Source organism: Micrasema longulum, unplaced genomic scaffold (genome assembly GCF_059751315.1).
Source record: "Micrasema longulum isolate JH-2025_06_02 unplaced genomic scaffold, ASM5975131v1 h1tg001949l, whole genome shotgun sequence".
In the NCBI taxonomy this organism is placed as follows: Eukaryota; Metazoa; Arthropoda; class Insecta; order Trichoptera; family Brachycentridae; genus Micrasema; species Micrasema longulum.
In genome coordinates, this window is record NW_028279123.1 from 1 (window position 1) to 288,358 (window position 288,358).

The window sequence follows — 288,358 nt, forward strand, 5'->3', positions numbered from 1 at the left end:
CTGGTTGAGGAAATTGGCGAAGGTCTTGACTCTCAGGCGGTGCGTTAGGCGTACTCCGGCCGTGCTGAAGAGGTAGCTCTGTAGGAAGGTGCCGCAGCCACATAAGACGCCCACCACAACAAACAGGGCGCAGTAGAATGATGTGCCGGCGGCTATTTCATCCCGGTCCGTCATGGATAGCAACTGCAGAGAAATGAGAGTGAATTATGAGATTTCATACCTGTCGCTTAATCTTGTACTCCAAGTCTGAGTCCTTAAAGTATCGGACTATTAGGTAAAGGGCGAGTGGTCTCACATCCTCAAGTTCAACCAATGGTCCAACGAAGATGGGGGTTCTTTTGTGATATAAAACATCGCAAAATAACACGAGTAAAAGTGTTTCATTATATAGGTAATAATGTACCTAAGTTTAGTATACTTTGCTAAAATGAACCTTTCCGAAACTTCTAGATGTAGGTTCTGAAGTGTAGATGAGGAAACACACTATATGTGAATGTGATGCTTTACATCATAAAAGGAGCCTCACCCTCGGTGGACCGCTGGTTAAATCTGAGGATATTAAAGAGCTCGCTCCCTAACTAAAAGCCCGATACTTTACGGATCTGGGCTTCGAGGGGGAGATTTAGCAAAACGTAAACTTTCGCCTTCCAGACAGTAGCCAGGCTCTTTATAAACCTGGGCTTGGAGGGGGAGATTAAGACAGTAGCAGACACGTTTGCTGCGAGAGAAGATTCGAACCAATAAGGTGCCAGAACCCCAGTACAAGGTAGGTAATTGCATTTATTTGTATTAGGGTTCAGTGGCAAGGAATGTAAAGATGACGCAAATCAGTAATTCGAGCGCCCATCAGTTTCTGGCAAGTGGCGCGATTAGTACTTTTTAACAGAAATACCTTAAGAAATATTTTTTTTCATCTAGTGTTCATTTACGTAATTTTTTTAATAGCGCAATTTTTAAGGAACGACGTTTAAAAAGGCTAAAATTGCATGAGTTCCTTACTCTTTTTATCAGATTAAAGTATTAATGAACATATCTTTACTTACACCATACACTTCAGAGAACAGCAGAGCGAATGCCGGAAGAACGCCTCCCACTATGATGGACGCCAAGCAGCCAAACACTATGTACACCCACTCCGGTTTGTTCAGCTTTATGAGGTCAAAGTTGCTGACGGACTTCTCCAATTCCTGCAAACAATCATTTGATCCCTTTCAGCCTGGGTGCATGTTCAAATATACACAAAATTTAAGGTTTTTTCAGTCCGGTACCAGCAAGATTTCACAATAATGTGACATGAAGTCTGCTCAACTGCGTCCTATTTTTTTTTATTAATAAAGCCAAAAAAACTATGCCCTGGCACTTAGTAGCTCTGTACATGTACGAGGTATGTTCAGAAAATAACGGGAATTATCGTTTTTTGTAAAAAAAAAAAAGATTTATTCATCTACATGAATGTTGTCGCCTTCAAAATAGTCCCCATTAGATATATGCACTTGTACCAGCGTTTCTTCCAATCCTCCAAACAAAACTCGATCTTTGGGATAGAATGTAGCTCTTTCAGCGATGCGCTTTTAATGTCATCCATGCTTGTAAGACGAAGGCCCTTTAAGATTCTCTTTATTTTTGGAAATAGGAAAATATCACACGGAGCCATGTCTGGTGAATACAGAGGCTGGGGCATCGTAACAGTATTGTTTTTGGCCAAAAATTCACGAACTAGCAATGACGTGTGAGCAGGTGCATTATCGTGGTGCAAAAGTCATGAATTGTTTTGCCACAAATCCGGGCGTTTTCTTCGAATTTCTTCACATAAACGGCATTGAACCTGAGCCAATCGATATGCCAACATCATCAGCAACTTCTCTGATTGTGATTCAGCGATCGTTCATAACTATTTCATTTACTTTTACCACGTTTTCATCGGTTATTGATGTGCTGGGGCGTCCAGGCCGTATGTCATCTTCAACGTCTTCACGGCCATCGGGGAAACGCTTATACCACTCGTAAACTTTTGCGTTGGTCATAGCAGCTTCACCATCGGCCTTTGTTAACATTTCACACAATTTATTGAATTTTTTACACAAACGAAAATCGCCGAGCTCATAAAAACACGTCTAACCTTAGCGGCTGCCACAGACAAAGTAAACAATTAAAACAGCGGAAAATTTGAGCATACTTCAGGGGCATGTATACCAACATAATTAAATTGACAATCGAACTCTGCAAATCAGTGAAATTTAAAAATTTCTCTTATTTCCTTAACACATCTCGTATGTATGATATTATATCTGAAAATATTTTTGGTGGAAAAACACCTTTTTATAAATATTTCATTTCGACCTACGGCGGGCATCGAACCCGAGACCTCTTGCGTGGTAGGCAAACGCACTGACCACTACAGCATTTGAACTTCGGAATTGGAAACAGAATCGGGTTGTGGTCCCGCGGCTAGTGTCTCGGACTCACGGATCAAAGGTTCGTGGTTCGAATGCCACTCTACCCCAACTTGATTCCCATTTTCTCAAAGTGAGTTATTTACAACTCGTCGAAAATGGCCCTCAAAATCAAATATTTGGGTTAATTACAATCAAGCAAATATTTATTTTTTCTTAAAAAAAATTTAAACGGTCACAAACGAAGTTCAAAATTTAACCGAGGGACGTATTAGGGGCGTGGCCAATGCTATGAACCGTTTTTGCAGAATTTAAAAATAAATTTTAAGTTACTAAACAGTTTTCATAGACTGTTATTAATTTAAAATTGTATAAAGAAATTTAATGTTACTCTATTTTTTTTTTTTATTTTTTTTTTTGTTTTTTTATAATAAACATAATAATAAAACAGAGTATTAAAAAAATAAAGCATTATTACATATCAACGAAATACATATTGATAGAAAAATAGTAAACAAAAATCCCACAAAGGCATGGCCTGTTCGTGGGTATACAAGAAAATGTTTATGAATTTTTGCTCCTATAATAAATAATAGACAGTTATAATATTTTTGTGTAACATAAGAAAGAAAAAATATTTTTTAAAAATACAAAAATATTCCTTATTATTAAAAGGCAACAAAATAAATCATAGAAAAAAAGAGTTCGTATCTTTAGTTTGAATCCAGGATAGTGCATGTTTTTTAAAAGATGGAAAATTTTGAAAGTTTCAAATCAATGAAATATTATGTTAAAAAATTTTTGGGCCTATAAAATATGCATGTCATCTCAATCAATCAAGTCAATCTCTCCTCCTTTCCTTTTTCCTCTTTTTTCCTTTTTCCCATTGAGTAATAGTTTTGATTTAAGGTAATTTATAAACAAATACGTTTATTTCTATTTTTATATATTTTTAACTTTTTAATCTTTTTTTTTTCTATTGAATATGTTCTGTAACTTGAATTATAAAAATAAAACTATTATTTTATTGGTTGGTTGGAAGAAATTGCCATTTGGCAATAAGCCCGCCAATGTACAAATAACATTATGTACAAAAAGTTAAATAAATAAATAAATGTCTCTGTGCGAGCCTCGTTTTACAATGTGCTATTTCTAACACACGATTCCTTCTTTGACTTGATCTATTTGAATTACTTGTAAATAAATTTTGGTTCTTAAATATATATTTTTAACATTGAAAACAATATATTTGTCTTAGATCTAAAAGTTTAGCTTCTTGGAACAATTGGAAAGAGGGAAAAGTGCGATTATTGAGCAATTAACTTTGCTGGGTATGTTTGAGTAAGTTTTTAATGTGATTCCCATTGGCTGTATTGTTTCATAAGCAATAAAATCTGGCACTCATTAATCTGGATTATCGGAGTTTCACTGTAATCAGTTAAACATGAGTTTCCATACCTCTGTTTCAAGTTCATCTTCCGTAATGTCTTCTGGTTCCACAGACATGGCTCTCTGGCCCCTGTTGAAGCTGTGCACGGAGCTAAGGCTGGCCCTCTTGTGGGCCCTCCTCAGGCTGTCTCTGGTCAGCTTGCCAACAAGCTCGGGAGAAGATTCTGGAAGACGTATTACCTTTCAATACTTTACAGAAGTCTAGAGTCGAAGATACAAATGCAATTTGAATCTAGAAGAATTGAAGATTCTGAAGATCAAGGTAATGATCATTTGGAAGAAAGCTTCCCTGTCCCGAGCAGTGCAAAACAGTGGTACATTGGTTATTTGATTGGTAAACCAAATCCAGAGTAGTTCAATAATCTGTTACATGAACGTAAGGTGATCGGTCTTTCGTTTCATGTGCCAGTCCAGAAAAAATGAAACATTGCAGTTAAAACAACATTTAAAATCAATATTGCTCATCAACCCTGCCAGGATTCGAACTCTGGACCTCAAGAATGGTAGGCAGAGATGGCAACCACTGCACTACGAGGTTGACTTGTCTTCACTCAATTTTCTTTTTCAAATTTTTTACCTGAGAGCAGCCGAAAGCGAGGCGAAAGCTGATGCAGAACATGTTTACACTATTACTTTGATTAAAACATCTTGACAAGATACCTTTGATGCTCTGGACTCTCTGCAGATGCGCGGAATGAACTATTTCTTCAGGAGTCAGGTCCTCGTCTTTCAAGTCCTGCTTCCCGGCCTCCTGATGCTCCAAGTCGATCTGGACCAGCTTCCAGTAGTGCCCCTTTAGTGCCAGCAACTCCTCGTGAGTGCCTTGCTCGGCGACTTTTCCCTGGTCGATGTAAATGATGCGTGATGCGTTTGTCACCGTCGCCAGCCTATGTAAAAAATATGTTTATTTCAACATTACTGAAAGACATTTCAAAGAGGACAACAGAATCATGAAAGATTTTTAAAAAATGTTTTGAGCATGTCCAAATGCTCTAATACCCTCAAATGCCTACAAAACAGCACAAGACCGTTCCAGAAGGAGGAAGACTAGAGTCGGGCGTGATCACCATCTTTAGACGTAATGCAAGGCAGGGATTGATGCTGGGGGTATAGGGGAGTTATGCTGATGATTTCATACTTTAATTATTTGTTTGAGATGAAGGTTGCAGCACATCCCCATCCTATTTTAGCAGCCATTGAACGAGCTAAATAAATCTATAAACTAATTGGCTTACTTAAAAATATAGAATTACCTATGCGTGACCGTCACAGTGGTGCGTCCATAGCTAGCCTTGTCAAGTGCATCTTGCACCTTTCTCTCCCCTTGTGCGTCCAGAGCTGAAGTGGCCTCGTCCAAAAGGAGGATCCTCGGGTCGCGAATCAGAGACCTCGCGATCGCAATCCTCTGCTTCTGTCCGCCGGAAAGCTGAGCGCCGCGTTCACCAATCGTCGTGTTGTACCCCTGAAAAAAAGTGAAAATTAGGTGCAAGCAAAACAAAAGACAAACCATCAAGCCGTTTCCCAGTAAGGGGCAGGCGAAGAGGATATGTCACAATATCACTCTGATATATATCACTATCTTTGCATAGCCCTCGCTTCCTCTACATTCAATACCTCCCATGATACAAAACACAATCACTAGAGTTACTAGACATAGGGTCTGATGTTGCAAAAGCCATGTTTTTATCCGTCCATTTGCTTTACATGTCTTACATAATGCACGGATCTCGACATTTGTAAAACAGGGGCACAAATGTAAAGTTAGGTTATATTCATAATTAATATTTGCACATATCTAGGCCGATAAAGTTCATTGTGTCAAATAGAATTAGAAATTTGGGAGAGTGTTTTTGACTCAAGATAAGTCCACCTCGTAGTACAAGCAACATTGAATAGGGGTAGAAATTGATGACGATGAAACTGATACATCTAAATAAACAAGACTTACGAAAGGTAACTTTGTGATGAAGTCATGGCAGTTAGCGGCGATGGCTACATTGACGATCTCCTTGTCCGTACAGCCAGGTTTTCCTTGCTCTATATTGTCTCTGATCGTACCACTGAATAGAACGGGCTCCTGACCCACGACACCTGACAGAACACACAAAAAATATCATTTATTAAACAGAAATAGACTGGTCTATTACTAATGATGCACCAGTTGGAAATTTATAAGGCAACGTCTGTTTCGCAGGGGTTTGAACTGTCAGTAGGGTCGCAGTGTGTCACATCTTGCTGGAGGGTGTGATTCTATAAAACGTTGCAAAAACACCCAGTTGCATTCCACCGGCAACACTACTGACTAGTCAAACTCGTTAGCGTCCACGTCGCGAGCCCTGGGCAATGGCAAAAATAGCTGATAGCAATAAGATGAAAGGCAGGTTTCTGGTACCTCTAAACCAGCTATGGGAAGATAACTTCTACAGGAAAATCCACCAGGTAATGGGAAACCAATCTTGTCATATTTTTAAATATGTTTGGGACTCCTGTGGTTAATAGCCTTGCATGTCATGTGCAAGGCTATGGTACTCTGGAAAATCGCCATTTATTTTCTTGAAAGTGGATTGATCATAGATTTGGTTAATTACTTTTATGCGTCCAATAACCATTCTTGCAAAGTCTAAGAACAATGGCGCTTGATAACTACTTTAAATGCTAATGTGAACATGTTAGGGATGTTCCATCTTTTCTGCATTCTGCTTCAAGATTATGGCATTGCAAGCTGAAAAACGAACATTGAAATAACAGATGTTCAACACACTATGCGGATATATTATCGCATGGACAAAAGTCATCATTCCTAATTTTAAACCTAGGTAGATAACTTCTCACAGCTCCATGTAAAGATTTGGGTCATCTCCAAGGTAGTTTAGTGATGACGACGGAAGTTAGCTGCATCTGCCAGCGTTGGGAAAATCATTTTGGTTATATTTCTGTAGAACAAGCGTGGTAATGATCTTCCCAATGTCACTGGGTGTTTTGTTTTATCCAGCACTTGGCAAAGCTAAGACGAAATTCCGAGAAGAAAGGTTCCTTTTTTTTAGAACTACGGCGAGTATATTTAATAAGTTGTTCGTCCTCTTTTAGAATATGCATCCGTGATCTGGTCTCCCTTCTATGTAGGCCGGATAAATCATATCGCATCGGTGCAACATCGTTTGCTAAGAAAAGTAGCATGGCCAATCATCCATGCTCGAGAGGGGAGACTACACTTACGGAGAAATGGAGTCAATGTTAAAAATCTTAAGTCTACAAAAACGTAGAAATAACATTGACTCCAGTTTAGTTTGCTGAATGGCTGAATTGATGTGCCATCGTTACTGGAACAAGTGGCATTCAATGTTCCGATCCGCCAGTTGTGAAATAATAATGTGCTGTTCCTCGATCAACACAGCACAAACTATGGCTCGCATGCACCAATGTCCCGATTGTGTCGTCTTGTAAACTCGAGACAAGATCTGGACTTTTTTGGTGTAAGTCTTTATAGTTTTAAAAATTCACTAAGATAGACCGGATCTTGTCTTGAGGTAGTAATTTTTTTTTTGTCTTAGCTTTAATTTTATTTAGTTGTATTTTATTTTATTAGTGCCTGTATCTATTATTAGAAATTGTATTTACCATCGTTGGAATGGACTGCATAAGTCCGTTAAATAAATAAATAAGTAAAGTTGAGGATCTGTTGTGAGTAGTGCAGGACGGATATGATTTCTCTGCAGTGATTGTGACTTCAGGGGGACCTGACAAGGCACCAGAAGAAGAAGAAAGTCTCTTTGTAGGTTAACTATTAGGAAAAACTGTTCGGACAAACTGTCAAACACAGTTTGGACTTTCCTACGTGGAAAGTTCTTAATAGACTAAGGGCAGGGGTATCTAGGTGCATATACAATCAACAGAGGTGGGGTTTTCTGGACGGAGATGAGATGGACTGCGATTATGGAGAGGTGCAGGATGATCCTCATCTGCTGCGGTGTCCACAAATGCAGTTAACTTGATGATAATGATTTGAGGATGGTCACTGACAAGGCGATATCTGTCGCTGCAAACTAGAGTGGCAAGGTCTGAAGTCCGGACCCGATAAGTAAGTAGGTAACTACAAAAATGATAACAAACCCATATGAGATCGGATCCATGATACGTTCAGTTCGGTTAGTCGTCTTCCGTCGATTTCCACTTTCCCTGACAGAGGGTCGTACATTCTCTGCAGCAGTTGAAGAACGGTAGATTTTCCACACCCGGACCCTCCCACGAGAGCCACAGTCTCGCCGGCCTTGATCTCCAAAGTCAACCCATTCAAAACCTGAAGATGAAAAATTGGCTTATTCGGGGTACCACAATTACAATTTATTTCACAAACGAAGAGTTGGAGGCGAAAGTTGCAGGAGGCCAAAGCTTGATATGAGCAGCAGTGCCATCGAAGAGAGAGAGAAACATATTCTACGTATATTAATATTTTATTACCTTGACATCTGGTCTTGATGGGTATTTGAAGTGAATGTCGGTTAGTTTGATGTCCCCGTTGACCTTTCCTGGTCTGTCTCCTTCCTCTCCCATGGAGTCAATGGTCGGTTGACGGGCGATGATCTCGAAGACGGACTGGGCGGCTCCGCGGGCCGCAGCAAACGCCTCGGTGTGCGGAGAGCACAGGCCGAGATTCTGGGCGCTGCCCACGATACCCCACAGCACCTGAGAAATGAGATATGATCAATTTTGGACGGTCTGATAGACCAGTCTGAAATCTAGAATTAGTCAAGAACAGTAGGAATTTAAGGTTTTTCACTCAGAATTTCAGCTCTTGGGTTGAGAAATGGGAGACTCTCATGGGTGCCCTGTAATATAGTAACCAATATTTGAGGAATTCTCGTCTCTTAGAGAATGTGCATTATGGTTGGTTATTTTCATGTATTGTCAAAGGAGCTCAACGTCTCTGGGTATAAACTGAGTAAATATTTTGACTGTCGTTTCCCATAAAAGGGAAGTAATGTTGCTTTTGTAACCTGGCATGTGTTGTAATTGTCAAAATAAAAAAAAATCGTCTCGAAACCGGTAGACAAAGAAAAGTCGGTAATTGATTATTTACAAATATTTAATAATATAATCATAATTTACACATATGTAGATACATTTATATTTTTTTGGAATATTTTCAATTTCCACTTCCAATAAGACCGTAGTTAATGCTTTGAAGTAAAGACACGAAAAGTTGTGTTGTGACACTTTCGTTGCCGACCGTTTTTTATCGGGACAAAATATCTCCTCCTACGTAGACAATTGCTGTCTTTTCACAACTAATTTTTGACTGACGATTATTTCCTAAATGAGAGACACAATTTTGATGACTATAGTCATCATTTTCTAAATGAAAGACACGATTTTGACAACTATAGTTACCATTTTTTAAATGGGGGACATGATTTTGACGACTATAGCCATAATTTCTTTAATGAGAGAAACGATTTTAAAGGCTATAGTTAGTAAATAATTGTATATACCACTTGCCGACTTTTCTATGTCTACCGGTTTTGTTAGGACACTAATTACACTAACATGCCAATCCCACCATAGTAGTATCAATGAGAAATAGGTATCCCTAAACAAATTCATTCACTCACAATGACTAGAACTCCAGATGTATAGTCCCTTTCTTCCAAAGGCAGATGCTCCTCGGCTTGGATGAGCTTGACTCCGTACCAGAATCCCAGAGCAAAGGAACTGTACATGATGAGCCACATAATTCCACCACCCAGCCCTGTTGACACTCCTCGCTTCACGGCCGCCTTATTAGCTGGCTCCAGCCTATCTGAAAACCTGGAGAGGAAAGAAAAACATAGATTTTTAAAGTAATATAAATAAAACATGGACATAAATAGGAGCGTTAGGATTATGAAGTACGGCGAACAGAAGTGGGAGGGTGTGATAGTCTGTCCGCTGTCTAATATTGAGCCATTTCAGTAGCCTACGATGATCAAATATGTGGTAAAATTTCCTAAGACCAAATATATACCTAATGTATGTACAGTACCCGGCAGTAAATAATGTACATTGGGCTTAAGAATGAGATTGCCGACTTTGTTGAGCGTCGTCTCTGTCGCAGGAGTTTGGTAGGTATCTGTATGCATGTATGTACAATATGACAAAGAAGACGCTCTACAAAGCCGCAGTTTGCCGATTACGCCGCCAGTCTCTTTATTAAGCCCGATGTATTTTATCTAATGCCGGCTACTGTATTTCAAAGTCGTTTGTATCTATCAAGTAGTTCACAGCTTAAATTGGTTATGGAAACATCGCGTAACCTAGAATGGGTAGTAATAATGCTTGTACGAGTGAGCATTTGGTTCAAATGGGTAAGAATTTTCGTATGTAATGGTTTGAACACCAAAGCTAAAATTTGGTTTAACTATCGTATTTTCGGACTGCATTGAATTTTTTTAGATTTACTAACAATACAAAGAGTTACAACGGTGTCATTAAAGAAAGGAAAATGAACCACTGTGTACTCTGGGTCGGGTACAGTGGATCACAAATAAATTAACAGTGGCTCATTCTAGTACACGGAAAATAAATAGTAAATAATATGTAGGCAGCGTAAGAAATACTTCTAATAGCTTAGATACCTACACAGTGCATGATGATTCATTGTTTACAATGATTGTTGCCGACGTAAAGCCGCGTATTGAAAACGTAGCGGCTTTTACTGGGAATTTTAATATCTACATGGGAGAACAGGGACTTCGGTATGTGTTTGCGAGGTACTGGCCCCACAATAAAGACTAGCAATTGTCACTTTCGGGGGTGGTCATCGCCATACGGAGGCACATAGAATAGGTGTTTTTAGAGATATAAAATAAAAATACTTTGATTTACTGTCTACCATATCATTTCTGTTGGCAGCCATTGCAGATTTCGAAAGAAGAATCCTCGGAGTTATCTGTGGCCCTGCGAGAGAAAGCAACCATTGGCGTCGTCGCTACAATAGAGAGCTATACGATACCTACCGAGCGCCCGATGTAATCAACTCCATCAAGATGGGGCGCTTGAGGTGGGATTTAATTAGAATGGACGACGAAAACCCCATAAAACGGCTAACTCTCTCTGTGCGTGGAAGGGGAAGGGGCTTCATATACGTGGAATGTCACGTCTTTTCCACTGGTGGAGCGATACCAGCCTTACAGCCCGGTTGCAGCCGCCAGTGCTACTTACTAGCGAGCCTACAAGAGGTCTCTAGGCAGCGATAATCTCCCTAGGAGCTTATCGTACGCCGGCCGCGGCTACCTTACGCCCGGTCATTCTGCGGTGACACCTGCACCTACAGTATAGAGGGCGCGATCGCTAAGAGGGAGAAAGCGACCTGCCGCGTCCGTTACAGTGGTATTTGATCCACTGTACCCCATGCGGCCATTTTGATTTTCTAGTCAAACAAACACAAATTACTAAGTTTGTTTATGATAGTGGTATTGTTATATGTAACCAAAATACACGCAGTTTACAGCAAAATAAATTCCATATGAAAATGTTACATGCAAATCTGAGAAGAAACATATTGATAACAGTGACCGTGAAAACCTTCGCACCTATTAAAGAAAACTTACCTTTAAAATTTAGTTTTGAGACACAAAAAAATTGAAATTGTCACAGCTACCAGCTGGCTAGTGGTGATGTGTTTTTCCATGAGTCGCTGTCGACACCTTGACCCTACTCCTAGATTCTAAGTATTCTATAAACTGATCATCGCAGCATCCGTTTTGAGGGTGTGACCTGGCTGAGACCGGCTGGCTTGGAAAGCCTAAGGAAAAAGAAGCAGAAACATAATGAATAACCTACCTTTGTATTTCTTTTTTCTCTCCTCCAAAAGCGATGACGGTCCTAATAGCACTCAGTACTTCTTCAGCTGCACTTCCCGCATAGCTGTAGCTATTTAACTCTTTGACGGTCAATGAAGATTGTGCCTAAAAATACAAAAGATTACACTGTATTTTATAAAGGCATCGGGGCTAGTTCAGATACTTGGTTCTAATTTAAATGTAGCCACGCGGTTTACATCATATCTGAATAGAGGATATCGCAGGGTAATTACTAGTTACTAGTGACCGACTGAAACACGATTTTCAGTCGAACCTAAAACTAAATTTCAGCTTCTGTTCTAGTTCTAACCTAACCTAACCTAACCACTACACTAGTAGCTGAAAAAAACTCTAATTAACCTAAACTAACCACTACATCAGTAGTTAAAAGACAATGAAAAACCTTAATTACTAACCTTACCTAACCACTACACAAGTAGCTGAAAAAAAACATTAATTAACCTAAACTAACCACTACATTAGTAGTTAAAAGACAATGAAAAATCTTAAGTACTAACCTTACCTAACCACTACACTAGCAGTTGAAAAAATCTTAATTAACCTTACCTAACCACTACACTAGTAGTTAAAAAAAACTTTGATGAACCTAAACTAACCACTACACAAGTAGCTGAAAAAAACTTTAATTAATCTAAACTAACCACTACATTAGTAGTTGAAAGACAATGAAAAATCTTAATTACTAACCTTACCTAACCACTACACTAGTAGTTGAAACAAACCCTAGTTAACCTAAACTAACCACTACACTAGATATAAGACAGTGTAAATACTTGGCTAACCTAACCTAACCACTACACAATTTATAAGACAGTGTAAGCACTTGGCTCCTAACCTAACCACTATACTAATTATAAGACAGTGTACATACTTGGCTAACCTAACTTAACCACTACACAATCTATAAGACAGTGTAAACACTTAGCACCTAACCTAACCACTGCACTAGATATAAGACAGTGTAAGCACTTGGCTTCTAACCTAACCACTATACCAGTTATAAGACAGTGTCAATACCTTGGCGACCAGCGCAGAACTGATGACGATGACCGGCATAGATGTCATGACTACGAGGGTCAGCTTCCAGCCGTACACGAAGGCCACGGCCACGGAGAAGAAAAAAGACGAGATCAGGTAGAAAAACATGCCGATCTTCTCGCCCATGCCTTCGTTCAACTTGCTGAGATCACTGCCAAGATAACACATTTATTTATAATTTTTATTCAGGGCATAATTTTATAATCAAACTCATACCAACAAATAATAAAATTTAAAGAATTAACGATTTTTCAGTGTCTACCGGTTTCGAGACGTACCCATCTCTTTGTCAGAACTCTGACTACATCAACATGTTTTTATTTATTTGTTTTTATTTTTTTTTGCACAACAACAGGCCAGGAGGCCCAATTACAGTTGTGAATTACATCACAGAACACCCAGGCTTGAGAAAAATCACATTGATTTTTTTGTTAAAATTAAACATGTAATGATGTAGGGAGCTCCTACCCCAGTCGGTGACGACAAAATGAAACGACGTGATCCCAATGCGGAAATATCACTTTTTAAATATTTTAAAAGTAATAAGGGTCTACAAAATACTGTAGAGTAAAAAAACATTTTCTCTCTTCTTATTAGTAGCATAAAAATATATTTTAGAGTTTGTAATTTTGAACTCCCGCAAAAACGGACATTGCATTGGCCACGCCCCTAGCACGTCCCGATTTATGTTTATTTGTTAACTTTGTTCCTAACCGTTTAAATTTTTATAGAACATCTTCACACGAATCTTGACGTCACAATTATCAATGCCAAATATATTGCGTTTTTCTAGTCTCTATTATTGTAAAAATATAAAAATGTGTAAGAAATACACTGTAAAAAATCGTAGGAAACATTAATAGGAATAATATCACGTTTTATTTACACTTTTTAAGTTATAAGAGTCCATGAAATACTGTTCAGTAAAAAAAAAAAATTTAAATTTGTAATTTTGAATTCCCTCAAAAACTGTCATAGCATTGGCCACGCCCCTAATACGTCACGATTCATATTAATTTTCAACTTTGTTTTTCTAGGGACAATAAGAAAAATATATTATTATTATTACTACGCTGGTGTTAGCATCAAATGGCATGTGTCCTATCAGTACGTTAGACGTAGACACATAAAATTCAGCCATATCTTTTTTTTCATCGGTTGACAACATGCCCCTTAATTTATTTTAAATAAATTAAAATTAATTCTTTCTGGCTTCTATACACTCCCACTTGCTTTTTAATGATGCACACGCTTACATACACCCAAACACTTACTCTCACACAAATACACTCTCACCTGTACACTTTTTCTCATACAAATACACACAAACACCCTATTTCATTTTGGTAATGTATCCAAAATAAAACAAGTTTATTGGATTATAATTCTACTTTATTTTTTATAAAATATACAAAGGGGTTACCTTTACCCCTACAACTAAAATGGCTCCAAATTAGACACCGGAGAGACTATCATTTCCTCTCACTTCTGTTCAATGTACTTCAAAGTCCTAACGCTCTTTTACAGGGTGTTCTTTAAACCCTGTCACATCCGAAACCACGATAATCAGTATGAGCAAGAAGACATATTGACACATTAAAATATTTTTTTATAACGAATAAAATTTACAAAAATTAAATATAAAAAAAAAACAAATGGTTGTTTACATCTGCAGGGGAGAAACGAGGAGGGGGGAGGGGGGAGTCTAGTAGACTGTCGACCGCGCGGCTGCGCCCTCCTCGCTTCTCCCCTGCAGAAGTAAGGAACTATTTGTTTTTTTCATTGTTTTAATTTTTTTAAATTTCAACGTTCTAAATATTTTTTTAAATAGGCTAATATATCTTCTTGCCCATACTGATCATCGTGGTTTTGGATGTGACAGGGTTTAAAGAACACCCTGTATACCTGCGTGAAAAATTTCAACGATTATCAGTTCATGGTTTACCTCTTCGTTCTAATTCTCAAGGCACTCTCTTAATACCCATCCACAATTCCTCTTTCTTCTCTAACTCATATAGTGTCCATGCGGCTCGACTGTGGAATCATCTCCCATCCATCATCAAAGATGTTATTACATTATCTCTGTTCAAATCACGTCTGAAGAAACATCTCCTTTCTCTTCCTTAATCTCTCCCCCTTTCCTCTTTTTTACCTTTTTCCATTGAGTAATAGTTTTGATTTAGGTAATTTATAAACAAATACGTTTCTTTCTATTTTTATATATCTTTAACTTTTTAATCTTTATTTTCAATTGAATATGTTCTGTAACTTGAATTATAAAAATAAAACTATTATTTTATTGGTTGGTTGGAAGAAATTGCCATTTGGTAATGAGCCCGCTAATGTACAAATAACATTATGTACAAAAAGTTAAATAAAAAAAAAATAAAAAAACATTAGTTGTATTATAATGGGCTTTTTAATAAATAAAATAATGAAAAACTTACTCGGATATTTTGCTGGCAAAGTTGAGGTTAGGTTGCGTATCGTACCACGACATGTCCTGTCGGAGGACAGACTTCAAGAATAAGAATCGAATCCTCGCGATCTGGAAAAACGACAATTCGTTAATTAGGAAGTTCGGTGCTATGGGAAATTGGATGTAAAATATATTTTCTTGCGCGCGGTGATAATTAGTGCGTTTGAGGGGGTTGCATGCTGTTGCCGACGTAAAGCACCTGAACCAACTTGACGGCCCTTCCTGGGGCTTTAATGTAGCATAGGAGCTTCAGTATGTGTAAGCGATGTACCACCTCCTCAATAAAGACCAGTATTTGTCGCTTTCGGGGGTGGTCATCGCCATACTGAAGCAAATATAGATTAGAAATCATAATAATATTGTCTGCCTATGCTACATATTTTTGATTATTCTGTATGAGTGTTGATCGCCGCGCGGTCGGCGGGGAACTGCGGCCGGGTAGCGGGAGGGTGGGGACCTTATACGTGGCGCGAGAGAGACCGATAGAGCCGGCGAATGTGCTCGCTATCTCTCTCGCCGCGTGATTGGTCAACCTAGTACCGCCCGCTATTGGCCTAGCACCGCCGCCGCACGGCAAAATATATTGTATATATAGCCCCGCCGGGAAAGAATAAATTAGTCACCTCGTCACACTACTAAGGGTTTTACTCTCCACCTCGTCTCCCTGCCTCGCTTCAAACCGGACCTCATCGCCACCTGTATTCGAACACCGCTACCCCCTGGACTTGGAACTCGGATACTCTTTGGATTGGATTTTGGACCCCGGATAATTTGGACCCTTGGCTACTTCCCCGGAACACACCCCGCCGTTCCCGCCGACGGAGAGATACCGGCCTTACAACCCGGTTGCCTGATTCAGGATTGCGGCCGCCAGTGCCACTCGCTAGCGACCCCGCAAGGGATCTCTAGGCAGCGATACCTCCCCCGGAGCTTATCGTTTGTCGGCCGAGGCCCGCCTACGCCCGGCCACTCTGCGTTGACACCAGCACCTACAGAAATACAGTTCTTGTGACGGGCGCGATTGCTACGGAAGAAGGAGTGATCCGCCGCGTCTGTTCATGCTAAACCGCCACTGTTCATGATCACTGCTATTCGCAAAAGTTGGGAGAGTATCATGAAAAAATTATATTTTGTTTGAAAGAAGAAAGAAGGGAGGACTGGTAGCTCCTTATTACTCCGTATGGATCCGCCGGCGGAAGGATTTTTAAGTCCGAGTAAACAAAAAACTTTTTCATTTATTTTTTTATTATGTCATATTACTGTAATATTTTATTTACTTTTTACGTGTAGAATGATGCGGAGTGGCTTTTGCAATGTACGTTTTTCTTCTATTTTTTTAAAATTGTATTTAGTAATGTGTAGAAAACAACAATTAACCTATTATTTTATATAGAATAAATAAAATAAATGAAATAAATAAAATAAATAAAAATAAATAAAATGAATCAAATGGATAAATTGGATAAAATTAATAAAATTAATAAAATTAATAAAATGAATAAAATGGATAAAATGAATAAATAGGATAAAACGGATAAAAATGGATAAAATTGATAAAATTGATAAAATGGATAAAATTAATCAAATGAATAAAATGAATAAAATGAATAAAATGAATAAAATGAATAAAATTAATAAAATTAATAAAATGAATAAAATGAATAAAATTAATAAAATGAATAAAATGAATAAGATGAATAAGATGAATAAAATTAATAAAATGAATCAAATGAATCAAATAAATAAAATATGCAGAATAAATAAAATAAAAAAATAAATAAATTTAAAAAAAAATAAAAATCAAATAAAATAAAATAAAGGAAAAATAAGAAACCTGCTGACAAGCCGGTTTCGCGGTTTACTGGGTTTCATTATTTTTCCTTTTATATTTTGTGTTCATGTTTTTCATGTTCACCTTCTTAAATTAAAATGTATTTAAAAAATAAAAAACAAATGTAGCTCGATTTCTGGATTTGAAAATAAATAAATAAAAATATACAAATAAATTGTGGAAACTTAGAGCGCGTTAACACGCTTATGGCGCTCTAAAGGTTAATAATTATGAAAGGATGTCGTTTTTACCTGTCTCGTGGCGCTCCAGTTGAGCGAGTGTACGCTCAAAACACCGGTCAAAAATTGCGCGGCCGCAGTTGCTAAACTGCCTAGGCCAAACGCCGCAGCGTCCGCCGCCAGCATGTCCGCATTTTGCTCAGCCGTCGCATTGGCTCTGCAATGAGAAAAAAAACTTATGACGACGTGATGATCAATGCATTGGAGTTTCTTAACCTTTCCGAGCCTGAACGTGAACTGTAGCTCAATCACAAATAACTATTGCCGTGCTAAGCATTTAAACGATCACAATGAACAATAATGAACATCCAACAATGTTTGAGTATGTCCAAATGCTTGCAGACTGGCTGGATTTCCTTTCTAGGAAGTTATTCATATTTAAATTTATTTCAACAGAGAGAAAAAACATTGTTGAGAAGGGAATATGGAAGTCTAGGCATTTACAGGGGTTATGACCGGTCATTGTCTGGTTTAAGTGGCCACTTTACACACTGTGTAACATTCACCATTCCGCCCATGTTTAAACATCCGCGTTTCGTCAACTCTTCCATCTGTTGACTTTTGTGAAGTGAAGGAGCTGAAACCTTTATTATGTGGGTGAGAATCATCCGGCTGAACCAAATCACCTACTAGGCAATGCCTGAAAACAATTTACCAATTTGAATACTTCTTCTTTTACCAGGTAGTTAATTCAAGCCCTGTAAATGCCAAGACTTCCATATTCCCTTCTCAACATTGTTTTCCTTCTATGTTGAAATAAATTTAAATAATGAACATGCTTAAGTTATCGCAGGCATAAGTCAACGCGTGTGTAATCTCTAAGTCAACGCTCGTGTAGGTTTGTTTTTTGTTTTCCTCGTAAATAAATACAGTTTATTGGCGAAAAATCAGCGTTTACTATAAAAATAATACAATATATTGCATTTGCAAAATAGTAAGGAGTATCTAATACAAAAAAGTGAAAATTAAATCACAATTACTATGGTGACTCCTTTTATTGACATTTGGCTTGCCGACCGCCGCGCCGGCTAAATGCATTATTAAGTGATTTTAATTATATTATTACGATACGCTTAGTCGTAAGTTAAAATTCTTCTAGATAAAACAAAATAATTGTGTCTTGTGTTTTCCCCGTTATAAATAATACCCGATCCAGTCATTACAAAGAGATTTGTGTATTTTACTTATGAACACTAATTTAATGAATTATCTTTTATATAGTCTAATAACTCTTATCTAAAGAGTTTAGTATTTCATCGGAAAACCCCGTCATTTAAAATGTAAACAATTAAGCAAAGATCATAATTGCATAAAAATAATTCACCATAGATCCTAATGATTGCCAATTAGGACGTTTACAAAGTAAAGTCATAGAATTAAGAATAGTCCAGAAACCGCATACGCACATCAAACAGAAGGCGACTCAACTACTCATAAATTAGTAGGTTTACGTTTTGACCCATTAGTTTTTTTGTAGACGTCGCTCAGTAAGCAACTCCTGATTTGAATTCAACTATGCCGTGTTGTGTCCTATTAAAGTGTAAAAATACTGCTAGGGTCTTAAAAAAAACAGGATGCAATCACATTTCATGTGTAATTAACAATAATGTTTAGGTAGCAAATGCATTACTTAAAAATTGAATTATTTTTTCCATATGTCAGATTGTCGAAGAAACAAAATGGAAATTTCGTTAGTGTTGCCAGGGTAGAAAATGTTTTTACCCTACTTTGCTCATCTAATGAAAGAATTAATGAAAATTAGACCTCGGATTAAACAACGCCGTGGGGGACATTTAAACGACATTATCTTTAAAACATCAAATATTATTTAACGTTATATAAAAATATCCGTTTTATGTCAAATAAAATTTATTTTATATTTTAAGTTCAAAGTTAATGAATTCAATTACTCTTATTAAATGACCCTTTACTTATCTACTCTGTTGTGTCAATCAATGTTTCCGCGTGCACAATACAATTTTAGAGAAATTAACAGATTGATTTTTTTTACCTTGCAAAAATTTTAATAGATAAATTTCAAGTCTTACATCCTATGTCGACTAGTGAAAATCGCAGCCACACAAGCGTTAATAAAGAACTCACATGTACTGGCCGCCTCCGAATATATTGATGATGTTAGTGGAGGAGATTCCGTCTTCGGAGTGGATCCTCTCCACCAGCAAGTTGGTGAACTCTCCGTACAGCATGATGATCAGAGGAAGTCCCCAGGCGCACGTGAGCCCCATCAAGATCCCGAACCACGTGGCGCAGATCTCCAGCGGAGTCCCGTATCTGAACTGTAATGGAAACAAAAATCTATTTAGAAGTGTCATTATTTCGCATCCCGCACCGGGTAGGATTAAATTGTTGTGTTGTGTTGTGTTGTGGCGCCACGACACACCACTCTAAAGCAATGTAATTATATTTAAAGTTGTTTGCAACAGAGAGGGAAAACATTTTTGAGAAGGGAATATAGGAGTCTAGGCATTTACAGGGCTTTTTTTTCCATACATACATATATTATTTACATAGATATATAATTACAAAAATACATCTTAAAATTAAGCTATAACATGAATTGGAAAATTGCCCATAAAGACTACAGCGTCTGAGCGTGGGCCATTCCTTTTTAAATTTTTAAAAAGTTTATAGCACATATACAGGGTGTTCTTTAAGCCCAGTCACATCCGAAACCACGATGATCAGTATGAGCAAAAAGACATATTGACACATTAAAATAAATTTTTAGAACGAATAAAATGTAAAAAATAACATATAAACAACAACAACAACAAGAACAAACCATCACGCCGTTTCCCCGTAGGGGTAGGCAGGGATGATAGAACGTCATAACACTCTATCTTGGCATACAGACCTCGCTTCCTCTACATTCATACATCTTCTCATGCACGCACGCCGATTATTCCTACTTTTGACATGTCCATCTTTAAGTATTTGATGGACTTGATCGTGCCATGTCTTTCTAGGTCTTCCTCGTTTTCTGCATACATCAACATTTGCATCGTAGATCCTTTTAGCCGTTCTTTCGCTGTCCATTCGCTCTACATGTCCAAACCAACGCAGCACCCCTTTCTTGATTCTGTCAATAATGCATGTCTCAGCCTTACACACTTCACGGATCTCGACATTTGTGCACCTATCATACATCGTTTTACCACACATTCGCCTGAGGGATCGCATTTAGACAGCATTCAACCTACTTTCATCATCATTTTTCCAATTTCATACTTCGCTCCCATACATTAGAGTTGGAACTAGAACTCCGTTGTGAACTGCTAGTTTAGCCTCCTGCGATAAACATTTGTTTGCCAAAGTAGATTTTAGTGCACCGTTCACCCTGTTCCCGGCACTCACCCTCCTTTCAATATCTTTATCGGCCTTTCCGTCCCTAGTAAACATACTTCCCAGGTACACACATTCTTCTACCTGATTCAGAATATCTCCGTTCACGCTGATCTCACATTTAGTTATATTTTCATCCCTTTCAAAAACCATCACTTTCGATTTATCAACATTCATAAGCAAATCGCTTTTCTTAATAACACATAAAAATAAAACAATCTACATCCATTATCCATAAGGACAATTAGTAAGTACTCACAATATAAAATTGCTATTAAGAAATGGATAGTGGGGGTGGGTTGCGCACGGATCGATAAGTGGATCAAGCCAAATAGGTAAAATGTGTGCACTGTTTGTTGGTCTTCGTCTATATAAATTGGTTTTTTTTTAATGATTATTTTAGTTCATATTGTTTACTATGTTAATGATAATTAGGTTAATTAGATTAATTACGTTTTTTAAAATTGTAACTGTTTTAACTTTGTTAAACAACTAATTTAAGACATGTTTCACATTTTGTAAAATGTTTCTCTCGGCACGGGACACCCCAGTGAGGGAACATTATCTTTATAAATATAATTCCTCTGTACGTGTGATGTCACCGTATCCCTCCTAAACGGCTTAACCGATTTACGTGCGGTTTTCAAATAAATATAGATCTTTGCGCTGTGCGTATTTGTAGATATTAAAATCTTCAATCTAATATGTAAAAAATAAGTAAGGAGCATATTTTTTTTATTTATCGATCTACCAGGGTTGCATTCGAGGAGAATGCATTTGCAAAAAAATGGAAAGATGTTGTTTTTTGTGTATAAAAAAGATTGTTAGTGGATCTCAATCAGATTATTTCCTTAAATTCCTTATAATTTCTACTCATTTATTTCTTTTTATTGAATTTTTAGTAACACTAAAATAATATCAAATTCAATTCATTTTTAAAAATCGTACTCCTACATAAGAACACCACTTTGTTCGTGAAACGACCGGAGTTTGACGTTTGCAAAAAGAATGCCATATTTGAAAAAATACATATTTTTGTTTTGGAATTCAACCATAAACAAGTACCTAGGTACCTATTTGAATTTAATATTTGAATATAAACAATTTCTGGTTTTGGAATTCGATCACAAACAAGTACCTAGGTACCTACGTACCAATGAAAAGTATTTTGCCAACGTTCGGGCAGGACAACGTCTGTCGTGTCCGCTAGTTTCAAATAAAATAAAAGAACTTCTTTTTTTTTAGATGCGAAGGTTTTCACGGTCACTGTTATCAATATGTTTCTTTTTTGGATGATACCGTGTGTGTTGGATTTGTTCCGGCGTTTCGGCTACCATTGCAGGAGCCATCTTCAGGGTAAACTGAAAAAAGTGTGTTTTTAAGTACTAGTAATTTGTAGCGTGTCGCAGTCGGCAGTAGGCACATTTCTATTCATTTTTGTAGTATGTAGTGCTGGGAACCACGTTGAGTTTAATTTAAGCCCGTCGTCAATGTAAAAGTATAAATAAATAAGATATAAGTATCGCAAAAATCGCTTGTGAACCTTTTCTATTTCAAGGATGTGGTTTGATTCAAAAGGGTCCCAAATTATTATCTCAGTTAAAATTTTCTCTGGCTGGCTGCTTTCAGCATAACTACGTTCAAGTGTGCGCGCACAAGCAAACACGTAGATAAATAGCATTATCGAGTGGGAATAATCACAAACACGTCGTTCTTATCTCACAAGTTTCTCGGAAACAACTTTTGCAAAAGGTTATTTAAAAATCATTTTTTATTGCAGCCGTCGCTAATTTCGACAAGGGCATACCTATCTACAGATTTATTTAATTTGAAATTAGAATTGTGTTTTGAAAAGACGCAATATAATGTATTTATTTATTCATATTTTTCTCTTACAAACCATAATTAATAATAAAAATAACATAACCTCACTGGGGTTACCCGTGCCGAGGACACTCAACAATTTCCTTTTTTGAAATGTTTTTACATTTAAGAATAAACAAAGAAGACTAAGAAGATTTAAGGTATTCTCCGTCCCTGTTGTAATTTGTTAATCTTAGTGACTCCCGAGGGGGTGAAATCCAGTCTTTTGCCTACGAACATTTGGACAAACTCAAATATAAAAATAAAACCAACTGGTCCAAGAAGAAGTTTAAAAATTGGAAAATTGTTTTCAGGCGTTGCCTAGTATGTGAAACAATTCAGTCAGATGAATCTCTTCACAATAATAAAGGTTTCAGTTCTTTAACTTCACTAAAATCAACAGATGGAAGAATTGAAGAAATATGGATGTTCAAACATAGGCAAAATGGTGAATGTTACACAGTGTGTAAAGTGGCCACTTAAACCAGCGAATGACAGGTCATAAGCCCTGTAAATGCCCAGACTTCCATATTCCCTCATTTAAGGTATTCTCCATCCCTGTTGTAATTTGTTAAAGAAGATTAATTTAATAAACAGAGATAATTAACAAAATATTCACAGTTTTAAAAACTAGGTATATATGTACATCTTTATTGTTTATATTACAATACGCACAATGAAAATAACAAAAACCCTAACATAAGCTATACACTTGTGGCGCTGTTGATTCAATATTGGTTTGGGCGAATGAGACAATCCATTTTACTTCTACCTAGCCTCACTATCCATTTTTTATAGCCTTTTAAACATTTTCTCGTTACTAATTGTTTTAATAGATTGTTGGAAGCAGGTTATAGATTTTAATTGAATAATACTCAAAATCCCTTTGTCCGAAAGTGGTATTAGTTTGTATTTGTTTTAATTGTCTTTGTGTTGAGGATCTAGTGATTATATTATTTGGATGTGATGTATTGTAGGGGTAATGTCTTTCATTTGAGTGAGTAAAGCTCGGGTTTCCTAGGACAGCGGTGCCCGTATTTTAACGGCCGTAGTGAACATTAATGCGGTTGACAGCCGTCGTAACGGTGACTAGAGAGTGGTTTCCTATAAAAATGGTGTTGATAACACCGTTAAAAAATAAAACCACTCTCTAGTCACCACTACGACGGCTGTCTACCGCATCACCGTTCACTACGGCCGTTAAGATACGGGCACCGCTGTCCTAGGAAACCCTAGCTTAAGAGTAGTTTTTTAATCTGTAAGTGATTATTGTTTTAGCGTCTAATTGATTTGGTGTCATAAGTTGTGATTTGTGGAATATTTCGTGAAATAATAAATAAATAAATAAATAATGTTTTTATATATACTTACACGATCACAATACTAGAGAAAAGAACAAAATTAGACTTCCATTTAGGAAAAAGGCAAAGTCACAAAATTCAATTTTATTTAAAGCAATTAAAAAGTATTACGAAATGGAAAAAAATATTTATGAAGAAAAAAACATATCAAAATTTAAAATAATGGTCAAGACATATGTGATAAACAATTTATAAATTAAATATATTTGCAATGTTATTATTAGAACACACATAACAATATGTATGATATGTGTGCCCTATTTTAAGATTTAAATAAATAAATATACATTCTTTTTCTGTTGATTTCCATGATACTCTTATTTTGTTTTTTTTTAATACTACTATATTTTACTATAATTTTGTTTATTTTAATGAAACCATTATTTTGAATAATTGATTATGTGTGATTCTTAATTTGTATAATTTATATTTTTAAAATTATTTCTGATTATCTTTTTGGCATTGTACTCTTTTGAATTTTATTATTTATTTCTTAAACCTTTTTTTCTAGATTGTTATTCTATTGCAACACATGTCATTATAATTTAATCTAATTAATTTTACCATGTATTTTTATTGTTATTTATTACGGCTTGACACGGGCATAGCCTAAAAAAGCCTTAATAAGTTTATTAATATATAAACTAGTGTAATTTTGAATGAATAAACGAAATAAATATCTTTAATTGCGTTACTGTGCGTATGCTGTAAAATATGGGGAAAGAAAATTGTAACTTTGGCTAAAATTGATAAAATAGAAGCACTGTGTAAAATTGTCATTCAGTATTCATTAACTATGACAAATTATGGTTATAATACGCATAGAATGTTCAGTTTCATGCATATTGTATTGTCCACAGTCCACTTGTAAACGATTATTAGTCGGGCGAAAAATACTCGCGTGGAAAATGCTAACTGAGGTATTTTAAAATACATAACAAACATTAAAAATGTTTAGCGTAAATTTTAAAAATACCTTCATTATAAAAACAATAAAACGCTTTGCACTTACAGCGAATCTGTTAAACAAAATGGATTTTTTACTCTTGAAAATAGACGCACTATATCTGAATTATGCTATTTATATAAATCATACAATAAAGTAGACTCTTTTAAACTACTCCTATATTAATTTTAATGTCCCCTTTCGCGTGACAAGAAATAAGTATTTATTCCATCTGCCAGTCTGTAGCACTAACTATGCACAACACTCTTTCCTCTATCGTTCTTGCTCAAACTATAACGCTTTTTTTCATCAATTGATATATTTAATTTGCCCCTTAATTTATTTAAAAATAAATTAAGCTACATTCTTTCTGGCTGCGATACGCTCCCACTTGCTGGTTAATGATATATTTATATATTTTTTTTATATATAGTGCCGTTTTTGTGAAAATCACATCAAGGGCGCTGTACAATAAATAAATATCCCACTACGTCTTGCAGCTACAGAGCGCATGGACAGTTGGGATTCTTGTTCTTCGTCTCCAAGTATGATATACAGGAGATATGCAGATATGCAGCTACATAGCGCATAGATAATAAGAAATCTATACTCTATTTACATTTTTTATTTGACAATAAAGTTTAGAGATTTAGTGATCTTAAAAAAAATAATAAAAAACATATTTCTAAAAATAGAAGTTAGATAACAGCAAGTCTTGCAGCTACTGAGCGCATGGACGGTTGGAATTCTAGACCTCATTTACTTAATTTGGATATTTGATAGTTGATAAAATTTACCTATTGAAGCTAGATTACTAATCGTCTAGCAGCTACAAAGAGCATAGACGAGTGAAATTCTGGCAACTTAAAATTATCAATAAATTTACAAAAACAAACATTGAGCATAGTAGTAAATTTGTAAAGTGTTCGTGCTAAAAAGTAAACAATAAAAAACTAAACATATAAAGCACCGTTTAAACACTATGGATAACATAACAGATAAAAATATCCGAAGGGTAGCTTTCGTAGATTTTGGGTAGTCACTAGCCACTGTCGCAGTGTCGCACAAGTGCAAACACATGTTGTTTGCTAAATTCCTAGAAGATGGTCCGGTCCACGTGTAGTTGTCAAAGGGGGAAAGAAGCCTATTGTTCCGACGACTTTGTATCCATTTTAGTCTGTATTAGCTCACGCTTACACACACCGGAATACTAACTTCCACAAAAATACACACAAACACACCTCTACGCTTAAGCTAGGGTTTCCTAGGACAGCGGTGCCCGTATTTTAACGGCCGTAGTGAACGGTGATGCAGTGGACAGCCGTCGTAAAGGTGACTAGAGTGTGGTTTTCTAGGAAAACGGTGTTATCAACACCATTTAACACCGTTTTCCTAGGAAACCACTCTCTAATCACATTTACGACGGCTGTCCACTGCATCACCGTTCACTACGGCCGTTAAAATACGGGCACCGCTGTCCTAGGAAACCCTAGCTTTACTCTCATATTAATACACACAAACACACCCTTTTGCTGTACCTAAATTTAATATGTATGATTTTTATTAAGAAACTTCGCTGGTCTGTCTTTAAACCGTATCTTTTTAATGTTGTTATATCATTGTCGACTGTTTTTTTCCGTAAAATAAATTAATAATAAATAAAATTAAAAATATGGCGGAAGTTGCTCGATTCTATCGTCTTACGATGGATCTTTGTATGGATTCCTTAGCAATATTCGTAAGCCACAGTGAGGGTTTACTTATTGTAAGCCATCTTAAGTTCGACATCACTTTTAAACCGTTTCTAACGTTCGTTGCGTTATATAATAGGTTTATTTTACATTGAAAAGTATTTTCAATTTATGTTAGTGAGATGTTAAGGGTCGATATCAGAAACATAACTTTTTTCATTTTTTATTAATTTTAATTTTATTTTTTTATTAATAAAACATATGATACAAAAATTACATTTTATACTCCCAGGAGTTATTAGAAACTCATTCAGAACCGTACATAAGAAAATACATTTTTTTGACAATACATAATATCATACAAATTAATACATCCGATATAAAAAGAAAACATTATTGTATGAGAAACATAAAACACCATCTTATATAAACTACATTAATAATTATCAATATCAAAAAGATTTAAGAAATATTTTTTAATTGCGACACTTCTGGATTTTTCATTCAGTTTTTCGTGTCTTAGCTCATCAGGCAGTTTATTATATTCGGAATGGCCAATATTTTCCAAGGACCTACTGCCAAACTTTGTTGAGCGAAACTTAGACACATGAAGATTCCTTGAATAACGCGTATTGTAATTATGAATATTATGACCAAATGTGTGTTTTAAATTTGAGTGCGCAGAAAAGTTTATGATATTTAAAATAGTATTGGTTATGTTTCAATTTTATATATAAAGGCTTTCTCGGAACTCCGGTACACTTAAGTCAATTTCGTTAAAATGGTATGCTGGACAAAAACGAACTAAAGCGACGATATATTCTTTTGCTGTTGATTTTAATGATACTCTTATTTTGTTTTTTTTAATACTACTATATTTTACTATTATTTTGTTGATTTTAATGATACCATTATTTTGTATATTTCATTAAGTGTGATTCTTAATTTATATAATTTATATTTTAAAAATTATTTCTGATTATCTTTTTTGCATTGTATTCATTGGAATTTTATTATTTTTATTTTTTCTAGACTGTTACTCTGTCATTATAATTTGATCTAATTAATTCTACTATGTATTTTTATTGTGATTTATTGTGGCTTGACACGGGCATAGCCTAAAAAGCCTTAATAAGTTCATTAATATTTAAACTAGTGTAATTTTGAATGAATAAATAAATAAATAAATATATATGAATCAAAGTGTATTCGCATGCAAAAAATGACAATCTCAAAGTTTATTTCTTCTCTACCACCGCAAGAAGTTTCCGAATTGCTCCCCTAAGCTTCGATTATGAAAGTAAAATTAAGTTTTCTGTATGAAAAATAGAACATGTATATTTTTTTTTCATACATGTTCAATTACCGGTTACCGACGAAGATATCTCGAATTTTCATACAAATATACACATTTCGTACATAAATATCGTTATTAATTTATACCGTCTCAGTAAATACATATGAAGTTAGCCGTTCATGATCGCGGCCCTGGGCCCCGATTACAATGAGAAGTTAACAGAGTTATCTTCGACTGTCTATAAAGAAACAACCGATATTTGTGTCCGAAAATAACAATAAACTTAAATTCAACTTTCACATTGATTACATTTCCAAGAAAGCGTCCAAAATCTGTGGATTTATTTTGCGAATATCTAAGCAATTCAAAAGCCCAAAAATTACAATTACATTGTATAAATCATTTGTTCGTAGCTTGCTTGAATTTAATTTTATAATATAGTCTCCTAATTATAATATTCATATAATGCGGATTAATTCGGGGCAATGTTAATTTTTAAAATCGTTTATATTTAGAATTAGATCAAATACTCTCATAATTAACTATTATGATCGTCTAGAGTACTTTCATATCTTCAGTTTAGAATTTAGAAGGATTTTGACTGGTTTGACATTCTTGCACAAATTAATATCTAACTGTATAGATGCTCATGATATTCTTGCTCAGATGAATTTTAATGTGCCTCGCCGTACCAGTGCTGTCTTTGCTGTGGGAAATTATAAAACCAACATCGGATTCTTTTCCCCTCTGCCAAGGATCCTCAGAACAGTGAACAAAATCTCATTAAACGGGACTGTCGATGTGTTCCTACAGCAAAAGCAAGCTTTCATGAATCAAGCGGTGTTTGCCATGTCCGTATAGATTAAACCATAATTATACCTTTTGTAAATTTAAACAGATTTTAAGATTGTTTAGATTAAGTGTAATTATATTTACTCATTAATGTCAATCTGTATGGGCCTTTATAAACTTGGAATAAAAATTTAAAAAAAACAAAAATGAGTATATTTGCATGAACATTTAAAGTATCTTCGTCGGTAACATATACAACAACTTGATTTTACTTTGTATTACCCATTGTGATCGGGGTCCTGGGGGACCCTATATATAATATGACCCCCTTAGGCCTGGGAGGGCTAAACTGTACCATGAAAAAGAAGCTTGTGTAGCTTCGAAACCGATCGGTAATGAATATAAATATGTTTCTTTTTTGGTTGATAACGTGTGTGTTGGATTTGTTTCTACGTTTCGGCTACCATTGCAGGAGCCATCTTCAGGGTAAACTTAGTGTTTTGTATAAAAAAGTGTGTGTTTAAGTACTAGTAATTTGTACCATGTCGCAGTCGGCAGTAGGCACATTTCTATTCATTTTTGTAGTATAGTGCTGGGATTACTGGTTTGGGACTGTAAGAAAAATAAGGAACCATTTATTGAGCTCAAAAGATAAGAATCCCATGGAAACGGAAGCTGTTTATAAACTATGTGGCCAAGGATGTGATAAAGTGTACATAGGACAAACAGAGCACACAGCAAAGAAAAGGATTGACGAACACAAAGAGCGTGTAAACTTGGGCACCCTGAGAAATCTGCAATAACGGAACACTTTGTAGACACCGGACGTTTTTTCGCCTTTGAACCGAAAATTTTACATAAACCCAGTAATAACAGTGCACGAATAATAAAAGAGGCAATTGAAATACACAGACACACAAATAACATAAACAAAAACGACGGGCTTAAATTAAACTCAACATGGTTCCCAGCACTACATACTACAAAAATGAATAGAAATGTGCCTACTGCCGACTGCAACACGCTACAAATTAGTAGTACTTAAAAACACACTTTTTTCAGTTTACCCTGAAGATGGCTTCTGCAAAGGTAGCCGAAACGTCGGAACAAATCCAATACACACGGCATCACCCAAAAAAGAAACATATTGATAACAGTGACCGTGAAAACCTTCGCACCTATAAAATAAGACGTTCTTTTACTTTATTTGAAACTAGCGGACCCGACAGACGTTGTCCTGCCCGAACGTTGGCTTGCCTGCTATCATCTTGGAAAAATACTTTTCATTTAGGTACTTGTTTGTGATTACATTCCAAAACTAAAAATTGTTGATATTCAAAAAATATTGAATTTAAGTAGGTACTTGTTTGTGGTTGAATTCCAAAACATAAAATAAATATTTTTTCAAATATGGCATTCTTTTTGCAAACGTCAAACTCCGGTCGTCTCACCAACAAAGGGGTGTATTTATGTAGGAATACGATTTTTTTAAATGTATTGAATTTCATATTATTTTAGTATTACCAAAAATCCAATAAAAAGAAATAAATAGGTAGAAATTATAATGAATTTAGGGATCCACAAAAAACAAATGCTGTTTGTAAACATTCAAAAACAATCTTTTTTTTATACACAAAAAAAACATCTTTCCATTATTTGCAAATGCATTCTCCTCGAATGCAACCCTAGTAGACCGATGAATAAAACATTTAAGCTCCCAACTTTTTTTTTTGCATACTCGATTGAAGATTTTAATATCCACGAACACGCACAGCGCAAAGATCTATATTTCTCTAAAAACCGCACGGTTAAGCCGTTTAGGAGGAGTACGGTGACATCACACGTACAGAGGAATTATATATATAAAGAAGATACTTGTTGTACTTAAACTGTAACAATGATTGTGTTCATTATTTGCTTGTGACATATATATTTCTATAACAACCAAGATATCGATCTGAACAACTAGTAATGTCGTGTTCTAACATTAAATTTACATTATTTACATAACAAATGCTATTTGTAATTGAAAATTAATGATTGATAATCGTAATAAGTACCTAATCAAGGTCGGTTTGAAAACTTGGTACAATAATGTACAAACAACTACTTGAGCCCGTATTTTACATAATTAGAACTATTACACATATACATCTCATAATTCACATAATTAAAACCGTAATTGAACGCAGTTACGCAGAAAGCAGCTAGTTTACAATTTTGAAAAAAATGAGACATTTGCGTTATCGGGGCCAATAAATCAATTCTATGTTCTGCTAAAAACAGCCAGGCCGCTTTTATACAAAAAAGATGTGGTAATTAGGTACCTTCTGAAAATAGTGTTTTTCACAAAAATGGCATTTCTCAATTTGCAGAAAACCCCACACCACTTGTAAAATCTTACGATATAGATGCTGATGGGATGATTAATGCTTCCAGAAATCTAACTATTTTAAATATTTTATTTTTATCTTATTCATACATATAACAAATAAAATAATAAAAACGTATTCCAAACTCTATGAGGCCAATGGGCCTGTGTTGAGTTGGGATACAGCATAATGGAAAGTGGAAGCACGTGCACAATTTATTTATTTATTTAATTTACGGACTTATGCAGTCCATTCTAACGATAGTAAATACAATTTCTCATAATAAATACAAGTACTAATCAAATAAAATTAAAGCTAGGACAAAAAAAAAATGACTACCTCAAGACAAGATCCGGCCTATCTTAGTGATTTTTAAATCTATAAAGACTTACACCAAAAAAGTCCAAATCTTCTCTCGAGTTTACAAAACGACTCAATCGGGACGGGACATTGGTGCATGCAAGCCATAGTTTGTGCTGTGTTGATCAAGGAACAGCACATTATTATTTCGCAGCCGGCGGATTGGAGCATTAATTAATAAAAAAATAGCAAAAATAAAAATTTAATACAATTACATAAACATACATGCTTAATATATATATCTTAATAAACATCTGAACAACACGCTTAATAGAAATTTATTTATAATAGTAAAAATACTTTATAGTTTTATTCCACTTTTATTTATAATTACTTTATAAATTTTTTACGTAAAAATTTATGTAAAAAATTTATAAAATAATTATAAATAAAAGTGGAATAAAACTATAAAGTATTTGTATTATTATAAATAATGCAGTTCCACCAAGAAATGTCAGTAGAAAAACTCAATATATTGAGAAGTGATTTATTTATTTACATACATGTAGTTTATTACACTAGTAGGAGAAGACCCGTGCTAAGGCAGACTAACATATATGTTTATTTTTATATCTCCATATACATACACACACATACGTGTGCACCCTTATAAACATTCATACACACCCACACATACATACACACATATACATCGGTGGCGAAGGGTGATTTTATTTACAGGTAAGCTATAAAAAGTATCATATATTTGTACTTACATAGGAGGTACATAGTATAATGTAAGTAATATATACTATAAATTGATATTTTTCTGTAATTCTTTGTGATACAACAACTCTGATCCATGAAATCAACTCAAACGATGTAACTTCGATATGTATTTTATTATATAGATAGAATCCATTACTTTAATATATATTTCATTAAAAAATAAATAAAAAATACCACTATGAATTCCGTCAATATTAGGTATTCAATTGAAATGTCAACTGGCCGCATTGTTCTAGTAATTAATAGTGCTAAAAACGGCCGCGTGGAGCGCCATATGTCCTGCAATATGACGCATGAAAGTAATTATGGTCTTATGTCAAAAGAACCATCTCAAAGAAAAATAGTCCTCAAGAAACAATGTTTGAAATACTGTTTTCCAAATCAAGAATCTTCAAATAATTTGTGTAATCTGCAAGTTTAATCTAGGAGAAAAAACCCGTACTGGGGTAAATACATTCAAAATATAGTATACTTATTTGTATGGAAAAATAAGCTGGAATAATCGGCTAGTTTCTTGGCTCACCGCAGGCGCTAGGCACGCTTTATTAGTATTTATATAAGGGTAAAAACACAAACGGTGGAAATGATTTAAAATAAATGCTAATAATTTATTTGTTTTTCTGTAAATAAAGTTACAATAAAACATTATTATGGTTAGTCAAATATAATGGTAAGCTGCACATAATCGCTTCTATACACGGTTCGCCTCTGATATACATGCATATATACATACATATATATACACACACATACATACACGCCCTTACATACACATACATACATATAAATTTTATCCTTCTTGTCTTTGGATTGTATAGTGCAGTGGTCGGCAAACTCATCAATCAAAAGAGCCAAAGATCAGCAGTTAAACAATTAAGATTTCTTTTGAGATCCGAATTCTTTAATGTTTTAAACTGTTTCTTTTGTAATGGCAACGTATCTTAATAATAAAGTTTGAAAATGACCTAAACAAGGCAATTATATAATTTTTAATTTTTCAAAGTAAAAAACAGTCCAATTGTTGAGTAGATTGCGTTACTCACTATTTTCACAAAAGTGCTATTACCTCAGTTTCGCTTTTCTATGACTGGCTGCTTTCTGCATAACTACGTTTAATTAGCATAAATACTTTGATATTACACCATCTAACCCTACAGTACACCAGTACAGGTGTTAATGCTTGAAAACTCCAATGGAACTGTCAAATGGATCATTTCTTCATACGGTTCAATGCCATGAGGAAATACGGTCTCGCTTTTCTTCATACAAACGTATTCCCGTATTTTCTCCCTGTATTATGGCACAAGCGTAATAATTTTTTACACACAATAGATATTTACCATTGGCAAGTCTCTGTGGTTTTACTTTTTTGATAAATTGTTTCATATGGGAACTAAAACCATCCAAAAACCTTTAAAAGCGTCCAGTTTTATCTGTTGTCTTCAGACGTACGGTATACAAATATGATAATTATTTTAGAAAAACGCAAGAGGAACCGACACAGATTTTAGTTAGGCAGAATGAGTCCGACGTGCAGTTGTCTTTTTCGCACAGCTTCGGAGAGGCATTTGCGAGAGACAAACACAAAACAATGTTCAAGTAACTATTCATCAACATTTTCTGACACCGCATATTTATTTGTTTGCTTAAAACTTCAAGTACAAAGAATAAATACTTAGGCGGACTTATTGCTAAGAGCAACATCTTCCAGCCAACCAAAAAACCGGCTGGTCAAATTTATTTATTTATTTATTAACGGACAGTGTCCATGTATACAATTTATAGGGTTTAAATATTACATTACAATAAAAGAATAGTTTAAAACATTAAAGAAAAGAAGCATTGACAAACATAAGGGACATCGAGACAAGATCTGGACTATTTATTTAGTGCTCGTTTAAATCGTTGTAAACTTAAACCAAAAAAGTCCAGATGATCTTGTCTCGCGTTAACAATACGACAAAGATGGGTCATTGGAGAATTAAGGCCATAATTTGTTCTATGCTGATCGATGAACAGTACTTTATTGTTTCTTAACCTACGAGTCGGAATATTGAATTTACTTGTTCCAGTAATGATGGAACATCGATTATACCATTGAGTATGCCGAACATATATGAAGACCTGTAATAAAATTGGGCCTAAGCACCAGAAAAGTGAAAAAAAGTTACAAGGGTTTAAAGATATACTCAGTTTTTTTGGTATTTAACATATATTTTTTAATTCTTAAAAATGTGTACAAATGTGTAAGAAATAAGTTTAGTGAAAATTATATACTAAAATATTATTTTAAAATGGTATAAAATAACAAAGTAATTGAGAAGGCCTTAAGACCAACTGCTATTTCATTAGTCAGGCCTAAGTGCCTAGCGTAAAAACATAAAATAGGGCCTATCACCAACATCCATTAAAATGTCTGATTTTTAATTCAAGGATGCGTAAAACTAATAATTTTGAACAAAAAAATACATCATTTATAATGTAGGTATGTAAATTAAAAATAATAATTATTAATCAATGGAAAAAGATATCTATCATAACTCTCTACTGGAAAAGATTTTTATATAAATTTTTGTGTTCTTCAGAAGGCATATACTCGATCATGTTGAGTAAATCTTTTTTTTTTTCGTCCGTGATCCAGCTTTGGTAATCTAATTGGCGTAGTTCATAGGTTTTTATATCGCCAATTAATTTATTTCTTTTTAAATTTAATTAATTTATTACTTGTCTTAGCTCGTGAATATTGGCTTTCTTGTCGTGGAAACAATTTAACATGCCCGATGACTTGGTTTTCGTCTTCAAGATCGAATTTTCGATATTTTTTCTTATTACCCCTTTTTCGGTGAGGATAGTCTCTCCGCGTTTTTTTCTCTATTAGTAGCACTCGAATTATCTTGATACTTACTCCAAATATATCAATAAAAGTGGCACGACAGACATTGACTACTTGACCATTGTCATTAGGGACAGTGTAATAAACAGTACACAGCCTTTTGCTTTCTGATGGGTTTTCGTATTTCCCATTTCTCCGTCTTTTAATGTTTGATATGGAATAATCCCATTAAATATACACTTTGCTTCAACCAGTCACCAGCTTCGTAAAATTATTTATGCAACTGCAGTTTTTGATCATAAAGAAGACTTTTACAGTCATTCTGGCACTTGCAAGTGAACTGAAAAAAAAAGTCAACTTTACGGAGGACTGTCAAAAATAACCCTAAATGCCACTTTCTAAGGTTAACATTCAAGCAATACTACAAATTATTTACCTGGGTGAATATGTATTTCACTTTTGACATTTCGAAAAGCCGTATTTTTATCACTTTTTTGCCAAAAAATAAATATCCACCCACCTATCGGATAATTTCGCAGGAGTAATTAGGAAAATGCCCAATGTTTCTTGTAAATTAAGCTATAAAGCTATTAATCTTCTAAATTATATATGAAATACATACTAAATTATACATGAATTTTAGTTGAAACGTTTGAATAAAATTTGTGAAATTTGGTATGACGGGGTCAATTTAGCACTTAGCTATAAATATAGAAAAATCCTTTTAAAATCTCAGAATAAATAAGGCAAAGTATCATGCGAATGAACATAAAATACACCGCTTTTCTTAAAACTTTAGTGATTCACTCAAAGATTGTATTTTAAGCCGATATTTTTCCATACTAAAATAATTGAAATATCAGACGCCGTGCAATTCGAAAACGAAATTCGCCGACAATTATTTCGAATTCCCCATACAAACATAAACATTTTGACAGCCGGTTCTTCATTTAAAAAATGGCAGAAAATATCACTCACTATAAGGTGATCGTGTTCACTCGATTTCTCCTCCCAGGCTACGTGCTTTGACCCCTGTGCACCTTAGACATCGTTTGCACATCCCTAGATTCTGAACGCTAGTTGAAACTTGTCAAAACAGATTTTTAAAAACAAATCGACTTACCGAAGTATTCGGAGGACTTTTTGCTGGTACAATCACATTTTTAGTAGAACAATATTGTTTTCCTTGGGTTTTTAACTTTTTATTTTCACTTAACTTATTAAAACCACTTCTTTTCCGCTTTGTTGTAAAAGGCGTATCCGGATCACAAGTCTCGCGTCCAGCCATTTAGTATGAAATGCTTAGCGCTGCGATTAATCACGTAGGCCCTTATATGCGTTAATGGTTATTGTACTAAGGCTCCATCCCATATACATGACTTTAGATTGATATAAAATAATATTTTCTGGTACATAAGTTCTAATTTGTGTTATTGGCGTAGGCATATAGAACATTTCCTCATACTCAACTTCATTTTTGATTTTTTGGTATTTAAGCCCTATTTTATTACAGGTCTTCATATATGGAATCAATGTTAGTTCTACGTTTTTGTAGACTAGAAATATTGAACATCGACTCTATATCAGCATAAATGTGTCTGTATTACATTCACAAGGAAAAGAAAAACTCTTAATTTTGATTACAAACTAAACAATAATGTACTAATGAGAAAGCACGAAATTAAAGATCTTGGGATTGTTTTAGACTCAAAACTACTTTTTGAATCGCATATCAATAAAATTACCTCCAAAGCATTGAGCATGTTAGGTTTCATAATTCGAATGAGTAAACACTTTGATAATCCAAAGGCCCTTATTTCATTATATTATACATTTGTCAGAAGCCATTTGGAATACGCCTCTCAGATATGGAATCCCCAGTATGCCATATATATAAGTAGAATAGAAAATATTCAAAACAAATTTATAAAGTACCTTAAATACAAAACCGGTATTTCTTATGTATCTACTCTCACTGCCTCCACCTTCCATGGAATCATTTCTCTACAATACCGCAGAGTGTGTGCGGACCAACTACTGCTTTACAAAATTGTGACAGGAATGGTTGACTGTACAGAGCTGCTTGGTTTAATAACAATACATGTGCCAGCCAGGATTTGTAGACGGTACCACCTGTTTCATGTACCAACAAGTAAGACATCGTATGTTAAAAATGCTTTTTTTCGTAGGACTTTTTCAATGTACAATACAAAATTTAAAAATATAGATTATACAAACATCACTCTGTCAGATTTAAAATTTAAACTAAAAATGTGTTATGTAACTTAGTAGACATTATAATAATAAATATGTACATCTCCCCCCCCCCCCTCCTTATCCTCTCTTCAAGAATTTTTGTCCTTATCCCGCCCAATTTACAGTAACTTAATGTTCTTAAAATTAATATTTAAAAAATCTTTGATTATTGAGTACTTGAAAATAACATTTTTATATGTATAAATTGTTTGTATTTATTTGATATGTAATATATATATTCTTTACTAACTTTGTATACTATGTGGAAATCTGTTATTGGTTCTGAGTTTATACACTATATCTGTTTGTTTACTAAAAATATGTATGTAGAACTGTTGATTTCCCTAATAAAATAAAAATAAAATAAAATAAATAAAATAAAATAAGAATAATTACCTCTCTCTAGTCCAAGAATCCACGCTACTTTTCGAAGCAAGCGATGTTGGACTGATTCAATGTGATTTATGCGATTGATATAGAATGGAGACCTGACCACGGAGGCATATTCTATGAAGAGTTGATCAAAAATTTGTACTAAAAAACGAAAACATGTTAATTAAAAACAGCTGTTATTTTTGATTAGTTAGGTTTTTTTTTAACATATGTATGTATCTTTTGATATATATTTATGGTTTTTTAGTACAAATTTTTGACCAGTCTTTTTTTTTGACCAGTATGTTTTTTGTTTGGCTGGAAGATATTGCTTTTGGCAATAAATGTTGTAATAAGTTTGCTTGTTTGGAAATTCTTCTAATTATGAACAGATTTGAGTGAAATCGGTCGTACGTATTTATCAATCCACCGGATACGGGAATATTCTTCGGCGATTTCAATTTAATATTTCTAAATACTACGATATTTTTTATTTTTTTAAAATTGTTTTTAATACGTATTTTGAACGAGGAAGCGTCGTTCGAGTTTATATTGCAATGCAATTTATAATATTCTTTAACCTTATGCTCGATCGGAAAGAAGTTACGTAAGCTTCGATGAGGAATCAAGGTTGAACCGTATTTGCAATGTTATAATTGAATATAATTGTTACTATTACACTTTCAAAATATTTAATTGTGGTCTAATCTAATAGATCTGAAATAGAACTCGTTTTTCCCATCACATTAAAAACTGTTGCCAAATTTATTTATTTTATTTACATGTTTACACGGTGGGCTCGTGATTTGCATGTGCACAGCGGTCCAGTCTCTGTGAATGTACGGCAGTGATAAAACGCATAATGGTTTAGCCGGATTCCGGGTATCTGACAAGCCCTTAAGCAGGATAGCCGGATATCAGCTCACTGTCTAATAAAACGACAAAAATCACCCCAAAATTCGAATTTTCCGCATAGCTAAAAACAAACATTTTAATGCCCATAACATAGAATTAAGAATAGTCCAGAAACCGAATACGCACATCAAACAGAAGGCGACTCAACTTCTCATAAATGAGTAGGTTTACGTTTTGACCCATTAGTTTATTTATAGACGTCGCTCAGTACGCAACTACTGATTTGAATTCAACTATGCCGTGTTGTGTCCTTTTAAAGTTTAGAAATACTGCTAGGATCTTAAAAAAACAGGATGCAATCACTTTTTAATCTGTAATTTGCAAATAAATGTGTATATAAACAAATGCATCTCTTAAAAATGGAATTTATTCCCATTTATCAGATTGTCGAAGAAACAAAATGGAAATTTCGTTAGTGTTGCCAGGGTTATAGTATTTTTTACCCTACTTTGCTAATCTAATGAAAGAATTAATGAAAATTAGACCTCAGATTAAACAACGCCGTGGAGGACATTTGAACGGCGTTATCTTTAAAACAGCAAATATTCTTTAACGTGATACAAAAATATCCGTTTTATGTCAAATAAAATTTGTTTTATGTTTTAAGTTCAAAGTTCATGAATTCAATTACTCTTATTAAATTACCCTTAACTTATCTACTTTGTTGTGTCAATCAATGTTTCCGCGTGCACAATACAATTTTAGAGAAATTAACAGATTACATTTTTTTACCTTACATTTGTGTTATGTTTTTTTTTTCCATCAAGCAACATTACCCGGCGACTTCACGAATGCACGCGGCGAAAGTAAGGCGGAGTGGGGGAATTATTGGACACAGTCCGATGTATTCAACTATGATTCTACGCTCCTTCTGGACTATTCTTAATTCTATGGCCCATAATATGAAAAGCGGTTAAAATATTTTCTTAGTATTTTTAATTATCACTTATCGATTAATAAGCCGCATATTTTTTTAGTTTTTTGTTTTGAATCTTGAAAAAGGGCACACATAAACATATTTTTAGATGTGCTATAATTATAAAAATGTACATATATTTAATTTTCACGTCGTCAAACACCTATTCTAAACCTTCTGTTTGAATTTGGATATTTTACTGCCTTATTCTTCTTTGCAGTCTCAATCCTGGGGATTGGTTTGTAGCAAAGTCCTGCATCTCGTCCTCCATTGGACTCTATTTTCTGCAGCCCTCTTCAGCTCGACATATGAGGCGTAGTTAAAACCTTCGCACACTTGCTCCAAATATTCCCGTCGGGGGCGCCCTCTTGATTTGTCTCCTCGGCCATTCCCTCTATGATGTCATGCAGGAGACCCTTATGGCGCATAATGTGGCCGATCCATCGGGCTCGCCTCTCTGAGATGGTTTTGATTAGGTGCCTACATTCTTCGATTCTGTTGAGAACCTCTTCATTATATAATATTGAATTTTGTGACTTTACCATTTTTCTAAATGGGAGTCTGATTTTATCGTATTGTGATAATGTTTTTGCGTTTTTTTTTCAATTGAAGCCTTCCCACCATTAGTGAATTATGTTACTATTTGGTGTTTTTAGATAATCAAATAAAGCATTATCTCAGGCTTACTGTACTTTATTAAATTTAGATTAAAAATACAATAAAAAGAAAATACTCCAACAAAATAATAGTGGAAAAAAAACAGAACAATCATTGAAATGTTTAAAGATGTAAGAAAAAATAGTTAAATTCCATCCATCAATGATTTATGTCACGGCGTTAATCACTAAGATTGTCTCCCATTTTGGATTTATATAGATCACTATTGCAGGGAAGCCAACAGAAAAATGCAAATTATTATTATTCAGGACTGCTAAATATATATATTTTTAAACTGGAAATATGGATAACGTAATGTAGATAGTAAGTGAATTCACAACTGAATACAGTCCAAATGTAACATAGCTCATTAATGGCGGGAAGGCTTTAATTGCTAATATTATACAAAAATATCATCGTATCGTAAAAAAATCTTTGCTTATATGTTAGTAGGGTCAAAGCACCAGTAAATGACAACCCCCCAGTAAATGACCACTGGTTAATAAAACACAATATAATAAGAATTGCTACATGTGTCCAGTCAAAAACTATTAACACTAGAAACTATGACAAAAGCAGTAGGCGGACACATCTTTTGGTAAGAAAAAAATCTATCAGTTTTGAACTGTGAGTTGTCACAAGGTAATAGTGCGTCTTCCCGTTATTGTTCTGAGATTGATAGTGTTTTCATGAGGAAAAGTGTTTTATTTGATGCTATTTCTTATGCAATTCTTTGAATATATCCATATTCTAATGTGTTAGGGTGTTTTATAATGTTATTTATGTTATTTATGTATTGTTACAAGAAATGTACTATTTTTTTTATGTACCGTCCCAAATGAGTTTTCTCGTACAACTCCTGGGAATATAATATCGTGATATTCATGTCTTATATGTTTTATTAATAAATTTAAAAAAAAATAAAAAAAATATGTAACTAAATCTGAGTATTATTTTTACTGGGGTAGTATTAGTCATTCACTGGAGATTTTGCTATTTTTTTAGAGTAATATTAATTATAATTGTAATACTCGTATAAAAAAATTATGTGTTTTTTTTTGTTTTCTTTTATTTTGTACGCTTAAATAACGAAATTTTTTTAGAGTAATATTAATTGTAATTGAAGACCTTGGCGGAAAAACAACAAATGTCACATACATAAAATTTTACAGGAGAGCAATAAAACTTCTCATTTTCTAATGACGCATGATTTTCTTTGCTGTTGATATTGTAAAATATAGGCAATACAATGAAAACGTAAAAAATGTTTTATTTTTGTCAATAACTCTTTTCAAATTTAAAATACATAAGAAAATAATAGTGTGACATTTGTTGTTTTTCCAAAAAATAGCCACATTGGTTGTTTTTCCACCAAATTGGTGGATAAAAAAAATGCACTAATCTTGTTAAAAAATTAGGTAAATACATAATTTATCTAATCAAGCATTAAGATTTTACTTGTGATATGTATCGAGGAGGAATAAAACACTGATTTGTATTACATGGACGATGAAAATTTATTGAAAGAACAACATTATTAAAAAAGGAAAAGAGAAAAAAGAAAAATTGTGTAACAAAAGATTTAAAAAGTAATCGCTAACACCTTCACTATCCACTTCAATGTCGTCTTGCATATCAATATCACTTATTAAATTCTCATAAAATATGTTATTTTCAGAATTTTGTAAATATTTTGTCAATTTTATCAAATCATTTTTTTGGCAGCCTTTATAGGTACCAAGCCGGTGTATGCTGGCTTTAGTGTCATTTGTCAAGGAATTTTATTTTTCGGACTAATCATGAGTCCCATTGACCCATAAAGTTTTGCTTGGCAAGAACTTCGCCCACTAATCTTTGTCTATTTTGTATTTTCTGAATTTTCTTAACTGAAAGTTTTTTCCAAACGACGGCTTAAAGAATTGTTTCAAGAACCTTTCATATTATAAAAATCCGATGATTCTGGCTGGACTAATATGCTATGAGTCAATCCTTTTACTTTGCAAATCTTATTTTTTTTTTTACACTCATTAACAAGCCTTTTGTTAGGCTTCTGAGATACTTGCACACTCAAAACATCCATTTTAAATTAAAAAATTCAGCCTTAGTACAAAATAGCCTGAAATTAAACGTTCACTTTCAAACTGCACACTAAAAATGACAGTTGGAAAGAAAAATACTGTTTTTAAACAAATCGTGAAGGACATTTGTTGTTTTTTCCACAAACACGATATTTTTATCTAGTGATTTAGCAGGTATTGGTTGTTTTGACCTTATTTATAAACTAGTATCAGAAAGAGGGTGGGCACTAGATAATATTAAAGCAGTAAAACAGTTTGATAAAATTTTGGACTTTTGTTGTTTTTCTGCCAAGGTCTTCAAATGTAACATTAATATTAGTATTTCAATAAAAAAGTACTTGGAAAGATTAATGTATTTTTTATAGTTTTCTTTTATTTTGTACGCTTAAATAATGAAATTTATACCTTTAATGTGAATTTCACTACAAGCTGAACCTTAAACGGCCATTCATTGGTGCTTTGACCCTACTTTTAATTTATTTAACATCAAATTTATACATCTGTTTTTTCAAAATATTTTTTAAAGCTTTGTTTTGTAATATGGTTAGTTTGTTTAAATTTTCCACGGATATGTACGATCACTATTACGTGTTGAAAAGTTTGAGTTACTATTGTATCCGCTGGAGAATGAATAATAATAAAAAATCATTATTTACCATAATATACAATGTAATAAATACAAAAATAATAACAAAGGTATACATTAACAATATTTTGAGTTTGTCAAAATTTTCCTTGTCTACGAAATTTGGACAAACTCAAAATATTGTAGAATAATCCACCTGGTCCATAAAGAAGTATAGAAATTAAAAAAAATAAAAAAATCAGGCGTTGTCTAGTACGAGTATGCAGGTGAAATAATTCGATTAGATGAATCTCACCCGCATAAATAAAGGTTTCAGCTATTTAACTTCACAGACATTAATAGATGAAATAATTAAAGGAATATAGATATTCAAATATGGGCGGAATGGTAAATGTTACACAGTGTGTAAAGTGGCTACTTAAACTTTATATTTTATAGGCCCAAAAATTTTTAATTCTTTTTTTACTGATAATATTTCATTGATTCCAAACTTTCAAAATTTTCCTTCTTTTAAAAAACATGCACTATCCTGGATTCAAACTAAAGACATGGACTCTTTTTTTCTATGATTTATTTTTTTGCCCTTTAATAATAAGGGATATTTTTGCGTTTTTTTTTAAACATTTTTTATTTCCTTTTTTAATTACTATGAAAAAAAAACATATTATCTTTTACAGAATATTTTATTTTTTCTTTGTTATGTTATACAAAAATATTATAACTGTCCATTATTTACTATAGGAGCAAAAATTCATTAATATTTTTTCTATACCCACGAATAGGCCATGCCTTTGTAGGATTTTTTTGTTTACTATTTTTCTTTTAATATGTATTTCATTGATATGTAATTATGCTTTATTTTTTAATACTCTGTTTTATTATTATGTTTAATGTAAAAAACAAAAAAAAAAATCAAAAAATATTTTTAAAAAATTAAAAAACCAGCCAATGAAAGGTCATAAGCCCGGTAAATGCCTAGACTTCTATTGCCTTCTCTCAAATGTTATTTATCACTGTTGTAATATGTCAAAGGTATTCATGGTTAAATGGCGGATTTATTACCACTAGGCCCACTAGCAATTTCTTACAGTCTAACCATAACTAAATAAAAAATAAAATAATAAACATTATTTTAAAAAAACATGCGATGATACTCGTATTACGATACGTAAAAATATTTTTAAAATAAAATATTAAAATTTTGGCTTAGTTCGACAGTCTATTAAGAAAAAATGTTTGTAAATATATTTGATAACAAAACACATGTTTTATTTTATTTATTATATGCGCCCAGAGGGCTTTTACATGACATGTACAAAATTGCAATCAAGGGTTTCAGTACAAAAGTTAATATGTAGACAATATTATAAGTTTGTTCAATTTTTTGTACCGTATGACAAAAAGACTCGACTAATTAGCGCTATGTGTTTCAATTTCATATTTAGTAAACACTTAAAAATTAAATAGAATAAGATTTATTAGTTAATTATACCCTGATAAAGAAGCTTGTGTAGCTTCGAAAACGGTCAGCAGGAAAAAAAATGGTTAAGAACAATGTTGTTTTGTATCTACATATTAATTATTAAATTATTTAAAAATTATAATAATAAATTAAATTTTGTACTTTTAGTTATTATTATTTTTTTTATTTTTTGCAAGTGATATGATACGGAGTGGCTTAATACAGGTACGCTTTTTTTTTATTTTTTTACATTCTATTTAGTTTTTATATAGAAAACTATAATTGGCCTAAAATTTTGGTTTATTTGTATATACTGTATTTTTTTGTAATGGCTGTTGTTTTCTTTAAATAAATAAATAAAATAAAAAAATAAAAATAATAAAAAAACATATTACAACAGAGAGGAATAACATTTGAGAGAAGGTAATATAGAAGTCTGGGCATCTACAGATACTATAGGCATCTACAGGTATGAAGGTGAAATAATTCAATGAGATAATCTCACCCGCATAAATAAAGGTTTCAGCTATTTTACTTCGCAAACATCAACAGATGAAAGAATTGAAGGAATATCCATGTTCAAATATGGGCAGAATGGTAAATGTTACACAGTGTGTAGTGGCCACTTAAACCAGCCAATTACATGTCATAAGTCCTGTAGATGCCTAGACCTCTAAAATTATACCTTCTCTAAAATGTTATTCGTCTCTTTTGTAATATGTTAATTTTAATATGTAGATATAAAACAACATTGTTCTTGACCAATATTTTTTTTCCTACCGTCCGGTTTCGAATCTACACAAGCTTCTTTATCAAGGTATAATTAAGTGATGAATCTTATCGTATCTTGTGTTTACTACATATGAAATCGAAATATATGGAGCTAATTAGTCAAGTTTTTTTGTCACACAGTAGAAAAAAATATATAAAGGGCTTACAAAAGAGTTGTTTAGTATTTATTTTATTTTAAATATACTTCAGCTTACCATACTATAATAGGAGAATTTTTCCGGTTTCTTCTTTTGTATAGTTAGTTTCATTGATTTCACAATTGGAGACTTCATTTTTATATATTTATTAATTAAATAATCACAGATTTGCACTTAATATATATTATTAAAACACTCATAAATACACTTCAAAACGTATATTCCCCGTGTAATTAAACGTACATCACAATTATATTTAAATACCGCAGTAAATTCTGATATGTAATGTCACACTTTTGAAAAGGTAACTTTAAAATTTACGTTATTTCGAATTTCACTATTTTCGACGATGTCTGAATAACGGTATAAAACACAATTAAACTGATAACACCTCTCCGTGAGATAACTTTTAATATGTATAATAAAAATGTCTTTATATCGCGAAGATAATGGCAATAAAATGAACACGAATTATTAAATAAGTCAAATAAACTTAAATGTCATTACGAAATCACGACATTTTTTGATCACTGAAAAACCACAGGAGAAGTTTTTTTTAATATTTGAAATTCGACCATGCGTGAAAATTTATTTGTCCTGGTGGTTTTTTTTAGTACTTATTTGCTATTTAATTAGTTTTGGAACTATTTTTTTCCCGCTCAATTTTGACGTTTAGCGCCGTTCAATTGTTTTGTTGCATTTTCCTGCGCGCTCCGCTCGTGAACGTAAACGATTTCTCGAACGCGTGGAGTTGTACTGAATACTGAAGCGTTGAACCTGAGCACGTTAGTTTATATAAATGTAATTATTGGCTTTATTTATAAACCGGGCCGCTAACGCCATGCCAAGATTGTCGAAACGGGTTTGGCATCCACGGGTAAACCCGAGGAGTCTTTGTGGAGTTTCCGCAAATATAATATAGGTTGATACTTTTACTATCCATATAGCCTTAATTGTACGTCATTGCTATGTGACTCATAGAGTAAATGAACAATCAAATCAAAAGGCGCAAGCGTATTGAATTTATTTATTTGGAACAATAATTAGTGAGTTATCCTGAAACTTGTGAAGGAATTTGTGTATTTGGGTAGTGTGTTTACTAAAGATTGAAGAGTGCCGGGAACAGGGTGAACGGTGCACTTAAATCAACTTTGGCAAATGAATGTTTGTTGCAGGAGGCGAAATAAACCTTATGAATAATGGCGAACGATGGTTTTATTTACAGGTGAGCTTTAAAAACAATATCACATTTTTAATTTTATATTTTATTTATTAAAAGAAAACAACAACCCATAGAATTAAGAATAGTCCAGAAACCGCATACGCACATCAAACAGAAGGCGACTAAACTACTCATAAACGAGTAGGTTTACGTTTCGACCAATTAGTTTAATTGTAGACGTCGCTCAGTACGCAACTACTGATTTGAATTCAACTATGCCGTGTTGTGTCCTTTTAAGTTTAGAAATACTGCTAGGATCTTAAAGAAACAGGATGCAATCATATTTCATCTGTAATTTGCAAATGAATGTGTATATAACAAATGCATTACTTAAGTAATTTTAATTTTTTTAAATTGAATTATTTTTCCATCTGTCAGATTGCGGAAGAAACAAAATGGAAATTTTGTTAGTGTTGCCAGAGTAGAATTTTTTTTACCCTACTTTGCTCATCTAATAAAAGAACTAATGAAAATTAGACCTCGGATCAAACTTTCTTTCGCCGCGCGTATTCGCAAAGTCGCCGGGTAATATTGCTTGATGGGAAAAACAAAAATCATAACACGATGTATGGTTAAAAAAAAGTAATCTATTAATTTCTCTAAAATTTTATTGTGCACGCGGAAACATTGATTGACACAACGGAGTAGATAAGTAAAGGGTCATTTAATAAGAGTAATTGAATTAATGAACTTTGAACTTAAAATATAAAACAAATTTTATTTGACATAAAACGGATATTTTTATATCATGTTAAATAATATTTGATGTTTTAAAGATAATGTCGTTCAAATGTCCCCCATTTGTTGCTTACTTCTGCAGGGGAGAAGCGAGGAAGGCGTGGCCATGTGGTTGACGGTGTATCAGACTCCCCCCTCCCCAATCCTCGCTTCACCCTTGCAGAAGTAAGCAACCATTTGTTTTTTTAAATATTTTATTTTTGTAAATTTCATTCGTTTTAAAAAATTATTTTAATGTGCCAATATGTCTTCTTGGTCATACTGATCATCGTGGTTTCGGGTGTGACAGCGTTTAAAGAACACCCTGTATAAATAAATACAATGCAAAAAAAAGAAAAAAGCGTAGGTACCCGTGTAAAACCACTCCGTATTATTCTGCTCGTAAAAAAATAATACAACAATAATAATGAAAAAGAACATATGAACATATTTTTTTTTATTTTCTCTGTCATGTCTTTAGAAAATTTTTTCGTCGGCGGATGCTTACGAAGTAACCCCAGGGCTGGTATTCTAAACGCTCTCGTGGCCGTATTATCTCGCATATTTACATACAAAATACACGAAAAAAACTGTTTTCTTGTGCCACGAGAGTGGTTCAGAATACCACCCGAGGGTTGTTATTCTCTCTACATAAGGGAGTGCGGATATTTTTTTTATTTATTTAACTTTTTGTACATAATGTTATTTGTATATTGGCGGGCTTATTGCCAAATGGCAATTTCTTCCAACCAACCAATAAAATAAAAGTTTTATTTTTATAATTCAAGTTACAGAACATATTCAATAGAAAAAAAAAGATTAAAAAGTTAAATATATATAAAAATAGAAATAAACGTATTTGTTTATAAATTACCTTAAATCAAAACTACTATTATTATTCGTGGCTTTATCCCACTGAGTTCCTCCAGGGTATGCTTGGTAACAGCAGTTTGTAGACCAGAAGGAATGTGTATTTAACTACCCACTTCTTTCGATTGTTGCGCGGTATTATTGACAACCCTGAAATTATGCGGAGCATTAGATTTTATGTTCCGGATAGTTACCTTAGACAGTATCAACATAGACTGTTTCACATTCTAATGTACAGGACCAACCTCTCAATGGTCATGCCTGTTGGAAGGGCTATCTCTATGTTAAACAATATTACTTTGGATATTGTCATTTTTCACGTCTCTGAGGGCGTTTTTCGTTATAAGATTCTCTTACTTTTTTAACATATTATTCTCTGGATATTATGTATTTTTAATTTTAATTTTTATTTATTAAGGAAAAACAACAGCTGTTTTATAGGAACACAAAATATAAAAAAATAGTACACACATCCAGTTAAAGATTTTCACAAATATAATGAGAGAACATGTTACACAGTAAAGAGAAAAATAATAAATTATATAAGACACGAGAAAGATAAAAAAAGAGCTCTGAAAAAGATGAGGAAATAGAGTGGAGGAGTGGAAGAGAGGGATTTTCATATTATAGTTGACCAATTCAAAACTTTGATATTATAATAAAATAAACATAATTAAAAGAACATAAACTTATTACATACTGACAAATGTTTTGATTTACTGTTAACTTATGTGTTATCTTTATACATACCTAATTTTACCTTATTACATTAATTATTTCTATATGTATGAATTAAGATGTTTCATTTTGTAATGTACATATATATTAATAAATAAATTGAAAATTGAAAAAAATCTAAAATATGTAAAACAAATATCCGTAGTCAAAACGTACTTTATTTTTTAAATCTCGTTAAAAAAATACAATTTTACTAAACAGATATTGTCGGCGTAACGACGAAATATATTGTCCAGCAGAATAATTTTAGCGTACGTTGGGCGTGGGTCTCGGGCACAAATAAAGTTTAAAATCTCTAGTCTCTATTAATTGAGTAAAGAAACTATCATTGTACTATTTTTAAATTGCCGAGCACCTGTTTAAATTGACAGCCTATATATTTGATCAACACAAACGTGCTGACAGTGTCAAAATTCGCCAGTCAAAATTGGTCTATTTTTTTGACACTAAAATACGAATTCTTTGTTTCAAAAACTCTCTTTTATCCGCCGAATATCATACAAAAACGAATCATCATTTAACAAATTGCAACAGGGATGGAGAATACCTTAAATAAGGGAATATGGAAGTCTAGGCATTTACAGGGCTTATGACCTGCCATTGGCTGGTTTCAGTCGCCACTTTACACACTGTGTAACATTCACCATTTTGCCTATGTTTGAACATCCACATTTCTTTCATTTGTTGATTTTAGTGAATTTAAAGAACTGAAACCTTTATTGTTGTGAAGAGATTCACCTGACTGAATAATTTCACATACTAGGCAACGCCTGAAAACAATTTTCCTATTTTTAAACTTCTTCTTGGACCAGTTGGTTTTATTATTATTTTATGTATGATGATGAACGTTTTGGCATCCTATCCGCAACCAGCGGTGCATAGAGCACATTAAGGGGAAATCTCAAATTATTGCTGCGATGGTAAAAAATCATAGAACAGGAAGTATTACGTTTTTTAAATATTTTTAAAGCAATAAAGGTCTATGAAATACTGTTCAGTAAAAAAATATTTTTTGCTAATTATTAGTAGCAAAAAAAATACTTTTAAATTTGTAATTTTAAATTCCCACAAAAACGGCCATTCCATTTGCTACGCCTCCAATACGCCACGATTCATGTTTATTTGTTTGGAACATAATCACGAATCTTGACGTCACAACAACCGAGGCAAAACACGTCGCGTTTTTCTAGCAACATATTTTTATTCAATTTAATTTTAAATTTATGCAGTTACTTATTATATATACACACGCCCAATGGGCATTTTTAATGACATATTTAAAAATAGAAAACTGTTATAAAGGCAAGTATAAAGCCACAATGGTATATAGTAGACTCGGTGGGAGTGAGGTGTTTATAATTGAATTTGATTCAGTGATCGTTTGAAAGAACACAACTTTTTATCAAAGAAATCAAGACTGGTATGTTTGTTGGCAGACCTAAAAGTTCTGGGCATAGGGGAATGAAAACCACAGTTAGTTCTATGGATATCGGTATGAAAGAGTAAGTTTTGTCTGAGGTTTCTAGTTGGGATATTTAATTTTATTGAGCTCAGTAGTTCAGGCGCATCAAAGAGTGAGTTGAGAATTTTAAATAGGATGAGAAGGTCGGATTTATTTCGACGTTCATGGAGAGAAGATATATTTAAGATAATTTCTAACGCATTATACGCATATAGGTCTCTGGATAAGCCCAACCTCCAGCACATCTTTTTTAAAAATCGATGTTAAACTGATTCAATATTTTTTATGTAAACATCATAATATGGAGACCAGTGCCTTGATTATGAACGCTATCTTCAGCTGTATATATCGAGACGGTATACTTAACTTCTGTACTATCTGTATCTTACCTCGGTATGTTCTACTTACCTGTCATATGATCGAAACAAGCCAATGGAATGACCGTAAACAATCAGTCCGCGTTCCTTACGTCATTAACATTTAAAATAGTTCTCATTTTTATTTTAAATAGGCTTCTGTAATAAAAAGTGCTCACTTCAAAGCGATTATAAACTCCAATAAATCCCAATTCAAGCAAAAAAGGTACGCTCAACGATCGTCTGTATGTATCTACCGATCGACTACAAAACCGGCTCCTATAACGTCTCGATACATACACTCGGAAAGATAGTAAAACAGATGGAAAAAATATAATAACTAAATTATTTTTTTAGAGTGGTAACTTTCTGGCGTTTGAAGTAAGTTGTGCTTCTGTTAATAAATCCAAGGAGTTTCAAGGATTTATTGATAACATGTTCAATATGAATTGTAAAAGAAAGTTTACAGAATAAAAACATTTCTCCGCGATATCCATGTTTATTTTGAAAATACAATTAATTATTTTTAATCTATTTCAAATATTTTTATCGGTATTCGTAGTATGTGATATTTCCCCATTATAATATACCAGAAGGCGCGTAGAACCAAGTTTGCATACATCGCACTGTGTCCAAAAGTCTGTCAAATGCAACCCCCCTGCACAACATCCCGCCGGCGCGCATGCGTTAGGGGCCGCGTAATGTTGCCAGACCGCGAACAATATATTACCATAACATAAATTTAAGTTAATTTTGTGTTATGTTATGTTATGTTTTACAACAAAAAATATTTTACTGACGTCTATAAAAAAGTAGTTATTTTTATTAGGCAAACTTAAAAAAAACATTAAATAATAACTGAGCAATTTATTTATTTTTACAAATAAATAAATATTACAAAAAATAATAATAACGTATCCTTAAATCTTTGAAGCCAAGAGCCCTGTGTTGGATAAGGATACAACATATCTATTATGTTATCCATAGTGTTGAAACGGTGCTTTATCTGTTTAGTTTTTTATTCTTTACTTTTTAACATGAACACTTTACAAATTTACTACTATGCTCAATGTTTATTTTTGTAAATTTATTGATAACTTTAAGTTGCTAGAATTTCACTCGTCCATGCACTTTGTAGCTGCAAGACGATTCGTAATCTAGCTTCAATAGGTAAATGTTATCAACTATCAAATATCTAAATGTAGTAAATGAGGTCTAGAATTCCAACCGTCCATGCGCTCGGTAGCTGCAAGACTTGTTGTAATCTAACTTCTATTTTTATAAATTTGTTTTTATTTCATTTTTCAAAATATCACTAAAACTCTAAACTTCATTTTCAAATATAAAAATAAAAATGTATGTGTCCATGCGCTCTGTAGCTGCAAAACGTGCTGGGATATTTATTTGTTGTACAGCGCTCTTGAAGTGATTTTCACAAAAACGGCGCAATATAAATTATTTAAATATATATATATACATATACATATATATAACATAATGGAAAGTGAAAGATGTACGTTATTAAATAATAGAATTTAAAATTATAAAAAAATGAATTCTTCTTTTACTGATCCCAATTTCATTGATTAATCTAAGATTTTTCATTGATCCCAAACATTCAAAATGTTTCTTCTTTTAAAAAACACGCACTATCCTGGGTTCAAACTAAAGATATTGACTATTTTTTTTTATGATATATTTTATTACCCTTTAACATAATAAGGAATATTTTTATGTTTTTTTATATTGCTTATTTCCTTTTCTAATTACTACAAAATAAAAAGTACATTATAATCTTTTACAGAATATTTTCTTTTCTCTTTCTTATATTACACAAAAATATTATACCTGTCTATTTATTATAGGAGCAAAAATTCATAAACATTTCTTGTATACCCACGAACGCAATATCTTTTTGGGATTTTTGTTTACTATTTTTACTGTTAATATGTATTTCATTGCTCTGTAATTATCCTCTATTTTTTTAATACTCTGTTTTACCTCTTATGTATATTGTAAAAATATATATATTTATGTGTATTAAAAAAATAGCAAAAATTATTACATAAAAATATAATTCAATAAACACCTGGACAACACGCTTAATAGTACATAAATCTATGCAATATCTCGCAGAAGTCTCCTGCAATGATCTCTTCCCTAAGACAAAATCTAAACTTGTACACTCTTAAGGAAATAATCTGAATAATCTCATGTAATGAAAAAAATAACACAGTTTAATTTTGTATTAAGGCCTTTTAACAGAAAGCCGGGTAAAAAATTCGCCTACCCTGGCGATACTAACAAAATGTCCACATTGTTTTGTTTAACAATCTGACAGGCGGTAAAATAATCGAATTCTTAAATAATATTATTTGTGAATTCGCTACTCACACGTGAAATATGATCCCACTCTATTGCCCTTTAATCCCAATAGTAATTAGACCCAAATTAATTGCAGCAGAGGGAAAATATATTTTTCTCAGATCAACTATTTTTTACAGCTGCCAGATTTAACCTAGGGCTCAGAGAGTTAACACAAACTTTGCGAGAAATGTTGTACAATATTATTTCTGTCTTTATATTATCCGAGAAATACATCACTAATCTTTTCACGTAAGTAACAAGGAAAAGTTTCGAGGTTATTCTGAACCGAAGTGTTATTACACTCGATCCCTACATCAGACACGCCATTTCGAAAGGGATTCCCTATACCTGGTTCAGATATATATATATATATATATACACACCTCGTATTATTAATTTGTCGTTACGATTAATGATTCACGACTCACGACATTGTCGGGTCCACGCGGTATGCGGTAGTTGCAAATCTGATAGTTCGCGTAAACGAGTATTTTATTTTTCATTTATCAAAAAAATGGAGAAGGTCATCACAAGTACATAGTACCTATCGAGTGTTGGTAAGTACTAGATAAATATGCAATTTATTCTATTTTGTGTACGAATAAAATGACGTTGATAAAGGTTTTTTTAAATATGACACAAAATTACGTTTTTGAATTACTTTACGAATTCGAACAAACTTTTCATAAAAAATACAACACGATATTGATCCCGGTTTAAATTGTGTAATGAGGAACACAAAAATATATGTTTCGATCAAAATTTTGTTTTAAAAAACGCATTAAAATGTAGAGCACAGAAAACACGTCCATCAGTGACCGCCGAAGGGCCGGTATGAAGGTAATAAAAATGTAATTAAGATATAGTTAGAGATTAAATATTACAACTAAAATTTTCTTCTTAAAAAAAAAGATAACAATTCTATAAAAAAAGGTTTCAATTAAAATATTTCAAAAACTATTTTTTTTAGTATTACCGGAAGCATAATTTTACGTAGAAAAAAAGGAAAATGTCACAAAATTTATGCAAATTAAAATGGTTGTATTTCTTTTTAAAAACAAAAGAAAATAAGATTTTGCTGCGGCCACTTTCATGATCAACTTATTATTTTTAAATCATTAGAACTAAGTAAGACCATCTCAAAGAAAAATAGTCCTTAAGAAACAATGTTTGAAATACTGTTTTCCAAATCGAGAATCTTCAAATAATTTGTGTAATCTGCAAGTTTAATCTAGAAAAAAAAACCCGCACTGGGGTTAATGCATTCAAAATATAGTATACTTATTTGTATGAAAAAAATAAGATGGAATAATCGGCTAGTTTCTTGGCTCACCGCAGGCGCTGGGCGCGCTTTATTAAAATTTATATTTATATTAAGATAAAAATACAAACGGTGCGAATGATTTAAAATAAATAGTAATTTTCTTTTTTTCTGTAAATAAAGTTACAATAAAACATTATTATGGTTAGTCAAATATAGTGGTAAGCTGTGCATAATCGCTTCTATACACGGTTCGCCCCTGATAGTTAGAGCAAGAACGAGAGAGGAGTGAGAAGAGTGTTGTGCATAGTTAGTGCTAGAGACTGGCAGATGGAATAAATACTTATTTGTTGTCACGCGAAAGGGGATATTAAGATTAATTTTGGAGAGTAGGTTAAAAGAGTCTACTTTATTATTTAATAATTTATGTAAATAGCAAAATTCAGATACAGTTCGTCTATTTTCAAGGGTAAAAAATGCATTTTGTTTAGCAGATTGGCTGTAAGTGCAAAGCGTTTTATTGTTTTTATAATTTAGATATTTAAAAAATTATCGTCGAACATTTTCAATCCTTTCTATGTTTGTTATGTATTGTGGGCTCCACACAACGGATGCAAACTCCAAATTACTGCGTACAAAAGTGTTGTATAAAGTTTTTAATGTATTTGGTTTTTTAAAAGGTTTGGAAATTCTTAAAATGAAGCCCAGCATTTGGTAAGCCTTTTTAACAACAGAATTTACGTGCGACCCAAACAGCAATCTACTATCAAGAAAAACTCCCAAGTCTCTAATCTCGCTACACCGTGATATGGAATTATTTTTGATCGTATATTTGTGCGAAAATTTTTTTGTACATTTAGTAAATGGTGTTATTTTATTTTATTTTATTTTATTTTATTTTATTTTATTTAGAAAACATACAGTCATACAAAATAAGTACTAAGAACAACAATTTTTTAACATAAAAAGACCAATTAAGTTTTCATAAATTAAAAAGATATAAACATTAAATGTGACAAAAAATAAAAAATAAATAAGAATTTTAATTGAGAAAAGGGTAATTGTTGACATTTGCGTTTTCCATGGAGGTAATAAATTAAAATAAATAAAAATACCGAATGTACACTCCGAGCCATCCACGCACACACATGAACGCACATATAAAACATACACAAACATATATATTACATGTGGCACATATACATAGCATAAACCACTCAAGATGTACATTCAGCAACTATCCCAAATAATCGACCCCGTGAAGAAATTTTCTGTACAAATGCAACGTGCAGTTAAAAATGTCTACATCAATACTGAGTCCGTTATAATTTCTACAGGTACGTCTAATGAATGAATTCGAGGTATAATTGTTTTTACAAGTTGGTACATAAAAAAGGGAATTTAATCTAGTATAGCGAAGAGGACAACGGAAACCAATATTTTGTAAAAGATATGGCGAATCAACTATGTTATTGAGAATTTTGAAAAGAAAAATTAAATCATATCTAAGGCGCTTTTTTTTGTAGTGATTCTATATTAAAATTGATCAAAGATGCGCCGTAATCATTTTCAATGTTACCAAAACGATATTCCAGGCTCCTTATAAATTTCTTTTGAATGTTTTCAATTTGATTAATATATACATTATATTGAGGGGACCATACTAATGAAGCGAATTCGAGTTGACTTCGCACATAAGTATAGTAAATAAGTTTTAATGTATTTGGTGATGAGAATGGCTTGGAGATTCGTAAGATAAACCCTAGAAGTCTGTACGCCTTATCTACTATTGTATTTATGTGATCTCTAAATAAAAGCTTATCATCCATCAGTACACCCAAATCTCTCGCTTTCATTGAACGATTGACAATTTTCCCAGATAGGTGTAACACAGGTGTTTTGTTTTTAGGCACAAATCGTTGAATAAATAAATAAAACACAATTTAATGTAGATTAAAAGTATTTCCCATACGTTAAATTAACATTTTAGGTTATGCATTGCGAAATCGCGTACTTACAGACTAGGGGCGTCCATATTGTGTGACGTTTTGTCTGTTCGACGTCAGAGCTACCATTCATGACCAATGACGTAAAACGAGATTTTAGTAGATGCTAAAAATAATGCGGGCAATAATAATGACATAATTTTTACCATTAGCGTTGCGAAATCAAAACAAATTCTGATTATCAAAAGCATGTACAATTTACATGCTAAATTATTTAAATTATCGAGGCATTTTATTGCGTTTATTTATTTATTGCATATAAAAACTCCTTCAGATTCACGGTCTACGACACATATAATATTTTCAATAATCAACAATATTTTGAGTTTGTCCAAATTTTTGTAGACAAGGACTGGATTCAACTCCCTAGGGGGCTGTTTATTTTAACATATTACAACAGATATGAAGAACATTTAAGAGAAGGTAATATAGAAGTCTAGGCACCCACAGGGCTTATGACCTGTCAATGGCTGGTTTTAGTGGCCACTTTACACACTGTGTAACATTCACCATTCTGCCCATATTTGAACATCTATATTCCTTCAGTTCTTTCATCTGTTGATGTTGGTGAAGTTAAAGAGCTGAAACCTTTATTTATGCGGGCGATAATCATATAATTGAAGTATTTCACCTACATACTAGGCAACGCCTAAAAATTTTCAATTTTCTGTCTCTTTCATACAATATTTTATTATATAAATAGCAACGCGTGTAATTATAAGTTAGTTAAATTCCTGACGGTGAGGTAGTAACCCCGAAACCGGTCGAAGTGTAATTAAAAAAATTGAGTGGTTTATACAAATTTATAAACAAATAAATGTAATTAATTATAGGTTACCGACGAAGATACTTTAAATTTTCAAGCAAATAAACTCATTTTCGTACACAAATATCGGTTTTTCTTAATAGACAGTCGAAGATAACTCGTGTAGGTTCTCATTGTAATCGAGACCCAAATCTTGTCTTGAGGTAGTAATTATTCCTTATTTTTTGTCCTAGTTCTAATTTTCTTTAGTTGTATTTTATTTCAATTGTACCTGTATGTTTTATAAGAAAATGTATTCGCCATTGTTGAATGGACTGTATAAGTCCGTAAATAAATAAAGAAGGCACTGCCCCATGCACCGCTGCGAGTGACAATGATGAACAATCCACCCACTTTCACTCATTCCTTGCGTATTTTTCTACAATATCGCAATATAATGACACTAGACAATCGTGAATGTAGTTTGATTGGGCGAATACCTACGTCATCGCCAGTCGGGATTTCCCTAACCCTTTACCAGCCAATTTATTTTTTTTAGTTTTAAAAGTTCTAAGACGAAATCGACAGGGTTACGAATGATGAAATCAGTAGCTCAATCACTTATAACTATCGACGTGATAATAAGCGATGTGATAACAATTTTATTCGCAATCACGATGGAACATCCGTGAACACCTAATATTAAATGTCAAAATATTTGCGTTTCGCGACATATAATTCTGCTGCGCAATCATATATTTGAATTTCATTGGTGTAAATATATATTTTTTTATTTTTATTGGTGTAACATGTAACAAAAAAATAACAAATAAAATATACAGAGAATAAAACCAATGACAGATATCCACAGAAATACATTAAATACACGTAATTGTTTGCAGTCTAGTGGTGGGCACAACTAGCATATCTTATTTTCTAGTGTTAAACCTATAGAAATCTCTATTTCTTCTAAAATCAACAATATTTTTATGTATGTACATAAAATTTTCATAAATGATGTTGTTTACAGTATGTTACTTATGTTTTTATCATACTTTTTTATATTTTAACGAGTACAAACCGTTTGGATAAACGTAAAAAAGATGATACAACTTTTATTGGTAAGTAGGTACCTGGGTACTTATCTATAATTGAATTCCAGAAATTAGAATAATTAATTTTTAATTACAGAATTCTTTTTGCAAATGTCTAACTCTGCTCTTTTCACTAACAGAGGTGCACTGTATTTAGGAATGCGATGTTGAAATATCCATTGCATGTAAAAAAATAATTAAATATGTCTTTTTTAAATTTTACACCTTTAATATTTTAAAGTGACTTAACAATTGATATGAAATTATGTACGATTATGTGTAAAATAAATAATACACTGACACTCCGGAACGTGCCTGTAGGCCAGTGGAGTGGCTACATCCATAAATAAAAAGTAAATCTTATTGAATGTACCTATTTGAACAAACATTTTTTTTGTTGTAAATTAGATAATGTTATTTATATATATATATATTGGATTAAATAAATACATTAATCTTATTTTAGTAATACCAAAAATCAAATAAAAAGGAAATAATCTGATTGGGATCCATAAAAGACGAATGTAGTTTGTAAAGATTCAAAAACATTTTTTTTATACATAACCTCTTCCCTTTTTTTTGTATATGCATTCTCGGCAAATGTAGCCCCGTTTGAACGATAAAAAAACATTTAAGCTCCTTATTTTTTTTCTTCTTAATAAATAGAAGGTTTTTTGAGCTAAAAATATGCTCATGACAAATATCTTCATTTCGCTGAAAATCGCATGTAAATCGAGGACACACATAAAAACATTGCCTTTTATATGTATAGATTTAATTGACTTTTTTATACTTGTTTATATACCAATCCATAAGGGTTTATCTAATAACCTGTAGATTGGTTTAAATAAATAAATAATATTTAAAAAAGGGTTAACGTCGATGTGCGATTTGAGTCCCATCATGTTACTTGTATTTATGTCTCGGTGATGGGCCGCAGATTTACCGGTTTATTGCAAATTTCCCAAGAAACCCGCCGGACAAACCTGTTTTGGATTTTGCTGGTATGAAAACAGGGCCGGCACAACAAAATAGAAAAAGGTTAGGTAGCGTGTGAAGTCGCCACAAATTTGAAGAGTAGTCATTTGAACATTGTTTTTTTCTCACTCTCTCGCAAACGCCTCCTTGATACTGTGAAAAAAAGACAACTCCACGTCGCGTCGGCTTGATTATGCATAACGAAAATCGATAAAATCAAAGTTTTGTTTTCCGCATCAAAAAACTGAACCGATTTTGCTGTTTTTTTTTCAAAAAAGGATCAGAATAAAGTATTCTGCGTCAATAGGTTTTTACTTTTTTAAAAATAGTTATCATATTTACAGTGATAGTTATGCCTTTGACGACGGCAGATAATACTGTACCTCAATCATAAATAACTATCGACGTGCTTAAAAACATGCTAAGCATTTGAGCGATCACAATGAACAATAATGAACATGCCATAGTTATCGCAGTCATAAGTCAATGCGTGAGCAATCTCTAAGTCAACGCTCGTGTCGGTTTGTTTTTTGTTTTAATCGTAAATAAATACAGTTCATTGGCGAAAAATTTGCGTTTACTATAAAAAGAATACAATATATTGCATTTGCAAAAAAGTAAGGAGTATCAAATAAAAAAAAGTAAAAAATTAATTACAATTACTATGGCCACTGCTTTTCTTGATATTGAGCTTGCCAGCCGCCGGCTAAATGCAATAAATAGCATGATAAGTAATCAATAATAAATTAATAAAAATAGCAGTTTTGGAATATTTTCCATATTTACACCGGTGAAATTCAAATATGTGATTGGGCAGCAGGATTATATGTCGCGAAACGTAAATATTTTGACATTTAATATAAGGTGTTCACGGATGTTGCATTGTGATCCCGAATACGAAAACAACCATGGTGAGAAATTGTCATCACGTCGCTTATTAGCACGTCGATGGTTATTTGTGATTGAGCTACTGGGTGCTTTTATGGATGTTTAGACGGTCCTACCTTTCTCTTAAGACCCGGCCTCTAACATCGTGAATCGAGAGTTTTAGAATGCAATTTATCTAAAGAAAGACGTATTATAGAATTATAAAAAAACATTTATTTGATATACTAAAAGTTTCCTAAGTTTATACTACATTTCTTCGTAATACCGAATGCACCACTGATTGATGAAGTCCACAGATGCTTCGGAGTACTTTTCGTTCAAGAGTGTCTAGCATCTCAGCCATCTTCACTGTCAGTGTTAGCGCCTCACACTCATTTTATTTTTTGTTTATTTATTTAACTTTTTTTACATAATGTTAGTTGTACATTAACGAACTTATTGCCGAATGTCAATTTCTTCCGACCAACCAATAAAATAAAAGTGTTATTTTTATAATTCTAATATTCAATAGAAATAACAGTATTTGTATTTGAATTAGCTTAAATCAATACTAATACTCAATGGGAAAAAGGAAAAAAGAGGAAAGAGGAAAGGAGGAGAGATTAAGGAAGAGAAAGGAGATGTTTCTTCAGACGTGATTCAAACAGTAGTAACACCTTTGATGGTGGATGTGAGATGTTTCCACAGTTGAGCCGCATGGACACCATATGAGTTAGAGAAGAAAGAGGAATTGTGGATGGGTATTAAAAGAGTGCCTCGAGAATTATAACGAAGAGGTAAACCATGAACTGATTAGCGTTGAAATTTTTCACGAAGTTATATAGGAGCGTTAGGACTATGAAGTACAGTAAACAGAAGTGACAAAGGACAAGGAGTGATAGTCTCTCAGCTGTCTAATTTTGAGTCATTTTAGTTGCCTACGATAAATAATCATAAATCTGGTCATATTTCCTGACCAAAAATGTACCTTATGCGTGTATTCTGAAGTCGTTCAAGTTTAATAATAGTGGTAATATGCACAAATACATTTATTTCTATTTTTAAATACCTTAAGCTATATTTTATCTTTATTTTCTATTGAATATGTTTTAACTTGAATAATAAAAATAAAACTGTTATTTTATTGGTTGGTTGGAAAAAAATTACCATTTGGTAATAAGCCCGCCAATGTGCAATTAACATTTTGTACAAAAAGTTAAATACATAAATAAAATAAAATATTAATTTGTAATGTTTTTCAACATTACAAATTCAAATACACGAGAAATGTCTAATCGTCCATATTAATTCTTATCGAAAAAAAAGGATATTATATTTAAAGTACTGCCATCCTTGTTTCCGAAGATGCAAGGTAAATTAAAACAAGCAAATAAATTAAGAGCAAACATGTCAAAAAATCTCTACTGACAGTAGGGGAATCCAAAGATCTCATTGACACAGGAAGACCAGTTTTGCGTGGAGCCCACGGCCTCACAAACACAATGCAATACAAAGAATCAAGAATATCTTGAGAGTAGTTGGAATTTTATACTGAAAGGTATAATTATTTCAATTAATTTCGCTGGATATGCAGTTTCTAAACCCCGACACAAAAACCACGTGACGGAGTCGCTGAACCAACCTGAATATGAACAGGGCATGAGCATGGCCACGAAGAAAAGAAAAAAATAATTATAAAGCAGATTTAAAGAATCAGCAACATCCAAAAATCTTGAGTTTGTCCAAACGTTTGTAGATGAGGCTAGATTCCACCTCCTAGGATTGATTATTAAATCAGACGATCAGACAGAGAAAATGGATTTTGGTTAGTTTTATAAGAATCGTGGCACCTCACTAGGGCCCAAAACCGCAAAATACTGAGTTTTGAAAATAGGTGTCTCAGAAGAATCTTGGGTGTGCCGTGGTTTGACTTTGTGCGGAGTGAAGTAATAGGAGAACTGACGCAGCAAACTCTGGTGTCAACTGTCATCAAGCGGAGGCGATACGGTTGGCTTGGCCATGTTCTGCGGTTGCCTCTTGAGACCTTAACCACGCTTGCCAGCGAGGCAACGAAACGTCGATTTGATCAATTTTAGTTAGGCATAATCATTCCGGCGTGCAGTTGTATTTTTTGCACAGTGATGGGGGAGCATTTATTTATTATTTATTTATTTATTGTATATACGTCTCAAATTTTATAAAGAAACATAATATGTATTGTATATATACGAGTAATCTACAAAAATGTTCATTAATTTGTACCTAAATATAAGCAGATAATATGTAGGCAATATAATTTTAAATGTCTTTTTTTTGTGGTTCTGTGAAAATCAACTCGAACAACAATTATTATTAACCACGCGATAAACGTAGCTTTATTCCAAACTATTTTGATATAATACTTGTAAAAAAAGTTTATAAACAAATACCAAATTGACACAGCAGTAACAGTCAAAATTGAGTACTGACCGATTCCATTTAAAATGAATAATGCCAAAAACGGCCACAGCGAACGCCACATGTCCTATGTGATACATAGTACGTCAACGGTATCCTATCAAAGAAAAATAGTCCTTCGGAAAAAATGATCGAAATACTAGATTCCAAATAGAGAGTCTTAAAATAATATTTATAATCCGCAAGCTTGTTTAAGTACTAAAAAAGCTGACTTGGGTTAAAGATGTTAAGACTTACCTAGGACTTACAATGGACAGACAATTAAAATGGACAAAACACATAGACGGACTCACTAAAGTAATGGCATCACTACATAGCCTCTTCTACAAAATTAAAGATTTTATATCAAGAAAGGAAAAAATTATGATGTACGAAGCCTATGTCAAAAGTAAATTGAGTTATATGATCGCCTTCTGGGGAACTGGTAACAAGACAGATATAACAAGAATACAAAGACAACAAAATAAAATTCTTAAACTAACATACAACCTACCCTTTCTGACCTCTACGACTGAACTGTACAAAAAAACACACCAGTTTGACATAAACTACTTGACTAAAATTGAGACCTTAAAAATTGTGCACAAAATAACACTGGGAAACATACAAGACGACGACATAATATTAGTCAAAAATGCTGACATACATAAATATAACACCAGACAACAAAAACACTATCATATTGAAAAAGCAAAGACAAACACAGGACAGTCAAAAATACTACATAATGGACTTAAACACTTCAACGACCTACCTTACTACTTGAAAACTTTTAATGGAGACAAATTTAAAATCAATCTGAAAAAGCACATGATGACTGAACTAACTAGACTAGACGAGACATAAAATGACTAGACAATATTAAATTTCTAATGTAACCCTAACGGGTTTTTTAAAATTGTAAATAAATAAAAAAAATTAAAAAAATGTAGTGTGCTTTTTTATACGGAGAATTTAGCTGAGGTAATCGGCTTGTTTCATCGTTCACTGAGAACGGGCTAGGCGCACTTCGTAAATATTATTTTGTACAACAACAACAACAAACCATCACGCCGTTTCCACGAGGAAACGGCGTGATGGTTTGTTTCTATCCTCTCTGCCTACCCTTACGATAAGGGTAGGCAGAGAGGATAGAACGCCTCAACACTCTATCCTTGCATACAGATCTCGCTTCTTCTACATTCATACATCTTCTCATGCACGCGCGCCGATTATTCCGACTTTTGACATGTCCATCTTCAAGTATTTGTTGGATTTGGACATGCCGTGTCTTTCTCGGTCTACCTCTATTTCTGCATACATCAACATTCGCATTGTAAATATTCTTAGCCGTTCTTTCGCTGTCCATTCGTTCTACATGTCCAAACCAGCGCAGAGCTCCTTTCTTGATTTTGTCGATAATGCTTGTCTCAGCCTTACATAAGGTACGGATCTCAACATCGGTGCATCTATCGTACATAGTTTTACCGCACATTCGCCTGAGAGATCGCATTTCGACAGCATTCAGCCTACTTTCATCCCTGTTTTTCCAAGTCTATACTTTGCTCCCATACATCAGGGTCGGAACCAGGACTCCGTTGTGAACTGCTAATTTTGCCTCTTGCGACAAACATTTATTTTCCAAGGTTGATTTAAGTGCTCCGTTCACTCTGTTCCCAGCACTCACCCTCCTTTCAATATCTTTCACAGTCATTCCATCCCTGGTAAACATACTTCCCAGATACACAAATTCCTCTACTTGTTTTAGTATAACTCCATTCACAGTGATTTCACATTTAGTCACACTTTTATTTCTTTCAAAAACCATCACATTCGATTTATCGACATTCATCAGCATTTGCTTTTAATTTAATATAATAAAAAAGAAATATTTTTTTTATAATTAATTAAATTAACATTTATGATAAACAAAAATTTTTATTTACTATAGACATTTAATTTAATTATCGTCTATATTAAATTAAAATTTTAATTTAATATAATAAAAAAATAAAAAATATATTAATAATTTATATAAACAGTGGTGGTGATTTATAATAAACTATCGAACCCGAACGTTGGGTTGCCTGCTATTACCTTGGAAAAAGACTTTTCATTGATAAGTAGGTACTAAGGTACTTGTTTATGTTTGAATTCCAAAACTAAAAATTATTGGGTAAGCTGTGAATAATCGCTTATCTTGACGATTCGCCCCTAGTATACAGTATATTTAAAAACACGATCAACATTTTATAAGAATTCGAGCTAACCTGCTTGCGATCAGAGCGACCGAAAAACAATGTTCAAATACCTATTCATCAAAATTCTCAACCACCGCATGTCCTCTTAATTGCCTAGAAACAGCTGTAAGTTAATTCGACACTTGCAAAACTATTTCATATATCAGAACTACGCCACGTGCTGACATTGACATTGGCCCAATATGCCAACTCTTATGTAATCATTACACAAATTATACGCAGATTATTCAAGTCAAATAGTGGCTACGTTAACTCTTAAAAGACCGTGGTGAAAATTTCCTTTGCGCGCGGTGATGCAACATCGTGTTACCACAAGCAAAAGACGGAATATTCTAAAGTTCAGACATTTTAAGAAAAGAATAAACATGGAGACATGCTTTTTAATAATTCCCTTTCCATCTATATATATAAAAATGAATTTATGTATGTTTGTCCTTTATAGACTTAATAACTACTGGATTAATTTACGATTTTTCGCAAAATAATCTAATTTACGCGAATTAGGTTTGTAAATAATAATATCTTCATTCAATAGTTAGGAGCGAATATGTGTTTTTCATCGAACCTCCAGGGTTGCATTCGACTGAAATGCATATTCCAAAAAAAATTGAGAATGTTGTTTTTTGTATTAAAAAAGTTTGTATTTTAACGAATACAAACATGAATTATTTTTAATGGAGTACTGAATTGATTGATTTCCTTACAATTTCTTAATTTCTACATATTCATTTATTTTTAATGGATTTTTAGTAATACTTAATAATTTTAACTGACATTTGATACATTTTTAACTTAACTTAAAAAATAAAGTGACCAACATATTTTTATCAAAAAGAGCAAATATCTTCAGGAAATTGGGTTGGAATAGTTGTAATTTGATTGATTAATGTATTTTGTTATTGTATAATTTCTTTAAAATATATATGTATTTCAAGTAATTAATAATGAGTATAGTACGGGTATATTAGTATTTCATACTCGATTTTTTATTATTTTTATTTTTAAGCACTCTTCATACCACGTTTATGTAAATAGCAGAAATGCCGTAAATAAATAAATAAATAAATATGTACGTTTTGTATTTTATGTCTTATTAATAATAACCCATAAATCACAACTTATGACACCAAAACAATTATACGCTAAAACAATACTCACTTTTATATTCAAAAACTACTCTTACTCTAATGAAAGACATAACGTCCACAATACATCACATACAAATAATATAATCACTAGATCCTCAACACATAGACAACTTAAACAAATACAAACTAAAACCACTTTCGGACAAAGGGATTTTGAGTATTATTCAATTAAAATCTATAACCTACTTCCACTATCTATTAAAACAATTAGTAACGAGAAAATGTTTAAAAAGGCCATAAAAAAATGGATAGTGGAGCTAGGTAGAAGTAAAATGGATTGTCTCATTCGCCCATACCAATATTGAATCAACTGCTCCACAAGTGTATAGCTTATGTTAGGTTTTTGTTATTTTCATTGTGTGTTTTGTAATATAAATAATATAGATGAACATAAATACTTGTTTTTTAAACTGTCTAAATATTTGTTAATTATCTTCGTTTTTTTAAGTTAGTCTTCTTTGTTTATTCATAAATGTAATTTATAAAAGTATATTGTTAAGTGTCTTCGGTACGGGAAACCCCAGTGAGGTCACATTATTTTTATTATTAATTATAATTTGGAAGCAAAAAATATGAATAAATAAATAAATAAATACAAAAAAAAAACTTTTTTTGGATTTTCTCTATCATAAGAGTGTACTCTAGTTCAGCTTTAAAATGTGTATACATCATCTCTGAAAATGCCGACAGCTTCATACTTTACCTTACTCCGCATTTTTTCTAAAGGCGATAGTAATTTACTGTGTTCGTAAATAAATTAATATATTTGTTTATTGTCCTTCAATGAGTACAGCCCACGCCTCAATATTGCATCATTACACTAATAATTCACATTATATTAATAAGGAAGCTGATACACAAAAACTTTCATTACCATTATCACAAGACGTGCTTTGTAGGATGTATCCGTGACTACAATTTTACATTAGACGGTAGTTGTTTTATAAAGTAGGAACTCATTAAAAAAATGGTCATATTATAACCGATGTAGACAGCTACCTACCTAAAAAAAAATTGAAAAATTACAGGTGAACGCGTGAGATTTTAATATGATCATCATCATCACAGTGGCGAATGGTGATTTTATTTACAGGTAAGCTGTAAAAAAAATTATATATTTGTACCTAGGTACATAGAAGATACACAATATGCATAGGGTGGCACGATCAGGTTAACGAAGTTAGTCATAAACTTTATAGCAGTTTGCACTCACTTAAAAGATTACGGAATTTCTTACCAATTAATGTTAAGCAAACATTAGTCCAGAGCTTACTTCTTCCACTCCTTGACTATGCGGATGTGTGTTATCCAGATGCTTACTCTGAATTACTTGATAAGTTATCGACTGAATTCATAGTCCTTTTTTTTAATTTAATTTTTAATCAGTTAAATTAATGGATAATATATCTATATAATAAAATATATCATGGAGTTACGTTGTTTGAGTTGATTTCATGGATAAGAGTTGTTGTATCACACAGAACCACAGAAAAATATAAATTTATAGTACATATTTTTTTATAGCTTACCTGTAAATAAAGTCACTATTCGCCACTGGTATACAAGGTCAAGGTGTCACATCCGAAACCACGATGATCAGTATGAGCAAGAAGACATATTGGCACATTAAAATATTTTTTTAAAACGAATAAAATTTTTAAAAAAATAATTTTAAAAAAAGCAAATGGTTGCTCGCTTCTGCAGGGGGGAAATTAGGAGTGGGAAGGGGAAGTCTGATGCGCCCACAACCGCGCTGCCGCACTCCAGATCCAGAGCGATGTTGTTCAGCATAGCGGTAGCCCTTCCAACAGGCATAACCTTAGGCAGGTTGGTTCTGAATATCGGAATATGAAACAATCTATGCTGACGCTATCTTAGGCAATTATCAGGAACATACAAACCAATGCTCAACATAATCTCAGAATTATCGATCATACCGCGCAACAATCGATAAAAATGTGTAGTAAAATACACATTCTTTCTAGTCTCTAAACTGTTGTAGCCAAGAACACCCTGGAGAAACTCGGTCGGAAACTCTCTCATGTAGAGATATCTCAGAAACTTCTTTTGGATTTTCTCTATCATAAGAGAGTACTCTAGTTCATTTGGCCCCCAAATTATCGAGCCACTCTTGAGTCTACTTCGCACCAAGAAGTTGAAAAGAGTTCTCAGTGCGCGGTTATTTTCGAAAACCATGGCAGTACGCAGAACAAATCCTAACATCTTCAATGCATTACCACTGATTGTCTCTATGTGTATATGAAATGTTAGAGTGCTCACAAATATAACGCCCAGATCCTTAACATTCGATGTTCGTATCAGATTCTGGTCATTCATTTTGTAGCGAAAAAAAAGAGTTTTTTGGGCCCTAGTGAAGGACGTGACCGAACACTTGGACTTATTCTGAAGTTATTCTATTAAAGGAAGTAAGTAACCTGTAAATAATGAAAATAAAAAAAAGGAAGCAAGGATCAACTCACCAGGGATAAATAGGAGATAAAATTGCCATCTCCCTGTTTCAATTTCTTTTCTGCCTTTTCGTCCTTCATCTGATTGCTGACGAACTTTCTGGAACAAAAAAAGAAACGATAAAAATTGTACGCAAAATTGTATAAGGAAACACAGGACGATAGCATGACATTAACTCTTCCTTCTCGATGATGTGTAGCTATAGTCCTTAAAATGTAGCTTGATTAGAATGACAGCTGTTAAACTAATTTCATCAGTTTGACATTATTAATGATGTTGCTAAATCATTCTCTTACTCTCGCTTTTGGCTCTTCGCGGACGACAACAAAATTCTCAAAATAAGTCAAACTTTACAAGACTGTTTTCTTCTTCAATCAGACATTAACTCTTTTAACCAATGGTGTAAAGTCAATAGATTAGAACTAAATATTAAAAGATGCAAAATAATGTCATTTCATATAACAAAACAACCGATTTCCTTCGAGTACCTATTAGAAAACCCCAAAATCGATATAGTTAAGTCCATCAGAGATTTAGGAGTTGTTTTGGACTATAAACTGACATACAGCTAGCATATAGATAATACAGTAAATAAATCACTGAAATTAATTGGCTTCATTAACAGAATATCCTCTGATTTTACTAATGTCCGTAAAATCAAAACTCTTTATTGCTCAACTGTTCGCCCTCTTCTAGAATATGCCTCCGTGGTCTGGTCTCCGTTCTATGTCATTCGCATAAATCACATTGAATCAGTCCAACATCGCTTGCTTCGAAAAATAGCGAGGATGCTTGGACTAGAGAGAGATAATTATTCTTATGCTGAAATAGAGTCAATGTTAAATATTTCTAATCTACAAAAACGTAAAACTAATATTGACTCCATATACATATATGTTCGGCATACTAAATGGTATAATCGATGTTCCATCATTACCGGGACAAGTAAAATTCAATATTCCGACTCGTAGGTTGATGAACAATGAAGTACTGTTCATTGATCACTATATAACAAATTATGGCCTTAATTCTTCAATGACCCGTCTTTGTCGTATTGTTAACGCGAGACAAGATCATCTGGACTTTTTTGGTTTAAGATTTAAACGAGCACTAAATAAATAGTCCAGATCTTGTCTCGATGTCCCTTATGTTTGTCAATGCTTCTTTTCTTTTTTTTTAATGTTTTAAACTATTCTTTTCTTTTAATATTTAAACCCTGTAAATTGTATACATGGATAATGTCCGTCAATAAATAAATAAATTAGTGATGGGAAATTACTGATCACTGATTAAATCGATTTTTTCAGTTATTTCACGCAATCATGAAACTCTGTTTCCGAAAACTGATTTAAAAAACGCAAAAACAAGCCTATTATAGTGTGTTTAACACAATTATTCACCAAAAAATGAGACATTAATACTTTTTTCATGAACAACATCAAATGAACTAATTTTTTTTTCGATCAATTTACATTGATCAATTTGTACCATCTCTAACGTTTTTGCAAAATGATGTAACCTTGTAAAAACGTCGTTAATAAATAGGTTTATTTTAGGTATAAAGCTGATTTTATATGTTAATGTTGATTTATGTTTCAAGCTTTGTATTAAAAAAATAAATTAACACGCCAGAAACAAATGATTTTTCGTGTGTCAATATAAATAACTCCTTTGACGTTACTACAAAGTTATGTCGCCACTTTTTCTGACAACTGTCATTCTAATCATGTTACATTTTAAGAACTATAGTACACATTTATTTATTTATTTATTTATTGACACTTTATATACATAAACAATGAATATACATATAAGGGCGGGCATATTGCCTTAAGGCAATTTCTTCCTACCTACCGTGGCATCTAATAACTTTAAATTCTACATATGATAAATGATGGGTTGAGATTTTTGGTATTCCTTCTTTATACACTTACGTATCTGTATTTTTTTTTGATTTTATTAAATAATTAATGCTTATTGGGAACATAAAAAGCATTTTGTCAAAAATCGGAGATATCATCAATACAATAGAAAGTTTACCAATGTGTCGAATGTTGCCTTCGTAGTAAAATAGTAATCCTAATATATAATTGTCTCGCACACTCTTTACGTCTCACTCTCGATAATACGGGTATATTTGGGAGCGAGAGAGACAATTTTTATGCGTCACACGCGCGAACAGCAAAGTTTCTTGTATTTCTCCCTGACGCCCGTTTGCTGCGTTAGTAGCTCCCGGCTTTCGTTGGGGGCGGTTCTTTCGCGCGCACTGAGAGCATGAATAAATTTTTTTTTCATGTTTTCAGTAATTAGATTAAAAATATCATTACTTTTGTTTTCAACTATAAATAATTGAAGCCATTGCCGATAAATATAGCACTTTAAAGATTGAAAATCACTCATTTTTTTTTACGTATTAGTTTATTTTTTCATGCGTTTTCTAGAAACTTCGCTGTACAATCAAATGCTCTAATTTTTACCGCTCGAATACATTTTTGATATTCAATTTCCCGTACCACTGAACTTCCTCGCTGTAAATGTTATTCTTCCATATTCTTAACAGTAGCATCTTCATTGAAAAAATATCTTACGCTTTAACTTTAGATTATTTCATTTTTGATTAGATCGGGAGTGTTGTCAGTGTTGAAATTAGTTTAAATTGGCGTGAATGGAGAATGACAACACTACAATAAATATGAAAAGGTTATAAAGAAATAATTGCTTCTATTCAGGCGAGGAATTGCAAAAACCGCGTCCTTTTTATTACGTGCGTCAGTGGTAGATTTAGAGAATCATAAATATTATATATTTATTTATTAATATACACGGCACGCAGTGCCTTTTACCTTAAAAAGAAACACAATTAAAATAATATAAACATTTCAATATAACAATGAGTTTGTCCAAATTTTCGTAGACAAGGACTGGATTCAACTTAGATTAATTAGATGAATCTCACCCGCATAAACAAAGGTTTTAGCTCTTTAACTTCACAAACATCAACAGATGAAAGTATTGAAGGAATATAGATGTTCAAATATGGGCAGAATGGTGAATGTTACACAGTGTGTAAAGTGGCCACTTAAACCAGCCATTGACAGGTCATAAGCCCTGTAAATGCTTAGACTTCTATATTACCTTCTCTTAAATGTTCTTCATATCTGTTGTAATATGTTAAAATAAACAGCCCCCTAGGGAGTTGAATCTAGTCCTTGTCTACAAAACTATAATATTTATTATATAACTATTTATTATATGTGTCGTAGACCGTGAATCTGAAGGAGTTTTTATATGCAATAAATAAATAAACGCAATAAAATGCCTCGATAATTTAAATAACTTAGCATGTGTGTAAAGTGACCACTTAAACCGGCCATTGACAGGTCATAAGCCCTGTAGATGCCTAGACTTCTATATTACCTTCTCTTAAATGTTCTTCATCTTTGTTGTAATATATTAATTGGCAATTACATTCTATACAAAATAATAGTTAACAAATGAATAGAGAGCACAGACAAATAAAATATAAACTTATTCGTATAAACATTTTGATACATATACATACACACATACAAATATATACACACACACATACACCTACCCATGCTCACACACATATATACATTTATAAAAACATAGACAATTTATTTATGCGAAACTTCATGGTTGCCATCTATAATTTTTTTTTTTTAATTATTCCTTATTTTCGAGATCCAGTATGAATCTCCAATCCGTAGCATGCATTAACTTTTCTGACTTCTTACGACCAATGTCAAAAAAGAGCGAGGTCAACACCTTCCGCAACTTGACAACCCTCCCGTCTTTCCACGATTCTGGCTATGGACCTTTTTGCCTACGTAATAGTGTTGTCTCGATGCCAGAACAGTGTTGACTCCTTCACCTAGTATCAGATCCCTATTAGAGTATCTTGTATTATGGTTGTGGTTGACGCTTAAGTAAATGTCTCTATTTATGTGTGTAACCACTACCTTTCTCAATATATACTGTTGAATAATATTCAGTACTCTGAATTCTTTGAAGAGCAAGTCACTTGGATAACGAAATGTTTTTTTTAAATTACTCGGATTAAAAATTTTTGTGCAATTGCTACAGGTTCATTATCAATTATAATTATCATTCCTTTACGTCAATATTTTTTTGTCCCAAAATGAGGTTGTTGTAACTCCTGAGAGTACAAAAGAAATGTATGATTCGATAAAAAAAAACGTAGGCGCATACAAAAAGTAGGCAGTGGAAAAAATAAAAATAGCGCCCCAGTAGCTCAATCACAAATAACTATCGACGTGCTAATAAATGACGTGATAACAATTTCTCACCATGGTTGTTTGTAGTATTCGCGATCAAAATGGAACATCCATGATCACCAAATTTTAAATGTCAAAATATTTACGTGTCGCGACGTATAATCCTGCTGCGCAATCACATATTTGAATTTCACCGGTGTAAATATGGAAAATATTCCAAAACTGGTATTTTCATTTATTTATTAATTATTTATCATACTATTTATTGGATTTAGCCGGCGGTCGGCAAGCCAAATGTCAAGAAAAGCAGTCGCCATAGTAATTGTAATTTTATTTTTACTTTTTTGTATTAGATATTCTTATTTATTTTATTTAACACTTTTTATACATTTACAGTTTATATGTATATAAGGGCGGGCATATTGCCTTAAGGCAATTTCTTCCTACCTACCTAAACCGTTTAGTTTGAGAAAATTACAAGTACATGGACATATTGAATCTTACAATTTTATACAAAAATGAAAAACAAAGATTAAGAAAATAAAAATACACAAAAATTAACACTATATTATAAAAAGAGGAAAAGGGATGGGAAGGAAAGAAGGAGGATAAAGGAACAACTTAAATATTTAGATAGTGACATTTCAATCTTGACTTAAATGTAAATAAAGAAGGGGCGTCGCTAACTCGATACTCCTTACTATTTTGCAAATGCAATAAATTGTATGATTTTTTATGGTTATCACCGATTTTTCGCCAATGAACTGTATTTATTGATTGATTTGGTGTTTATTTTGTAGAACTCCATTTTTAAACCTATAATATTAGAAATCAAACATTGATTTAGTCTGCTGAAAACTTTATTTTATTTTTACAAATTTAAAAAATATATAAACAAAAATTTTGTGACAATTGTTTCGCTTTGTCAGGGCCTTGTCAGACATTCGTTTAAAAATGCCCTAACAAGGCGAAACAATTGTCACGAAATTTTTGTTTTTATTTTTTTTATATTTGTAAAAATAAAATAAAGTGTTCAGTAGACTCAAATCAGTGTTTGATTTCTAATATTATAAGTTTGAACTGTATTTATTTACGAGGAAAACAAAAAACAAACCGACACGAGCGTCGACTTATGACTGCGATAACTTAAGCATGTTCATTATTGTTCATTGTATTCGCTCAAATGCTTAGCATGTTAGATAGCACGTTGATAGTTATTTGTTGTTGAGCGACAAATGTGTAAACTCAAAGAAAGCGGTGTCGTTATCAGACGGCCGTGACAAATTACCCGTCAATTTTTTGGCAGGAATAAGCGTCCAAGATCTTTCACACTTTTCAGTAGTCATAATGTAGAAATTAATTATGTAGAACGAATATCATTATGAGATATGTTTTGAAACACAGAAACAATATTGTTGCTCGGATCGACTCTCAACTAAATCAATATCTACCTATTCGTCTTTCCCATTTCCTAGCGCACTTCATGCAACAATAATTCTTCGCGTGAGTGCCAGAAAACTGTAGGGTATAGCGTGTGAGCTCGCCAATATAAGACAGTAAAAATTTTATTGTCTTTGAATTTCCTAGAGTTTTAACCATCGAAAAAAAAAGAAGATTGCAAATCAAATCAACAGACAATGGAAATTTGATGTGTATTATTTTTATAGATTGTTTATAACAGAAAAATACATAAAGAAATATGCATTTTTATTTTTTGTAATAAAAACAGTCTAGTAAATTCGAATAAATAAAAATACGCTTTATATTAACAATATTAATGAAAATGCAAAAATAACATTGAATACTTGAAAAATAAATATTATTGAGTGTTACAAACATAATTTAAAAAACGGATAGCGATTCAAAGTAAAAACTATCTTTAGTTTAATTCTTATAGCGATAAATACATAAACATTATAAAACAGGAGTTATACAAAAATAATATTGTATCTAGGCGGCTACCTACACGGTTAAATTTCGAAACACCACGCAATTTCTTATCTCGGCTACGCTATGTAAAATGAAAAAAAATATTTAAATTAATAATTTCATCACGTCATGAAGTCGCCCCTGGGTAGCGCCTGCTAACGTCAATCAACAAAAACATCCTCGTTTTAATTACAATATTTCGGCTACGCCATGAATCTCTTTTTTTAAATAATTTCTCACGTCACAAAGTCGCCCCTGGGTAGCGCCTGCTAACGTCAATCAACAAAAACATCCTCGTTTTTATAACAGTATTTTGGCTACGCCATGAATTTCTTATAAAAAATGTCAAAACGTTACAAAGCCACTCTCTGTACGCAAATTTTTTTTTTAAATACACCTACCTAACCGATAAAATACTATTAGTAATTAAACCAAGGTGTGCTTTAAAGTTCCGTATGGCCAAATAACATTATTTATTATTAGAATATTATTGACATGCAGTTCAAGCATTGCTGCATTCACGTTGCTTTACTTCTGAGAGCTCAACTGCTATGTTTTTCTATGGTTATGTTTACTGTCATCTGTCATGTATTGGCGAGCTCACAGGCTATACTTACGCCAAACTGTATATTTTCAGTACTAATCTAACATCAAACAAGTGAAGTGCTTAACGAATCATTCAGCAAGCGTGCTGTGCCGGCGTCCCGGCGTCTCGCGACCGCCAGCTTCACCGGCAAGGTTCCACCACACGTCGCGCCTCATCACACCAGGTTGGTGGAGTTGCGCAATCTTCCTCAGGAGTGTTATTCTAAACCAGTCTCGCGGGAACACAGTTTTTCTCGTGTATTTTTTTATGTTAATAGGCGAGATAATACGGCCACGAGAGCGTTTGGAATATCAGCCCTGGGCGAGGTATTCTTCACACCTCGTCCATTCCAATTATTATTTATTTTTTTGGTTTGTGAAAAATGAAAAATAATACATATTATACATAAATTCTCAAATTAAAAAAGAAACAACTTATTTTTCTTCAATTACATGTTAACACTAATAAAAAACATATTTAAAGCAAATTAACAATACAAATGAATAATATTAATAAACATAAATAATTAATAAGAACAAAAAACAACATTCTCCGAATTTTTTGAAATATGCATTTTAGTCAAATGCAACGGTGGTAGTTCAATGAAAATACATATTTGCTCCTAATTTTTTTTTCTGGTGAAAATATTAAAGATATTATTATATACAAACTTAGATCACGTGAATAAGAATAATTTGCAAAAAAAATGCATGTCCAATAGTTCTCGAGTCTATAAAGACAAACGTTCACACGTTCATTTCTATTTATATAGATTTATTCCGGATATTTTTTACAAAACTATATTTTTTCTAATACTTCTTTATCAGACCTTACAAATAAATCAAATGTATACAAAATGTCTTAGAAACGCGTTGTGATGTTAAATATTTCGACGGTCATCGCAGATAATTGTGACATTAAAGTTTCAAGATGACAGGAAATATTTGCGAACTGTGTGTCAAGAGTTGTTGGAGTGTTTTGAAAAGTTCCTAAAAGCCGTTTTACACGGATAAGAAAACTGAACAAGAAATTGGTAGTGATTGACCGAAACAAGATTTTATGAACAATGTTTTGAGTATGTCCAAATGCTTGCAGACTGGCTTGATTTTCTCCCTAGGGAGTTGTTCATATTTAAATTTGTCGCAACAGAGAGGGAAAACATTTTTGAGATGAGAATATAGGAGTCTAGGCATTTTCAGGGCTTTCGAACTGTCATTGGCTGTATTAAGAGGCCACTTTACACACTTTTACCATTCTGCACATGATTGAACATCCGAAAATTCCTCAACTCTTCCATCTGTTGACTTTTGTGAAGTAAAGGAGCGGAAACCTTTATTATGTGGGTACGATTCATCCGGTTGAACCAAATCACCTACTAGGCAACGCCTGAAACCAATTTTTCAATTTTTATACTGTTTTCCTTCTCTGTTGAAATTAATTTACACATTTTTACATCACGCCACCCAGTTTCTGTCAAAGGCCGAAAAAACAGGTATTTCCGAACGGTAAAAATAATTACAGGAAAAATATGGAAAATGTGAAAAACAAACCAACCCAAAAGACGTTCTTAAACAAACCTGACCGTGTATGTTTATTCGGCATTTGAAAGTTCATTGGCAGGCTTTCAAATAGCGTAATGTTTAACAGTCACCATTTTGCCAATATTAGAACATCCATATTTCCTCAATTCTTCCATCTGCTGATTTAAGTGATGTAAATAGATTAAACGCCTGAAAACATTTTTTATATTTTTTATACTTCTTCTTTTACCAGGTAGTTAATTAAACAATGTTGATGGAAGAGTTGAGAAGATGTAAATGTTTAACAGTCACCATTTTGCCTATATTAGAGCATCCATATTTCCTCAATTCTTCCATCTGCTGATTTAAGTGATGTTAAAGAGCAAACCTTAATTGTTGTAAATAGATTCAACGCCTGAAAACATTTTTTATATTTTTTATACTTCTTCTTTTACCAGGTAGTTAATTAAACAATGTTGATGGAAGAGTTGAGAAAATGTAAATGTTCGAACATAGGCAGAATAGTGAATGTTACACTGTGTGTAAAGTGGCCACTTAAACCGGCCAAAGACAGGTCATAAGCCCTGTAAATGCCAAGACTCCCATATTCCCATCTCAAAAATGTTTTCACTCTGTTGCAACAAATTTAAAGATTGTATGACCGGTCATTGTCTGGTTTTAGTGGCCACTTTACACACTGTGTAACATTCACTACTCTGTCTATATTTGAAAATGCATATTTATCATATTCTTCCATACTTTAATTCTTGTAAGGTTTAAGAGCTGAAACCTTTATTAATGTGGGTGATATTCACCTGACTGGATTATTTCACCTACTTGGCGGTGCCTGAAATATCATTGATTTTTTTACTTCTTGGACCAGTGGGTATGATCGAAAATATTTAAATCAATATTTTGAGTTTGTCCAAATGTTTGTTGACAAAATACTGGATTTCACCCCCTAGGGAGTCATTAAGATTAACAAATTACAACAGAGACGGAGAACATTTTAAAGAAGGGAATATGAAAGTCTAGGCATTTATAAGGCTTATGACTTGTCATTGACTGGTTTCAGTGACCACTTTACACACTGTGTAACATTCACCATTTTGCATATGTTCGAAAATCCACATTACTTAAATTCTTCCACCTGTTAATTTTAGTCAAGTTTAAGAGCTGAAACCTTTATTGTCGTAAAGAGATTCATCTGATTCATCTGATTCACACACTAGGCAACGCCTGAAAACAATTTTCCAATTTTTAAACTTCATCTGGCTTTGCCTAATATAAGAAATAATTCGTTTAGATGAATTTATTCACAGCAATAAAGGTTTCAGACCTTTATAACTTCACTAAAATAACCGATAGAATAATTTAAAAAATATGGATGTTCGAGCATAGAAAAAATGGTGAGTGTTACTTAGGTGTAAAGTGGTCACTTAAACCAGCCAATGATAGGTCATAAACCATGTAAATGCCTAGACTTTCATATTTCCTTCTCTAAAATGTTCTTCGTCCCTGTTGTAATTTGTTGACAGTATTTTTAGTAGCGCTAATTTTTGTAGATAAAAATGGACACATGTTGCTCATTCAAAATTAAATTTTACGACAAAATTGATTTTACGGCCTGTTTTCTGATCCATGTAAAAATACAAAAAAAAATATTTAATAATAATCTTATGACGTACGTATATACGTCACAAGTTTACGAGTGGTTTAGAGAAATCTGTTTGAATTGGATTGAGTACCTCATATGTTATAGTACCTATTTCACCCACCGCCCACTTCGAGAATATTTTTTTAAAAACATACATGTTTGACTATGTATTTCTTATTGTTAATAATTATGGCTTAACACAGGCGCAGCCTAAAAAACCTTAATAATTTCATTAATAAAAAAAGGTATTATTTATTTTTTGTAATTTATATGTTACTAGCGGACCCGACAGACGTTGTTCTGCCCGAACGTTGGCTTGCCTGCTATTAGCTTGGAAAAAGAAATTTCATTGATAAGTAGGTACCTGGGTACTTGTTTGTGATTAAATTCCAAAACTTAAAACTCTTCATTTCAAATGTTAAATTTAAGTAGGTACCTTGGTACTTGTTTAGCGTTGAATTCCAAAACGTAAAATATTTTTTAAATTAAAATTCCAAAACTAAAAATTGTTAGTATTCAAATATTAAATTTTAGTTTGTAGGTACTTGTTTATGGTTGAATTCCAAAACATAAAATAAATATTTTTTCAATTACGACATTCTTTTTGCAAACATCAAACTCCGGTCTTCTCACCAACAGAGGGATGTACTTATGTAGGAATACGATTTTTTTAATGTATTGAATTTAATAATGTTTTTTTTTTTTTGCACCAAAACAGGCCAGGAGGCCCAATTACAGTGGTGAATTACAGCACAGAACACCCAGGCTTGAGAAAAATCCCATTTTAATTTTTGTGTTCTCACCGGGAATCGAACCCGGAACCTTCCGTGCGTTAGTCAAGCGTCTTGACCACTACACCACGGAGGCCGCCAATATTTTAGTATTACCAATAATCCAGTAAAAAGAAATAAATGGATAAAATTAATTTGATTTGTCAATTCTCGACCTGAGTACGGTCCATTGTTTTGCTGTGAACTGTAGCTAACTTAATACTTAATAGTCATAGAATGGTTTTCCTAAGTTTGGGCTCCTCTATGGCTTAGCGCATTATTACTCTGAGCGTGCAACAGTCTTTTTGTTTCAAATTTGATCGAAAATTTTTACTCTATTGGCGACTTTTTTTAATAAATTATAATGGCTAGTATGTACACCGCAAGACAAATAAATTTACGAGTTCTCAAAAAAAACTAAAATTGACATATAATGAATTATTCTTGATATTTAATTAGTTTTTTTTATATTGTTTGACATATGTGATGACTACTCGTTATTTCAAGGTTAAAATAAAAAATCTTACTCATGAATTGTACTTAGAAATTGCCATTATATATCAGGTATCAGATTACCCGAACCTTAGAGACCCATAACGGTTCATTTATGGTCGAGTGTTTGTGATGGAATAATAAAAGACATGTTATTTTTTAATTCATATTTAAGAAGTAGGTTCTTATCGCTTTATTTTAAATTAAAATATTTTACATTTAAACATATTTATAACATTTAAAAATATTTAGTACTTAGTGAATTCACCTTTATTTTTTATAACATGTAAAATTATATTATTTAGAGAAGCGTAAAGCGAATCTAAAATTTCTGATGTTATTTCTTCTTCCCAAACTTGAATTAAGTTTTTTTTTAATTCCTCAATGTTTTTTGATTTTTTTTTCCCGACTTTTTTTTTCATAATCGCCCATAAATTTTCTATCGGGTTCAAATCAGGGCTATTCCCGGGCCACGTCAACGATTTTAAGCCAATTTTCTCCTTGAATTCATTGATCTATAAAAAAACAATAAATTATTTATCATGTGGTCACAAAATGCATTTAAAAATATATATATTTGTACTCACAGTGCGGGCTCTATGGCACGGCGCAGAATCGTCCTGAAAAATTGGGTCCGCGGTATACTGCGTAATGTCCTCGATTGTTGGAATAATATGTTTTTTTAACACTTTTTTGTACTGAATGGCATTCATCGTACCCTGTACAAAATTTAGAGGTCCTAAACCGTATGCTGTCATGCACCCCCAAATCATCACGTGTGGTGAATGTTTAACGGTTCGAGTGACGCACGACGGATGATATCTTTCCCCACGTTTTCGTCGAACTATCTTTCTGCCGTCTGGACCAAAAAGGTTGAATTTTGATTCATCAGAGAAAACAACATTTTGCCAATCCTCCAAGGTCCAATTCTGGTGCTCTTTCGCCCAATCCAGTCTAGCCTTCTTCATTTTGTCCGTGAGTAATGGTTTCTTTGCGAGACTCCGTGCTTGGAAACCATGCTCCAACAGCCGCCTGGACACTGTTTTTACTGAAAATGTTGATGTGCTGGTAGACTGCACCTCTGCGTGTATTTCAGGTGCCGTTAAAAATCGATCGCGCATAACAATTTTTTTTATTAAGCGATCATCTCGGGCAGATGTCACGCGCCCCCGTCCGCTTCCTTTTTTCCGTTCTATGGATCCAGTTTCTTGGATTTTTTTTAATAAAAACCTCACTGCACCTTCTGAATACCCAACTCGACGAGATATTTCACAATTAGATATGTTTTCTTGCGACAATGTGATTATTTTGGATTTTATCGCAATCGACATTTGCTTTGCACTTTCCATGATTGTTGTGTTATGTTCACTCAAACGCGGGTAAAACAAGACTGTTGAGACATTTTAAAATGTAAATATTGTAGGAAGGTGACACATAGTGTCCTTAATTTATTAAACAAAAGAAAGAGGTATCGATAAAGGATTTCTTAGAAAAAGGGTTCAGTAAAGTCAAGGGGCGCGGTAGCAGGTAAACTCGTAATTTTTTTTGTCTTGCGGTGTAGGTATACAATATTATAAACATGTTTGAAATCACCTTTGTACACCGATTATAGGTATGTAGCAGATCGTCTACATTGCGCATTGTAGGGTTAATATCATAGCCAAATTGACGAAATCAAAATAATTTAATATGGCTGAAAATACTGTATGTTTTCTAATTTTAATTTTATTTTTTTATTAATAAATTTCATAAAAATACATGTTTTTGTAAAATTCTAAACATATCTTTCTACTTTTACACATCTAGTAAATGTTATCACTGTAAATCTTCAAAATAGAGACTAACTCTTGTGCTTGGAGAGTGACTTACGCTGTTTTAGTTGTTTATTTATAAGAGTTTATATAGTTTTAAATACGAGTACATGAAAAAGAAAAACATAGGATATATAAAGAAAAAACATATATCAATAATACATTCATACTAATCAAAATTTAATGTTGTTGTTTTTTTTATTTTTTTTATTTAACTTTTGTACATAATGTAATTTGTACATTGGCGGGCTTATTGCCAAATGGCAATTTCTTCCAACCAACCAATAAAATAAAAGTTTTATTTTTATAATTCAAGTTACAGAACATAGTCAATAAAGTATATAAAATAGAAATAAACGTATTTGTTTATAAATTACCTTAAATCAAAACTATTACTCAACGGGAAAAAGGAAAAAAAGAGGAAAGAGGAAAGGAGGAGAGATTAAGGAAGAGAAAGGAGATATTTTTTCAGACGTGATTTAAACAGAGATACTGTAGTAACATCTTTGATAGTGGGTGGGAGATGATTCCACAGTCGAGCCGCATGGACACTATATGAGTTAGAGAAGAAAGAGGAATTGTGGATGAGTATTAAGAGAGTGCCTTGAGAATTATAACGAAGAGGTAAACCATGAACTGATAAGCGTTGAAATTTTTCACGCAGGTATATAGGAGCGTTAGGACTATGAAGTACATTGAACAGAAGTGAGAGGGAGTGGTAGTCTCTCCGCTGTCTAATTTTGAGCCATTTCAGTTGCCTACGATAATCAGAAATGTGGTCATATTTCCTAAGACCAAAAATGTACCTTATGCATGTATTCTGAAGTCGTTCAAGTTTATCGAGTTGCTCACAGCTTAAATCAGTCATGGAAACATCAGCGTAATCTAGAATGGGTAGTAGTAATGCTTGTACAAGGGTGTATTTAGTACTAATGGGTAAGAATTTTTGCAACCTTCTAAGTGAGTGTAGACTGAAAAATATTTTGCGGCTTAATTCGTGTGTTCAAAATATGTCTTTAGATTAACTTTAAATTTATTTATTATTTTTCAGTTTTTTATATTATTATTTTTATTAGAATCTTTATCGCGTCATTAAATGAAAAAAACACATATAAAAAATAATATTTTGCTTACACACGCTAGCTAGTCGGAACCTAAAAAAGAAACTTATACATTTTTTAAGTGTGAAAAAAAATAGTATTTTTTTACGGTACCTACTATATAACTGGTTTTGCACATAATAAAAGGTCAATTAATTTGAAATCCATTATTGTTTTATTCATGAATCGTCTTGATCCATTTATTAATTATTTACTTTTGCGTTTAAAGTGAAAGACTGTGAATCGTGTCATTGTCGTAGTAATAATTATCTGAGAGTTACAGCTGTTTATTTTAAGGTCACGGCTGTGTGCGTGTCGGTAACGAAGGAATCTACAAAAAAATAATAACTGCTAGCGTGCGCAATAGATGTCAGCCGATTAATAAAATTAATATTAAATTACTCGACAATGTTTTGAGTGTGTCCAAATGCTTGCAGACTGGCTGGATTTCCTCCCTAGGGAGTTATTCATATTTAAATGTATTGAAACAGAGAGGGAAAACATTTTTGAGAAGCGAACATGGAAGTCTAGGCATTTACAGGGCTTATAACCTGTCATTGGCTGATTTAGGTGGCCACTTTACTCACTGTGTAACATTCACCATTTTGCCCATGTTTTAACATTTACATTTCCTCAACTCTTCCATCTGTTGGCTTTTGTGAAGTAAAGGAGCTGACACCTATATTATCTGGGTGAGATTCATCCGGCTGAACCAATTCACCTACTAAGCAACGCCTCAAAACAATTTTCCAATTTTTATACTTCTTCTTTTACCAGGTAGTTAATTCAACAATGTTTGAGTATGTCCAAATGCTTGCAGACTGGCTGGATTTCCTCCCCAGGGAGTTATTCACATTTAAATATGTTGCAACAGAGAGGGAAAACATTTCCCCAATACAAATAACTCTTTAGGGAGAAAATCCAGCCAGTCTGCAAGCGTTTGGACATACTCAAAACATAGTTGAATTAACTACCCGGTAAAAGAAGACGTCTAAAAATTGGCGAATTGTTTTCATGCGTTGCCTAGTAGGTGATTGGTTCAGTCGGATGAATCTCACCCGCGTGATAAAGGTTTCAGCTTTTTTACTTCACAAAAGTTACAGATGGAATAGTTGAGGAGATGTGGATGTTCAAACATGGGCAGAAGGGTGAATGTTACACATTGTGTAAAGTGGCCACTTAACCTAGCAAATGACAGGTCATAAGCCCCGTAAACACCTAGACTTTTATATCCCCTTCTCAAAAATGTTTTTCTTCCCTGTTGCAACAAATTTAAATATTAAATTATTCGATTTATTGCATAAAAACGTCACTCAGTCTTAGGTTCAATTTTACTAATGAAATTAAGTTTAAAGTTAAATAAATAATAAAAGGTGCGTAGTTTACCCTGAAGATGGCTCCTGCAATGGTAGTCGAAACGTTGGAACGAACCCAACTTACGTGGGATTACAAAAAAATTATAAATTACAACAGAGATAGACAACATGTAAGAGAAGGGAATATGGAAGTCTAGGCATTTACTGGGCTTATGACCTGTCGTTGGCTGGTTTAAGTGGCCACTTCACACACTGTGTATCATTTACCATTTTGCCTATGTTTGAACATCTATATTTCTTTGATTCATCCATCTGTTGATTTTGGTGAAGTTAAAGAGCGGAAACCTTTATTTATGCGGGTGAGATTCATCTAATTGAATTATTTCACGGCCACTTAAACCAGCCATTGACAGGTCATAAGCCCTGTAGATGCCTAGACTTCTAAATTATCTTCTCTTAAATGTTCTTCATCTCTGTTGTAATATGTTAAGAAGAGATTCTTTTAATTGAATTATTTCCCACACTAGGCAACGCCTGAAAACAATTTTCAAAATTTTAAACTTTTTCTTGGACTTGCTTATTTTATTGCAACTTTTTTGTTTGTCCAAATGTTTGTAGACAAAAGACTGGAGTCCATCCCCTATGGAATCATTAAGATTAAAAAATTACAACAGAAATGAAGAACCAAGTCTTTTTGGCATCAAACGAGATTTCTCTTTTTTCAGTCACAAAACATCTTTCAAAATGGTCTGGACTTATCCAAATGAAATGTTAATAGCATCAGCCAGGTCTCCCATTGTCAATCGACGATTTTTGAGCACCAAATCTTTGATTTCCTTGACGTGTTGTTCATCAGTTGATGTTGATGGTCGTCCAGGGCGATTTTTGTCTTCAACGCTTTCTGTGCCTTCTTTAAATTATTTGTACCACCTGTAAATATTTTTTCTGTGCCTTTTTAAAATTATTTGTACCACCTGTAAATATTTTTTGTGATATAACCTGGTCACCGAAGGCCTTTTGCAACATTTTCAACGTTTCTGCGGCAGAAATCTCATCCCGCAAACAAAATTTAGTGCTACTTCTTTGCTCAACAAAATCAGACATTGTAAAAATCGCTAAATTAACTTTTTGTTGTTTGCAAAACACGTGCGTAACGATTGGACAAATGCAGATTTTACCAACCTAAAAAAAAGATTTGCCATAATTAAAGGGCCCGCGTATTTTAAATAAAAAAATCACCTTATGTTTTTATCACAGTAATATACACGGTTTTTCGGTCCCTCCACATACCAACAAAATGATGTAACCTTTTAAGAACGTCGTTAATAATAAGGTTTATTTTAGTTTTAAAGCTGATTTTTTATTTTTATTTATTTATTTATGCACACTCTTTATCAAAATACAATTCCATGTTCACTTTGCCCAGCTAACAAGGGTACATACCCCGTTCCAAGCCATGCAATTACATTATAATTACTGATAATAGTTAACAAATTAATATAGAGCGCAGACAAACAAAATATAAACTTATTCGGATACACATTTTGATTCATATACATACAGACATACACATATATACACACATATAAATAAATATACACATATATACACATGTACATACACACACACGTACATACACTTATGCGCATACACATACATACATTCATAAAAACATAGACAATTTATTTATGCGAAACTTCATGGTTGTCATCTATAAATATATATTTTTAAAATTATTCCTTATTTTTTATATTTTATTTTTGACATCCAGTAAGGTTCTCCAATCCGATTTTATATTTTAATTTTGATTTATTTGTCAAGTATTGTATTAAAAAAAAAAATTACACGCCAGATACGAATGACTTTTCGTGTGTCAATATAAATAACTCCTTTGACGTTACTACAAAGTTATGTCGTCACTTTTTCTGACAAATATTATTCTAATCAAGCTATATTTTAAGGACTATAGTAAATGTTTTAACTGTAACTCTCCAAAAAAGAGACCAGCCCGGAGAGTGGCTTACACTGTTAAAATTATTTATTTATTAGAATTTATATAATTTTGAACATACAAGTACACGAGGAAAAGAAAAACAGAAAATAATACTAAATAAAATAGAATGCAGTTTTTACACGGGTTTAAAAAAATCATATGAATTTACTTTGAACTCATTTATTGATATATTAGTTTTAATAGTTTTTAGTTCATTGAGCAGATTTTTGTAATTTTTGATACCTTTGAAGACAAAGCTATTTTGTCCACATTCATGTTAATTATTTTTTACAATCAGAATGATACGTTGTCGTATACAAGTAAGTTTTTTTGTTTAGGGCATTGTATTGAGGCTTTCACAGAAATCAAAAATTTGCTTATAATACATCATTATGACAGTAATAGTTGACTGTACAGAACTACTAAGTTTAATAACAATACATGTGCCAGCCGGGATTTGTAGACGGTACCACCTGTTTCATGTTCCACCTGTTTTATGTAAGTAAAACATCGAATGTTAAAAATGCTTTTTTTCGCAGGACTTTTTCAGTGTACAAAACAAAATTTAAACATATAGATTACACAAACGTCACTCTGTCAGGTTTAAAATTTACACTAAAAATGCATTATGTAACTTAGTAGACATTATAATAATAAATATGTACATCTCCCTTCCCCTCCTCGTCCTCTCTTCAAGCATTCTTGTCCTAATCCCGCCCAATTGACAATAACTTACTGTTCTTAAAAAAATGTAAAAAATTCTTTGATTATTGAAAAATATTTACGAGTACATGAAAATAACATTTTTATAAATATACACTTATATGTATTTATTTAATATGTAATATATTTTCTTTACTAACTTTGTGGAAATCTGTTATTAGTTTATACACTATATCTGTTTGTTTACTATAAATATGTAGAACTGTTGATTTCGCAAATAAAATAAATAAAATAAATAAAATAAATAAAATAAATAAAATAAATAAAATAAATAAAATAAATAAAATAAATAAAATAAATTAAATAAATAAAATAAAATAAATAAAATAAATAAAATAAATAAAATAAATAAAATAAATAAAATAAATAAAATAAATAAAATAAATAAAATAAATAAAATAAATAAAATAAATAAAATAAATAAAATAAATAAAATAAATAAAATAAATAAAATAAATAAAATAAATAAAATAAATAAAATAAATAAAATAAATAAAATAAATAAAATAAATAAAATAAATAAAATAAATTAAATAAAATAAATAAAATAAATAAAATAAATAAAATAAATAAAATAAATAAAATACATAAAATACATAAAATACATAAAATAAATAAAATAAATAAAATAAATAAAATAAATAAAATAAATAAAATAAATAAAATAAATAAAATAAATAAAATAAATAAAATAAAAAAAATAAATAAAATAAACAAATAAATTATAATAATAACTGTATTATTCATCTTCCCGGACACAGACAAAATATTACAATAAATATTTTACCATTTTTCAAACAGCGTTATATCCATATTATGTATCTATTTTGGGTGATAACGTGTATGTTGGATTTGATCCGACGTTTCGGCTACCATTGCAGGAGCCATCTTCAGGGAAAACTGTGTGTTTTATAGAGAAATGTATGTGTTTATGTACTAGTAATTTGTACCGTGTCACAGTCAGCAGTAGGCACATTTCTAGTTTTGTAGGAAAGAATAATTTTGTTTATGTACTAGTTATTTGTACTGTGTCGCAGCCGGCAGTAGGCACATTTCTATTCGTTTTTGTCATATGTAGTGCTGGGAACCATGTTGAATTTAATTTAAGCCCGTCGTCTTTGTTTATATTATTTGGATGTCTGTGTATTTCAATTGCCTCTGTTATATCCTCTAAATTTACATCGTTCAAAAAGGTGTAATACAGAATGAAAGTGAAAATAGGTTTCACTATGAACAACTTCTACAAATAACTTTCTTTGTAAACGATCTACTATGGAGAACCAGTTTCATTGATAAATAAGTCTATCTCTATTTTCTTTTATATATGTCCTAAATATATTAAACCCTCTTAAAATAGTACAAAGAATAATTATCAAAGTAGTTTTAAAGAAACTCTCAACATTTAATACGGAAATTCTATATTAATTATTTTATTCATACGGTCATCATTACTTTTCCGCACCTAATAGTGCATAGGGCACTGCATTGGTACACCAATCGCAGCGTATCTTGATATTTTTTGTTACATGAAGGTAAGATGATCAGTCTTACGCTTCAGGTACCAGTCCAGGGGCTAAGAAATAATCTAGTGTGAAAACACCCTTTTAAATAAATATTTCTAATCAACTATGTCGGGAATCGAACCCGAGACCTCTTGCATGGTAAGCAAACGCGCTGAATTTTGCTGAAATATTGTAAATTTCATCCGCAGCTTTCTGTACATATGGCAAATAACCCAGATCGTGCATCTGAACGGTCGTGAAAATCCAAAATGTTTGGACGTAAAATAAATACATATATAAGTACATAACAAAAAAATATAAAATTGCATAACTATAAAAATAGTAACAAGTATATAAATACACATAAGCAAACAAAAATATTAAGGAAATAAATAAGTAAATATGAAAAAACTAAAAAAGGAAAAACATTTTTAAATACAAAGAAAAGTTTAAAAATAATATTGCGAGAGAAAAAAAGAAATCAGACTCGTTTTATAACTATCAAGTCCAGAACCAAATATGTCAGCCTTGTCCTCATACTGATTGCCATATCTATGGAGCCTAGAGATAGATAGGCGAGTGCATGTGATAGTTGGTCCTAGAACTTGCAAAACAAAAAGGAGATCTTTGGCGGGTAGGTCGACCAGGTATACGGAAACACACCAACTCCAGCAAATCGGGACAGTCAATAAATGAATTGATCACTTTATAAAGTAATATGAAGATATGAACTCTTTTTTTCTATGATTTATTTTGTTGCCCTTCAATAATAAGGATTATTTTTGTGTTTTTTTAAAATATTTTTCCTTTTTTAAATACTATAAAAAAGAAAATACCATATTATCTTTTACAGAATATTTTATTTTTTCTTTCTTATGTTATGCAAACATATTATAACTGTCCATTATTTATTATAGGAGCAAAAATTTATTAACATTTTCTTGTATACCCACGAACAGGCCATGCCTTTGTGGGATTTTTTTGTTTACTATTTTTCTATTAATATGTATTTCATTGATATGTAATTATGCTTTATTTTTTTATACTCTGTTTTATTATTATGTTTATTGTAAAAAAACAAAAAAAAATTAGGTCAGTTAGGATTCTTCTATCAGAAAGTCTTAAAAGATTTGCTGAAGATAACAATTGATTATAATGTGAAATAAAACAGCTGGAATATGAAGTTTAAAATTAATATATTTTAGAAAAATTTTCTGGACGTGCTCGAGTGAATCAGAATGTACACGATAATGGGGCGGATATATTGGAGAAATATATTCTAACCAGGGAGCAATAAAGAGACTTGATTGGTGTGATACTTTTAAATTTATTAGTATGAACAACATAGCGTCGCCGGCCGGCTGGTTTGTGTCTTGAGTATGAGTGTTGCTTGTGATTTGTTATTTTTTCTAAAATAAATTTAAAAAATAACAATCAGAAAGGATGTCCATTGTTTATGTTCAATGATCATTGAAGTCTCCTTGTAGAATGGCTAATATTATACCCGTCAGCTTAACCTTGACTACTGGCACCTCCTCTTCTATACTCGACTATCTCTTTCAATACAATCTACCGATTCTGTGATCTCCCATCGGCCGATTTCACACCGGTCACGTCATACAAATCCATACGACACGATAAAATTAACCAACTAAGTAATATTTTAAAAACATAATTTGTTAATAGGAAAATATCACATACTACGAATACCGATAAAAATACATGAAATTGATTTATAATAATCAATTGTATTTTCAAAATCAATGTGGATATTGTGGAGAAATTTTTCATATATAACTTTAAAAAATAAATTATAAAAAATATGTCACTAGAAAAATACGACATGTTTGGCGTTGATAGTTGTGACGTCAAGATTCGTGACGGTGTTCTATAAAAAATTGATCAGTTAGGAAGAAAGTTGAAAATAAACATAAACCGTGACGTATTGGGGGCGTGGCCAATGCTATGACCGTTTTTGCGAGAAATCAAAATTACAAATCAAAAATTTTTTTTGCTACTAATAAGTAGTAAAAAAATATTTTTTTAGTAATCAGTATTTCATAGACTCTTATAATTTAAAAAAAATGTAAAAAAAACGGATATTTCCCTTTTTATTTTTACAACGAGTTTTCTAAAGCGCATTTCTTACTCGTGTCGTTACTTTTGTCGGCCTCGTGGTGTAATGGTCAGCGCGTTTGCCTACCAAGCAGGAGGTTTCGGGTCCGATTCCCGACATGGTTGATATGAAATATTTGTTTAAAAGAGTGTTTTCACACTTGAATATTTCATAGTCGCTGGACTGGTTCCTGAAGCCTAAGACTGATCATCTTACCTGCATGTAACTAAAAATTATCAAGATACGCTGCGATTGGTTACCAATGCAGTGCCCTATGCACCATTAAGTGCGGAGAGGGAATGATGATGATGATGATGATGATGTATTTCTTACTCATTTTCATATTTTTATAATAATTTAATTTTCGTTTTTTGAAAATGTTTTCTTTTTCTTTTTTTCTACCCATCGATGTAAAGTCGACCTATCAACAGCATCGTCATTATAAAAGACGATGAATCTCAGTAGGAGTCACTTTTTCAGCAGTTGAAATTTCGCTAACAGCACGCTGTTTAACTTGCGTTGACATAGCACTAAAACACGTCTCCGTACTTCCGCTTCTAGAAATACACTGGATGAACGCAACGCCGAACCTGCGCATGCGTATAGAAAGGGAATGTTACTTCCACATGCCACTTGGTGCGCTTCTAAATGTCATTTCGTTCGCGTTCTACAAGCATGTGGCATTAGTTTTCAGCCTACCCAAAAATATATTTTCTAAATGTTTTAAAAAATATATTTTTAGACATGTTCAATTATAGGTTTTCGACGACGATACTTAATTTTTTTTTTACAAATCTTAGTACACGTCATTTTTGTACAGAAGTTTCGATTTTAGTACAGGTTTTAAAGTGAATTAAAAAATCATGTACAAAAAATATCACTCCAATTGTACCTTGTCGTGTGGATTTTAACGATCTTTGTGAAATCAGCAGTCGAGTAAAGATACGTATACTATCCAATAAGTAGCATAATGACGGATAATCCTTGAAACTACATACGATTTTGCTACACGATTTTAGAAACCTTTTTACTGGTTTCCCTCTCACCATCGCCAATCGCCAAAAAATTCAACAATTGCAGCGTATAAAATACGATTTAATTAATTCAGTTTATCAGGAAGTGGATTAATCTTCGTAAAACGTGTTTTTGCTACTTTTTGAGCAGTTTGAACATAATAACAGGAAGTATCGGAAAAATTTATTTTTAAATCGAGGAACAGGACCTTTTTTTGTTTGTTTTGTCGTTTGGGCTTTTTCGATTGCTTACAAATTTAACGTAATTATGCAGATAATAGCCAGCCACAGTAAAGTCAAACTAAGATGATTGCACATTTAAGACGTATATATTGTGATTTGGATCTTTTTTTTTATTTATTGTAAAAATTTATATGGAATATCTTTTTTATATTTAAACAAAAAAGATCCATCTGGATAGACAAACTCTTACGTAGTAAAATAAATAAAACAACTTTGTTTTTAACCTCTAATTTTTATTTTCCACCGACCGGTTTCAAAGCAAACAAGCTTCTTCGTCAAGGTTTACGTAACTAATGAATTGAATTCTTTTTTATTTTTATCATGTTCACTAAATACTACACGTGGACCCAAAAAATAAAGTCGTTTTTTCTTTGCACGGGTGGTAATTTGATATTATTATTTTCGAAGTAAGACAGGAGAGGACTAAAAGAGATATTGTTTATTTTGTTATTAATTATAGTTTTCGTATTATGAATCGCTTTTTTAATTTCTAAGATTTCTAAGTTGTCTAATTTTAATGTTTGCTTTGTAACCGGTCGGTGGAAAATAAAAATTAGTGGTTAAAAACAAAGTTGTTTTATTTATTTTATTATAATGACTAACCACAAAGTTAGTGCCTCAAATATAAAGTTTATACTTACGTAGTAATTTAATTTTTAAACACGGTTCATAATGCAATACTAGAATTTTAGATTTCGCAAAAAAGGACTAATAATATTTGGTCTTTTTTAAATAAAAAGTTTTTTGTATAAGCAATAGCACAAATGCAAATATTCAGTCTACTTCATATAATTACGATTCGACGGCAGAACAAAGTCTGTCTTCTGATAAACGTGAAGATGTATCTGGGGGAAATGTAATTATCTCCGAAACTGAGGAATCTGAAATATCAAATCATGGAGCAGTTTCTGATTCTGGATCTAATTCTGGGAGGCCAAACCGAGGTAGAAAAAGACAACATGGAAATCAAAGTTTGGTGTTCAATTATTAAGTGTGTAAATTATATAATAATGACATAAGATAATAAATTATAAATACAGTTTTATGTCTGCACAGGCAGATAAATAAATTTTAAAAAATGCATATTTCATGGATACAATGACGCGTCTATTAACTCATTATTCATAAGAGATCCAATATAATAATAATCACGGTTTATTAACAACAAATTACAATTTCTACATACATACGTAGGTAATAGATTTTTCTGGGTTATGTCTAATATGTCTTGGCTAAGCCGATAATTTGTTCCAATGTATTTTAGCCAGAAGAATCGTATGTAAGTAGATACTGGCTAATTTTGATTGGTGAGGTTGCCACGCCTGGCGGGACATTTGTTGGTTGGTAACACTGCTCGTCCTCCGCGCCATTCTTCGCTTTTTCCAACGAGCTACGTGCACACGCTTTTCTAATTGTTGAAAGTATTTCGCCCTTTTTTGCCGTAAAAGTCAATACAACGCCGCGAACATTTTTATCATCTATCGCCATCAATCATCATCCGCCGCGCCGCCTCCAGACTCCAGACAATTGTGTGTACGCAGTTTTCGCGATCACCAGTTTTCCCGTTAGCGCGTGAGCTGATCGCCGACAAAGAAGAAGACTCAACACCGGGTTAGTCAGTGTTTTTACATTTTGATTTTCTCTGGTTCGAGTACATTTTAATAGATTCTTGGCTGCATAATCCACTAGCTCACATTGGCAGTTTTGGAGAAAATAATTTAAATGTCCGCTATAGAAAAAACATATTTAAATTCGCAAAGGAGAAGTCTATTTACACGGCTTCTCCATGTCTAACTAGGTACAACCTGTTTTATGGCAGACATTTTGATGCAAAATAAACAATTACATTACTACCTGGTAGTTAATTTATTATACATTTATACAATACACACAATACCAACTTTGAAATGCACTCTCTTGTACCCAGGATACATAGGCATGGAAATGAATAAGAACAAATATTCGATATCTTCCATACAAATTCTATTCACGAATTAAAACGAATTCTCACTCGTTATTTTTTAGAAAAATGATGGATTTATTTAAAAGTATATTATTAAATTTAAATTCGTTTCCTGGAATACGTGATTTTTTTATTTCTTTATTTGACATGTTAGACATAATTTTAAATTGTACATTGGTGGATTTATTGCCAAATGGCAACTTCTTCCAACCAACTGATGATGATGATTTCACTAAAAAGAGGTATTATTAAGTAATTTAACTTTTTTTATTTTTGTTTTATTGCTCAAAAACTTTTATATTTTTAAGTACTAATGTTGTATTAATTTTTTATTATTCTTATCTAGTTATTCTTAACTTTACTGCGTTATATTTATATTTAGTACATAAGATTTTCTCATGGTTATTGCTATCTTTACTTAGAAATGTTATGTTTCTTTTTAACTTTTTGTATTATATGTTTACTAAATTGTTTAGTTTTAAAAATTCTATTATTTCATTTTATGTGCTACATGATTATTGTGCACTGCTGTGATTATTTCTGTAAATTAATATTTTTTTGTAAAAGGTTCTTTGAACCGTTGATGTATCAATAAAAAAATAAATAAATATTTAATTATACTAAACGCAGTAGCCAAATTTTACAAAATATACTTTAAAATTTTTTTGCATTTAAAAATTTTAAAATCTGTTTAATCAAAAATGATCCACCTCCATAAATAGGCATAAAACTCGTAAATTAAATGTTAATTTTGAACAAACGAAACACTATTGGCTAGAAAAATACTATTTCCATCATTAACAATAATTGTTCAAATCAAGTAGCTATCTGTAATTTTATATTAGTGTGATCTTATATTTCCTCAAATATTTATTTATTTGTTTATTAATTTACACGCCCTACGGGCTTTTACATATATTAGAAATTACATTCAAGTGCAGCAGTGAAACATAAGTAAGTAAATTTAGTTAAAATTAAAGATAACGCAAGAAAAACTAAAAGATACAATAATAAGTAAAAATAAGGAAACGTACCAACATAGGTAAATTTTTACATAGAAAAATATTTAACAAATTTACATATAAAAACATACACACACACACATGTACATACATGCACGTATATATATATACATACACAAACACATACATGCACAAATATCTTAAAACTGTAATTTGACAGTTGGATCTTTTCTGCATATATACGTTCATTTGTGAAAAATCAAATCTACACAACAATAGGAATGTTATTTACTTTGACTCATGATACATAATCCATTTATTTGTGTTTTTTTACAGTGCAAAAAAAGATTTTAACTGTATATTTAACCAGTATTAATACTTTTTAAAGTCTGGCTGACCCACATCCTAAGATATGCATTTTTCTGAAAACAGCCAGCCATTATGCAACATTACGCGGCGACTTGGGTTGGAGCAGAGGGGGTGGATTTCGGATTCAGTCCGATGTATTCAAATATGATTTTACGCTCCTTCTGGACTATTCTTAATTCTATGGCTGTGGGATTTTCAGCGAATTGAGAAATGTCGTTTTTGTGAACAGCACTAGTTTCACAGGTGATTATCACAGCTTTTTGTGTGAAAGCGGCCTCGCTGTTTTAAGCAGAACATAGAATTAACCTTACTGCACTTGATAACACTAATATATATTTTTTCGAAATTGAGAACTGACTGCTTTCTGCATCATCATCATCATCATCATCAGCCGTCTCTTGTCCAGTGTTGAACATAAGCCTCCCCCTTTAATCTCCATATTTCCCTATCCTGAGCCAACCGCATCCAACCACTTCCTACAACTCGTCTTATGTCATCAGACCACCTTGTCCGAGGCCTGCCGACACTTCTTCTACCCGTTCTGGGTCGCCATTCCAGGACTTTTTTGGTCCATCTAGAGTCTGTGATTCTGGCTATATGACCAGCCCAGCTCCATTTCTGGTTGGCAGCCCTATGGACCACATCGGTGATCTTTGTTCTCGCTCTAATCCATGTATTGGTTTTTCTGTCTCTCAACGAAATACCCAGCATTCTCCTTTCCATGGCTCTCTGTGTCACTGATAATTTGTGTAAAAAATTTTTCGTGAACACAAAAGTTTCACAGCCATATGTCAGTACAGGGAGAACACAAGCATCAAAAAGTTTCTAGTAAATGATTTTTTAAAGTATATGTTTTTTAGGATTTCTGCATAATTACGTTTAATTGTTTTTCCATTGTCTGGATAGATAAATTCAATTCAATTCAATTCAATTTATTTACTTTAAATATAACAAATACATTACAAAAATATATTCAATGCGTACATATTATAAAAAAGAAAAAAAAATACACGAAAGAGACTCATTTCAAAGTAGTAGAAGAATCCTGCTCCGGAAAACCCCTTCGGATACATGGAACAGATCAACATCCAGATCGATGATGTTCAGCATAGCGGTAGCCCTTCCAACGGGCAGGGTGGTCCTGCATATCGGAATATGAAACAATCTATGCTGACGCTGTCTTAGGTAATTATTAGGAACATGCAAACCAATGCTCATCATAATTTCAGAATTATCGATCATACCGCACAACAATCGATAAAAATGTGTAGTCAAATACACATTCCTTCTAGTCTCTAAACTGTTGTAGCCGAGCATACCCTGGAGAAACTCGGTCGGGTAGAGCCGAGGATAATACCCGCACTTTCTCATGTAGAGATATCGAAGAAACTTATTTTGGATTTTCTCTATCATAAGAGAGTACTCCAGTTCATGTGGCCCCCAAATCATCGAGCCACTCTCGAGTCTACTTCGCACCAAGGAGTTGATAAAGATACAGATGCTTAGATTTTCACGGTCACTTATATCAATGTGTACTCGTTTCGACTTTTTGGGTGTTTTCGTGTATATTGGACTCGAGTGTTCCAAAAATTCCTAAATTTTGATTAAATAACCGTAAAGACTGAATCTCACCCCCTTCAGGGAGTCATTCTTCTTCTAGTGCCTTGCCAGGTCCCCCCGACGTTGGCGATCACTACAGCGAAAGCATATGTATCTGTCTTGCGCTAATTTTATATTTCGCAACCAGGACGACTGCTTATTAATGTTCTCGCCGTAGCGATTCCTGGGAAAAGATGACCAGAGTGGTTTCCCGTCGCCTTCTCTGGTAGATTTTCTGTCAGGGTTACCTTCCCTTAGCTGGTTGGTTTTGGTTTTGAGGCGCCAAAAACTCGCCTTTCATCCTCTCGTTATCTGCTGTGATCACACCGTTATGAGTGTGATCCCATTGCGTCACGGAGTCATTAAGATTAACAAATTAAAACAGGGATGGATAGCAAGATGTTTAAAAATAAGAAAATTATTTTCAGGCGTAGCCTAGTATGTGAAACAATTCGATCAGATGAATCTATTCACAGCAATAAAGGTTTTAGCTGTTTAACATTTATAAAATATATAAAATGTATATTAAATATTAAATATCATATATTAAATCATGTAAATGAATGCCTCAACACGGGTTGTGCCCAGTGAGGTATTCATATTTTAAAAAAAGTTTTATGTGAAACGTGAAATAATAAATAAATAAATAAATCTAGATTATATTTGTCAACGATTATTTACAAATTAAAAACACTTCTTAGTCGTTTTTCTTGTACAATGTAAATGGGGGCTAGATTTCTAAACTTCTTTCCGCTTTGTAGCTGCAAGACGTGTTGTAGTCTAGCTCCCATTCATCATTATTAAAATTTAATCTTATCGGAAATGGATAGCTAGAATCCCAACCGCCTATGCGCTCTGTAGCTTTAAACCGTGTTGGGATGTTTATTGTACGTCTTTGAGGGGATTTTCACAAAAATTGCGCTACATAAATTATCTTAAATAAATATAAATTTGTACATTAAAAAAAAATATGAACAGATGGAAGAATTGAACAAATATAGATGTTAAAATATAGGCAAAATAAGTATGTAAAGTGGCCATTTAAACCAGCCAATGACAGGTCATAAGCCCTGTAAATGCTTCGAATTCTACATTCCGTTCTCTTAAATGGTCTACATCCCTGTTGTAATTTATGTAAAAAAATTTAACTTTTTTTTTCTGCGATTGTAAAAGGATTTTTTTAAATCTCTGTTACAGGCGCACGGAGCATGACAGAAAAGGCGTTTTCGCTTGTTGTTTCGTAAGTTCCTGCATTTTTTTCTCATGGGATTAAAAAAAATTCAATTTTGGATCTCAATCGCTGTTATGTATGTTTTATTTATAACAAATAATAATTAGGTCACAGAATATTAAGTTTCACAATATCTTCAAGACAAAGATAAGGTTGTGTCTACTTAGAATGGTCAGTACTAAACAAAAAGGTTGCTTTAAAAAAAAACTAGCTTCGAAATACGAAACAATGCATACTTAGTTCTCACGGAGGTACGTAACTCATTTTAACCCATTTGTGCCATGTCTATTATTCAATAAATACAAATTAAATTAACTCTTAGAATTAACATATTACAACAGAGATGAAGAACATTTTAGAGAAGGTAATATGGAAGTCTAGGCATCTACAGGGCTTATGACCTGTCAATGGCCGGTTTAAGTGGCCACTTTACACACATGCACCATTCTGCCCATATTTGAACATCTATATTCCTTCAGTTCTTTCATCTGTTGATGTTTGTGAAGTTAAAGAGCTGAAACCTTTATTTATGCGGGTGAGATTCATCTAATTGAATTATTTCACCTACACACTAGGTAACGCCTGAAAATGTTATTTTTTCAATTTCTATACTTCTTCATGGACCAGGTGGATTTATCTTTAATATTTTTAGATGGTGTTATAACGTCGTGTTGCAAAAGTTGACATGTTTTTAAATACAAATATTTAAAGACAAATATTTTACAAATATAATATTTGTAGCTTAGTGGATAAAATGCGTGAGTCCATTTTTTGCCATTTTGAAGTTAAAATTGCAGAAATTATCGCATAAAGCTATTTTTTATGTAAATAAAACACCGAAGTTATTAAACAAGGCTAGCACAACGTAAAGGCTTGTCAGTACCGAGATTTTTAAACAAGGTTTTCTTCATGGACCAGCTGGATTTATCAACAATATTTGAGTTTGTCCAAATTTGATTTATCTACAATAGTTTTATTTGTCCAAAAAAGACGAAAGAATGGAAGGAATATAGATGTTCAAATATGGGCAAAATGGTGAATGTTACACAGTGTGTAAAGTGGCCACTTAAACCAGCCATTGACAGGTCATAAGCCCTGTAGATGCCTAGACTTCTATATTACCTTATCATAAATGTTCCTAGTCTCTGTTGAAATATGTTAATTAATTGAATATATTTCAAAAACAACTTTCAAAAAATATTCAATTTTTGATTCATTTTTTAAAATTTTATTTTATGGACGATTGAAAATTATATTTTTGTGCAACAACTATGGTGAAGGTGTATAGTGGGTCCTGACGAAGAGACGGGTACGTCTCGAAACCGGTAGACATAGAAAAGTCAGTAAGTGGCTATATACAAATATTTATTAACATTTATTAAATTTTTTCACCACAAAGTTAATGCTTTAAATATTAATAATATGAAAATGACTTCTAGTTCCAACTCTAATGTATGGGAGCGAAGTATGGAATTGGAAAAATAATGATGAAAGTAGGTTGAATGCTGTCGAAATGCGATCCCTCAGACGAATGTGTGGTAAAACGATGTATGATAGGTGCACAAATGTCGAGATCCGTGAAGTGTGTAAGGCTGAGACATGCATTATTGACAGAATCAAGAAAGGGGTGCTGCGTTGGTTTGGACATGTAGAGCGAATGGACAGCGAAAGAACGGCTAAAAGGATCTACGATGCAAATGTTGATGGATGCAAAAAACGAGGAAGACCGAGAAAGACATGGCACGATCAAGTCCATCAAATACTTGAAGATGGACATGTCAAAAGTAGGAATAATCGGCGTGCGTGCATGAGAAGATGTATGAATGTAGAGGAAGCGAGGTCTGTATGCCAAGATAGAGTGCTATGGCGTTCTATCCTCTCTGCCTACCCCTACGGGGAAACGGCGTGATGGTTTGTTGTTGTTGTTGTTGTTGAAAATGACTCTGTATATTTTCTTTTATCCAACATACATCAGGGAATTTTAATTTATTTTTAAAATAAAAAAGTCGAGATATTAAAATACAGCTGAATATAATATTTCTAGGTCTCAATGGGTTGCGTGTCACAGTGTATTAAAGCCAGAATTTATGTCAATGACACGCGTTTTGTGGTAATGACATTTATTTTTTAATAATAACTTTTTACTAACTGACAAAGTGATTCTGTTACTTAATACAACAGTTAATTAACGTAGTCATCCCCGACTTCAGAATACACCGGAACCTCCTTTTGCACGGAGGACACGTTCCGCACAGCACCGTGCAAAAAAAGTATCTTATTCTTTTCCACATCCGCTCCTAAGTGGAGCATGTGGACATCACCAGTTGCCTCCAGGAGACCCTATCGCCAGCCAGCACTCTCGCTTCTTCCCATGTCAATCCGGGGCCCTCAATTCCGCCGAATAAAGTCTAAACATCGTCATTGACGGCCTTCCAGGTCGGCGTGATCCCGCAGGATTAAAGAAGAGGCAACTTGGGTTTCTCCCGAGGCATGCGCAGCACATGTCCAAGCCAGGTCCACCGCCGCATCCTCAAGACGCTCGTTATAGGCGGCCGCTGCGTCCGTTCTCGGACTTCAATGTTAGTTATAAAATCGAACCACCTTATACCTAATATTCTTCTCAAGCACTTACTCTTATAACTCAGAAGTTTGGTGTTTTGAGCTTTGATAAGGTGCCAAGATTCAAACCCATATAGGAGAACTGGCATTATACAAGAGTTGAATAATCGGCATTTCGTTTTGATCGAGAATAGACTTGAGTTCCATCATGTTAAAAGTTGCTCCAGCAATTCCTAGGTGGGTTGCGAGCTCTTTGTGCATGCCTTCATCCTCAGTGATGTGTACTCCCAAGTATTTAAAACTGTCAACTTTCTCAATCCTTTGTCCATTACATTATTTATATACAAAAACAGTATGCATAAAAACAACAATGCCGGAAAGTTTTCCTTTTATAAACATAAATTCGGGATTTCAAAGAAATTAAAATTTTAACTATTTATTTATTTATTGTCTCTATTGCATCGATCAAAATCGTTCCAAATTTTTGGTTTGGTTTTTAGTTCAGCAGCAAAACGTGTAACGGATGGTTTCGGTTGCGCTTGCGATTCTCGACCTAAGTACCCACGGCCCGTTGTATTACTGTAAACTGTAGCAAATTTCGTGTTTGATACTCATAGAACGGTTTTTGTCCGAATGAGCGACTCTGTTAGATTAAATGGTAAAAAAATGGTTTTATGGTTATTTTTACCCCTAGAAACAACAGTTGTTTTTTTTGTTTCATTAACATGAAAATCTTCAAATGAAAAAAAAAGAACTGAAGAAATATCTTCTAGATACGTTATAGTGCCTGTTTATAAATAAATCTATAAAATATAAATAAAATAAATGTAATATAAACCAGTGTTAAAAAAAAATTTAAAAATGTGTCCCACCGAAAAGTCTTTAGACTTAGTGGGTAACAAATAATTTAATGTTTTTTTTTTAATTATAAAATAAACGCTGCTCTGCAGCACTGAAACTGAAAACAACGCAAAAATTTTATCTTTTTTAATGTTCAGATTTTTTTCAAATTACGTCAGTACACATAATATTATGTTTTTGATTAAAAATAATAATAATTCGGATGAGAAAGGGTCAAATGAGAACAACGACAGCATAAAGGGTCGTCTTGTAACAAAAATATCAATGAACGTGCACACACGAAACCTGATATTTTGATTATTTCCAAAACTTACGATCGAAATAAAATAATATGAATTTGGTTTACCAATGCAGTGCCATATGCACCAACGTGTTTGGAAAATGGAATGATTTTTTTGTTGCACCACAACACGCCAGGAGGCCTAATTACAGTGGTGAATTACATCACAGAACACCCAGGCTTGAGAAAAATCACATTTTATTTTTTGTGTTCTCACCGGGAATCGAACCCGAAACCTTTCGTGTGTGAGTCAAGCGTCTTGACCACTACACCACGGAGGCCGCCAAACATTATATTACACTATTTGAGATAAAAGAAAAACATATTTTCAAATGTATGAATTGTATATTATATAACGTTCTGTGTCAATGAGATTTTTTTATTGCCAAATAAATAAAAATCAAACTAAGCATAAATAAGAAAAATATAAATAAATTAGCTGTTGCATTGACTTGTATTTTTAACAGATTTATCGTAGAAATATAACTAATAAAAAATGTATTTTATTAATGATGTAATAACTTATATTTACATATATAATTATTAATTTTAAAAATACTTGGTACTCTTCCACTCATTTATTTTGACCAATTAGCGCTTTCACCCTCTAATGGGCATCTTCAGACATCAAAATAAATATGTGGAAGTATACCAAGTATTTTTTTGATTAATAACTTATATTGACATATTACAACAGAGATGAAGAACATTTAAGATAAGGTAATATAGAAGTCTAGGCATCTACAGGGCTTATGACCTGTCAATGGCTGGTTTAAGTGGCCACTTTACACACTGTATAACATTCACTATTCTGACCATATTTGAACATCTATATTCCTTCAATTCTTTCATCTGTTGATGTTTGTAAAGTTAAAGAGCTGAAACCTTTATTTATGCGGGTGAGATTCATCTAATTGAATTATTTCACCTACATACTAGGCAACGCCTGAAAATATTATTTTTTCAATTTCTATACTTCTTCATAGACCAGGTAATTTATCAACAATATTTTGAGTTTGTCAAATTTTTGTAAACATGGACTGGATTCAACTCCCTGGGGAGCTGTTTATATTGACATATTACAACTGAGATAAAGAACATTAAAGATAAGGTAATATAGAAGTCTAGGCATCTACAGGGCTTATGACCTGTCAATAGCTGGTTTAAGTGGTACATCAACAGATGAAAGAGTTGAAGGAATATAGTTGTTCAAATATGGGCAGAATGGTAAATGTTACACAGTGTGTAAGTGGCCACTTAAACCAGCCATTGACAGGTCATAAGCTTTGTAGATGCCTAGATTTCTAAATTACCTTCTCTTAAATATTCTTCATCACTGTTGTAATATGTCAATATAAACAGCTCCCCAGGGAGTTGAATCCAGTTCATGTCTTCAAAAATTTGGACAAACTCAAAATATTGTTAATTACTTATATGTAACTATAAGTTATTATATAATTACAATGGAATTTCATCAAGAATTGTCAATAAATAATTTTAATGAATTGAAGTATTTTATTAAGTTACTTAAATGTTGGTAGCTGTTTGGTAAATTAATTAATATGGTGACTCAAATCTAAAAGGCAGCGCATCTATCTATCTATCTATCTATGTGGGTCAAATGCACTGGACATTCTGTCCAAGTTTCACAATGAACTTTTGTTTGTTGCAACGTATCTGTATTACAACTAAAATATTATGTCTATACATGGACACTTGAAAAGAGTAAAGAAATATGCCATTGTCTCTTATTGTGCAAGATGCATTATTGTATATTGAAAAGATAGTGATTTAAAAATAATATTATTTATGGAGATTGTTTTTTTTTGTTTGTAAACGGAAGGTTAGATTCGTGTAGAGATATTGTACTTCTTAAGACGAAACGTGGTCTGCCTTTTCTTCATACAAACGTATTTCCGTTTTTTATCCTGAATTATGGCACTAAAAATTATAATGGACTTAGTATTAATAGAGACATTTTTAACTGCACGTTGCATTTGTACTGAAAATTTCTTCATGGGGTCGATTATTAGGGGTAGTTGCTGAATGTGCATCTTGGCGGCCTCCGTGGTGTAGTGGTCAAGACGCTTGACTCAAGCACGGTTCGATTCCCGGTGAGAACACAAAAAATAAAATGTGATTTTTCTTAAGCCTGGGTGCTCTGTGATGTAATTCACCACTATTAGGCCTCCTGGCCTGTTGTAGTGCAAAAAAAAAATAAAAAATGTAAATCTTGAGTGGTTTGTGCTATGTATATGTGCCGCATGTAATGTATATGTTTTATATGTGCGTTTATGTGTGTGCGTGGATGGCTCGGAGTGTACATTCGGTATTTTTATTTATTTTAATTTATTACCACCATTAAAAACGCAAATGTTAACAATTATTATTTTCTCACTTGAAATTCTTATTCAATTTTTTTGTCATATTTAATGTTTATACCTTTTGCATAATTTATGAAAACTTAATTCGTATTTTTATGTTAAAAAAATGTTGTTTTTAATACTTATTATGTATGACTATATGTTTTCTGAATAAAATAAAATAAATAAAAAAAACAATGAATTTTTTACACACTATAGATATTTACCATTAGCGTATCTCAATTGTTTTGCTTTTTAGACAAATTGTTTCTTATGGGAGCCAGGGTCATCCAAAAACTCAATAAAACGCCTAGTTTTTTAGTTCGTGGTGCGATTTGCTGTTGGAGCTGACAGTGCAAATTTTTATCATTTTTGTGGTAAACTACTGAGCAGATTTGAGTTGAGTGGAATCGATATTTTTTTTTTAAATAAATATTTGCGTTATTATGATTTACTCAAATGTTTAATTTTGAGGGCCATTTTTAACGAGTTAAAGACAACTCCCTAAAGAAAATGGGAATCGAGTTGGTGTAGAGTGGGATTCGAACCAAAGTCCTTTGAGCCATGAAACCGAGACAATAGCCACAACCAGATTCTTATTTTAAGAAACACCTCTTTTTTTATATATTACCAGCTGACCCGACAGACGTTGTCCTGCCCGAACGTTGGCTTGCCTTGGAAAAATACTTTTTATTGACAAGTAGGTACCTAGGCACTTGCTGGTGATTAAATTCCAAAACTAAAAGTTGTTAGTATTCAAATATTAAATTTTAGTTGGTACTTGTTTATGGTTGAATTCCAAAACATAAAATAAATATTTTTTCAATTACGGCATTCTTTTTGCAAACGTCAAACTTCGGTCTTCTCACCAACAAAGGGGTGTACTTATGTATGAATACAATTTTGTAAAATTTATTAAATTTAATATTATTTTAGTATGACCAAAAATCCAAAAAAATAAATAAATGGGTAGAAATCATAAAGAATTTAAGGAAAGAATCTGATTGAGATCCACAAAAAACAAATGCGGTTTGTAAACATTCAAAAACAAACTTTTTTTATACACAAAAAACAACATCTTTCTAACTAACTAACCATCACGCCATTTCCCCGGAGGGGTAGGCAGAGAGGATAGAACGCCACACCACTCTGTCCTGGCACACTTCCTTTGCTTCCTTCACATTCATACATCTTCTCATGCACGCACGTCGATTATTCCGACTTTTCACATGACCACTTTCAAGAATTTGTTGTACTTGATCATGCCATGTCTTTCTCGGGCTTCCTCGACTTCTACAACCAGACACATTCGCATCATAAATCTTTTTAGCCGTTCTTTCATCATTCATTCGCTCCACATGACCGAACCATCGCAAAAGACCTTTCTTAATTTTGTCGATAATGCTTAACTCAGCCTTGCATTCTGCTCTAATTTCGACATTAGGGCACCTATCATACATTGTTTTTCCGCACATTCGCCTGAGGGATCGCATTTCAACAGCATTCAGTCTACTTTCGTCCCTTTTTTCCAACTCCATGCTTCGCTTCCATACATTAGGGTTGGTACCAGAACTCCATTATGAACTGCTAATTTAGCCTCTTGCGATAGACACTTATTTGCTACGACAGACTGTAAGGCACCATTAACTCTGTTACCGGCACTAACCCATCAACAACATCTTTCCATTTTATTATAAATGCATTCTCCTCGAATGCAACCCCGATAGATCGATGAATTAAATATTTATGCTCCTAACTTCTTTTCAACATATTAGATTGAAGATTTTAATATCTACGAATACGCACAGCGCAAAGATCTATATTTCTCTGAAAACCGCACGTTAAGCCGTACGGTGACATCACACGTACAGAGGAATTATATATATAAATATATATGGGATTTGCATTTTTTATTTTTTACTTTTCTTATTATGTTCAAGGTTTACAATTCATAAAAGTGGATTTTTCTGCTTTTGGTAAGCTTCTTTTTGTGTTGGGATCAGGAGGGATATGCTATAGTGGGTCAGTCGTGAACTTCTCTAGCATTTGCTCATGTGAAGAGGAAACCACTTAAAACTCTTCAGAAGAAGCCGGCCTGCTGACAGCCATCGACGGGCCTTCCGTTCCACTAGAAGAGTGTTCGGCATTTTGAGTCGTACTGTTGTGGTCAGCGCGTTTGTTTACCATGCAAGACGTCTCGGATTTAATTCCCGACATGGTTGACATTAATAGACAAAATCGACGTTTCGCTGTACCGTTTTCCGCACCTTTAAACTGAACCGATTTTGTTATTTGTTTAGACAGAGTATCAGATTTTTTTTTGGTATGGGTGTGTTTTGCGTTTTACCAAAATAGTATATTTGTATAGGGTGCGCCGTGCGCCGAAAGACATCAGATAAAAACTGTGCTTTTTTACGCGTTTGAATGGTTTAAGTTCCCATAATAAACCATATTTTAAAAACGAAACAATATAGGGACCGCCAATGGTAAATATCTATAATGTGTAAAAAAAGAGCTCTGCACTGGTTTGGACATGTAGAGCAAATGGACAACGAAAGAACGACTAAAAATATTTTCAATGCAAATGTTTAATACTTGAAGATAGGCATGGTAAAAGTTAGAATAATCAGCACGCGTGCATGAGAAGATCTATGAATGTAGAGGAAGCGAGATCTGAATGCATCGATAGAGTGGTGTGGCGTTCTATCCTTTCTACCTACCTTTACAGGGAAACGGCGAGATAGTTTGTTGTTGTTGTTATTAAAAAAAAAACATTTCTCGAATGCCACAATTCAGAGAGAAAATGCGTGAATACGTTTGTATGAAGAAAAGTCGGACCGCATTTCCTCTTTAGGTTAAACATAATTGAGTATACTTACAAAACTTCACTAAAAAATCTTTAGTAAAAACGGTTCTGATAAACGTAAAAAAGATGTAGTAACTTTTCAATAGTAAGTAGGTATGATTGAATTTAAAATCTAAAACTAATAGATATTCAAATATTCAATTTAAGTAGGTACCGAAGTACTTGTTTATGCTTGAATTCCAAAACACAAAATAATCCATTATTTTCAAATAAAGAATTCTTTTTGCAAATGTCGAACCCTGCTCAGGGATGCACTCTAGTCAGGAATGCGATTTTCAAATATGTATATATTGTAAGTTGATATTATTTTAGTATAACCAAAAATCCAGTAAAAATAAAATAAACGGGTAGAAATTATAAGGAATTCAATGAAATAATCTGACTGGAATCCATTCAAAAACAAACTTTTCTTTATACACATAAAATAACATCCATACATTTTTTTTTGTATACGCATTCTCGGCGAATGCAACCCTGGTGATGGATAAAAAAAACATTTACTCTCCTAACTTTTTTTCTACCCAATAAATTGAAGATTTTATGAGCTATAAACCTTCTCGAGGCAATGATGTACATTTATCTGAAAACCGCACGTAAATCAGTCCGGTAGTTATTCAGTCCATCGAGGACAATCATTCGAACATTGCTTTTTATATATATAGATTTATTAATATTGTTGACTCGCTTTCAGTAAGTTTATTAGAAGAATCTCACCTAGAAAAAAACATCAATCAACAGTTTATTATCTTTTTTTATACTACAATATTTAAGTTTGTCCAAATATTTGTAGACAAAAGACTGGATTTCCCCCCTCAGGAGTCATTAAGTTTAACAAATTACAACAGGGATGGAGAATACCTTAAAGAAGGGATTATGGAAGTCTAGGCATTTACACGGCCTATGACCTAGGTCATTGGCTGGTTTAAGTGACCACTTTACACACAGTATAACATTCGCCATTTCGCCTATGTTTGAACATCCATATTTTTTCAAATATTATATTATATTAAATCTAGTTTTTTGTCTACTAAGCTCAAATATTTTAATAAAATCAACTGGTCCAAGAAGAAGTTTATAAATTGGAAAATTATTTTCAGGCGTTGCCTTGTATGTGAAATAATTCAGTCAGATGAATCTCTTCACAAGAATAAATGTTTTAGCTATTTTACTTCACTATGACTTCACAAGATGCTTGACTTACACACGGAAGGTTCTGGTTTCGATTCCCGGTGAGAACACAAAAAAGAATAATTGTTATTTTTCTTAAGCCTGAGTGTTCTGCAATGTAATTTACGACTGTAATTGGGCCTCTTGGCATGTTGTGGTGCAAAAATAAAAGAAGAAAAAAAATATACAAAAACATCAATAAATAAATATGGTTATCCGCATGTCCCTTAATGAGTTTTTTACAAAAACTCTTTGGGAATATTATATAAAATTATATATGATATGTTTTCAATTTAATTTTAAAAAAATATATAAAATCAACAAATGGATAAATAGGTAATTCGATCTAATTCCCTCTTATACGATACGAATGAATTCACGAAACGAATTTGAAAGTCGCACGTCGAGCTCTCTATTTCATGTACCAGCAGTTCTTACGAACTATGCCTAGAACTCTCCACTTGAGTATAATTTGAACTCTCCCCTTATTGATTCGTTTGATTGTAACAAATTAACACTTAAAATGCGCGTTTTTCTTTTATACTTAGTAGTTTCCATAATAAAATCTTATTTTATATCTAATTCTTTATATTTTTGACACTTGCACAATAATATTTACACAAATATTCACCCTCATTTCATTATAACACCCACTTACCCACCCCCTCACACACTTACACTCACCCTAACAGCTTAACAGGTATTGTACGAGTATTTCATGTATTTCTGTGGATATCTGTCATTGGTTTAATTCTCTGTATATTTTATTTGTTATATTTTTTTGCATGGATTACTGTTGATATCCCCAATAAATAAAATAAAAAATAAGGCTACTGAATTCCTTATCTGCCTAAACGTAGATACAATGACTAATAATAAAAAACAATTAAAAGTAATCTACGGCATAAAATAAACGTCTCGTCATGAGTTTGCTAAGCGAGACGTTAATTAACAAAAAAATCAGGTCAATGTTACATATTAAAAAAAAAACAATAATTAAAACAAAAGTATCATGATACGCCTAAAATTCATAGTAAAATATTTGTCTTTTTATTATTATAAAATGTAACAATATTTTGAGTATGTCCAAATGTTTGCGGACACGTTGGATTTCTTCCCTGGGGAATTTTTTAGATTTTAAATTTGTTGCAACAGAGAGGGAAAACATTTTTTGAAAATAAAATATGGAAGTTTAGATATTTTCAGTCGTTGGCTGAAAGATATCATTTTACGCATTGTGTAACATTCGCCATTGTGTCTGGGTTTTTTCAGTAGTTGTAAATATCTAAAACTATGTACGATAGATGCACGGATGTCGAGATCCGTACATTATGTAAGGCTGAGATAGGCACTATCGATAAAATCAAGAGGGGGCTCTGCGTTGGTTTGGACATGTAGAGCGAATGGACAGCGAAAGAACGGCTAAAAATATTTAAAATGCGAATGTTGGTGGATGCAGAAATAGAGGAAGACCGAAAAAGACATGGCAGCAGCAAATCTAACAAATACTTGAAGATGGACATGTCAAAAGTCGGAATAATCGGCGCGCGTGCATGAGAAGATGTATGAATGTAGAGGAAGCGAGATATTTATTTATTTACTTTAAAGAAACAAATAGTCGACAATGATACAATAACATTTTTTTTAAAATACAGTTTAAACTGTCTTTAAACTGGCAAAGTTTCTAAATAAAAATCATACATATTATTAAATTGTGTTACAACAAAAGGATGTGTTTATGTGTATTTGTATGAGAGTAAGTGTAGATGTGTGTTTATGTGTATTAGTGTGGGAGTAAGTGTTCAGGTGTGTGCATCATTAAATAGAAAGTGGGATCGTATCGCAGACAGAAATAATATATAGTACGTAATTTAAATTATTGGTTTAAGTGTAAACAATTTTTTTGGTGTGTGCATGAGTTTCTTACACGAATACACAAAGAAATTAGCAATATTTGTGTACATACTGTTTGTTTACCAAATAAAATAAATAAATTACAACTCGTTAAAAATGGCCACCAAAATTTAAATATTTGGGTAAATTATAAAAAAGCAAATACTCGTATTTCTTTTTTCTATAAAAAAAAAAATGTTTACGTATTTCATCATCATAATTTCCCTTTCCGCACCTAATGGTGCATAGAGCATTGCAGTGGTACACCAAATGCAGCTTATAATATATCATATTATCGGTAAGATAATCAGTCTTTCGCTCCAGGTGCCAGTCCAGGGACTATGAAATATTCCAGTGTGAAAATCACCTTTTAAATAAATATTTCATATCAACCAAGTGAAGCACAAACTTTGTGGTCATTCATTATAATAACGACAACAAACCATCACGCCGTTTCCCCCTAAGGGTAGGCAGAGAGGAGAGAACGGCATATCACTCTGTCTTTGCATACAGACCTCGCTTCCTCTACATTCATACATCTTCTCATGCAGGCACGCTGATTATTCCCACTCTTGACATGTCCATCTTCAAGTATTTGATGGACTTAATAGTGCCATGTCTTTCTTGGTTTTCCTCGTTTTCCGCACTCATCAACTTTCGCATCGTATATCCTTTTAGCCGTTCTTTCGCTGTCCAGTTATTTATATTTTTCTACCAACCGGTTAAAAAGTTACACAAACTTCTTTATCAAGGTATTAGTTAAGTAAAGTATCTTTATAAAAAGCCGGTAAAAAAATCAATGAACGTTTCAGCTCTTTTACTTCACAAAAGTCAACAAATGGATGAATTTAATAAATATGGATGTTCAAACATGGGCAAAATGATGACTGTTAAACATTTTGCAATTTGGAAGCCCGCTAATCAACTCTCAAATGCAGAATCAACATACACAGTCAGGTTTGTTTAAGAACGCCTTTTGGGTTAGTTTGTTTGTCACATTTTTCATGTTTTTCCTACAATTATTTTTATTTTTATCGTTCGGGAATACCTGTTTTTTCGGCCATTGACAGAAACTAGGTGGCGTTATGCAATAATGTGTCAAGCCACAAAATCCAAAAAATACGTTCGTGTCAGAATAAGGGATGCCACGAATACTTGTATACTAATCGGTATGCGGCTACTTTTTTTAATATTCGGTATTTGACCGAATACAGCATACTTTTCGGCCGAATACCGAATACTAAATAATGATGACAAAAAAACCCACGTATTACTCAGAAATGTATCTATTTTAACAACAAATTATTGTCCAAATCACTATTCGTGGCATTTCTAGTCAGAATCATGATCCAAAAGAGATATTCTTACTTTGAAAACATCGTTTTATCAGTTTAAACTTACAAATTCTCTGTAATACCTCGATATGTTCATTAAAAACCATGCAAATGGACTAAAAATAATGTAACGCTGCTTTGTGATACTTAACGTATTGTTGATAGATTATATTGTATTGCGAATTAAGGTCAATGCGCGGCTCACGTGATAAGAATATTGCAAAAATGCTTTGACCCCGCAATAGACGCTTTCTTGGCCAGAATAGGGAAACGTTTTTTTAAAAACAATTTTAACACTTTGTATCCCGGAGCCGTGTAAACACGTGATTATATAACCACGCGTTGTGTCCCGGTCCCGTGTTTTCACGTGATTTACCAGCTGTTCAAAAAAGTGCATTTTATTGACAACTAGTGACTTTTATTAGTACTTTTTTGCTGCTGGTAAACTACGTGAAAACGCGGGACCGGGACACAACGCATGGTTATTAAAAACACGTGTTTACACGATTCCGGGATACAAAGCACAAAAAAGGAGTCAGTCGCTGTAGATATACATATGTGCGAACATTGCAATGTGGCTCTTCATAAAGGCCAATGTTGGCAAAACTATAATTCTCCGAGCCACTGCAGAGTGGATCCAATCACCGTTGTTCAAGCGATGGCGCGATATGTTAAGACCACCATAAGTGCTGCAATATAAAATTTTATTTTATGTTTATATTTTTGTTTATTGTTATATTTATGTTTATTGTTATATTTTTGTTTATATTTATATTTATGTTCATGTTTATATGTTTATATGGTAGAATTGGTTCTGCACTTTATAGCCATTTTACTGGAATGAAAATTTAAATAACAATAATAATAATAATAATATAAAAATGACTTATTAGAATTGATTGAACTTAGTATTTTCATAATTATGACACATTTAAGAAACCCTTCACAAAGCATGAAATTTCACAAAAATGGGCCGGGCGCAGGGTAAATTCTATGTGTATTCGGCCGGTATTCAAAGTATTAAATCAAAAATGATCCATGAAATACTGTCCAGTAAAAAATATTTTGTACTACTTATAAGTAGCATAAATAATATTTTGAAATTTAAATTCCGGCGAAACGGGTCATTGCATTAGCCACGCTCCTAATATGTCATGATTCGGGTAAATTTTGAACTTTGTGACCGTTTAAATTTAAACACAGCATCGTCACGAATCTAAACGTCACATTTATCAAGGCCAAATATGTCGCGCTTTTGTAGGGACATATTTTTAATAATTTCTTTTTTAAAGTTATGTATGAAAACATTTCTCCACATTATCCATATTGATTTTGAAAATGCAATTAATTTTTCTGGATCCATTTCATATATTTTTATCAGTATTCGTAGTATGTGATATTTCCCTATTGTAGAAGTATTTTTTTCCCTAGATTAATAAACTTATTTATAATTTATTATATAAATAAAACACGAGTGATACTTTAATCCACAAATTTGGAATATCCAGTGACCGGTTTCATCGTTTTCGCGACATCTTTGAGGCTGGTGCCCGAGACCGCGAAAGCGATGAAACCGGTCACTGGATATTCCAAATTTGTGGATTAAAGTATCACTCGTGTTTTATTTATATAATAAATTACAATGAACTTCCATCAAGAATTTTCACTTACAAACTTAAATGTTTTATTTATAATTGAACGTAATTCGAGGATTCATATTTGAAGTAAATCCTTAGGTATTTTTAACGGCTGGTTTAGAACATGAAGCTTTCATTTAAAATTTATGTTCTTTTTAATTTTCCATGACAATAAAATATAAACTACTGATAATATTACTATAATTACGATAAAAACTATGGATTTATGTTTGTTTTTTTGAGCAGTAGCATTGTTTAAAGCATTTTTTGCGTTATTTTATTAACAAAAGTTATAGTTTTAAGATGTTCTTTAAATAGGTGTTATATCACTTTTTTGTAAATTTTTTATACAAAAAAATAATAAATAAATAAGTACATTTTACCATTTTTTTTCGTTCTATTTAGTACTTTTTATATATTAAACTCAACAGATAAGCTAAAAAAATATTAATATTTTTGAAAAATGCGCCTGATTTTAAAACTCAATTACCTCAGCTCGAGGTTGGTGTGGCTTACCGCATTTTTGCATAACACTATCCATTAGTCACTAATGGCGTTGTGCATGTCCGTTAGCAAAAAGTCGCTAATAGATATATATATTTACCGATGTAAACAACTCTAACATGACAAAAAAAATATTACGAATAGTTTTTTTTTATTTATTTCAAAAATATGCTAGGATAAAAATTATTATTTTGAATAATGATATTTATTGAAACAGCAAGGGAAAACACAGGTCTAGGCATTAACAGGTCATATGACCTGTCATTGACTGGTTTAAGTGGCCACTTTACACGATGTGTGCAATATCTACTATTCTGCCAATAATTCAGATAGATTATTCTTACCCACATTTTTAAAAAATATATATATATGGATCCCTTTATTTAGTAACCTTACGTGTCATGTACAAGGCGATGGTACTCGGAAAAAATCGTTTTTGTTTGTCTTGGAAATGGGATGTTCGATCACTGATTTTGGTTTATTACCTTTATGAGTCCAATCACCATTGTTGCAAAGTCCAAGAACAATGAACAAGTCCAATTTTAAAATAAAAATAACTGCGCATATAAATAGTGTAGCGAGAGATTTTTTTAAAAAAGAAATATTAAAAAAGTATATTATTAAGTGTCCTCGGCACGGGACCCGAGTGAGGTCATATTATTTTTATTATTAATCATTGTTAATAATGGAAAAAATTAATAAATAAATAAAAATAAAATATAAACAAAAATGTACTTACAGATCTTCCAATGCAGATGGCGTCTTTTTGAATCTTCCACGATATTCCAAAGACACATTTCTTTTATTTTTTCCGTTAAAAATACCCTTTCCATTTTCTTTGGGTATGTCCACACTTCCAACGGCACTGTCATCCATTTTTAACCACTTTCTTACACTTAAAATAACTTAAAATATATCTCCTGTAAATTAAAAATATAACCTTTCATTGAAGTTATTTTTTAAATAAATTTAACTGTCGCTAAGTTAAAACGTTTACGTTGTACATATTTTCTCATATCGTCAGCCTTAACTGTAACAGCTACTTTTCAGGAGAGACTTAAAATTTAATTTCTTAATTATTATTTTGATGAACAAGGATATTTCAAAAACACGTTTTTTTTATTTTTATTAACGTATGATAATTTTTCGTTTTTATTATTGTAAATTTTATCATTACCTTTTTAGAACCAATAAACGGAGTTAAGAGGTTTACACTTTAGGAAAACAAACACGACTTAAAAGTTACAAGCTTTTTACTTTATGTAATTCATTAGTTTTTAACATCATAAAATTCAGAAAATCCATTAATAACAACAAAAAATAAGTTAACATATATAGGAAAATTATAGTAATAACTTCGATTTTATTATATCTGTCAAATGATTCTATGATTACTGAAACAGTAAACAGAGATAATGTAGTAACATCTTTGATGGTGGATGGGAGATGATTCCTCAGTCGAGCCGCATGGACACTATATGAGTTAGAGAAGAAAGAGGAATTGTGGATGGATATTGAATTACGGGACTAAAATTATACAATAAACTACCAGACAAAACTAAACAAAAGACTCAGACAAACTTTTCAAAAGGCGTAAAAAATATAATTATCAAATAAATAAAAATTATGTATTTTTATTGTTAAATTAATGTTATAATCCGTAAGGGTTAATAAATAAATTTCAAATAAAAATAATAATAAAATGAATACCCTTGCTGCGATATTGTAGGTTCTGACAATGAAAGAAAACAAAAGTAAATAGACTTCAAACGTTTATCGCGGCCTTCACCATAAAGATAATACTTTATAACCGGCCTGTTATCCTTACAACGTCTTACAAAAGTCTTCACGTCGCTCCTTTCCCTTTATCGATTGCCATTTATAAGCCATCGATTTAAAATACAAACTAAACACAGAATTATAATATACCAGTAGCTCAATCACAAATAACTATCGACGTGCTTAAGAACATGCTAAGCATTTGAGCGAACACAATTAACAATAATGAACAAGTTATCGCAGTCATAAGTCAACGCGTGTGTAATCTCTAAGTCAACGCCCGTGTCGGTTTGTTTTTTGTTTTCCACGTAAATAATTACAGTTCACTGGCGAAAAATCGGCGTTTAAAAAACAATACAATATATTGCATTTGCAAAATAGTAAGGAGTATCTAATACAAAAAAGTGAAAATTAAATTATAATTACTATAGCGACTGCTTTTCTTGACATTTAGCTTGCTAACCGCTGACTTAATGCAATAAATAGGATAAATAATAAATAAATAAACAAAAATAGCAGTTTTGGAATATTTTCCATATTTGCACCGGTGAAATTAAAATATGTGATTGCGCAGCAGGATTATACGTCGCAAAACTTAAATATTTTAAGATTTAATATTAGGTGTTCACAGATGTTCCATTGTGATCGCAAAAACGATAAACAACCATGGTGAGAAATTGTTAACACGTCGCTATATCACAAAATAATAAAACAGAGTATTAAAAAAATAAAGCATAATAACATAGCAATGAAATACATAATAATAGCAAAATAGTAAACAAAAAATCCCACAAAGGCATGGCTTGTTCGTGGGTATACAAGAAAATGTTAGTTAATTTTTGCTCTTATAATAAATAATGGACAGTTATAATATTTTTGTGTAACATAAGAAAGAAAAAATAAAATATTCTGTAAAAGATAATATGGTATTTTTTTTATAGTAATTAAAAAGGGAAATAAAAAATATTTTAAAAAAACACAAAAATGTTCCTTATTATTAAAGGGCAACAAAATAAAGCATAAAAAAAAAGAGTTCATATCTTTAGTTTGAATCCAGTTTAAGTGGTCATTTTACACACTGTAACATTCACCATTCTGCCTATATTTGAACTATTTTTTAAGGCGTTGCCTAGTATGTAGGTGAAATAATTCAATCAGATGAATATCACCCGCAACAATAAAGGTTTTACAAATGACGCTTTATTATCAAAATTATAATTAAAAACTCCGAGATATCCAAGATTCGAACATGACATCATACGCTGGAACTTCGTTTTTCACTGGGGATACGTTCCACACATAAAAAAAGTGTACTTAAAAAAGAACGAAGTGATATTAGTTTCTCGTGTAACAATTAATTCGGAATATCTAAAAAATTAAATTGTGTACTAATTGAACGTACCTTAATCGTTTTCTTAAATGCAACACGGCTTCAAAATACTTTGAAAATCGTAACAATTGTAAAATTATTCACTATGATTGTATCATCGGCCCTTCGGACCTCAGTTGATCGGGCCCTCGGACCTCAGCTGATCGGTTGATCTGGCGCCTTGAAACATCTGCCCTTTAGGCCTCACAATTTATGTTTTGCTTTTCGGAGCAATGTAATAAAGAAGAATCTGTCATTCAGAATAATGCTACTAAAACCACACAAAATTTACATATATAATAATAAAGACCTAAGCAAAAAAGTTCGGTTAGTGTGCGATTGACATTGAATAGCGAAGAATCTGTTATTTAAAATAATATCAGTCAGCTGTCGCCGTCTGTTACATGGTAGTATATTCGGCCTGTCAGGCCTCATTAAACCAGCCCTGTGGCCTTAATGAATCTGTCCTAATGGCCTCAGTTGATCGGCTCTAAACCTTGGTTAGTTAGGATCTCAGGTGCGTTGTATTAGTTTACCATGATACAATGTTCTTGAATCTTGCGGCTTTAAAAGACATATTAATGCACCATCTTATGTTATTAAGAATACTATTTTATTAATTTGGCAATGTAGAAATGTTTGTCCGCCTTCTGGCGTGATGGTCGGCGCGTTTGACTACCATCCAAGAGGTCTCGGAATATTTCATAGTCCCTGGACTGGCACCCGAAGCGTAAAACTGATCATCTTACCTTGATCAGTTGCAGAAAGGGAATGTTGATGAAAAAAATTATGGTAATCTATAAATATCTTCAAGTCAATAAAAATTTGGGGAGCAAACCACATTACAATATGTATAATAAATTATATTCGAAAATAAAACACTTACAAATATTATTGTCAGCCTCGTGATGTAATAGTCAGCGCGTTTGCCTACTATGCAAGAGGTCTCGGGTTCGATTCCCAACATGGTTGATATGAAATATTTATTTAAAATTATGTTTTTACACTTAAAATATTTCATAGTACCTGGACTGATACTTAAAGCGTGAGACTGATCATCTTACCTTCATGTTACAAAAATAATCAAAATACGCTGCGATTGGTGTACAAATGCAGTGCCCTATGCGCCAGTAGGTGCGGAAAGGGAATGATGATTATGAAATATTACGAAATATACTCTTATAAATGAATTCTCAGGTAACATTTAAAGAAATTGAAAAATATAATCTCAAAAATAATTTTTAAGTAAATATTATTTATCATTCCGCCGCGCGTGAAACTTAGTTTGAAAATATTATCTTAAAAATGCATTTCGAGATAACATTTAAAGGTATTTGAAAATATTATCTTAAAAATGCATTTTCAGGTAACATTTGAAGGAATTGAAAAATATTATTATTATAAAAATAATTTTGAGGTAGTATTACTATTCTAGTAAATTATTATTAACATAGGATTTATTGAATCTGTAATAAACGTCAAAAAAATTATAACTATATAACATAATTAAACAATTAGTAAATTAAACCTTACAAACGAATAAATTTTAACCAACAACACAATTTAAATCAGCAAACCAAAACCAATAAACATTAATCTAATTAATCTCATTAAACTCAAACGACTATATTTTATTTTATGTAACTCAGTTATAACTTATGGCATAATGGGATGGGGAGGCACTAATAAATAAATATTAAAACCTCCTGAATATGCTAGCAGCAAAGAAGACCTTCAATTCTTGGTAACAAAAGTCTACGATGTATGCAAGAAAAGCGATTTGCTTATGAATGTTGATAAATCGAAAATGATGGTTGAAAGGGATGAAAATATAACTAAATGTGAGATCAGCGTGAACGGAGATATTCTGAATCAGGTAGAAGAATTTGTGTACCTGGGAAGTATGTTTACTAGGGACAGAAAGGCCGAGAAAGATATTGAAAGGAGGGTGAGTGCCGAGAACAGGGTGAACGGTGCACTAAAATCTACTTTGGCAAACAAATGTTTATCGCAGGAGGCTAAACTAGCAGTTCACAACGGAGTTCTAGTTCCAACTCTAATGTATGGGAGCGAAGTGTGGAATTGGAAAAATAATGATGAAAGTAGGTTGAATGCTGTCGAAATGCGATCCCTCAGGCGAATGTGTGGTAAAACGATGTATGATAGGTGCACAAATGTCGAGATCCGTGAAGTGTGTAAGGCTGAGACATGCATTATTGACAGAATCAAGAAAGGGGTACTGCGTTGGTTTGGACATATAGAGCGAATGGACAGCGAAAGAACGGCTAAAAGGATCTACGATGCAAATTTTGATGGATGCAGAAAACGAGGAAGACCGAGAAAGACATGGCACGATCAAGTCCATCAAATACTTGAAGATGGACATGTCAAAAGTAGGAATAATCGGCGTGCGTGCATGAGAAGATGTATGAATGTAGAGGAAGCGAGGTCTGTATGCCAAGATAGAGTGTTATGGCGTTCTATCCTCTCTGCCTACCCCTACGGGGAAACGGTGTGATGGTTTGTTGTTGTTGTTGTTGTTGTTGTTGTTGTTGTTGTTGTTGTTGTTGTTGTCTCGAATATGCTCAAAAATCAATAGTTAAAATAATTTTAAAAAACCCTTTTAGGTACCCCAGCATCAAGTTATTTGAGAAATTTGTCATCTTAGATATAAGGCAATTAAATAATAGAAGCTTTCAGAAACATTATTATTCCAAATAAAGTTTGGAATAATAATGTTTCTGAAAGCATATTATTCTACCAAATCCCAAAAGGAACACTCCCACACTGCCAGAAGTCAAACTAGAGGATGGGTCATGGGGTCCATCACAAACTCTGAATTCGGGCAAATCAATTTCAGATTTCTGGGCCACACTATTTTCAATATGTTACCCGAACATTTTAAAACCATGACCCGGATTCAATTTAATAAATTTGTAAAAAATGGTTATTGGGTTTAGGTCGAGAAAAATCGGAAAATTTACTCAAAATACATTCTTAAATAATAAATGGTATAAATTAATATTGTATAACTGAATAGTAAATAAACTAGTAGGTAGTAATGCTAATGTTTTTTTTTGCATAAAAATGTCTGCCTTAAAACAGGCTGTACCTAGTTAGGCAGACTAGACATAATTCAGAGAAATCTATTACCTAAGTATGTATGTAGTAGATAAAGTAGTTGTTATTTTTGTAAATAAACTATGATTATTATTATTATTATTTATGCCAAGCTGTCTTGTCCTGCAAATATTCTTCGACTAGCTTATTCCAAACAGCCTATGCTAGATAAAATCTTTAATTTTTTTTGTTGGCAAAGCCTGAATTTCACAAGCTACCTATTGTAAAATCGTATGGAGTTTGAGGCAATATAATTTATATTTTTCTGCGGTCTAGTAGTAAGCACAACTAGCATATCATTATTTCTAGTGTTGAACCTATGGAAATCTCTGTTTCTCCTAAAATCATCAATATCTTATGTACATACATCAATTTTTTATAAATATATTGACATGGATAAAAAGTAGCCTGTATCAATTTCCAATCCTACAACTATCGTTTTGCAAAAATACGACGATCCGTCAGTCTATAGCAATCTAGCATCTTTATAAGGTTTTAATATTGATTCATTTTTACACTTATAATTTTTTTCCATGATGAAAAGTAGCAAGTGATACTTGTCGGCTCTCTGGCTTTCCCTATACGAAAAATCACGTCTAAAAGTAACTCCGTTGCGACGTGAAAGCAAAAACAGACAAACACACATTCGCATTTTTTATGTTAGTATATTTATGAATAACTAAATTCTCAAAAAATGCCATAAAGTATGATCAAATAATATGTTGGACTCCGTCGTCTAGTGGCTAAGATGCTTGACTCAAGCACCAAAGGTTCCGGTTCCAAAAACTTATGCGTTGTTATTTTAATATTTATTTGATTATTTTAATCTTTCAATATTTTTTTACTTGAATGATTTTAAAATATATTAAAAATATTTTGAGTATATACAAATCTTTGTAGAATATAAGATATTACCCCTCTGGGAGTTCTCAAGATAATTAGACATTAAAAAGGAACTAAAACCAGCAAATATTAATTTGTAAGTGCTGAAAATGCCTAGGCTTTCATTCCCTTCACAAAAAATAACCTATCATACTGTCTACATAGATTCAAACATGCTTTTAAAACACTGTTTCATTATTATATGTATAATAATGAAACAGTAAATAAATATTCAAGTGAAAAATGCAAACAAAAACATAGATGGGTCAATTATAAAAAAAATAAAATAATAATAATAATATGGATACAGGACCAATGCACGATAGCCTAACGCGGTAACCACTTGGTACACTACGATACACGCACGGAAAAAACACTATGATCACAAAATGAAAATAATACTATGATTATTAATTATTATCAAATAACACAATTTTTTGTTGAGATTTTAACGAAAATATGAACTGTTTTTCGCAAAAATTAAACACGCTTTTAATTTTTTAGCTAATTTTTACAGTTTTTTTAACCACTTGCATGGAAACTCTAAGGTGTACTGTCGTGTGATAGCCCAACGCGCTAACCACTAGTTACACTCGAGACACGCGTGGAAAAAATCTTATTTTAACTATCACGAAGCTATAGTAAATAACACTTTTTTTTAGATTTTAACGAAAAAAAAAATTACACTTTTTCGCAATAATTCAGCACGTTTAAGCAATTTATGCTTGGCTTGTACATGATTTATTTTTAATTTTTTTATACCACATGCATGACAAATTTCAGGTGTACTGTCGTATGATAGCTTAACATGCTAACCACGCGAGGATTTTTTTTTTATATTACAAAAACGTAGAACTAATATTGACTCCATATATATGTTCGGCATACTAAATGGTATAATCGATGTTCCATCATTACTGGGACAAGTAAAATTCAATATTCCGACTCGTAGATTGAGAAACAATGAAGTACTGTTCATCGATCAGCATAGAACAAACTATGGCCTAAATTCTCCAATGACCCGCCTTTGTCGTATTGTTAACTCAAGACAGGATCTGGACTTTTTTGGTTTAAGTTTACAACGATTTAAACGAGCACTAAATAAATAGTCCAGATCTTGTCTCGATGTCCCTTATGTTTGTCAATGCTTCTTTCTTTTTTCTTTAAATGTTTTAAACTACTCTTTTATTGTAATATTTAAACCTTATAAATTGTATACACGGACAATGTCCGTTAATAAATAAATAAATAAGAAATAACACATTTTTACTGAGATTTTCACGAAGAAATTAAGCCGTATATTCTAAACATTTTTCTACCACTTGCATGGGAAATTTAAAGTGATAGCCTAACGCGCTGACCACTAAGTACACTATGAGACTAACAATCACAAAATTGTAAGAAATGACACTAATTTTGTTGAGATTTTCACAAAAAAAAAATGTTTTTTTTTAAGATTAAGCACGGTCTTTATTGTTCAACAAATATGTATTTTTAATGTTTTTTACCACTTGTATGGAAAATCTAAGATATTCTGACGTGAGAATTGCTTTGCAAGGCCTTATTTTTCACGCGCGCATTGCTAACAGCGGCTTGTTATGGACTGAACATGGTCGGATCTCAAAAGACCCAAGACGACGCTACATTGATTGGTTCTCACTGGGAGGAGGATTGTTAATAGCTATGAAACAATAATCTTCTGCGGCAAAGTCGTGTAACTCCGCAATGTAAACAAGTAAAAATATTTTTTTAAACTTTTAAACATGTAAATGAAAATATTTTATGGTACACGTACATTGTAATTCAATGTAGAAAGAAAAGACGAGTCAAATTTATTTATTTATTTAATTTATTTGTTTGGTTAGTTTGGTCTCCTCATTATGTTACTCATGTTGAAAAAACTTAACAAATGCTGGGCCTCATTTGAAGAATTTCCAAACCCTTTAAAAAACCAAATACATCAAAAACTTTGTACAACACTTTTGTACGCAGTAACTTGGAGTTTGCATCCGTTGTGTGGAGCCCACAATACATAATAACGAAAAAAAATTAAATACCTAGATTATAAAAACAATACAACGCTGTGTACTTACAGCCAATCTGACAAACAAAATTTTTTTTTTTCCCTTGAAAATTGACGCACTGTATCTGAATTATGCTATTTACATAAATTATTAAATAATAAAGTAGACACATTTAACCTACTCTCCTAAATTAATTTTAATGTCCCCTTTCGCTTGACAAGAAATAAGTACTTATTCCATCTGCCAGTCTGTAGCACTAACTATGCACAACATTCTTTCCTCTATCGTTCTTGCTCTAACTATAATGCTTTTTTTTTATCTATTGACATATTTTACATGCCCCTTAATTTATTTAAAAATAAATTAAGACTCATTGTATCTGGCTGCGATATGATCCCACTTGCTATTTAATGATGCTTACACTTACACACACCTGTAAACTTACTTCCACACAAATACACATAAACACACCTCTACACTTACTCTCATACAAATATGTACACATAAACAGACCGTTTTGTTGTACCACAATTTAATATGTATGATTCTTATTTAGAAACTTCGCTGATCTGTCTTTAAACCGCATTTTTTTCATGTTATTATATCATTTTCGACTGTTTGTTTCTTTAAAATAAATAAATAAACAGTGTGGAGAAAGTCCAACACAAGCTTTTAAAATGTATGAATTTCAAATTAAATATTCCAATTGAACGGCTAAACTTTAAATGTTTAATGAGGCATTTAAAATGAATATGTTTTATTGATAGAAGGGAAATTTTAGATTTAATGCTGCTTTTCAAATTATTGAATAATGTTCTTGACAGTCCCGAACTTTTAAATTGAGTGAACTTTTATGTGAGACAGCGTGGGACGAGACGAAATACCACTTTTTCTGTTGATTTGCATAGTTCAAACTATGCTAAATACTCACCTATTCCACGGCTCCACGTATAAGCATTCAAACAGGGAAATTCAGATTGATTTCATTTATCGTCATACAAACTAAAATAATTACTTTTCAATTTATTTATTTACATACACGTATGTAGTTTATTACACATGATTTGAGACATAAGTCCCAACTCCATGGGACTCAAAGTCCTGTGTTAAGATGGGACGAGCAATTAGTTGACACAGACACATGAGTATATCACCACAAATATAGGATCAGAAACATAAAAAATAATTCAAAAAAACATATATATGGCACATCAATATGGTAATCAGTAAACTCAAACATTCGGAAAATCATCAAGGAGTTTCCTACTCAAATCCCTCCCACTAAGGAAAATCCAGTCCTTAACTCCTCTCTTGAAAATAGTTTTTGTCCTTAAGAGCTCAATATCAATACGCTCTTCCAAAATATTGAACACTCTCGGCGCGACAAACGATAGATGTCTCTTGAGCAAAAGTTGTACGGGTTTTAGGTATGACACAACTTGCGCTCATGGAAAAACTTAAGTGTTAAGCTTGTTTTACTGTTTATACTATAATTTTTTTATACGGTTTGGGTAGGTAGGAAGAAATTGCCTTAAGGCAAAATGCCTTCCCTTATATGTATATAAAGTGTAAAAATAAAATAAAATGATACGTCGCCTCACATTAGTACTTTTTTATTATATATTTTTTTAAATATATTTATTACAGCAATTTACAAGTAATTATTTATATGTTTTTTTATTTTTTTTTTATTTATTTCTTAAGTTAGCTTATATTAAAACTAATATAAACTATTATGTACATTTACATCATCTATATATATTTACATTTCCTTACAGTAACTTATACATTTATTTTTAAATTCTTTCAGACACTTTTCATTTTTCATACATTCAGGCATCTCATCATACATTTTTAAACCCTTATACATCAAACAATTTTGCGACTCAGCTCTTTTGAATAATGGTAGTCTTATTTTATCATTTTGCCTAGTAGCATATTCATGACAATTTTTGTTTAAGACAACTTTATCCTTAAAATATTTTGGTAATTTATCGTGAAAAAATTTATGTAAAAATATCAACATATTAAATTTAAGTCTCCTTCTTACAGATAACCATTTTAGTTCATCTCTCATTTTTTTTACATTGCTATATTTTTTTTTTAAGAACTATTCTCATCGCTTTATTTTGTAAAATTTCTAGTTTATTTAAATTTCCTTCTTTTGCTAAAAATAATATTGTTGAGCAGTAATCTATATTTGGAAGAATGATTGTTTTGTAAATTAGTTCTGCAGTATCTTTATTTAATTTATTTCTCAATCTACTAAGGAAAAATATTTTTTTTGATATTTTTTTATTAACGTGTTCAAAATTTGCATTTATGCAACAAATTAATCAATTAATAAGTGTAAATATATATATTTTTTATTTTTGCTGTTGGTTCATCTGAACTGCCTAACTAGGGATAGCTCTCACGTTCTAAGGCAGTAAATTATGTATTTTATAATGATATTAAAAAATAATTACAGTTTTATCATTATGTGTGCTTTTTCAGTCTTAAAAGTAAACAATAAATATCCAGAGAAAACATAAATAACACCAAAATCTCTATATCCTAAGTCCTAAGTCATTACTAGTAAAACAGTAAATCAGCTTACGTCCTTTTATATTTTAACTCTTTACTTATTGTTAATGTGCTGCATACCTATGCTATAATTTCTTGTTTAATTTCCATTGTTATTTCTTAATTTTCTGCTGATTTTATTTATAAATATTTTCTTCACTTGTGTACAGGTGTTTTGTATTTTGATTCACTATAATTGTTTTTTTTTTTTTTTTTAAGGAAAATAAATATTTGCGTTCTTATGATTTATCCTAATATTAAATTTTGAGGGCCATTTTCAACGAGTTGTAAATAACTAATACGTCCTTAAAGGCGTCGAATAAATAATATATTTTGTACAGTTTTTGTCTCTGAGTAATAGAGTCGACCTTACGGACAAAAACCATTCTATGATTATTAACTACGAAGTTAGATACATTTTACAGCAATACAACGGGCTGTATGTACTCAGGTCGAGAATGAGGAAGTTCAGTGGTTCTTTTATTTGTCAACAGACTGTTTAACTAAGTATTTTTTTTAAAGCAGCGGTATGATTTTTTTTTAAAATTCTATTATTTTAATTATTCTGCGTGTGACGTCTCAAGTTCTCCTTTCTTGATTTTGCCGATAATGATTATCTCCGCCTTACATAATGCACGGATCTCGACATCTGTGCACCTACCGAACAGTAGCCGGCATTAAATAAAGTACGAAAGAGACTGACGGCGTAATCGGCAAACAGCGGCCTTGTAGAGCGTCGTCTTTGTCATACATACACGCATATAGATACAGAACTCCTGCGACAGAGACGACACTCTACATAGTCGGCAGTCTCATTCTTAAGCCCGATGTATTTTATTTACTGCCGGGTACTGTACATAATTTGACCACACAGTGATCGCATTTCGACAGCATTCAGACTACTTTCATCCTTACTTAATTGCATACTTCACTCCCATACGCCGGTCGGCACCAGGACTCCATTGTGAACTGCTAATTTTGCCTCCTGCGGCAAACATGTATTTACCAAGGTGCGCCGTTCACCATGTTCCCGGCACTCACCTTCCTTTCAATATCTCTCAGTCTGGAACTCCCTAGTAAACACACTTCCCAAATACACTAATTCCTCTACATGTTTCAGTATAACCCTTGGAGTAATAACCTAATTGAGTCGCCCATACGGAGAGGAACCATTCCATGATTATTGATCACGAAGTTAGCTACAGATTACAGCAACACGATGGGCCGTTAGTACTTGTGTTGAGAATGGCAAACGAGAAACCAAAACCGTCCGTTACACGTTTGTTGTTAAACTAAAAACTAAACCAAAACCACACACAAAATTTGGAACGCTTTTGTTTTATGCAATACGGCTTTTTCTTATTCTTAGTGGTGGGGGTCAGTGCTATGCAAGCTCCTGACATCACTGCGACCTGTGAAGATCTATTTTTTGTTTTTCCACCTAAAAAAAGGCGTTCCTCTGTTATTGATGGCGTCCTTTTACTCTCAACTGAAGGAATGTCTCAATCGAATATTAAAAAAATGTCTCTAAATGCTCTTCTTGATGCTTGGCAATCGCGATGGGAATCATCCCCTTCAGGGGGGTTACCTTTCTTTTGTTCCTTCAATTCGTCAGCGCTTAGAATCTTCTTGGGTTATCCCCGATCACTGGACTACGCAGTTTTTATCAGGTCATGGTAAATTTGATCAAAAAGTATTTGTTTTTTTATTGTTGACTCCCTTTCGTGCTGCTGCGGATATCCTAACCAATATTCTGAACACATCCTGTGGTATTGTCCCATTCCCCTTCTCTATGATTACCGAATGGAGCTTCTCGCTACTATCCGTGGCCCTGTTATAGGTCCTGTCGGATATACAGATCTGGTGGCTTCCGAAAAGAATTTCGAGGCATTTAAAAAGTTTTGTAATCATTTCGGCGAATTGATCATGTCCAATCAATATAATCCCAGCCAGTGAAGAATTCACTTCCCTCTCTTCTCAATCCAATGAAATACATATTATGTACTTCTGGATTACTTTCTTTTAGCTCAAAGATGCTAAGGCTACCAGATTTAAGAGAGCTCCTTCGGGCAGCTTTTCTCGTTTGACAACCAGCTTATTTTCCGTGTATGTGGGCACCACCAAGGAGACTTTTGTCCTCAGATGCGATGTGCGGTATGTAGTGGGCAAGCTGTGAAGATCTTTTGTGACGGGTCCCCGTAAATAGTTCTCTCCCTCCAAGCCCAGGTCTATAAAGAGCCTGGCTACTTTGCGGAAGGCAAGAGTTTACATTTTGCTGAATCCCCCCCTCCAAACCCAGATCCGTAAAGAATCGGACTATTAGGTAGGGGGCGAGCTCTTTAACATCCGCAGGTTCAACTAGTGGTCCCCCGAGGATAGGGCTCATTTTATTATGTAAAGCATCACATTCACAGATAATGTGTCTAGGTGTTTCCTCATCTGCACTGCAGAACCTACATCTAGAGATTTTGGAAAAATTCATTCTAGAAAGGTGTTTGTTCAATCTGTAGTGCCTCGGGCGGGCTCTAGTGATAACCCTCACTTGATGAGGCGGCTGAGCTTTATCAGGTCAAAAGTTTTTTATCAGTTCTTTCGCATGGCGCTGACCACCTATTTTTTTCCAGGACTTTACACTCTGCTTCCTGGCCCATGACCTAAACTCATTACGAGGAGCACATTCAGGCAACCCACAATAGGGTTCAAGGTCTAATGGGGCTGTCTCAGCTCCCAGCCTTGCTAATTCTTCAGCTGCCTCGTTGCCGTCGATGTTTGAGTGTCCAGCAATAGGTGGTCGTACCCGTCTGACTTCATACTGAAAATGCTTGGCTACAATAGTTTGAAGAAAAGAAGAAATGCACACTTGCTTATGTATTTTTTCTGATTGATCCGTGGTATTACGATCAACATAGGTGTAAGGGAGAGTATTTTTCTTTATGTTCCTAATGACTACCTTAGACATAGACAGCTTAAGCTGTTTTATCTTCCTGCTTGCAGAACCAACCTGCCGATGGTAATGCCAGTAGGAAGAGCAATGTCTTTACTCAACCGTATCTCTTCGGATATCGACATCTTTCATATTAGTGAAAAAAAGTTCAGAGAGGATAGCATTCTTTTTCTATAATTGCTGGGTATTTTTATTTTACCATTTTTGTACATTTAAATTTTAGTATTATTTTTTTGTTTTATGTATGCATTGAAATATTTTGTAATGTACATGAACGTTAGTAAAATAAATAAATTGAAATTGAAACTTCAAAACTTCTCTAGAGAATTACAACTCTGAGGTATAATTTCATTCAAATTGTTCTCAGATTTTATACTCTAATTTCTTTAAACATGCTCTGTATGTTCTGTTTACATTTTTGTGTAATATTTTTAATAAATAAATAAAAAAATACTATTAATATATTTTATATTCATAAACTTTCAAGTAACATTGCTTTGTTAATTATTATTAAATTAAAGATACGCCTTGCTTATTTGAACGCTTTTAAGTAATACTATTGTACTCTAAAAAATGACTTTATATTATGTAATATGCTCATATGTAATTAGTGATTTTAAACAGTGTTAATTGTTTGACGTGGAAAATCACCTTGAGTGGAAAAATATCCAAACTTTTGTAGACACTTAATTTAATCCACGCTGACAGCAAAGATATTTGCTTAAGTTAATCTTTTTTAAAAGTCGGTTGTGTTTAAAACCTTTTTGTATTGAAGTAATATCCGTAATTAGCAAAAAATGTTTACAGGAAGTAATTATCTAATAAGGTTATTTGTTTTTTGACATTTCGTGAACAATTGGCGATATGCTTTTTTAAATGCAAAACACCACAATATATTATTTGATTTACAACTTTATAGGTAACCAAACTCCTTTACACGCGGTGATGTAACATCGTGCTACCACAAGCAAAAGACGGAATATTCTGAAGTTCAGACATTTAAAAAAAACATAGACAATTTTTTTTTTTTTTTCAATATACATAAGAGGTAAAACAGAGTATACAAAAAATAAAATAAAATTACGTAGCAATAAAATACATATTAACAGTAAAAATAGTAAACAAAAAATCCCACAAAGGCATGGCCTGTTCGTGGGTATACAAGAAATGTTTATGAATTTTTGCTCCTGTAATAAAAAGACAGGTATAATATTTATGTGTAATAAAAGAAAGAGAAAAGAAAATATAAGACGTGCTAATAAGCGACGTGATAACAATTTCTCATCATGGTTGTTTATCGTATTCGCGATCACAATGGAACATCCGTGAACACCTAATATTAAATGTCAAAATATTTATTTTCAGAAGGTGATTATCAGAGTTTTTTGAATGAAAGCGGCCTGGCTGTTTTAAGTAGAACATAAAATTGACCTTCCTGATTTCCACAAAACAAGTATCTCTTTTTTTTTAAATTTTGTACTGGCTGTTTTCTGCATAACTACGTTCAAATGAGAGGCGAGTTGCGGTAGAGTAGGATTTGAACCGAGGACCTTTGACCCGTGAGTCCACAAGACTTCCAAGGGACCACGATCCGGTTCGCAACCAAGCCAGCGTCGTCGCCACGGAGTAACAACCAGGCTCATATCTTTATACATAAATATCCTTGGTCATTGCTTTTAATCAAGTTTTTGCAATATTTATTACCCAACTAATAAAATGTACCGACAATAGCGCCCATTGTAAACCATTTGATAAAACTGGTCTTTGCATGCAGTTTATTATTGTACCGTATTGGCGCAAAGACAAATCGCTTTCTCTTCTTCGAGATCGAACCAGTGGCCTTATTTCCCAATGTCACAGGCTCACCGCACGGCTGCAAGATGGTCGTCACCTAGAGGCATTGAACTCGATAGACATACGTGATTTCGGCAAAACGCTGTAAATTATCACTAACCACATACATTTTATTTTATTTATTTAGTCTACACGGCACAAATGCCCTTTATAAACATAAACATCCCTAATGATAAAAAATAATCGGGAAATTAGCAAAAAGACACAAAATTTTCATTTTAAATTAATTTCTTTATTATCCCCTTTAAAATACTCGCCATTCGCAACTATACAATGATGCCAACGCTTAATCCAATTGTCTGTGCACTTTTCATAGCCCTGCAAAGGTATGGCCTTTAGCTCTTGCAGTGAATTTTCTTTTATGGCATCAATCGTCTCAAAGCGCGTTCCTCTTAATAACAATTTTAGTCTTGGGAAAAAGATTCAGACGGGGCCTGGTCTGAAGACATTAGTCGAATTTTGGTCCAAAAACTTCAAAACAATCAACGCTGAATTATATAATGTATCATATAATATAATGTAAGTATTAATAGACTAGAAAGGGTCCAACAAAAAACTTTTAAGCAGGTCGACTACCGGTTAAACATTAACTTTTTTAATCATGCTGAAATCATGCAGTACTATGGAATAAACTCTCTCAAAAATCAAAGAATAATGTTAGACCAGTTATTTTTATACAAATTAATAAATAATAAAATTGACTCTCCAAACCTACTTGAAAGACTTCCATTCTTTGTGCCATCTAGACCGACAAGACAAAATCTTCTGTTTTACACTGAAAACGCGTCAACAAACTATTTTAAACAATCTACAATACCTAGAATATGCGACCAATTTAACAATATATTTACCGAGGCTGATATTTTTTGTGACAATGTATGTAAATTTAGGTAAAAATTATAGAAATTTTTGAAGAAGTAGATATTTAACTTCATTATTATTATTATTTTATACATATTTTTTCATTTCGTTTCTTTTACATTTATTATTATTTATTATTAGCTCTATTTTTAGCTCTATTATTAGCATTTGTTATTAGCTCTTTAACTTCACAAACATCAACATATGAAAGAATTGAAGGAATATAGATGTTCAAATATGGTCAGAATGGTGAATGTTACACAGTGTGTAAAGTGGCCACTTAAACCAGCTAACGACAGGTCTTAAGCCCTGTAAATGCCTAGACTTCCATATTCCCTTCACAAAAAAGTTTTCCCTCTCTGTTGAAATCGGTTTGAATAGGTTTATTTTAGTTTTTTTTTTTTAACCCTGATTTTATATTATTATGTTGAATTATATGTCAAGCATTGCATTAAAAAAAATGAACTTACATGCCAGATACGAATGATTTTTTGTGTGTTAATATAAATCACTCCTTAGACGTTACTACCAAGTTATGTCGTCACTTTTGCTGACAACTGTTATTCTAATCAAGCTATATTTTAAGGGCTATAGGTATGATACAAATTGTTTGTTGCTTAGACCTCGGGGGTTCACAACAATGAAATAATAAAAACATTAAATGATAATAACAAAAAATATTAAAAATCTCAACACCATAATCATCATTCCTTCTCAATGATTCACCAATCGCAGCGTATCTTGATTTCTTTAAATTACGTAAAGGTAAGATGATCAGTCTTACGTTGCAGGTGCCAGTCCAGGGATTATGAAATATTCCGGTGCAAAAACACATTTTAAAATAAATGTTTTTTTTTTTTTTTTAATTTGAAAATTTATTTATAAACCCTTACGGATTATTACATTCATTTTACATAGAATAATATATACATTTTTCATTTATACTCTGTTGTTCAAAATAATATTTTTTACATTTTTTGAAAAGTTTGTCTGAGTCTTTTGTTTAGTTTTGTCTGGTAGTTTATTGTATAATTTCAGTCCCTGGTTCATTAGTCTTGATTGGCCCTGGTTCATTAGTCTTGTTTCATGTCAACCATGTCGGGAAACGAACCCGAGACCTCTTGCAATGTAAGCAAAACGCGCTAACCACTACACCATGAGGCCGAATTAAAAATATACCTATTTAAAATATTTTAAAAATAAAGTATTCTATTGCAGAGCGTTGTAGTCAAATGCGATAACCACTGCACTACGAGACGGATATGCGAAAATATTTACTTATTTATTTATTTATTAACGGACATTGTCCATTACAATAAAAAAATTAAGGAATTAACAACAAAGGACTATATATTTAGTGCTCGTTTAAATCGCTGTTGACTTTTAAGTTAGCCAAAAAAGTCCAGATCTTGTCTTGAGTTAACAATAGGACAAAGACGGGAGAATTAAGGCCATACTTTGTTCAATGCTGATCGATGAACAGTACTTCATTATTTCTCAACCTACGAGTCGGAATATGGAATTTTACCTGTCTTATTTTCAACGCTTTAATTTTAATTTTATTTAATTTTGTTTTTTATATTTTTTCTTGAATTGTTTAAACTTTCTACTGAATAAGCTGTATAATTTTTAGGTTATTTTTTTTATTAAATCTTCTGTAGTTTTAGGTTTAATTTTTTTAATAAATATTGAGTATAAAGAAAATTATGTTTTAAAAAAAAAAAATAATAAGCCAAATATGTTAGTATTATAATTTTTTGTAAAAGGCAGATATGCCGTTTATATATAGTTGGATGATTTATATAGCGCCATTTTTGTGAAAATCACCTCATGGGAAATATCCCAGTACGTCTTGCAGCTACAGAGGGCATGGACGGTTGGGATTCTAATTCCTCGTTTTCAATTAAGATCAATCAAAAATTATAACGGATAGGAGCTAGATTACAGGACGTCTTGCAGCTACTAAGCGCATAGACGATTGGAATTCTTGACCCCATTTACAAAATTTCGGTATTTTATAGTTGATATATGAAAGCTAGATAACCAATCATCGTGCAGCTACAAAGCGCATGGACGAGTGGAATTCCAACAAAGTTAAAACAATATCAATAAATTTATAAAAAATATAGTATGGTAGTAAATTGGTCAAGTGTTCATGCCAAGAAGTAAGCAATAAAAAACTTAATAAATCAAACACTGTTTCAACTCCATGGTTAACAAAGGGAGATAGATGTCCGAAGAGAAGCTTTTGTAGACAGTAGGTAGATACCGTTGCCATGTGGCCCGCTGGCTGCTAGATAATTTCTGGAAACGCACGTGTGTGGTACTATTATGCCTTTATGTTTATAAAATAAAATAAAAATAAAAGTAAAACACTTTTTAAGTAGTTATTATGACTTATTTTCAACACTTTTTCTGTCAAAAAATATATTTATTTAATCCTTAAAAAAATATTTATTTACATTTATTCAGACACAATTCTATAAAATCAAAATTAAGAAAATATTCAGCCTGTTGTTGGCGGGCACGGCTTGTAGAAGTAATTTTAACCAACTAAAACGACTAAGAAGCTACTGTCGCTACTGACGCTAGTGGCGGAGTTTGGTCGCACGAAATCAGCATTCTCATTTCTGATTGGTCGAATGAGCGGAATGGTGTGTGGCATGACAAAGAATCACGTTTAAAGTTTTGAATTTTAGGACCAGACAAAATAAAACAAATCTCATCTAATATCGAAATCCCGGTAATCGCGTTTTGGTTCGATAATACCGAAAACCGGTATCTGCGCTCCGAGTCAAATATTCGAACGTACGGTAAATGCCGATAATTCCACATTCCGAACGATTCTTGAGATATTGGTCGCTTTAATCGTGAAATAAATGGAATCGCTTGAAAGGGCACAATGCTGAATAAAGTATGTATATTTAGTAGTAAGCAAATGAACGAGGAAGTAATTTGAGATGAATATAATTACATATATCACGAGGTCATATTCTTGAAATACGTTATAATGGAGTATCCCAAGACCCCAAGAGATTAAAAAGCCTTCGTTTTTTGCGATAGTCTAGTAAAACCAGTTATGGCTTCATAAAGCATCCAATTATGTACGATATTTTGCATTGGTTTGACGCGTTATGTTTTATTTCTTTATTTATTTTAATTCACTAGGAACTTTTCCATCTATTACATTACAATAAGTATACATGTTAAAAATATACCGTTAACTTAATAATACATGGTATAGTTATTATATTAGTACCATGGAATAAACTCTCTTAAAAATCGAAGAATAATGTTGGACCAGTTATTTTTATTCAAATTAATAAATAATAAAATTGATTCTCCTAACCTACTAGAAAGACTTCCATTCCGTGTGCCATCTAGACCGACAAGACAAAATCTTTTGTTTTACACTGAAAACGCGTCAACAAACTATTTTAAACAATCTACAATACCTAGAATATGCGACCAATATAACAATATATTTACCGAGGCTGATATTTTTTGTGACAATGTATGTAAATTTAGGTCAAAAATTATTGAAATTTTGAGAGAAGCAGACATTTAACATTATTATTATATAAATTTTTTTTTCCATTTCGTCTCTTTTACATTTATTATATTGAACATAATTTAAATTATTGTATTAAGTGTAAACAATTTTTTTGGTGTGTGCATGAGTTTCTTACTCTAATATACAAAGAAATTGGCAATATATGTGTATATACTGTTTGTTTACCTAATAAAATAAATAAATAAATAAATTATTTGCTTATTATGTATTTTGATATTTTTATTTATTTGTTTATTTTAAAGAAACAAACAGTCGACATTGATATAGTAACATTAAAAAATACAGTTTAAAGAAAGACAAACAAAGTTTCTAAATAAGAAGCGTACATATTATTAAATTGTGTTACTACAAAAGAGCGTATATGTGTATTAGTGTAGGAGTAAGTGTTCAGGTGTGTGTAAGTGTGAGCATGATTAAATAGTAAGTGGGATCGTATCGCAGCCAGAAATAATGAGTCTTAATTTATTTTAAAATAAATTAGGGGCATGTAAAATATATCAATAAACGAAAAAAAAACATTATAGTTGGAGCAAGAACGATAGAGGAAAGAGTGTTGTGCATTGTTAGTGCTACAGACTGGCGATGGAATAAATAGGTACTTATTTCTTGTCAAGCGAAAGGGGACATTAAGATTAATTTTGAAGAGTAGGTTAAAAGAGTCTACTTTATTATTTAATAATTTATGTAAATAGCATAATTTAGATACAGTACGTCTATTTTCAATTTATGTTTCTTAACCGCTCCAGTAATCATTAAAAAATAGAAAAGCAAAAAAAAAATTTTTTTTTTCATAAATGAATTATAATTTAAAAATATTTAATGTCTTTCGTTTTTATGAATATATTGTATACAATTATTGTTTTGCCCTTGTTTGTCTTTGCTACATAGTTTTATGTTCTTTTTGTTCAGTTTCTTGTATTTATGTTTCTTCATGTAACTGTTGTAATTGGCTTAGGCCGTATATATATCAATAAATAAATTTAAAGAGAAATTTTTTGAACACTTGTAAAAACTACATTAAATTTTAATTAGTATGAATGTATTATTGTTTAATGTTTCTTTCTTTATATTTCCTATGATTTTATTTTTTTTCTCATGTACTCGTATTTAAAATTATATAAACTCTTATAAATAAACAACTACAACAGTGTAAGTCACTATCCAAGCACAAGAGTTGGGCTCTTTTTTTGGAGAGTTACAGTGAAAACATTTACTAGATGCTTAAAAGTAGATGTGTATAGAATTTTTTAAAAACATATACCTTTTATGACATTTATAAATAAGATAAATATATTTGTTTTAATTTTAAAAAATGGTTGTGGTTTACAGTCAGGTAGTTATTTTTGTGACCACTACCATTCTTAATATGTACTGTTGAATAATAAAATTTATGTTATATACTAGTAGTACCCACACGTTTGGCACTCCGATACAAAAGTTGCTTCTAAATTATTATTATTATTAGTTAGTTTACTGCGTCTGCACGTAAGAGGCGCTGTGATCGTCGGACATCTGTCATGGCGTCGTTGTTGTCAACTGTCATAATTCCAAAATCATAACCTTTTCGGTGATTGCAGCTACTATATAATCTGTGGTAGTACCCTGAATTCTTTGAAAAGCAAGTCACTTGGATAACGAAACGGTTCGATTGTTTAAATTACTCTGATGAACGATTTCTGTGCAATTGTTACCAATTCAAGGGTGGTTTTTGTGAATTAACTTAGTTTATTAATTATTTCTGTAAAGTTAAATTTCCTCGTTCAAGCACCCTAAAAATAATTAATTCGCTAGTAACTGTAATATTTCGCGGAAGAGGAAGGCACTCCCAGATCGCTCTCTAGTATAATTGGCTTTGAATCAAGATCAAAATGTCAATGCTATTTTTTGACTATCGAATGAAAAAGTTAATTGACTTGTAAATTGAAAATTTCGACAAAATAATATTGAATTAATTGTAAAAATCATTGATAGCACTTTTTATTGAATAGTAATGATTTTATTTACGCTTAAGTGTCAGAATGACTTCCTGTTATATATATATTTGTTTCATTTTTTTACGCTTTTAGGTACAGAAATGTATTATAAATTGGTACGAAATAATTTTAAAAAAAATATATCATGAGGAAATTCTTTTTTTTTTATAAATCTAAAACAAAATATATGAATATAAAAAAAAATAATACTCCAGGGTTACAATATTAATATTGGTAATTTGAATATAAATTCTGTAGACGAAAAAAAGTATCTCAGGGTCTACTTGGATAGATATTCAAATTTCAAAAAAGATACTCAATATGTAACAAAAAAATTCTAAAAAAATTTCATTTATGGGAAGATTACGAAATGTAATAGATTTAAAAAGTTGTGTTCTTATATATAAAACAATAATATGTCCACACATAAATTACTGTTCTTCCATTTTTTTTATTTAATGAAGGAGAAATTAAAAATATACAAATTCTTCAAAATAAGGATTATACTAAAAAAAATTATCTATTCTAATGTAGAAAGAATGCACACAGAAATTGGCTCATTCACAGTAAAGCAACAAATTGAAGCAATTTTTTATACATAAAATAATTGGGGGATGAATAAAATAAAAACAATAATAAAATTTAACCAACAATGTCATATATATGAAACAAGTGGTAAAAAAAAGATAAGATTACCAATGAGGAGAATCTCAAAACTCATTATACAAGGGATTGAAGCTGTACAATGAGTTGTCTGAAGAAATAAAGGAGATTGAAAAGATTGAAATATTTAAAATTAATTTGAAAAAATATGTTATTGAGAAATTTTTATAAAAAACTTTTAATATTATTTTCAGTTTATTTTAGTTCTTAAGATGTAATGAACTAACTTAATAAAGCATGAATAAATTGTTCATAGACTATTAAACTAAGCCAAAAATTATTTTGTAAAATTTTTATATATCGTATTATCAGCGCTATGATTTTTAAAGTTTTGTATTTCTGAAATAACTCCGCGTGTGACGCAGGGGCGAATCGTGTATAGAAGCTATTGTGCGCAGCCTACTATTATATTTGACTATTTATAATAATGTTTTACGGTAACTTTATTTACAGAAAAGCAAACAAATAATTTCTATTTCTTATAAATCATTGCCACCATTTGTATTTTACTCCAAATATAAATAAAGCGCTCCCAGCGCCAGCAATCAGCCAAAGAACTAGCTGATTACTCCAGCTTATTTCTTCATACAAATAAGTATACTACAGAGATATGCAATATACTCAACAGTCACTATAGCTGCCCAAATTTGGACCCCATGTTTAAGCTTAAACAAGATGCTAGTCTTTGAGGCCACAGTCTCAGGCTGGAGAAAACGAGATTCAATCTAAATCCACGGAAGCATTTCCTGAGCAATGGGGTTGTTGATGGTTGGAATAAGCTGCGTTAAGAGCTGATCTCAATGTGTAGTCTCAATGGATTTAAAAATGGACTAGATTTCAACTAACTTTCGTTTAAATAGATTTAAGCATATCAGCTTAAAGTTGCTCGCTTAAAATGAATAATAATAATAATAATAGTTGACATTTCAATTGAATACCTAATATTGACTATATAATTAAATATATTAAAGTAATTTTTAATATTTAATGGATAATAAATCTATATAATATAATATATTACGAAATTACATCGTTTGAGTTGATTTCGTGGATGAGAGTTGTTGTATCACACAGAACCACAGAAAAATATCAAATTATCGTATAAATTACTTACTTTATATTATGTACCTCGATATGATTTTAGTGAAGTTCAAGAGCTGAAACCTTTATTGTTGTGAAGAGATTCATCTGAATGAACTATTTCACATACTAGGCAACGCCTGAAAACAATTTTTAAATTGTCAAATTTCTTCTTGGACCAGTTGGTTTCATTACAATATTTAGAGTTTTAGAGAAGAAGTTTAAAAATTGAAAAAATGTTTTCAGACGTTGCCTAGAATGTGACATAATTCAGTCAGATGAATCTCTACACAACAATAAAGGTTTCAGCTCTTTAACTTCACCAAAATCAACAGATGGATTTTCAAACATAGACAAAATGGCGAATGTTACACAGTGTGTAAAGTGGCCACTTAAACCAGCCAATGACATGTCATAAGCCCTGTAAATGTCTTGACTTCCATATTCCCTTATTTAAGGTATTCTCCATCCCTGTTGTAATTTGTTAAAAAAATCAACTTTTTTGGAAACTGCAAAAGAAGAATGTAAATTGTGACACCTATTTATTCTTTCGTCCATTGTTTCGTATTTTTCGAATTAAGCAGCAAATTTTGATTTAAAAAATATACCGAAGGCATTCAGCTATAAATCTTTGAAAAAAAAGCGCAATAAAAATCAATTATTATTAGTTGAAACAAGACATTTATTTAATTAGTCTTTATTAAATTTAAAAAAAAAACAAACAATCAAATGCACTTTGATAAATAAGAAAATGACATAATTTTTATAAAGTCAGATCAAGTATAAGAAATGACATTAACTTAAATATGTCACTAAGATTAGCGTAGGAGTAGCGTAAGTCGGAACGAAACAATCACAAAGCTAAATTTGTCGTTTTAATATTTTTTTAATAAAGTAAAGTTGCCATTTGTATCGGAATAAAATCAACCCAACCGACTTTCGGTTACTAATGTTTGTCTGCGTTGCGTCCTTCACACAGCAATGTGACGTGTTTACATTGCTGTTTTAATTTTTTCACGAATTGACATAAAATGACATAAAAGAGATGAAGAACATTTAAGAGAAGGTAATATAGAAGTCTAGGCATCTACAAGGCTTATGACCTGTCAATGGCTGGTTTAAGTGGCCACTTTACACACTGCGTATCATTCACCATTCTGCCTATATTTGAACGTCTATATTCCTTTAATTCTTTCATCTGTTGATGTTTGTGAAGTTAAAGAGCTGAAACCTTTATGTATGCGGGTGAGATTCATCTAATTGAATTATTTCACTTACATACTAGGCAACGCCTGAATATGTTATTTTTTCAATTTCTATACTTCTTCATGGACCAGGTGGATTTATCAACAATATTTTGAGTTTGTCCAAATTTTTGTAGACAAGGACTAGATTCGACTCCCTGCGGAGCTGTTTATATTAACATATTACAACAGAGATGAAGAACATTTAAGAGCATAATATAGAATATAAGTGAATGTTACACAGTGTGTAAAGTGGCCACTTAAACCAGCCATTGACAGGTCATAAGCCCTGAAGATGCCTAGACTTCTATATTACCTTTTCTTAAATGTTCTTCATATCTGTTGTAATATGTTAATATAAACAGCTCCCCAGGAAGTCGAATCCAGTCCTTTTCTACAAAAATTTGGACAAACTCAAAATATTGTTGACATAAACTTAAATAAGTCACTAAGGTTATCGGTAGGCCGAGACGAAACAAAAAAAACTAAAGTTGCCATTTGTATCGGAATAAAATCGACTCAACCGTCTTATGATCACTGTATGTTTGTCTGCGTTGCGTCCTTCACACAGCAACATAAACATAACACTAATAGCGTCGCTTCCGTACTGACACGTAACCTAAATTTTCTGAGTAACAAAGGGACCAATGTAACGGTTTTGTCCTATTCCCACCCGAAAGTTGCATTTTTTTTAATACAAAAAGATGGATAATGTTCATTGAAGTCGTTTTATGATCTCTCATTTAAATGTTTATTTTAGTTAATTCGTTTTCGTTCTGAAGGTGCCATATATGAACTAATAAAAATTTAAAAAACATAAAATCCATTAGATGTCTAAATAGTTTCCAATTTTACTGTCAGAACCTTGACTCAATGACCGATATTGGCTGCCTACCTGCCCACACGGTACAAATACAATATATTTTGTACCTACGTCGCAACTGAAGCAGCCGCTAGCAACTGTCCCTTTTCCGAGTTCAAGATCGTTCATTTCGGGGTCGTTATGCCTCGAAGATATAACATCCATAAATTACACGCGTTTCCTTGTAAAATCGTGTCAAATATTTTTCCGCGGGTATAAGAAATAGCCGCCCACGATCTGTTTTAATTATAGTAGAACTCCAATTATCCGAATCAATTGGGACCGGACCCCATTCGGATAATCAAAAAATTCGGATAGTTGGATTTGAAAAAAAAGAGTTGAGTGAGAAACACCTTGATGATTTTTCAAATATTTTAGTTAGTTTTATTTAAATTTTTAGATTTTTTTTTTTTCATGCATTTTTAATGTTTTTTTATTGCATATTCCTTTTTATATTGGATTTGCCATGTATTTTTAAATGATGTTTATGTAGTAAATATAGTAATATTGACTGTTGGCTCAACACAGGACTTTGGTTACATAGAGTTGGAACTTGTGTCTCGATAATTTTTTATATTTTTTTATCAATAAATTTCATAAAAGGTGCATGTTTTTTAAAATTCTATACATATCTAGTAAATGTTATCACTGTAATTCTCCAAAAAAAGAAACTAACTATTGTGCTTGTCTTGTCAATAAATGTTTAATTCAATTTGATCATTTATTTCAAATAATATCTACATCTATATATCTACTTTTACACATCTAGTAAATGTTATCACTGTAACTCTCCAAAAAAAAGAGACTAACTCTTGTGCTTGTCTAGTCAATAAATGTTTAATTCAATTCGATAAATTTATTTTTAATAATGCATATATTACAAACTAAAATTTAATACGTACATAATATAAAAAGACAAAAAATACAAAAAGAGACTCTTGTCAAAATAGTAGGAGAATACTGCTCCGGAAAACCCTTTCGGATACATGGAACAGATCAACATCCAGAGCGATGTTGTTCAGCATAGCGGTAGCCCTCAACGGGTAGGGTGGTCCTGCATATCGGAATATGAAACAATCTATGCTGACGCTGTCTTGGGTAATAATCAGGAACATACAAACCAATGCTCATCATAATCTGAGGATTGTCGACTATACTGCGCAACAATCGATAAAAATTTGTAATCAAATACACATTCCTTCTAGTCTCTAAACTGTTGTAGCCGAGCATACCCTGGAGAAACTCGGTCGGGTAGAGCCGAGGATAATACCCGCACTCTCTCATGTAGAGATATCTAGTCTTTTTTCCTATGTAGACTAGTGTTTTCACACAAGAGTTAACCACTCTCTAGAAGGTTGAGAAGATTCAGAATACCAGCCCTGCAATGGGCTCATATTATGATCGTCCTTCATCATCATCATTCCCTAATCCGAACCCGATTATGCATAGGGCACTGCATTGGTAAACCAAATGCAGCATGGTTAGATCATCTGTCACATGAAGGTAAAGTGATCGGTCTTACTCTTCAGGCGCCAATAATAATGATAATCATGCTTTATTAACAATTACTTTATCTACTACATACACACTTAGGTAATAGATTTCTCTGGATCATGTCTAGTCTGCCTAACTAGGTACAACCTGTTTTAAGGCAGACATTTTTATGCAAAAATAAACAATAACATTATTACCTACTAGTTAATTTACTATACAGTTATACAATATTAATTTATACCATTTATTATTTAAGAATGTATTTTGAGTAAATTTTCCGATTTTTCTCGACCTAAACCCAGTAACCATTTTTTACAAATTTATTAAATTGAATTCGGCTCATGGTTTTGCAATGTTTGGGTAAAATATTTAATATTTTGGGGCCCAGAAACCTGAAATTTCTTTGCCCGAATTCAGAGTTTCTGGTAGGCCCCATGACCCATCATGTAGTTTGACTTCTGGTAGTGTGGATATTCCAGTAAAAAAAATATTGAGCATCAATATTTCACGTCTGCCCTACCAGGAATCGAACCCAGGACTTCAAGAATGGTAGGCAAACGCGTCAACCACTGCACAACAAGGCGGGCTTAACTCCGCCGAATTTCCTTGTTCAAATTTTTCACCTGAGAGTTGTCGAGCCGAAGATACTCGTCTAGGTTACTGGTTCTATTTCACACAGAGAACTGTATTTATCATCCGCTCGTAATTTACAAATGGGGGTACTACTTGCAAACCCAGCAAAATCCAAAATAAAAAAGTGAGATATTGATTGAAACTTGTTCAGAATACTATTTTTTACAGTCATTATAACATTATCAGTTAAAAATACGGCCTTTTTTAATTATCGGGTTTGTTGCAAACATGGCAACCTCTACTTGAGTATTGTTAAGTTGGAATGTATAAAACTATATTTATTATTTCATAGTATTGATGTTTTTTGTTGATATTTCTTGATAGAACTCCACAGTTAATGATAATGATAAAATTATAAATAAACTTATCAATGATACTTCTTGGTTTAGTTTTTATTATTTTGACCAACGAGCGCTTTCGCCTAAGAAGGCACCTAAGTAGTCTAAGTAGGCATCTAAGTAGGCACCAGTCTTGACGATGCCTACTTAGGCGAAAGCGCTCGTTGGTCAAAATAATAAAAAGTAAAACTAAACCAAGAAGTATCATTTATAAGTTTATTTATAATTTTATCATAATCATTTATTATTTCATTACTGTTTCTTGACATATTCATACTTATGTCATCACTGCTTACGTATAAAATATTTACTGATAATAATAAAAAAAAATAAGTTAGAAAAAAAGTTGAAGTTAAGTATTGTATCAGTTTTTTTGTGATTTTCTCAAAATAAAGAAAGATGGATTTTGCCGGGTTTCCAAACAGTACCCTCAAATAAACTTATTTAACAAAAAATCCCATTTGTTCTTAGAATCCATAATGATTTGTTCTTGACTTTTTTCCCAGACTCAAAATAGTTTAACTGTGGGTTTTTTCGCGTTTTTTAAAAGTATTTTTAACCAATGTCTGACATCGGAAACAGGAAATGATTCACGGAGAAGGTACCCGCCTAACCAGAAGACAGCCTTGAATACAAACAGGGTTGCCAACTGTGCGGAATTAAATGGATGTATTTAATGATGTGGAAATATTGCTGTTTGCCGATGACATGAAGATTTTTAAAGTTACTAATTCCGTAAATGTGACTCGGCAACGTTATTTGGATAAAATGTTCCAGTGGTGCTCCACCAATAAACTACAATTAAATATAAAAAAAAGCCACATAATGAAATTTTTTTTAATAAAAAACCCAATTTTATTTTATTATTTGATGGGTAATATGCAATTAGGGTCAACTTCTGAGGTGCGTGACCTGGGTATTGTTTTTGATCAAAAATTATCCTTTATTAGACACAAATAATACAACTAGTAAATCTCTAAAAATGTTAGGCTTCATGTTACGTGTGACTAAGGAATTCAAAAACATAGGCACTTTGAAGTTGATGTGTACTTCATTAGTGAGAAGCCAGTTAGAGTATAACTCTACAATATGGACTCCTTACTCCTTACTACAACTGTCACCAAAATTCTCTTGAAAGAGTCCAAAAAAATTCTTACGGTACATAAATTTTAAATTTAGAATCAGTCATGAATTTTTAAATTACGATTTTTTACTAAAAACATTAAATTTGTTAAAACTTAACGATCTAAGAAAAAATATGGACCTTTTAAATTAATTCAAAATTGTAAATTCAATATGGGATTGCCCTGAACTATTATCTATCATCAACTTCAGGGTGCCTGGAAGAATGACTAGATAGGTGCCACCGTTTTGTAGCAACAATTCACGGACAGTGTATACTTGTAATGCAGTATTAAATAGACTTCATGAATTCGGCAATAGTTATTCCCATGTATCTGATAAATTTAGTGTAGGGTATTGTTCCCATAGAACAAACCTATTGAACTTTTTCAAAGATGGTGAATGGTAATTATATTTATTTATTCATGCATTTCATAATATATACAGTTTTTTGTTCACTTTGCCCAGCTGTATGAAACAGTACTTATGATTTTCTTGTTGTATTACTGTAATTTTTAGGTTAAATATAAATCTTAGGAAATTTATGTTTTTAAAATATAAATATATATTTAGCCAAATATGTTATTATTAAAAATGTTTGTAAAAGGCAGATTTGCCGTTTATGTCAATAAAATAAAATTTCAAATAATTCATTGGGATAAGTAATAATCATCATCATAATTCCCACTCCGCACCTAATGGTGCACAGAGCACTGCATTGGTACACCAATCGCAGCGTATCTTGATCATTTTTTTGTCACGCGAAGTTAAAATAATCAGTCTTACGCTTCAGGTGCCAGTTCAGGGACTATGAAATATTCTAGTGAAAAACACCCTTTTCAAATAAATATATCATGTCAACCATGTCGGGAATGGAACCCGAGACCTCTTGCATGGTAAGCTAATGCGCCACAGGCTGATAAATAATAATAATAATAATGCAATAGTTTAATTTCAATTTTATTTATTTATTTATTCATATTTTTCTCTTACAAACTATAATTAATAATAAAAATAATGTGACCTCACTGGGATAACCCGTGCCGAGGACACTTAACAATATACTTTTTTGAAATATTTTTACACTAGAGAATGAACAAAGAAGACCAACTTAATAAACAGAGATAGTTAACAAAATATTCACAGTTTTAAAAATTAGGTAAACATGTACATCTATATTATTTATATTACAAAACGCACAGTGAAAATAACAAAAACCTAACATAAGCTATACACTTGTGGAGCGGTTGATTCAATATTATTTTGGGTGAATGAGACAATCCATTTTTACTTCTACCCAGCTCAACTATCCATTTTTTATAGCCTTTTTAAACATTTTATCGTTACTAATCGTTTTTATAGATAGTGGAAGTAGGTTATAGATTTTAATTGAATAATACTCAAAATCCCTTTGTCCGAAAGTGGTATTAGTTTGTATTTGTTTAAATTGTCTTTGTGTTGAGGATCTAGTGATTTTATTATTTGTATGTGATGTATTGTAGGGGTTATGTCTTTCATTTGAGTAAGAGCAGTTTTTAAATCTGTCAGTGAGTATTGTTTAAGCGTATAACTGATTTGGTGTCATAAGTGCTTTGGTGGTTTTTAATCTTTTTTATATTGTTAATTTCTTTTTTTAAATTTTTTTTTTTATTGTAAATATTATTACGATAATTATTTCTATAAATAAAAAAACTTATTATTATTACGGGACTATTTAAATTTATTAATATTTAAGTGAAATTCTATTTGATTGTATAATTTACACTTACATATTTTAAATGAAATTTTATCAAAAATAATCTTATTTAAATTTTAATAAACTGCTTTAATAACAAATGATAAAAATTAGATTTTGGTCTATTTACAATTTTTAATTTTTGTTTTGTGACTATTGGCGTTCACATATAATTGATGAAAGATGTTTGGTGTTATTTTTTTTTATTTTATAAATTGTATTTATATTGTGATATTTTTTACTGTTTGTGAACTGAACATAAATAAAAAAAATAGGGTCAGATGGGGAACAGTGTAACAAAAAAGTGTTAATTATTTAAATTAAAATCTATGTTTATTGCACACTTTTCTTTCAGTAAATCAATTGTTTATCTAAATGTGTTGCAACAGAGAGAGATACAATATTTTTGAGAGAGGAATAGGAAAGGGAGGGGCTAGGAGGTTGAAAGTTACACGACTGGTTATTTTTAAATCAAAAAGTGTAAAGGCGAAACTTTATTTTAGCATTTGCATGTTGGTTTAGTGAGTAAGTGTCCTGACAAAGAGACGGGTACGTCTCGAAACCGGTAGACATAGGAAAGTGGTTATATACTAATATTTACTGGCATTAATTTAAATGTTTGACCACGAAGTTAATGCTTTGAACATATATAATATTTATTTGTTTATTAAAAACTTTAAGTACAATGAATAAGTACTCCGTCGGACTTATTGCTAAAAGCAATATCTTCCAGCCAACCAAAAAACAGACTGGTCAAAAGTTTCTATTTTAGTCTACAAAAACGTAGAACTAATATTAATTCCATTTATATGTTCGGCATACTAAATGGTATAATCGATGTTCCATCATTACTGGGACAAGTAAAATGCAATATTCCGACTCGTAGGTTGAGAAACAATTTACTGTTCGTCGATCAGCATAGAACAAACTATGGCCTTAATTCTCCAATGACCCATCTTTGTCGTATTGTTAACTCAAGACAAGATCTGGACTTTATTGGTTTAAGTTTACAACGATTTAAACGAGCACTAAATAAATAATCCAGATCTTATCTTGATGTCCCTTATGTTTGTCAATGGTTCTTTTTTTTTTTTTTTAAATCATTATTTTATTGTAATATTTAAACCCTATAAATTGTATACACAGACAATGTCCGTTAATAAATAAATAAATACGAGATTGTTAAATCTTGTTTACTAAAAACCCACTAATATATATCAAAAGAAACATACATATGTTAAAATAAAAAAAAACCTTATCGGGTTGTGGCCCCATTGTGGTGATTTGCATTTTCTAATAGTGAGTTAATTATAACTCGTTGGAAATGGCCCATTAAAATTAAATAAATATTTGGGTAAATCAAGAACACAAATATTACTTTCAAAAAAAAAAAACTCAAAACTGATTTTATTTGTGTTATTAGGACATTCATATATTATAATGTGTGTACTATTTTAAGGCCAAATAAATAAATAAGTTAATATCAAATTTTAATTTGTTGCGAATATTATTGGTGAAGTGATTTATAACAGAAATAAAAGACGATTGATATTTAAATCCAAATTCGGAATAACCAGCGACCGGTTTATGTATTTTGCAACCCGTATTTTTATTTTGAAATTTAATGAATTTTTCCATAAAATATATTTACATTCTTATTACAAGAGAGATGAAGAATATTTAAGAGAACGAAAAAGAGAAGTCTAGGTATCTACAGGGCTTATGACCTGTGATTCTGTATTATCTTCTCTAAAATGTTCTTCGTCTCTGTTGCAATATGTTACCGGAGTTTAAGTCCGAACACTTATGTATGGAAGTGAAAATGGAAATGGCAGAGGAAGGATAAAGGCCGAGTGAACGCGGTTGAAATGCGATGTGTGGGAAATCAATGTATGACAGGGTTACGAATTATGAAATCAGGCGAGAGAGTAAATCTGAGTCAAGTATAATTGATTAGATTAAGAAAGGGCCGCTGAGATTGTTTGGTCACGTAGAACGAACGGACGACGAAAGAATGGTAGAACAAGTATATATGGCGAAAATTAACGGTAACGTGGGACGAGGACAACCGAGGAAGACGTGGCATGATCAGATAAACCAACATCTTAAGTCTGGTTATGTCAAAAGCAGGCATAACAGAGGGGCATATATGACAAGATGTATGAATGTGGAAGGAGCTAGGAATCTATGCCAGGATAGGCGTGTGTGGCGGTCCATTCTTTCTGCCTACCCCTACGGGAAAATGGCGTGATGGTAGTAGTAGTATTAGTCGTCGCAATATAAACTAAGATAATCATAAAAAAACATAACCAACTCATATAGACCTGTAGACCAAATTTCATAAACAGTACACAATTTTTACCTATTTTTATTTTTTATTTTATTTATTTCTTAAGTTAGCTTATATTAAAACTAATATAAACTATTATGTACATTCACATAATCTATATATATTTACATTTCCTTACAGTAACTTGTACATTTATTTTTAAATTCTTTCAGACACTTTTCATTCTTCATACATTCAGGCATCTCATCATACATTTTAAAACCCTTATACATCAAACAATTTTGCGACTCAGCTCTTTTCAATAATGGTAGTCTTATTTTATCCTTTTGTCTAGTAGCATATTCATGACAATTTTTGTTTAAGACAACTTTATCCTTAAAATATTTTGGTAATTAATCGTGAAAAAATTTATATATAAATATCAACATATTAAATTTAAGTCTCCTTCTTACAGATAACCATTTTAGTTCATCTCTCATTTTTTTTACATTGCTATATTTATTTTTCTTAAGAACTATTTGGCTTGATCCACTCATCGATTCGTGTGCAACCCACCTCCACTATCCATTTCTTAATAGCAATTTTATATTCTGAGTACTTACTAAGTGTCCTTATGGATAATGGAAGTAGATTGTACACTTTAACCGAGTAGTAGGCCAATCCTCTTTTTGAACATCTATATTCCTTCAATTCTTTCATCTGTTGATGTTTGTGAAGTTACTAAGCTGAAAGCTTCATTTATGCGGGTGAGATTCATCTAATTGAATTATTTCACCTACATACTAGGCAACGCGTGAAAATCTTATTTTTTCCAATGACAGGTCATAAGCCCTGTAGATGCCTAGACTTCCATATCACCTTCCCTAAACTGTTCTTCATCTCTGTTATAATCTGTATACAATGTATAATATACAATGTGTATACCCGCATAAATTAAGGTTTCAGCTCTTTAACTTCACAAACATCAACAGATGAAAGAATGAAAGAAATATAGATGTTCAAATATGGGCAGAATGGTGAATGTTACACAGTGTGTTAAGTGGCCATTTAAACCAGCCATTGACAGGTCATAAGCCCTAGACTTCTATATTACCTTCTCTTAAATGTTCTTCATCTCTGTTGTAATATGTTAACACAAGTTTTACATAAAAAAGTTTAAAATATCCTCAGATCACGCAGATTATTTGAATGCATGCTTTGAAAATTACGCTCTTTACTGTTGATTTCGGTTTGGCGAAAATCGCTGTTTCAAATAGCTTCATTTGACCTCAAACTCTTCATAAAACTGAGGTTAAAGAACCGGATATCGAAGTCGCTGGTGGAATTATCGATGCGAATGCTCACTTCTGTGCTGGTTACGGCGCGGCCATTAAAGATATGGTTTTGTTTATGAGGCTAGAACTGAACCTTGGCAACGCCCTTAAACTGACAAACTCCTGTAAACTGGAACAAATGTGTAAAATGTATAGTAAATTTGATATATTATTTAAATTCGGTAAACAAAACGTGAAATAATAATATGTTATTGACAACATTTCTCCCTTTAACTCTTGTATTGCAAATAAGGAATTCCACTGTTTTCTAAATTTTTTTCTATTAGCGTACTTTTTAACTAAGCAAAAATATGTATATATATATATATATTTTTTTGTACGTTATTTACAAAGACATGATTTTTAAAAGTTACATTTATCACATACCGCGCCAAATGACTGTAATCAGGGTGTCACTTTTTAGTAGTGACGTCATGAAACGGTTGGCGTTTTTACTTTCACTGACCTGACAAGAATCTATGGAATATTGCTTTGATTACTTCATTTAGTTGATCGTAGTTTGCTTATTTCTATGTTATGGTTGTTTTTACGAACGCTTCGATTTAGAAAAACCTAGAAAGTTGACATAATCTCTGGTTGAAATGTCAAATTATGCAAATTATACTTTTTTTTCTATGGTCAAAACGTTCCTTACAAGGTGCGGGGGCTTTAAGCGGAAACCGGAAATACTACACGTATAAGGAGTGACGTCATTATTTACGATTTTAAAAGGAATACTATATTTAACATTTTTTATTTATTTTTGCGTGCGTTTTTGAGATATTTCATCGTACTCCAAAAAAATTTAATATTCACGTGTACACGAAAATATTTTTAAAATTTAATTTCGGGTTGGGCTGGAATTCCTCATTGCAAATCATCAATATCCAATTTATCAAATTGATCAACTTGTAATTTGATCGTTGAATTTTGCAAAGCTTGAATAAAACTAATATTTGTTTCTCAATTTGTTGTAACAGAGATAGGAACACTGTGCAACATTCACCATTCTGCCTATGTTTGAACGTCCACATTTACTCAACTCTTCCATCTGTTGACTTTTTTTTATTTATTAAGGAATAACAACAGTTGTTATGTAAGAATACAAAATATAAAAAATAGTACATACATCCAGTTAAAGTTTTTCACAAATATAATGAGAGAACTTGTTACACAGTAAAGAGAAAAATAATATATTATATAAGACATGAGAAAAAAAAAGAGCTCGTAAGAAGGTTAAGGGATGAGGAAATAGAGTGGAGGAGTGGTGGAGAGAGATTTTCATAATATAGTTGACCAATTCAAAATTTTGGTATTATAATAAAATAAACATATTTAAAGGAACATAAAATTATTACACACTGACAAATGTTTCATTTTACAGTGTTTCAAAAAGTTTTTTTTTGAAGTCACAAAATTTTGTATTAAAATATCTAAATGGGGACAAAGTAAATAAAATTTGGAGCAGCTACGATAAATAAACGAGTTTAGAACATATTTTTTTTGGACGATGAATTCTAAAAAAAATGAACTTGTCGTGTTGACTTTACGGGACAATTGATTGAAATACGCTCCGAGAGATATGGACTATCGATAAAATTGGTTAAAATTTTGAAGAGGAAAGACAGATCAGAAATGCTTCCACGTTTAGTAAGGGAAGTTAAACTATGAAAGGAAGAAGAGTCTTCATACGAGTCAAAATATGTAAGTAATGTCAAAATATTTTGTAAAGTAAAAGAGCTGAAACCTTTATCATGTGAATGAGATTTATCCGGCCGAACCGACTCGCCTACTGCGCAACGCCAACGCTTGAAATTTTTTTTTCAATTTTTATACTTCTTCCTATAGAGGAGATCCAGCCAGTCTGCAAGCATTTGGGCATACTCAAAACGTTGTTGAATTTAGTTTCGCTCGATAACCCCCAGGAAGTTATAGCATATCGTATAATTGATTCTGAGAGAGATAAATAAATAATTCGGAAAGAATTAACAGGGAAAAAATGTTTTCACATGCTCATGTTGTTCATACATTATATTACTTATTATTCTTAATCGTTTAAAAAATTCATTGCTCTACTTATTTCTAATCTTTCTAGAACAATCTTGAAAGACCACCGAACAAAGACCCTTTTTATTGATTTGCAAAATTTCTATATCCGTTTCTTGATTAAAATTATAGTTTTCGGATATTAGATGATTTGCAAACTCTGAGATTAACACATTACAACAGGGATGGAGAATACCTTAAGGGGGGAGTGGCCTGAAAAATGCTCAAATGTGACATTTCGATGGGATATTTAAAGTACTTGTAGTAGTCCAAGCCAAATTTTAAAAATAATTGTCAAAATTCAAATTTTTTTCTAGGGCTCAATATCTTTTGTTTTTTTATTTTTATCTTGTAAGTTGGTGAAAAAAATTCTCAAAGGTTGTGAAATCACTGAAAACAGTCATTTTTAGAATAGATATTTAACGTATTTGTAAATATGGTACGACCTTATTTTTTAGTTTATCGTAATGTTGAAATCTTCTTCTAAGGCTCAATTTCTCGTTTTTTTCAAAAATAAGTTTTGTTGGGTCATTATATCGTATAAACTGTCGCCATTTTAAGGGTGTAAAAATCCTATACAAATCTTCATACAACAATGCCAGATTACAAATGTCGATTTATTCACGTTCCACTCGGACGGTGGACGTCCCTGACGTTGAGTCCACGCAACTTTTTTCAAGCAAAAAAAAAACGGTATTTTTATATATAGAAGTCTAGGCATTTACAGGGCTTATGACCTGTGATTGAACGGTTTAAGTGTCCACTTTACATACTGTGTTACACGGTGAAATCCTGTCTTTTGCCTACGAACATTTGGACAAACTCAAATATTGTAATTTGAATATTAATCGTTTTTAGTTTTGGAATTTGATCACAAGCAAGTACCTAGGTACCTACTTATCGATGAAAAGTCTTATTCCAGGCAAGCCAACATTCGGGCAGGACAACGTCTGTCCGATCCGCTGTATGTTATACAAAGAAATTGTCGATATTTCTGTACATACTGCTTGCTTACCCAATAAAATAAAATAAAAGCCCATAGGGCGTATAAATAAATAAATAAATATTAAGAGACAGTGACTTGTAGATTTTGGTATCTTGTTATCTAATATACTAATAATAGCTCTGTCGTGTAATTATATCTGATGTCAAGTGTTTTAAGTGATAGAATCGTAATGCTTTATATGTTGAATTTATTGCCCGGAAATTAACGCTACTTGACTTTATATTAAAGAGTTCAATTGTTGAATACGTATGAGAATTTTAACAATCAAGTTTGCATTTCATTGTTTTTTTACATACCAATGAGATTCAAAATATGTGTATTACATACTGTGCCTGTGTGGAATTTGTTGCGAATAACCCTTTATAGCCTGTGAGCTTAAGAAATAATTGTGAATCAAAAAGATATTGAAATCTTGAGTATACAATGAAATAAATTTAAATGAGAATATAATCGAAATTAAAATAACCACACCTAGTTTACAACCACCAGTTGGCCTCATGGCGCAATGGTCAGGGCGTTTGCCTACCACGCAAGAGGTCTCGGGCTCGATTCCCGATATGATTAACATGAAATATTTATCTAAAATATTTATTTATTATATTTATCTAAATAGACTTCACTCTCTAGGCAATAAGTACCAGGACATTGGTGACTCGTTTCACATGAAATTTAGTACATATAAAATGGCTCTTTTTCTTTATTTCATTGGTAGTAGTTCTAGGTAACTATTTGTTACTATTGTTAAAAATTTGTTTTAAACTTCTTTATTAGTGTTTTTTTTTCTTTTTTCGTTTCTTTTCTTCAATTAATTTATAAGTAAATTATATTTCTCTTTATCATTTTTTTACATAATTATATATTTTTATACATAAACATATACTATTTACCTAAATATTAGTTTTCAATAATAATACATGTATATTTTTTTTAAATGTTATTCAAAATTGTTTTCTTAGTTTTTTTTTAACTGGTTCAAAGTATTTCAAATACCAAATTATCTTTTTTTATCGATAATTTTATAACTGGTAATATTTTATTCTTTTATATAGTTTATATTTCTTAGACTTTTTTAATTTGTTAATTTATAATATTGTTTTAAATGCTCTGTATTACTTATGCTTACATGTATGTATATTTAATTGTATTTGTAACTAATATGTAAAAGGCACTAAGTGCCGTTTATTTCAATAAAATAAAATAAAATAAAATAAAAAGGTGTTTTTACACTGGAATATTTCATTGTCCCTTGACTGGGCTGAAGCGTAAGACTGATCATCTTACTTTCATGTATAAGAAAATAGCAAGATAACAATGCGATTGGTGAACCAATGCAGTGCCTTATGCGCCCTTAGGTGCGGAAAGGGCATGATGATGAATTATTTATTTACCGACCGGCTTTAGAGCTAAACGTGCTCCCTTATCAAAGCACCCTATTTCTAGTTTTAAGTTTCCAGGGGTGGTATTTGATCAAACGTCAAATATATACGAACACGTGAAACCAAACGTGGTGGTTTTCATTTAGAGCATTATTGCGACCTTAAGTATTTTTTTATTTTTTTTTTAAATTTTATTCCAGTAAAATGGCTATAAAGTGCAGAGCCAATTCTACCATATAAACATAAATATAAATATAAACAAAAATATAACAATAAACATATAACGATAAATATAAACATAAAATAAAATTTTATATTGCAGCACTTATGGTGGTCTTAGGGCCGGTTTTATAAACATCCATTCGTTAACTTGATACCATTTTTTACTAATATTTGGTACACCGGCCGATTATAGCGTTTTATAAACGTTCGTAGCGTTAAGCTAGGGTTTCCTAGGACAACGGTGCCCGTATTTTAACGGCCGTAGTGAACGGTGATGCAGTGGATAGCCATCGCAAAGGTGATTAGAGAGTGTTTTCCTAGGAAAACGGTGTTAAATGGTGTTGATAACACCGTTTTCCTAGAAAACCACACTCTAGTCACCTTTACGACGGCTGTCCACTGCATCACCGTTCACTACGGCCGTTAAAATACGGGCACCGCTGTCCTAGGAAACCCTAGCTTTACTGACCGATTTTGGCCGGTTAAATGCATTACGATCCGTTACCTTCAGCGCCGCTGCCGTATTTGACATGACAGTTGTTTTATCACATTGTTATTTGATCAAATCTCCGCCCAATTAACATGCAGATAGTCATTATTTTGGGATTTAGTTAAATTACCAGTTTTATATGTTTTTTACTCTGCGTGGTGGTATAAAATCAACTTTAGTCTGATAGATAAATATATTCAGCAGTTAATTAAAAAAAATAATAAACATGGTTTATTGGTATAAATGTATACTAAAATGACTGATAATAGTAAAAACTATCCATCGTACCTGCTCGCTTTTAATAATTTTAATTTAAATTCATAGTACTCTCAATTCATAGTTCTTTTTTGTGTAAAAACTTCGTTCAAAATTGTCGACTATTTGCATTTGATGTATTTTTTCATTCAATGCGAATGCGCACCGTTCGCATTTGACAGAAAGAGCTTAGATAAAAAGTTTTTCTATGGACAAATGACAGAAAAATTTCAATTTCTATGAAAATGCTTACCGGCGACCGTCCGTTAACAAAAATGGTTTATAGAACACAAAACCGTCGGTTATCGTAACGAACGGCCAACGGTTCGTTACACTTACGGAAGTTTGATTAGATGTTTATAAAACCGGCCCTTAACATATCGCGCCATCGCTCGAACAACGGCGATTGGATCCACTCTGCAGTGGCTAAAGCTAGGGTTTCCTAGGACAGCGGTGCCCGCATCTTAACGGCCGTAGTGAACGGTGATGCGGTGGACAGCCGTCGTAACGTCGACTAGAGAGTGGTAAAGTTTCCGCAAACAGTTTTGTAAAATTTCCATTGAAAATAAACGCATTTATTTTTAATGGAAATTAAAATGGCATTTTTCAATAAAAAATCATTAATGCGCCATCTATGAATAATCAGTTTCATCTTTTCGTTTAGAATCACCTTAACATCTCATTGGCAGTAAACGGGTTTAAAATGACTATGGGTTTTTTAATTCAATAAAAAATGATTAAAGATCTGGTTAAATCTGGTAAGAATGTTTTTTAAACTAGCCTGGTGCGTCTTTATTAAAAACTTCGACAGCTAAACGACGAAGACCAGGGGAAATAATGACGTGAACGAATTTAAGAAATTTGATACTTGACTGGCAAATTTCAAAACCCAGAAAGCACTGACATATTAATACATACATATTTTACAACCGCCATACAGAGTAAAATATTTTAAAAAGTAGTGACACGAAAACGTTCCGATAGTTACTACAACAACAACAACAAACCATCACGCCGTCTCAGTCTAAGCAGAAATGATAGAACGCCATATCACTCTATTTTTGCATACTGACCTCGCTTCCTCTACATTCATACATCTTCCCAAAGTCATGCAAAATTCATGTTCATGCGAGCATTTTTTGCTTGAATTGGGATTTATTGGAGAACTATTTTAAATGTAAATGACGTAAGGAACGCGGACTAATTGTTTGCGGTCATTCCATTGGCTTGTTTCGATCATATGATGTCGGTATGACAAGTAGGTAGAACATACTACTTTTTGAATCGCATATCAATAAAATTACCTCCGAAGCATTTGGTTTCATAATTCGAATGAGTAAACACTTTGATAATCCAAAGGCCCTAATTTCATTATTTTATACATTTGTCAGAAGCCATTTGGAATACGCCTCTCAGATATAGAATCCCCAGTATGCCATATATATAAGTAGAATAGAAAATATTCAAAACATGTCAAAAGTAGGAATAATCGGCGCGCGTGCATGAGAAGATCTATGAATGTAGAGAAAGCGAGATCTGAATGCAAAGATAGAGTGATGTGGCGTTCTATCCTCTCTGCCTATCCTTACGGAGAAGCGGCGTGATAGTTTGTTGTTATTGTAAAAAAAAACATTTCTCTAGTGCTATAATGCAGAGAGAAAATACGTGAATACGTTTGTATGAAGAAAAATCAGACCGCGTTTCCTCTCAAGATTAAACATAATTAAGTATACTTTTAAATTTACTAAGAATCTTTCGTAAAAACCGTTCGGATAAACGTAAAAAATATGTCGTAACTTGTCATTGGTAAGTAGGTACTTATTTATGATTGAATTCCAAATCTAAAAGGAATAGATATTCAAATATTTCATTTAAGTAGGTACCCAAATACTTGTTTGTGTTTGAATTCCAAAACATAAAATAATTCATTATTTTCAAATAAAGAATTCTTTTAGCAAATGTCAAACTCTGCTCAGGGATGCACTTTAGTCAGGAATGCGATTTTCAAAAATGTATCGAATAGTAGTTGATATTATTTTAGTATAACCAAAAATCCAGTAAAAAGAAATAAATGGGTAGAAATTATAAGGAATTCAATGAAATAATCTGATTGGGATCCACAAAAAAACGAATGCTGTATGTAAGCATTCAAAAACGAACTTTTTTTTATAAACAAAAAAATAACGTCCATCCATTTTTTTGTATCCGCATTCTCGGCGAATGCAACCCTGGTGATGGATAAAAAAAAACATTAACGCTCGTAACTTTTTTTGTACTAAATAAATTGAAGATTTTATGAGATATAAACCTTTTCGTGGCGAAGATGTACATTTATCTGAAAATCGCACATAAATCGGTCCGGTAGTTATTCAGTCCATCTAGAAGAATCATTCGAACATTGCCTTTTATATATATAGATTAATTTTTATAAAAATAACTGGTCTAACATTATTCTTCGATTTTTAAGAGAGTTTATTCCATTTATAAGCGATACATTCAAGTGTAGCAGTGTAAGCAAAACATTGAGAATAGTCTTCTTTCTATATATATAAAAATGAATACCGTCAAACGTGACAAGTTTGCCCAGCCATGACAATTTTGCCCACTGCCGTAATCCTTAACAAAATCAAGTTTTAAAGTAAGAAAAGTTACTGGTATCATAAAAATTACATTTGGTAAGTATATTTTGATAGTTCCATGGCAAAACTAAATATTTAGTTTACCGCCAGCTTCAGTTGATCACTTAAAATTTGAAGTTAAACTTGAAGGTCTGTTTGTGTATATCTCCAAATATTGTCAAAACTTTTGTTGTTGCGGAGTTTGTGTTGAAAGGAGGCAAATAAGTTTTATATATTTCATTGCATACGTAATAAAGACGCTATAGAACTTATTTTTGTATATCTATTTGAACAAATACAATAGACATTTAAGTGGGCAAAATTGTCAAAACACTAGCTAAGAAATCTAAGACAATTTTGCCCACGTCTAGGGTTGTCGCTACATACTACATTGAAAAAACATTATCCAAGAAAGTAGAAAATATAAAAGAAATTAAAGTAAATGGCAAAAACATGATTTTAATCGAGGTAACGGGATGTTTTGTTCAAACTGGTCCATAAATCAGATTTTTTGCCAAAATCTGATGGGGGTTTCAACTCAAATACACCCTGATAATGACAAGCCAGCTATTCTGTTCATTTAAACTTTTTATACCACACAGCAATTGGTAAACAATCCATCCGATTTTTTTCTGCCATCAGGATCAAAAGATACCTACACCTTAAAGAGGAGAACATTGAAAAAATGTCATAGCGACTCGGAAACAACAGACTTTGATGCCTACTCAGTTGATGAATCAACAGATTTCGAGACATTCATCATTAGTCATTACGACGAATATGAACAACGTGCCTCCGAATCTTCGGCCGAGGAAAACGAAAAAACAGTGTCTGATCCGCTTGAAATTAATAACGGTGAAGAAGTCGCTTTCGTTTTAGTAAAGTTTAACACTTTTGATACGCAAAATGACAAATATTATGTCGGTTAAGTTATCAGTGCATCAACTCATCATCAGCGGCCTCCGTGGTGTAGTGGTCAAGACGCTTGACTCACGCACAGAAGGTTCCGGGTTCGATTCCCGGTGAGAACACAAAAATTAAAATGTGATTTTTCTCAAGCCTGGGTGCTCTGTGATGTAATTCACCACTGTAATTAGGCCTCCTGGCCTGTTGTGGTGCAAAAAGAAAATGTAAAATGTAAATGTAAATGTAAAAAAACTACCATAATTTTAATATTGTTATGTAATTTGTAAGACGCAAACGTAATGGAGCTTTGTGTGATCTCAAGTTTATTTAATTGGAACATAGTGAAATCTTTACCTGAACCTGTAAATTCATAAATTCAGGTCATTTTCTGTGAGTAAATTAAAAATTGTTACACAAAAACCAATTTCAATTTTTACCATTCAAAAATAATTTAAACCATTTCAAAAAATGTAAGAGTATCCGACCACATTTTAGAAAGTTTTATTTATTTAATTTGCCAGCTTTTTGTGAAATTATAAAGATTTAAGAAAAACTTATTTTTTATTTTAAATGTTTTTTGTATAAATATTTTTAACAGTCTAAAGAAGAAAATAAAACATACAAAATATTATGAATTCTGTACATAAAATACAATTTCAAAGTATAGGTAATCTAGCAAATAATTGCACTGCTGTACAAAAAAAATAAAGATCGTTTTTTTTTTCTACATACACATTTGAAGAAAAATCGTTTTGGGGGCGAGCTCCCTTAATTACGAAAATCGCATCAGAACTGAAATGGTTTGTAAAAAAAAAAAAGGTTTATATATAGTCAAACACGAACAAATTAAAAGGATTAGAGATAAACTCCTTTGGTTTTGTTAAAAATCCAATTATGTGTCAACCCTGACCCACAAATCCACATTGTATAGAAAAATTTAGGAAATAGTTGATAATTTTGCCCACCGGTTTTTTTCATTGATTTTATAATGGTGATTGTTTAAACATGAACAGTTTTTTTCGCCCAAAAAGTAGTAATAAACCGTATGATAAGGATGATAAAACCAAAAATAACAGTTAATTACCAAGTGGGCAAAATTGTCAACAAGTGGAGATAATTTTCCCCAGCATGTTGTCTTCTAAAATTGCATAAATAAGAGAGCAAACGTTTTGTACTTGTAAAAGTGCTCAGAATAATTAGTATCACTATTCAACAAAATGGATAGGAGTAGTCCCGTACAAAAAAAATATGATATTGTAAAAGTTTGTTAAAACTGGGCAAAATTGTCACGTTTGACGGTATATGAAAGTTTGTGCTTTATAAACTCGATAAATACTTGACCAATTTACACGCGATTTTTGGCAAAAGAATTTAATTTACGTGACTTAGGTTTTTTAATAACAATATCTTCAATATGTTCATCAGAAAAAAAATTGGAGCGAATATGTATTTTTCATCGAACTTCCAGGGTTGCATTCAACTAAAATGCATATTCCAAAAATTTGGCGAATGTCGTTTTTTTGTGTAATAAAAAAGTTTGTACTGAATTGATTAATTTCCTTACAATTTCTTAATTTCTACATATAAACTTATTTTATATGGATGTTTAGTAATGCTTTAAAAATTTTAACTGACATTTGATACGTTTTTGAAAAATGGATTCTTACACAAAATGCACCACTGTTGGTATGTATCGCAGAGTTTGACATTTGTAAAAAGAATTATTTTATGTTTTTGAATTCAACCATAAACAAGCGCCTAGGTACCCACTTATAAATGAAAAGTCCATTTATCTGAACAGTTTTTGCACGCCACAATCGGGTATTTTTCTTTTCATTTATTTTGTTTTTTTATTAAATGTCAAGCTCACGTCATACACGGCTGGCGGTTAGGTAATGACTAAATTCTCGTTGGGCATGAGTTGAGTCTCATAATTTTAGGAGACTCAGAGTAAAACGCAGTCCGACTTTTCTTCATTAATATTCACGCATTTTCTCGATAGATTATGGTACTAGAGTTGTGATTTTTGCAAGATTTCGATTTGAGCACGACTAGGCTAATCACATGAGGAGATAAAACGATAAACTCGCCCCTAATGTTTAAAAGTAAATTTCAGTGCACCGTTCACCCTGTTCTCTGCCTTACTCATATTGACTTAAATCTGATACAGGCACAGATTGAGTAGACACATCCTAAGAATCCCAACAATTTTTTTATGCCTTTTATTTCAGGAAAACGCTGCAAATTGGATACGAACTAACTCAAATCCAAACTAGCTATGGTGGTTTTATAAGCTATCCGCAGTGTTTTAAGCTCTCAGAAATCAATAGCTGTCCATGTGAAAATGAGACACTCAAAGATGTCCCTTATTTGTTTATGCATTTTCCCTTTTTCAGCTTAGAGCAAATGCAGCTGGGGGTGTAATGTAGAAGTCTGAATAAGAACCTGGGAGCAACACAACTGAGATAAGTCAAAATTACTTTTTCAATATTTTTTTTTTCAATTCAATTTTATTTATTCATATATATGTACATTACAAAATGGAATATCTTAATTCATGCATATAGAAATAATAAAAAGGTAAAATTAGGTATATATAAAAAAACACATAAGTATAGATAATATCCAGAGAATAATATGTTAAAAAAGTAAGATAATCTTGAAACGAAAAACTCCCTCAGAGACGTGTAAAATGTCAATGTCCAAAGTAATATTGTTCAACATAGAGCTAGCCCTTCCAACAGGCATAACCATTGGCAGGTTGATCCTATATATTGGAATGTGAAACAGTCTATGCTGAATGCTGACGCTGTCTAAGGTAATTATCCGGAATATGAAAGCTAATGCTCCGCATAATTTCAGGGTTGTCAATAATACCGCGCAACAATCGAAAGAAGTGCGTAGTTAAATACATATTCCTTCTGGTCTTTAAACTGCTGTAGCCGAGCATGCCCTGGAGAAACTCAGTGGGATAAAGCTATGGATAATTTCCGCACTCCCTCATGTAGAGAAACCTGAAGAAATTTCTTCTGAACCCTCTCCACCATAAGAGAGTACTTCAACTCAAACGGTCCCCAAATCATCGAGCCACTCTCGAGTCTACTTTGCACCAATGAGTTAAAAAGAATTCTCAGTACTCGTGTACTACAAAAAACCCTGACAGTACGCAGGACGAATCCTAACATCTTCAACTAACTACTGCAAACTGTTTCGATCTGATCATGAAATGTCAGGGAACTCACAAAAGTGATGCCTAGATCTTTAACCTTCGCAATCCGAATAACTTATCTCATGAGGTAATATCATGCTTGGTATAAACAGTAAAGGTAAATTATCAAAACAAATAAAAATGCCGTTGAACGCTGTCAATGTGGAACGGAAGGCCTGTTGATGTCTGTCAATAGTCCGTCTTCTACTGAATGAGTTTTCTTTGGTTTCCTCTTCAGTAAGCAAATGAACGGTTTGGAGAAGATTTGGCGAGATCGAGGTATATCAATAAACACAAAAAAGCGGTTGATGGAAGCCCCGGTATTCTCCGTTTTCCTAGATGGAGCTGAAACGTGGACAATGCGTGCCTACGAGAGGAAGAGGATCAATGCATTCGAGATGTGGTGTCGGAGAAGGCTGATGCGAGTGCCTTGGAGAGCCAGAAGGACGAATGCATCGATACTGGAAGAGCTCCATATTACAACTCGTCTATCAGTGGTGTGTCTGAGAAAGATACTGTCTTTCTTTGGACATATTGCTAGACGTGAGCCAGACAATCTAGAAAAGACAATAATGTCTGGCCGAGTTGCTACGAGGCTAAAATTTGATGATGAACAGACTAATTAGAAGTGTTCATGGTGATCACGATCCTCAGCATTGAGGGATTGACTTGGAAGAAAATGAAGCAAATGTGGAGAAGTTCCTTATATCCCACCACATCCTCACCCAATAGTTAGAGTAGTTAGAAAGAACATACCTTTTTTTTTAAAATAAAATGGCAATGCATAATAAATTGTATGCTTTTGCCAATGTCATGTTGAATTATTTTATAAACAAACTGGTTTGCAGTTCGCAACCAGCAGCCAGGCCCAACCGTCGGGTCTGCAAGCAACATAAACATAAGTAAGTCTAACAGTTCCGAGAAAGTTCTCTCCTTTCTCGTTTCAAAACTAAAAAGGAGAATCCCTTCACCAAACGATCAACCCTCCACCCATACTCATCCAACAACAGGCCACAGTCGAGCACTACAAATCGATTTCGTTATTTTTTTTTAAATTTAAGCAAAAGATTATATTATTTATAGTGTATGCAGACAATTGGTAGAATTCCATATTTAATTTGGTAATGTATCCAAATTAAAACAAGTTTATTGGATTATAATTCTACTTTATGTTTTATAAAATATACAAAGGGTATACTGTGACACGTTTCGTCTTGTTAGGACATTTTCATACAAACTAACTTAAATATTTACAAAGTTTCCTTATATTTTCTTCTTTCTGTGCCATATCAGGTCTCCCCGACGTTGGCAATCACTCTAGAGTAGGCATTCCGGTCCTGCGCCAACTGGAACAGCGCCTCGACCCGCACACTCCCGTCCAGTCGCGGATGTTTCTCAGCCAGGACATCTGTCGCCTTCCAACCCCACGCTTTCCCTCGATCTTTCCCATCATAATAAGCTGTAGAAGCGTATATTTGCTTCCGCGCATGATATGGCCCAGATATGCGAGTTTTCTCTGTTTTATTGAGGACAGTAGTTCTTTTTCCTTTTATACTAAAAATAATTGCTATTTTATGTTTGTGGATTTCTATACAAGCCAAAATAAGTAGAGTCATTAAAATTCAATTATGGTATACTGAGTATATTAGAGGAATATTTTGGTTATATTGGGGAAAAACCTTCCATTATTTAAAAATATTTGTATGGGTATGACTTTAAAATTAATATAATAATTAAAAAAATATTGATTTCATTTATACAGGTTTATTTTGAAAATTATTGTTGAAACTTTACATTGGTGTTTTACACAGGTTTCATTCATGTTTAATGTCAACTAAGGTAAAAATATATTCAGATTTTATAATAATAATTTTGGATACATTACCAAATTAAAAGATTATATATAAATGGATTCCTGCTCGCAAAGATGAGTTGGATATTTGTAGGAAGGGAAACAAGTGGGGCCAAAGTCTAGAAAAAGGTTAACATTTGGTCATTTATTGGGCAAACAAAGAATAAGTGGTTGAGATCTTCTTCTTCAGAACGAAAATCGCAAATGGGGGAGTCAAAGACACCAATTCTCCCAAGGTGAGTCCTCGTACAGCCATGCCCTATCCTCATTCGACAAATGGTGGATGTATCTTTTTTAAAGAACATACCTGCTACAGTAAAAATAAACCTTGTACATAATGGATTGTCTCATTCGTCCAAACCAATATTGAATAAACTGCTCCACAAATGTATAGTTTATGTTATGTTTTTGTTATTTTGTTGTACATTTTAAAATATAAATAATATAGGTGTACATAAATTAAATATAAACTTTCTGAACATTTTGTTAACTACATGAAAAATATTTTTAAGTGAGGTCACATTATTTTATTATTAATCTTTGTTTATAAGGGGAAAAAAAATAAACAAAAAATAAATAATCGGCAAGGCAAAAAGCATACAACTCCTATTTCATAGATTGAGTTTTTCTGCTGACATTTCTTGGTGGAACTGCAGTTTAATTATAATAATAAAAATACGTTTATAGCTCTACTTTTATTCTACTTTTATTTATAAATTATTAATACTTATTCTACTTTTATTTATAAATTTTTACCAGTGACTGGGTTTCGTCGTGACCAACATCGTAAGACTGAAAAAAACAGATATTAGTAGCATTCATTCATCAAATTCATCAATTTAGATTAACAAGCCTAAGTAAAGAAATAGTAACCGCATCGAATGAGACTGATTTCAAAAAATTTGATCTAATAAAAAATATTAAAAAACTCCATTTTCGTGAAAATAAATATACTTCATTCCTGCCATCTATGGGAATTATTTGACATTATGTTTTAGAATACTGGTTTTAAACACGGCTGAACAATTCATTTTTATTTAGATCTAGAATAGGTTATAATATCGGTTAAAAGTGCTCAAAGTTTTTTGTGCTTTTGCATACGTTTTTGTGAGGTGTTTTGTAAAATTTGGATTTTTTATCATTCTTCATTCTTTTTACATATACCTAGTTATATTATATTCACTAATTTTTATCTTAAATTAGAAGTTTTACAGTTTTAAATTATTATGACATCGGTTTGCAACAATAATCAAAATTTTAATCTTTTTTTTTTTACTTAGGTATCAAATTTAATTTACAGATAAATTCCTATTTTAGAAATATGGAGAAAGGGGAGAAACATCCAGATCCTCCGGATGGGAATATAATAGAAAAGGTTTTAGAGGAGAACAGTTGCAATCTAGGAAGTCCTATTTCGCAGTCCACCAGAATGAGAGGCAAACGGCCTCTTAAGTCTGACTCTTTTGAGGAGGTCTCCCACCTGCAAAACCAGTAAGTTTGTCTCAAAAAATTCATTCGGAGGAGACTATCGGCTGTGTTTATATTTATACTGATAAAGATGCGGGTCCATTTGTTGTGCATATTATGAAAAATGAATCGAAGAAGAATAAAACCCATTGGTCGTAATAAAGGATGTCAGTTAAGTGCAATGTTTAATCGAGACAACTCACCGTAGAGTATGTGCATAGAACAAAACAACCGATTTCCTTCGAGTACCTATTAGAAAATTCAAAAATTGATGTAGTAAAGTCCATCAGAGATTTAAGAGTTGTTTTGGACTATAAACTGACATACAACAAGCATATAGATAATACAGTAAATAAATCACTGAAATTACTTGGCTTCATTAACAGAATATCCTCTGATTTTACTAATGTCCGTACAATCAAAACTCTTTATTGCTCAACTGTTTGCCCTTTTCTAGAATATGCCTCCTACAATAGTGGTCTGGTCTCCATTCTATGTCAATCGCATAAATCACATTGAATCAGTCCCACTTGCTTAAAAAAATAGCGTGGATGCTCGGACTAGAGAGAGATAATTATTCTTATGCTGAAATAGAGTCGATGTTAAATATTTCTAGTCTACAAAAATGTAGAACTAATATTGACTCCATATATATTTTCGGCATACTAAATGGTATAATCGATGTTCCATCATTACTGGGACAAGTCAAATTCAATATTCCGACTTGTAGATTGAGAAACAACAAAGTACTGTTCATCAATCAGCATAGAACAAACTATGGCCTTAATTCACCAATGACCCGTCTTTGTCGTATTGTTAACTCAAGACAAGATCTGGACTTTTTTGGTTTAAGTTTACAAGGATTTGACGGAGCACTTAATAAATAGTCCAGATCTTGTCTCGATGTCCCTTATGTTTGTCAATGCTTCTTTTCTTTTTTTTAATGTTTTAAACTATTCTTTTATCGTAATATTTAAACCCTATAAATTGTATACATGGACAATGTCCATTAATAAATAAATAAGTAATTAAAAAATTACAAAAATTGCAGTGATAATTTGATCAGCGTTGTCAACTCTGCAGATTTTTCGGTAGATCTGTGGGGTTCATGGTCCATGATCGATGACACACTGACGTGCTAAATAATTTCACCTGAAATCATAATGCGGCGACCGATGAAGCAAGTCAGCGTTTCCTATTGAATTCAATACATTACATTCTGCGAAACACGAGATCAACATCCTGCAGCACTAATGTACAATGTAAATACATCGTCCCTACCATGGAGAAATGAGCAACAAAGGAACGCGGTCTATAAAGAGAAAACAGGGTGTGGCAACGCCCAGTTCAGTCAGCCCAGCCAGCCCGAAGACTCGGCTCAACGCAGTCACTCAGTTCCAACATGTAGTTCAAGTGCAGTTCCTTCGACACCCATCGCCGTAACACTCGCGCGACATAATTCATTAGTTATTCGCCGTGTAATAAACACGCATTAAGCAGCAACCTCGTGTCTTCTGTTAATCTCTAACTGGGCAGGAGCTCCAACCTTCGGCAACTAAAATCCTACAGATCTACCGATTTTGGGAGCAATCTACCAAATTTGATGGTAATTCTACCTCCACTTATTAAAATATTTTGAACAATTCGTCACGATTGTAGAACAACGATGCATGTGATTTTTTTCAACTCTACAGAGCGATTGGATTTTTTTTTGAAAATTTATATCACAACTTGATGGATACTAAAGTATATCAAATAGATGCCTTGAAAATAAATAATAAAAAAATTCAAACCCAGAGTATAAAGCCTTTATGTAGCCTTTTCAAGATCAAATATAAAATAAAGTTAATGTCACATTTTTCACACATCCATATCAGTTGTTGTTCTACGATCACGACAAATTGTATCTTTATATGACATAATAGCAGCCACCTTGAAACTTTTTCCCAACAGATTTTTTTTCTTAATCCATAGATTTTAACACATTACAACAGAGATGAAGGACATTTAAGTGAAGGTAATATAGAAGTCTAGGCATCTACAGGTCTTATGGCCACTTTACACACTGTGTAACATTCACCATTCTACCCATATTTGGACATCTATATTCCTTCAATTCTTTCATCTGTTGATTTTTGTGAAGTTAAAGAGCTGAAACCTTTTTTTTTGCACCACAACAGGCCAGGAGGCCCAATTACAGTGGTGAATTACATCACAGAAAAAGGCTTGAGAAAAATCACATTTAATTTTCGTGTTCTCACTGGGAATCGAACCCGGAACCTTCCGTGTGTGAGTCAAGCGTCTTGACCACTACACCACGGAGGCCGCCCTTTCGGTTCTGTCTGCTTTCGACATGACCGGACTTAGGATTTTGGTTTATCTGATCATGCCACGTCTTCCTTGTTCGTCCTCTTCTCACGTTGCCGTTCGTTTTCGCCATATATACATGTTTTACTATTCTTTCCTCATCGTTTAATATGAACAAAAATTGAAATGAATAAAATACATTTTATAATTTAGTTTATTTATTCACAATATTTTACATAACCGAAGGAATTTACAGAAATTATATATAAACACATTATTCATACAAGAAATTAGGCTAACTACCTGTGCAAATATCATAAATAACTATAATTTTATATAACAAATTACCACCAAACTTTACTGAAAATTTTACTGTGAAAAACTCATTAATAATATCTCAATTTCTCAGTTACAAACCTTTTTTTAAAGATTTAATTACTGAAAATTTATTGGAAAATACTCCAAACATTGTTGATGGAAAATCTGTGTATTTAAATTGTTGATGAAAATAATTTACAAGCGAGTTGAAAATATGGATCAAGATTTTTCATTTTCCATTACTACTAGAAGTAATTTAAGAATTTAATTCGTATGTTTTTAAATACTACACGTAAGAAATATACATTATAATATAAAGAAATACATTATAGAGGGTTATTTAATACATTTGGGTGTTTCTCATTTTAAAAAAATATGTATTTGTTATAATGTTCTTAAAGAGTATTCGTTTTATTTATATCCCTACAGAGATGTGGTAGAATTTTTTCAAATTCAGGATTATGGATATTCGAGCGTTTACAGGGCTTATGACCTGTCATTGGCTGGGTTAAGTGGCCACTTTAAGTAGGTACTACAACATTCCCCATTCCGCTTATTAGCGAATATCCACACAGATAACATTTTTGATTTTTGTATATATGTATATATGAAGAGTATTCGTATTTTGTACAGAAAAACTGCCTTACTTTGGTGACCCCTGTTTGGCTATCAATGAGATAATTCATCCTCGCATTTCAGACCTTTGCGTAGACCATATTGTAATGGTTGCTGAAATGCAGCACACAGAATCACCGGCCATTATTTGTTAAAAAAATAATAAAAGGGATGGAGACGTCCGTGGATAAAATATACCTCTAGTACAAAAATGAAGACAAAAGGACTAGAAAGAAAGCTGAGGAATACGTCTCACAACTCAACAAGAGTAAACACATAGAAATTCTTTACTTTTTAATGACTTATTTTTCTAATTTTTTTTACAGGGTTCAAGACATATCGTAAAGTAATTAGTACAGCTATACTCCTTAAAATTTTGCTTGATTAAAATGGCAGCTGCCAAACTAATGTCAATAGTGATGGGAAATTACTGATCATGTACCGATCAAATCGATTTTATAAATTTTTTCGTGCAAACATGAAACTCTGTTTCCGAAAATTGATATAAAAACGCAAAAACAAGCCTATTATAGTGTGTTTAAGACAATTATTCACCAAAAAATAAGACATTTGTACTTTTTTCATGAACAACATCAAACTATTTTTTTTTTTATTTCATCAATTTGTCCATCTCTAACGTTTTTGCAAAATGATGTAACCTTGTAAGAATGTTGTTAATAATTAGGTTTATTTTAGTTTTAAAGCTGATTTTATATATTTATGTTAATTTATATGTCAAGCATTGTATTGAAAAAATAAATTAACATACCAAACACGAATGATTTTTCGTGTGTCAATATAAATCACTCCTTAGACGTCACTACAAAGTTATGCCGTCACTTTTGCTGACAACTGTCATTCTAATTAAGCTATATTTTAAGGACTATAAGTATCTTCATAAACAAATATTAATTTGGACACTCTCCAGCTCAATCACAAATAACTATCGACGTGCTAACAATTTCTCACCATGGTTGTTTATCATATTCACGATCACAATGGAACATCTGGAACACCTAATATTAAATGTCAAAATATTTACGTTTTGCGACGTATAATCCTGTTGCGCAATCACATATTTGAATTTCACCGATGTAAATATGGAAAATATTCCAAAACTGCCATTTTTATTTACTTATTTATCATGCTATTTATTGCATGCACCCGGCGGTCGACAAGCCAAATGTCAAGAAAAGCAGTTGCCATAGTAATTGTAATTAAATTTTCACTTTTTTTGTATTAGGTACTCCTTATTTTTTTGCAAATGCAATATATTGTATAGTAAACGCCGATTTTTCACCAATGAACTGCATTTATTTACGAGGAAAACAAAAAACAAACTGACACGAGCGTTGACTAAGAGGTTACACACGCGTTGACTTGTGACTGCGATAACTTAAGCATGTCCATTATTGTTCATTGTGATCGCTCAAATGCTTAGCATGTTTTTAAGCACGTCGATAGTTATGTGATTGAGCTACTGGTACGTGCATGTTGGTAAGTGGAGTGACTACATCCACAAAAAATATATACATACATGTGTGAATTATATGTTTTCAAATATGTGCGCAATATTATGTATTTATTGTTGTAAGATTTATTGATATAAAAAAAACTCACTGCCCTTTTAAATATAATGTATTAAAAAAGAAACACCCCTAAAGAAATAATATACAAAACATAGAAACAAGAACAGATGCGTCCATTTTGTGAAATTTTTGGCAAACAATAAATAACATTTTAATTAAAAATTACATCTCTTTTACCTAATTAAATGCTAAATATTTTTAATCAACAAATAAACTCTGTACATTTTAAAACTGTGAAATACTAAATAGATAAATAAATAAAATTTTACACAAAATGTTAGCAGATGTGTTTAAGGTACTCGAGGGTATCAGAAGCAAACTTAGAAATCTCCATTGAAGGAGTTTACCGAGATATTTGCGAAAAACTTTGAAAAAATAATTTTGAGATTTGTAATTATGCTTCGCCAACTCAATGGAGAATGCTTAGTTTGCGGTGTCAAGTAGTACAATTGAAATCTGTTGTTGCAAGATTTAGAGACGGTTTTGAATTACGCTATTATTTAGGTATGTAGGTATAGTTTAAAAATTAAACATAAATACCAAGTGTTTTGTCAGAACATTTTGTTAATTATCTCTGTTTATTAAGTTAATCTTCTTTGTTTATTCTCAAATGTAAAAATGTTTAAAAAAAAAGTATATTGTTAAGTGTCCTCGGCACGGGTAACCCCAGTGAGGTCACATTATTTTTATTATTAATTATAGTTTGTAAGAGATGATGAATGAACCGTTTGGAGAAGATTTAGCGAGATCGAGGTATATCAATAAACACAAAAAAGCGGTTGATGGAAGCCCTGGTATTCTCTGTTTTCCTATATGGGGCTGAAACGTCTATCAGTGGTGTGTTTGAGGATACTGTCTTTCTTTGGACATATTGCTAGACGTGAGCCAGACAATCTTGAAAAGGCAATAATGTCTGGCTGAGTTGAAGGTAGGAGAAGCCGGGGTAGAATCCCATATAGATGGACTGAGCGAATAAAGGTGGCTACGGGGCTAAAATTTGATGAGTCAGTTCGTCGGGCTAAGGACAGACTGGAGTGGAACAGACTTGTCAGAAGTGTTCATGGTGATCACGATCCTTAGCATTGAGGGACCGACTTGGAAGAAAGAAGAGAAAAACATATGAATAAATATATATACATGTATATATTTTTTTCTGTTTTTGGTAGAGATTTGTAAGTTTGCTTCTAACACCCTCAATTGCAATTTTGAGTATATTGGACGCCATCATTTTTGTTTCTGTGATAATAGGTTTTAAATTAAGATTTTGACAGCAAACATAACATAAATATAATTTTTATAATTCAAACATCATTAGGAGCATACAAGCGGATGATGATTGAGTTTTTTGCACATAATTATGTGCCTCATTAAATATGTGCACCCATTAAAAATGTGGACCCATTAAAAAATTCACACAATCCTTTGAACACTGGCAACTCTAAAATATGCCAGGGCCCCGAATACAATGAGAAGTTAACAGTCATATTCAAATGTCTATGAAGTAAACACGAATTATCTATCTTCTTCTTCTAGTGCCTTGCCAGTCTCCCCGACGTTGGCGATCACTACAGCGAAAGCATATGTATCTGTCCTGTGCTTATTTTTTATTTCGCAGCCAGGATGACTGCTAATTGATATACTTGCCGTAGTGATTCCTGGGAAATTATGACCAGAGTGGATTCCCGTTGCCTTCAAATGTGACACATTAAATATTCATATCTTCAATTACAGATTACTGTCAAAGATACTTTACTAGACAGTTGAATATAACTTTCCATTATAATCGAGGCCCGGTTGCTCAATCACAATGGTCACACTTGTCGGTAATTACCAACGTGATATAAAACTCTCACGCTATTGTTTTTAGTTTTAGCGGTTAAAATTTATTGATGTAAGATATAATCGATTCAATAAGCGAGGTATTTATTTATTTATACATACGCCCAATGGGCATTTTTATACACATATATACAAAGAAAATTATTATAACAAAATTAGAAAGACTCAATGGTTTATAGTAGACTTTGTGGGAGTGGAAGCGGGAGAGAGGTGTTTATAATTTAATTTGATTCAGTGATCGTTTGAAAGAAGACAACTTGTCATCAAAGAAATCAAGACTGGTATGTTTGTTGGCAGACCTAAGAATTCTGGGCATAGGGGAATGAAAACCATAGTTAGTTCTATGGTTATCGGTATGAAAGAGTAAGTTTTGTCTGAGGTTTCTAGTTGGGATATTTAATTTTATTGAGCTCAGTAGTTCAGGCACATCAAAAAGTGAGTTGAGAATTTTAAATAGGACTATAAGGTCGGATTTATTTCAACGGTCTTGAAGAGAAGATATATTCAAGGTAGTTTCTAACTCATTATACGTATATAGGTCTCTGGATAACCCAACCTCCAGCCTATCTTTCTTAAAAAACGATGTTGAACTGATTCAATATTCTTGATGTGAACATCATAATATGGAGACCAGATAACAGAGAAATACTCTAGGTGCGGGCGAACTAGGGAACAGAAGAGAGTTTTAAGGGTATTGATATTTTTGAAGTCAGCTGTGCTTCTGTTAATAAACCCAAGAAGTTTTAAGGATTTATTGATAACATGTTCAATATGAATTGTAAAAGAAAGTTTAGTGTCAAGTATAATACCCAAATCTCGTATACTAGACACAGAAGATAATTTTTCATCGTTCAGTGAGTAGTCGTATATGATTGGATTTTCCAGACGAAAAAATCTCATAACCTTGCACTCACTTAAGTTGAGATGTAGATTATTGGATGAGCACCAGGTGGTAAAAGACAATAAGTCAGATTGTAATAGTGAACAATCGGAAGGGCTGTCAATCTGTTTGAGAATTTTAGTGTCATCAGCAAACAGCCAAATCGAAGAAGTAAGAAAAGCATTTTTCATATCATTGATGAACAGATTGAATAGCAAAGGAGCAATATATATATATCTTCAAAGCAGGTATATATATCTTCACATTTTGAAAGGTAGTATGCTTCCGTGACGGCTGCTCTCGGGTGAAAGCCCTGGATAAGAAAATTGAGCGGAGATAGGTCCGCCTCGTTGAATAGTTGGCGCATTCGCCTACCATTTTCGAAGTCTTGGGTTCGATTCCTGGCAGGACGAATTTTAAAAAATAATACATTTGTGATTGAAATTATGAATGGTTTTTTTTTTTTAAAAAAAAAGGGTAGGGTAATTTGGAGAGTAACCAAATACCTGTTTCATCTCTTATATGCATCAATAAACCTTTAGTTTCTTCAATAAACGCATATAAAAATATACCAACACTATTTTGCAAGATACATACGCATTTCGTTTAATATTACAACCACATAAATAAAACTACAGGAAATTTGCATTTTTAAATCTAAATACCCAATATGACATGTCAGTGTGAATATACAAAATATTACAATACTATTTATACTATACAAATATATTTTTTTTAGTGTTTAAGTTTGAACACACTTCTGAGATTTAAATATTTTTTAAAAATACATTTTTATTTTTAAATAGTTTTTATTTATATTTTAGATAAACAGCGTGGTATTTTTATTCGCCTGAATATCACTCTTAACTTAAAAGGTTGATTTTTCAAAAAATTTCGAATTCCTTTTTGTGTAAAATTAACTCATTTGATTTTTCATATCAAAAAATATTTTAATTATATTTAATAAGTAAAATCTGACTGAAGCCCATGTTTTAATTATGCTATATTGATGTTAAAATTAAATCACCAATATTTTACCCGTTAAATTTTGAAAGATTATCACTAGTCTTGTATAAATGAAGAATTTTTGATAATTTCTGGTCTGTCCAATTTGGTTAAGAAACGAAGTTTCAAAGCGCAATGGTCCAATTGTTTCCCATTCACATTTTTAATATCATCTGAATTACAATGATTTTTCTGCAGTAAGAATTCTTTAGTTGTGTTGTTTATTATACATCCACATTTATCTACGATTGATTCTATTTGTGCATCAATATTTACTTGATCCTGTGTTAATTTCTGATCTTGCTTAACTTGGTGATTCAACTGTGTCCTATCGTGCTTAATTTCGTGATTCAACTGTGTCTTGTCTTGCTTAATTTGGTGATTCAACTGTGTCTTGTCTTGCTTAATTTGGTGATTCAACTGTGTCTTGTCTTGCTTAATTTGGTGATTTAACTGTGTGTCGTCTTGTTTGGTTTGGAGATTCAATTGTGTCTTGTCTAGCCCGATTTGTTGGTTTAAATGTCTCTTGTCTTCCCCGATACACAAATTTAACTGTGACTTATCTTGCGCTACTTCCTTGTTCGACTGCGTCTTGTCTTGCACAACTTGGTGGTTCAACTGCGCCTTGTCTTGCACAACTTGATGGTTTAAAAGTGTCTTGTCTCGCACAACTTGGTGGTTTGACTGCGTCGTGTCTTCACATGTCATCTTTTCCTGCTCTTCCTCCTTGAGTCTCTGCAGCTCCCTGGCCTTGGCCTCTTTCTCCTCGCGCGCGGCGCGCATCAGCAGCGGCCGGAACCTCTGAAAGAAGACTCTGGACCTGTGTTCGCGGCGCAGCACCCAGTCTAGACACACGGACGTGTCCCTGATGCGCTGGCGGAAGCGCTCGGCGTCGCGGGCGCAGCGTTCCCAGGAGCCGATGCGCGCCTGGCGGTACGCGTGCGCCCATGCGATGATCTTGTGCACTTTGGGGGCGGCAGAGTCAAATTGAACCTAGAATGAAAATAAAGAATATTAGATATTTGGTTGACAATATTCTACACAAGTGTTATTTATGATGAAATCAGACCAGAGTGAAAATCTGAGACTGGTATAATTGATAAGATTAAGAATCAAGAAGATAACACTGAGTTGGTTTGGTCATGTAGAACAAATGGATGACGAAAGAATGGTAAGAAATATATATGGCAAGAATAAATGGTAACGTAGAACGAGAATGACCAAGAAAGACGTGGCATGAACAGATACACCAAAATCTCAAGTCTGGTTCTGTTGACTTTGGTCTATGTTCAAACATAGACTCAACCAAAGGGCATGTATGACAAGACATATAAATGTGCAAGAAATGTATCTCAGGATAGACGTTTGTGGCAGTCCATCCTCTCTTCCTACCCCTAATGGTGAAATGGTGTGATGGTAGTACTGCATTATTTATTGTCTGTGTCCAAGCGGATGAAGAACACAGTTCTGCATGTGAAATAGAACGACAATCCTAGACGAGTGTTTTTGACTAATACTAACTCAGCATCCATTCCCTTTCCACACCTAATGGTGCATAGGGCACTGCATTGGTTCACCAATCGCGGCGTACCTTGATATTTTCCCTTTTTTTTACATGAAGATAATATGATCAGTCTTACGCTTCAGGTACCAGTCCAGGGACTATTAAATATTCTAGGGTAAAAACACCCTTTACATTTCATATCAACTGTGTCGGGAATCGAACCCGAGACCTCTTACTTGGTAGGCAAACGCACTGACCATTACACCGCGAGGCTGACGAGGCACGTGACTACAACTCGTTGAAAGTGGCCCTTAAAATTAAACATTTAGGTAAATTATAAGAACGCAAATATGTATTTATTTTTAAGAATAAAAAAATAAAAGATAAATTATTTTGAAAAACAGAAAAGGTACCGACACAGAAAATTTCATTCTGATACTTTCTCAAAAAAAAAAAAAAAATCGGTTCAGTTTTGGGGTGCGGAAAACGGGACTAGACCGCGATTTTTTTAGATTTAATTAGGCATAATCATTCCGACGTGCAGTTATCTTTTTCGCGGAGGCATCTGCGAGAAAGTGACAGAAAAACTATGCTCAAATACCTATTCATCAAATTTGTCTAACATCCTCTTAATGGCTATAAATATTTTTAAGTCTTGTATGACGGTCAGGGTTCAAAAATAAAATTCTAATAACGTATGTGTGGGGGGCACTTCTCGTTAATCATAGTGTCCGTCTAGAAATCTTTGACAGTTTAAGCCTTAAGCAGGTGCGGCCCATTTATAAACATTGTCGAGTGCAAAAAAGCATAGCTGTACCGCGTTCTCGTCTCCAAATATGCCGCTAATAAAGTCTTGCGCATCACCGATGGATTCAGAAAATTCCAAAGTATTTGTTTATTTTTAAAGATTTCGCGTTTTCGAATCTAGTGATGTGCGTCACCCGTAACCGGTTATAATAATCGATTTTGTTACTAATATTTGTGTGGGATACGTGATCGCAGTGAATCACATCTTGCTGGAAGGTGTGATTCTATAAAATGCTGCGAACGCCCAGTTGCATTCCACCGACAACACTACTGACTAGTCCTACTCGTTGGCGTCCACGTCGCGAACCCCGGGCAATGGGATCACACTCGTAACGGCGTGATCACAGCAGACAACGAGAGGATGAAAGGCGATTTTCTGGCGCCTCCAATCCAGAAACTGTTGATGCATTGTCCCCTTTTCAGCTTTCAAAGACAACAGCTGGAGGCGCGATGCAGAATCCTGGGTGAAGATCTTTGCGACACCCCATCGGTGATGGGTAATAAAGAACTCACACGAGAGGTAGTATCATACATGGTCAATATAGTGCAGGAAATTGGTAAAATAAACCAAAGTAGGGAACAAAATGCCGAACACTCTTCTAGTGGAACGGAAGGCCTGTTGACAACTGTCAAAAGGCCGGCTTTTCCTGAAGAGTTTTAAGTGGTTTCCTCTCCACATGAGCAAATGCTGAGAAGTACCTGATTGGCCTACATTAGAATATCCTTCCTGAGTCCAACAGTTTAGCTAAAATAAAGTAAATATTATAGCAGAAAAATCCTTTTTTGAAATAAAAACCTTGTATACGAGTATTATAAAAAAAGGTAAAAAATAATGCAACTCCCATATAAAGAGAAAAAAAACCAGCACCAATCAGGACCGAGATGCTTCTGCTGTAGTGATCGCCAACTTCGGGAAGACCTGACAAGCCACCGCAAGAAGAAGATACTAAGCCTGTACCTTAAAGCAGCTGTTTCCAACCTGGGAGGCGTGGACCATTGCCAAAAATAATTTTCAGACCATAATATCTGCTCCGGTGACAACTGTCATCAAGCGGAGGCGATACGGTTGGCTTGGCCATATACTGCGGATGCCTCCTGAGACCTAACCACGCTTGCCTACTTTACAAGGCATCAGGTTCTCGGCGTCCTGGACGTCCACTGCTGACTGTTCGTTGGCAGTTCGTGTCAGAACTACGGGACGCGAACCTGACTTGGGAGGATGCACAGGAGCTGGCAACCGACAGAGATACTTGGAGGATCTTTGTGGACACCATATGCTCCAACTAGGGAGCGGACATGGAATAATGAATGAATGAATATCTACAAATACATAAAACTTCACATCGAAACCGTTACGATATGATAGTCCCTGGACTGGTACCTGAAGCGTAAGATTGATCATCTTATGTATCATGTAACAAAAATGATCAAGATACACTGCGATTGGTGTACCAATGAAAAAAAAAAAAAAATTTGAATAAACTACTTTGAACGACGTTACTAGTTCATATGATTCAACCAATGATAAGAGGCTTGTGGAAGTTTTCCAGTTTACTTACCGTCAACGGACTCATCGGCAGAACCGACCGAGAAGAAGGGGAAGAGAACTTGAGACGTCACGCGCGGATTAATTTCAGAAATACAAAACTTTAAAAAATCAAAGCGGAGATAATACGTTACATAAACCTTTTGGCTCAGTTTAATATTCTGTTAACAAAATATATATAAACCGCTAAACTTTTTCATTATTAAATAATTAAGGTAGTGAATGACTTAGTTATTTTCATAACTGAAATAATTCGTAATTTATTGTAATTTTTAACATAAATATTAAATAATAAAGGCAGCTAGTAATTATACAACTATTTTCATAACTAAATTGACCAGTAATCGTAAACGGAAACATAATTAATAAATTAATAGTAAAAGTTATGAATGATTCGGGCTTTCAGAGTAGATATTCTGTAAATATGCAGTAAATAAATTTGTCGGCCTCGTGGTGTAATGGTCAGCGCGTTAGCCTACCATGCGAGAGGTCTCGGGTTCGATTCCCGACATGGTTGATATGAAATATTTATTTAAAAATGTTTCAGAGTAGATATTCTGTAAATATGCAGTAAATAAATTTGTCGGCCTCGTGGTGTAATGGTCAGCGCGTTAGCCTACCATGCGAGAGGTCTCGGGTTCGATTCCCGACATGGTTGATATGAAATATTTATTTAAAAATGTTTTTTTTTACACTAGAATATTTCATAGTCCCTGGACTGGTACCTGAAGCGTAAGACTGATCATCTTACCTTCATGTAACAAAAAAAAGATCAAGATACGCTGCTATTGGTGTACCAATGCAGCGCCCTATGCACCATTAGGTGCGGGAAGGGAATAATGTAATGAAATAAATAACAGCAAATGATTCGATTATTTCGGTAACACGATTACCATTCTTAAATCAATAGAATATTCTATGACGTTCGGTCATTTCCGTTTGATTCGCGCGTCACTACTGGAAGCTATTTGAATGGGAGCGGGCGCCATCGGTTACTCCCACGGGTGGTGACGTCGCCGCGCGTGACGTACAACCTGGCAGTGCCGTGACGTCAGCGGTGACGTCACGCCAGCTTCCATACAAGTGCCTTTAAGCTTCGCGGAATACACGAGCAGCTTATCTGAGTCACTCACGTTTGTTTACAAGAATGTCAATGATTTTATAAACAAAAATACCGGAGATTACGCTGCAGTAGACCTAGTCCTTGGACCCGATAACGCGTAACGTAAATTTAGACGAGTTTCAAGCGCGTAGTAGATGGCATAATACGGTATTATCACTCGGGAGGAATATCGGATTTAACCTACTCTACAAATAAAAGATTTTTTAAAGATTCTCCTAGTGTTAATTAATATTTTCATACATTATTTTCATTTCGAAAATAAGGTCTTTCGAAAATAAGGTCTTTCGAAAACGATCGTTTCTCAAGTTGGTATTAAATTTTGTTACAGAAGTTCACGAGTAATGCATTCATTTTAATGTTGGTAATGCCACAGGCCACAGATAGAAATATAAGGAGAGTTGTCTATGCATATTATCTTAAGCCCCCCCCCCTTACCCACTCCACACTCCAGTTCCAGGCACTGACAGATGAAAGTAAAAACGGATTACATCTTACATCTCGAATTTCTTTTATTATTTTATGGTTTTTAAGCTCTTCTAAATATTAATTTATTATTATAGAATTATCTATTTATCATAATCGTAGCGTTTGATAAGTGACAGGACGCCGAAAATGTAAACAAACGACACAGTAAAAGGAAGCTATCTACAATACTCTATAAAATCCATAGACATTTATGAAAACAATCCGATGACGTCACAAAACATCCGAAGACGTCATACTTGATGACGTCACAATTGTTTGTTTTTGGCATCTTTCAAATTACTAGAATTTAATCCTTTATATCTCCCTTATTTTTCAACAGATTTTAATAAGAATAGTACCTATCGGTTTGTGATTTTTTTAGATTAATTGATTAGCTTATAAAAAATCCATGAAAATTGCCCATTCGTAGGTACTTTGGGTAAGGCTTTACTTGCATTCATCGCTTGCTTATCGTGATAAGACTTGACGCTGTGTGTGATAAAAAAATGTTTTAATTACACTGTAACTATATTTTATAATATGAACAATAAAAAAAATATATTTACATTAAAAGACGGGAGACGGGAGTCACATTGAACGAAATTTTCTGGAAACGAGACTTTGTGATTGTGCGATTTAAAAAAATTATAACTTTTGAACCAAATGAGATAATTTTTAATATGTATGACTTAAAAGATATACAAAACAAAACGAAGAGTGATATATGATGTTATTTTATCGACTTTTATTGGTGTCATAATATATTGTAATATCCCCTCATAACAGCACTTGCTGATTGAGAATATTTTGCACAAATAAAATATCTATTGTAATGTAATATGTTAAGTGAAACGATGTATTTTGTCATAAATAAATCAACGTTAATCTAATCTAAAGAACTTTCAATGTCAAATAATTATTATGTTGATAATAATAGTATAATATATTAAAATAGCGCATCTGGGCCGCGATTATGAACGCTATCTTCTACGGTACATATCGAGACGGTATAAACTGACATAGATATTCATGAACAAAAGTGTGTATGAAAAATATTTGTATTGAAATTCAAAGTATCATTATCGGTAACCGGTAATTAAACATGTTTATAAAAAAATTGTAGATAAAATTAATAATAATCATGATTTATTAACAAAAATTACAATTTCTTTATCTACTACATACACACTTAGGTAAAAGATTTCTCTGGATTATGTCTAGTCTGCCTAACTAGATACAACCTGTTTTAAGGCAGACATTTTTATTTAAAAAATAAACAATAACATAACTACATACTAGTTAATTTAATATAAAGTTATACAAAATATAGGTATACCTATACCATTTATTATTTTAGAATGTTCTTGAGTAAGTTTTCCGATTTTTCCGATTTTTTCAGACTTCAGATTTTTACTTAAGTTTAAAAAAGCATTTTCACGATGAAATCGATTATTTCTGCAATTACTTAACGGCAAAAAATGGACTCCCATGTTTTACCCTCTAAGGTACAAATATTGTTCGGACTGTCTGGGGATCCGATATTTACTCAATGAAAACTAAATGCCTATATAACACCTATTCTCATGTCATGTACTTACATAGTACATACTGTATTTAGTTAGCTGGTGGTAGAAATTACGTCCTCCACAGGATGTAATATACCTAGAGCTCTGATGCATTTGGTAAAGTCCTCATTGAAACAATACGAAAATCGTGTATTTTTTTTTTAAAGGGTCGCTAATGGTATTCACCTAAAAACCATCAGAATTTCGCGTGAATCTCAAGATGTCGCGTGGGAAGGACAAAAGTATTTTTTTGTATTAATCTTTAGCAGTCCTTGAGGACACAATTAGAAATGTAGTCTCACGACGTTACTACGTCACTATGACGTTATACGTAGTTTAAATAAATACGGTAGCTTTCAAGTATAGTAATATAATTGCTTTTTGTAATATCTTTTGAATAATTTTATTTTATTTTATTTATTTTATATTTTATTTTAATTTACAATACGCCCAAGAGGCATTTACAAAAATTATACAGGTAAGTACAAACATAGTAACTAATAATTTATAAAATAAACAACACATTTTTTTTGTATACATGTTGAAACAATAAAAAGCATACTGCAATTCAAAATAAAAAGTGAAACTTTGCATAGTGAAAAAAAACATGGATATAAGAAAAATGTTAGAATTAAAAAGCAAATTGTAAATAACTTGTAAAGAATTAAAACAAAAAATATATACGTATAAAAGAATGGTATTAACAAATTAATGTTAAAAACAAATAATAAAAAATAGTTAACAGTAAGTATATATAAGACTAGCGGACCCAAAAGACGTTGTCCTGCCCGGATGTTAACTTGCCTGCTATTACCTTGGAAAAATACTTTTCATTGATAAGTAGGTACCTAGGTTCTTGTTCGTGATTAAATTCCAAAACTAAAAATAGTTTATATTCAAATATTGAATTTAAGTAGATACCTAGGTACTTGTTTATGGTTGAAATCCAAAACATAAAATAAGTATTTTTTCAAATATGGCATTATTTTTGCAAACGTCAAACTCCGGTCTTTTCACCAACAAAGGGGTGTACTTATGTAGGAATACGATTTTTAAAAATGTATTGAATTCAATATTATTTTAGTATTACCAAAAATCCAGTAAAAAGAAATAAATGGGTAGAAATTATAAGGAATTTAATGAAAGAATCAGATTGAGATCAACGAAAAATAAATGTTGTTTGTAAACATTCAAAAGCAAATTTTTTTTATAGACAAAAAACATATTTCCATTTTTTTATTAATGCATTCTCCTCGAATGCAACCCTGGTAGATCGATTAATAAAACATTCATGATCCTTACTTTTTTTTACATATTAGATTGAAAAAAATAATATCTACGAACACGCACAGCGCAAAGATCTATATTTCTCTGAAAACCGCACTACGTGAAAACATAATCGGTTAATCCGTTTAGGAGAAGTTTAGTGACATCACACGTACAGAGGAATTATATATATAAAGAGAATAATATTATATATGGTACACAAAAATATTTGATAAATTGATTTCAGAAAGAGATAAGATATATTTATTAAAATTAAATTATTATACCAAAAATAATAAATTATTTATCAAATAAAAAATAAATTCTTTTAAAATTAGATATAAACGTCAAAAACAGAGAAAAAATTGCATGAAAAAGAAGGTTTTATTACGACTTTAATAATTAGTTTTAAACAATGCATTTAAGGACGTTTTAAAATGAATCATTGTTGCATTAAAAATGTCTATATCACAAGTAAATTTGTTGGCTACGGAATGTAAACGCGGAATCAGAGTTTCGTGCATAATAAACTAATAATAACCTATTATAATAAACTAATATTTAAAATCTTCGTGTCTTGTCAATTGATCTGATGGACTTCGGATTATCATTCTCTGTGTGCGGTGACGCCGGCACATAACACTCCTCTACGGATACGAATCGTGGCACCTCACTTGGGCTAGAACTCAGTCTCAGAAGAATCTTGGGTGTGAGGTGGTTTGACTTTGTGAATAAGGTAATTCAGGAGAACGGACGCAGCAAACTCCGGTGACAACTGGCATTAAGCGATACGGTTGGCTTGGCCATTGCGGGTGCCTCTAGGGTAGGTACGTATTCCGGTGGACAGTTCAAATTTATCTTAAATTTTATCTACAAAGTAAAATTAAGTTTTCTGTTTGAAAAATATAATATGTTTACATTTTTTTTTTCTAAATTTGTTCAATTACCGGTTACCAACGAAGATACTTTAAATTTTCGTATAAATATACACATTTTAAACTATCCATAATAGTTTATACTGTCTCCGTATATACCGATGAAGATTGCCGTTCATAATCGCGGCCCTGGGCTGGTATTCCAAACGCTCTCGCGGCCGTATTATCTCGTGTATTTACATACAAAATACACGAGAAAAACTGTTTTCTCGTGCCGCGGAAGCGGTTCAGAATAGCACCATAATTGTTGTAATAATTATATAAGCAGATTTTTTTAAACTTAATTTTTTTGACGCAACAATGTCTAATACGGCCGTTTTACAACGCATTAATTAACCGGAGACTGGTCGTTAAACCCGATGATTTATAATCTGCCGGTTATAATTAACTGTATATTTCAATAAAATGAGAGAATTTTCATCATTGTATGAAGCAAATAGACGGAATGAAAAGGCAATGTAATGATTTTAAATGGTGCAATAAAAATGTATACGTCACTTCGGGCACAAAGGAAAAATGACCTTAATGCAAAGCGGGAAATGCCAGCAGTTGGAGGAAAATGTATAAACAAAGACGTTGGACCGATTAGTATCTTAGTGCCATAATCCCATTCATTAATTATTGATTAGTCAGTACTGTATGTTAGTTTGTTAACGTTGGTGACGATTCTAATTAAATTCAAACGATAAGTATTTTACTTATCGCAAATTCAAAGCAGTCATCTTCAGTTGACAAATCGCAAAACGAGAATGACTAGCCAAATAAAAATAATTAAAAAATTACAGTTTCACTTATTTGTGCCATTTAGTTATCTTTTTTTTATTTATCGATTTTAAGTTCTAAGCAATTTATAACACTTACATTGAGAATAACAAACAGTTTTGTTTTACTGTTTTAAGTTCAGTAAACTTTGAAAAATCCTTAAAATAAAAAAAAATGTTTAATTTTTTATTTTTTTATTAATTTTTCCAATTCGAAAATGGAGTCGATCCTTAAAAAGTTTTTTCCAATAACTTTTATGTTCAATTCATTATATTGACTCTTGTGTGGCTGTGACGTCACATTAGTCTACATACTATACAAGACTTGATAAATCTCTCTTATTTTTTTTAATGATGCAGTTGTATTTTTTGCATTCTTCAAACAGACATTTTTACATCCGATTTGTAAATAAAAATTTATATGGCTATGCTGGGTTTTAATTAAAAAATATTTCTTCTTGCTACGCAAAGAATAAATGTGACGTTAATACAGGAATAAATCTGTAAAAGAGAGAGCACGAAGATAGAACTCCGAACAAGGAAGACGCAGACGCTGTTATGTGGCCGGTGTATTTGTGAAACTGGTTTAGTCATTTTCTGACAGTTACAGGGGACACGCGCATCTAAAGACCGGCATATTTATAATATATTTCGTCTAACAAGGCTGAATTGTATGTTTATTTTGATTAATTATGGAAAAGCAATTATTGAGCTGTGCATCTCCATGTTTTTTTTTAAATGTGTGAACTTTAGAATATTCCGTTTTTTGCTTGTGGTAACACGATTTACATCACCGCGCGCAAAGGAATTATTTACCAGTCTTTTAACCCTCCCTCCCCGGTGATGTGTAGCTAGTACACATTGCGTCTAACGCCTATAATATCATTTAAAAAACCTGTCAATGGCTAGTTTAAGTGGCCACTTTACACACTGTGTACCATTCACCATTCTGCCTATATTTGAACATCTATATTCCTTCAATTCTTTCATCTGTTGATGTTTGTGAAGTAAAAGAGCTGAAACCTTTATTTATTCAGGTGAGATTCATCTACTTGAATTATTTCACCTACATACTAGGCAACGCCTGAAAATGTTTTTTTTTTTTTTTAATTTCTTAAATGTTCTTCATCTCTGTTGTAATGTGTTAATATAAACAGCTCCCCAGGGAGTTGAATCCAGTCCTTGTCTACAAAAATTTGGACAAACTCAAAATATTGTTGACCTATAATATCTTTATAAATATAACTGGTTTAATATATTTATGTTGATTTATAAGTCAAGCATTGTATTAAAAAAAAAAAAAACATACCAGACACAAATGATTTTTTGTGTCAATATAAATCACTCCTTAGACGTTACTACAAAGTTGTGTCGTCGCTTTTGCTGACAACTGTCATTCTAAACAAGCTATATTTTTAGGACTGTAGTTCATATAAAAGATTCTTCAGACATTTAAATTTGCAAGTGGAAATTCTTGATGGAAGTTCATGGTAATTTATTATAGAAACAAAAGACGGGTGATATTCCAAATTTGTGGATTAAAGTACCACTCGTCTTTTATTTCTATAATGGATTCTTCAAACCGATAGTTAATTAATTTTTACAGAGAGTCTGGAGAACCGTATCGAGCATTATGTTAAAAAGAGAAGGCTATGAATGTCTTTAGAAGAAACCTAAATATATATTGTTTGTTATTTCTAATCGTGTCCATTATGTTTTACAAATTCTTATTTTGTATGTGTTGATATTAAACTATTATTAAAACTACATGTCAAACATGGAAAATAATATTTAATTTTTTGCTCTATTTATTTATAAACCCTCCCTCCCCGGTGATGTGTAGCTAGTACACATGGCGTCTAATAACTATAATATATTTATAAATATAATAAATATTGGGTTTAGATTTTCAGTATTCCTCCACTACACATTTACGTATCGACTGAAATGATTTGTTATTAAATAATAAGTACTTATTAGGCACAAAAAAAAGCATTTTATCGGAAATCGGAGATAAATTACAAATATCAACAAAAGTATACTCTCAGTCAGTCACGTAGTCCAATACTCTATAGCTACTCAGTAGCTCTCGGGAAGTTGGCGCGGGTGCATGTTTCGCCCGAGTCGCTAGCGACACCCAATGGTTTTTTCATGTTTTCAGCAGTTAGATTTGAAATATTATCATCTTTTAATTAAAGCCATTCCCTATAAATATGCAATTTTTCCCTTTTTCAATCTCTTATTTTTTTAATGTGTAGGGACTACACAGCACCGTAACGCGCGGGTATTTTAAGGACAGTAAGAGAAAGGTTAAGAGTTAAAATCGTTGGAACAAAATGTTACTGTGTCTCAACATGACCACGTGCCAATCACAATGTATAGTCGGGGTCTACGTTCAAGACGCACGGAAGGAATTCATTAATGTGTTGTGACGCTGTCCGGTTGAGTTTAGATAAAAATTAGCTTGTCAATAATCACAAATATATTATATTCATGTACCCGGCATTAACTATTCTGACGATTTTTTATATATTTAACAAACAGTATAGTTTAATCAACTCTTTTTAATTATTTCAAAGATGGTGAACGGTAACTTACATTTATCAAGCTATAGTACCTAAAATATATATTTTTTAATTTATTTGCTTTCTCTTTACTTTTTTTCGATTTTTTGTATATTTTTGTGAATATATACAAAATTTATATTATGTTTTTTGGATTCTAATTATTAACTTAAAAAAAAATATTTTCTCTTAAACTTAGTATGATTACATTTTGTAATTTTTTTTTGTAAAATCTATGATTAAAGATATACCTACCTGTCTTTTTTTTTAATCTTCAAACAAAAAAAAATTATCGTGCTTTTTAATTTTTATATGCCTTTCAATGATTTATTTTTTACACAATATGTTAGTGTGTTCATTAAATGAACCCAATCTGTTTTAATATGTAAATATAAACATTTTATCCTTTTTTTTTCTCGTTTATCTACTCTATATTATTTGAAGTGTTTATTTCTACACACTATTTTTTTTTGTAAAGTAAAAGGCACTACGTGCCGTGCGTATTGATAAATACATATTCTTGAATAGAGGGGCGCCAATTTACATCGAAAATCTACCGGGCAGCGTCAAAACACAACGCCGCATTCCTTCAGTGCGCCTTGAACGTAGACTCCGTCTTGTAAACACAACACAAAAAAAGATTCAAGTTTATTAGAGAAAATTCCTAAATAAAATTCATTGTAATTTATTATAGAAAAAAATACGAAGCATTGCATTAAAAAAATATAAGTAAATCTATAAATATATATAAATAATATAATAATATATAAATATATAATGCATATAAAATATAATCGACTTTGTGGTGTTTCAGCGTCAGCGTTCATCGTCAGCGTGTTTGCCTATCATGCGAGAGGTCTCGTATTCGATTCCCGACATAGTTCTACTTCGGGAATTGCACTGGCTACGTTTTCCACAGAGGGTGGAATACAAACTCTGTTGGCTTATGTATAAGTCCCTGCACAACTCTGCTCCAGAATATCTAAGGGAACTCTTCATTCCAGATGAACTAGCTGACATACGCCTGACGCTTAGATCAGCTACATCTACGTCGAAAGGAAAAGTTATTATACCTCTACGCAAACAGCGCACTAAATTCGGCGAACGCGCATTTGCGGTCGCAGGCCCTGCGGCATGGAATACTCTCCCAGCAGAGGTCCGAAACTGTGAGAGTGAAGTGATTTTTCGGAAGAAACTTAAAACCCACTTGTTCTCTAAATCATTTGAATAAATTGTTAGCATGTGGTGACAAAGTACATTATTTTTCTTAAATTAAAAAGTTAAAATTAAATTTATATCTTTATATAATCACTTTGTAAAGCGCCCTTGAGGTATTATATTACGAATATGGCGCTATATAAGTTATCCATAATTATTATTATAGTTGAGCGAAATAGTTATTTAAAAAGGGTTTTTTTCACTAGAATTTTCATAGTCCCTGGACTGGCACCTGAAGCGTAAGAATGATCATCTCACCTTCATGTAACAAAAATGATCGAGTAACGCTGCGATTGGTGTACCGATGCAGTGCCCTATGCACCATTAAGGTGCGTAAATGGAATGGTAAAAAAAATTCATCGTTATTGCATCATTTTAACTATAAAAAGAAAAAAAACTAAATTTACATCAGGTTTAGGAAAAAAATACGGAAGTAAAATTTTAAGTAATTTTCACAAAATAAAACAAAAAAAAAACATTTGTATTTTGATGATCAGCAAAAATTTGGCCACAGGTAAATCAAACGTGTTTTTGATTGATTTTATTAATGACTACGAGTATATGCCAATAATCCGTATTATAGACATGTAGCTGGCGTACATTATAATAAATTCATGCGCTTTCACATTTTTGTGTGGTAAGTACCTTCACGTTCTGAATTATGTAATTAATGAATTATTGTGAATTTACCTTACATAATAAATATACTCACGTTAGTACGATGGAAGACAACACAATTTATTATTAATGACACACGTCCTACGTGATTTCAAACTAGTTACAATGATGAAGTGATCATAGGGGCAATTACAAACGCTATCGTCATCGGTACATATCGAGGCGATAAACTATACGAAAACACGAATCAATAATATATTATATCGATACCTACGTAGGTATTTTCACATGTTTTCATAGTTGCAACATTTTTTTCAGAAGTGCTGCTATTGCACCTTAGGACGCATGCGCACTATGGCTTCTCAAACCGAATAGCGTTATCAGTGAGGCGAAATGGGGAAGGTGTAAATTTTTAATTATGTGATGTCCTGCCGGTAAAACAAATTTGTGACTTCTAACTGAAGACCACTCTGTTGATCAGTGGTGGTATTCTGAATCTTCTCTATCCCGTAGAGGGGTTAATTTAGGGATTTTTATTTTTTGCGTGCACCTAAACTTTGATTAATTTACGGCCACACTTGATGATTAAACGTCAAAAAAAATACGAACACGTAAAACTAAATGTGAACATTTTCATTAAGAGCATTATTACGACCTTAAGCATTACCCAAAACACTTAATTACGTTGAATTGACTAAACTGTATTAGTTTTTTCCGTTTTCAAAGCAGTTTTATACACCAATTGACGTTTAATCATCAGTGTGGCTATTATATGAAGCAAAAGCTTTCAATTAATCACTCTCTAGGGGGTGGAGAAGATTCAGAATACCACCCCAGTTTCCACATTAACAACACAAGATTTTTTTATTTTTTTATTAATTTATAAACACATCAATTTTTTTTTTATTAATAAGAAAAGTCGAAAGAAAAAACGAATTGACGACGAAAGAATGGTACAACAAGTATATAAGGCGAAAATGAACGGTAACGTGAGACGAGGACGACCAAGGAAGACGTGGCATGATCAGATAAACCAAATCTTAAGTCTGGTCATGTCAAAAGCAGACAGAACCGAAGGACATGTATGACAAGATGTATGAATGTGGAAGAAGCTAGGAATATATGCCAGAATAGACGTGTGTGGCGGTCCATTCTCTCTGCCTACCCCTACGGGGAAATGGCGTGATAGTAGTAGTAGTAGTAATAAGAAAAGTCTCTTGACTACTTTCTAGGTAAGCAACTAAGTTTCCAGTTTTTACACATAGATGGCACTAGCGGCACGTGTAATGAACAAACATGTCAGAAGTTGTGTTTGTTTTATAGGTTAAACAGCCGTCAACGATAATCAGTCGTAATATCAACACATATTGCAACGCAAAAATATTTAGTTTAACAACGAAGATGTCGAATTTTGTGCCAAATAAACAGCATTTGCGGGAAGCTTTGCTTTTCTGCTTAAACTTTTAAAAAATGCAGCTAAAGCACGTAGTTTGCTTGAGGAAGCCTACAGCGAACACGCACCATCAAAATCTGCCCGTGAAAGATTTTTCCACACTTCCTCTTTTCAAAATAGTTGGTACAGAAATTCCATTCATGACTTCAGTCAAAAACTTAGGTATTATCATTTGTGGCGGGTCGACAACGACGGCACGAGCCGAACATTGCCGAACGCCGACGTAGAGCGTACGAACGGGCCAAACCGGGAGAGAGAAAACTACCGGATTCCGACCTCACCGCACGCGTCTTCGAGGCACAAGATTACCGCCAATTTAGATTCACCAACTTCATTTTATTTTGCCTAATATAGTTATTAGAATCCTTCTTTCGATGTGTTAGCTTCAGTAGTTTAGTTTCGTGAATAAATCTTTGTGTAAAACGTAAGTACCCTGTTTTACTTGCTCTCATTCTGTGCACCCACATAACTTTGTACATCACAAAATTAGGCCACCAACTAGGTGCCTGCATAAAGGTGGTAACAACCCCACTAAAGTGGTATACCCCGACGTTTGAACACGAAAACACAACATTAAACAATCAATCACGGTGACCCCATTCAAATTCCATAAAAATTGCGCAAAATTTCAGACAGAAATATCTTCGCTTGACAAAATTGTACAACAATTACTTTTTTTCGGTCGGTACATGAAAAATTTAAAATTTCATTTTTAATTTGATTGCACTTTTAATTTATTTGTAATTAATCAAGGTTAATCTATTTCAAGGTTAACTTATTGTAAGGTTAATTAATTTAGTATAATAGAATTATATTATAATAATTATAATATATAATAGAATTAGATTTTTCAAAGACCGAGCGAATCGAGTGAATTTTTCTGTCGGTAACAATCTTCAATGTAAATGTAACTAATGTAAATGTAATTAATGTAACTAGTGAATTGATTAAACTGTGATTAATTTCTTAACAATATTACTCGGCCGGGATTAATTCAAACAGGTGATTCATAATTTAACTAAAATTATTATAAACAAACATAATATAATACGTTCGAGCGACTCGCTCACCAAAAATCGCACGCCGAGTAATACATTCCTACAACACATATAAATTTTATTTTTTTTATTTTTCTTGAGTCGAACACACAAACAATTCACACGAACATTTACATAGGGTGCCAGATTGAGTAGAGGTACTTACAGGGTACCGGAAAATAATTGTTATTTATAGTTCTTAAATTTTGTTTTTTTTTTTTTTTTTTTTTTTCAAAAATCCGGTACATAATTATTTTTGACAAATATTATATGGCGAGACAAGCGTGACGTAGGCATCCGAAAGTTTTCTCCTTGTGAACGCACTGCGGGAGTAAGTTTTTTTTTACCAGCGAAATCTATCGGAAATATTTTTCAGCTGGCGCAGTCGTTCACAATACTTGCAATTTGTAAAATTTTATTTTTGTAAACAACTTGAAACTATCAAACAAACAGATATTCGGGCGGCTAAGCCGACGAATGTTTAACTTAGTACGTGGACATTAGTATCCATACTTTTTTTCTATATACATTATATTGTGTGACTGTACTATATATGTTTATATTTTTAACCTAGGCTATGCATGTTATTATGTGTTACAGATTTGAAGTTTTACCATAAACATTTTTAAACTTGATATATTGTACAACGGACAATCAAAAGGAATATTAATATTGAGGGGACCACTCAGGCTTGGAGAATACAAATACCTAATAGTTGGAAAATGTGTTCCGCCGTATGGTAAAATAATTATTTAAATTTTCTGTTTTTAATTTTCTTTTCTATAACTTGCACAGTACATACATAACAAATAGTGACTCTGACATTTAAAAAATAAATATTTTTGTTTGAAATTTAAATTTAAATTTAAATTTAAATCTAATAATTTAAACTTAACTTTTTAATACAACTACACTCATTATTGAATACTTTTATTTCAATATTTTAACTTATACTGTAATCATTATTACATACATTTTTCTGAATTTTTTTTTTAAAAACGAATATTTTTAAACTGTAAACAATGGCTAACAAGGACAACACTGACTTGACAAATATCAACACAGCAAACAACATGTTCCACACGGATAGGATTAGCGTTAAACTACCACAGCTATGGGTGAACAACATCGAACTTTGGTTTAAACAGATAGAAGCACAATTCGAGTTGGCAAACATAGTTTCAGAAGACGCACGTTATAGTCACTTAGTGTCAAAACTTGAACAAACGCACATAGAACAAGTTTCAGATATTTTACTCATGGAACCGAACCGAGCAAAATATACGAGGCTGAAGGAAGCTATAATCCAACGCATGGGCTGTCCACAGGACAGAAGGAGAGAAAAACTGTTTTCTTCCTTACAGCTTGGGGATCGAAACCCATCCAGCCTACTTAGAGAGATGCGGACGCTAGCAATAGGTTTACAAATAGACGAAACGACGTTGCAATACTTGTGGATACAACAACTGCCCAAGACGATCCAAGCGCATTTAGCCATAAGCGAAGATGACTGGGATAGGCAAGCGACGATAGCAGATCGCCTAATACAGGTGTACACACAGGATAATGTAGCGGTAGTAGGTACCAACAATAAAAATAACATTTGTAGTTTAGAACAGTCCGTACAAGCTCTAACCCATAAGGTAGAGAGTTTATTTCACACAATCAACAAACAGCATAGTCACAACAACAATAACAATAGATTCAAACACACAACAAGTAACAGCAGTAACAATTTCAATAACAACAAATACAACAACAATTTCAACAAAACAAGCTATAGGGCCAACGGAAATAACAAGAAAACTATTCTTTGTTACTTCCACACAAAATTTGGCGATCAAGCTAAGAAATGCGTCACACCATGTGAATTTAAACCGCATCTAGCTTCAAAAAACTAGATGGTCGAATCATAGCGGAGGCGGCTGATTCAACCAACACAACACGTCTCTTTGTTAAAGATCGTGATACCGGTGTGTCATACCTCGTTGACTCCGGATCGGAAATATCATTAATTCCTAGATCTTTACACAAACGCCATGGAGAAAAGTCTAAGCTAATTCTCTATGCAGCGAACGGGACTACGATCCAGAATTTCGGAGTTACCACGGTAACACTGAATCTGGGATGTAAACAAATGTTTACATGGAAGTTTATAATAGCGGATACGACACGCCCTATTATAGGAGCAGATTTTCTCCACAACTTCCACCTGTTAGTAGATGTTAGGAACAAACGGTTAGTAGACAATACAAACGGCAAGATAATCAGAGCATTTGACATCTCCACAAACAACAACATAACATGTTCCATATCATTAACAGACAAAACCAACATTTACCACTCACTCATATTGAAGTATCCACAACTAGTAGATATCAATAAACCATACGCAGGGCTGGATAAACACAACACAATCCACCATATAGATACCCGTGGCAAACCCGTTATGTGTAAGACTCGTCGGCTGTCCCCAGAACTACTGAGGCAGGCGAAGCAAGAGTTCGATCACATGGTGGCTCAAGGTATTTGTAGACCCTCCAAGAGTGAGTGGGCCTCTCCATTGCATATGGTGAAGAAGAGCGATGGTACTTATCGCCCTTGTGGCGATTACCGTAGCTTAAACGCACAGACGGTACCTGATCGTTATTCCTTGCCACATATCCACGATATATGCAATGACTTATTTAACTGTAAAATTTTTTCCAAAATTGACTTACAACGAGCATATCACCAAATTCCAATTAATGAAACTGACATTAAAAAGACAGCTATAACCACACCATTCGGGTTATTTGAATTTGTAAGAATGCCATTCGGACTATCATGCGCTGCACAAACATTCCAACGTCACATCAACGAAGTCACAAGAGGTCTAGAAGGAGTACACGCATATATCGACGATATATTGATCGCTTCACCAGACGAAGAAACACAGGTGGAACACTTAAAAGCTTTGTTCCAGCGACTTCAAGATCATGGAATGGTGGTAAACCCATCTAAATGCGAGTTTGCCAAGAAAACACTGTTATTTCTTGGTTATGAAATTTCGGCTGAAGGCATCGGACCCTCGCCAACAAAAGTGGAAGCCATCACGAACCTCAACAAGCCAGAAACCATTAAGCAGTTGAGAAGATTCTTGGCCATGGGAAACTTCTACCGAAGATTCATACCACGAGCAGCACACAAATTGATACGACTACACGATTACCTCAAGGGAGCAAAAAAGAATGACAACAGAAAAGTAGAGTGGAACGAAGTCACTACACACGATTTCGAAGAGGTCAAGAACTCGCTGATCAACGCCACTAAGCTTAGCTACCCAGAGGAAAGCAGCAAGATGTCAGTGTGGACAGACGCCTCAGATTACGCAATCGGAGGCGTGCTACAACAAACCACAGACGGCATCAACTACAAACCGATAAGTTTCTTCTCAAAAAAGTTGAACAAGGCTCAGTGTTCATATAGTACGTACGACAGGGAACTACTAGCCATTTTTGAGACTGTAAGGTACTTTCAACATTATCTGGAGGGCAGAGAATTCTGTATATACACGGACCATAAACCACTACAATTCGTGTTTAGAAGGAAAAGTCACGACAAAGAAAGCCCCAGACAACTCAGATATCTAGACTACATCTCACAGTTCAGCACGGACATCAAATACATAAAAGGAGAAGACAACGTCGTCGCCGATACCTTATCAAGAATCGACATGATCGAACAAGAGGCAAACATATCGTTCGAAAAGATCCATAAAGAACAAAGGCAGGACAACGAACTACTCGCACTCTTGGACGACAAGAACACTGCTCTGAACCTGATCAAAACCAACATGCAGGGACAAGAAATCGTCTTCGATCTCAACAAAGGCAACATGCGACCGTACATCCCAAAAACGCTACAGAGATCTTTCTTCAACCAAGTGCATAACCTCAACCATGCAGGAGCCGACGCCACGACCAAGACCATCAGTCAAAGAGGCGTCTGGAAAAATATGAAAGCAGACTGCGCAGCTTGGACGAAGGCCTGCATACCCTGTCAGAAGAGCAAAGTCAACAAACACACGAGGACACCGATCATCAAGATCGACATGCCGAGACAGAAATTCTGCGTGGTCCATGTCGACCTCATCGGACCTTTTCCACCATCAGAGGGACTGAGGTACTGCCTCACATGTATCGACCGATACACTCGATGGGCGGAAGTAATCCCTATCGCAGATATCCAGACCCACACAATCATCAGAGCCATCTGGGACAACTGGATTGCGAGATACGGCGTACCGGAGAAAATTATAACTGATCAGGGTAGGCAATTCATGTCTACGGACTTTAACTTGTTTTGTTCCAGATCAGGCATAGCACACTCCAACACGACGCCTTACCATCCACAAAGTAATGGCATGATCGAGCGATTTCATAGAACGCTGAAGACGGCCATTAAAGCTCACCACCCTGTTCCGTGGACAAAATCGATCAGCACCATACTACTCGGACTGAGGGCCACACTGCGCACGAATGCAGAGCACTCAGTAGCAGAGATGCTGTATGGGTGCAAACTAAAGTTACCAGCAGACATCCTGGAGCAGACGAACGACTACATTGACCCGGACTCCTACACTAGGCAACTGGTAAATTTCATGCAAAACGTCAAACCAAGGCCAGTCGAGCACCACAATAAAGGTAACGTTTTCATCCACCCGGAACTAAAGAGAGCCACACACTTGTTTCTGAGGGACGACAGAGTGTACAAACCCCTGATGCCGAACTACAAGGGGCCCTACAAGGTCATCACCAGGGCGGAAAAGACGGTAACACTGGACGTGGATGGCGAACATAAAAAGGTTTCGCTGGACAGGTGCAAGCCGGCGTTCCAGACAGCGGAAGAACGAGCCAGTCCAGCAGAAACGGAAACACCAACAGAACAACCGGCATACACAACGCGTAGCGGCAGGAGGGTGATACAGCGTCAGTTTTGAAAAACAGATTTCAAAACTTGGAAGGGGGCTGTGTGGCGGGTCGACAACGACGGCACGAGCCGAACATTGCCGAACGCCGACGTAGAGCGTACGAACGGGCCAAACCGGGAGAGAGAAAACTACCGGATTCCGACCTCACCGCACGCGTCTTCGAGGCACAAAATTACCGCCAATTTAGATTCACCAACTTCATTTTATTTTGCCTAATATAGTTATTAGAATCCTTCTTTCGATGTGTTAGCTTCAGTAGTTTAGTTTCGTGAATAAATCTTTGTGTAAAACGTAAGTACCCTGTTTTACTTGCTCTCATTCTGTGCACCCACATAACTTTGTACATCACAAAATTAGGCCACCAACTAGGTGCCTGCATAAAGGTGGTAACAACCCCACTAAACATTCATGAGCATTTAGGGTGGCACGATCAGGTTAACGAAGTTAGTCGTAAGCTTTATAGCAGTTTGCACTCACTTAAAATATTACAGAATTTCTTGCCAATTAATGTTAAGCAAACATTGGTCCAGAGTTTACTTCTTCCACTCCTTGACTATGCGGATGTATGTTATCCAGATGCTAACTCTGAATTGCTTGATAAGTTAGAACGATTGCAGAATGTTTGTATTCGTTATATCTTTAATCTTCGCAAATTTGACCACATAACCGAGTATCACACGCAACTACACTGGCTCAGTATCAGGCATAGAAGAAACATTCACATTCTATCACTTCTTCACAATATTTTAAATAATCCCACTTCGCCTGTTTATCTGAGAGAGCTCATCCAGCCTCTTTCACAACACGGACTATCTCTTCGTTCTAGTAACGAGAGAACCCTTTTAATACCGTCATCGCTCTAATTTTCTTGCCTCCTCTTTCACAGTAGTAGCCAGTCGATTGTGGAATAATCTACCCACTAATGTTAGAGACGCCCCTTCTTTATTTTCATTTAAGTCAAGATTGAAATGTCACTATCTAAATATTTAAATTGTTCCTTTATCCTTCTTCTTTCCTTCCAATCCCCTCTCCTCTCCTCTCTTCATAGTATAGTGTTAATTTTGTTTTAAATATGTTTATTTTTGTTAATCTTTGCTTCGGTCGGTTTTTGTAAAGGTCGGATTTATTTCGATGGTCTTAAAGAGAAGAGATATTCAAGGTAGTTTCTAACTCATTATACGGATATAGGTATCTGGATAAGCCCAACCTCCCGCCTATCTTTCTTAAAAATCGATGTTGAACTGATTCAATATTCTTGATGTAAACATCATAATATGGAGACCAGATAACAGAGAAATACTCTAGGTGCGGGCGAACTAGGGAACAGAAGAGAGTTTTAAGGGTATTGATATTTTTGAAGTCAGCTGTGCTTCTGTTAATCCTTCTTGTTTATCCTTCTTCTTTCCTTCCCATCCCCTCTCCTCTCTTCATAGTATAGTGTTAATTTATTTTTGTTAATCTCTGCTTTTAATTTTTGTATAAAATTGTAAGATTCGATATGTCCATGTATTTATAATTTTCTCAAACTGAACGGTTTGGGTAGGTAGGAAGAAATTGCCTTAAGGCAATATGCCCGCCCTTATATGTATATATATTGTATATGTAAAAGTGCCAAATAAATAAATAAATATATGCAATAGGGAAATATCACGTTTTTTTCTACACTTTTGACCCTTTATAGGACAAATTTTAGTATTGGAATTTCAAATGTTGTATTTTAAAATACTTATTGCGCACATAAAATAAATTCGATAAAAAAATCAAATAACATTTTTTAGATTTTCAGAAAAACTTCATTTTTCATCGATCAATATATATTTTTTATTAACATATTACAACAGAAATGAAGAAAATTTAAGATAAGGTATATGGAAGTCTAGGCATCTACAGGGCTTATGACCTGTCATTGTCTCTTCTGTTCCCTAGTTCGCCCGCACCTAGAGTATTTCTCTGTTAACTGGTCTCCATATTATGATGTTCACATCAAGAATATTGAATCAGTTCAACATCGATTTTTAAGAAAGATGGGCTGGAGGTTGGGCTTATCCAGAGACCTATATACGTATAATGAGTTAGAAACTACCCTAAATATATCTTCTTTTTAAGACCATCGAAATGAATCCGACCTTATAGTCCTATTTAAAATTCTCAACTCACTCTTTGATGCGCCTGAACTACTGAGCTCAATAAAATTCAATATCCCAACTAGAAACCTAAGACAAAACTTACTTTCATACCGATATCCATAGAACAAACTATGGTTTTCATTCCCCTAAGCCCAGAATTCTTATGTCTGCCAACAAACATACCAGTCTTGATTTCTTTGATAACAAGTTGTCTTCTTTCAAACGATCACTGAATCAAATTCAATTATAAACACCTCTCTTCCGCTTCCACTCCCACAAAGTCTACTATAAACCATTGAGTCTTTCTAATTTTTTTATAATAATTTTCTATGTATAAATGTGTCCATAAAAATGCCCATTGGGCGTATATATAAATAGATAAAGGAACAATTTAAATATTTAGATAGTGACATTTCAATCTTGACTAAAATGTAAATAAAGTAGGGGCGTCTCTAATATTACATATAGATAAGCATCTAACGATGGATATTGTTGTGATAGATTGAAGCGAATAATTTATTTGCCGAAGGAAACAGCTGTTGGCCGCAGTCGACAGTCGGCAGTGGATACACGCCAAACGTATTGTTTACCGCCCTGTTGTTCCGCTGTTGCCAACCGAACTTAAGGCGTTAATAATAACATAGTCGATGTGTCTACATATTATAATCGAGCCATAGTTGGCAGAACAACGCAAGCGACAAATAGTGAATTGGGCAGGAGGTTTTTTTAATTTTTTGTTCCATCTTTTTAAAATTTATTTATTTAATTGGGAAATCAACAGTTCTACATACAGATTCATAGTAAACAAACAGATATAGTGCATAAACTCAGAACTAATAACAGATTTCCACATAGTATACAAATTTAGTAAAAAAAAAATATTACATATCAAATAAATACATGTAATTTATACATATAAAAATGTTATTTTCATGTACTCGTAAATATTTTTCAATAATCAAAGATTTTTTAAATATTTATTTTAAGAACATTAAGTTAATGTAAATTGGGCGGGATTAGGACAAGAATGCTTAAAGAGAGGATAAGGAGGGGAAGGGAGATGTACATATTTATTATTATAATGTCTACTAAGTTACATAATGCATTTTTGGTATAAATTTTAAATCTGACAGAGTGATGTTTGTGTAATCTATATTTTTAAATTTTGTATTGTACGCTGAAAAAGTCCTACGTTTAATATCCTATTTAGATTTATCTTCTTCTGTTCCACATCCGCTCCTAAGTGGAGCATGTGGACATCACAATTTGCCTCCAGGAGACCCTATCGCCAGCCAGCACTCTCGCTTCTTCCCATGTAAATCCAGCGCCCCTTAATTCCGCCGAATAAAGTCGAAAGATCGTCATCAACGGCCTTCCAGGACGGCGTGAGCCCGCAGGTTTAAAGAAGAAGCAACTTGGGTATCGCATCCTCAAGACGCTCGTTATGGGGGGTTGTCCGCTGCGTCCGTTCTCGGACTTCAATGTTAGTTATAAAATCAAAATCACCTTATACCTAATATTCTTCTCAAGCACTTACTCTCAAAACTCAGAAAATTGGTGTTTTGAGCTTTGGTAAGGTGCCAAATTTCGCACCCGTATAGGAGTACTGGCATTATACAAGAGTTGAACAATCGGCATTTCGTTTTGACCGAGTATAGACTAGAGTTCCAGGCAACACGCATCATGTTTAATAAATAAGGCGGCCTCCGTGGTCAAGACGCTTGACTCACGCACGGAAGGTTCCGGGTTCGATTCCCAACACACACAAAAAACACAAAAATTAAAATGTGATTTTTCTCAAGCCTGGGTGCTCTGTGATGTAATTCACCACTGTAATTAGGCCTTCTGGCCTGTTGTGGTGCAAAAAAAATGTAAAATGTAAAAAAAAATAAAAAAATGATAAAAGTTGCTCCAGCAATTCCTAGGCGGGTTGCGAGCTCTGTGCATGCTTCCATCCTCAGCTATGTGAACTCCCTTACTGCCAATACTAAAATGACAGCCAAATTGTTGAAATGCCTATCATATATACAGGGGGTTCTTTAAACCCTGTCACATCCGAAACCACGATGATCAGTATGGGCAAGAAGACATATTAGCATTAACATATTACAACAGAGATGAAGAACATTTAAGAGAAGATAATATATCTGTTGATGTTTGTGAAGTTAAAGAGCTAAAACCTTTATTTATGCGGGCGAGATTCATCTAATTGAATTATTTCACCTACATACTAGGCAACGCCTGAAAATGTTATTTTTTCAATTTCTATACTTCTTCATGGACCAGGTGGATTTATCATCAACAGATGAAAGAATTGAAGGAATATAGATGTTCAAATATGGGCAGAATGGTGAATGTTACACAGTGTGTAAAGTGGCCACTTAAACCAGCCATTGACAGGTCATAAGCCCTGTAGATGCCTAGACTTCTATATTACCTTCTCTTAAATGTACTTCATCTCTGTTGTAATATGTTAATATAAACAGCTCCCCAGAGAGTTGAATCCAGTCCTTGTCTGCAAACATTTGGACAAACTCAAAATATTGTTTACATATTAGCATATTCAAAAATATATTTAGCAAATTTAAAAAAAAGATTTTTTTAAAAAATAAAGTATTAAAAAAAAAACAAATGCTTGCTTACTTCTGCAGGGGAGATGTGAGGGGAGCGCGGCGCAGTGTCAGACTCCCCCCTCTCCACTCCTCGTTTCACCGCTGCAGAAGTAAACAACCATTTGCTTTTTTTGATATTTTATTTTTTAAACTTTTATTTGTTCTAAAAAAAAATTTTAATGTGCCAATATGTCTTCTTGCTCATACTGATCATCGTGGTTTCGGCTGCGACAGGGTTTAATGAACAACCTGTATATATATATTTTTTTTAAGAGTGGTATAATGCGGATTAATACAAAGAAAACTATGATTGGCCTACAATTTTGGTTTATTTGTAAATATTGTATTATTTTGTTGATATAATGGCTGTTGTTTTCTTTTAATAAATAAAATAAATCCTTAAATGTGGCAGGTGAATTTTATAGTCCTATGATGTTTTTAACACTTGTGCAAGGAGCAACAAGGAGAGCTTTTCTTTATTAAAAAATGCAATTCGCCAAAACTATCGCTTACGTTGTTCTGCCGATTATAGCTCGTAATGTTGAATGTTGTAGGAACATTTAAAATTGTTTTTTTTTTTTAGGTAAAAATAAATATTTGCGTTCTTATGATTTAGCCAAATCTTTAATTTTGAGTTGCAAATAACTCACTATTAGAAAATGGGAATCAGGTCGGAGTAGAGTGTGGTTCGAACCACGGACGTTTGGACTGCGAGTCCGAGACACAAGCCACGGGACCACAACGCGATTAATTTCAATTTCAATTTATTTACTCTCTTTTTTAATATTATTTATTTCCTTCTTTGATTACTATAAAATAAAAAAAGTACCCTATAATCTTTTACAGAATATTTTCTTTTCTCTTTCTTATATTACACAAAAATATTAAAACTGCATATTTATTATGGCTGAAACCTTTATTGTTGTGAAGAGATTCATCTGACTGAATTAATTCACATACTAGGCAGGTACAAGGTTTTAGCTCTGTAACTCCACTAAAATTAACAAATGGAAGAATTGAAGAAATATTGATGTTTAAACATAGGCAAAATGGTGAATGTTACACAGTTTGTAAAGTGGCCACTAAAACCAGCTAATGACAGATCATAAGCCCTGTAAATGCCTAGACTTCCATATTCCCTTATCTAAGGTATTCTCCATCCCTGTTGTGATTTGTTTATTGTAACATAAGTATATTGTGAATAAAATGAATAAATAAATACACAGGTACATATTTAAAAGTATTTACTGTGCAAATTAATATACATTTGGCAATTCTCGACCTGAGTACAGTCTATTGCTTTGCTGCGAACTATAGCTGACTTAATACCCAATAGTCGTAGAATGGTTTTCCTACGTTTGGGCTCCTCTTTAGCTTGACGCATTATTACTCTGGGATATTTTTTTTTTTTTTTAATTATGAAGAAAAAAAAATCAAAATTTCAAACTGAAGGTTAAGAAATATGTGTTTATGACTTCGGTCAGTCACTAATAATATTAGCATAAATAAATAAAATAAACGCGACAAAGGTACGTTTTCAGTTCGGCGTCCATGCGCTCAGTAGCTGCAAGACTTGTTGTTATCTAACTTCCAATTTTATAAATTTGCTTTTTATTTCGTTTTTAAAATATCACTTAAACTCTAAACTTCATTGTCAAATAAAAATTTTAAAAATAAAAATGTAAATAGGGTCTAGATTTCTTATTGTCCATGCGCTCTGTAGCTGCAAGACGTTCTGTTATCAAGCTCATATATATCATAATTGGAGACGAAGAACTAGAATCCCAATCGTCCATGCGCTCTGTAGCTGCAAGACGTGTCGGAATATTTATTTATTGTACAGCGCCCTTGAGGTGATTTTCACAAAAATGGCGCTATATAAATTATCAAACATTATTATTACTCGTACTAATGATGGAGGATACAAACACGAGATAACTTCGCGGTCAGTTGGCCGGCGCAAACAAGTTGTTTATAAGTAATAATGTGCATAGCAATATTTGTTTATTTTTATTTATAAGTTTATTGTATAAATAAGCACATATTTAATACCAGGGAATCCATATAAAACTAGCGAATTACAAAATGAATACGGAGCGTCCTCTGGGCCTCGATTATGATGGGAAGATAAAGACGTCATACCTTCACCTTGACGGTATAGTTAAAGATAAATTCTCTCTAGCGATTATGAAGATATACTATCAACCCCACCTTCAAGTTTTGGGTAGGTACATCGATATGAATCAAGGGGACGCGTATGTCACGGTGCGCATATCTACGCTCTAAAATGACATAGCATTAGAATGACGTCATAGTTGAAGAAAAAAGTCTCCCGACCGACTACAAAGGTATAGTACCGGTTACCGCACCATCAAGTTTTGATGTAAGTACATAATTTTATACCGACGGGTCTAGAACCCCTCGATACGTTTATCTAAGCATTAAAAGTGTCAAAAAATTTGTTCCACCGAGCATTTTTTCCTTTAATAATATTTTTTTTTTAACGTCATTTTGAGGTTGGCACTTTTTTTCTTAAAAGCATATTAAAAATATGAGAGAGAAATAAGTAAGTTTTGAAGTCGAATTAAATTCCGACATAACTGACACTTTGTTAAAACAAACGCCTAGATGTGAAAATAATGTCGCTAGGTTCTGTCCTATTAACAAATAAGAGTATCTAGGCGTCAGACACAGATTATATGTATTTTTATATTACCACTCTAAAAAAAAAATTAGTTATTATATTTTTTCCATCTTTCCGACTGTATGTATCGAGACGTTATATGAGCCGGCTTTGTAGTCGATCGGTACAGATCGGTAGATACATACAGACGATCGTTAAGCGTACCGTCTAGGTGATTTCCAAAAGTCATGTAAAATTCATGTTCAAGCGAGCATTTTTTGCTTGAATTGGGATTTATTGGAGATTATAATCGCTTTGAAGTGTGCACTTTCTATTACAGAAGCCAATTTAAAATAAAAATGATAACTATTTTAAATGTTAATGACGTAAGGAACGCGGACTAATGTTTGCGGTCATTCCATTGGCTTGTTTCGATCATATGATTTCTGTGGTTCTGTGTGATACAACAACTCTCATCCATGAAATCTACTCAAACGATGTAACTTCGTGATATATTATATTATCCATTACTTTAATATGTAATTCATTAAAAAATAAATAAAAAAATACCACTGAATTCAGTCGATATTAGGTATTCAATTGAAATGTCAACTGGCCGCATTGTTCTAGTAATTAATAGTGCTAAAAACGGCCGCGTGGAGCGCAATATGTCCTGCAATATGACACATGAAAGTAATTATGGTCTTATGTCAAAACTACCAATTCAAAGAAAAATAGCTCTTAAGAAATAATGTTTGAAATACTGTTTTCCAAATCAAGAATCTTCAAATAATTTGTGTAATCTGCAAGTTTAATCTAGGAGAAAAAACCCGCACTGGGGTTAAGACATTCAAAATATAGTATACTTATATGTATGAAAAAATAAGCTGGAATAATCAGCTAGTATCTTGGCTCACCGCAGGCGCTGGGCGCGCTTTATTAATATCAATATTTACATTAGGATAAAAATACAAACGGTGGAAATGATTTAAGGTAAATGTTGATTATTTACTTGTTTTTCTGTAAATAAAGTCACAATAAAACATTATTATGGTTAGTCAAATATAATGGTAAGCTGCACATAATCGCTTCTATACAAGGTTCGCCCCTGCCGTCTAGGTGATTTCCAAAAGTCATGCAAAATTCATGTTCAAGCGAGCATTTTTTCTTGAATTGGGATTTATTGGAGATTATAATCGCTTTGAAGTGGGCACTTTTTATTACAGAAGCCAATTTAAAATAAAAATGAAAACTATTTTAAATGTTAATGACGTAAGGAACGCGGACTAATTGTTTACGGTCATTCCATTGGCTTGTTTCGATCATATGATGTCGATACGACAAGTAGGTAGAACATACCGAGGTAAGATACAGAAAGTACAGAAGTTAAGTATACCGTCTCGATATATACAGATTAATATAGCGTTCATAATCGAGGCACAGGGGTCGTAATAAACAATTATTATTTAAATATCTAGTGTTATGAATGAAAGTCGTTATTAAGTTGCTTTTTGCGCTCTTGCCAGATGCAAACCAATATAAATAAATTACTCCGTTGTTATACAAATTTCACGGCCAAACGACAAATATACGGAAGACGGCGATTCAAAATGTCGGGAATACGTAGATGATTTTCTAATTCGCTTCACTGATCTCTTTCTTTGACCCGGGCGTCGAGGGTGACAAATAACCACTAAATACAAAATTACGCGTTAGTATATTTGACGATTTAATGCTAGAATAGTATTATAGTGCCAAGGTCTGAGAGAATCGTTCGTCTAGCTTTAACAAAATATTGTTGATTATGATGGGAAGATAAAGACGTCATACCTTCACCTTGACGGTATAGTTGAAGATAAATTCCCTCTAGCGATTATAAAGATATACTACCAACCCCCCACCTTTAAATTTTGGGTAGGTACATCGATATTAATCAAGGGGAAGCGTACGTCACGGTACACATATCTACGCTCTAAAATGACATAGCTTCATAATGACGTCATAGTTGAAGAAAAACGTCTCCCGACCGACTACAAAGCTATAGTACCGATACCCCCACCATCAAGTTTTGATGTAAGCACATCATTTTATACCGACGAGACTAGAACCTCTCGATACGCATTAAAAGTGTCAAAAATTTTGTTCCACCGAGCAATTTTTCCTTTAACTATGATTTATCAAAAAAATTAATCGTTTTAAGGTTCGCACTTTTTTTCTTGAAAGCCTATTAAAAATATGAGAGAGAAATAAGTCAGTTTTGAAGTCGAATTAAATTCCGACACAACCGTCACTTTAATATAACGAACGCCTAGATGTGAAAATAATGTCGCTAGGTTCTCTCCTATTAATAAATAAGAGTAGCCTAGCGGCGCACTTGCGAAGCTCTTAGTTACAGGGGTGCACTGATAGGAATCCTTTTTTTTAAATATAATAAACGTGAGTAAATAAAAAATAAATTTAATTATTATATTTCTTCCATCTGTTTGACCATCTTTCTGAATGAACGTATCGAGGCGTTAAATGAGCCGGCTTTGAAATCGCTCGATAGATAAATACAGACGATTGTTAAGCATACCGTCTTGGTAACTGTCAAAAGTCATATAAAAATCATGTTCAAGCGGGCATTTTTTGCTTGAATTGGAATTTATTGGATATTATAATCGCTAAGTGGCCACTTTTTATCACAGAAGCCTATTTAAAATATAAATGAAAACTATTTAAATTTTAATTTAAGTAAGGAACGCGAACTAAATTTTCGGTGTCATTCATTGGTTGGATTCGATCATGTGATGTCGAGATGACATCTCAGTAGAACACATCGAGGTATATAAGTTAAGTATACCGTCTCGGTATGTACCGATGAAGATAGCCTTTATAATCGCGGCCAAGGCATCAATCATCATTCTTTTTTCGCACCCAATGATACATTGGTACACCAATCGCAGCGTATTTTGATCATTTTTATAACATGAAAGTAAGATGATCAGTGTTACCCTTCAGGTGCCATTCCAAGGACTATGAAATATTCTAGTGTGAAAACATCTTTTTGAACAAATATTTCATGTTAACCATGTCGGGAATCGAACCCGAGGCTTCTTGAATGGGAGGCAAACGCGTTGTAGTGGCCACGAAGCCGACAATACAATACAAGACAAGGCCCAGGCATACCTAAAAGGAGCAATGATGGGAACTGCAATGGGTAGTATACAGACACGTGTATTATGTTGCTTAAAAACTTTCCTTATACCAACATATTTACTTCAGATACAATTTTTTCTCAATTTAGGGGATAAATTTGTGAATTAAAATATGTTTACTGTTGATAATGACAGTTGATTACGGGCAATATGTCGGGGCCGCACTAGGCATTCATATAAAGTTTGAGTCTTTATCGAGTAGAGGTCGATTCAAATTTCACTAGAAAATAGCAACGTTAACCTTAAAATCGCATCGAAAATGACGTGTCTAAATTTCAGGCCGCTACTACTCGCTGCTTCGGAGATGTGACGGACAAACAAACAAACTCAACACAGGACTTTGGTTCCGTGGAGTTGGGATTTATGTCTCAATAAATGTAACATAAATATATTGTGAATAAAATGAATAAAAAAATAAACACACACATGTATTTACAGTTTTATAAAATAAATATAGGCGAATATTCGCCTATATAGGCTGCAATAATAAATACACAGGTACATATTTAAAAGTATTTACAATGCAAATTTATATCCATTTGGCAACTCTCAAACTGAGTACGGCCCATTGTTTTGCTGCGAACTGTAGCTAACTTAATACCCAATAGTCTTAGAATGGTTTTCCTAAGTTTGGGCTCCTCTATAGCTTGGCGCATTATTACTCTGAGGTGACAATACTCTATTCATTATAATGGTATTTGTTTTAAAATATAACCATTGGTCAGCAAATAATGAAGCCGTATTTCATCAGAATGCAATCAGAGCTTTCTTGTTACCAACCAAAGATAAATAAATACTTGAAAAACACGTTGCTATCAACAGGGAAATTTTACGAACATCGGTCATGACACAGCTCTATAGAAATTATGACATACAAATTAATGTTTACGATATCTCCGTATTTTTAAAATAAGATAACAATATCGTACTTTTATAGCGATTATTAAAAGTACCAGGGCCTCGACTACAATGTGAAGTTGACTGAGTTATCTTGGACTGTCTATAAAGAAAAAAACACTTTGTGAACGAAAATGAGTATATTTGCATGAACATTTAAAGTGACCCATAGTTGAACATGTTTAAAAGAAAAAAATGTATCCAAATATAACTATATTATTTATTTATTTATTATATATACGGCCTAGGCCAATTACAACAGTTACATGAAGAAATATAAATGCAAGAAACTGAACAAAAAGAACAAAAAGAACAAAAAACTATTTAGCAAAGACAAACAAGGGCAAAACAATAATTGTATACAATATATTCAAAAAACGAAAGACCTAAAACTTTGAGCTAAACCATGCCAATCCAACTTCATCCCACACTGTTTAGTCGCGAAGAGATCTACGAAAAGCCGGAAGATCTATCCCAAAGAATTCCAAGTCGTGTGATGAATTGACTAATCTACACATTCTGGAGCTCAATCACAGATGGCTATCGACATGCTAAAAAACGTGCTAAGTATTTGAGCGATCACCACGAACAATCATGAACACGCTGAAGTTAAAGCGGTCGCGTTGCAAAACGAAATTCAACTTCGGTCAGTTCAAGAGGATTGGTTGAATCTCGCACAGGAACTTATCTATGGCGTTTTGCAACGCGACCGCTTTAACTTCAGCGTGTTCATGATTGTTCGTGGTGATCGCTCAAATACTTAGCACGTTTTTTAGCATGTCGATAGCCATCTGTGATTGAGCTCCTGGACATTGGGGCATAAAAACCAAAGTTGCTCTTAGAAGATTTTATAAATAGCAGATTTTGACTTCTGGTGACACGGTTGGGAACATGAAAAGAAATTGATTGCAACAGAGATGGAACATCACTTAAAGCATTAAGTATTTTGAAAATGCATACAAGGTCCATCTCAGTTCTACGTCTCTCCAATGAAGACAGATTAAGATATTTTATGTAACTCAATTATAATTTATGGCATAATAGGATGGGGAGGCACTAATAAATCAATATTTAAACCTCTCGATTCTGCTTAAAAATCGATTATTTAAAATAATTTTAAATAGCCCTTCAGGTACCCCAGCGTCAAGTTGGACGAGGAATTCGATATACTAGATATAAGGCAATTATATATGTCTAGAATAATTATGTCTGTGAATGCAAATTATTCTACCAAATCCCAAAAAGAACACTCCCACACTACCAGAAGTCAAACTAAAGGATGGGTTATGGGGTCTACCGCAAACTCTGAATTCGGGCAAAGAAATTTCAGGTTTCTGGGCCCTAAAATATTCAATATGTTACCCGAACATTACAAAACCATGACCCGAATTCAATTAATTAAATTAGTAAAAAAAATGGTTTCGGGATTTAGGTAGAGAAAAATCGGAAAACTTACTCAAGAACATTCTAAAATAATAAATGGTATAGGTATACCTATATATTGTATAACTTTATATTAAATTAACTAGTATGTAATTATGTTATTGTTTATTTTTGCATAAAAATGTCTGCTTTAAAACAGGTTGTACCTAGTTAGGCAGACTAGGCATAATCCAGAGAAATCTATTACCTAAGTAGTAGTAGATAAAGAAATTGTATTTTTTTGTTAATAAACCATGATTATTATTATTATTATATTCATCGAGATATAACATATAGTGATGACACTCCATACAAATCCGAGCTGAAAAGTCGTCCCCAAATAAAGGGAATGACCAGCAGAGGGACCAAGAGTCGCACGTCATATCACGTCGACTTTGGTAAGCAAAACACGTAGTACAGTAAAAAGCACGGACTGTTCACATCGGTCTACTGTAAGGTCTATTCAGTATGTCGCTCCCTTCCGCATACGCGCCACCTTCGTTTGTCGTTTCACTATACGCCCGACTAACTAAGCAGGACACAGACAGGAGATAATTGACATTTTTGACGTGAAAATAGCTATTTTTAAACAAGTATTGATTAAGATGAGAACATTAATTACCGGTGAAATGTTATACTATCGCTTTTCCAGATCGATTTGTGCAGTATCTTAGAGTACATATAGGCATTTTAGTAATCGCGAGGAGACAAAAGTTCACAAGTAGCCGGGGACTGCTCGCACTAGACTAAAGTCCGTTCTATCAAACATATGCCAATTGGCCGCAGGTGGAGGGACCATATTTCGAACGCTCGGGCTTACTCTAGTTATATATCTCAATGTGCATATTCTGCTTTTCATACAGAAAACATAATTTTACTTTGTAGATAAAATTGAAGATAAATGTTACTTTCCGTTATAATCGGGGCCCAGAAACCATATTCAAATGCGTAAGTAATTTATATATTTATGGGTAAGTGTATTTATATAAATATTTTTCACATAAATTATTGTTTATATTAATCAACTCTATTTAATCAATTCAAAGATAGTGAACGGTAATTTGTATTTTTAGATGATAGTGCTTTTTATGTTTACTTTTATATGGGTACTATTGTGTACCATATTTACGTGTATACTTTTTTTTATTATTTTTTTATTACTATTTTTTTGATTTTTTTTGTGACAAAATAATTTTATTGTATTTAATATACTTTTATATTTTGGACCTCTTAAAGAAAAAAAATAAATATTTTTCTTTTAAATTTTTATCTGCACACATTGCTCAATAATTTTTTTATATCTAAATATGTTCTTTATACGATAATGCTGTGTTATATATAGTATTTATGTAAAATAATACTTTTCAATATAATTTTTAAATTTTTGACATTATATCAAAATGTTTATTTATTTATTTATTTTTATTTGGGAAAAAAACAACAGTTTTTACATATATTGTATAAAAAAATAACAATACATATGAATGAAAATTGTGAAAACAGTCAATAAAAATTTTCCACAGTTGTGTAAGATATCGATTGAGTACATTATCAGTATCAAAATAAAAGTAATTAACAATTGTTAGGCACTTAGAAACTTGCAAATAAAAAAAAAAATACATATACTTTATATTATTTTAAATGTGTGTATTTTTAAGGTAAAAGGCACTGCGTGCCGTGTATATTAATAAATAAATAAATATTTATAAATTTTTAAATCCCGTAAGAGTAATTTATTTATTTATTTTATTGGTGTACACGTAAATGCCTAAACTTCCATATTCCCTTCGTTAAAACGTTATCCATCCCTGTTGTGATTTGTTGAAATAACAATTCATTCAAAATTTTACAATATTCTTCAGGTTTAAGAGGATAATAAATCATTCGTAATTCTCAGAACCAGACGACTCCGGTCGAAGCTTCTACTATAGAGCAATGTAAGTCTGTCCATACAACACCCATAGACGCGATACGCGCCAGATAGATCCCCAACACACCACTCCACAACGATGTAATCGCGCCTTTATATTTACGGAAGTTATTCCGATTTTCCAACTTCGCATTTCGTATTGCTGTTTGAAGATGTTCCTGTGTCCAGGAAAAGAATGAAGAATACAGTTGTGTGACGTAGAACTCTGAACGAGTGTTTTCGACTCGATAGTTACTCTTGATTGAATTATTTAAAGTCTTTAATACTGCGTAAATGCATTGACGTCCTTGGATACAAAAAAACTAAAAATATTTTTTTATTGGCTATTTATGTTACACTCAATGTTTAGCTAAAAAATATCGAATTAAATGCCACAGTAAATTTTCTAAATAATCATTGATCTTAATATACGAGTATGTATATTGCGTATCAGTTGGGAAAACGGTTATAAATTCACTCAATAAATTTCTTCCTTAAGCTACTAACCTTGACTAGCTAAATTATTTCGTTTAAAAAAAGTTTTTGTAATAATTTGGAGAATTGAAATAACGTGGCGAATGATCCGGGGCCACGATTATGAAGGGAAGCTTAAGGATGTCATACATTCACCACGACGGTATAGGTGAAAATAAATTCTCTAGAGCGATTACGAAGATACACTACCGATCCCCCCTACCATCAAGTTTTGATGTAAGTGCATCGGTTTGTACCTAGTACTCCTCGATACGCATTATAAGTGTCAAAAAAATATTCCACAGCAATTTTCCCTGTAATCACGATTAATTTTTTAATTTTAATCATTCTGAAGTTGGCACTTTTTTTCTTAAAAGTCTATTAAAAATATAAAAAATATAATGTTTTATGTGAAATAAATAGATCAATTTTTAAGTCGAATTAAATTTTGACATTACTGTCAGTTTTGAAAAAGAACATCTAATTGCACAAAAAATATGGCTAGAGTCTGCCCTATTAACATATAAGAGAATATGGGCGTAAAACTGTTCCTACTATAAAAAATAAATTTAGTTATACTTTTTCCATCTGTTTTACCATCTTTCTGAGTGTACGTATCGATACGTTAAAGGAGCCAGCTTTTTTATCGCAAACAAACCATCACGCCGTTTCTCCGTAGGGGTAGGCAGAGAGGATTGAACGCCATATCACTCTATCTTTGCATACAGACCTCGCTTCTTCTGCATTCATAAATCTTCTCATGCACGCAAGCCGATTATTTCTACTCTTGACATGTCATCTTTAGGTATTTGATGGACTTGATCGTGCCATGTCTTCTTCGGTCTTTCTCGTTTTCTGCATCCATCAACATTCGCATCGTAGATCCTTTTAGCTTTTGTAATCGCTCGGTAGATAAAGACAGACGGTCGTTAAGAATACCGTCTTGGTAATTGTCAAAAGTCATAGTATAAAAATCATTTTCAAGCGAGCATTTTTTGTTTGAATTGGGATTTATTGGAGTCAATCGCTTTGAAGTGGCCACTTTTTTTCACAAAAGCCTATTTTAAATATAAATGAGAACTATTTTAAATTTTTATGAAGTAATAACGCGGACTAAATTTCGGGGTAATTCATTGGTCGGATTCGATCATATGACGTCGAGGTGCCAATTCGATAGAACATATCGAGGTAGACAGAGATAGTACAGAAGTTAAGTCGACGTCTCGATATGTACAGGTGAAGATGGCGTTCGTAATCGCGGCACTGGGCCTAGTACATCTTCAGTTGTCCATTAAGTCAAATTAAATTTTCTGTACGAGAAATGAAACATTTACATAAAAATATTTTTAGACACGTTTATTTACAAGTTTCCGGCGATGACGCTTCAAATTTTAACGCATATATGAATATTAAATTATCATGCGGAAAATTCTATATTACTAATAGAAAATTGAAGATACTAAACTCTGTAAATTTTCCGCTGTAATGGGGGCCAGGGCCCAGATTACAATAGGAAATTAACAGAGTTACCTTCGAGAGCATAGAGAAAAACCGATATTTGTGTACGAAGATATAGATTCTATAGTAACTACCAGTAGCTCAATCACAAATAAATATCGACGTTTTAATAAGCGACATGATAACAATTTCTCACCATAGTTGTTTATCGGATTCGCGATCACAATGGAACATTCGTGAACACCTAATATTAAATGTCAAAATATTTACGTTTCGCGACGTATAATCCTGCTGCGCAATCACATATTTGAATTTCACCGGTGCGAATATGGAAATATTCCAAAACAGCTATTTTTATTTATTTATTATTTATCATGCTATTTATTGCATTTAGACGGGGGTCGACAAGCCTAATGTCAAGAAAAGCAGTCGCCATAGTAATTGTAATAAAATTTTCACTTTTTTGTATTAGATACTCCTTACTATTTTGCAAATGTATTTATTAGTTTATACATAAATTGTTACAAAAATGGCACAAAAAACACTCTGGCAAATTCTGCTTGTACTAGGAGTAGGCTCAGTATATGAAGGGTCGGCAAGCCAGAAATATTAGTATGCCTAATGTTGCAATCGGTTCCTATTTGGGCAAATGCCTGTTCTAAGAAACCGATTTGTTGCGGCAAATATGGTTGTCGAATATGTTTCCTATAAATAAAAATAATATTGAAGAAACAGAAAAACAGTTATAGCCCAAAAGGAAAAAAAAGTACAGTTTACGTTAAATGTAAAAATTAAATTAAATATATAAGTATATACACATACACGCATACATAATACATACATACATACATACATATACACATACATACATATATACATACACATACACACATATATATGCATATACATACATATATACCTTTATATGCATATACATACATATATATACATTTATATGCATATACATATATGTACATATATATACATATATATACACACATACAAAAATACAATAAATTTATAAATGATTAAGTGGGATAGCATAATATTTAGATTAACATCCTCAATAAATTCTCAGATTCCTTTCTTCCAATGTCTGTCAAACAATTTGTTATTTTTTTTCAATACTGATGGTTTATCAGATTTCCAAACACACGCTATCAGGTTGTATAGTTTAGGTCTGTTATATAGAAATGATTTTTGGATATTTCGCCAGTGAACTGTATTTATTTCAAAGACATGAAACAAACTGACACGAGCGTTGACTTAGAGATAACACACGCGTTGACTTATGACTGCGATAACTTAAGCATGTTCATTATTGTGAATTGTGATTGCTCAAATGCTTAGCATGTTTTTAAGCACGTCGATAGTTATTTGCGATTGAGCTACTGAAAATACACACATAATACAAGGTTAGCACAACGTGAAAGCTTGTCAGTACCGAGGTTTGTAAACAAGTATGGCCAAAGAACACTTCATTATACAATTCCTAAAATTTTCAATAAGATGCCTAAGCAGATCTTAAAAGAAAATGTTGACAAAACTTATAAGCAAAAAATCATTAAATGGCTAATATATAACAAGGCTTTATATTGATTATTATTTTATGTTAACAGTCATCTATTTGAATTTCGTGAAAAAAATACGTATGCTTTTAGTTCTTAATAATGTTTATATTACTTTTTTAATTTATATAATTTCTCCAACGTTTTTCTTTGTAAAGGAAAAATAAGAAACCTGCTGACAAGCCGGTAAAGCGGTTTAGTGGGTTCCATTATTTTTTATTTTCTGTTCATGTTTACCAAATAAAAATAAATACAAAAAAAGTGTATATTTGCATGAACATTTAAAGTATCATCGTAGGTAACCTATTTATTTATTTATTTTTACATAAACGGCATAAATTGCCTTTCACATATATTGAACATAAATATGAAAAAAAAAACATATATAAATACATAACAAAAAATTATAAAATTGCATAACTATAACAATAGTAACAAGTAGGTTAATACACATAAGCAACCAAAAATATTAACGAAATAAATACATAAATATGAAAAAACAAAAAAAGGAAAAACATTTTTAAATATAAAGAAAAGTTTAAGAATAACATTGCGAGAGAAAAAAAAATCAGACTCGTTTTATAACTATCAAGTCCAGAACCAAATATATCAGCCTTGTCCTCATACTGATTGCCATATCTATGGAGCCTAGGGATAGGCGAGTGCATGTGATAGTTGGTCCTAGAACTTGTAGAACAAAAAGGAGATTGAACATGTTTAGAAGAAAAAATTGTATGCATATTCTGCTTTTCATACAGAAACTTAATTATACTTTGTAGAAAGAATTGAAGATAAATGTTAACTTCCCATTGCAATCGGGGCCCAGGGATTGTGTGCTAAATCAATCTGTTTTCAATTATTATATAATGATTTATATGCATATTTATAATCTCGTTTGGCAGAATATTTGTTCTACGATTGCAAACACTGCCGATGTACTGGCGAACATCTGTACTAAGAAAACAGGCTAAAGTGATTCTTTACATTTCTTTGTGCAGTATTTTGCACTCAAAACGACTTCACATTCTTCAAAAACCTAACGTTTATTTGGTCAAATGTTAACGAAGTTATATGCTCATTCCATTTCCATTTTGAGTGTCCAAATTTTTGCAGACAAATACTGGATTTATAGTCAAAATGAGTTAAGCATCGGAAAGTACTCATTAACTTAGAAGAATTTTTTTTTTTTTTTTGGAATTTTCTTTCCACGTGAGCAAATGCTGAGAAGTTCCTGATTAGCCCACATTAATATATCCCTCCTGATCCCAATAGTTTAGTTAAGTTCTAAGATATTTAATTGCAGAAAAATCCACTTTTTGAAATATAAACCTTGTATATTATTTATTTATTAATTGCCTGCACTATATTTATCATGTATGATACTACCTCTCGTGTGAGTTCTTTAACTTAGAAGAATAGTGATGAATTGCAGCTTGGGATACCCAAGCTTGAGAAAATATCTTTAAATTGTTGTGTTCCTCGACCTTCCGTGCGAGGGTCAAGCACCTTAGCCACTAAAACCACCCAATGGCAAGTCATAAGCCGTGTAAATGCCCAGACTTCCATATTTCCTTCTCAAAAATGTTTTCCCTCTTTTAAAAAAAAGAAATAGTCAATTTTTATCTTTATTTTCATACCAGTTACTTGAATCGCCAATACTTAAGAGATCATAAACTCTCTGTTGCAATAAAACTTAAATCTCAATAATTCCCTAGAAAGTGAAATTAAGCATTGTCGTTATACCTTTGAACATACTCAAAATTAGTATTGTTGAAATCAAATATTATTTTTTAAATAAAAAATGTAAATCTGCTTTTATATTTTAAAATTCACATTATGTTAACAACTCTTACCGAATCCACTAGTGTTCAAAAAATTTCCAATCATAGCTTGAAATAGCTCAAAATTAAACAGCGGAAAGGATTGCACCTTCTCGCTTCTGTTCACTGTAATATAATCATATTTGTCCGATTTATATAGCGCCATTTTTTTTTTAAATCACCTCAAGGGTGCTTTACAATTCTGTACTTAAAATTACATTCAATTAAAGAGTGGCTACTCAATCAAAAGTTTATATATTTAAATAGTAGCCTATGTGTAAATATTAAATTTTTTATATATTTTCTTGTATTTAAAAAAAATATATATATATTTGTACATGCATGTATATTACTGATCTTTCCGGCTGTTAATTATATCTGTAAATGAATTGTTTTCATACATTTTGACAATATTATATAAGTTCGTATTAAAAAAATAAATCTCCACCAGCAACAGAAAGTGGCTTAGTGGGATTTTAGTTTTTGTCAAAATAAGAAAATTGAAATTTTAAATGTGTAAAAGTTTATATTAGTAAAAAATATTTTTTTTAAAAAACATTCTTACTAAGCTAAAACTACACATTCTTCTACACTATCTCTATTCAAATCATGAATAAAGAAACATCTCCTGTCTCATCTTTAATCTATCCTCCTCTCCTCTCTCTTTATTCCCTTTCTCCATTGAAGACCTTAAAATATAGCTTGATTAGAATGACAGCTGTCAAACTAATTTCATTACTGATGGGAAATTACTGATCACTGATCAAATCGCTTTTATCAGTTATTTCATGCAATCATGAAACACTGTTTCCGAAAAATTATATTTAAAAAAAACGCAAAAACGAGCCTATTATAGTGTGTTTAACACAATTGTTCACCAAAAAATAAGTGATTTACACTTTTTTCATGAACAACATCAAATGAATTATTTTTTTATTCGATCAATTTACATTGATCAATTTGTCCCATCTCTAATGTGGTGCCAGTAGGAAGAGAATCGTATATCGACATCTGTCGTGTTACTGAAAAAAGTACCTTGAACTATTGAACCTTGAACCTTGAATTATTGCTTTACCATTTTAAACATTTAAATTAAATTGTAATTTTATTTGTTTTATACTTATGCCTTGAAATATAAATCTATGTACATTAAACACATGTTAAATTATTAAAATTATAGCTATTTCCACTTTTCCATTATGTTTTTTAATTTATTAACGAACATTGTCCATTTATAAGTTTTTGTAGACTAGAAATATTTAACATTGACTCTATATCAGCATAAGAATAATTACCTCTCTAGTCCAAGCATCCACGCTACTTTTCGAGGCAAGCGATGTTGGACTGATTCAATGTGATTTATGCGATTGACATAGAATGGAGACTAGACCACTATTCTAGGAGGCATATTCTAGAAGAGGGCAAACAGTTGAGCAATAAAGAGTTTTGATTGCACGGACATTTGTAAAATCAAATGATATTCTGTTAATGAAGCAAAGTAATTTCAGTGATTTATTTACTGTATTATCTATATGCTCGTTGTAGGTCAGTTTATAGTCCAAAACAACTCATAAATCTCTGATGGACTTAACTACATCGATTTTGGAGTTTTCTAGGTACTTGAAGGAAATCGGTTGTTTTGTTCTATGAAATGACATTATTTTGCATTTTTTAATATTTAGTTCTAATTTATTGACTTAACACCATCGGTTAAAAGAGTTAATGTCTGATTGAAGAAGAAAACAGTCTTGTAAAGTTTGACTTATTTTGAGAATTTTGTTGTCGCCCGCGAAGAGCCAAAAGCGAGAGCTAGAGAATGATTTAGCAACATCATCAATAAACAAATTGAAAAGCAGGGGTGCCAAACGGGCACCATGTTAAAAAATAAATGTGTCTATTTCCAGCCACTGTAATTTTTGCTTAATATGACTGCTTTTGTTTTATATTATATTCAGTTTGAACATAGCCATCTCCGAGAGAAAATGCTAATTTACCAAGTTTCATTTACAATGGACACAGCCATGTTTGATTTTTAGCGTCACTTTCCTTCTTTTGTAACCATCATAATATAACCGAGAAATCTGTGATTGGTCTCATTTTTAAACCTTATATTCAAGTACACCTTGTTTCTTTGCAAAAGACTATGATTTCTGTAATAAAATACTTTAAATATAAAATGAAATACTAAAAGTGTGTTTACCTTTCTCTGTTGCCTCTTAGCCGTCAACCGCGGGGAATATCTCCTTTTGATACAACTACGAAGCACGTTTTCTTCGAGACACTTTTCACTCTCCATGACACCATCGCTGAACTCAACATTGAAACTATCATTCATAACATTATCACATTCGTCTCTGTACCCGGAAGACTCGGTCATCGGATCATCGCTGTCACTGTCCGACGAAGAGTCGGAATCGGAGTACACTTCGTCGTTTCCATAGCAATCGGCTCCACTCTCATCGGTCTCGAAATGGATGACAAACGAGTCCTCCGAATCGCATTCCGACGACACTCGGGCGCGTGGCGTTCTGATTTTTTGCACGGGCTTGGCTTCGTCGTCGTCACTCTTCGACTGGTCTTTGGTGTCCGAGAACACGATGATGAATGAATCGTCGCTTTCGCACTCCGAAGTCTGTTTTTTAAAGCGGCCTTTGACTTCGTCGAAGCCGAGGCAGTCGTCGGATTCGGTGCTGGACAGTGCTGGGTTCGTACCGCGGCAAATGTAATTGGGCGAAAGTTGCAAGTTCGAAATGAACGAAACGCATCTTCCGAACGGCGACTTCTTAACTTTGATGTTGTCTTTCATACCTAGTTCTTGCAGCTTGGATTTCTTCGCCGCCTTCTTCTGCCGTCTCAATTTCTTATTTCTTGTTTGCTTCGGTTCAGGAGGCGTAAAGTAAATAGGAGACTTGTCATCGCGATCCATGTCCAAACATTCATTCAAATCTCTTTTTATATTGGTGCGTTCTTTGTTGCGTCTCTTCTTGCGATCGTTATGCTTCGTATCGTGTCTCTTAGAAGCTTTCTCCGCAGGAGGAGATCGATCTTTAGAAGGGGACAATCGTTTAGGAATAGATGTATTTTGAATAAGTGCTGATTCTAACGCAGAAACAGCGCTGGGTTCTATTTTATCTTCTACATTGACGGAGTTTATAATATCAACACTTATTTCACCCGAAACTTCTTCATCGACTAACTTTTCTTTAGTTATATTTTCTTCGAGTGCCATTTTTTCATCAGCTATTTTTTCACACACTATTTTTTTATCCGCTTTTTTTTCATCCACTACGTTTTCATCCACTATTTTTTCATCCACTATGTTTTCATCAGCTATTTTTTCATCCACTATGTTTTCATCAGTTATTTTTTCATCCACTGTTTTTTTATCTGCTATTTTTTCATCCACTATGTTTTTATCCGCTATTTTTTCATCGACAGTTTCATCGATTGTAAATCCATCGACCACCACATCGACACTGACAACATTAGAATTTTCTTTAATAGAATGATCGCAAGATTTGTTCACTTTAGACTTTGAAAGTAGGGCTTTTAATTTGGCTAATTTGTCTTCGCATGTAGAAACATAATCCACACTTTCTTCGGCAGATTTTTCATCACTTTTAGCCTTTTCTTCAGCTGCTCTCTGCTGCCGTACGGCTTGTAAAAACCGACTGGTTTTCGGTTTGACAAGAGACTCGGAGGATTCCATGGTAAAATCATCCGAGGAAGACGGCTCAGTCTCAACATCCAACTTAGGAACGGAATCAGATATATCGTCGGTGGATTGCTGCCAGCGAAACGAAGGGGAAATAAAACCAGAACTAAAATCAACTTCGTCTCTGCTAGAAATTAAACTATCACTTTTTGGATGTTGATTATTTTCCGGTACGGTCTCGTAACAATCGATGTTCGAGCCTGCGACACCACTCGTCACTTGATCATCGACGAGAAACTGGCGATCTTCAACTTTTCCGTTACAATTTTCGTCGTGGGACAAGCTTTTTGTGAATTTATTAAATGAAATGTTATCGTTCGGACCGGGATAGTCTTGGCACGAGTCCAAGAGATGTTTTTTATCGACGGAACACATTATATCCGTTCCGCTCATCCGCTGGCTTGAATTATGGGTCTCGGCTACTATGTCTCCGTCTGACTTGCTCTTAGGGACGCCGTTGTGAGCCCAGGTATCGGGATCTACAGAATCCTCTTGAGATTTGTACTTCGGAAACAAGCTACTGACTGTGTTGAAGAAGCTCCTTACCATCGCATTAATGGGGAAAATCACTCTGTCTCTATACGTAAGATTTTGCTGTAAATCCTCAATTGGAGATTCGTACACGATGTGGAAAGGGGAGACCCGCTGAGGAAATACTAAAGGAACAGACTCTCTTCTTTTGGCGATAGAACAGAGATCGGCTTCTCGAGGTTCGTAGGTCTTGAATGTCTTGTCAGAGACGATCGGGGCGCTCCCGAACAAACTGTTCAATCCGGTCAGGGCATCCGTGCCCGACATTTTATTTTGTATTAAATTTTCTGTTAATTTTGACATCTCACTCTGGTCGTTGTTAAATGAACTTTGGGCTCTGGTTCCGTAGAAACGAGCATTGTGCCGTCTAAAATTGTTAAACTCCATTGTATTTTCGTTTCTAATCTATAGTCTGTATTTACACGGGCGCGGTTATCAGGTCATCGTGGATTCGGCTTCCTCATGATCCTCGAAATGTTCTCGACAAACCGCTCCGATGGATAATTCCGCGAGTGTCTTTCAAATCCAAGGTCGGAGTCTTGATAAAGCACTTCTTACGAAACCTTCCAGCTGCGATATTGACGCGATTCTTTTGGTTTTCGAGAGTACTGCGGGCGACGGAACACTTTTTCAAATTCACTCTGGATACTCGGATCAATTTATTTACACTGTTAAGACGTTTTTCACAAAGATACTCCATTATTTTGACAATTGGCGCGAGAATAATACTTTTCTCAGTTTGTTCTTTCAGCCATTTTGGGATAATGTCAAATTGTTTACGTTTTTAGGGCTGCCAGACTCAAATAAAAATTCCTTACTTTTGTATGTATTTTTATAACTTTTTTAAAACGAAAAGAAAACATTTAAAAAAAAACTAAAAGTACAAAAATGGCATCTAAAAATTATTTTTGATCATTTCTTTCTTTAAAACTTGGCTTTTTTGGGTTAATTCTTGTAAAATCTCGATGAATACACGTTGGATGGGTAAAAGGTATAAGTAATTATTATTCTGGCAATACTAACACACTTGAATCAAGAAAAGTAGGATATTGCGCAGCTAATGATTAATAGTGGAAATTCCTAGAATAGTGATCTGGAAAGATGACGTAGAACTTTATTTTAGGATAATGAAAAACGTTAATATAAACATGACATTTCCGTAGGATTTTCGCAAGGATATTGCGTAAAGTACCTTATATTATAATATTTGTTCATTTTAGTATTGCATCAGCCAAAATTGTTTCTATAAAAAATAACTAGATGTCTCTGTACGTCAATGTTATTTTTATTTTTTGTAGTTTGCGGTTGATTTAATTTTTCAATTTATGGTTTCAATTTCACTTTATTCCCCGCTTTTTTCGTCTAACCGAAACGATAAATTTATAATTCCGTTAAATATATTTTTTTAATTATGTTGCTTTAACTAAATTCACTTACATGCTACTGAAAAACTCCAAACTCGATAAGTAATTCCTATAACTTAAAACCCTTTTATAATAGCTAGGACATTTGACAAAAAATGATTAATTTTTTTTAAAACTCACAAAATATTTCATATTTTTCGATATCTCAGATAAATAGAAATACAACACAAGCCATTATTAATTTTACCTGCCTAACCTATCCATTTTATTTTACCCCAATAAAAACATTCCAAACTACCTACATAAAGAGGTGCATAGTAATAAAAAAATACTACATACCCATTAAAAATAATCGATGAATATATTTTTTGTCTAATATATAGATGAAGGTTTATTTTTTGTACTGGGGCATTTTACCAAAACATGATACGTAATACATATTTAGAATGAGACAGGGATCATTAACTAAATCCAACAAAACGAAAAAGAAGTGCTGCGTTGGTTTTTGATATGTAGAGCCAATGGCGAAAAGACGGCCAAAAAGATTGACGATGTGAATGTTGATAAATGTAGAAAACGGAAAAGACTTAGAAAGATATTCCATAATGCAACAAATACTTGAAGATGGACATATCAAAAGTCGGCATAATCGGCGCGCGTGTATGAGAAAATGTATGAAAGTAGAGGAAGCGAGGTCTGTATGCAAAGACAAAGTGAAGTGGCGTGATGGTTTGTCTGGTCGTTTTTTTAACCGAATTACAGCATAATTACATATTTAATAATAAAAGTTTTTTTTTAAAAACATTTTTATGCATACAAACATATATTATTATTAAAATGTTATGTTTGACGTTTCTACCTCTCTAAGGGAGCAAGATGCGAAAAATAAGAAATATTTTGTAGACATGCTAAAAAAGTCTCAATTATCGGCGCGTCGGCGTCGCGGTGCGCACGATGCATATGTTTCGTTATGATCGTAGAACAAAGACGCATGTGATTTTCTTCAACTTGAATGAGAGCGGTTAATTTTTTTTTAACTCACGATTCAATAAATACAATAGTAAATATTTTGATACCTAAGTTAGTTATAGATATATATAAAGCTAAAAATATTAATGAAAATAAAAATGTAATACTCAAATATAAAGCTGAATAAATTTATGCTCAACGGGTCATTGCACTGGGGTTTACTGATTATTTTGTTTCTTGATCATAACAGTTATGATATATAAATAAAATATTTTTATTTTTATTGTTGTTTACTGTTTAAATAAAATTAATGTATCATACTCGATATGTTTATTTTAAACAAAGGAACAAATAATGCAAAATCCTTGACCGCACGTAAATTATTGGTAAGCAAAAAAATTATTACAAAGTTCAAAATGGTTGTTTGGGATCTTTGAGATAAAAAATAGATAACTCTGTTTTAAAAACAATATTATTTTACATAGTGAATAGCGAGTCAATCAACATTAACCTATGTGCGTAAATAGATTAGAATTGGTTTGATCGTGGGTTTGAAAAAAATACTAATGACGATGTAAATATCATTATTCCAAAATATTTTTCCAATGGAGATTTTTTTTGGTTTCCTAAAAACTAATTTGCTCCATTTGTGAATACCCAATACACCACATTGAGGTATATAACTAGAGTAAGCATGAGCGTTCGAATTATGGTCCTTTAACCTGCGGCCAATTGGCATATGTTGGAAAGAACAAACTTCAGTCTATTGCTAGCAAGCCCCGGCTACTTTTGAACATTTATGTCCTCGCAATTACTAAAATGCCTATATGTACGCTAAGATACTGCACAAATCGATCTGGAAAAGCAACGGTTTTTATAATCAATAAAAATGTTTTTATAATGAATAGGTAGTAATTGTTTAAAATAGGTATTTTAATGTCGAAAAATGTTTTATAAATATGTTACCGATTCATGAATTATCTCCTGTCTCTGTCCTGCTCAGTTAGTCGGGCGTATTGTGAAACGACAAAGGTTACGCGTATGCGGAAGAGAGCGACATACTGAATATAACATACAGTAGACCAATAACGGTCCGTGCTCTTTACTAAACTACGTGTTTTTTTCCTTGCCAAAGCCGACGTGATTTGACGTGACGACATTTGCTCCCTCCGCTGGTCATTCACTTTCCTTAGTGGACTTTTTTTTAGCTCGCATTTGTATGGAGTGTTATCTCTATATATTATATCTCAATGATGTACCAACTGTAATCTTTGTATCAATTCAGTGCCCATATTATTCAGCAATTGGCGCCTATAAGGCTAAGAAAGAAGAGGACCACCAAAAGTAGCAGCTTAAACCAATGTGCATTATTTTTTGCGACTAGCAACATATTGCACAGATTTCTAAGCATCTCGTCTATTTTGGACAGTGTTGCCAATTTAGCGACTTTGTCGCTAGATTAAGCGACGTTTTGACTTTGAAAATGACTTTTTCATTTTTTTAGCGACTTTTAAGCGAGCTGTCAAGAGTTAAAGTAAAAACGGAATCATTTGTGATAAAGAAATTTACTGCCTATAATTTAGAAAGGAATGGGAAGACAGACATTTCAAGTTTATTTTATTAATGAAATATTTTTGTCATTAATATGACATGTGATTACTTACGGTACCGCTGTCTTAGGAAACCATAGCTTATATGATATTTAGTGAAATTACCGTAATATGGGGTGAAGTGAACCACAGAAGCATCAGTGGACCACTTCAGCTGTTACGTTTGAAATACGGTCGCAATGATTCTTGTTCGTCTGTCAGCGGACAACTGACAGTGCCTGTCAACTTGTAAACGCATGCACATGTTTTTGTCTCGGCACTTCATAAAGTTATTTACTATTCGTTCTGACGCCTAAAAGTCTGGAAAGAAAAGTTGGCCATATTATAACTACTGCATAGGTAAGTCTAATTATGTTGTGACCGGTATTGTCGGCTTAGCGTGTTCGCAATGTGCATGTTACTGCGTGGCTACATGAAAAACCAAATGTGTTTGACGACTGTCAAAATATTTGGAATTATATAAAAATGCAACTTTCAGGTGGTGAAGTGGGCCACCTTAAAAACATGCCTAGAGTATACAAGAAGAGGGTCGATGGGCCCCATTATGCAGAGTATTCGAACGAGAAACTGGAAAAGGAATTGACTGAGATGAAATACTTTGGTTTTGCTCCTGTTTATTTTCATATTATATTTGTTATGTATTATCTATATTAATTAATAATTAAATAAATTGGATAAAAACTTACAGAGTTATGAGGGGAAAATATCCTAAATTTGGCTCACTTCACTCCATCTTACGGTACATACTTTTAACAAAAATGACAATTATTTTGATCTATTTTACACTGGTATTAAAATATATTATGTATTTATACCTTTTTGTTATAATGCACATGGCTATAGAGATGCTCTTTCACTATTTTGCATAGAAAAAGCGTTCCGTATTTTTTTTTTTATTTGTGAATATAATAATAAATGGTGTCTGTTTTTTTTCATTAAGAGTATTTCATCATAATTTAATATTTTGTTATTAATATTAAGGTAATAATCATATGCAACTTACAACTTTTTTATGAGTAGTACCGAGAATATACTTTTTTTTCTAATTTCCTTTACTTATGACATTAACTACTTTTATCTGTTTAATTTATATTAAATAAAAACCTTAACATATTTTTATTTTTTTAAATACTAAAAAAGTATTTATTATACTTTAAAGTAATCGTGCAAACTACCGCCAAAAATCCTTGCCCCCCCTCACATCACCAACCCCCCCTGCCTTCACCACCACCCCTACCGTCATTCATCTTAAGATCTAGCGACTTTTGAATCTCCGTTTAGCGACATTTGCTCGTGACTAGTTGGCAACACTGATTTCTGATTAAATGATTAAATATTTAAAAAAATCTATGGTCGAAGAACTAAGCGGCGCTGATTTTACTGTTTATTTAGTGATATTACCTAAATTGGCAATATTTAATTGAAAAATGGTGAGAATAACATAGACAATTCTAATATAAGTTGATATTTCATAAAATTAAGATATTTTTGCTATTAATTTAACAATTAATCAGTTCAAACAACAAAATTTAGGTTATACCTGTCAGCGAGACTTCGTGATATTTACGCGGATTTAGTTTTAAATAGTACGCTTTGATTTAGATATGACCCACGAAAATATTAAACTCAGATAGTCATTTCCATGCAATCACAGTTTTATTAGAATCTTGTATCGTTTACTAGAAATTTCTTTCGGGAAACTACCAATGTTTGACAGATGTTCCGGCATTTTTTGTTGAAAAATTAACCAGAAAATGAAATATTACAATAATTATACATTTATTTTAACTCTTAAATTCTACGTATTGTGTAAAAATGATGTAGTAACAGAAATAATTCTTATGTTTTGTTTTTTTTTCATTTTAAAAACAAACATGTTCTTAAATTTGCCAACATCTTATAGAAAGGAATGGGGTGGAACAGATGAAGTTTAACCTGAGCTCACATGCATAGTACGCAAACGCATTAACCACTATTCTAAACTTGTAAGACTACACAAATAGTAAAAAATGACATTTTTGGGTATTCTGTTAGGACATCAAATAATCTATATGTGTGATAAATTAGTATATTTAGTGTTCCATTATTTAAAAAAAATGTATCGAAAAGAACTTTCCTACAATTAGGCAGTTCAGTGCTTTTTTTAATATGTTAATAGACTATTAAACCAAAGCAAAAAATATATTTTTATATATTGTATTATGTATATTTTGCATTTCTGAAATAACTCCGCGTGTTACGTCAAAAGTTCTTCTCTGTCAGTTTTCCATATTCTTTAAGCATGCATATTATTAAAGAATACTAAAAATGAATATTATTATTAAGATTGTAGTAAATGGAGATAGTTTGAAACAGGTTGAAGAATTTGTATATCTGGGTAGTATGTTTACTAGTGATGGAAATATGGACAAGGATATTGAAAGGAGGGTTAGTGCCGGTAACAGAGTTAATGGTGCCTTAAAGTCTGTCGTAGCAAATAAGTGTCTATCGCAAGAGGCTAAATTAGCAGTTCATAATGGAGTTCTGGTACCAACCCTAATGTATGGAAGCGAAGCATGGAGTTGGAAAAAAGGGACAAAAGTAGACTGAATGCTGTTGAAATGCGATCCCTCAGGCGAATGTGCGGAAAAACAATGTATGATAGGTGCCCTAATGTCGAAATTAGAGCAGAATGCAAGGCTGAGTTAAGCATTATCGACAAAATTAAGAAAGGTCTTTTGCGATGGTTCGGTCATGTGGAGCGAATGAATGATGAAAGAACGGCTAAAAAGATTTATGATGCGAATGTGTCTGGTTGTAGAAGTCGAGGAAGGCCGAGAAAGACATGGCATGATCAAGTACAACAAATTCTTGAAAGTGGTCATGTGAAAAGTCGGAATAATCGACGTGCGTGCATGAGAAGATGTATGAATGTGAAGGAAGCAAAGGAAGTGTGCCAGGACAGAGTGGTGTGGCGTTCTATCCTCTCTGCCTACCCCTCTGGGGAAATGGCGTGATAGTTAGTTAGTTAATATTATTAAATCAATTAAAAAGAACATCTAGACGACACGCTTAATAGTATATAAATCTATGCGAAGTCTCACAGAGTTTCATACGATAATCTCATCCCTTAGACAAAATCCAATCTTGTACACTTCTGCTGAAAATGGCTTTTGATTTGGAGAACTTAATATGTTCATCAATGAACACTCTGGGTCCACAAGAGAGAAATTTCTCTGAGCAGAAATCGTACGTGTCTTTGGTATTAAATAATTGAAATTACAGGAAAACCTTGTATGAGCATTCTGCTGGGATCTCTTGCAACCGTATGACCAGAAATGCGTCAATGACTCTTTTAAAGAATGTCTAATGTCCAGTACCTTCATAGATTGAAACAGTGTCTCAGTTGGAAAAGTTGGGAGCCGTCAAAGCATCAAGTATTAGTTTTTGTACATTTATTAGGGGGTTCATGACGCCGTGCAACCTTCCCCGAGTGAGCAGAATACATGACACCGCTTTCTTAATCTGGAAACCAGCGATTGAACCTGTACTTCCCATTGTGGATTTCTGTCAACAATTATTCCCAGATATGTTTTTGCCTATTTTTCTCACTATAGGCAATAATGCATTTAGAGGGTTTTATCTTGTATTGAATGCTGCAGCGAGACTTATTTTTGGAATCTCTAAGTTCAGTCCAGTACCCTGGCTACATTTTCCACAGAGGATGGATTACAAACTCTGTCGGCTTACGTATAAGTCACTGCACAACTCTGCTCCAGAATATCTAAGGGGACTCTGCATTCCAGATTAACTAGCTGACAGACGTCGTACGCTTAGATCAGCTACATCTACGTCGAAAGGAAAAGTTTTTATACCTCTATGCAAACAGCGCACTAAATTCGGCGAACGCCCATTTGCGGTCGCAGGCCCTACGGCATGGAATGCTCTCCCTGCAGAGGTGGGAAACTGTGCGAGCGAAGTGATGTTTCGGAAAAAACTTAAAACCCACTTGTTCTTTAAATCATTTGAATAAATCCTTAGCATGTGGTGACAAAGTACATTGTTTTTCTTAAATTAAAAAAGTTAAAATTAAATTTGTATCTTTATATGATCACTTTGTAAAGCGCCCTTGAGGTATTATATTACAAAAATGGCGCTATATAGATGCGTTTGGTGACTTTTATCAGTAAGGATGCTGACAAAAAACCACCATGTTCCTTATTTAGTAGGTTTATTCAGAATTATTGAATACGCCATATAAGTTGTCCATTAGAGTGATAATAATTAATAGTTGACAATTAATAAATTGACGGAGCGCAGGCGCGTCTAGAGGTGAAGCTGTAAATTTTCTGATTTTCTTCTTCTTTTTCCACTCAAGTGAAGCATGTGGACATCACCAGACACTTCCGGGAGACCTTATCGTTAGCCAGCACTCTCGCTTCCTCCAACGTCAATTCCCGCGCCCCTTAGTTCCGCCAAACAAAGCTGAAAGATCGCCATCGATGGTCTTCCAAGACGGTTCCCGTAGTAGGTGTGAAAAGGAGATAACAATATAAACATCAAAACACCTAAAATAAGACCTGGGACAATCGTTCATAAATTTGGGCCAAGTGTCAATAACGCGCCACTTCAAACTTTATGATAAACGTTATAAAAGTCGTTTTTTCTTTGCATTATACAAGTTGGATGCTTCTTATCTCTCCGAGTCTCGAAAGAGAAATCTAAAACCCTATGAACCTAAAGCGCATGCGCGAAAATTTGGACAAATGCTATGGGAACTAAGCGCATCTCGACAAGCAGCATCCCACGTATACAACAAATACTATCAAGAACAAGATACCTAGATATTCAGTACGTACTTTGGTATTGGAAATACGCATATGTAGCTAGGTATGTATACTGAAGATATTGTTTGAATCGCGTGCACCCGAACATTCTGTGAGAATTTAAATTTATTTCAACAGAGAGGGAAAAAGTTTTCGAGAAGGGAATATGGAAGTCTAGGCATTTACAGGGCTTATGACCTGTCATTGGCTGGTTTAAGTGTTGTTTTGTCTGTTGACATAATCAAACATTGTTGAATTACTACCTGGTAAAAGAAGAAGTATAAAAATTGGAAAATTGTTTCCAGGCGTTGCCTAGTAGGTGATTTGGTTCAGCCGGATGAATCTCACCCACGTGATGAAGGTTTCAGCTCTTTTACTTCACAAAAGTCAACAGATGGAAGAGTTGAGGAAATGTGGATGTTCAAACATGGGCAGAATAATGAATGTAACACAGTGTGTAAAGTGGCCACTTAAACCAGCCAATGACAGGTCATAAGCCCTGTAAATGCCTAGACTTCCATATTCCCTTCTCGAAAACTTTTTCCCTCTCTGTTGAAATAAATTTAAATATGAACAACTCCCTAGGGATGAAATCCAGCCAGTCTGCAAGCATTTGGACATAATCAAACATTCTGTGAGAATTTTAGGAATACATATTTGAAGGTTTTATTTCGTATTTATAATATTTTTTTTGTAAAGTTCATATTATTTTTAAAATTTCAAGAGATGCGCCGCATCCACAGGTATCTATAGTCCGAACACGCCTGGTATATAAGTTATCCATGATAATAATAATAATTGACAATATCCCCATCTCACTTATTAACATTTCATATTTTTTCATCGATAACCATAGCTTCCTGAAAACATGTATAGAAATTTCCACAGAGCCGGCTTCGTAATGCCGAAGATGACAGAGTTAGTAGGGATGTTTAGTACACCGTCTCAATGATAAAGAAAGCGTTTATAATCGCTTTATAATTTGTAAAATGATTGTGTTCTAGTCTCACACGATACTCCTGGTGCAGCCAGGTGCGCGTCCTGAAACACGCACCTACTCGGACTACGAGAGTGTGAACGACTGTATGGAGGGAGTCTGCAAGATATACGAGGAGCACCTGAAGAGGAGAAACCCCAACACACCTACAATCACATACGATATTTCACAACTCTTCGATTTCATAGACCAAGTAAGTTTTGGGCCACTTTTGGGATAGCAAAGAAATATTATTCGGTCTTTAACTTAAAAACCGGAATTGGACACTATAGTCCTTAAAATATAGCTTGATTAAAGTGACAGCCGCCAAACTAGTGTCAATAGGGATGGAAAATTACTGATCAGTGATCATGTACTGATCAAATTGATTTTATCAGTTTTTTCATGAAAACATGAAACTCTGTTTCCGAAAATCGATATAAAAACGCAAAAACAAGCCTATTATAGTGTGTTTAAGACAATTATTCACTAAAAAATACGACATTATACTTTTTTCATGAACAACATAAAATGAATAATTTTTTTATTCAATCAATTTGTCCCATCTCCGTTTTTGCAAAATGATGTAACCTTGTAAAAACGTCTTTAATAATTAGGTTTATTTTAGTTTTAAAGCTGGTTTAATATATTTATGTTGATTTATATGTCAAGCATTGTATTAAAAAAATAAATTAACGATGGGAAGTTCTGCCCCACCCGCCATATAGTCCGGACTTGGCGCCTTCTGATTTCCATTTGTTTCAGTCGACGCAGAATGCACTTTCCGGAATACGCTTCACTTTAGTCCGAGGCATCGAAAATTGGCTCGATTCGTTCTTTGATTAAAAAAATGACCCGTTTTTTTGGGATGGCATCCACAAATTGCCATAAAGATGGAGAAATGTTGTAATTTCCGATGGACAATATTTTGAATGACAGAATTGTACAAGATATTCTTTAATAAATGGTCAAATTTCTTAAAAAATTCCGATTTTTAAGTTATAGGCCTAATTGAAACAGTTTGTATTGTAAAAGGATTATGAATAAAAATGTGTATTATGTTATGCCTCCATTACGCAAAGCGTTGCGACAATTGTGGTAAAATAATAATTACAATAAACTGTTCCAGTCGAGGCTGTAGTCTAATAAAACGTAAGGAAGTCATAGGATTTTGCCATTTCAAAACACCGTTGTTTCAAAATCGCACAATTAAAAAAAAAAAGTAAATAAACATTAGATAGAAAAGTATTTTCTTAAGGTATTTCTGTTACGATAAAAAATATACTTAAAAGTGTTATGTAACTAAAATATAATTACTTTTCCAGTGGCGGATTACGCCTCTTGAAATTTAGATTAAACTCAGGTACATTGATACTCATATAAAGTATTTGAGTAAAATTTGTTCAAATGACGAATTCAACAGGAATGTCATCAAAGAAGAAGCTTAAAATTTGGTTTTCCAAAAGAAATATGAGCATTTCTAAATACAAATTTTGTGGTATTTTTTTCGAATTCTTGGTAAAATTATGCCTTCAATGACCATTTAAAAAAATTATGTAGTTTAGTTTGAACACTTTTTTATGGAAGTAGTAAATTCTATTCATTTCGTCCACTATTTTCTGCTAAAGCCAACTACAGAACGACGGCAGAAGCAAAGTTATACACCTTATACAGAGATGTGTTTGAGTGGTTGACGATTTTGAAGTAACCTAGATGTAGTAATTACCCCGCAATAGTATCTTATGAATTGATAATTGTGTGTAATAAAATAAAAACATAAATGATTAAATTTATCTATTTTCTAGTTGGCAGATCTGAGTTGCTTGGTATACCAAAAGTCCACAAACACGTACGCGCCATATAACAAAGACTGGATCAAGGAGAAGATCTACGTTCTTCTGCGGCAGGCGGCCGGCCAGACTGACTAAACTAACTTATTAACTAATTGTGCGATAGTGTTCCGTGAATGAGTGACATTTGTTATATGTTTTCCTATTGTCGACGTACAAACATCCGATTCCATGGCATTTATGTTCTATTGATGGATACAAATCTACAGTATGCATTTTAATAAATTTTGCACAAAATCACGTGTCTCTTTAAATTATGCGTACTTTTTCAATCTCTGGGATTTGACTCGATTCTTTCATCGACTTAAATTATAATATTACTTTCTATAGGGTGTAATAGAATCAGGGGTCTTGTTCTGTAACTAATTCGTTTTATAAATTCGTTTGTATCGTATGAGCGAGAACGAGAGCGAAATATGGTTTTGATTATGTTAAAGTGAGATGAATATATGAGAAACTAATGAACTTACGAAACGAAATTGTGACAGAATACAGGCTCAGAGAAACATAACTGACATTTTGATTGTACGGATCATTAGATTAGCATCTTCAAAGAACATGTTTAGATAGTGAGAAAATACCTCAGAGTAATAATACGCCACTGGCTAATAGAGCGCCCGTATGGAGAGAAAAATCTGTGGCCACACCCCCTCCAGGATAGTGGACAGTAATTTTGTACAATAACTGATTCATTTAGTCCTAACATTTTTAAGTCGGAATGTTTTATATTGCTATACGAAAAAAATAGATTTATATGTAAACTTATTCTTTAAGATATGGGTCTGTGCTTAACGAGCTCCTGACATTACTGTGAATTGTGTAGATCTATTGTGACGGTAAATTAACTCGTGCCCTCCAAGCCTAGGTCCCTACTCTGTCACCCGGGTGTTCATTAAAATATACAAATTTTAAGATTTTTTACTCATACCTACCGAAATTTAAAAGCGGTGAGTTTATTTTTTAATTACTGGAACCTCTAAGTACGTCCCATTTTTTTTGTATACATTGGTACTCAGCATTACACATAGTTCATTTTTAACTTTGACAGATTGTTTCTGGTTGGTTTGGAGCAAATTCCTGTCATCCTGCAACAACAACGATAGAACGCCTCGTCACTCTATCTTTGCGTACAGATCTCGCTTCATCTACATTCATACATCTCATGCAGGCGCGCCAATTATTCCGACTTTTGGCATGTTGTCTTCAAGTATTTGATGTACTTAATAGTGCCATGTCTTTCTCGGTCTTCCTTGTTTTCTGCACCCATCAACAATCGCATTGTAAATATTTTTAGCCGTTCTTTCGCTGTCCATTTGCTCTACATGTCCAAACCAGCACAGAGCTCCTTTCTTGATTTTGTCGATAATGCCTATCCCAGCCTTACATAATGTACGGATCTCGACATTTGTGATTCTATCGTAAATAGTTTTACCACACATTCGCCTGAAAGATTGCATTTTGACAGCATTCAGCCTACTTTCATCACTGTTTTTCAAAGTCCATACTTCGCTCCCAAACATCAGAGTCAGGACCAGGACTCCATTTAAACTGCTAATTTTGCCTGAAAATCGCATTCACGTATAAAGTGCACCCGTGTTGGTGAGAAAAGCAGAGTTTGACATTTGCAGAAAGAATTAAATATGAACAATTTTTAGTTTTGGAATTCAATCATACACCAGAACCTAGGTGTATGATTGAATTCCTTATGAAATACTTATCAATGAAAAGTCTTTTTCCAAGGTAATAGCAGGCAAGCCAACGTTCGGGCAGGACTTTGTCTGTCAGGTCCGCTAGTTGTTAATAAAAATTAAAGTTAAATAATTTCTAAAGTATAAAAGATAAAAAAATATCAAAAATACCAAAAAAATTCAACTGATTCCTTTAGTACATCATCATCCACTTTCCGCACCTAATGGTGCATAGGGCACTGGATTGGTACACCAATTGCAGCGTATCTTGATCAATTTTGTAACATGGGGGTGAGGTGATCAGTCTTACGCTTCAGGTACCATGAAATATTCCAGTGTAAAACCACTGTTTTAAATTAATAATTCATATCAACCATGTCGGGAATCAAACCTGAGACCTCTCGCATGGCAGGCGAACACTCTGACCATTACACCTTGAGGCTGACAAGTACACACATATGAGTACTAAAAGAAAATCGCATCTATTGCTAAATCAAGTCAACTTACTGAAATGTCAGGGAACTTGCCCTTGAGAAGGGTCCCCATTTATTTGAGTCATTTTTCTCATGAAACCACAATATTACAGTTTCGGCCCAGAGATGCATTTATAATTTTTGTTAAAAATGTTTTGTCTACACGTGAGCCGATTTTTGTTTTTCTCCCAATGTTTGATGAAGATTATTTTTTCGTACTGTGAAAAATTATAAATCTATAAAAAAAAAAAAAAAACAATAAATATTATACTTACAAAATTGTTTTTAATTTGCCCCCAGTATCAAAAAATATAGCCCTATTATTATTATTATTATGGATAACTTATATAGCGCCATTTTCATAATATAATACCTCAAAGGCGCTTTACAAAGTGATTATATAAAGATATCAATTTAGTTTTATTTATTTTTTAATTTAAGAAAAACAATGTACTTTGTCATCACATGCTAAGGATTTATTCAAATGATTTAGAGAACAAGTGGGTTTTAAGTTTCTTCCGAAACATCACTTCACTCTCACAGTTTCGGGCCTCTGCTGGGAGAGCATTCCATGCCGTAGGGTCTGCGATCGCAAATGCGCGTTCACCAAATTTAGTGCGCTGTTTGCGTAGAGGTAAAATAAATTTTCCTTTCGGCGTAGATGTAGCTGATCTAAGCGCAAGACGTCTCAGCTAGTTCATCTGGAATGCAGAGTTCCCTTAGATATTTCGGAGCGGAGTCGTGCAGTGACTTATACATAAGCCAACAGAGTTTGTATTCCACCCTCTGTGGAAAACGTAGCCAGTGTAATTTCCCTTTAGATGAATTCTGGAATTTCCTGGAGGCACCGCATCATGAATGAAGAGGTCCTTAGTAGAATTGTAGGATTTGATAGTTGAGGGTTGGTGGAGCCCCTACCCCAGTTAGAGATTAACAGAATGACTAGACAAGTCCTTGTCTAGTCCTTGTTTTTCCAGTCCTTGTCTACAAAAATTCGGACGAAGTCGAAATATTGTTGATAAATCCACCTGATCCATGAAGAAGTTTAGAAATTGAAAAAATAACATTTTTAGGCGTTATCTAGTATGTAGGTGAAATAATTCAATTAGATGAATCTCACCCGCATAAATAAAGGTTTCAGCTCTTTAACTTCACAAACATCAACAAATGAAAGAATTGAAGGAATATAGATGTGCAAATGTGGGCAGAATGGTGAATGTTACACAGTGTGTAAAGTGGCCACTTAAACCAGCCATTGACAGGTCATAAGCCCTGTAGATTCCTAGACTTCTATATTACCTTCTCTTAAATGTTCATCTCTGTTGTAATATGTTAATATAAACAGCTCCCCAGGGAGTTGAATCCAGTCCTTGTCTACAAATATTTGGACAAACTCAAAATATTGTTGACCCTCAATTATGTTACTATTAAATAATTGTTCTATAATATTTCAAATTTAATTTTTGAACTATATCAAAACTTGTAAAACAGGGTTCCAGTGTAAATTAAATTAGAAATTATATTAATCAATAAAACAAATATATTTGTATACGGGATATTTTTATGAATATCATATTTTCAAACCCTGGCCAGGATTTTCGTTCACCCATGTGGCATTCCATGCTACGGGGAAATGGCATAATGTAAATGTGACAGTCTTTAAGTAATAATTTGCTACCGCTTAACAAGAAGCCCTTTCGCTATATTGCACAGAACAAGAGAGCAAAATTTGGTTTGATTTTCAGTTTAGCAACCAACATGTAACAGGCACTTGAAATTCTCGATCAGAGTACCTACAGCTCGTTGTAATGCTGTTAACTGTAGCTAGCTTCGTGGTTAATAATCATAGAATGGTTGTCGGTATGGGCGACTCTATTAGTGGTGTATTATTACTCTAAGGTAATAGTAGTATCTCAAGGGTCTTTCATTAAGAGTGATACAATTAAAAAGAACACATATTTTTTTTTTTATTTATATCCCTACAGAGATGAGGTAGAATTTTTTCAAATTCAGGATTCAGGAAAAAAAATTCTACCTCATCTCTGTAGGGATATAAATAAAAAATATATACCTACTCCCCCTTGGGAGAAAATCCAGATTTGTACAAGTACACGTACCAAAAATAACACATAAATTATTCAGTGAGACACAATTTTTTTATTCTATTTGAAAGGTTACATTATGCCATTAAGTGTGAAAAATAATATCATTCATGTGAGCATCACGACTTCTCTGTACACACTGCATTCTGTCAACCCAATTTTCCATCACTTTTTCACATAAATTTGGTGTTATTTCACTAATAACACGTTTCTCCGAATTCTGCAATTCTGTTTGTTTACATAACCATTTAACCAAAAATGAGCTTCATCATTTAACACCAATGAACCGTAAAAAATGGGTCTGCATTGATTTGTTCTAAAGCAAAATCAGCAAATAAACGACGTTGGTGGAGGTCTGCTGGCTTTAATTCTTGATCCACATGAATTTTGTAAGGGTGCAAACTCAAATCTTTTCTTAAAATTCTCCATGTTGATGTTTGAGAAAGATTTAATTCTTGAGGACGACGTTCAATTGATAAATTTGGATTATCTTTCACACTTGCTGCTACCATCAATATTCTCTTGTGTATTTTTATTTTATTTAGTTCTATGATTAACATAGTCTAATATATATTTACAACACAATATTTACATCTATACTTATTCAAACATTATTTATCACTATTATACACTTAATATCCTAATTTATAATATTCACTGTTTCATATGTACATTTTCATTAATTATATTCACTATTTACACTATATATACTTTTTACATTTAATTTTAAATATATTTAATTTTTTATGCTTTCTGGCATTTCCTCAAATAATTGTATTCCCTTGTACATGCGGCAGTTCTGTGACATTGCTTTTGATTTCTTTTCCAGTCTTATATTTTTAGATCCTCTTGTTGCATAGTTATGAAAGAACTCATTATTTTTTAGTTTATTTTGAAAATGTCTCGGAACTATTCCTTGCATGTAAGTGCATTTCTTCATCGTACTGGTACTCTTGTATCCCATAAAGAAAATTCATTTTCAAATTTGTCTACAATAAAACAAATAGTAGGTTGATTAACTGAATAATGTCCTCTATGAATTATTTTTAAATTTCTTTCCGTATTCACATATGAACACTGATTTTGATACAACAATTTAACAATTTCGAAACGTTGTTGAAGCGTGTATGTTCCCATGATTAAATGGCATACTATACTGAACACAAATGACAGAAGGAATGATAAAAAATAATATGCAGTGTTGCCATTATAGCCATTTAAAATTGTATCATCCCTATTGGAAGACCCTTTATTTCAGATATCTATTGCATTTGAAAAGACTGAGTGGAAAAGTGATCTACCAGTATACATTATTTAAGACTTATTATTAATATGGACTATTAGAAAATAAATTCATCAATTCTGGTGGTATATGTATGTACCACTTTGTTCTTGGTGTCCTGTAAAGGGTTAAAGTTGAAACCTGTTAAGTACAAGAAAGGAGAGTAATCTTGTGGTACACGAAAAGGGAGTAATCTCTGGATTCTCTTTTCTTTAAAAATTTGATTTTAAAAGTCTTAATTTAAAGTGAAAAACCTGTACTTACAGAGCTTCATTTTTTTATACATTAACCTGTATTTTTGGAAGACTGTTCCAATGGTCCACAAATTGAGTAGTCAAGAAGTTCTTCCTGGGCTTGGGTGCGAAGGAGGTTGTTTTCGACTCCAAATGGATGGCCTTGTCCATTACAGATCTTGATGTTTGGACCACGTTTGTCTTGAAAAAGACAGGTCCAGCGTAGTGTTCTTGGAAACCAACTTGGCAAGATGACGATGTTGGATTTGTCTTGAAAAAGACATTTGTTTGAGCAAGTTTCGGTCAGATCAATTAGGGAAATATTTAATAATGTTGTGCGACCCCAAAATATTTTTTTTGTTGCTGTTCACATTTTTTTCTTTTCTTTTCATTCAAAACATTGAACAGAAGAAAACAAAAAACAAAACGGAAAAAAAAAACAGAAAAAAAAAGAAAATCGGACTTAATTTTTTTCCGAATGATTTTTTTACACTTACAAATTAATCAATTCTTTTCTCAACATGGAGTTTATTTTTTTCTTTTTTAAATATTTGGTATTCACCAGCAACTTTGGGGCCGCTTTTGTTTTAATTTTTTTTATTTCATATATTTTTTTGTCAAAAATAATCTTTTGAAACAAATATACATTTTACAGAGTTTCTTACATCTAAATCAAAATTTTAAAACAGTTAATAATAATGTTAACCTAGGCTTTATACAAATCTAAAATGCTCGACTTTGATTACAAAGTCTTCAGCAAAAAATCATTTGGTAAACATCATAATACAACGAGACATTTTAATTTACATTAACAAAGGTAAAAATAACTTGCATGTATTTATTTAGTAATGTTGACTTTAATTTAAAAATCAAGTATTTTCGATAATATCAGAAATGTGAGACTTAAAATGTATAAAGCAAATGTATCGGTATCCGCCTGATTTAGTTAGCAGAAGATAACATGCGATCATATAAGTGCTTTATTGAATATTGACATGGTGATTTCCTAAATCAGGTAATCAAAAAACTGACACAAATAACACATATTTACATAAAAAATCAAAGAATTTTACGAAAGTATATAAATTTGATAGATAGCTCAGGTAAAAATCATGAATACGGCAATCAAGTGGAGATGGGTCCGCCTCGTTGTGTAGCGGTTGGCAGGTTCGCCTACCATTCTTGAGGTCCTGGGTTCGATTCCTGGACTGGGATTTGAAGTGCAAGATGAAAAGCGGTCTTTTGTTTTTTTTTTATTTATCTGAATACGTTCTTGTTTTCCTTAACCCGTCAAACGGAACTTATTTTCTGTATATATGAAAAGTTGAAATCCATAAAATTTGTGTGGGCTATTAGATGAAATTGACTACATTGAAAAACCTATACAAAATCAGAATGACCTAAAACACTTAAAAAGAAAAACAATAAAGGGTAAAGTACACAGTTGTCGGCACTTTAAAAGATAATAGATTGTTTAGGTAAGTGCTGAATCAGATACATTTATGATATTTGAATAAAAATTGGGTTTTTATATAAAAACAATTCAATTGAATTTCTATAGAAAATTAGAAAAAAATATCAGCGCCCGATGCCGATAAAACAGACATTCGACATCATGACTAAATGCTAAATTTAAAAAAAAGTGGATAAATAAAATTATTTTTTTACAATTGACATCAAATATTTATTGAAATAAATACTCGCAACAAGATTTGAAATTTTGATGTAGATCACGACAGAAAACTTTGCCTCGTTCCTTATGAAAAACACAACCAACTCAATTGGATTCTAAATTGGCACTGCAGTAGACATAATTTTTTCCATAATAGAATTATGCTGCACTTTGGTAGTAGACTAAATGCATTATATTCATCACAAAAAGTGTATCTATGAGTTAAATAACCCCGCAAAACTATCAGATGTCAAACAATCTTATTTTTTATATTCAAATTAGTGTCAAAAATTGTGTAGTGAATTGTATACTTTACTGATAACGCAATTTTGAGTTGAAAAGACGACACTGCATTGAAGTGTGGTAAATTAAATAAAACATTTATGTATTTGCGTTGTAATTTAAGCATTGGTACACGTTTTCAGTTAATAATAAAAAGTCGTGTTAAAAATGAGAATCAAGTTGTGTTTGAGCAAACCCACTTTGAATCTGTGATCCAGATCAATTGAATAATGCAATCAAGGAAAAACGACCACAAACGAAGACACCGCACCGGTTCACACAGCATTATATACGATGCTAAAATTACGTGAAATACACTTCAAATTGGTTGATCATCCACCTTATAGTCCAGATTTAGCTCTTAGTGACTTTTCCTGTTTCCAAACTTGAAAAAATGGCTCGCAGGAAAAAGATTCAGCTCAAACGAAGAAGTGATTACCGAAATCAACGCATATTTTGAGAGGTTCCCGAAATCGTATTATTCAGATGATATAAAAAATCTGTGATCCGGAGTCAGCAGCTAAATCAAATAATCACCATACAACATAGTTTTATGACTAGGATATAATTTACATGGTAAATGTTTCATGCACGTCTCACATTTCAGTAAATATCGTAAATAATTTGGTCTCTAACCATAGAAAAGTATAATCGGTCGATACTTCCTCATTCCAAAGAATTAAAGGTGAAAATATTTTTATGCATCGGCGTCAAATAAAAAACGGCATAACTTAATTTACTGTCAAGTTCATTTGCTTTTGGAAAAATGGTTATGCGTATTTAATACATATCGGACATAAGAAATACAATTTGCAATGATTTCTTTACACTAACATGCAAAAATGATCGAAGTAACAATATGGCTAGTGACATTAATAATTATAAATAAATTATGTTTTACACAATTTTCTTAGTAAAGATATCAATGACTTAATGTGACATTAAAAATAATTTAAAAGAAAAAAAACACACCTAGATAAAAAAAAAACAATATACATACATGCAATTATATCACACCACCCAAAAGCAAATTATTTATATTTTTTTAAGAAATGTTCGTTAAAATTATTAAATAATAATTTTACTAAATAGTGTGGTCGCAATTTCAACATGCGTCTATTATAAGAGAAGTATTTTTACTAAAATTATCTATTGGGTACAATGAATTTCAATGTTATTAAGTATGATTATACAAAAAATATTTTCAAAGGACTTAAATTGCTTTGAATTTTATGGTTATCCATACTAAAGGCGATTGTAATGTTTGAATCTTACTTAAACAAATTCTTACGAACAATTGTATGTATAAGTTTACGTAAATCTATTTACATTTTGCAAGTTATTCAAAACAACAATTTGTACTTTCAATCCACCGAGTTTAAAACGATTTTTACACACATTTAGTTGTCCCTTGTTTTAAATCTAGTCCAATCCTAAAATGGTATTCGTCATTCTTAAATTTACGATTATTGCATTTAATTTAATGAATACTTAAGCGTATTAGTAATTATTAGATCCTGTAATTACTAAATCTATTTTTAACACTATTTCTAAATGGTACGGTTAAAAGAACTGCGAAGGCACAAACATACGTTCTTTATCAAGTGCAGTACATAACTATTCTTCCATGCGAGAATTTACATAAATGTAAATCTGATCTGCGAAAATTTACATAACTGTAAATCTGATTTGTGAGAATTTACATAACTATATGTAAATCTGACTTGGGAGAAATTACATCATAGTAAATCTAACATGTGAGAATTATGTCATAGGTTGTATTGAAATTGGCATCGATGCAATTTCACAAATATACATTTGAAAACATGCGCAAACTTGCGTTGATTGCAAATATACCGAGGAATAAGATTAATTAATGATCTCGAAGGTTGGGATTTTAATATGTATCGCAATTCTCATAACACGTTTTTAAAAAAGTACCATCGTAAATGATTGCGAGTGTGTATATTATGCGAAAAAAGGTCTATCAAAAATGTATATGTATGTTTATGTATTAGATTTAAGGCATATGTAACTGATTTACGTTATTGAGGAACTGACAGAAATCCGATGATTATTTATTTGATTATTATTTAAAGGACTGTTAAGTTTAATATCGGCTCAAATAAGAATTTGAGGTTTTTAGACAAAATTGAATAAGACATCAATACCAAATGTTGTATGATTGTGATGGGTTGTAAATACAAGTATTTTACCATCGTGGTGCATAGGGGACTGTGTTGTAAAAACCACAATACAACCAAGGAAGAAAACAACACTGTGGAGCAGTTTTATGGTCCGATTCCTAACAAGATCGATTAAAAATATTTAATTTTTTAGAACTGCAATATTTCATAGTCTCTTAAATTAATTCCGAAGCGTACGCCTGACCATCTTGCCTTTATGAAATAGAACCAGGACCCTGGATGAATGCTTTGAACTCGATGGCTACTCTCAAGTAAAAATCTTAAAAAAGGAAATGGATACAGAACATGAAGAAGACCCAAAAAGACCAAATCCAACAAGTACTTGAAGATTGTAGATCTGAAGAGGCCCCGAGACCTCTGAAAAGATCCGGGTAAGCGGAGGGGGCTTTCAATGTAAAAAAATAAGTTTTTGAAGATGAAACTAAAGTCAGAATAATCGTCATGCGCGCGTGAGATGTACGAATGAGAGGTCTGTATGCAAAGACAGACTAAAGTTCTAAGATTCTCTCTACGTGCCCCACGGGGAAACGGCGTAATGGCTTGTTCCGAAATCGAGTGGAGATTAGTGTACCTCATAGTCTAGTGGTAAGCCCTATCGTGTCCAAGGTTCCCGGCATGGTCGGCATAAAATACTTTTTAAAATAATTTTCACTGAAATATTTCATAGTCCCTGGATATCATGTATTTATTACTACAAAAAATAGCCGATACGATGTGGTAAGAGAACCGATGCAGTGTCCTATGCACCATTTGAGGTCGGGGGGTATGGTACCTTTTACATTTGAGGGGCACACGGCAAAAACAAGCTCATTAACAAAGAATAAATTTTACAGGAGACCAAAAATTAAAACAAAAACATTATGTTCATATAAAATAAAATAGGTTTTCAATTTGTGGGGTAATTACTTAAAATAGATAACGTGTAAATCACCATTTTTTAGTTAACCACTAAAACATATCTCTGTAAGCACGTAATATAATATTATATCGTCGGCATACCGATAAAAATCAATTTAAATGTTTGACTCAACAAATGTCTTTTCCGTTCTTTCTTATACATATTTTGAACATGAAACATTCTCATAAAACCATCTAAGTTCCTTTAAATTATTTCAATGGATGAGATTTAAAAAAAACACCTGGTAAACTAAATAATTCAATATTAATATTACTACAATAACATTGTTGCCTAGTGGTGTAATGGTCATTGCGTCTGCTCACCAACCACGCAAGAGGTCTCGCGTTCGATTCCCGACATGGTTGATACGAAATATTTATTAAAAAAGGTGTTTTGACACTAGAAAATTTCTAAGTCCCTGGACTGGCACCTGAAACGTAAGACTGATCATCGTACCTTCATGATCAAGATGCGCTGTGATTTGAATACCAATGCAGTGCCCTATGCACCATTAGGTGTGGAAAGGGACAGATAATAATTAATTAACTAATATTGACTCCATACATATGTTCGGCATACTAAATGGTATAATCGATGTTCCATCATTACTGGGACATGTAAAATTCAATATCCGACTCGTAGGTTGAGAAACAATGAAATACTGTTCATCAATCAGCATAGAACAAACTATGGCCTTAATTCTCCAATGACCCGTCTTGGTCGTATTGTTAACTCAAGACAAGATCTGGACTTTTTTGGTTTAAGTTTACAACGATTTAAACGAGCACTAAATAAATAGTCCAGATCTTATGTCCCTTATGTTTGTTAATGCTACTTTTATTTTATATATTTTAAACTATTCTTTTATTATAATATTTAAACCCTATAAATTGTGTACAGGTGTTCTTAAAACATTGTCACATCCGAAACCATGATGATCAGTATGAGCAAGAATATTTTATTTTATTTATTATTTATTTATTTTATTCAGAAAACATACAGTCATACAAAATAAGTACTAAAAACAACAATTTTTTAACATAAAAAGACCAATTAAGTTTTCATAAATTAAAAAGATATAAACATTAAATGTGACAAAAAATAAATAAGAATTTTAAGTGAGAAAAGAATAATTGTTGACATTTGCGTTTTCCATGGAGGTAATAAATTAAAATAAATAAAAATACCGAATGTACACTCCGAGCCATCCACGCACACACATGAACGCACATATAAAACATACACAAACATATACATGTAATATGCTAATATGTCTTCTTGCCCATACTGATCATCGTGGTTTCGGATGTGACAGGTTTAAAGAACACCCTGTATATGAACAATGCCCGTTAATAAATAAATAAATAAATAAATGATGATGATAAAATTGATAAAATCATGTATACCCACGCACAGGCTATGCCAATGTAGGATTTTTTCTTAATTGTTATGTTTTGTTTGCATTTCAACAAATAAATAAAAATTAAACCATCCTCACCAGAAAAAATTAAAAAGAAAGTAAAAGTTTAGTAGGCTTTATAGATGCTAACTTTAAAACTAAATCTCGGAAGATTTTATTAAATTTTGTAGTTTAAAGCCTTCAATCAGTATAGCGACGATATCACAAAAATTAAAAAAAAAAACAACAAGCCTGATTTTGCAGTGTCCCCTTCATTTGCTTATAATTTATATTATTTGAGCTAACATGTATTAATTTTAAGGTATTTTTATACTACTGCTGGTCTACGATAATGCGTACATTTAGTTAATTTTAACCTACATAGTTCAAATGGCCTCTAGTAAATTTATTGCATTTTATTTGTAATTATTATTATTTATTGACGAGTATAAAAGATCACGTAACATCTAGGACTGAATTTTGTATAATCAATATTTTAGGCACCCATTTTAAGATTTTTAATTACAATATTTGACAAAAAAAAACGTTATTTTAACACAAAGAAATTAGATGAATAAATGAATGGCTCGGATGATGGTGAGCTGTAAATGCATATTTGTGAGTGGAAGGATGGTCTGCCAAAACCTCGTTTGAAATGTGGTCGGACAGGGAAATGATTTCGCTGGAAATGAAAGGGTACTAAATATGATGAAAAACATGTGATGCAAAAAATAAATATTTATAAAATTAAAATAAAGAACTGTTAACCATTGTCAAACTAAAAAAGGCCGCATACTTCGGCCACATATTCCGTGGGGAAGAATATGCTCTTCTACAGCTCATAGCGGAGGGGAGGATAGTGGGTGGATGGGGCGTAAAGGAGCGTCATGGCTCATGCAGTGGTTTGGAATATCCGATGCAGCGATGCTCATCAGAAAGGCATGGGATCGAGAGGAGCTTCACGTGATCATTGCCAATCTCCGATAGGAGCAGCACGAGAAGAAGAATGGCTCGGAAACTCTACTTATTGAGTGTTAACATAAGTTGTGTTATTTTTTTTTCAAATGAAGAGAACTCGGGACACAACAAATTAGTCAGTAGTTCATAGAATCTTGTCCGTACGCTGAGCAAATATCTCAAACAGCTTTGGCAGCTTTAATCACTCAATTTAATGTGACCAGAAGGAGTCGAAATGCTCACATTCATCTGCTTGACATTCCATTTTGAAGGTAAAGCACAATTTTTTCTTTCAAATTACACATAACCTTTGACATTTTGTTTTACTTTTAATGCTCATTTTAAATTTGGGGACACAACTTATCTTAACACCTAAAATTTGACATGAAACATGATTTGACATTGAAAAATTAGCAATTTCTTATTGTTAAGCCATACACCATTCTGAGGGCATAATTATCCTTGGCGGTGGGGACATTCAAAAGAAAATTGCCAATTGCCAAACGAGATACTACCCGAATGACTTGATAATTATATGCAGAATTTAGATAATCCAGAAGTACATATTACGCGGCTCGCATACGGGTGGAATGAAAAATACAGATCTCTGTGTGAAATAGTGTTTTTCACTCGATGGCTCCTCTTTAGTGAAAATGAGTTTCAATATGGAGTACCGATGCAGTGCCCTACGCACCACGGGGTTGGATAGGAAAACGATGACGAGATAATATGTACTTCGTTGTATAGGAAAAGGGGAAGTGAAAATTTTGGTTGATTGGAATAAATTGTCTTGTAAAGAACTTGTCTTCAAAAATAGGCTAGATTTGTTTTGGAAGAGTTGAAATACGCCGACAACTAACATTCATAAAATTAAAATTAGGCAAATCAGCTTGAAGCCGTCTTCTTAAATTTTAGAAAAAATAATTATATTTAGGTATATTAATTTTTTTATTTATAATATGCAATGACGAATGTTAAAAAAAAACCTTTCTCTGGTATACCGAGAATGCTAGTAACGAGCACATTCGGTAGGTCACATTTTCCTTGTAATAATCAAGTTTGACTGCTTATAAAGGGTTTTTCAATTGGTGCGGGTAGATTTTGACGGCCCGTGGCGGCCATTTTGTTTTGATGAAAACTGTCAAATATTTATTTTTTTATTAGGCCCTTCGCAGTCAACTCTTCAATGTTTGGTGGCCAAATTTGAGACGACCGGTTCGGTAATCAATCAGCCCACACCCGTACGTTCAAGGAACGCAGGATCGGTCGAGAATATCACCGCTTTCCGTGAAAGTGTACAGCAGAACCCGAGCCAGTTGATTCCTCGCCGTGCACAAGAACTCGGCCTTTCGCAGACTTCAACTTGGCGAATATTGAGTCGGGACTAAGGCCTATACCCGTACAAGATCCAACTGACCCAGGAGCTCCAAGTTCATAACCATAGACAACGCCGTTTGTTCGCTGATGGGCTTCAAATCGTTTGGAAGACCCCAATTTTTGCCAAAAATAATTTTTGGCAACGAGGCGCATTTTTGGATGAATAGCCGTGATAAAAAGCAAAATAGCCATATATGGGACGACAACAACCCACGCGATGTTCACAAGGTGATAATGCGGACGCCACAATTGAAATTCTGGATGAACGATTTGAGGGTAAGGTTATCTGAATTGGCCACCAAGGTCATGCGATTTGACCCCGCTAGACTTTTCCTTGTGGGGTTTCTTGAAGTCACAGGTCTATGCAAATAAACCACAATCGACCGATACCCCAAAGGTGAACATGACACAGGCCATCACTCAAATTCAGCCGGATCTACGAGGAGGAGTAATTGAAAATTGGACAACTCGGATCTGTGCTGCCGTAAGAAGCCGAGGCGGGCATTTAAACGATGTCATATTTAACACTTAATGGCACATATGGGCCTTTCAAATAAAAAGGAATTTTGTTAATACTTCACACACAGCTTGTTTTATTTCATTTCAACATCTACCCGCCTTTATTGAAAAACCCTTTAGGTAACCGGTATGTAAATTGAATTGCATAAATAAACCAACTTGATCAAAAAGCTTTAGGAGTCGTTCCCATGTCGCGCCCCTATTTAACCGAATATGTGCGGAGACCTAACTGACAAATCATGCAATTGTCATAATGTATATTATTCCGCAAATTGTTGGCTAAAAATAACCAAAATACCATCAAATAAAGCTTTGAGGAATGCGTTTTGGCAACCCAGAAAACAGGAAAAACCCAAAGCAAAATTATCAGCCATATTGCAAATCAAATATCAAAAATGTAGATCAAACACTGGCATAAGTGCACTGTGATGGGGATTACTTTAAAGGGGGCAGTATCGATATAGATAAATAAAATTATATTTACGATTTTCTGAATACTTTCCTAAAACCTTTTGATCGACGGGTTATATTTTAATTGGTGTTAAATTTTCATATTTCTCTATCAAAAAAGTTAATCAGAATGAAGTAATTTGATAGTTTATTATTTGGACATAATGTTGATTTTAAATGCGAGTTTGTCTGGGAGATTTTCTCTACAGGTTAGGTCTAGGTTGCTATTGGACATGTGTGATGCTTCCTCAGGCAGCTGCGATGGATTGATGCGGGTGCGCTAGGCTGACTTGGACGTGGCGGGGCGCAGGACACCAGGGCACCGGTGGTCAACGTCGCCACGAGCGGTCTTCCTCGTCCTCTTCTTCGTCGTCCTGCAGGAGGATGTCTTCCGAGAGCTCCACGCCACTCTGGAATAGAGGGATCGGAAATGACTAAATTAATATTTGAAACATGAGCTTTGTGATTTTAGCAGTTAAGTAATTTTGTGCAAAATCACTAAATTATAATCAATATGCGGACAGTTTTGGAACATGATTTTTTAAGTCTCGGTTAACTGGTGAAATTTTTACATTTTAGTTGATTGGTAACTAACTAACTAACTAACCATCACGCCATTTCCCCAGAGGGGTAAGCAGAGAGGATAGAACGCCACACCACTCTGTCCTGGCACACTTCCTTTGCTTCCTTCACATTCATACATCTTCTCATGCACGCACGTCGATTATTCCGACTTTTCACATGACCACTTTCAAGAATTTGTTGTACTTGATCATGCCATGTCTTTCTCGGCCTTCCTCGACTTCTACAACCAGACACATTCGCATCATAAATCTTTTTAGCCGTTCTTTCATCATTCATTCGCTCCACATGACCGAACCATCGCAAAAGACCTTTCTTAATTTTGTCGATAATGCTTAACTCAGCCTTGCATTCTGCTCTAATTTCGACATTAGGGCACCTATCATACATTGTTTTTCCGCACATTCGCCTGAGGGATCGCATTTCAACAGCATTCAGTCTACTTTCGTCCCTTTTTTTCCAACTCCATGCTTCGCTTCCATACATTAGGGTTGGTACCAGAACTCCATTATGAACTGCTAATTTAGCCTCTTGCGATAGACACTTATTTGCTACGACAGACTTTAAGGCACCATTAACTCTGTTACCGGCACTAACCCTCCTTTCAATATCCTTGTCCATGTTTCCATCTCTAGTAAACATACTATCCAGATATACAAATTCTTCGACCTGTTTCAAACTATCTCCATTTACTACAATCTTACATTCAGTCATAGTTACATTTCTTTCAAAGACCATGACGTTAATTTTTACTAAATGGTCAATTTTTATCACCAAGTCAATTGGTGGATTTTTAATGTTATATTAAATTGTGAATTTTGAACAGCCAAGATAATTTTATAAAAAGGTCTACACTCGCTTAGATGGTTGCAAGATTTCTTACCCATTAATACTAAATGCTCACTCCTATAAGCATTATTTACTGCCCATTTTAAATTACGCTGATTTATCCGTGACCGATTAAAGCTGTGAGCAACTCGATAAACTTGAACGACTTCAGAATACATGCATAAGGTACATTTTTGGTCTTAGGAAATATGACCACATTTCTGATTATCGTAGACAACTGAAATGGCTCAAAATTAGACAGCGGAGAGACTATCACTCCCTCTCACTTCTGTTTACTGTACTTCATAGTCCTAACACTTCTATATACCTCCGGAAAAAAATTCAAATGCTTATCACTTCATGGTTTACCTCTTCGTTCTAACTCCCTATTAATACCCATCCACAATTCCTCTTTCTTCGCTAACTCATATAGTGTCCATGCCACTTCACTATGGAATCATCTTCCATCTACTACCAAAGATGTTACTACAGTATCTCTGTTTAAATGACGTCTGAAGAAACATCTCCTTTCTCTTCACTAACCTCTCCTCCTTTCCTCTTTTCTCTTTATTCCCTTTTCCTGTAAATAGTATTTAAATAAGATAATTTATGCACAAATACAGTTATTTGTATCGTAAGCTTTATTATTTTATTCTTATATACTTTTAGATTGTTTGTATTCTCTTTTTATACAGAATAATGTTCCATCACTGGGAATTGTATAAATAAAACTTTTATTTTATCGTTTTTTTTAAAGAAATTGCCATTTGGCAATAATTAACATTATGTACAAAAAGCTAAAAAAACAAAAAAAATATTTATTAATTTTTAATGCTTTGTTAAATGGTGAATTTTTAACATCTGAGGAAATTGGTGAATTTTTTATATTTTGTTTAATGGTAAATTTGTACTGTTCCCTTAAATGATGAAATTTTAATATCTCTGGTTGATCAATAAAACATATTTATTGATGCTTCGGTTAAACATAGAATTATCAACGCTCTGGGTAAATGGTGAATCTCCGAGTCAAGTCGTGATCGAGTTCCTCACCTCAAATTCACCCTCGTCGAGAGTGAGGGCATTCTCGTCGACGCTCGGCTGCTGCGTCAGCTCAGCCTTCCGGCTCTCCGGGGGCTGCTGCTCCGCGCTGGGGGCCAGCAGGGGGGAAGCGGTTGGCTCACCAGCCGGGAGCACTGCCGGAGTGGAGGCCTGCCTCTTCATGGGCTCCATCCAGGTCACCTGGAAGAGAAATTCAATTATATGCTTGTTCGATCCCCAGTGAGATCACAATGGTTTAAATCGGTTCCTAAAGTGGACATAGATTAGTTGGTCTCCTGGGGGCGTGGAGATTTTTTTTTACTGAAAAAGGGGCAATGGTCAAATAAGCAAAGCAACCTGTGGTTAAAATACTTTTTAGGTTAACAATTCAGGGCACTTACACTCAATGTTCTGTCGTTGAACTGTTTTCCCTTTAAGAAGGCCAGTTCGGCAAACTTGCGGGTCTCGTACTGTATCCACACACTGGGGGTCTTGGGGTCTACACCCCGTCGAGTGATTTCGCCATATTGCTGTGAAAAAAAATATCTTATTATTTATCATCGACTTCAATACTAAAATCCGACCTCCCTAAATACTACAACTCTGGCTGAGTGTCTTCATATAAATTGCACAGAGAGATATAGAACATCCTCATTAAATACCTGAAACATTGTTTAAAATATTTTTTTACACGGTTCTCGCGACGAAAAAAACCTATACAATTCAACTACAAACTAAAAAATACTTCCCTTTCAATGGTTTCGTCATTAAAGGATCTTGGCATTACTTTAGATAGTAAACTCTTCCATCGTGAACACATTGATAATATTGTAAACAAATCTCTCAAACTTCTCGGTTTTATCAATAGAGTGACGGCGGACTTAAAAAATATTAATACCATCAAAACTCTTTATTGCTCACTAGTTCGACCCCATCTAGAATACGCTTCTCCTATTTGGTCTCCATTTTACAGGACTCATATTGACCATATCGAGTCTGTCCAACATTGTTTTTTTCAAGAAAAGTGGCATGGTTGCTCGGATTACTAAGGGGTAATTACTCTTATTTTGAAATAAAGCAATCTCTTAATCTGTCTTCATTGGAGAGACGTAGAACTGAGATGGACCATATATGCATTTTCAAAATACTTAATGCTATAAGTGATGTCCCATCTCTGTTGCAATCAATTTCTTTTCATGTTCCCAACTGTGTCACCAGAAGTCAAAATCTTCTATTTATAAAATCTTCCAAGAGCAACTTTGGTTTTTATGCCCGAATGTCCAGAATGTGTAGATTAGTCAATTCATCACACGACTTGGAATTCTTTGGGATAGATCTTCCGGCTTTTCGTAGATCTCTTCGCAACTAAACAGTGTGGGATGAAGTTGAATTGGCATGGTTTAGCTCGAAGTCTTAGGTCTTTCGTTTTTATGAATATATTGTATACAATTATTGTTTTGCCCTTGCTTGTCTTTGCTAAATAACAGTTGTAATTGGCTTAGGCCGAATATATAATAAATAAATAAATTATCAATCACTCTTTTACTTGGGATATGATAGTGATGGCGAATAATCTTTGTTAGTATTTTTTTTAATATTTTTGATGTCGTGTAACATTTAAAAATAAGAATAAGGTAGGCACAATAAACAGTAAGCCCTCAGAGTAATAACCTAATAGTCGCCAATACGGAGAAAAACCATTCTATAACTATTCATCACAAAGTTAGCTACATATTCTAGTCCTTTTTAAAATTCTCAACTCACTCTTTGATGCGCCTGAACTACTGAGCTCAATAAAATTAAATATCCCAACTAGAAACCTCAGACAAAACTTACTCTTTCATACCGATAACCATAGAACTAACAATGGTTTTTATTCCCCTATGCCCAGAATTCTTAGGTAAGCCAACAAACATACCAGTCTTGATTTCTTTGATAACAAGTTGTCTTTGTTTCAAACGATCACCGAATCAAATTCAATTATAAACACCTTTCTCCCACTTCCATTCCCACAAAGTCTACTATATACCATTGAGTCTTTCTACTTTTTTTATAATAATTTTGTATGCATAAATAAATAAATATTACAGCAATGCAACGGGACGTAGGTACATGGGTTGAGAATTGTGAGCGATAACCGAAACCGTCCATTACTCGTTTGATGTTAAACTAAAAACAAAACCAAAGATTTGGAACGCTTTTTTTCTATGCAATAAAGCTTAAGGGATTCTCTAGAGAATTATTACTCAGAGAGTAAACCATTTCATTTTTTGAAATCCCAAATTGATTTTTATACAAAAGTACAGTACAGCATGGAATGTATCCCCTGAGTAAAAGAGATTTCAGTGTATTATACAAATATAATAATGAGCAAATGCATTAGGTTCTGATTCAATAAATAATTTGTTTTGTACTAACCGCAAAGTGCTGCTCCACTAAGGCCTGCTCGTCCCCTTCGTATCCCGAGATGAGCACGGAGCGAGGTCGGTGATCGACCGATTGGTTTACGAACATGCCCATCTTCGCCATGGCGGCCATCTTGTTGAACTTGGCGCGTGTTGCCGCTCTGGAAAAAAAAAACGAAATATAAATTTGCAAGTTGAATTAAAGAACATTTGTGACTAAAGCACATTTAGTATTTGTAACAAATAAATTTATTTTTGAAGCACTAACTTATAGGCGGCCTCCGTGGTGTAGTGGTCAAGACGCTTGACTTACGCCCGGAAGGTTCCGGGTTCGATTCCCGGTGAGAACACAAAAATTAAAAATGTGATTTTTCTCAAGCCTGGTTGTTCTGTAATGTAATTCACCACTGTAATTGGGCCTCCTGGCCTGTTGTGGTGCAAAAAAAAATGAAATGAAATTAAAAAGAAAATAAAAAAATTGTGTACATACTGGAGATAACGTCTTACAATAATTTGTAAATATTTTTAGTATAACATATAAATTACAAATAAAAAAATAAACGGTGTTTTCAATCAGTGCTACACAAAAAGAATTATAAATATAACTTTTCAGTTCTTTTTTAAATATGGTGTATTCCTGACTGCACTGTTCATACCCTGATAAAGAAGCTTGTGTAGCTATCGGTCGGTATAAAAAATAAGTGGTTAAAGACAAAGTTGTATTACATTTATTTTGTTATTATTTGATTTACTTATTATACTCACCCTATTTTTTTCCTGACAATCCAATAGCTTGCAAAATAAATCATTTAAAAAAATTAGAAATCATTCTACAAAATTAAATTTAACTTAGGTCAGTATTGCCAGGGTAGTCAAACTTTTTCAAATATTAAACGGTATTAATTAACTTAATAAATAAATAATTATTTAATGTATTTTTTCACGTTTGCCTAGTAAAAGTACCTGTTTTTTTTTTATAATCCCGTCAGTAAAATATTTTTTGTGGTAAAACATAACATAGCACCAAATTTGTGTTATGATATAATATATTGTTGGCGGTCTGGCAACATTATGCGTCCACTTCGCGCATGCGGGATATCGTGCAGGGGGGGAGGGTAGTTGGAAAACTTTTGGACACAGTGCAATGTATGCAAACTTGGTTCTACGCGCCTTTTGGTATATTATAATTCAATAATTCTGACCTTTGACATGTCTATCTTCAAATTTTTGACAGATTAGGTCATGCCACAGCTTTCTCGATCTTTCTCATTCTGTATCGATCAACATTCGCACTGTAAATCTTTTACTTGTTCTCTTGCCATCCGGTAGCTCAACATGTCAAAACCAAAGCAGAACTCGAATTTTGACAATAATCTCAGCCGTACATAATGTACGGATCTCGACAGCGTTCAGCTTACTTTCACCTATGATTTTCCCATTTCATACTTCGTTTTCAAACATAAGGGTCGGCACTAGGACTCCACCTTATTTATCAAAAATAAATATAAAATGATTTTCAGTTTTACCTTTGGGGTGTTCCACGCCTTGCTATACCAGTGTGCCTTATGCCGTGAAGTCTCTTCAAATCTGCCACTTTTTTTACCAGGTCAGTAAGATCGTGACCACCCTCCTATAAATATAAAGAAACAATTTTAAGATTTTTCGAGGTAGGGACTCAGTACAAAATGTTGCCAACAATGAGAAAGTTATTCAGGGGCTTTTTTCTAGTTAACATTTATAACTAAGCCAAAATTTAAAATAAATAATTTTTTAATGTATCGTATTATCAGCGCTATGATTTTTAAATTAATCTGCACGTGATGTCACAAGTTCTGTTCAGAGAGTTCTGCTGATTGGTGAGTTGGCTTCAATGGTTGATTCGGAAGGACTTATGACGTAATTCAAAGCAGTTAGTTTTTATTAAAATATTTTGCAATATTATTTTTATACATTTTCAAGAAACTTTGCCGTATAATTCAATGCTCTAATTTTTACCGCGCGTAAGAAATCAACCAACAACAAGAATTGTGGAAGACTTCTGGTTTACTTATCGCCAACGGACCAATCGTCAGAACTGACCGAGAAGAAGCAGAAGAGAACTTAGTCACACGTAGAGTAATTTCAGAAATCATCATAATTCCCTTTCCGCATATAATGGTGCATAGGGCACTGCATTGGTAAATCAATTGCAGCGTATCTTGTAAATTTTTGATACATGAAGGTAAGACGACCTATCTTACGCTTCAGGTAACAGTTCAGGGACAATTAAATATTCCAGTATAAAAACACCCTTTCAAGTAAATGTTTCATATTAACCATGTCGGGAATCGAAACTGAGACCTCTTGCATGGTAGGCAAACGCGCTGACTATTACGCCACGAGGCCGACATTTCAGAAATACAAAACTTTAAAAAAAATCATAGCGCTGATAATAAATAAATATGAAAAAAATAATTTTTTTTTGCTTAGTTTAATAGTCTATTAAAAAAAAAAAACACTCAAGTCTATATTTATATTGATCAATTTGTCCCAGCTCTAAAGTTTTTGCAAATTGATGTAACCTTGTAAGAACGTCGTTAATAATTAGGTTTATTTCAGTTTTTTGTTAGTTTTAAAGCTGATTTTATATATTTATGTTGATTTATATGTCAAGCTTTGTATTAAAAAATAAATTAACATGCCAGATATGAATGATTTTTCATTTGTTCGTGTCACTCCTTAGACGTCACTATTGCTGACAACTGTCATTCTAATCAAGCTATATTTTAAGGACTATAACTCCCTTGTTCAAAGCAGTTCATTTTTATTAAAATATTTTTTTAATACATTTTTGAGAAACTTGAAAAAGAGTACTGAAATGTAATTTTCGGCGTCAGTATGTTTTCTGTTTATCAAAATTATTGATCACATCGATACCCCAAGTTCTGGAGGGCAAAAAATATTTTTTTACAGTTCGGAATTAAAGAAGCAAAAAAGGTCAAAAAGGTTTTAAGGTAAAAAAAAAAATCAATGCTCTAGTGTAATAATCTGGGGAGTAAATACAGAAATACATTAGTAAGAAGAAAAGCCAAACCGCATTTCCTCTCAAATAAAATATTATCAAATGCATACCTGTTGCTTGGTGAACAGATCCAATTCTGCATCTAAAATTTCTTTCTGTGCCTCTTCCTTGCTGCGGGGACGCTTCGCTAACGTGTTCATTGCGATGCTCGTCTGAAAGCGTAACAAAAAATATAAATACATAGAGTTGCGCGGCGGAGTAAATTGTGGAAATTTACTTTAAGAAATTAGCATTCAGTTCGCCAAACATTTTTCAGACCAGATTTTCAGAAATTGTGCTGTTAATTGGACATTTGCCGAATATCATTTTCAAAAAATAAATGTGAATTTTCATTCTTTCCAACACAATAAAAAAAACAGCTAAAACTATTAGGTGTTAAAAAGTTGTGTCCATTTTATTACAAATTTAAAAATTAACAGCACAAGTAAAACAACATGGTAAAGGTTATATACGAGCTGTAGATTTATATAACAAAGAAATACCATTAGAAATAAGAGAAAAAAATATTTTTATTTTTATTAAATGTTAAAACACGTGTGTGGCAGATAAGTTAGCTCTGAAAAAGTAATCGTATTAGGGTTGGCTATGAAGATTTTTTTTTTATGTTTTCCAAAATCATGTGTTTTTATTAGAGTTAATGATTTTGTGGAAGATTTTTCAGGAAATTGTTGACCAACTGCAGGAAAATTCTACTCGTCTGGGTCTTAATATTAATACCAAAAAGACTGATAATGTGCAACAAATTCTGTCCTGACCCTGATCAGCCTCTCTACAGGGCGTTCTTTAAACCCTGTCACATCCAAAACCACGATGATCAGTATGGGCAAGAAGACATATTAGCATATTTAAAAAATATTTAGAACAAAGAATTTTTTTAAAAATGAAATATTAAAAAAAACAAATGGTTGCTTATTTCTGAACGGAAGAAGCGAGGGGAGCGCGGCGCAGTATCAGACTCCCCCCGCCCCCTCCTCGTTTCTCCCCTGCAGAAGTAAGCAACTATTTGCTTTTTTTATATTTTGTTTTTTAAAATTTTATTTGTTGTAAAAAAATATTTTAATGTCCCAATATGTCTTCTTGCTCATACTGATCATCGTGGTTTCGGATGTGACAGGGTTTAATGAACACCTGCATAATAATGGATAGAGGATCGAGTTGACAGCTTTACATACTCAGGAGTTCAGATAACTGAGGATGGAAGCATGCACAAAGAGCTCGCAACCTGCCTAGGAATTGCTGGAGCAACTTTTAACACGATGCGTGTTGTCTAGAACTCTAGTCTACACTCGGTCAAAATGAAATGCCGATTATTCAACTCTCGTATAATGCCAGTACTCCTATATGGGTGCGAATCTTGGCACCTTACCAAAGTTAGAACACTAAACTTCTGAGTTTTGAGAGTAAGTGCTCGAGGATAATATTAGGCTCGAGGATAATAGTGGTGCGATTTTATGGGTAACATTGAAGTCCGAGAACGGACGCAGCAGCCTCCCATAACGAGCGTCCTCAGGAGAACCTAAACCCAAGTTGTCTGTTCTTCAAACCTGCGGGCTCACGCCGTCCTGGAAGGTCGTCGATGATGACTTTTTTACTTTATTCAACGGAACTAAGGGGCGCTGGATTGATAGCGCTGGCTGGCGATAGAGTCTCCCGGAGGTAACTGGTGATGTCCACATGCGCCACTTAGAAGCGGATGTGGAAAAGAAGAAAAATGATATTGTGAATGAATATCATTGTATTGTTGAGTATTTTTTGTTTGTATTGTGCAAGTACTTTTAATTAATTGAACATCGACTTCTTGTGTATGTTTTTTTTCTCGGGAATATTATCAGAGCTTTGTTTTGTAAAATTGTGAACTTTCATGGTTTGATAGGTTAATGTGCTGTTGCGATGGTTGGTGAGTGGTTCAGTGATTGCGTTGTAGGTGATTTTGCATGAACCTTTATCGACAAATCTTCTGGTTATTCCCAAAACTTCTCTGCAATCATTTTCGTTATAACCTTAGTGTTGTGATTAAATGTAAGTTTTATCTTATGACGCAGAACCTTTGCCATTTTGTTTTACTTTTGGTGATAATTTTAAAACATAAAAAAAAGGACACACAATATAACTAACTAGATGTAATAGGAAGAAGACACAAATCCAACGACAGACAGACAGCATAGCATATTTTAATTTATGATAAAAATGTATACTTAATGAAACATTCCAACAAATAAGAAGACAAAAACGTACACAAAACATATACAAAAAAAGACATGCCAAAGGCTAAAACTTGCACTGAACGTGTCTGATCTGTCGCGCATTCGGGTAACTTTGGTGGAACCGAGTTTAGCAGAACGAGTGAGATACAATACTGTGCGTCACTGCTGTGCCTTTCCATGTTTAGTTTAGTAACTTAAGGGGGTTCTCTGGTTTGATGGGTTCGAAAAATTGTTTCCTTAATGGGACTAAAACTCCGTTGTGCACTGCCAGTTTAGCTTCTATTGACATATTTTTATTAGCAATTACTGTGCTTAGTGCTCCATTCATTTTGCTGCCCGCATTCACCCTCCTTTCAACATCTTTTTCTACTCTTCCATTTCTTGAAAACACGCTTCCCAGACACACAAATTCTTCTACTTGTTCGAGACATGCGTTGTTTACATTTATTATGCAGTCAGTAAACTCACTTCCCCTTTCAAATACCACCACTTTTGACTTCCTTTCGTTCATCGCCAGTTCGCTCTCCGCCTGGAGGCATACGTCATAATATTATTTTAATGCATCACGACTTGCCTATTTGTAGCATTCACGGAGGACGAAACAAAGATAAGTTTTGGGTGGTTAGATCAAAAATCCTGATTTTGAAGCTGCCTAGTTGTGGTAATTACCTCCCAATATTATTGTGTGCTTAAGAGAAGACACGATGTATTATTTGTATAATTGAGTTAACTTTTGCTGAGTGGTTTCATTATTATCATCATTCCCCTTTCCACGTCCATTGGTGCGTGCCACGCATTGGTTAAATAAATTCAGCATATTTTTAAAACTTTTTTGTCAAACGCATAACAAGCATTACCCATACCTAGCATCCCAAAAAACACAAATTTTTTAAGGCTTTTTTTAACCAGCAATATTGTTAAACAACTTTAGTTAAATACAAAATAAAAACACAAGAATTTAATTTGTGAGATTTTAAAGGTTATTCTTTGTTAAAGACCCTGAGTGCGAATCGTTCATAGGGGCATCCGGTTCTGCTGTTTTTTCATGTTTATAGTCCTTAAAATTTAGCTTGATTAAAATGACAGCTGTCAAACTCACGTCAATAGTGATGGGAAATTACTGATCACTGATCATGTACCGATCAAATCGATTTTATCAGTTTTTTTATGCAAACATGAGACTCTGTTTCCGAAAATTGATATAAAAACGAAAAAACAAGCTTATTATAGTGTGTTTAAGACAATTATTCACAAAAAAATAAGACATTTATACTTTTTTCATGAACATCACATGAATTATTTTTTTATTCGATCAATTTGTTCCATCTCTAACGTTTTTGCAAAATGATGTAACCTCATAAGAACGTCGTTATTAATTAGGTTTATTTTAGTTTTAAAGCTGATTTTATATATTTTTGTTGATTTATATGTTAAGCATTGTAATAAAAAAATAAATTAACATACCAAATATGAATGATTTTTCATGTGTCAATATAAATCACTCCTTAGACGTTACTACAAAGTTATGTCATCAGTTTTTCTGACAACTGTCATTCTAATCATGCTATATTTTAAGGACTATAGTAATAAGTAATTTTATTTTTTAGCACATGTCATTTTCGAAAATCTAAAATGAAGTAATTATTGTGAAAACTTTTACATTGTAAGTAAATTATTGGTTACTTAAAACCGTTATTTATGTTGTCTCTTCCTCTTAAGTGAGTTTTTGAAATGTGTTTCTACGATCAGTCTAGCCGAAATGGCTGTCAGTAGAAGACGTGCCATCTGCGGACGGGCAAAAGTCACATTTGAGGCGTGTTAAAACAATGACGACATTTGGCAAATTTTTTCGTTTGGAGTCCCAGACTGCAAGGATAATTTATTATTTTTGTAAATAAGTCTTAAGAACGACTATACAGGTGCCACCATTTTATAGCAACAATTCACGGACAGTGAATACTTTTAATGGCGTGTTAAATAGACTCCAGGGCCTCGGCAATAGTTGTTCCCACGTTTCGGATATATTTAGTGTTGGGTATTGTTCTGATAGAACAAATCTACTGAACTTTAGTATAATTATTATATAATAATAATCATCAATCAATACAATTTCTTTATCTACTACATAGGTAATAGATTTCTCTGGATCATATCAAGTCTGCCTAACTAGGTACAACCTGTTTTAAGGCAGACATTTTTATGCAAAAATAAACAATAACATGACTACCTACTAGTTCATTTATTATAGAGTTATACAAGAAGTTAAAAAAATTGGAAAATTGTTTTCAGGCGTTGCCTAGTATGTGAAATAATTCAGTCAGATGAATCTCTTCACAACAATAAAGGTTTCAGCTCTTTAACTTCACTAAAATCAACAAATGGAAGAAATATGGACGTTCAAACATAGGCAAAATGGTGAATGTTACACAGTGTGTAAAGTGGCCACTTAAACCAGCCAATGACAGGTCATAAGCCCTGTAAATGCCTAGACTTCCATATTCCTTTATTTAAGGTATTGTTGTAATTTGTTAATTAAAATATAACATTTATTATTTTAGAATGTTTTTGAGAAAGTTTTCCAATTTTTCGATATGAAACAGTACTTTGTGATTTTCTTGTTTTATTAATCCTTTAAAATGTTTTATTATTTAATTTGATTTTTACGTTCATTTGAAAATTGTTTTAAACTTCTACTGAATGTGATATATAATTTTTAGGTTTGATTTTTGTTTTTAAATCTTGAGTAAAAAGTAATGTATGTTTTTTTTTTAATAATCAAACCAAATATGTTTCATATTATAAATTTAGTAAAAGGCAATTTCGCTGTATATGTTAATAAAATAAAATTTGTTGCCAGAAGTTATTCTTTACAATGTTATTGTATTGCAATAAATATGCGAGTCATTGACACATTTTAAACGAATAGGTGGTTTTGGTTGTTGCAGAACTAAATATACAGCCATTTATGCTCCGAAATCTTTGCAGTTGTCAATAGTATTTTTGATTCTCTATCAATCACCATAACTAATTTATTTCAGATCAATGGTGAACATTGGCGTCATCGTTTTAACAAGCCTCATTTTTTATGAACAAAATGGTGAAAACACGTGGAGACAGGCACGAGGCACAGGTACTGCCAGCATGACAACCCACATTCAGTCATACAAATCGTGCCGGCAGGACCCATTCGTTATATTCTTTGAAAAAGTCCTCATTATTTCAATGTTCAATGCAAAAATCAGTTCTACGAAAAAATATACACCTACATTGTCAAACTAGTATAATAAAATAATATTTTTTTTACTGAAAACTACAAAATATTACACTTTAAATAAAATCAACTTCCTTAAAAAAAACATGTACAGGTAAGATAAAAAATATGTACAAAAATTTGAATAAATTCCAGAATTAAACTAAAATGTATCTATTTAAAAAAAAAAATTAATGTCTAAGTATGAAATAATAGCATTACTATGAGTTTAATATGGTATTACATAAATATTATATTTACTAATAATATGTACATGAGTGAATTTAAGAAGTTTATTTAATTGATGTTTTTTTTTTAGTATGTCCAAATTTTTATCAGCGGAGTAGTGTAACTCATTACACTATTAGCATTAGTCAAGTTATTTATTTGGCTTTAAGTTAGTTCAAAACATCGTAGGAACTTAGGAGGGTTGATTGATATGCTTCACCACTGACCTGCTTCGAGTTGATCGCTTGAACTGATACCGAGCGACAAGTTGAAACCGGCAACAGTTCAGTTACAACAGGCCGCAGACCACTGCAAGTTGCAATGGCTGCTTTTCTCGAAGCCGAGTTTGAGTTGATTTAACACCTCCCATATTCACCTGATCAAACGACGACGACGAACGAATTAAGCATTCTCTTTTACGAAAAGGGAAATACAAAAACTTATGACAACTTCTTACGTGAGAGTTATGTAGAAAAAGAGTTTACGATCTAAAGATTTTTTCCTTACGTCGAATGGAACTTATTTTCTGTATCAATGTACCACGACATTACAGCACCGTTTGCAGAGGGAATTTTTTAACAGTTATTAAAGAGTTAAATATCCAGACTTCCATATTCACTGCTCAAAGAGAAAAAATGAAATAATAACACACGTTGAACCCGAGAATATCTCTAAGATTTGGACATACCGCAGATATTATAAACAAGATTAGGTGAGTGCACAGTTAATGACACAGTATGAAATGATTTAAACACAAGACAACACTATGATGCATGTTTGTATGTAATGTAAACCTAACCGTGAATTTGCGTTTTGTCCCTAAAGACATTTGACTCAAGGTGTCGGCCACACCCGATTCTTCCTGCTGGAAAACACACATGTAACATCATTATATAAATTTCATAATTAAATCTTCGTACGAAATTAAAGCAAACGGAAACACACAGTATCAAAATTGAGAAGTGATTTATCATTTGTTAACAAATCAGAAATAATTTCAATAATATATTGTTTATTAAGAGCAGATTTAGCGATACTATTTTGATGATATATTATAATATATTATCCTTTTTAAAAAAAATGTTATTACTATTTTATTTTTACATCTGAGCATGTTTTTCATTCTTTATTTTAATTCTTAACTTTTAATTACTCTTACAAATTGTCTTCATTTTTAATATTATTTCCATTTGTAAATACTCACTACAAACTACAAACTTTAAAATATCTTTTTTTTTACTTAAATTTTAATTTTTAAAAAACTTCCATTTATGTTTTTTTTACCTTCTCTTTTTTATACTTTTATTAATAACCTTACATATAATTGCTTTATAATATGGAAACTTCACTGGTCCATTAGAGTTAAGTCTAACTGTGCAAAATATTAAACTTTGTAACTGTAAAGTATGTTTCCTAAATAAAATAAAATAAAAATAACTCATAATTTTCAGATTTAAAAACGAGCACATACAAAAATCTGGTGACCAGAGATCAATTTGCTTATTTTTTATTAAATATATAATTAATACATAATACAGTCGAACTAGGTTAAAACAATCACGTAAATAGCGAGATCTCGGATATAATGAGGAAACATTAGTTGACATTTTAGTTTGTGGTTTTCTCCATACATTTATTCACTTTTATATCGAGCTTCTTCTCGGACATACCGAACAAAAATATTGTCAAGAGTTGAGCAAAAACCCTTAAATTGTTTAAAAACATAATTTTCGAAATAAGAACCTAAGTAATAAAATCCAAATCGGAAACTAACTTATTACGCTGCCCCTGGGCATTGAGATCGGTTTACATTTATGATACTATGTAAGTAAAAAAATATCAAATATCTAATTGGTGTTTTCGCCGACTGCACTGACAAAGTATCGCACATATGGTTAAAATAACGTGTAAAAAATCCAAGCTTCGTGAACTTAATAAGCACAGGTTCGACACCTCATTACAATTTACAACTTCTTTTGTAGTATATAAATGACATCCTTGTTTCGGGGGTTTTTGCTATGTTTTTTAAAAATGTTCTACGGTCAATGCATAATGAACATTACTAGTGGGTGATGTCAGATAAGTTGATAGTTAAAACCTAACCCTTAAATTGTAAACATGACTACTAACAAGCGGAAGTGTTTCAATTTTCAAAATTTGGCAATTATTTTTATAATCGAACGTAAAACGTAATACAGTTAAACCTCGTTTTTACGTTTTCCCGGTTTTTACACCGAAATATTTAGGTCCCATTCTTTTTCCATACATTCTCATTCAATTTTCCCCCCAATTAACGTCTTTTACGTTTTTCATAACCCCGGTTTTACGTCGAATTTTTTTCATAACTCATTCGATCTGTCAAAAGACGAGCCGCGCGCCGCCGCCTGAATGGAGAATAAAATCGAGGTAAATAAAAAAAATGTGTAAATTATTGTCTTTAACTAAATTCAAAGTAGGTGCAGTGTAATTGACCATTTTGTTTAAGTGTCTAATTTTTAAGTTTTAGTAAATAGTGACATGCAGTTGACGCGTGTTTAGGAATAATAAAGTCTTTTCATCAATAAATTACGATGCAGAAGGTTTAAAAAAATGGGAATATAAATATTATTTGATGTTATACACACATAATGTGAAAAGGAGATAGTTTAAACAGTTATCATAAAAGTGTGAAACAGTCCGCGATGTAAATGACAGTTGAAATTTTGTGGTGCCATACTAAAAAAAGTGATACCATATAAATAAAATTTCCTAATGTTTAGGGAAAAATATTACAACAGAGATGATTAACATTTAAGAAAAGGTAATATAGAAGTCTAGGCATCTACAGGGCTTATGACCTGTCAATGGCTGGTTTAAGTGGCCAGTTTACACACTGTGTAACATTCACCATTCTGCCTATATTTGAACATCTATATTCCTTCAATTCTTTCATTTGTTGATGTTTGTGAAGTTAAAGAGCTGAAACCTTTATTTATGCGGGTGAGATTCATCTAATTGAATTATTTCACCTACATACTAGGCAACGCCTGTAATATGTTAATATAAACGGCTCCCCAGGGAGTTGAATCCAGTCCTTGTCTACAAAAATTTGGACAAACTCAAAATATTGTTTAGGGAAAAAATCGTTATAGGCATTTGATGCAAGTTCAATTTTTATTTTCGTGTTTATAAGATTAAGTAACCAAGATAAAATTATTTATGTATGTATTTTTTTTAATTCAATAAAAAATAACATATTGCAGTTTTGTTTGAAAAAATGCAAAACATTTTTAATTATATCATTGGTAAATATGAATAATCCCCAATCATGTTCACAGTTCTTACAATTTTTCTGCAGTATATTTGGTATAGTCTAGGACAATTATATTTGAAAGAAATTTCATTTTTTTATTTCCTCACTTTAAAGTTTACCTCGGTTTTACATTTTTTTTGTTGCTCCCTTGAAAAACGTAAAACAGGGGTTTTACTGTATGTAGAAGTGTGAAAAAAGATTTCTCTATCGTTATCACATTGTCAACATTGTGTCAAATTACAAATGTTTATTTATCCAAATTTCAAATTTAGAAACTTGTATGTTTGTAAGCATTTATTATAATTTTCCATAGTGAAAATATGTAATGATGATTGGAGTTAGAAAACCTTTATCTGGTATGACAAGTAATGCTTATAACGAGCAAATTCAGTCAATCTCGTCTTCCTCGTAATAACCAAATTCCACTGTAATTACATAAAATGATACATGATTATTTACTTCTATTACAATCTACTTTTACATTTATCTTAAAGCTGTTACTTTTCAAAAAAAGGTATGTCAACTTAAAGAGACAGGTGCCCGGCCATGATCACCTTATTTTATTGACTTAGCATTATGCTACAGGGCGTGCATATTAAGGTAAATTGCAAATTTCAAATTTTTTTATAGTACAAATCATGTTTGCACTCATTTTCAGACAAAAAAATACCCACTGTTACATGAGAAAAAACGTTTCAAAACTGCTGGCAGCGCTGTGACATCCGCCATACAAATGATGGCACCGTTCTCTTTGGAAACCATAGATAAACATAGTTGAGCCCGTTCTAATAATTACTAATTATTTGTTTATTTTATTTTTACAAATATGTTTGTATTTTTTATTTTATTCAGAAAACATAAAGAAGTTGTTCATAAAAAAATATTAAAAACAACGATTTTCTAACATAGACAATGAGGTAGTAACCTAGAAACCGGTCAAAGTGTAACTCAAAATTAAAGTGGTTTATACAAATTTATAAATATACAAGTGTAAAAAGACCAATTAAGTTTTCATAAATTATAGAATAAGACCCACAATGAGTTATTATAACTCAGGGAGTATTATATTTTTGTTGTATGTAAAAAATATAGTAAATATAAATACTCTTATAAGCCATATGGCTTTTGTTATAACATTGAATGTAAAATTTTCAAAATCACCCCTCAATTTTTATAGAAGAAGAAATCGCATATCATAACACAAAGTGTAGGTAATAAGAAAAGTAATATAAAACAAACCTGCGGGGCAATTTTGTTCATGTTGATGAGTTCTTTTTTGGTTTTTTCAACATTCGCCTGGATGATGTTTAGGGTCTGAAGGATTTCCACTCTTTGGGCGGGTGTTGGATTAGCTGAAAAACAGAAAAAAAAATTGTAATTAATATTGTATATGCTTTCAGTATCCAGAAAACCCTTAAATTACATTTTCATTTCGTTCAAGCGACCGATAAAAAAATGCAAATGGAGGGTAGTGAAAAAAAAATTCAGCAAATATTTTTTTATTCAAAAAGTTATGGAGTGATGTTTGAACCATTTTCTTATTGCATCTTTTTTGAACATCATATTCATAAATAATGTTTGTAAAACACGATAAACCATCTAATTATAACTAGAACACGAAAATGGCAGCAATAAATTATTGTAAAACACAGTAAACTGTTTGTAAAATAACAACCAAAAAACATAAAAATGGCAAAAATAAATGTCCATAAAGCAGAAACACAAATTGTCTTTAAAATTAAAACAAAAAAAAACACAAATACCGTCCGTAAAATACAAAAAAAACTGTTCTAAGTTTTGTATACTGATTTAATTTACAAACAAGTCGGTATAATGATACTTATTGAAATATGGTCATAAGGAAGAATGAAAATATCCGACAGGCTTTTAAAATAATATAATTCACAGAGAAAGGGGCAGCGAAAGTATTAGAGTAAGATTCAATGAAACTGGCTTTAAAATTACAATTACCTCAGACAAAATAGTAGGTATGATGAGAGAAGACTTACTTCAAATGGGAAAAAATTAATCGCAGAAAAAAAAACGCAAAACTGGGTTTCTTCAAATGTACTGAAAAATTTGAAATTCAATAGGACTTGAAAAATTATTACGTAAATCATATTGTGTAATATGAAACAATAAACAAAAATTGAGTTAGACCAATTTCAGCAGATTATACTGGAATTTTAGCGCACGGAAAAGACAATGCAGGACTAATGACTCACCTTCCAATCGCTCAACGAGTTTTTTAGAGTGGGCGATTTGTTTTTCCAGAAGCGTCTGAGTACATTTTCGGATCCCCTGCACTATCTCCAGTTGACCCTCTCCTCTTTTCTTCACGAGAGCAGCCATCTCCTGAAACAATTATGCAGGAAAACGATTGTATTATACAGTTATGACATGTGCCCGTACGAGTGAATCCTACGAGAAAAATGTGTCTGCAAAAGTGTTCAAAATACTTGCATGTTTGAAAAATTCCATTACATTTCTGAATGAAACAATATATCTATTCAGTTTTTCAGTTGCTGTGTTTTTAAAGCATTGACTCGTCACACACTATGGTATTTGACCTCCACAAATATGCATAAATTAAAATGCCAAAAAAATATCTGGTTGATTGAAATAATACCATTTTTGTGAAAAATCACTTTAAGGGTGCCTTACAATTCTAAACTTCTAACTAAGCTAACAAAGCATATAAAACTTAATATTTTATAAATTTAAATAAGTATCATTCATCATCATTCCCTTAGTGCATAGAGCACTGCATTGGTACACCAATGAGGAAGTTCAGTGTCTTTTTTATGTTTTTATTTGTTAATGGAATATTACATTAAAAAAAATTATATTTTTATATATCGTATTATCAGCGCTATGATTTTTAAAAGTTTTTTTATTTCTGAAATAACTCCGCATGTGACGTCAGAGGTTGTTCTATGACAGATCTTCCGATTGGTTCGTTTACGGTGACCAAACCGGATATCCTTCAAAGCTCTCATATCATTGGATGGTTCATATGAACCAGTGACGTCATTCAAAGTAATGCGTTTTTATTAAAATATTTATTCTTATTTTTTTCATGCATTTTTAAGAAAGCATTTTTTGTATCCAATTTCCCGTAGGGCTGAAGTTCCTCATTGCAGCGTATCTTGATAATTTTTTTGTTACATGAAGGTGAGATGATCAGTCTTACGCTTCAGGTGTCAGTCCGGGGACTATGAAATATTCTAATGTAAAAACACATTTTTAAATAAATAATACATACATTCATATTATTATTATAAATTAAATTTCTCTTTTGAAATTTTGTATTACTTCTAAAATCGCTTTAATGAAATTTTATCGACTTCTCTTGGTTTAAAATCTTCTCCTTATATTGCTTTTTCAAATTTTAAATGATTACTTGCCATACTTGTTATTCCTTCTTTATTTTTTCTTTTTTCTCTGCTGCCATTGGCATGTTTTTATACTTGTTATACTTGTTATACTTTTAATTACTTATATTATATATGTTAATAAAATCAATATATTGCTGCTCTTACTATAATGTGTCATTAATTTTGAAGATGTTTTTTAAATTGACCTAAATTTAAATTTACTGTCTTATATTTCACTTAAAGATTCTTCTTATCGTTTCTTTGAATCCCTTAAAATAAATATGTGTTTATGTTTTTCCTTTTTTAAAAAAAAAATGTTATTACTATTTTATTTTATTTTTACATCTGAGTATGTTTTTCATTCTTTATTTCCATTCTTAATTCTTAATTACTCTTACAAGTTTTCTTCATTTTTAATATTATTTCCATTTGTAAATACTCACTACAAACTACAAACCTTAAAATATATTTTTTTTTCACTTAAATTTAAATTTTTAAACAACTTTCATTTATGTTTTCTTTTTCCTTCTCTTTTTTATACTTTCATAATTAACATTAGATTTAATTGCTTTTTAATATGGAAACTTCACTGGTCCATTAGAATTAAGTCCAATTGTGTAAAATATTAAACTTTGTAACTGTACTGTATGTTTCCTGAATAAAAGAAAATAAAAAAAATAAAATAAAAATCTATAAATGTCACAAAAGTCCGTAATTAAAATAATACTTAAGAGTCCCGATACAGACATCTATTAAAGAAATATTCCATAAATCACAACTTATGACACCAAAGCAATTATACGCTAAAACAAAACAATACTCTAACGAAAGACATAACCCAACAATACAACACATACAAATAATATAATCACTAGATCCTCAACATAAAGACAACTTAAACAAATACAAACTAATACCACTTTTGGACAAAAAGACTTTGAGTTTTATGCAATTAAAATCTGCAATTAATACAGGTATACATAAATGAAATATAAACATAAATACGTAGTGTTTGAAATTGTCTGAACTTTTTGTTAATTATCTCTGTATATCGGTACCTCAGAGGCAGACGGATGCAAATCCAGAATTTTATGAAATGACATTTCGATTTTCGTATGCAGTTTACGATCACATCCATTGATTTATAAAAAATGTAAGTCTTATAATGAAAGAACCAATGTATTAAGATACTGAAAATACAAATTAATGCTATAAATGATTAGAAATCACGTAGAGAAAGTAGATTCTTTTGACTTTTTTTAAACATTTGACTTTAGGATTTGCATCCGTCTGTCTCCGTAAGTCTTCTTTGTATATTCTCACATATAAAAATATTTAGAAAAAAAGTATATTGTTAAATGTATTTAGAAAAAAGCATATTGTTAAGTGTCCTCGGCACGGGTAACCCCAGTGAGGTTGCATTATTTTTATTATTAATCATTGTTTATAATGGAAAAAAAGAATGAATAAATGTCAACCATACCGGAAATCGAACCTGAGACATCTTGCATGGTAGGCGATTGCACTGACCACAACACCACGGTGCCGACGAAGTATAAAGTATACATATTTAATACCAGGAAATCTATATAAAATTAGTGAATTAGAAAATTAATACGGAGCGTTCTCCGGTTAGGATGGTCTCCATCTTTTATGGTTTTAAATTTAAGGGTACAGATAAATGAGAGAAGCAGCATTCCGTTTGAGATCTGAACTGACTGTGACTGTGGATGATGATAGCCAACCTCCACCACATGTGGCAATGTAAGAAGGCATTATGCGTACCTGAAACATTTTTAATTTTTTCTCTTCACAAATATCTAGACACGCTGGTTTATCGGCAATACACTGCACCACATTTTCATTTAGGTCGACTTCCATAGCGGTTATACTCAATTGGATAAATACGAAGACCAGGAAAGAAATATACTCAGTATTATGGGATCACGATCACAGACAAATGTATTTAACTCTGCGCAGGCTCACACAGGACTGACAATTGAGACTGATGATTCATTTTTTGCCAACACGATGACGTTTTAGATTTTCACACAGATTGTCAATAAGGAATTTCAATGGTTTAAAAAAAAAACATGCATTTTTATTTACAGCGTTATCACTGCTGTGTTGTTTTTTTTTACTATTCTGTAATTTTGAAAATCCCCACTGAAACTACAAAATTACACCACCCCCGACATCACGCCACGAGTTCAAGCCATTGAGTTTTTCCGACATTTAAAAGTACAATTCTAAAGACAAATTATTAAATTTGTACCCGCCGCTGAACACCGAAAAACATGGCTACCCCGGAAACCAGAAATCTATCACAACACGTAACAACGCTATAATTAATAATATTATGCAGAAAGCAACCAGTCACCAAAAAATGAAACTGAGATAATAGCACTTTCGTTAAAAGAAGGAAAAATCTAATCAACACAGCAGTTAGAATGTTTTTTACTTTGAGAAATGATGAGTAATGAATGCATTCGTTTTTTTTATAGTACAAAAAAAAAACTCAGCAGTTTTAATGATTTTTAAAGTCTGACTGACTACACAACCTACGGTGTGTATTTTGCAGTAAACAGCCAGCCCTAGTAAAACTATTTTGTATGTTGTGTCCTTATGCATTGATCACATTATTTAATATTTATATTAAGGGTACTTAATTGTAAATAATTAGTTGATTAATTTGTTATAATAACTTACAAAATAAATAATGTTTCAAAGAATATAATATTCCTAAAATATGTATTTTGCAAAAAACAACCAGATCTAATACTTCATACAACCTCTGAATGTATGAGGTGACACTCATTTTCATGACATTTTCAGAACGTGATTATTACAGATTTTTGTATGAGAGTGGCCTGGCTGTCTTTAGCAGAACATAGAATCGACCTTCCTAAACCCGATAACATCAATATGTATTTTTTTTCAAAATTGTGGACTGGCTACTTTCTGCATAACTACGTTCAATTGATTTACTATTGTTCATTTGTTATTTATTATGCGTTCACATGAGCCCGTGACGTTTCGAAGTAGAATATTGAAAATATTTTATCAATTTTTATACATTTTCGAGAAACTTTGCGGTACAATTGAATGTTCTAAATTTGTAAAAGTTTGTAATAGTATTTTTTTTTGTATCCCATTTCTCGTAGCACTGAAGTACCCCATGGTGTATTGAAATATTTTTTTTTGAAAAGTACATAAACTTCGAAAATTTTAATGAATAAAATTGTATCTTAATTATAATTTCAAAAAAATAACATGAAGGCAAAAAAACTTTTAAAAAATTAGGAAAGAAAAGAAAATTTTGAAACAATGTGAGAAATAAAACCAGAATTTCGGGCGAGTGTTGTCGACTCGACGGCTACTCTTCTAGGTGAAAATCCCGAAAACGGATCTCGAGTGGAGTTAAGTCCGCCCCGCGGTGTAGTGGTTAGCATATTCCCTCTACTACATTTAAAGACCCGGGTTCGATTCTTGGCTGGGTGGACGCAAAATATTAATAATAAATATTTAAGTGGTTTCACACTGCAGTACTTCACTGTTCCTGTACTGGCGCCTGAAGGGTAGGACTGATCACCGTGCCTTCGTGTAACGGATGATCGAGCTATGACACATTTGGTTTAACAACCAAGTACCCCGAGGGAGTGAACAAGAATTTGATAATGACAGTAATCAAAAAAATATATTACAATAAAACGGGGAACACAACAGTGTTAGGTAGTTAAAATATAATAAACAAACCATCAAGCTGTCTCCCCATAGGGATAGGCAGAGAGGATAGAATGCCGTATCACCCTGTCTTTACACCTAGTCCTCGATTTCTCTACATTCATACATCTTTTCGTGCATGCACGCCGATTATTCCGACTTAGGACATGTCTATCTTCAAATATTTTATGTATTTGTCTTTCTCATTTTCTGCATCCATCAACATTCGCATCGTAAATCCTTTTAGCCGATCTTTCGCCGTCCATTCGCTGTACATTTCCAAACCAACGCAATACTCCTTTCTTGATTTTGTTAATAATGCTAGATTCAGCCTCAAAAAATGGACGGATCTCAACATTTACGCAAATATCGCAAATAGTTTTACCATACATTCACCTGAGAGATTGCATTTCGACAGCATTCATATAATCTATAATTATTATTGATCGTAAATAAATAATATTATTATTATTAATTGAATTGGCATTCACTTCGTAACAATTATAAATTATTTAAAAACTTTGTGACTAATGATACACTTTACTTTAGTTTCGGGAGAGCACTCCTTCCATCAACGGGTGTAATAATGGGTGAATTTATATCAGCAACAATGTTTTGAGTATGTCCAAATGTCTGGAGACTGGCTGGATTTACTCCCTAGGGAGTTATTAAGATCTAAATTTGAGGCAGCAGAGAGGGAAAACACCTTTGAGCAGGGAATATGGAAGTCTAGGTATTTACAGGGCTTATGACCTGTCATCGGCTGGTTTGATTGGCCACTTAACACACTGTGTAACATTCACCATTCTGCCTATGTTTAAATGATGAAAGTTTCAGCTCTTTTACTTCACAAAAGTCAACAGATGGAATAGTTAAGGAAAAGTGGCCACTTAAACCAGCCAATGATAGGTCATAAGCCATGTAAATGCCAGACTTCCATATTCCCTTCTTAAAAGTGTTTTCCCTCACTGTTTTTTTTTTTTTAATAAATATTTGCCTTTTTATGATTTACCCAAATATTTAATTTTTGAGGGCCATTTTCAACGAGTTGTAAATAACGCACTATTAGAAAATGGGAATCAAGTTAGGGTAGAGTGTAGTCAAACAAAAAATTTAGAGTTTTATATCACCCGTTGATAGAGGGAGTGCTCTCCCGAAACTATAGTTGTGTTCTTCTGAGATAATAGAGCGTGTTGTTATTTTTACAAAATAAAATTTGTTATTTTTATAATATTGTTACTAATTTTAAGAAACAGTTTGAGAATCGCTGTGAGTTTTGTCTTTAGTGGGAGAAGCTCAGTTCATGTCTCTACTTGCAGAAAATAATGAGTCAATGTTCTGATATTGGGGTCAGAGGTTCATAAACTTTGGATGCATGTTGTAACATGTACTATTCGAGTAATGATGCACAGACGGTCAACTGATCGCCATTATTTTCCTATCCGCATACAGTGGTGCATAGAGCACAGGATTATCACTCCACTTGCTTGACTGAATTTTTGAAGATCCTCCTTACTTTACTCTGTTTTTACTATACATACACATTTTTTATTTATCACAACTTTTACTATGTTTTTTTAAAAGGTTTTTCTTTTTACTATTTTTTTACTATTTTATTTACCTATACATACATAAATATATATTTGCTATGTCTTTTACTATGTATTTTGTTTTTTACTACGTATTTACTGGGTTCAAACATATGTTTTTTAGTATGTCTTTTACTATGTATTTTACTAGGTTTTTAAATACATTTTATAATATATTTTTTACTACATTTTTACAATGTTTTATTAAACTATGTATTTTACTATGTTTTCCACCATGTCTTATAACTTTATTAATTTTTCTATGTATTGTTTACAGTTTTTTATATATACATATATATTTTGATTGGTTTAGAATGGGGTAAATATCCCTAGTTAGATAGTCAAAGCAACGTTGCATAAATGTATAATTTTATGTATATAATATGATATAATAAATAAATTATTATTACGGACAATTAATATGGCAAAATATTTCATTTTTTTGCACCAAAATAGGCCGGGAGGCCTAATTAGTGGTGAATTACAGCACAGAACACCCCCACCACCCAGGCTTGAGAAAAATCACATTTAATTTTTGTGTTCTCACCGGGAATCGAACCCGGAACCTTCCGTGTGTGAGTCAAGCACCACTACATCACGGAGGCCGCCATTTTCGTAATATAATACGTCAATTCTATGAATATTAATTAAATTTATAATTTAAGTAAAACAATGGCGCTCCAAACGCGCTAGCGAAAGCTTTCCTTGTTTCATGACACATATACAAAAACCAAAAATGTCTCCGATATGGATATTCGCTAATAAGCGGAATGGGGAATGTTGTAGAATTCTACATAAAAGTGGCCACTTGAACCCAACCTATGACAGGTCATAAGCCCTGTTAACGCTCGAATATCCATAATCTTGAAACAAAAATTCTACCCATCTCTGTAGTGATATAAATAATAATTTATTAGGTCATCACATGCTTCAGACATAAACAAATAATATAGAGAACAGGTGGGTTTAATTTTTTTTCTAAAACATCACTTCACTCGTTACAGTTTTGCACTATTGCTGGAAGAGCATTCCACGCCACGGGTCCTCTGACCGCAAACGCGCGTTCATCGAATTTAGTGCGCTGGTTGGGTAGAAGTATAGTAACACTGGTAGCGTATCGAGTTCATTTTTGTTGCATGGACAGAAAGGCGATCAGTCTCAGAATCAGTGAAATATTGTAGTGTTCAATATTCCCTTCATCATTCCCCTTTTCACACCAAATGGTGCATAGGGCACTGCATTTGTGTACAAAATTTAACGTATTTTGATAATCTGTTACATGAAGGTAAGGTGATCAGTCTTACACTTCAGGTGCCAGTAGGGACGGTGAAATTGAATGGAATATTCAACCATCATCAAACAAAAATTTCACATCGATCCTGCCAGGAATTGAGCCCACCTCAAAAATGGTAGGCAAACTCACTCGATTTTTTTTTCAGGATTTGATCTGGTAAAGACAATCGAGTTGAGTAAGGATTACAGTTTTTGCTCAAACGAGTGCAGAATTGTGAATGTTACAAGGTGTGTGAGTGATCACTTAAATGAGTCAATGGCAGGTCATAAGCCCTCCAAATGCCTAGACTTTCATATTCCCATTTTGAAATGTTCTTCATCTCTGTTTTTTTTATATTTAAATTGAAAGTGAAAAAATGTTTAGATCCCCTGAGGTTATTTATAGACTTATTTACAAATTGCCATGTCTAAAAATAATGCTACACACATTTAACAGGTTTAGATTTTTTTACATCCTTTTTTTGCTCACTTGTTTGACCGGTTCATAGAAAATGATTTCACAAACCTTTACCCTAAACGGTATAAAAAATACTCGCACAACTTAAAATATTTTAAATATTTGAGGCACTAATACTCACAGCACATCGGCATAAATGTGTTTACAGGAAAAACCTTCAATTTTATACATAAATGCGTTATTTATGCATTTTCGTTACTATTAAATGTGTCATCGTTGTAATAATCAGATAAATACATTGCATGGGTGGAATAAAAAGAGTTTGTGCAGGATATCGGAATTCCACAGAATATAGATGTTAAAATATAGGCAGAATAAAGTGGCCACTTAAACCAGCTCATGACAGGTCATAAGCCCTGTGGATGCCTAGACTTCTATATTCCCTTCTGTAAAATGTTCTTCATGTCTGTTGTAATATGTTCATATTAACAGCTCCCTGACAAGTCTAAACATTGAAAAGTACTATCAATCTTTTCCTGGCAGGCAAAACATATATCTCACCCACATCAATAACAATTTCCGCAATGTTTGATTATGTCCAAATGCCTCAAACCACTTAAACCAGCCAATGACAGGTCATAAGCCCTGTAAAAGCCTAGACTTCCATATCCCCTTCTCAAAAATTTTCTCTCTCGGTTGAAATAAATTTTAATATGAACAACTCCCTGGGAGGAAATCCAGCCAGTCTGCAAGCATTTGGACATAATCAAACATTGTTGTTGAATTACTACCTGGTAAAAGAAGAAGTATAAAAATTGGAAAATTGTTTTCAGGCGTTGCCTAGTAGGTGATTTGGTTCAGCCGGATGAATCTCACCCACGTGATAAAGGTTTCAGTTCTTTTACTTCACAAAAGTCAACAGATGGAAGATTTGAGGAAATGTGGATGTTCAAACATGGGCAGAATGGTGAATGTTACACAGTGTGTAAAGTGGCCACTTAAACCAGCCAATGACAGGTCATAAGCCCTGTAAATGCCTAGACTTCCATACTCTCTTTATATAGCCATTAATAATCGCGGCCCAGGTGCAACAGAAATCAACAGTGAGACAGAAAAACCAAATTTCTTTAGAAAAGTATAAAATTACTCACAGCGGAAAGATTGACCTCTGGTTTTAGTGCGACGGGCGCCGTTCCGTTGTCGATCTTGGGTGGCGCGGACGCAGCATCCCCGTTGGCCGGAGCGACGGGGGCGCCGGCCAGTGGAGACGCGGCGGGTTCGCCGTTGGCCTTGCCCTCCTCCTGCTTCTTCTGCAGCTTTAGCTGTTTGGCCTCCGCCAGGGCCGTGCTGGTGATCTTCAGGTTATCCTTGTTGATCAATACCTGGACAAGAGATACGGAAAGGTCAATTATATCAACACCCCACCCCATCTATTTTACTTTTTATTTAATATCTAATTTCTTCAGACTTCCGTATTATCATCTCTTAAATGTTCTTCACCTCCACAATAATTTGATAAAATTAAGATTAATTTTTTATCAATCGGCGACAGCCAACTGTTTCCCGTTAGAAAATTCGGCCTATCAGACCTCGTGTAATCGGCCCTCCGCTAACAGAAATGCTTTCAGGTCATGGTGCTTTCCGAAAATATCTTCATAGATTAAAAAAAAAAAAGAGATAATGATCGCTGCCCTTGCGATGGACTCATCTCCCAGGACGTCCTCTGTATATTACGCGTTTGTCCTAAGTTTGATGTCGAGAGGTTAAACTTCAAACAAATACGACAAAATTTTTGAAAACCCAGAGGAAGTAATAAAAAATGAAGCTATTGCGGAAAAATACATTAACTTTCTGAAGACCTTAGATATAAAAATGAAAAAAAATAATGAAGGAACGGACCCCGACTTGTGAAAAATAACTATTGTACAATATATACATACTAGCAAATAAAGCATTGTATGCATAAGCAAAGCAATAAATAACCGGGTCAAGAGGGAAAAAAAGAAGAAAAATCAGTGCTCAGAGTCTCAGTTGATCGGCCCTTTGGGCCTCAGTTGATAAGGATCTCGGGCACCTAGAATTATCGGCCCCTCTGGGCCTCATGAATATTTTTTTGTTGTACGGAGCAATCCTAATGCAAGAAAAGAGAATCTGTCACTCAAAATAATATGTGCAAAAAGATCGGTTAGGAAGCGATTAAACTTGAATAGTGAAGAATCTGTAATTTAAAATAATAACAGTCAGCTGTAGTAAACATACCTTGTTATGCGATACGTGATTATTGTTGTTATTATGATGCTGGTTGGCCACCACTGTCTTGTCTTTCACGGGAACTCTCTGTCCGGGAGGAACATTCTCTTGTTTGCTCTAAAAAAAGGTTTAAAAAACACAAATATTACTTTCTTTAATATTTTGTAATTTAATTAGTGACACATGTGATTCTATAATGTGGAGGTCCAGTGGTTTTTTTTCATATTTTTATATTTGTTAATAGACTATTAACTCATTGCACCACTTATAAAGATGACATAATTAGTTCATACAACACACTATTTAATTTTGACACATTTTTTTATTACAATAACATTAAGACTAAATTAATATTTTGTAATAAATAATATAAAATAAATTGTGATTATTACATTTTATTATGAAATCAGTAACTGAAATATGCTTATTTATGTCATTTTTATGAATAAAGATATTGTCATTCAGTTTTAATGTAAAAAAAATCACTTCAAAGACAAACCAGCGAATCGCCAGCTTTGTGAGTCAGTGACAAATTGACCTTGGCCGGCAATTCGCCGGCTTTGTAATGCAATGGGTTAAACTGAGCAAAAATAATTTTTTTAACTTTTTTATGTATCATATTACAATATTATTTCCATACATTTTATTTATTTATTTAATCTTGAAATAGGACACACATAAACATATTTTTATGCGCGCTCTAATAAAAACTATGTACATATATTTATACATACATGTACATATATTTTCAAGAAACTTTGTTATCGGCCTTGTGATGTAATGGTCAGCGCGTTTGCCTGCCATGCAAGAGGTCTCGGGTTCGATTCCCGACATGGTTCACATGAAATATTTATTTAAAAAGGTGTTTTTTCACTAAAATATTTCATAGTCCCCTGGTGCCTGTACCTGAAGCGTAAGATTGGTCATCTTACCTTCATGTAACAAAAATTAACAAGATACACTGAGATTGGTGTACCAACGCACTCGTTCTATAAGAAATTTAGAACACCTTATAACATAGCAATGAGCAGTAAAAAAAACATTTCAGTGTAAAAACAATGTTATGTTTTCAGCAACAACTCAGTGTAGATATGACGCACACAGGTTTTATGCCTTTGAAACAATTGACACACTGAGCTTTTATTTATAAATACTAAAAAGCGTCATATCTAAAAACACAGCTTTTGTAAATAACTGCCTATTTGTTTATGACAGCAGTATATCCAGCAGTGGAGAGAGCAAGGCTGAAGAAGAAGAGGAATGCTGATTATGATTGGGTGGAATAGACCGCTTACCTCCGTGTTGTGCCAGAAGACCTTGATGAAGCGATTGTTGAGTACGGCCTCGGTGCTCTTGTAGGCAACATTGGCCTCCGTGTGGCTTGAGAAGGTTATAATGGCTGCCTCTGGATCACCTTCGTAGCACACCTGAAGAACGACAAAACATTTATTTTGATTTCATTCTGTATTCTATAATATCGACATCCCCGCATATACTATCAAAACTGCATTTTGCTAGGTTTACAGGAGAGCAAACACAAAGCTTGATAATCAGATACTGAAAAACAGCGATGAGACCACACCGTGTGTAGCGCACAATTGTAGTACTACAGTGTGTTGAAGTGAGAAACACGCACACTTTTTACTGATTGGATACCACAAGCGTGTTTTAACAGTGTGTTATCGGGCACACTCGTACGATTGTAGTCTTCACGCAGTGTGGCATATAAAGATAGCCCCACAGTGTAAATTCACAGTACCAACCTAATAATTTTGTATTCTGTGTTAATAAATAACAATAATATTATGATTAATAATATTGGAGGACGTAATTTGACAGCCAATTTTGCAGATATGTTGTAAATTACGACTTTTCTACCTACACCGAAATATAACAATATTAAATGAATTAAAATTATTAGTACATAATACCAAAAACACAAACGTATGAATTTATGGTAAAATTAAAATTTATTTTTAAACGGTGCCTAGATGTTAAGTTGGTATTACTGATTACCACGATTAACTGACCATCTACAACTTTATACAGTACATTTCTAGCTAACAACAACTTGAAGCTAACTTCATTCAACACAATTTTAGTCACTAAAACACTATAATGTGTATACCGCACACTGAAGCTAACTTCACACAATACAATTTTAGTAATTAAAATGCCTGCTGAACACTACACGGTTGTATTGCACAATTGTACGCCACAAATGAGTGCGCGTGGTGATGTCGTGCGTACATTTTAAATTGTGCGAGTTCCCATCGCTACTCTAGAATTTCTAAACATGTGTCAATTGTATTTCAATGAATTCAATAGAGTTTCAAATTTTACAGCCTTCTATCTCTTCCGAGGACACGGCATTTCGAATGAACTTATGTTCTCAGCTCTCCGTAGACATCTCAATCACTAAAATCGACCAAGTCACTCCGGAGATATAGCTGAATTGAGCGCGCACTGTGCCTGCACAAGTCCAAATTTAGACACCCGCGCACAGCGTTGTGTCGTCACCTCGCAACCCCCCCTCTGCTAGTGACAAACTATTTCCAGTAGTCGACAAAAGGTGCTATCCAGCCATAGTTTTAGATATACTGTAATCCTTAAAGTTTCTGCACACGGGGCCCTCAAAAGTGCACAAGTATTAGTAGCGGCAAAACCTTTCATGACACCGAGAACTAACCATAAGACGTTTATTCATATTCTTTATAAAAAGAGGGTACATTTAGTGGGTTTTCGTACATGTTAACTTTGAAACAAATTTCGGAGGATTTAAAGTAATTTATCAATTGATAAAGCTCAAAAAATGACATATAACTGCATATAACGGCATTTCTAACTCGTTTTCTCAAATTTTGACATTTAAAGGGTTTTATCAGTAAACTGACAAAATGGTCATTTGCAGACTAAAAGACCAAAGATGGACTAAAAGCGTAGAGACCCTTGACACGATGGTCAAATGATATGAAGACTATTGCCGGAGACTCATGTCCAGCAGCGGACGGAAATGGCTGCATGAAGATTATGATGGGACACGAACCTGAATGTTGACGATCTTGCCGAACTTGGTGAAGTGGTTGTTGAGGTGGGAGATGTCGTTGAGCCCCCGAGGGACCTTCTTTAGCTCCAGGGAGCAGTTGCCGCCGGCCGCCCCCTTGGCCGCCTGGTGCCGGTTGCCCGCCCCTCCGCCGGGGAAGAACGCTGACGGAAATACAAACAGAAGAATAATAGAAATGTTTTGAGTACAAGGTTTTATAAAAAAAATACACAGAATATTTAAATTCCAAATTGAAATACAATGTACAAGAGTATATTTTTTTTTCTCGTGGATTGGTACTAATGTTTATAATTAATAGTCAACTTTCAGTCATTTCGGACGGGTGGTTGGTTGTGGACAGAAAAACTAATAAATCATGTTAAAGTGTGATTGGCAAATTATTCCAGTTTTATAATCAAAGTATTTTAAATGTTTGTGTTATTATAATTACTCTAAATATTTAATTTTAAGGGCCATTTTCAATGAGTTGTAAATAACTTACTTTTAGAAAATGAGAATCAAGTTAGGGTAGAGTGGGATTTGAACCACGGACCTTTGATCCAAGACACTAGCCACAGGACCACAACCCAAACAAACTATCACGCTGTTGCCCTGTAGGGGTAGGCAGAGAGGATAGAACGCCACATCACTCTATCTTTGCATACAGACCTCGCTTCCTCTACATTCATACATCTTTTCATGCACGCACGCCGATTATTCCTACTTTTGACATGGCCATCTTCAAGTATTTGATGGACTTAATCGTGCCATGTCTTTCTCGGTCTTTCTCGTTTTCTGCATTATTTCGCTGTCCATCCAATTATTTAAATTAAATTAACAAATAAGCGTATGATTAACAGGTCTACCTCTGTGAAAACTCGGACAAAAACCGTTACTATTATGGAATAGTGATTACCTCTCCTAGGGTAGTTTCCTGGTGGAGGGGGCTGGTTCATGGCCGGATGCTGTGCTGCAGCGGGACGGACAGGCATCACCGGAGCCTTGGACATCATTGGATTCATATTCTGTCGGATGTCTTCAGGTCTGTCGACATAATAATATGTGTTATTGAATATTTCATTGTAAAAGATGATATATACAGGATCTTATTTTTAATTGAATCGGCATTCACTTCGTAACACTTCATTATAAATTATTATGAAAGAATAATTTAGAAATTATAGAAATTCACAAAAATTTGAATTCTGAGAACAACCTAATTAATAATCACACATTTAACCACCCCTCGCCTTTATTGACTATGTTCCCTTTGCGACCACCCTCACCGCACTCACCCTCTTAGACCCGCGTCTGTTAACACTCTTAGCCGAGCGATATCTTCCCACACATTAAATCTTAAGACTTACTCAAGGCAACTTCCACTTATGTGCTAAATTTTAAGAAATAAATTTGACTTAATGTTCTGTCCATGTTTTCATATCTGTACTTAAGATAACCATCCATTCATATGCCAACACCTTAGATAAGGAAAAAAACCCCCCTGCTCTAAGTTTCACTGATTTGTTTATTTTTTGTTTAGATTCGATGACATTGTGAACAATATTCTGTGTTTATTATACTAGTTTTATATCACCCGTCGATGGGAGGAGTGCTCTCCCGAAACTATAGTTGTGTTCTTGAAAAAGAATAAAAAAAAAAAAATTGTGTAACACTGATAACAAAGTTTTATTTTCATAATAATTTATACAGGATCTGGCTGAATGATCACCACCCATTTTGTAATTGGCTATGGACGGAGCGCAGGTTCCGTTTTGACTTTCCGAGCGTTTGCCATTTTAGTTTTCACCATGCGTAGAGTGATGAGCATCATGCGTTTGCAATTGAAATTTACGACATAGTTTCTAAAACAAAGTGATGTCCATACGAAAATAAAATGATAAAATAAGTTATTTTTTTACAGTAAGTGATTTTTAAAACTTAAAGTACAAAGAATAAGTACTTAGCGGACTTATTTCAAAAAGCAATATCTTCCAGCTAACCAAAAAACAGGCTGGTCAAAAAATTGTACTAAAAACGAAAATATTTACACCGCAAGACAAATAAATTTACGAGTTCTCAAAAAAAATTAAAATTGACATATAATGAATTATTCTTGATATTTAATTATTTTTTTTTATATTGTTTGACATATGTGATGACTACTCATTATTTCAAGGTTAAAATAAAAAATCTTACTCATGAATTGTACTTAGAAATTGCCATTATATATCAGGTATCAGATTACCCGAACCTTAGAGACCCATAACGGTTCATTTATGGTCGAGTGTTTGTGATGGAATAATAAAAGACATGTTATTTTTTAATTCATATTTAAGAAGTAGGTTCTTATCGCTTTATTTTAAATTAAAGTATTTTACATTTAAACATATTTATAACATTTAAAAATATTTAGTACTTAGTGAATTCACCTTTATTTTTTATAACATGTAAAATTCTATTATTTAGAGAAGCGTAAAGCGAATCTAAAATTTCTGATGTTATTTCTTCTTCCCAAACTTGAATTAAGTTTTTTTTAAATTCCTCAATGTTTTTTGATTTTTTTTTCCCGACTTTTTTTTTCATAATCGCCCATAAATTTTCTATCGGGTTCAAATCAGGGCTATTCCCGGGCCACGTCAACGATTTTAAGCCAATTTTCTCCTTGAATTCATTGATCTATAAAAAAACAATAAATTATTTATCATGTGGTCACAAAATGCATTTAAAAATATATATATTTGTACTCACAGTGCGGGCTCTATGGCACGGCGCAGAATCGTCCTGAAAAATTGGGTCCGCGGTATACTGCGTAATGTCCTCGATTGTTGGAATAATATGTTTTTTTAACACTTTTTTGTACTGAATGGCATTCATCGTACCCTGTACAAAATTTAGAGGTCCTAAACCGTATGCTGTCATGCACCCCCAAATCATCACGTAGGGTGAATGTTTAACGGTTCGAGTGACGCACGACGGATGATATCTTTCCCCACGTTTTCGTCGAACTATCTTTCTGCCGTCTGGACCAAAAAGGTTGAATTTTGATTCATCAGAGAAAACAACATTTTGCCAATCCTCCAAGGTCCAATTCTGGTGCTCTTTCGCCCAATCCAGTCTAGCCTTCTTCGTTTTGTCCGTGAGTAATGGTTTCTTTGCGGGACTCCGTGCTTGGAAACCATGCTCCAACAGCCGCCTGGACACTGTTTTTACTGAAAATGTTGATGTGCTGGTAGACTGCACCTCTGCGTGTATTTCAGGTGCCGTTAAAAATCAATCGCGCATAACAATTTTTTTTATTAAGCGATCATCTCGGGCAGATGTCACGCGCCCCCGTCCGCTTCCTTTTTCCGTTCTATGGATCCAGTTTCTTGGATTTTTTTAAATAAAAACCTCACTGCACCTTCTGAATACCCAACTCGACGAGATATTTCACAATTAGATATGTTTTCTTGCGACAATGTGATTATTTTGGATTTTATCGCAATCGACATTTGCTTTGCACTTTCCATGATTGTTGTGTTATGTTCACTCAAACGCGGGTAAAACAAGACTGTTGAGACATTTTAAAATGTAAATATTGTAGAAAGGTGACACATAGTGTCCTTAATTTATTAAACAAAAGAAAGAGGTATCGATAAAGGATTTCTTAGAAAAAGGGTTCAGTAAAGTCAAGGGGCGCGGTAGCAGGTAAACTCGTAATTTTTTTTGTCTTGCGGTGTATTTATTTTATTTGGGAAATCAACAGTTCTACATACATATTTTTAGTAAACAAACAGATATAGTGTATAAACTCATTCATAAGCAGATACATATAGGGTGAAAGCGCTAATTGGTCAAATAAATAAGTGGAAGTGTACCAAGTATTTTTAAATTAATAACTTATATGTAAATATAAGTTATTACATCATTAAAATGGAATTCCACCAAGAATTGTCAAAAAATAATTTAAATAAAATAAATAATGAAATAGACAGTATAAATAAATTGGATTTTTTTTCAATACCTGACTGTCTGTATGGGTATGAGTTCCCTCTGCAGGTGGTGGGGCGGGGGCGGCGGTGGCGGGGCGGAGAACCGATTGTCCCTGTTCCAGATGTCAGGAGCCAGGGGATTGTATTCTGTAAGGCAACCTGCAATAAGAAACATCAATGGTTCTTGTCACAAGACCTAACGCCTAAATAGAGTTTGAGAAAAAAAGTTTCACGCTTTTAAGAGACACCACACCAGTGGCTCAAAAACAGTAAATTATGGCGATTCTGTTAAAAAAAACAACGAATGTAATATGCAAAATCTGTTTACAGAGAACAGAAAACAATAATAATTAGATAATTGACATTCTTTCAAAATCGCGACATTAAAAATTAAGTAAATGAACATCAGATAAAAATAATTATTTTTTAAGGTATTTCTTATAAAAAATATATTTCAAAGTTTAATACAACTAAAACACAAATACCTTTCGACTGGCAGATTGAAATTAAGACTAAACATATATACATTTGGTATATTAAAGAAAATTTCGTTTTGATTTGAATTTTTTTATAATCAATCGTGAATATAATTTGAACTTTCCCCTAAGATCCATTTGATTGTAAAAAAATAATATTTAAAATGCGAATCTTGAAACATACTTTTTTGTATTATACTTAGTTTCAATAATAAAGTCTTATTTTATTTTATCTCTATTTCTTAATATTTTATATATGTATATATTCTCGACACTTGTGCAATATTTACACCCTTCCACCCTCATTCCGATATAACACCCACTCACCCACCCTCTCACTCACATACACTCACACAAACACACTAGTATGTATTGTATGTGTATTTAATGTATTTCTGTGGATATCTGTCATTGGTTTTATTTTCTGTATATATTATTTGTTTTATGCATTACTGTTGTTGATATCCCCAATAAAAAATGAAAAACACACCATTTAAAAGTATTTTAAATAACACAAATTTTATGGCATTTTTCTTAATTTAGGCTTTTTAATAAAAATAAAAATTATAACAAACTTTTTATGCGCTTGACTTTTTATTTTCGGAAGAATATTTAAAAAAAAAAAAGGTGTAATATTTGTGAAGTTGAGTTTGCTCGGTATATAATATACACTGTCTTAGCTAGAGGACCATTAAAGTAAGCAGATGTATTTACCGGGAACAGGCCTCGTGGGAGGGATGGGTAAGGCCAGAACTCTCGACAAGGCTGCGTCCTCTAGCACTACGGGATCCAAGCCGTGGTCGAACTGACAGAGGTCACCACGCATGCAGTAGCCTTTCTCTGGAAGAAACAAAACAAATTACATATTTAATTGTTTGTATTAATTTGACGTACAGTAAAACCTCGGTTTTACGTACCTCAATTTTACATTTTCCCGCTTTTTACACCGAAATGCTCAGGACCCATTTTTCTTCATACATTCTCATACAAATATTCCTTCCAACTAAAGTTTTTTACATTTTTCATCACCCCGGTTTTACGTTTAAAACTTTTCGGAATTCATTTGATGTGTCAAAAAAGCAAAAATTATGTCGTAATTATGGTGCCGGGGTCCGCGCGCCACTGCGTGTGCCACAAAAATTAAGAATAAAACAGGTAAACAACTAATAAAGGATAAATTATTGTCTTATCCTAAATTCAAAGAAGGTGCAGTGTAATTGACCTTTTTGTTTAAGTGTCTTCCTTTAGGGTTACTTTTAGTTCTCATTTTAACAAAAACGTCATTAACTTGTACAAATCATGAAACGCAGTTGACAAACATTAAGGAACAATATAGTTTTAATATCAATAAATTGCGATGTTTAAAACATAACCATAGAAATATTAAAAGTTATAAAAAAGATGGTTTAAATGACAGTTATTTTTAGTGATGCCATAGAAAAAAAAGTGATACCGTATAAATAAAATTTCCCAAAATTTAAGGGAAAAAATATTGTGTGTTATTTTATGCAAATTCAAAATTTTATCTTTTATTTATACATAAAATGCTTTAACATGCTGTTTATAATAAAAATAAACAGATTACATAATATTGTTTAAAAAAATACAAAAGATAACATTTTTTGTTGCGAAATCAATGAAAAAAGACAAAAAAAAAATTCCCAGGTACGACAGTTTTACAACTTTTCTGGAAGTATATGTACACCATAATAAGTGCAACAAATTAATTTTATTTTTATTAATTTCCAATTTTTTCCATACATTTTTTGTTTCCTCACTTTAGCGTTTTCCTGTACATCTTTTTTTAAAAATATTTAAGTTTTTTCCCCTCTCTTTCTGTATTCATAATAAATTAGTGTGAAATCTGTAATTGGTCTTACTTTTGTTGATTGTTCTCTTGTACCTTGTATTTATGAAAAAGACTGCATGATTTCCATAATAAATAAATTACTGATGTTTTAAGAGATATGGTGATTTTTTAAAAAAATAGTAAATTATTAAATTTTTTCCTGCTGCGATAAATTGTTCCGTGAGAGAAGTCATTTTTGGCCTGTTTGTGAACACTGTCAATACAGTCAAGACGAGGTTTATTCTTACCATCGAAGTCCCGGCACCGCTTCTTGGCGAGTGGCGCGAAGACGCCCGCCAGCGTGGTGGGCGCGCCGCGGCTCTGCCCGACGCACTCGCCCGGGTTGGAGTCCTGCGTGGGCGTGTCCGCGCCGCGCCGGTCGCGAGCGTCCCGCGAGCGGTCGCGCGCGGACCGCGGCGCCGGCGAGTGCGCGCCGCGCTTCGAGCGATCGCGCGCGGGCGCGCCGGGGGACGCGGCGCGCTCGCGCGACCTGCGAGTTGTAAAACATTTGGTAAGATTTTCATTGTATTTTATGCACACAGACATGTTATTTATGATCACTTTACACACTGTAATATTCACCATTATGCCTTTATTTGAAAATCCATATTTCTTTCATTCTCACACCTATTCAAAAGATACAATAATTTTCTTTCCCAAAAACGATTTCAGTACTAACATCTTTATATATTTATATAATTCCTCTGTACGCGTGATGTCACCGAACTCCTCCTAAATAGCTTAACCAATCTACGTGCGGTTTTCAGAGAAATATAGATTTTTGCGTTGTGCGTGTTCTAGGTATTAAAATCTTCAATCTTATATGTAAAAAGGATGTAAGAAGCATAAATGTTTTATTCATTAATCTACTAGGGTTGCATTTGAGAAGAATTCATTTACAAAAAAATGAATTTTTTTTTGTGTGTAAAAAATGTTTGTTTTTGAATGTTTACAAACAGCATTTCTTTTTTGTGGATCTCAATCAGATTCTTTTCTTATAATTTCAATCGATTTATTTATTTTTACTGGATTTTTGGTAATACTTAAATATTATCAAATTCAATACATTAAAAAAATCATATTCCTCCATAAGTACACCCCGCTTTTGGTGAAAAGACCGGAGTTTGACGTTTGCAAAAAGAATGCAAAATTAAAAAAAATATATATTTTATGTTTTGGAATTCAACATAAACAAGTACATACTTAAATTTAATATTTGAATATTAACGATTTTTAGATTTGGAATTTAGTCACAAACAAGTACCTATTTATCAATGAAAAGTCTTTTTCCATGGTAATAGCAGGCAAACTAACGTTTGGGCAGGACAACCTCTGTCAGGTCGCTAGTACATATCAGATAGCATTGGATTAGCAAATTAGCTTGAAAAGGGTCTGTCTTAAAAATGATGAATGTATTGTGAAGTTACCTTGACCGGCTTCGGTTCTTTGGTAGGTCCGAGTCCTGTGCTCCGGGAGGGCTGCTGTTCCTGTACCGAGCAGCTCTAGGGGGAGGGGGGGATCCAGAGCGGGAACGTCTGCAAAAAGTTCATAAAGTTTCGTTATTGCGAGTCACACACAAGTAGTTCATAATGCTCCTTTATTACGAGTCACCCCAAAGAGGATTGGTTTACTTTAAGTGTACAACCTACATACACTGTCCATAGGCAATCAGTAAGTACTCACACTATAAATTGCTATTAAGAAATGGATAATGGAGGTGGGTTGCGCACGGCTTGATGAGTGGATAAGGTCAAATATGTAAAAAAAAAAATGTGTTTATTTAAAAGTTTTTAAATGATTTTTCGTTTGGTATGTATTAAGGGGATGTTTTGAAATAATGTAAAATATTGGAGGGAACATTATATATAAAAAATAAAAAAAACCATATCAGTTAATAATGATTTTTGAGAAATATAGCTACCCGGAAACCGGAAATCTATCACAACACATGACAATGCTATAATTGATTTATTTATTCAAATTTTTTCCATTATAAACTATGATTAATAATAAAAATAATGTGACCTCACTGGGATTACCCGTGCCGAGGACACTTAACAATATACATTTTAAAATATTTTTACATTTGAGAATAAACAAAGAAGATTTAATAATCAGAGATAATTAACAAAATGTTCAGACAGTTTAAATCATTGTCGAACACCAGTGTTGTAAGTCATTATCTCCGTGTTTAGCTGGTAGGGTAGAAGTGCGTACCTGTATCTCGGCTGCTGAGGGGGGGAGCGATTCCGCCACCTGCCGGGGGCGGGGGCAGCCCGCCGCGACCTCTCCCATGATCGCGAGCGCGACCTGTAAACTCTGCGCCGCCTGTCCTCCTTGTCCTGCGCACAAATTTACCGCACATATTATTTCATAGCGTTTTTATTACTTGGTTCCGGCTAAATATATAAAGATCGATACTAGTATTTTAAATGCGAAAGTGTGCTTGTTTGGTTACTCGTGTTTCCTTCACGTCACAACGGAGCGACCGACGGACATTGTTTTTTGCATAGGGATAGCCGAAGAAGTGCGAAGTGAAATGAGGAAAATAGGTGCAAAGGTTTTCATAGTCACTGTTATCAATGTTTCTTTTTTGGGTGATACCGTGTGTGTTGGATTTGTTCCGACGTTACGGCTACCATTGCAGGAGCTATCTTCAGGGTAGACTGTATCACATAGATTGCCCTGAAGATGGCTATTTTAAGATGTTATTTTGGAAGATTTGCGAATATTTCATTACAGTAATCTAGATGCAAAACGACCTAAGCACATTAAACTTAAAAGAAATGGTCTTTATGCTACTGGTTCTGTTGGTCTTCCCAAAAACAGTGATCATGGACAGTGGCAATGTTGCTTTTAACCCTCTTGAATATAAAAATTATAGAAAAAACAAAACAATTGAGAACGAAAAGAGCTTGACATGCAGAACCATAATTGAACATAGTTATGCAGAATCTGCAAGGGTTAATAAATAAATTTTCAAATAAAAAAAATAAATAAAAAAAACAGCCAGTCATAGAAAACTGAAACTGAGATAATGGCACTTTTGTGAAAAGAGAGAGAGAATCAAATTAAATGTGTTAAATCTACAAAACAGTTGGAATATTTTTTACTTTGGCAAATGATAAATAATGCTGCATTCTTTTTTTTATAATACAATAAAAATTTAATTATGTTAATTACTAGATTTAATGCTTTTAACGACAGACAGATCTAATATTAAATGAAACCCCATACAAACTCTAAATATATGAGGTGACATTCATTTTTATAACATTTCGACAGCATGAAATTTTCAGAAGGTGATTACAGTTTTTTGCATGAAAGCGGCTTGGCTGTTTTGGCAGAACCTTGACTTAAGCACTTTAACTTTTTGACTTTACTTTTTTGACTTTGACTTTAGCAGAATTGACCTTCCCGAATTCGATAAGACCAATATCTCATATTTTCAAAATTGTGGACTGGCCGTTTTTTGCATAACTACATTCAATTGAACGTAGTTATGCGGAAAGCAGCCAGCCATAGAAAAGTAAAACTGAGATAATAGCACCTTAGTGAAAAGAGTGAATAATAAAATCTACACAACAGTTGGAATTTTTTGACTTTGACAAATGATAAACAATGAATACATTATTTTTTTTTATTTTCCAAACAAAACTCTAATTATGTATTTGACCATTTTTAATGATTTTTAAAGTACCGTAAGATTTTTTTAGTTAATGTTGTGGGTGTTTTCTGCAAATTAAGAAATGCTGTTTTTGTGATCAACATTATTTTTAGGTGATTATTATGGTTTTTTGT

General features: G+C 33.1%; 4 protein-coding genes and 3 long non-coding RNA genes across 13 annotated transcripts in view; 3 read left to right on the forward strand and 4 right to left on the reverse strand.

The window, feature by feature from the left end:
• Positions 1-12: 12 nt before the first annotated feature.
• On the reverse strand, positions 13-121,439 carry LOC148273446 (multidrug resistance protein homolog 49-like; the record flags this gene model as incomplete). Its single annotated transcript, XM_088238694.1, has 17 exons — positions 121,343-121,439; positions 113,424-113,604; positions 68,075-68,162; positions 19,392-19,585; positions 17,301-17,445; positions 15,187-15,287; positions 12,719-12,890; positions 11,661-11,785; positions 9,452-9,647; positions 8,301-8,525; positions 7,953-8,139; positions 5,791-5,933; positions 5,096-5,304; positions 4,503-4,729; positions 3,852-4,006; positions 1,044-1,187; positions 13-183 (listed from the first exon to the last, which is right to left on the reverse strand). Coding segments are annotated over exons 2-17 (2,619 nt in total), but the record flags the coding sequence as incomplete, so codon positions are not given.
• Positions 121,440-163,411: 41,972 nt separating this feature from the next.
• On the forward strand, positions 163,412-186,182 carry LOC148273447 (uncharacterized). Of its 4 annotated transcripts, none has more exons than XR_015824574.1 (3): positions 163,412-163,494; positions 163,700-163,873; positions 164,901-171,370. It is a non-coding gene; the product is annotated as an uncharacterized LOC148273447 (long non-coding RNA). The 4 variants fall into 4 exon arrangements; XR_015824572.1 differs by having other exon boundaries at positions 163,422-163,494; positions 163,663-163,873; XR_015824575.1 differs by lacking the exon at positions 164,901-171,370 and adding an exon at positions 185,753-186,182 and having other exon boundaries at positions 163,447-163,494; positions 163,663-163,873.
• Positions 168,364-219,386, reverse strand: PPP1R15 (Protein phosphatase 1 regulatory subunit 15). The gene is made up of 2 exons (XM_088238695.1): positions 216,543-219,386; positions 168,364-173,395 (listed from the first exon to the last, which is right to left on the reverse strand). Exons 1-2 carry the CDS (start codon positions 218,973-218,975, stop codon positions 172,460-172,462), a joined length of 3,369 nt encoding a protein of 1,122 aa, XP_088094821.1. The 5' UTR covers positions 218,976-219,386; the 3' UTR covers positions 168,364-172,459.
• A 4,420-nt stretch (positions 219,387-223,806) lies between these two features.
• On the forward strand, positions 223,807-232,586 carry e(r) (enhancer of rudimentary). 2 transcript variants are annotated; one of them, XM_088238697.1, is made up of 3 exons: positions 223,807-223,961; positions 228,341-228,526; positions 230,118-232,586. In XM_088238697.1, exons 1-3 carry the CDS (start codon positions 223,959-223,961, stop codon positions 230,238-230,240), a joined length of 312 nt encoding a protein of 103 aa, XP_088094823.1. In that variant the 5' UTR covers positions 223,807-223,958; the 3' UTR covers positions 230,241-232,586. The 2 variants fall into 2 exon arrangements, with proteins under 2 accessions (XP_088094823.1, XP_088094824.1); XM_088238698.1 differs by lacking the exon at positions 223,807-223,961 and adding an exon at positions 226,904-227,400.
• A 3,677-nt stretch (positions 232,587-236,263) lies between these two features.
• Positions 236,264-238,809, forward strand: LOC148273450 (uncharacterized). The gene is made up of 2 exons (XR_015824576.1): positions 236,264-237,263; positions 237,523-238,809. It is a non-coding gene; the product is annotated as an uncharacterized LOC148273450 (long non-coding RNA).
• A 5,631-nt stretch (positions 238,810-244,440) lies between these two features.
• The window catches only part of swm (Zinc finger protein swm), a 52,137-nt gene continuing 8,219 nt past the window's right edge, over positions 244,441-288,358 (reverse strand). Inside the window, exons 6-24 of one of the 3 annotated variants that reach the window (XM_088238699.1) lie at positions 286,775-286,899; positions 285,985-286,092; positions 284,806-285,047; positions 283,423-283,548; positions 282,265-282,391; positions 279,178-279,305; positions 278,265-278,425; positions 276,514-276,645; positions 275,228-275,335; positions 274,120-274,350; positions 264,815-264,944; positions 263,829-263,941; positions 260,097-260,159; positions 253,666-253,767; positions 252,081-252,184; positions 250,568-250,715; positions 248,551-248,679; positions 248,162-248,350; positions 244,441-246,111 (exon numbers count right to left, since the gene is read on the reverse strand). In XM_088238699.1, the coding sequence (XP_088094825.1) occupies positions 246,031-246,111; positions 248,162-248,350; positions 248,551-248,679; positions 250,568-250,715; positions 252,081-252,184; positions 253,666-253,767; positions 260,097-260,159; positions 263,829-263,941; positions 264,815-264,944; positions 274,120-274,350; positions 275,228-275,335; positions 276,514-276,645; positions 278,265-278,425; positions 279,178-279,305; positions 282,265-282,391; positions 283,423-283,548; positions 284,806-285,047; positions 285,985-286,092; positions 286,775-286,899 (2,547 nt within the window). In that variant the 3' untranslated portion in view covers positions 244,441-246,030. Of the gene's footprint in view, positions 246,112-248,161; positions 248,351-248,550; positions 248,680-250,567; positions 250,716-252,080; positions 252,185-253,665; positions 253,768-259,376; positions 260,163-263,828; positions 263,942-264,814; positions 264,945-274,119; positions 274,351-275,227; positions 275,336-276,513; positions 276,646-278,264; positions 278,426-279,177; positions 279,306-282,264; positions 282,392-283,422; positions 283,549-284,805; positions 285,048-285,984; positions 286,093-286,774; positions 286,900-288,358 lie in introns of those variants that run through there. The other 2 variants (XM_088238701.1, XM_088238700.1) reach the window with 2 other exon arrangements.
• LOC148273452 (uncharacterized) lies at positions 256,046-257,384 on the reverse strand. Its single transcript, XR_015824577.1, has 2 exons — positions 256,284-257,384; positions 256,046-256,179 (listed from the first exon to the last, which is right to left on the reverse strand). It is a non-coding gene; the product is annotated as an uncharacterized LOC148273452 (long non-coding RNA).

What these genes read in the sequence shown, in the direction of transcription:
- PPP1R15 (XM_088238695.1), bottom strand. Translation starts at nt 218,975, where the DNA reads ATGGAGTTTAACAATTTTAGACGGCACAATGCTCGTTTCTACGGAACC. An exon ending in CTAAGAGGCAACAGAGAAAG is followed by an intron (nt 173,396 to 216,542) that starts GTAAACACACTT and finishes TTTTCATTCTAG; the next exon opens with GTTCAATTTGACTCTGCCGC.